Here is a 288,358-nt window from a genome sequence, read left to right as displayed (position 1 = left end):
ACGAGGATGAAAACCAAAATTACAAAAGAAAGGCGAAACCAAAGTAGCCGAACTAGCCCGATTATTAAAGGCAAACTCGGCCAATGGCAAGAAAGCCACCCAATCATCCTGATCAGCAGACACAAAGCATCTCAAATAAGTCTCCAAAGTCTGATTAGTTCGCTCAGTCTGGCCATTTGTCTGAGGATGAAATGCAGAAGAAAAAGACAAATCAATGCCCAGCCTAGCACAAAAGGCCCGCCAAAACCTAGAAACAAACTGGGAACCTCTGTCGTACACAATATTCTCCGGAATACCATGCAAACGGACCACATGCTGAAAAAACAACGGAACCAAATCCGAAGAGGAAGGCAATTTAGGCAAAGGCACCAAATGAACCATCTTAGAGAATCGGTCACAAACAACCCAGATAACAGACATCTTCTGGGAAACAGGAAGATCGGAAATAAAATCCATATAAATATGCATCCAGGGCCTCTCAGGGACCGGCAATGGCAAAAGCAACCCACTAGCATGGGAGCAACAAGGCTTGGCCCGCGCACAAGTCCCACAGGACTGCACAAAAGAACGCACATCACGCGACAAAGAAGGCCACCAAAAGGACCTACCAACCAAGTCTCTGGTACCAAAAATGCCAGGATGACCAGCCAACACAGAACAGTGAACCTCAGAAATCACTCTACTAGTCCATCTGTCAGGAACAAACAGTTTCCCCACAGGACAGCGGTCAGGTTTGTCAGCCTGAAATTCCTGAAGAACCCATCGTAAATCAGGGGAAATGGCAGAAAGGACCACCCCTTCTTTCAGAATACCGACCGGTTCTAAGACCTCAGGAGAATCAGGCAAAAAACTCCTAGAGAGGGCATCAGCCTTAATATTCTTAGAACCCGGAAGGTACGAGACCACGAAATCAAAACGGGAAAAAAACAAGGACCATCGAGCCTTTCTAGGATTCAGCCGTTTGGCAGACTCGAGGTAAATCAGATTCTTATGATCGGTCAAGACCACAATACGGTGCTTAGCTCCCTCAAGCCAGTGTCGCCACTCCTCAAACGCCCACTTCATAGCCAACAACTCCCGATTGTCGACATCATAATTGCGTTCAGCAGGCGAAAACTTACGGGAAAAGAGGGCACACGGTTTCATCAAGGAACCAACAGGATCCCTCTGAGACAAAACGGCCCCTGCCCCAATCTCAGAAGCGTCAACCTCAACCTGAAACGGAAGAGAAACATCCAGTTGGCGCAACACCGGAGCAGAAGTAAATCGACGTTTAAGCTCCTGAAAGGCAGAGACAGCCACAGAGGACCAATTCGCCACATCAGCGCCTTTCTTCGTCAAATCGGTCAAGGGTTTAACCACGCTGGAAAAATTAGCAATGAAACGGTGATAAAAATTTGCAAAACCCAAGAATTTCTGAAGGCTCTTCATGGATGTGGGCTGAATCCAATCATGAATGGCCTGAACCTTAACCGCATCCATCTCTATAGACGAGGGAGAAAAAATAAAGCCCAAAAAAGAAACCTTCTGCACCCCAAATAGACACTTAGACCTTTTCACAAACAAAGCATTGTCACAAAGAATCTGAATTACCATCCTGACCTGTTGCACATGAGACTCCCAATCATCGGAAAAAATCAAAATATCTTCCAAATATACAATCAAGAATTTATCAAGATAAGTCCGGAAGATATCATGCATGAAGGACTGAAAAACAGATGGAGCATTAGAGAGCCCAAATGGCATCACAAGGTATTCAAAATGGCCTTCGGGCGTCTTAAACGCAGTTTTCCATTCATCACCCTGCTTAGAGGGCAGCACGGTGGCGCAGTGGTTAGCTCTGCAGCCTTGCAGCGCTGGGGTCCTGGGTTCTAATCCCACCCAGGACAACATCTGCAAAGAGTTTGTATGTTCTCTCCGTGTTTGCGTGGGTTTCCTCCGGGCACTCCGGTTTCCTCCCACATTCCAAAAGACATACTGATAGGGATTCTAGATTGTGAGCCCCATCGGGGACAGTGATGATAATGTGTGCAACCTGTAAAGCGCTGCGGAATATGTTAGCGCTATATAAAAATAAAGATTATTATTATATTATTATTAATACGAACAAGATTATATGCTCCCCAAAGGTCAATCTTCATAAACCAACTAGCTCCCTTAATCCTAGCAAACAAATCGGTAAGCAAAGGTAAAGGGTATTGAAACTTGACCGTGATTTTATTCAAGAGGCGATAATCAATACAGGGTCTCAAGGAACCATCTTTTTTAGCAACAAAAAAGAACCCTGCTCCCAATGGTGAAGAAGATGGTCGAATATGCCCTTTCTCCAAAGACTCCTTAATATAGCTCCGCATGGCGGTATGTTCCGGCACAGACAGGTTGAAAAGTCGACCCTTAGGAAACTTACAGCCTGGAATCAAGTCACTAGCACAATCGCAGTCCCTGTGCGGTGGAAGGGAACTGGACTTGGGCTCATCGAATACATCCTGAAAATCAGACAAAAACTCTGGAATTTCAGAAGAGGAAGAAGAGGAGATTGACATCAAAGGAACATCATTATGAACCCCCTGACAACCCCAACTAGTCCCAGACATGGACTTCCAATCCAACACAGGATTATGTACCTGTAACCACGGAAAACCCAGCACGATAGCATCATGTAAATTATGCAACACCAGAAATCGACAATCTTCCTGATGGGCTGGCGCCATGCGCATGGTCACCTGTGTCCAAAACTGGGGCTTATTTTTAGCCAAGGGTGTAGCATCAATGCCCCTTAAAGGAATAGGGTTCTGCAAAGGCTGCAAGGGAAAATCACAACGCCTGGCAAACTCAAAGTCCATTAAGTTCAAGGCGGCGCCTGAATCCACAAACGCCATGACAGAAAATGATGACAATGAGCAGATCAAGGACACAGATAACAGAAATTTAGGTTGTACAGTACTGATGGTAAATGAACTGGCGTTCCTCTTTGTCCGCTTAGGGCAGACAGAAATGACATGAGAAGCGTCGCCACAATAATAACACAACCTATTCTGACGTCTGAAACCTTGTCGTTCCGTTCTAGACAGAATCCTATCACACTGCATTGGCTCAGGAATTTGCTCTGAGGATAACGCCACAGCGCGCACAGTTCTGCGCTCCTGCAAGCGCCGGTCAATCTGAATGGCCAGAGACATAGAATCACTCAGACCGGAAGGCGTGGGAAACCCCACCATAACATCTTTAACGGATTCAGAAAGACCCTTTCTGAAAATTGCCGCCAAAACATCATTATTCCATTTAGTCAACACAGACCATTTTCTGAATTTCTGACAATACAATTCTGCCGCCTCTTGACCCTGAGACAGGGCCAACAAGGTCTTCTCAGCTTGATCCACAGAATTAGGTTCATCATATAATAATCCTAAAGCCTAAAAAAAGGAGTCTACGTTAAGCAAAGCCGGATTCCCAGATTCCAGGGAAAGTGCCCAATCCTGCGGGTCGCCACGCAGCAGGGAGATGACGATTTTAACCCGCTGAATGGAATCACCGGAGGAACAGTTTACAGTTGTTTTTAAAACTCAAAAATTTGGACCTGTCACCAAAAAACAAATCAGGAGTAGGAATCTTCGGTTCTAAAACAGGAGTATGAACAATATAATCAGAAATACCCTGTACCCTAGCAGCAAGCTGGTCTACACGAGAAGCTAATTCCTGAACATTCATGCTAGCACAAGGCTCCTCAGCCACCCAGAGATAAAGAGGGAGGAGAAGACAAAGCAGACTGAAGAAAAAAAAAATGTCTCAAGACCTTTCTTCCCTTCTTCTGAGATGCATTTAACTCATTATTGGCCAGTTTTACTGTTATGATCAGGTGACCTTGGAGCAGCATGAAAACTCACTGGAGTAGGTGGTAACTATACTGACCGCAAATCCTGATCTTAACACCGCAACTAAAAGTAGCCGTGGGGTGTGGCTAACAAATCCTAGACACCTCGACACAGCCGGAGGACTAAATACCCCTATAGATGGAAATAGGAATTCTACCTTGCCTCAGAGCAGAACCCCAAAGGATAGGCAGCCCCCCACCAATATTGACTGTGAGTAGTAGAGGAAAAGACACACGCAGGCAGGAAACAGGATTTAGCAAAAGAGGCCACTCTAGCTAAAACAGGAAAGGATAGGACAGGATACTAAGCGGTCAGTATTAAAATCCTTCCAAAAATATCCACAGCAGAAAATACAAAAACTCCACCATCTAACTAAAGATGTGGAGCGTATATCTGCAACTCCAGAGAATCCAACAAGACTGAGAAAACACTGACACAGTCTAAGCTGGACAAGAGAAAACAAATGAATAGCACAGAATATAAGCACACAGCTTGTGTGCCACAGAAAAAGAAACAGACACTTATCTTTGCTGAATTGGCAGCTAAGCAGGAGAAGCCAGACAAAGATCCAACACTTCCCAAGAAACATTGACAACTGGCAAGGACTAATGAGTCCTGCAAACCTAAATACCCCAGTCAGAATTGCATTCAGCAGATACACCTGTCCAAGACTGCAGCCCAGGGACAACTGCATTACCACCTACAACCACCGGAGGGAGCCCAAAAGCAGAATTCACAACAGTGTGTAATGCAATATCTTCATAGGTGGATAGAGGCCCATTTCCAACAACCATCACTCCAGTGTTCTTATGGTACTTTGTGTTTGCTGTGTAAGAAGGCTAATGGATGGTCAGAATACCCTTCAAAACCCCCTTGTGCAAGTATGTTAGCACAGCTGAAAACAGTTTGGCTGATTAGAGAACCTAAAAACCCGAATTTTCTTTGATCTAGTTGAGAATCTGGAACATTACATTTGTTGGTTCCATTAAACTCTCAAAATCGCTAGAAAAAAAAAACTTTCATATGAAACTTGACAGTCTACTCTTGTTCTTAGAAATGAAAGCTATTCTATGCGAGAAATTGCCAAGAAACTGAAGATTTCCTACAACAGTGTGTACTACTCCCTTCAGAGGAGAGCACAAACAGTCTCTAACCAGAGTAGAAAGAGAAGTAACATAGTAACATAATTATTAAGGTTGAAGGAAGACTTTACGTCCATCTAGTTCAACCCATAGCCTAACCTAACATGCCCTAACATGTTGATCCAGAGGAAGGCAAAAAAAAAAATGTGGCAAAGAGTAAGCTCCACTTTGGGGAAAACAATTCCTTCCCGACTCCACATACGGCAATCAGACTAGTTCCCTGGATCAGCGCCCTATCAAGGAATCTAGTGTATATACCCTGTAACATTATACTTTTCCAGAAAGGTATCCAGTCCCCTCTTAAATTTAAGTAATGAATCATTACAACATCATACGGCAGAGAGTTCCATAGTCTCACTGCTCTTACAGTAAAGAATCCGCGTCTGTTATGTCTAAACCTTCTTTCCTCCAGATGTAGAGGATGCCCCCTTGTCCCCGTCTCAGGTCTATGATTAAAAAGATCATCAGAAAGGTCTTTGTACTGTCCCCTCATTTATTTATACATTGTAATAAGATCACCCCTTAGTCTTCGTTTTTCCAAACTAAATAGCCCCAAGTGTAATAACCTATCTTGGTATTGCAGACCCCCAGTCCTCTAATAACCTCGGTCGCTCTTCTCTGCACCCGCTCTAGTTCAGCTATGTCTTTCTTATACACCGGAGACCAGAACTGTGCACAGTATTCTAAGTGTGGTCGAACTAGTGACTTGTATAGAGGTAAAATTATGTTCTCCTCATGAGCATCTATGCCTCTTTTAATGCATCCCATTATTTTATTTGCCTTTGTAGCAGCTGCCTGACACTGGCCACTGAACATGAGTTTGTCATCCACCCATACAGCCAGGTCTTTTTCATTGACGGTTTTGCCCAGAGTTTTAGAATTAAGCACATAGTTATACATTTTATTACTTGTACCCAAGTGCATGACCTTACATTTATCCCCATTAAAGCTCATTTGCCATTTATCAGCCCAAGCTTCTAGTTTACATAAATCATCCTGTAATATAAAATTGTCCTCCTCTGTGTGATTACCCTGCAGAGTTTAGTGTCATCTGCAAATATTGAAATTCTGCTCTGAATGCCCCCTACAAGGTCATTAATAAATATGTTAAAAAGAAGAGGGCCCAATACTGACCCCAGTGGTACTCCACTGCTAACCACGACCCAGTCCGAGTGTGCTCCATTAATAACCACCCTTTGTTTCCTATCCGTGAGCCAGCTCTTAACCCTCTTACACATATTTTCCCCTATCCCCATTATTCTCATTTTATGTATCAACCTTTTGTGTGGCACCGTATCAAAAGCTTTTGAAAAGTCCATATACACTACGTCCACTGGGTTCCCTTGGTCCAGTACGGAACTTACCTCTTCATAGAAGCTGATCAGATTAGTCTGACATGAACGGTCCCTAGTAAACCCGTGCTGATACTGGGTCATGAGGTTATTCCTCTTCAGATACTCCAGTATAGCATCCCTTAGAATGCCCTCCAGGATTTTACCCACAGTAGAGGTTAAGCTTACTGGCCTATAATTTCCGAGTTCAGTTTTTGTCCCCTTTTAGAATATTAGCACCACATTTGCTATACGCCAAGATTGCCTTGTGCAGGCGTGTACTACGGAGGACAAAGAATGAACTTCAATCCAATTTTGCAGCCAGCATGCAGCCGGCGGGTAAGGAAAGGGTGAATCAAACACCCGAAAACCCCGCCCCTATGGCTGAAGATTGTTCCCTCCAAATTCAGGTGACAGTGTCTGTTATGGACAGGTAATTCAGAACCACAATGGACATTGAAGTTCAGAGCACACAAAGTGACCTGACATTTACCAAAAACATAGGACGAGCTCTGAGACGTGGAAACTCTGCTGACCGCAATCCCTAATCCTATCACACCACACTAGAGGTAGCCGTGGATTGCGCCTAACGCTCCCTATGCAACTCGGCACAGCCTGAGAAACTAACTAGCCCTGAAGATAGAAAAATAAGCCTACCTTGCCTCAGAGAAATTCCCCAAAGGAAAAGGCAGCCCCCCACATATAATGACTGTGAGTAAAGATGAAATACAAACACAGAGATGAAATAGATTTAGCAAAGTGAGGCCCGACTTACTGAATAGACCGAGGATAGGAAAGGTAACTTTGCGGTCAACACAAAAACCTACAAACAACCACGCAGAGGGGCAAAAAGACCCTCCGCACCGACTAACGGTACGGAGGTGCTCCCTCTGTGTCTCAGAGCTTCCAGCAAGCAAGAAAAACCAATATAGCAAGCTGGACAGAAAAAATAGCAAACAAAAATAACATAAGCAGAACTTAGCTTATGCAGGATAGACAGGCCACAGGAACGATCCAGGAGGAAGCAAGACCAATACTAGAACATTGACTGGAGGCCAGGATCAAAGCACCAGGTGGAGTCAAATAGAGCAGCACCTAACGACATAACCTCATCACCTGAGGAAGGAAACTCAGAAGCCGCAGTACCACTCTCATCCACCAAAGGAAGCTTATAGACAGAACCAGCCGCAGTACCACTCACGACAACAGGAGGGAGCTTGGCCACAGAATTCACAACAGTACCCCCCCCTTGAGGAGGGGTCACCGAACCCTCACCAGAGCCCCCAGGCCGACCAGGACGAGCCACATGAAAGGCACGAACCAGATCGGCAGCATGGACATCAGAGGCAAAGACCCAGGAATCATCTTCCTGACCATAACCCTTCCACTTAACCAAATACTGGAGTTTCTGTCTCGAAACACGAGAATCCAAAATCTTCTCCACAATATACTCCAATTCCCCTTCAACCAAAACCGGAGCAGGAGGATCAATAGATGGAACCACAGGTGCCACGTATCTCCGCAACAATGACCTATGGAACACGTTATGGATGGAAAAAGAAGCTGGAAGAGTCAAACGAAAAGAAACAGGATTAAGAACCTCAGAAATCCTATATGGACCAATGAAACGAGGCTTAAATTTAGGAGAGGAAACCTTCATAGGAATATAACGAGATGACAACCAAACCAAATCCCCAACACGAAGTCGGGGACCCACACAGCGCCTGCGGTTAGCAAAACGTTGAGCCTTCTCCTGGGACAAAGTCAGATTGTCCACTACATGAGTCCAAATCTGCTGCAACCTATCCACCACAGTATCCACACCAGGACAGTCCGAAGACTCAACCTGCCCTGAAGAGAAACGAGGGTGGAACCCAGAATTGCAGAAAAATGGCGAAACCAAAGTAGCCGAGCTGGCCCGATTATTAAGGGCGAACTCAGCCAAAGGCAAAAAGGACACCCAATCATCCTGATCAGCAGAAACAAAACATCTCAGATATGTTTCCAAGGTCTGATTGGTTCGTTCAGTCTGGCCATTTGTCTGAGGATGGAAAGCCGAGGAAAAAGACAAATCAATGCCTATCCTAGCACAAAAAGCTCGCCAAAACCTCGAAGCAAACTGGGAACCTCTGTCAGAAACGATGTTCTCTGGAATGCCATGTAAACGAACCACATGCTGGAAAAACAACGGCACCAAATCAGAGGAGGAAGGCAATTTAGACAAGGGCACCAAATGGACCATCTTAGAGAAGCGATCACAAACCACCCAAATGACCGACATTCTTTGAGAGACGGGGAGATCCGAAATAAAATCCATAGAGATATGTGTCCAAGGCCTCTTCGGGACCGGCAAGGGCAAAAGCAACCCACTGGCACGAGAACAGCAGGGCTTAGCCCGAGCACAAATCCCACAGGACTGCACAAAAGAACACACATCCCGCGACAGAGACGGCCACCAAAAGGATCTAGCCACCAAATCTCTGGTACCAAAGATTCCAGGATGCCCAGCCAACACCGAACAATGAACCTCAGAGATAACTTTATTCGTCCACCTATCAGGGACAAACAGTTTCTCCGCTGGGCAACGGTCAGGTCTATTAGCCTGAAATTTTTGCAGCACCCGCCGCAAATCAGGGGAGATGGCAGACAAAATTACCCGCTCTTTGAGAATACCCGCCGGCTCAGACAAACCCAGAGAATCGGGCATAAAACTCCTAGACAGGGCATCCGCCTTCACATTTTTAGAGCCCGGAAGGTACGAAACCACAAAGTCAAAACGGGAGAAAAACAGCGACCAACGAGCCTGTCTAGGATTCAACCGTTTGGCAGACTCGAGATAAGTCAAATTTTTGTGATCAGTCAAGACCACCACGCGATGCTTAGCTCCTTCAAGCCAATGACGCCACTCCTCGAATGCCCACTTCATGGCTAGCAACTCTCGATTGCCAACATCATAATTTCGCTCAGCAGGCGAAAATTTCCTGGAAAAGAAGGCGCATGGTTTCATCACCGAGCAATCAGAACTTCTCTGCGACAAAACAGCCCCTGCTCCAATTTCGGAAGCATCAACCTCGACCTGAAACGGAAGCAAAACATCTGGTTGGCACAACACAGGGGCAAAAGAAAAACGACGCTTCAACTCCTGAAAAGCTTCCACAGCAGCAGAAGACCAATTAACCACATCAGCACCCTTCTTGGTTAAATCAGTCAACGGTTTAGCAATGCTAGAAAAATTAGCGATGAAGCGACGATAAAAATTAGCAAAGCCCAGGAACTTCTGCAGACTCTTCAGAGAGTAAAGCAGTTAATACAGGAGAAGATAGTATTCTGCTACAGATGGATCTGGATAAGTTGGAAACTTGGGCTGAAAGGTGGCAGATGAGGTTTAACAATGATAAATGTAAGGTTATACACATGGGAAGAGGGAATCAATATCACCATTACACACTGAACGGGAAACCACTGGGTAAATCTGACAGGGAGAAGGACTTGGGGATCCTAGTTAATGATAAACTTACCTGGAGCAGCCAGTGCCAGGCAGCAGCTGCCAAGGCAAACAGGATCATGGGGTGCATTAAAAGAGGTCTGGATACACATGATGAGAGCATTATACTGCCTCTGTACAAATCCCTAGTTAGACCGCACATGGAGTACTGTGTCCAGTTTTGGGCACCGGTGCTCAAGAAGGATATAATGGAACTAGAGAGAGTACAAAGGAGGGCAACAAAATTAATAAAGGGGATGGGAGAACTACAATACCCAGATAGATTAGCGAAATTAGGATTATTTAGTCTAGAAAAAAGACGACTGAGGGGCGATCTAATAACCATGTATAAGTATATAAGGGGACAATACAAATATCTCGCTGAGGATCTGTTTATACCAAGGAAGGTGACGGGCACAAGGGGGCATTCTTTGCGTCTGGAGGAGAGAAGGTTTTTCCACCAACATAGAAGAGGATTCTTTACTGTTAGGGCAGTGAGAATCTGGAATTGCTTGCCTGAGGAGGTGGTGATGGCGAACTCAGTCGAGGGGTTCAAGAGAGGCCTGGATGTCTTCCTGGAGCAGAACAATATTGTATCATACAATTATTAGGTTCTGTAGAAGGACGTAGATCTGGGTACTTATTATGATGGAATATAGGCTGAACTGGATGGACAAATGTCTTTTTTCGGCCTTACTAACTATGTTACTATGTTACTATGTTACTATGAGATGTAGGCTGAGTCCAATCAAAAATGGCCTGAACTTTAACAGGGTCCATCTCGATAGTAGAAGGAGAAAAAATGAACCCCAAAAATGAAATCTTCTGAACACCAAAGAGACACTTTGACCCCTTCACAAACAAATAATTAGCACGCAGGACCTGGAACACCATTCTGACCTGCTTCACATGAGACTCCCAATCATCCAAGAAGACCAAAATATCATCCAAGTATACAATCAGGAATTTATCCAGGTACTCTCGGAAGATGTCATGCAAAAAGGACTGAAACACTGATGGAGCATTAGAAAGTCCGAATGGCATAACCAGGTACTCAAAATGGCCCTCGGGCGTATTAAATGCAGTTTTCCATTCATCGCCCCGTTTAATACGCACAAGATTATACGCACCACGAAGATCTATCTTGGTGAACCAACTAGCCCCCTTAATCCGAGCAAACAAATCAGACCGCAGCGGCAAGGGGTACTGAAATTTGACCGTAATTTTATTTAGAAGGCGGTAATCAATACAAGGTCTCAGCGAACCATCCTTCTTGGCCACAAAAAAGAACCCCGCTCCCAATGGCGATGATGACGGGCAAATATGACCCTTCTCCAAAGACTCCTTCACGTAACTCCGCATAGCGGCGTGCTCAGGTACAGATAAATTAAACAGTCGACCCTTAGGAAACTTACAACCAGGAATCAAATCGATAGCACAATCACAATCCCTATGCGGAGGTAGGGCATTGGACTTGGGCTCATCGAATACATCCCGGTAATCAGACAAGAACTCTGGGACCTCAGAAGGGATGGATGATGAGATAGACAGAGATGGAACATCACCATGTACCCCCTGACAACCCCAGCTGGACACAGACATTGATTTCCAATCTAATACTGGGTTATGGACTTGTAGCCATGGCAACCCCAACACGACCACATCATGCAGATTATGCAACACCAGAAAGCGAATATCCTCCTGGTGCGCAGGAGCCATGCACATGGTCTGCTGGGTCCAATACTGAGGCTTATTCTTGGCCAAAGGCGTAGCATCAATTCCTCTCAATGGAATAGGACACCGCAAGGGCTCCAAGACAAACCCACAGCGCCTAGCAAACTCCAAGTCCATCAAATTCAGGGCAGCGCCTCCTGAATCCACAAATGCCATGACAGAATAGGAAGACAAAGAGCAGATCAAAGTAACGGACAAAAGAAATTTCGACTGTACCGTACCAATGGTGGCAGACCTAGCGAACCGCTTAGTGCGCTTAGGACAATCGGAGATAGCATGAGTGGAATCACCACAGTAGAAACACAGCCCATTCTGACGTCTGTGTTCTTGCCTTTCAGCTCTGGTTAAAGTCCTATCGCACTGCATAGGCTCAGGTTTATGCTCAGATAATACCGCCAAATGGTGCACAGATTTACGCTCGCGCAAGCGTCGACCGATCTGAATGGCCAAAGACATAGACTCATTCAGACCAGCAGGCATAGGAAATCCCACCATGACATCCTTAAGGGCTTCAGAGAGACCCTTTCTGAAAATAGCTGCCAGCGCACATTCATTCCATTGAGTGAGCACGGACCACTTTCTAAACTTCTGACAATAAATCTCTATCTCATCCTGACCCTGACACAGAGCCAGCAAATTTTTCTCTGCCTGATCCACTGAATTAGGTTCGTCGTACAGCAATCCGAGCGCCAGAAAAAACGCATCAATATTACATAATGCAGGATCTCCTGGCGCAAGGGAAAATGCCCAGTCTTGAGGGTCGCCACGTAATAAAGAAATAATAATTTTAACTTGTTGAACTGGGTCACCAGAGGAGCGGGGTTTCAAAGCCAGAAATAGTTTACAACTATTTTTAAAATTCAAAAACTTAGCTCTATCTCCAAAAAATAACTCAGGAATAGGAATTTTAGGTTCTAACATAGGATTTTGAACCACCAAATCTTAAATGTTCTGTACTCTTATAGTGAGATTATCCATCAAAGAGGACAGACCCTGAATATCCATGTCCACACCTGTGTTCTGAACCACCCTGATGTATAGGGGAAAAGAAAGACAGAACACAGTGCAAAGAAAAAAAAAATGGTCTCAGAACTTCTCTTTTCCCTCTATTGAGAAGCATTAGTACTTTGGGCCTCCAGTACTGTTATGAACAGGTAATTCAGAACCACAATGGACATTGAAGTTCAGAGCACACAAAGTGACCTGACATTTACCAAAAACATAGGACGAGCTCTGAGACGTGGAAACTCTGCTGACCGCAATCCCTAATCCTATCACACTACACTAGAGGTAGCCGTGGATTGCGCCTAACGCTCCCTATGCAACTCGGCACAGCCTGAGAAACTAACTAGCCCTGAAGATAGAAAAATAAGCCTACCTTGCCTCAGAGAAATTCCCCAAAGGAAAAGGCAGCCCCCCACATATAATGACTGTGAGTAAAGATGAAATACAAACACAGAGATGAAATAGATTTAGCAAAGTGAGGCCCGACTTACTGAATAGACCGAGGATAGGAAAGGTAACTTTGCGGTCAACACAAAAACCTACAAACAACCACGCAGAGGGGCAAAAAGACCCTCCGCACCGACTAACGGTACGGAGGTGCTCCCTCTGCGTCTCAGAGCTTCCAGCAAGCAAGAAAAACCAATATAGCAAGCTGGACAGAAAATATAGCAAACAAAAATAACATAAGCAGAACTTAGCTTATGCAGGATAGACAGGCCACAGGAACGATCCAGGAGGAAGCAAGACCAATACTAGAACATTGACTGGAGGCCAGGATCAAAGCACCAGGTGGAGTTAAATAGAGCAGCACCTAACGACTTAACCTCATCACCTGAGGAAGGAAACTCAGAAGCCGCAGTACCACTCTCATCCACCAAAGGAAGCTTATAGACAGAACCAGCCGCAGTACCACTCACGACCACAGGAGGGAGCTTGGCCACAGAATTCACAACAAGTGTCCCTTTAAAGATTAAAAATAATGGTCTATCAATGACTGTACTTAACCCCTTCCCGACCTTTGACGCCACGTAGGCGTCATGAAAGTCGGTGCCAATCGCGTCCCTGCAGATCAGGTTAACTCCCATTTCACCCGATCTGCAGGGACAGGGGGGGTAGTAGTTTAGCCCAGGGGGGGTGGCTTCACCCCCCCGTGGCTACGATCGCTCTGATTGGCTGTTGAAAGTGAAACTGCCAATCAGCGATTTGTAATATTTCACCTATTATAACTGGTGAAATATTACAATCCAGCCATGGCCGATGCTGCAATATCATCGGCCATGGCTGGAAACACTAATGTGCCCCCACCCCACCGATCGCCCCCCCAGCCCTCCGATCTGTCCGGTACACTGCTCCGGCTCCCCTCCGTCCTGTGCTCCGCTCCCCCCGTGCTCTTGTCCGCTCCCCCCGTGCTCCCATCACCCTCCCCGTGCTCCAATCACCCCCCCTGCACTCCGATCCACCCCCCTCCGTGCTCCGTTCCACCCCCCATGCTCCGTTCCACCCCCCCGTGCTCCGTTCCACCCCCCACCGTGCTCCGTTCCACCCCTCCCGCGCTCCGATTCACCTCCCCATGCTCCGATCCTCCCCCCTGTGCTCCCCCCCCCACCCCATCATACTTACCGATCCTGCCGGGGTCCGTCCGTCTTCTCCCCGGGCGCCGCCATCTTCCAAAATGGCGGGCGCATGTGCAGTGCGCCCGCCGAATCTGCCGGCCGGCAGATTCGTTCCAAAGTGCATTTTGATCACTGAGATAGATTATATCTCAGTGATCAAAATAAAAAAAATAATAAATGACCCCCCCCCCCCCTTTGTCACCCCCATAGGTAGGGACAATAAAAAAATAAAGATTTTTTTTTTTCCACTAATGTTAGAATAGGGTTAGGGCTAGGGTTAGGGCTAGGGTTAGGGGTAGGGTTAGGGTTAGGGTTTCGGTATGTGCACACGTATTCTGGTCCTCTGCGGATTTTTACGCTGCGGATTTGATAAATCCGCAGTGCTAAACTGCTGCGGATTTATGGCGGATTTACCGCGTTTTTTCTGCGCATTTCACTGCGGTTTTACAACTGCGATTTTCTATTTGAGCAGTTGTAAAACCGCTGCGGAATCCGCACAAAGAAGTGACATGCTGCGGAATGTAAACCGCTGCGTTTCCGTGCAGTTTTTCCGCAGCATGTGTACAGCGATTTTTGTTTCCCATATGTTTACATTGAACTGTAAACTCATGGGAAACTGCTGCGGATCCACAGTGTTTTCCGCAGCGTGTGCACATACCTTTAGAATTAGGCTATGTGCACACGGTGCGGATTTGGCTGCGGATCCGCAGCAGAGTTCCATCAGGTTTACAGTACCATGTAAACATATGGAAACCAAATCCGCTGTGCCCATGGTGCAGAAAATACAGCGCGGAAACGCTGCGTTGTATTTTCCGCAGCATGTCAATTCTTTGTGCGGATTCCGCAGCGTTTTACACCTGTTCCTCAATAGGAATCCGCAGGTGAAATCCGCACAAAAAACACTGGAAATCCGCGGAAAATCCGCAGGTAAAACGCAGTGCCTTTTACCCGCGGATTTTTCAAAAATGATGCTGAAAAATCTCACACGAATCCGCAACGTGGGCACATAGCCTTAGGGTTAGGGTTGGAATTAGGGTTGTGGTTAGGGTTAGGGGTGTGTTGGGGTTAGGGTTGTGGTTAGGGGTGTGTTGGGGTTAGGGTTGTGATTAGGGTTATGGCTACAGTTGGGATTAGGGTTAGGGGTGTGTTGGGGTTAGTGTTGGAGGTAGAATTGAGGGGTTACCACTGTTTAGGCACATCAGGGGTCTCCAAACGCAACATGGCGCCACCATTGATTCCAGCCAATCTTGTATTCAAAAAGTCAAATGGTGCTCCCTCACTTCCGAGCCCCGACGTGTGCCCAAACAGTGGTTTACCCCCACATATGGGGTACCCGCATACTCAGGACAAACTGCGCAACAATTACTGGGGTCCAATTTCTCCTGTTACCCTTGTGAAAATAAAAAAATGATTGCTAAAACATCATTTTTGAGGAAAGAAAAATGATTTTTTATTTTCACGGCTCTGCGTTGTAAATGTCTGTGAAGCACTTGGGGGTTCAAAGTGCTCACCACATATCTAGATAAGTTCCTTGGGGGGTCTAGTTTCTAAAATGGGGTCACTTGTGGGGCGTTTCTACTGTTTAGGCACACCAGGGGCTCTGCAAACGCAACGTGATGCCCGCAGACCATTCCATCAAAGTCTGCATTTCAAAAGTCACTACTTCCCTTCTGAGCCCCGTTGTGTGCCCAAACAGTGGTTTACCCCCACACATGGGGTATCAGCGTACTCAGGACAAACTGGACAACAACTTTTGGGGTCCAATTTCTCCTGTAACCCTTGGGAAAATAAAAAATTCTGGGCTAAATAATTATTTTTGAGGAAAGAAAACGTATTTTTTATTTTCACGGCTCTGCATTATAAACTTCTATGAAGCACTTGGGGGTTCAAAGTGCTCACCACACATCTAGATAAGTTCCTTTCGGGGTCTAGTTTCCAAAATGAGGTCACTTGTGGGGGGTTTCTACTGTTTAGCCACATCAGGGACTCTGCAAACGCAACGTGACGCCCGCAGAGCATTCCATCAAAGTCTGCATTTCAAAACGTCACTACTTCAATTCCGAGCCCCGGCATGTGCCCAAACAGTAGTTTACCCCCACATATGGGGTATCACCGTACTCAGGAGAAACTGGACAACAAATATTGGGGTCAAATTTCTCCTGTTACCCTTGGGAAAATTAAAAAATTCTGGGCTAAATAATTATTTTTGAGGAAAGAAAACGTATTTATTATTTTCACGGCTCTGCATTATAAACTTCTATGAAGCACTTGGGGGTTCAAAGTGCTCACCACACATCTAGATAAGTTCCTTTCGGGATCTAGTTTCCAAAATGGGGTCACTTGGGGGTTTCTACTGTTTAGCCACATCAGGGGCTCTGCAAACGCAACGTGACGCCCGCAGAGCATTCCATCAAAGTCTGCATTTCAAAATGTCACTACTTCACTTCCGAGCCCCGGCATGTGCCCAAACAGTGGTTTACCCCCACATATGGGGTATCAGCGTACTCAGGAGAAACTGGACAACAACTTTTGGGGTCAAATTTCTCCTGATACCCTTGGGAAAATAAAAAATTGCAGGCTAAAAGATCATTTTTGAGAAAATAATTTTTTATTTTTATTTTCATGGTTCTGCGTTATAAACTTCTGTGAAGCACTTGGGGGTTCAAAGTCCTCACCACACATCTAGATTAGTTCCTTTGGTGGACTAGTTTCCAAAATGGGGTCATTTCTGGGGATCTCCAATGTTTAGGCACACAGGGGCTCTCCAAACGTGACATGGTGTCCGCTAATGATTGGAGCTAATTTTCCATTTAAAAAGCCAAATGGCGTGCCTTCCCTTCCGAGCCCTGCCGTGCGCCCAAACAGTGGTTTACCCCCACATATGGGGTATCAGCGTACTCAGGACAAACTGGACAACAACATTTGGGGTCCAATTTCTCCTATTACCCTTGGCAAAATAGGAAATTCCAGGCTAAAAAATCATTTTTGAGGAAAGAAAAATTATTTTTTATTTTCATGGCTCTGCGTTATAAACTTCTGTGAAGCACCTGGGGGTTTAAAGTGCTCAATATGCATCTAGATAAGTTCCTTGGGGGGTCTAGTTTCCAAAATGGGGTCACTTGTGGGGGAGCTCCAATGTTTAGGCACACAGGGGCTCCCCAAACGCGACATGGTGTCCGCTAACAATTGGAGCTAATTTTCCATTCAAAAAGTCAAATGGCGCCCCTTCCCTTCCGAGCCCTGCTGAGTGCCCAAACAGTGGTTTACCCCCACATATGAGGTATCGGCGTACTCGGGAGAAATTGCCCAACAAATTTTATGATCCATTTTATCCTATTGCCCATGTGAAAATGAAAAAATTGAGGCGAAAAGAATTTTTTTGTGAAAAAAAAGGACTTTTTCATTTTTACAGATCAATTTGTGAAGCACCTGAGGGTTTAAAGTGCTCACTAGGCATCTAAATAAGTTCCTTGGGGGGTCTAGTTTCCAAAATGGGGTCACTTGTGGGGGAGCGCCAATGTTTAGGCACACAGGAGCTCTCCAAACGCGACATGGTGTCCACTAACGATGGAGATAATTTTTCATTCAAAAAGTCAAATGGCGCTCCTTCCCTTCCGAGCCTTACCATGTGCCCAAACAGTGGTTTACCCCCACATATGAGGTATCAGTGTACTCAGGAGAAATTGCCCAACAAATTTTAGGATCCATTTTATCCTGTTGCCCATGTGAAAATGAAAAAATTGAGGCTAAAATAATTTTTTTGTGAAAAAAAAGTACTTTTTCATTTTTACGGATCAATTTTTGAAGTACCTGGGGGTTCAAAGTGCTCACTAGGCATCTAGATTAGTTCCTTGGGGCATCTAGTTTCCAAAATGTGGTCACTTGTGGGGGAGCTCCAATTTTTAGGCACACGGGGGCTCTCCAAACGTGACATGGTGTCCGCTAAAGAGTGGAGCCAATTTTTGATTCAAAAAGTCAAATGGCGCTCCTTCCCTTCCAAGCCCTGCCGTGCGCCCAAACAGTGGTTTACCCCCACATATGAGGTATCAGCGTACTCAGGACAAATTGGACAACAACTTTCGTGTTTCAGTTTCTCCTTTTACCATTGGGAAAATAAAAAAATTGTTGCCAAAAGATAATTTTTGTGACTAAAAAGTTAAATGTTCATTTTTTCCTTCCATGTTGCTTCTGCTGCTGTGAAGCACCTGAAGGGTTAATAAACTTCTTGAATGTGGTTTTGAGTACCTTGAGGGGTGCAGTTTTTAGAATGGTGTCACTTTTGGGTATTTTCAGCCATATAGACCCCTCAAACTGACTTCAAATGTGAGGTGGTCCCTAAAAAAAATGGTTTTGTAAATTTCGTTGTAAAAATGAGAAATCGCTGGTCAAATTTTAACCCTTATAACTTCCTAGCAAAAAAAAATTTTGTTTCCAAAATTGTGCTGATATAAAGTAAACATGTGGGAAATGTTATTTATTAACTATTTTGTGTCACATAACTCTCTGGTTTAACAGAATAAAAATTCAAAATGTGAAAATTGCGAAATTTTCAAAATTTTCGCCAAATTTCCGTTTTTATCACAAATAAACGCAGAATTTATTGACCTAAATTTACCACTAACATGAAGCCCAATATGTCACGAAAAAACAGTCTCAGAACCGCTAGGATCCGTTGAAGCGTTCCCGAGTTATTACCTCATAAAGGGACACTGGTCAGAATTGCAAAAAACGGCAAGGTCTTTAAGGTCAAAATAGGCTGGGTCATGAAGGGGTTAATTCCTGCAGTACTCGGGGGTGGATCCCATCCGGGCCCGGAGATTTGTCAATTTTAGTGATTTTTAGACGCCGCCGCACTTCCTGCTGGGTTAAGCAGGTGACATTTAATTGGGAATTTATATCACTAGTCATATTGTCGCCATGGGATTTTCTTGTGTAAATACTGATGAAAAAAAGTCATTTAGCATATTGGCATTTTCCTCATCCTCATCCACCATTTCACCCAGACTATTTTTAAGGGGGCCAACACTATCATTTTTTAGTTTCTTACTATTTACATAGTTAAAGAATATTTTGGGATTATTTTTACTCTCTCTCTCTGGCAATGAGTGTCTCTGTCTCAATCTTTGCTGCCTTGATTTGCTTTTTACAGAATTTATTTAATTTTCTGTATTTCTTTAAACCTTTTCTTTAAACCATATTGGTTTCCTCCTATTTCTAGTATGTTTATTCCCATACGGTATATACTGTGCACAGGTCCTATCCAGGATGCTAATAAACGTCTCCCATTTTCTTTGTGTATTTTTGTGTCTAAGGATATCGTCCCAGTAAGGCTACGTTCAGACTAGCGTTGCGCGCCGCTGCGTCGGCGACGCAACGCACGACGCACACAAAAACGCCGCAAAACGCACGCAAAAATGCTGTGTTTTGCGACGCGTGCGTCGTTTTTTGCCGAAAATCGGACGCAAGAAAAATGCAACTTGCTGCGTTTTCTTGGTCCGACGCTAGCGGCAAAAAAGACGCAAGTGGTGCAAAACGCAACACACAAAAACGCATGCGTCCCCCATGTTAAACATAGGGGCGCATGACGCGTGCGTCGCCCGACGTTAAGGCGACGCACACTAGCAGAACGCTAGTGTGAACGTAGCCTCAATTGCACCAAGATCCTCTCTCATCCGTTGGAAATTTGCCCTCCTGAAGTTTAGTGTCCTTGTAACTCCTCTACTATACATCCTATTGAAGGAGACATGAAAACTTATTATTTTGTGATCAGTATTACCCAAGTGACCCCCAACCCTTATATTTGCTATGCGGTCTGGCTTGTTGGTTAATATTCGGTCTAGCAGTTCCCCCCTTCTTGTTGGCTCCTGAACCAGTTGTCAGAGGTAATTGTCTCTCATAGTTGTCAGACACTGATCACCTTTGCTGGAACTGCAGGTTTCTGTTCCCCAATCTATTTCAGGGTAGTTGAAGTCCCCCAGAATAATGACTTCTCCTTGAGTCGCAGCTTCATCTATTTGCTTTATGAGGATATTCTCTCTTGCTTCCATTCCACTGGTCAACAGCATTTTTGGTGCCAAAGATATTTCATCGAATTTAGGGTAACTTTGGGGTGCTGATTCTGAATATGTCATCAGTTTTGCCAGATTGGCTCAAGTTTTTGAGATTTTTGGTATCTTATTTATAGCACTTGTTGGTAAATGCGACGCATCATCTCATTAATTTCTTTGGATTAGTACTTGAACTGAGCAGTTCTCAATATAGTTTTGTGTTAATTAGTGTTCTAAAAGTTTGTTCATAGCTTGATTTTTGCACTAACTTTATGTTGTTGTCTGTTTTCCAGTGAAAAGCATGAACTCATCAAGAAGAAGTTGTCTTAACGATCCAGACTCATTCTGTTACATTTGTGGTGAATACACACTGCCAAAACATAGAAGAAACATAACAGACTTCGTAAAAAAAGTGTATTTTGCCTATTTTGGGGTTATGCTTGGGGACCAAGACAAGTTTTGGGCACCACACATAGTGTGCAAAGCATGTATCGAATTATTACGAAAATGGAGCAAAGGACAAAGAAAAAGCTTCAAATTTGGTGTTCCAATGGTGTGGAGAGAGCAAAAAAATCATCATGATGACTGTTATTTCTGTGCAGTGCAAGTGCAAGGATTCAATAAGCATAAGAAACGAAAATGGGAGTATCCTAACATGGAATCTGCAAGAAGGCCTGTCCCTCATTGTGAAGATGTGCCTGTACCTGTGGTTACCATGTTACCTGACCTTCCCCCACCTGATGATGATGAAGTGTGTATTCACCACAAATGTAACAGAATGAGTCTGGATCGTTAAGACAACTTCTTCTTGATGAGTTCATGCTTTTCACTGGAAAACAGACAACAACATAAAGTTAGTGCAAAAATCAAGCTATGAACAAACTTTTAGAACACTAATTAACACAAAACTATATTGAGAACTGCTCAGTTCAAGTACTAATCCAAAGAAATTAATGAGATGATGCGTCGCATTTACCAACAAGTGCTATAAATAAGATACCAAAAATCTCAAAAACTTGAGCCAATCTGGCAAAACTGATAGCATATTCAGAATCAGCACCCCCAAAAATACCCCAAATTCATTAAAATATTTTGGACACCAGAAAAAAATTTTTTTTTTGTTGACCTGTGTTATTTTTGGAGATTTATAACACACCCCTATCAGTAATTTATTATTTTTTCCCCCTCCCCTTATCTCTACCCACAGGGATTCTACATTTTCATTAAATTCACCTATATTATCACGCAGGATGGGTTTTAAGGACGATTTTACATATAGACACAGCCCTCCCCCTCGCTTATCTGTACGGCCATTTCTGAACAGGCTATAGCCCTGCAAGTTAACAGCCCAGTCATGGCTCTCATCCAGCCATGTTTCAGATATCCCCACCATGTCATAATTATGCTCCAACAACATTAATACTAATTCGTCCATTTTCTTGGCAAGGCTTCTGGCATTAGTACACATGCACAGGTGAGGCCCACGTTCTCTTTGACGATTGAATCACCCCCAGCTGTAACATCTCATCGATCTCCTAATGCATAACCTGCTGCACCTCGTCGGAGATCCGATAGGGTGTTCACTGTAGTGGGACATGATTCCCGGGGTCCACCTCGTGGACCGAGTCCTTCCAGGTTGGTTAGAGAACACGGCCCGGAAGGGTTCCAGCGTGGTCCACAACTGCGACCACTGGGGTTTGGTTAACAAGGTGCTTACCTCCACATCCTCAATGGACCCACTGGCCTTGGCTTGGGCCAGCATGTCCAGGAGGGTGTCTTCCTCCCCGTCTTCGGGCAGGCTGCAGACCAGTAGGATGTAAGGTTTACATTCGTGATGAGCCTTCATCATGTTGACGTGAAAGCCATTTTGCTTACCCCAAGCGTGGTCATGCATGACCACCTATGTAGGTGACTGGTTGAGCTGTTGGTGGACGACATACGGGCCTTCCCAGGCTGCCTGAAGCTTACCCTTTGGTACCGGGACCAGCACCCACACGTTTTGACCCACGTGGTAGGTCCGCTTTGGTCGTAGCATGTGGTACGACCACGTGGTACGACCATGCTTCTGATCAGCCTGAGCTTGCGTCATGTTGTCATGCACCAACTGCGTCAAGGTCTGCATCTTGTCACGGAAGCGCTTGACATACTCCACCATGGACACTTCAGAAGGGTTCAGCTCCTTTTCCCAGGATTCCCTTACCAATCCAAGGGGTCCCCGGACTCGCCTGCTGTACAGGAGCTCAAAGGTGGAGAATTACGTTGACGCCTGCGGAACCTGTTGGTAAACGAATAGCAGGTGTGGGAGGTACCGCTCCCAGTCGCGTCCTTGGGTCTCAACCAGCACGTGTAGCATCTGTTTGAGGGTACGATTGAATCGCTCACACAAGCCATTGGTCTGTGGGTGATACGCACCCGATACCAGGTGCTTCACTCTAAACTCTGCAGGGTAATCAATACAGAGGAGGACAATTTTATATTACAGGATGATTTATGTAAACTAGAAGCTTGGGCTGATAAATGGCAAATGAGCCTTAATGGGGATAAATGTAAGGTCATGCACTTGGGTAGAAGTAATAAGATGTATAATTATGTGCTTAATTCTAAAACTCTGGGCAAAACTGTCAATGAAAAAGACCTGGGTGTATGGGTGGATGACAAACTCATATTCAGTGGCCAGTGTCAGGCAGCTGCTACAAAGGCAAATAAAATAATGGGATGCATTAAAAGAGGCATAGATGCTCATGAGGAGAACATAATTTTACCTCTATACAAGTCACTAGTTCGACCACACTTAGAATACTGTGCACAGTTCTGGTCTCCGGTGTATAAGAAAGACATAGCTGAACTAGAGCGGGTGCAGAGAAGAGCGGCCAAGGTTATTAGAGGACTGGGGGGTCTGCAATACCAAGATAGGTTATTACACTGGGGGCTATTTAGTTTGGAAAAACGAAGACTAAGGGGTGATCTTATTACAATGTATAAATATATGAGGGGACAGTACAAAGACCTTTCTGATGATCTTTTTAATCATAGACCTGAGACAGGGACAAGGGGGCATCCTCTGCGTCTGGAGGAAAGAAGGTTTAAGCATAATAACAGACGCGGATTCTTTACTGTAAGAGCAGTGAGACTATGGAACTCTCTGCCGTGTGATGTTGTAATGAGTGATTCATTACTTAAATTTAAGAGGGGACTGGATACATTTCTGGAAAAGTATAATGTTACAGGGTATATACACTAGATTCCTTGATAGGGCGTTGATCCAGGGAACTAGTCTGATTGCCGTATGTGGAGTCGGGAAGGAATTTTTTTCCCCAGTGTGGAGCTTACTCTTTGTCACATGTTTTTTTTTGCCTTCCTCTGGATCAACGTGTTAGGGCAAGTTAGGTTAGGCTATGGGGTGAACTAGATGGACTTATAGTCTTCCTTCAGCCTTAATAACTATCTTACTATGTTATATGTCAGTGGCCAAACTTACAAAATCAGCAAGAGATCAAACACTTATTTCCCCTACTGTACCTGTCTGACTTTGGAGCTGTGTTCTTGAAACAGGGGTGCCAAGAACTTCCTCCCCATCATCCTTATGACTGCGTGGTTGATCTTGTCCCTGGAGTCAAGCTGCCATAGAGCAGTTTATAATATTGGATCGCCCCCAGACACAGGGCCACGCGTTCTCGGTACCGGGCCTCTCTGGTTCGGTTCTGAGGCTGTCACGGTGGCTAGACCCGGTCCGCAACCCTGCTAAGGGGCGTCCAATAAAGGTGGTGCAGTCTGTCAGGGGTTCAGGACGCCACCTGTGGTGTTCGGTCAGGGTGACCGACGCTGCTGTGGGGTCCACTGGGGTGATGGAATAGCAGCTGGATGGTATACCTTCCCACAGGTGAAGTATGTCCCCAGGGCTTCCCAGTAAGGTAGATGGTGATGGTGTGAGGTGCAGGCAATAACGAGGACACAAGGTTGCAGTCTCTTTACCTCTTTACTGAAGACTTCAGGATCCTCAATCCAGAGCACGTTTAACAGGGCTATCAGAGACAGGCCGGCCTGATGGGCACTTCCAGAGTTTCCCTCGCAGATGGAAATCGTTGCCCACCACTAGCGCCTGTGTGTTGTAGTCCTACCCTGCTGAGCATTCGGAATAGTCCTCACAACTGCTAATCTCGTTTGTCGTTCTCTACAGCTCTCTCTCTCTTTAGTTCCAGATGTTGCTAGTTTCTCATCCCCCAGTATGTTTTGGCTAGGACACACCCGTATGACGGGAAGGCCTGGAGGTCTTCCAGGGCCCTAGAGATGCCCCTCTCCCACTGTTGCCCCCTATGTCTTCTTAGGAAATTTAAGTTAGACAGCCAACCTATAATTAACTGTCCTGCGGAGTTTGAAGTAAGGACTAAAGTTACTCCCGCGGTGTTCCGGCCACCGGCTACGCGCCTCAGTAGGATGTTGCCTCGGTCTCACGGCACGACTCCTACTGGTACTCCTTTTTGCTTGATCTCGTTTACACTGTTCCACAATATCTTTCGCTTCTTGTCTCTTTCTTAGGATACCGCCGCAAGGTAGTGCAGGCGCGGTTCCGTAACGTTCTGTTCTGTTCGCTAGGTACCTGCCAGATTTCCCAGTTCTGACAGGTCCTCCCTGGAGCTCTCCTAGGCTTCGTTCTATCTCACTTCCTGTCCAACCCCTAGTTTTACCAATGTGAGGAGTGGCCCAATAAATAAGCCTTTTACTCCCCCTAGTGGCCGGAGAGTGAAGTGTAATGTGTGCTGGTGATACCTGGTCAAAGAACTCCTTTAGTGCAGTCAGACGTACCATCACTCCCCTTAGTGGCAGAGCGATGTTACTGCAACGACCAGATCTCTGGGGCGCTGCAATATCTCTGGTCCAGAGAGGCAGGACATGAAGGACTATATATTGCAGAAAGTTTGGGAAAGGGTCATATCAGACGATCCTCGTCCCCTATTGCTGTGGGATTTTTCTTTGTAAAAAGCAAATTGTCTCTTCAGAGAGGAGGAGAACTAGAACTCTAGTGCCACCTATTGGAAGTAGCAATCCTAACAGTCAATGTCGACCCTTTAAAGGGTTAGAATTGCTACTTCCAATAGGTGGCACTAGAGTTCTAGTCCTCTTCCTCTCTGAAGAGACAATTTGCATATTTCCCAGAGGAGCATTGCGGCTTTAAGTCTCCTCACCTCGACATGCTTATCATGTCACTCTCCAGAAGGAGAAATGATACTTCTTGGATCTTTGTAAAAAGGAAAGACAGGAACTATGCCCCTGCCTAGATTTCCATGAACTCAATCAGATCAGAGTCCCCGACCTTTTCCACTCGCTGTCATCCCGGACCTCTTTAATCAAATCATAGGAGCAAAATGGTCTTGTAAACTGGATCACAGGGGGCATATAATCTCATTTATATTAAAGAGGTGAATGAGTGGAAAACAGCTTTCAATTTAGTGCTCGGAGATTTAGTTTTCATCGCCGCAACTGAATGATTTACCTCTGTTAGCCAGCTTGATTACATGTGGGGATTCCCTAGCAACCAGGCAACCCCCACATGTACTTATGCTGGCTAGCAGCTGTAAATCATGCAGCTGCGTCATCAAAAACTAAATCTCCGAGCACTTATAAACACTCGGAGACCACCTGAGAGTGCTCGGGAAATCTCGAGCAACGAGTATGCTCGCTCATCACTAGTGGTAATTTATAGGGTTGAGCGAAACGGATCTGACAAATTCAAAAGTCGCTGACTTTCGGCAAAGTCGGGTTTCGTGAAACCCGACCCGATCCTAGTGTGGGATCGGGCATGAGGTCGGCGATCTTCGCGCCAAAGTCGCGTTTCGTATGACGCTTTCAGCGCCATTTTTCAGCCAATGAAGGAGGACGCAGAGTGTGGGCAGCGTGATGACATAGGTCTCGGTCCCCACCATCTTGTGCATCAGCTCTGTAGCTTATTAGGCTGCCTTATAAGGCTCCCTGATAGCTGCATTGCTGTTTGTACGCCGCTGTGCAAACCAACTGCTTTTTTAAAAGCACAAATCCTGTTGCTTCTTTCTGCACAGTTCTCTTGTTTATTTGTCCACACTTTTGTGTGCAGCAGTCCTTTTTATTGCTGCCATACTTTTCCTGAGATCATTGTAGGGAGATTGAAATTGTACTACAGCCCTTGTATTTTTTATATATCTGCCAGCCACGTTCTGCCACTTACATTGTGTAGTGTAATACACTGGGCCTGTTTTTTGCTGCAGTCTCCCCACCAAAAAAGTGAGATTTAAATTGCCAAAAAGTTTATATACACCTTCTACCTTGTTTTACAGTACCATATAACGGTTGTTATTTTGGTTAGATTTTCCCACAAAATGAGGAAGTCAGGTGGAAGAGCCCGTGGGCGATGGTTGCCAGCTGGTACTGATGGTGGTGTTGGTGGTGGTGGAGCATCCGGTGGTAGTTGGAAAAGCACAATAGCACCTAAGGCTGGAAGTGTTGAGCTAGCGTCATCGTCTGGCTACACAAGGCCTTGAAGGCTCCCTTTTTCTGGGAGTAAGAAAACAGGTTTTAAAGCCGGAGCAGCAGGAAAAAGTTTTTCCTTTCCTTGCTGACTCAGCCTCTAGCTCTTTCGCTTCCTCTTTAGAAAGTTCAAAATCTAAAAGCAGCGCGTCGTCAGTGGATGCTCCCAGTCAGGAATAAGTCGCTTCCTTGTGTCCTTCACCGAAACCAAAAGTGAAGGATGCGTCAGGCGACACTACAGGTAACTACATGGAGCTCTTTACACATACCGTGCCTGGGTATTAGAACGGGAAATTGTTAACAGCCCATTACAAGATGAATCGGACATGGAGTGCACAGATGCACAGCCACAGCTAGATTATTATGCTGTTCCATTGACTCAGATCACTACATTGCCCTCGCAGTGTACTGAGCCAGAATCTGACCCTGATGAGACTATGGTGCCCAGTCCCGAACGCTATAGCACCTTACACGGTGACACAGAGGAAGGTTCACATGACATTGAAGAGGAGGTGATAGATGACCCAGTTGTTGACCCAGATTGGCAGCCATTGGGGCAAGAGGGCGCCGCTGCCAGTAGCTCTGAAGCAGAGGAGGATGATCCGCAGCAGCCATCTACATCGCAACAGCTTTCATCTGGCAGGCCCATATCAGGCCAAAAACAAATACACTTTTAGGACAGCGTGGTCATCCAGTGAAAGTAGCACAGCGTGCAATGCCTGAAAAGGTATTCTATAGTAGGAAGTTGGCAATTTTTTAACCAAGATCCGAATGATCCGCGTAAAGTTATCTGTAAGAAAGAAGTATAGTACTCGATGATCAAAATTAGTATTAACCAAAAAATATAACAAAATAACTAATCTTTACAATAATTTTATTTCATAACTAAAACATATAATAGGACTTATTAAAAACTCACACAACACCCAACTACTTGCAAAGAGAGTGGGTCAATAAAAGCCTGGCCCGATGAATGGAAGGAGACGGGTGGGGACACGTAAATGAAATATCTGTTCTACATGTCCCTGAAATGCTCCCTGCCTGTCTGCAGAGGTTGGCACCCTCTTGGACGCAATATGGCGCCCCCGCTCCTCGACGGCTCACCCTGTCAGCCCTATGGGTCCCTTAACCTGCGTGGGAATACTAAACTCCTAGTGGTATAGTTAACCCTGAATTGCCCACACTCTAGGGCCCAAAAATATGCACAAACCAAATCGGTGCCAGGTGGTACTTCACCAAAGTGTCACAGCCAAACTAGCCTGGTCTGACCGTACCGTGCCCTACATATATACAGTGGGGCAAAAAAGTATTTAGTCAGTCAGCAATAGTGCAAGTTCCACCACTTAAAAAGATGAGAGGCGTCTGTAATTTACATCATAGGTAGACCTCAACTATGGGAGACAAACTGAGAAAAAAAAATCCAGAAAATCACATTGTCTGTTTTTTTAACATTTTATTTGCATATTATGGTGGAAAATAAGTATTTGGTCAGAAACAAAATTTCATCTCAATACTTTGTAATATATCCTTTGTTGGCAATGACAGAGGTCAAACGTTTTCTGTAAGTCTTCACAAGGTTGCCACACACTGTTGTTGGTATGTTGGCCCATTCCTCCATGCAGATCTCCTCTAGAGCAGTGATGTTTTTGGCTTTTCGCTTGGCAACACGGACTTTCAACTCCCTCCAAAGGTTTTCTATAGGGTGCTTGGCATTGTGCGCCAGTGCGCATACGTTGTGCACTTTACCAGCCCACTACATGGGCTCAAAATACAGGCACTCTGCGGTACTATGCCGAAATAGCAGCCCCACCTACCAATTAGTTCAATATTCATGAACACCAGCGCGCATGCGCCCTGCACTTAACAATAAGCCCTATGGGCTCCCAGTGCAGGCGCACCGCGCACACTCTAATACACTGGTGCCCAAAAAGTGAGCTCAAAAGGGCAGGCGCTGTTATGATCTGGTGGCCTATTACCCTTGGCAAAATAGGAAATTCCAGGCTAAAAAATCATTTTTGAGGAAAGAAAAATTATTTTTTATTTTCATGGCTCTGCGTTATAAACTTCTGTGAAGCACCTGGGGGTTTAAAGTGCTCAATATGCATCTAGATAAGTTCCTTGGGGGGTCTAGTTTCCAAAATGGGGTCACTTGTGGGGGAGCTCCAATGTTTAGGCACACAGGGGCTCTCCAAACGCGACATGGTGTCCGCTAACAATTGGAGCTAATTTTCCATTCAAAAAGTCAAATGGCGCCCCTTCCCTTCCGAGCCCTGCTGAGTGCCCAAACAGTGGTTTACCCCCACATATGAGGTATCGGCGTACTCGGGAGAAATTGCCCAACAAATTTTATGATCCATTTTATCCTATTGCCCATGTGAAAATGAAAAAATTGAGGCGAAAAGAATTTTTTTGTGAAAAAAAAGTACTTTTTCATTTTTACAGATCAATTTGTGAAGCACCTGAGGGTTTAAAGTGCTCACTAGGCATCTAAATAAGTTCCTTGGGGGGTCTAGTTTCCAAAATGTATTCACCACAAATGTAACAGAATGAGTCTGGATCGTTAAGACAACTTCTTCTTGATGAGTTCATGCTTTTCACTGGAAAACAGACAACAACATAAAGTTAGTGCAAAAATCAAGCTATGAACAAACTTTTAGAACACTAATTAACAAAACTATATTGAGAACTGCTCAGTTCAAGTACTAATCCAAAGAAATTAATGAGATGATGCGTCGCATTTACCAACAAGTGCTATAAATAAGATACCAAAAATCTCAAAAACTTGAGCCAATCTGGCAAAACTGATAGCATATTCAGAATCAGCACCCCAAAAATACCCCAAATTCATTAAAATATTTTGGACACCAGAAAAAAATTTTTTTTTGTTGACCTGTGTTATTTTTGGAGATTTATAACAAACCCCTATCAGTAATTTATTATTTTTTCCCCCTCCCCTTATCTCTACCCACAGGGATTCTACATTTTCATTAAATTCACCTATATTATCACGCAGTATGGGTTTTAAGGACGATTTTACATATAGACACAGCCCTCCCCCTCGCTTATCTGTACGGCCATTTCTGAACAGGCTATAGCCCTGCAAGTTAACAGCCCAGTCATGGCTCTCATCCAGCCATGTTTCAGATATCCCCACCATGTCATAATTATGCTCCAACAACATTAATTCTAATTCGTCCATTTTCTTGGCAAGGCTTCTGGCATTAGTACACATGCACAGGTGAGGCCCACGTTCTCTTTGACGATTGAATCACCCCCAGCTGTAACATCTCATCGATCTCCTAATGCATAACCTGCTGCACCTCGTCGGAGATCCGATAGGGTGTTCACTGTAGTGGGACATGATTCCCGGGGTCCACCTCGTGGACCGAGTCCTTCCAGGTTGGTTAGAGAACACGGCCCGGAAGGGTTCCAGCGTGGTCCACAACTGCGACCACTGGGGTTTGGTTAACAAGGTGCTTACCTCCACATCCTCAATGGACCCACTGGCCTTGGCTTGGGCCAGCATGTCCAGGAGGGTGTCTTCCTCCCCGTCTTCGGGCAGGCTGCAGACCAGTAGGACGTAAGGTTTACATTCGTGATGAGCCTTCATCATGTTGACGTGAAAGCCATTTTGCTTACCCCAAGCGTGGTCATGCATGACCACCTATGTAGGTGACTGGTTGAGCTGTTGGTGGACGACATACGGGCCTTCCCAGGCTGCCTGAAGCTTACCCTTTGGTACCGGGACCAGCACCCACACGTTTTGACCCACGTGGTAGGTCCGCTTTGGTCGTAGCATGTGGTACGACCACGTGGTACGACCATGCTTCTGATCAGCCTGAGCTTGCGTCATGTTGTCATGCACCAACTGCGTCAAGGTCTGCATCTTGTCACGGAAGCGCTTGACATACTCCACCATGGACACTTCAGAAGGGTTCAGCTCCTTTTCCCAGGATTCCCTTACCAATCCAAGGGGTCCCCGGACTCGCCTGCTGTACAGGAGCTCAAAGGTGGAGAATTACGTTGACGCCTGCGGAACCTGTTGGTAAACGAATAGCAGGTGTGGGAGGTACCGCTCCCAGTCGCGTCCTTGGGTCTCAACCAGCACGTGTAGCATCTGTTTGAGGGTACGATTGAATCGCTCACACAAGCCATTGGTCTGTGGGTGATACGCACCCGATACCAGGTGCTTCACTCTAAACTCTGCAGGGTAATCAATACAGAGGAGGACAATTTTATATTACAGGATGATTTATGTAAACTAGAAGCTTGGGCTGATAAATGGCAAATGAGCCTTAATGGGGATAAATGTAAGGTCATGCACTTGGGTAGAAGTAATAAGATGTATAATTATGTGCTTAATTCTAAAACTCTGGGCAAAACTGTCAATGAAAAAGACCTGGGTGTATGGGTGGATGACAAACTCATATTCAGTGGCCAGTGTCAGGCAGCTGCTACAAAGGCAAATAAAATAATGGGATGCATTAAAAGAGGCATAGATGCTCATGAGGAGAACATAATTTTACCTCTATACAAGTCACTAGTTCGACCACACTTAGAATACTGTGCACAGTTCTGGTCTCCGGTGTATAAGAAAGACATAGCTGAACTAGAGCGGGTGCAGAGAAGAGCGGCCAAGGTTATTAGAGGACTGGGGGGTCTGCAATACCAAGATAGGTTATTACACTGGGGGCTATTTAGTTTGGAAAAACGAAGACTAAGGGGTGATCTTATTACAATGTATAAATATATGAGGGGACAGTACAAAGACCTTTCTGATGATCTTTTTAATCATAGACCTGAGACAGGGACAAGGGGGCATCCTCTGCGTCTGGAGGAAAGAAGGTTTAAGCATAATAACAGACGCGGATTCTTTACTGTAAGAGCAGTGAGACTATGGAACTCTCTGCCGTGTGATGTTGTAATGAGTGATTCATTACTTAAATTTAAGAGGGGACTGGATACATTTCTGGAAAAGTATAATGTTACAGGGTATATACACTAGATTCCTTGATAGGGCGTTGATCCAGGGAACTAGTCTGATTGCCGTATGTGGAGTCGGGAAGGAATTTTTTTCCCCAGTGTGGAGCTTACTCTTTGTCACATGTTTTTTTTTGCCTTCCTCTGGATCAACGTGTTAGGGCAAGTTAGGTTAGGCTATGGGGTGAACTAGATGGACTTATAGTCTTCCTTCAGCCTTAATAACTATCTTACTATGTTATATGTCAGTGGCCAAACTTACAAAATCAGCAAGAGATCAAACACTTATTTCCCCTACTGTACCTGTCTGACTTTGGAGCTGTGTTCTTGAAACAGGGGTGCCAAGAACTTCCTCCCCATCATCCTTATGACTGCGTGGTTGATCTTGTCCCTGGAGTCAAGCTGCCATAGAGCAGTTTATAATATTGGATCGCCCCCAGACACAGGGCCACGCGTTCTCGGTACCGGGCCTCTCTGGTTCGGTTCTGAGGCTGTCACGGTGGCTAGACCCGGTCCGCAACCCTGCTAAGGGGCGTCCAATAAAGGTAGTGCAGTCTGTCAGGGGTTCAGGACGCCACCTGTGGTGTTCGGTCAGGGTGACCGACGCTGCTGTGGGGTCCACTGGGGTGATGGAATAGCAGCTGGATGGTATACCTTCCCACAGGTGAAGTATGTCCCCAGGGCTTCCCAGTAAGGTAGATGGTGATGGTGTGAGGTGCAGGCAATAACGAGGACACAAGGTTGCAGTCTCTTTACCTCTTTACTGAAGACTTCAGGATCCTCAATCCAGAGCACGTTTAACAGGGCTATCAGAGACAGGCCGGCCTGATGGGCACTTCCAGAGTTTCCCTCGCAGATGGAAATCGTTGCCCACCACTAGCGCCTGTGTGTTGTAGTCCTACCCTGCTGAGCATTCGGAATAGTCCTCACAACTGCTAATCTCGTTTGTCGTTCTCTACAGCTCTCTCTCTCTTTAGTTCCAGATGTTGCTAGTTTCTCATCCCCCAGTATGTTTTGGCTAGGACACACCCGTATGACGGGAAGGCCTGGAGGTCTTCCAGGGCCCTAGAGATGCCCCTCTCCCACTGTTGCCCCCTATGTCTTCTTAGGAAATTTAAGTTAGACAGCCAACCTATAATTAACTGTCCTGCGGAGTTTGAAGTAAGGACTAAAGTTACTCCCGCGGTGTTCCGGCCACCGGCTACGCGCCTCAGTAGGATGTTGCCTCGGTCTCACGGCACGACTCCTACTGGTACTCCTTTTTGCTTGATCTCGTTTACACTGTTCCACAATATCTTTCGCTTCTTGTCTCTTTCTTAGGATACCGCCGCAAGGTAGTGCAGGCGCGGTTCCGTAACGTTCTGTTCTGTTCGCTAGGTACCTGCCAGATTTCCCAGTTCTGACAGGTCCTCCCTGGAGCTCTCCTAGGCTTCGTTCTATCTCACTTCCTGTCCAACCCCTAGTTTTACCAATGTGAGGAGTGGCCCAATAAATAAGCCTTTTACTCCCCCTAGTGGCCGGAGAGTGAAGTGTAATGTGTGCTGGTGATACCTGGTCAAAGAACTCCTTTAGTGCAGTCAGACGTACCATCACTCCCCTTAGTGGCAGAGCGATGTTACTGCAACGACCAGATCTCTGGGGCGCTGCAATATCTCTGGTCCAGAGAGGCAGGACATGAAGGACTATATATTGCAGAAAGTTTGGGAAAGGGTCATATCAGACGATCCTCGTCCCCTATTGCTGTGGGATTTTTCTTTGTAAAAAGCAAATTGTCTCTTCAGAGAGGAGGAGAACTAGAACTCTAGTGCCACCTATTGGAAGTAGCAATCCTAACAGTCAATGTCGACCCTTTAAAGGGTTAGAATTGCTACTTCCAATAGGTGGCACTAGAGTTCTAGTCCTCTTCCTCTCTGAAGAGACAATTTGCATATTTCCCAGAGGAGCATTGCGGCTTTAAGTCTCCTCACCTCGACATGCTTATCATGTCACTCTCCAGAAGGAGAAATGATACTTCTTGGATCTTTGTAAAAAGGAAAGACAGGAACTATGCCCCTGCCTAGATTTCCATGAACTCAATCAGATCAGAGTCCCCGACCTTTTCCACTCGCTGTCATCCCGGACCTCTTTAATCAAATCATAGGAGCAAAATGGTCTTGTAAACTGGATCACAGGGGGCATATAATCTCATTTATATTAAAGAGGTGAATGAGTGGAAAACAGCTTTCAATTTAGTGCTCGGAGATTTAGTTTTCATCGCCGCAACTGAATGATTTACCTCTGTTAGCCAGCTTGATTACATGTGGGGATTCCCTAGCAACCAGGCAACCCCCACATGTACTTATGCTGGCTAGCAGCTGTAAATCATGCAGCTGCGTCATCAAAAACTAAATCTCCGAGCACTTATAAACACTCGGAGACCACCTGAGAGTGCTCGGGAAATCTCGAGCAACGAGTATGCTCGCTCATCACTAGTGGTAATTTATAGGGTTGAGCGAAACGGATCTGACAAATTCAAAAGTCGCTGACTTTCGGCAAAGTCGGGTTTCGTGAAACCCGACCCGATCCTAGTGTGGGATCGGGCATGAGGTCGGCGATCTTCGCGCCAAAGTCGCGTTTCGTATGACGCTTTCAGCGCCATTTTTCAGCCAATGAAGGAGGACGCAGAGTGTGGGCAGCGTGATGACATAGGTCTCGGTCCCCACCATCTTGTGCATCAGCTCTGTAGCTTATTAGGCTGCCTTATAAGGCTCCCTGATAGCTGCATTGCTGTTTGTACGCCGCTGTGCAAACCAACTGCTTTTTTAAAAGCACAAATCCTGTTGCTTCTTTCTGCACAGTTCTCTTGTTTATTTGTCCACACTTTTGTGTGCAGCAGTCCTTTTTATTGCTGCCATACTTTTCCTGAGATCATTGTAGGGAGATTGAAATTGTACTACAGCCCTTGTATTTTTTATATATCTGCCAGCCACGTTCTGCCACTTACATTGTGTAGTGTAATACACTGGGCCTGTTTTTTGCTGCAGTCTCCCCACCAAAAAAGTGAGATTTAAATTGCCAAAAAGTTTATATACACCTTCTACCTTGTTTTACAGTACCATATAACGGTTGTTATTTTGGTTAGATTTTCCCACAAAATGAGGAAGTCAGGTGGAAGAGCCCGTGGGCGATGGTTGCCAGCTGGTACTGATGGTGGTGTTGGTGGTGGTGGAGCATCCGGTGGTAGTTGGAAAAGCACAATAGCACCTAAGGCTGGAAGTGTTGAGCTAGCGTCATCGTCTGGCTACACAAGGCCTTGAAGGCTCCCTTTTCTGGGAGTAGGAAAACAGGTTTTAAAGCCGGAGCAGCAGGAAAAAGTTTTTCCTTTCCTTGCTGACTCAGCCTCTAGCTCTTTCGCTTCCTCTTTAGAAAGTTCAAAATCTAAAAGCAGCGCGTCGTCAGTGGATGCTCCCAGTCAGGAATAAGTCGCTTCCTTGTGTCCTTCACCGAAACCAAAAGTGAAGGATGCGTCAGGCGACACTACAGGTAACTACATGGAGCTCTTTACACATACCGTGCCTGGGTATTAGAACGGGAAATTGTTAACAGCCCATTACAAGATGAATCGGACATGGAGTGCACAGATGCACAGCCACAGCTAGATTATTATGCTGTTCCATTGACTCAGATCACTACATTGCCCTCGCAGTGTACTGAGCCAGAATCTGACCCTGATGAGACTATGGTGCCCAGTCCCGAACGCTATAGCACCTTACACGGTGACACAGAGGAAGGTTCACATGACATTGAAGAGGAGGTGATAGATGACCCAGTTGTTGACCCAGATTGGCAGCCATTGGGGCAAGAGGGCGCCGCTGCCAGTAGCTCTGAAGCAGAGGAGGATGATCCGCAGCAGCCATCTACATCGCAACAGCTTTCATCTGGCAGGCCCATATCAGGCCAAAAACAAATACACTTTTAGGACAGCGTGGTCATCCAGTGAAAGTAGCACAGCGTGCAATGCCTGAAAAGGTATTCTATAGTAGGAAGTTGGCAATTTTTTAACCAAGATCCGAATGATCCGCGTAAAGTTATCTGTAAGAAAGAAGTATAGTACTCGATGATCAAAATTAGTATTAACCAAAAAATATAACAAAATAACTAATCTTTACAATAATTTTATTTCATAACTAAAACATATAATAGGACTTATTAAAAACTCACACAACACCCAACTACTTGCAAAGAGAGTGGGTCAATAAAAGCCTGGCCCGATGAATGGAAGGAGACGGGTGGGGACACGTAAATGAAATATCTGTTCTACATGTCCCTGAAATGCTCCCTGCCTGTCTGCAGAGGTTGGCACCCTCTTGGACGCAATATGGCGCCCCCGCTCCTCGACGGCTCACCCTGTCAGCCCTATGGGTCCCTTAACCTGCGTGGGAATACTAAACTCCTAGTGGTATAGTTAACCCTGAATTGCCCACACTCTAGGGCCCAAAAATATGCACAAACCAAATCGGTGCCAGGTGGTACTTCACCAAAGTGTCACAGCCAAACTAGCCTGGTCTGACCGTACCGTGCCCTACATATATACAGTGGGGCAAAAAAGTATTTAGTCAGTCAGCAATAGTGCAAGTTCCACCACTTAAAAAGATGAGAGGCGTCTGTAATTTACATCATAGGTAGACCTCAACTATGGGAGACAAACTGAGAAAAAAAAATCCAGAAAATCACATTGTCTGTTTTTTTAACATTTTATTTGCATATTATGGTGGAAAATAAGTATTTGGTCAGAAACAAAATTTCATCTCAATACTTTGTAATATATCCTTTGTTGGCAATGACAGAGGTCAAACGTTTTCTGTAAGTCTTCACAAGGTTGCCACACACTGTTGTTGGTATGTTGGCCCATTCCTCCATGCAGATCTCCTCTAGAGCAGTGATGTTTTTGGCTTTTCGCTTGGCAACACGGACTTTCAACTCCCTCCAAAGGTTTTCTATAGGGTGCTTGGCATTGTGCGCCAGTGCGCATACGTTGTGCACTTTACCAGCCCACTACATGGGCTCAAAATACAGGCACTCTGCGGTACTATGCCGAAATAGCAGCCCCACCTACCAATTAGTTCAATATTCATGAACACCAGCGCGCATGCGCCCTGCACTTAACAATAAGCCCTATGGGCTCCCAGTGCAGGCGCACCGCGCACACTCTAATACACTGGTGCCCAAAAAGTGAGCTCAAAAGGGCAGGCGCTGTTATGATCTGGTGGCCTATTACCCTTGGCAAAATAGGAAATTCCAGGCTAAAAAATCATTTTTGAGGAAAGAAAAATTATTTTTTATTTTCATGGCTCTGCGTTATAAACTTCTGTGAAGCACCTGGGGGTTTAAAGTGCTCAATATGCATCTAGATAAGTTCCTTGGGGGGTCTAGTTTCCAAAATGGGGTCACTTGTGGGGGAGCTCCAATGTTTAGGCACACAGGGGCTCTCCAAACGCGACATGGTGTCCGCTAACAATTGGAGCTAATTTTCCATTCAAAAAGTCAAATGGCGCCCCTTCCCTTCCGAGCCCTGCTGAGTGCCCAAACAGTGGTTTACCCCCACATATGAGGTATCGGCGTACTCGGGAGAAATTGCCCAACAAATTTTATGATCCATTTTATCCTATTGCCCATGTGAAAATGAAAAAATTGAGGCGAAAAGAATTTTTTTGTGAAAAAAAAGTACTTTTTCATTTTTACAGATCAATTTGTGAAGCACCTGAGGGTTTAAAGTGCTCACTAGGCATCTAAATAAGTTCCTTGGGGGGTCTAGTTTCCAAAATGTATTCACCACAAATGTAACAGAATGAGTCTGGATCGTTAAGACAACTTCTTCTTGATGAGTTCATGCTTTTCACTGGAAAACAGACAACAACATAAAGTTAGTGCAAAAATCAAGCTATGAACAAACTTTTAGAACACTAATTAACAAAACTATATTGAGAACTGCTCAGTTCAAGTACTAATCCAAAGAAATTAATGAGATGATGCGTCGCATTTACCAACAAGTGCTATAAATAAGATACCAAAAATCTCAAAAACTTGAGCCAATCTGGCAAAACTGATAGCATATTCAGAATCAGCACCCCAAAAATACCCCAAATTCATTAAAATATTTTGGACACCAGAAAAAAATTTTTTTTTGTTGACCTGTGTTATTTTTGGAGATTTATAACAAACCCCTATCAGTAATTTATTATTTTTTCCCCCTCCCCTTATCTCTACCCACAGGGATTCTACATTTTCATTAAATTCACCTATATTATCACGCAGTATGGGTTTTAAGGACGATTTTACATATAGACACAGCCCTCCCCCTCGCTTATCTGTACGGCCATTTCTGAACAGGCTATAGCCCTGCAAGTTAACAGCCCAGTCATGGCTCTCATCCAGCCATGTTTCAGATATCCCCACCATGTCATAATTATGCTCCAACAACATTAATTCTAATTCGTCCATTTTCTTGGCAAGGCTTCTGGCATTAGTACACATGCACAGGTGAGGCCCACGTTCTCTTTGACGATTGAATCACCCCCAGCTGTAACATCTCATCGATCTCCTAATGCATAACCTGCTGCACCTCGTCGGAGATCCGATAGGGTGTTCACTGTAGTGGGACATGATTCCCGGGGTCCACCTCGTGGACCGAGTCCTTCCAGGTTGGTTAGAGAACACGGCCCGGAAGGGTTCCAGCGTGGTCCACAACTGCGACCACTGGGGTTTGGTTAACAAGGTGCTTACCTCCACATCCTCAATGGACCCACTGGCCTTGGCTTGGGCCAGCATGTCCAGGAGGGTGTCTTCCTCCCCGTCTTCGGGCAGGCTGCAGACCAGTAGGACGTAAGGTTTACATTCGTGATGAGCCTTCATCATGTTGACGTGAAAGCCATTTTGCTTACCCCAAGCGTGGTCATGCATGACCACCTATGTAGGTGACTGGTTGAGCTGTTGGTGGACGACATACGGGCCTTCCCAGGCTGCCTGAAGCTTACCCTTTGGTACCGGGACCAGCACCCACACGTTTTGACCCACGTGGTAGGTCCGCTTTGGTCGTAGCATGTGGTACGACCACGTGGTACGACCATGCTTCTGATCAGCCTGAGCTTGCGTCATGTTGTCATGCACCAACTGCGTCAAGGTCTGCATCTTGTCACGGAAGCGCTTGACATACTCCACCATGGACACTTCAGAAGGGTTCAGCTCCTTTTCCCAGGATTCCCTTACCAATCCAAGGGGTCCCCGGACTCGCCTGCTGTACAGGAGCTCAAAGGTGGAGAATTACGTTGACGCCTGCGGAACCTGTTGGTAAACGAATAGCAGGTGTGGGAGGTACCGCTCCCAGTCGCGTCCTTGGGTCTCAACCAGCACGTGTAGCATCTGTTTGAGGGTACGATTGAATCGCTCACACAAGCCATTGGTCTGTGGGTGATACGCACCCGATACCAGGTGCTTCACTCTAAACTCTGCAGGGTAATCAATACAGAGGAGGACAATTTTATATTACAGGATGATTTATGTAAACTAGAAGCTTGGGCTGATAAATGGCAAATGAGCCTTAATGGGGATAAATGTAAGGTCATGCACTTGGGTAGAAGTAATAAGATGTATAATTATGTGCTTAATTCTAAAACTCTGGGCAAAACTGTCAATGAAAAAGACCTGGGTGTATGGGTGGATGACAAACTCATATTCAGTGGCCAGTGTCAGGCAGCTGCTACAAAGGCAAATAAAATAATGGGATGCATTAAAAGAGGCATAGATGCTCATGAGGAGAACATAATTTTACCTCTATACAAGTCACTAGTTCGACCACACTTAGAATACTGTGCACAGTTCTGGTCTCCGGTATATAAGAAAGACATAGCTGAACTAGAGCGGGTGCAGAGAAGAGCGACCAAGGTTATTAGAGGACTGGGGGGTCTGCAATACCAAGATAGGTTATTACACTGGGGGCTATTTAGTTTGGAAAAACGAAGACTAAGGGGTGATCTTATTACAATGTATAAATATATGAGGGGACAGTACAAAGACCTTTCTGATGATCTTTTTAATCATAGACCTGAGACAGGGACAAGGGGGCATCCTCTGCGTCTGGAGGAAAGAAGGTTTAAGCATAATAACAGACGCGGATTCTTTACTGTAAGAGCAGTGAGACTATGGAACTCTCTGCCGTATGATGTTGTAATGAGTGATTCATTACTTAAATTTAAGAGGGGACTGGATACATTTCTGGAAAAGTATAATGTTACAGGGTATATACACTAGATTCCTTGATAGGGCGTTGATCCAGGGAACTAGTCTGATTGCCGTATGTGGAGTCGGGAAGGAATTTTTTTCCCCAGTGTGGAGCTTACTCTTTGCCACATGTTTTTTTTTGCCTTCCTCTGGATCAACGTGTTAGGGCAAGTTAGGTTAGGCTATGGGGTGAACTAGATGGATTATAGTCTTCCTTCAGCCTTAATAACTATCTTACTATGTTATATGTCAGTGGCCAAACTTACAAAATCAGCAAGAGATCAAACACTTATTTCCCCTACTGTACCTGTCTGACTTTGGAGCTGTGTTCTTGAAACAGGGGTGCCAAGAACTTCCTCCCCATCATCCTTATGACTGCGTGGTTGATCTTGTCCCTGGAGTCAAGCTGCCATAGAGCAGTTTATAATATTGGATCGCCCCCAGACACAGGGCCACGCGTTCTCGGTACCGGGCCTCTCTGGTTCGGTTCTGAGGCTGTCACGGTGGCTAGACCCGGTCCGCAACCCTGCTAAGGGGCGTCCAATAAAGGTGGTGCAGTCTGTCAGGGGTTCAGGACGCCACCTGTGGTGTTCGGTCAGGGTGACCGACGCTGCTGTGGGGTCCACTGGGGTGATGGAATAGCAGCTGGATGGTATACCTTCCCACAGGTGAAGTATGTCCCCAGGGCTTCCCAGTAAGGTAGATGGTGATGGTGTGAGGTGCAGGCAATAACGAGGACACAAGGTTGCAGTCTCTTTACCTCTTTACTGAAGACTTCAGGATCCTCAATCCAGAGCACGTTTAACAGGGCTATCAGAGACAGGCCGGCCTGATGGGCACTTCCAGAGTTTCCCTCGCAGATGGAAATCGTTGCCCACCACTAGCGCCTGTGTGTTGTAGTCCTACCCTGCTGAGCATTCGGAATAGTCCTCACAACTGCTAATCTCGTTTGTCGTTCTCTACAGCTCTCTCTCTCTTTAGTTCCAGATGTTGCTAGTTTCTCGTCCCCCAGTATGTTTTGGCTAGGACACACCCGTATGACGGGAAGGCCTGGAGGTCTTCCAGGGCCCTAGAGATGCCCCTCTCCCACTGTTGCCCCCTATGTCTTCTTAGGAAATTTAAGTTAGACAGCCAACCTATAATTAACTGTCCTGCGGAGTTTGAAGTAAGGACTAAAGTTACTCCCGTGGTGTTCCGGCCACCGGCTACGCGCCTCAGTAGGATGTTGCCTCGGTCTCACGGCACGACTCCTACTGGTACTCCTTTTTGCTTGATCTCGTTTACACTGTTCCACAATATCTTTCGCTTCTTGTCTCTTTCTTAGGATACCGCCGCAAGGTAGTGCAGGCGCGGTTCCGTAACGTTCTGTTCTGTTCGCTAGGTACCTGCCAGATTTCCCAGTTCTGACAGGTCCTCCCTGGAGCTCTCCTAGGCTTCGTTCTATCTCACTTCCTGTCCAACCCCTAGTTTTACCAATGTGAGGAGTGGCCCAATAAATAAGCCTTTTACTCCCCCTAGTGGCCGGAGAGTGAAGTGTAATGTGTGCTGGTGATACCTGGTCAAAGAACTCCTTTAGTGCAGTCAGACGTACCATCACTCCCCTTAGTGGCAGAGCGATGTTACTGCAACGACCAGATCTCTGGGGCGCTGCAATATCTCTGGTCCAGAGAGGCAGGACATGAAGGACTATATATATATTGCAGAAAGTTTTGGGAAAGGGTCATATCAGACGATCCTCGTCCCCTATTGCTGTGGGATTTTTCTTTTGTAAAAAGCAAATTGTCTCTTCAGAGAGGAGGAGAACTAGAACTCTAGCAATCCTTACAGTCAATGTCGACCCTTTAAAGGGTTAGAATTGCTACTTCCAATAGGTGGCACTAGAGTTCTAGTCCTCTTCCTCTCTGAAGAGACAATTTGCATATTTCCCAGAGGAGCATTGCGGCTTTAAGTCTCCTCACCTCGACATGCTTATCATGTCACTCTCCAGAAGGAGAAATGATACTTCTTGGATCTTTGTAAAAAGGAAAGACAGGAACTATGCCCCTGCCTAGATTTCCATGAACTCAATCAGATCAGAGTCCCCGACCTTTTCCACTCGCTGTCATCCCGGACCTCTTTAATCAAATCATAGGAGCAAAATGGTCTTGTAAACTGGATCACAGGGGGCATATAATCTCATTTATATTAAAGAGGTGAATGAGTGGAAAACAGCTTTCAATTTAGTGCTCGGAGATTTAGTTTTCATCGCCGCAACTGAATGATTTACCTCTGTTAGCCAGCTTGATTACATGTGGGGATTCCCTAGCAACCAGGCAACCCCCCACATGTACTTATGCTGGCTAGCAGCTGTAAATCATGCAGCTGCGTCATCAAAAACTAAAATCTCCGAGCACTTATAAACACTCGGAGACCACCTGAGAGAAATCTCGAGCAACGAGTATGCTCGCTCATCACTAGTGGTAATTTATAGGGTTGAGCGAAACGGATCTGACAAATTCAAAAGTCGCTGACTTTCGGCAAAGTCGGGTTTCGTGAAACCCGACCCGATCCTAGTGTGGGATCGGGCATGAGGTCGGCGATCTTCGCGCCAAAGTCGCGTTTCGTATGACGCTTTCAGCGCCATTTTTCAGCCAATGAAGGAGGACGCAGAGTGTGGGCAGCGTGATGACATAGGTCTCGGTCCCCACCATCTTGTGCATCAGCTCTGTAGCTTATTAGGCTGCCTTATAAGGCTCCCTGATAGCTGCATTGCTGTTTGTACGCCGCTGTGCAAACCAACTGCTTTTTTAAAAGCACAAATCCTGTTGCTTCTTTCTGCACAGTTCTCTTGTTTATTTGTCCACACTTTTGTGTGCAGCAGTCCTTTTTATTGCTGCCATACTTTTCCTGAGATCATTGTAGGGAGATTGAAATTGTACTACAGCCCTTGTATTTTTTATATATCTGCCAGCCACGTTCTGCCACTTACATTGTGTAGTGTAATACACTGGGCCTGTTTTTTGCTGCAGTCTCCCCACCAAAAAAGTGAGATTTAAATTGCCAAAAAGTTTATATACACCTTCTACCTTGTTTTACAGTACCATATAACGGTTGTTATTTTGGTTAGATTTTCCCACAAAATGAGGAAGTCAGGTGGAAGAGCCCGTGGGCGATGGTTGCCAGCTGGTACTGATGGTGGTGTTGGTGGTGGTGGAGCATCCGGTGGTAGTTGGAAAAGCACAATAGCACCTAAGGCTGGAAGTGTTGAGCCAGCGTCATCGTCTGGCTACACAAGGCCTTGAAGGCTCCCTTTTCTGGGAGTAGGAAAACAGGTTTTAAAGCCGGAGCAGCAGGAAAAAGTTTTTCCTTTCCTTGCTGACTCAGCCTCTAGCTCTTTCGCTTCCTCTTTAGAAAGTTCAAAATCTAAAAGCAGCGCGTCGTCAGTGGATGCTCCCAGTCAGGAATAAGTCGCTTCCTTGTGTCCTTCACCGAAACCAAAAGTGAAGGATGCGTCAGGCGACACTACAGGTAACTACATGGAGCTCTTTACACATACCGTGCCTGGGTATTAGAACGGGAAATTGTTAACAGCCCATTACAAGATGAATCGGACATGGAGTGCACAGATGCACAGCCACAGCTAGATTATTATGCTGTTCCATTGACTCAGATCACTACATTGCCCTCGCAGTGTACTGAGCCAGAATCTGACCCTGATGAGACTATGGTGCCCAGTCCCGAACGCTATAGCACCTTACACGGTGACACAGAGGAAGGTTCACATGACATTGAAGAGGAGGTGATAGATGACCCAGTTGTTGACCCAGATTGGCAGCCATTGGGGCAAGAGGGCGCCGCTGCCAGTAGCTCTGAAGCAGAGGAGGATGATCCGCAGCAGCCATCTACATCGCAACAGCTTTCATCTGGCAGGCCCATATCAGGCCAAAAACAAATACACTTTTAGGACAGCGTGGTCATCCAGTGAAAGTAGCACAGCGTGCAATGCCTGAAAAGGTATTCTATAGTAGGAAGTTGGCAATTTTTTAACCAAGATCCGAATGATCCGCGTAAAGTTATCTGTAAGAAAGAAGTATAGTACTCGATGATCAAAATTAGTATTAACCAAAAAATATAACAAAATAACTAATCTTTACAATAATTTTATTTCATAACTAAAACATATAATAGGACTTATTAAAAACTCACACAACACCCAACTACTTGCAAAGAGAGTGGGTCAATAAAAGCCTGGCCCGATGAATGGAAGGAGACGGGTGGGGACATGTAAATGAAATATCTGTTCTACATGTCCCCTGAAATGCTCCCTGCCTGTCAGCAGGTGCACCTCTGACAGCATGGTCGCTCCTCGCGCTCGACTGCTCGCCTGGCACCCTCTTGGACGCAATATGGCGCCCCCGCTCCTCGACGGCTCACCCTGTCAGCCCTATGGGTCCCTTAACCTGCGTGGGAATACTAAACTCCTAGTGGTATAGTTAACCCTGAATTGCCCACACTCTAGGGCCCAAAAATATGCACAAACCAAATCGGTGCCAGGTGGTACTTCACCAAAGTGTCACAGCCAAACTAGCCTGGTCTGACCGTACCGTGCCCTACATATATACAGTGGGGCAAAAAAGTATTTAGTCAGTCAGCAATAGTGCAAGTTCCACCACTTAAAAAGATGAGAGGCGTCTGTAATTTACATCATAGGTAGACCTCAACTATGGGAGACAAACTGAGAAAAAAAAATCCAGAAAATCACATTGTCTGTTTTTTTAACATTTTATTTGCATATTATGGTGGAAAATAAGTATTTGGTCAGAAACAAAATTTCATCTCAATACTTTGTAATATATCCTTTGTTGGCAATGACAGAGGTCAAACGTTTTCTGTAAGTCTTCACAAGGTTGCCACACACTGTTGTTGGTATGTTGGCCCATTCCTCCATGCAGATCTCCTCTAGAGCAGTGATGTTTTTGGCTTTTCGCTTGGCAACACGGACTTTCAACTCCCTCCAAAGGTTTTCTATAGGGTGCTTGGCATTGTGCGCCAGTGCGCATACGTTGTGCACTTTACCAGCCCACTACATGGGCTCAAAATACAGGCACTCTGCGGTACTATGCCGAAATAGCAGCCCCACCTACCAATTAGTTCAATATTCATGAACACCAGCGCGCATGCGCCCTGCACTTAACAATAAGCCCTATGGGCTCCCAGTGCAGGCGCACCGCGCACACTCTAATACACTGGTGCCCAAAAAGTGAGCTCAAAAGGGCAGGCGCTGTTATGATCTGGTGGCCTATTACCCTTGGCAAAATAGGAAATTCCAGGCTAAAAAATCATTTTTGAGGAAAGAAAAATTATTTTTTATTTTCATGGCTCTGCGTTATAAACTTCTGTGAAGCACCTGGGGGTTTAAAGTGCTCAATATGCCTCTAGATAATTTCCTTGGGGGGTCTAGTTTCCAAAATGGGGTCACTTGTGGGGGAGCTCCAATGTTTAGGCACACAGGGGCTCTCCAAACGCGACATGGTGTCCGCTAACAATTGGAGCTAATTTTCCATTCAAAAAGTCAAATGGCGCCCCTTCCCTTCCGAGCCCTGCTGAGTGCCCAAACAGTGGTTTACCCCCACATATGAGGTATCGGCGTACTCGGGAGAAATTGCCCAACAAATTTTATGATCCATTTTATCCTATTGCCCATGTGAAAATGAAAAAATTGAGGCGAAAAGAATTTTTTTGTGAAAAAAAAGTACTTTTTCATTTTTACAGATCAATTTGTGAAGCACCTGAGGGTTTAAAGTGCTCACTAGGCATCTAAATAAGTTCCTTGGGGGGTCTAGTTTCCAAAATGTATTCACCACAAATGTAACAGAATGAGTCTGGATCGTTAAGAAAACTTCTTCTTGATGAGTTCATGCTTTTCACTGGAAAACAGACAACAACATAAAGTTAGTGCAAAAATCAAGCTATGAACAAACTTTTAGAACACTAATTAACACAAAACTATATTGAGAACTGCTCAGTTCAAGTACTAATCCAAAGAAATTAATGAGATGATGCGTCGCACCAGGGATTCAAGCTTCAGGAGGCTAATTTGCATATTCCAGGTGCCTTCTGGGAGAAGCGAAGTCTCCCTAAGCTAGAAGATCGTTGGGTACAGCCGGGACCAGCTGCTTCGAAAGCATCACCAAACCAGGGATTCAAGCTTCAGGAGGCTAATTTGCATATTCCAGGTGCCTTCTGGGAGAAGCGAAGTCTCCCTAAGCTAGAAGATCGTTGGGTACAGCCGGGACCAGCTGCTTCGAAAGCATCACCAAACCAGGGATTCAAGCTTCAGGAGGCTAATTTGCATATTCCAGGTGCCTTCTGGGAGAAGCGAAGTCTCCCTAAGCTAGAAGATCGTTGGGTACAGCCGGGACCAGCTGCTTCGAAAGCATCACCAAACCAGGGATTCAAGCTTCAGGAGGCTAAGTTGCATATTCCAGGTGCCTTCTGGGAGAAGCGAAGTCTCCCTAAGCTAGAAGATCGTTGGGTACAGCCGGGACCAGCTGCTTCGAAAGCATCACCAAACCAGGGATTCAAGCTTCAGGAGGCTAATTTGCATATTCCAGGTGCCTTCTGGGAGAAGCGAAGTCTCCCTAAGCTAGAAGATCGTTGGGTACAGCCGGGACCAGCTGCTTCGAAAGCATCACCAAACCAGGGATTCAAGCTTCAGGAGGCTAATTTGCATATTCCAGGTGCCTTCTGGGAGAAGCGAAGTCTCCCGAAAGCATCACCAAACCAGGGATTCAAGCTTCAGGAGGCTAATTTGCATATTCCAGGTGCCTTCTGGGAGAAGCGAAGTCTCCCTAAGCTAGAAGATCGTTGGGTACAGCCGGGACCAGCTGCTTCGAAAGCATCACCAAACCAGGGATTCAAGCTTCAGGAGGCTAATTTGCATATTCCAGGTGCCTTCTGGGAGAAGCGAAGTCTCCCTAAGCTAGAAGATCGTTGGGTACAGCCGGGACCAGCTGCTTCGAAAGCATCACCAAACACGAATTTTTGCCTGTAGGACATTATTGCAAGAGAGCTTGGCTGAGTAGATTACACAAGAAGGAAAACACACAGCAAGTCAGCAGGATCTAGGAGCAACATGGCAGATGTGACAACCTACATGGTGAGCTGCAGCATGTGCTACATGTTCACAGATCGACCAGAAGAAGAATCCAATTTCACCTGTCAGAAGTGTAGACTAGTGGCCCTTTTAGAAGAAAAGGTGCGGGGTCTGGAAGAAAGAATAGCAACTTTGAAACTCATCAAAGAGAATGAAGACTTTCTAGACAGAACAGAAGCATCTCTACTGGTCACAGAAGGTGCAAAAAGTGTCAGAGAACCTCCAAAAGCAGATGAGTGGAAGCATGTGACCAAAAGAAGCAAGAAGACCATGGAGAAATCACCAACCACACAACTGAAGAACCGATATCAAATCTTTGTAGAGGATGAAGATGGCACACCTAAGAATGAAGCAATACCAGCAAGCAAAAAAGAAAAGGGCACACAGCAACAAGTGACAGCAAAAAGTACAGCCAAGAAGCAACGAAGAGTGGTGGTGGTGGGAGACTCACTACTGAGAGGCACCGAAGCAGCCATCTGCAGACCGGACATAACTGCAAGAGAAGTATGCTGCCTTCCAGGTGCGATGATCAAGGATGTGACCGATAGGATACCAAAGCTCTTCAGCTCCAAGGACGTCCACCCATTTCTTCTGATACATGTTGGCACCAATGACACGGCAAGGAAGGACCTACCGACAATCTGCAAGGACTTTGAAGAGTTGGGGAAGAAAGTAAAGGAACTGGATGCACAGGTAGTTTTTTCTTCTATCCTTCCAGTAGACGGGCATGGCACCAGGAGATGGAACAGGATCCTTGATGCAAACAACTGGCTAAGACGATGGTGCAGACAACAAGGATTTGGATTCCTGGACCACGGTGTGAATTACTGGTATGATGGACTCCTCGCCAGAGACGGACTACACCTCAACAAACCTGGGAAACACACATTCGCCAGAAGACTCGCTACACTCATCAGGAGGGCGTTAAACTAGAAGAAGAGGGGACGGGAAGAAAAACATTAGACTCGAACAAAGACGACCCAGGAAAACATACTCAGAAGGGAGGTAAGAACATTTCTAAAACAATCCACAGTGAGGAGATTGGAACAAAACAAAATCCTCTAAACTGCATGCTCGCAAACGCCAGAAGCCTGACAAACAAGATGGAAGAACTAGAAGCAGAAATATCTACAGGTAACTTTGACATAGTGGGAATAACCGAGACATGGTTAGATGAAAGCTATGACTGGGCAGTTAACTTACAGGGTTACAGTCTGTTTAGAAAGGATCGTAAAAATCGGAGAGGAGGAGGGGTTTGTCTCTATGTAAAGTCTTGTCTAAAGTCCACTTTAAGGGAGGATATTAGCGAAGGGAATGAGGATGTCGAGTCCATATGGGTTGAAATTCATGGAGGGAAAAATGGTAACAAAATTCTCATTGGGGTCTGTTACAAACCCCCAAATATAACAGAAAGCATGGAAAGTCTACTTCTAAAGCAGATAGATGAAGCTGCAACCCATAATGAGGTCCTGGTTATGGGGGACTTTAACTACCCGGATATTAACTGGGAAACAGAAACCTGTGAAACCCATAAAGGCAACAGGTTTCTGCTAATAACCAAGAAAAATTATCTTTCACAATTGGTGCAGAATCCAACCAGAGGAGCAGCACTTTTAGACCTAATACTATCTAATAGACCTGACAGAATAACAAATCTGCAGGTGGTTGGGCATTTAGGAAATAGCGACCACAATATTGTGCAGTTTCACCTGTCTTTCACTAGGGGGACTTGTCAGGGAGTCACAAAAACATTGAACTTTAGGAAGGCAAAGTTTGAACAGCTTAGAGATGCCCTTAATCTGGTAGACTGGGACAATATCCTCAGAAATGAGAATACAGATAATAAATGGGAAATGTTTAAGAACATCCTAAATAGGCAGTGTAAGCGGTTTATACCTTGTGGGAATAAAAGGACTAGAAATAGGAAAAACCCAATGTGGCTAAACAAAGAAGTAAGACAGGCAATTAACAGTAAAAAGAAAGCATTTGCACTACTAAAGCAGGATGGCACCATTGAAGCTCTAAAAAACTATAGGGAGAAAAATATTTTATCTAAAAAACTAATTAAAGCTGCCAAAAAGGAAACAGAGAAGCACATTGCTAAGGAGAGTAAAACTAATCCCAAACTGTTCTTCAACTATATCAATAGTAAAAGAATAAAAACTGAAAATGTAGGCCCCATAAAAAATAGTGAGGAAAGAATGGTTGTAGATGACGAGGAAAAAGCTAACATATTAAACACCTTCTTCTCCACGGTATTCACGGTGGAAAATGAAATGCTAGGTGAAATCCCAAGAAACAATGAAAACCCTATATTAAGGGTCAACAATCTAACCCAAGAAGAGGTGCGAAACCGGCTAAATAAGATTAAAATAGATAAATCTCCGGGTCCGGATGGCATACACCCACGAGTACTAAGAGAACTAAGTAATGTAATAGATAAACCATTATTTCTTATTTTTAGGGACTCTATAGAGACAGGGTCTGTTCCGCAGGACTGGCGCATAGCAAATGTGGTGCCAATATTCAAAAAGGGCTCTAAAAGTGAACCTGGAAATTATAGGCCAGTAAGTCTAACCTCTATTGTTGGTAAAATATTTGAAGGGTTTCTGAGGGATGTTATTCTGGATTATCTCAATGAGAATAACTGTTTAACTCCATATCAGCATGGGTTTATGAGAAATCGCTCCTGTCAAACCAATCTAATCAGTTTTTATGAAGAGGTAAGCTATAGACTGGACCACGGTGAGTCATTGGACGTGGTATATCTCGATTTTTCCAAAGCGTTTGATACCGTGCCGCACAAGAGGTTGGTACACAAAATGAGAATGCTTGGTCTGGGGGAAAATGTGTGTAAATGGGTTAGTAACTGGCTTAGTGATAGAAAGCAGAGGGTGGTTATAAATGGTATAGTCTCTAACTGGGTCGCTGTGACCAGTGGGGACCGCAGGGGTCAGTATTGGGGCCTGTTCTCTTCAACATATTCATTAATGATCTGGTAGAAGGTTTACACAGTAAAATATCGATATTTGCAGATGATACAAAACTATGTAAAGCAGTTAATACAAGAGAAGATAGTATTCTGCTACAGATGGATCTGGATAAGTTGGAAACTTGGGCTGAAAGGTGGCAGATGAGGTTTAACAATGATAAATGTAAGGTTATACACATGGGAAGAGGGAATCAATATCACCATTACACACTGAACGGGAAACCACTGGGTAAATCTGACAGGGAGAAGGACTTGGGGATCCTAGTTAATGATAAACTTACCTGGAGCAGCCAGTGCCAGGCAGCAGCTGCCAAGGCAAACAGGATCATGGGGTGCATTAAAAGAGGTCTGGATACACATGATGAGAGCATTATACTGCCTCTGTACAAATCCCTAGTTAGACCGCACATGGAGTACTGTGTCCAGTTTTGGGCACCGGTGCTCAGGAAGGATATAATGGAACTAGAGAGAGTACAAAGGAGGGCAACAAAATTAATAAAGGGGATGGGAGAACTACAATACCCAGATAGATTAGCGAAATTAGGATTATTTAGTCTAGAAAAAAGACGACTGAGGGGCGATCTAATAACCATGTATAAGTATATAAGGGGACAATACAAATATCTCGCTGAGGATCTGTTTATACCAAGGAAGGTGACGGGCACAAGGGGGCATTCTTTGCGTCTGGAGGAGAGAAGGTTTTTCCACCAACATAGAAGAGGATTCTTTACTGTTAGGGCAGTGAGAATCTGGAATTGCTTGCCTGAGGAGGTGGTGATGGCGAACTCAGTCGAGGGGTTCAAGAGAGGCCTGGATGTCTTCCTGGAGCAGAACAATATTGTATCATACAATTATTAGGTTCTGTAGAAGGACGTAGATCTGGGTATTTATTATGATGGAATATAGGCTGAACTGGATGGACAAATGTCTTTTTTCGGCCTTACTAACTATGTTACTATGTTACTATGTTACTATATTTACCAACAAGTGCTATAAATAAGATACCAAAAATCTCAAAAACTTGAGCCAATCTGGCAAAACTGATAGCATATTCAGAATCAGCACCCCCAAAATACCCCAAATTCATTAAAATATTTTGGACACCAGAAAAAAAATTTTTTTTTGTTGACCTGTGTTATTTTTGGAGATTTATAACAAACCCCTATCAGTAATTTATTATTTTTTCCCCCTCCCCTTATCTCTACCCACAGGGATTCTACATTTTCATTAAATTCACCTATATTATCACGCAGGATGGGTTTTAAGGACGATTTTACATATAGACACAGCCCTCCCCCTCGCTTATCTGTACGGCCATTTCTGAACAGGCTATAGCCCTGCAAGTTAACAGCCCAGTCATGGCTCTCATCCAGCCATGTTTCAGATATCCCCACCATGTCATAATTATGCTCCAACAACATTAATACTAATTCGTCCATTTTCTTGGCAAGGCTTCTGGCATTAGTACACATGCACAGGTGAGGCCCACGTTCTCTTTGACGATTGAATCACCCCCAGCTGTAACATCTCATCGATCTCCTAATGCATAACCTGCTGCACCTCGTCGGAGATCCGATAGGGTGTTCACTGTAGTGGGACATGATTCCCGGGGTCCACCTCGTGGACCGAGTCCTTCCAGGTTGGTTAGAGAACACGGCCCGGAAGGGTTCCAGCGTGGTCCACAACTGCGACCACTGGGGTTTGGTTAACAAGGTGCTTACCTCCACATCCTCAATGGACCCACTGGCCTTGGCTTGGGCCAGCATGTCCAGGAGGGTGTCTTCCTCCCCGTCTTTGGGCAGGCTGCAGACCAGTAGGACGTAAGGTTTACATTCGTGATGAGCCTTCATCATGTTGACGTGAAAGCCATTTTGCTTACCCCAAGCGTGGTCATGCATGACCACCTATGTAGGTGACTGGTTGAGCTGTTGGTGGACGACATACGGGCCTTCCCAGGCTGCCTGAAGCTTACCCTTTGGTACCGGGACCAGCACCCACACGTTTTGACCCACGTGGTAGGTCCGCTTTGGTCGTAGCATGTGGTACGACCACGTGGTACGACCATGCTTCTGATCAGCCTGAGCTTGCGTCATGTTGTCATGCACCAACTGCGTCAAGGTCTGCATCTTGTCACGGAAGCGCTTGACATACTCCACCATGGACACTTCAGAAGGGTTCAGCTCCTTTTCCCAGGATTCCCTTACCAATCCAAGGGGTCCCCGGACTCGCCTGCTGTACAGGAGCTCAAAGGTGGAGAATTACGTTGACGCCTGCGGAACCTGTTGGTAAACGAATAGCAGGTGTGGGAGGTACCGCTCCCAGTCGCGTCCTTGGGTCTCAACCAGCACGTGTAGCATCTGTTTGAGGGTACGATTGAATCGCTCACACAAGCCATTGGTCTGTGGGTGATACGCACCCGATACCAGGTGCTTCACTCTAAACTCTGCAGGGTAATCAATACAGAGGAGGACAATTTTATATTACAGGATGATTTATGTAAACTAGAAGCTTGGGCTGATAAATGGCAAATGAGCCTTAATGGGGATAAATGTAAGGTCATGCACTTGGGTAGAAGTAATAAGATGTATAATTATGTGCTTAATTCTAAAACTCTGGGCAAAACTGTCAATGAAAAAGACCTGGGTGTATGGGTGGATGACAAACTCATATTCAGTGGCCAGTGTCAGGCAGCTGCTACAAAGGCAAATAAAATAATGGGATGCATTAAAAGAGGCATAGATGCTCATGAGGAGAACATAATTTTACCTCTATACAAGTCACTAGTTCGACCACACTTAGAATACAGTGCACAGTTCTGGTCTCCGGTGTATAAGAAAGACATAGCTGAACTAGAGCGGGTGCAGAGAAGAGCGGCCAAGGTTATTAGAGGACTGGGGGGTCTGCAATACCAAGATAGGTTATTACACTGGGGGCTATTTAGTTTGGAAAAACGAAGACTGAGGGGTGATCTTATTACAATGTATAAATATATGAGGGGACAGTACAAAGACCTTTCTGATGATCTTTTTAATCATAGACCTGAGACAGGGACAAGGGGGCATCCTCTGCGTCTGGAGGAAAGAAGGTTTAAGCATAATAACAGACGCGGATTCTTTACTGTAAGAGCAGTGAGACTATGGAACTCTCTGCCGTATGATGTTGTAATGAGGGATTCATTACTTAAATTTAAGAGGGGACTGGATACATTTCTGGAAAAGTATAATGTTACAGGGTATATACACTAGATTCCTTGATAGGGCGTTGATCCAGGGAACTAGTCTGATTGCCGTATGTGGAGTCGGGAAGGAATTTTTTTCCCCAGTGTGGAGCTTACTCTTTGCCACATGTTTTTTTTGCCTTCCTCTGGATCAACGTGTTAGGGCAAGTTAGGTTAGGCTATGGGGTGAACTAGATGGACTTATAGTCTTCCTTCAGCCTTAATAACTATCTTACTATGTTATATGTCAGTGGCCAAACTTACAAAATCAGCAAGAGATCAAACACTTATTTCCCCTACTGTACCTGTCTGACTTTGGAGCTGTGTTCTTGAAACAGGGGTGCCAAGAACTTCCTCCCCATCATCCTTATGACTGCGTGGTTGATCTTGTCCCTGGAGTCAAGCTGCCATAGAGCAGTTTATAATATTGGATCGCCCCCAGACACAGGGCCACGCGTTCTCGGTACCGGGCCTCTCTGGTTCGGTTCTGAGGCTGTCACGGTGGCTAGACCCGGTCCGCAACCCTGCTAAGGGTCGTCCAATAAAGGTGGTGCAGTCTGTCAGGGGTTCAGGACGCCACCTGTGGTGTTCGGTCAGGGTGACCGACGCTGCTGTGGGGTCCACTGGGGTGATGGAATAGCAGCTGGATGGTATACCTTCCCACAGGTGAAGTATGTCCCCAGGGCTTCCCAGTAAGGTAGATGGTGATGGTGTGAGGTGCAGGCAATAACGAGGACACAAGGTTGCAGTCTCTTTACCTCTTTACTGAAGACTTCAGGATCCTCAATCCAGAGCACGTTTAACAGGGCTATCAGAGACAGGCCGGCCTGATGGGCACTTCCAGAGTTTCCCTCGCAGATGGAAATCGTTGCCCACCACTAGCGCCTGTGTGTTGTAGTCCTACCCTGCTGAGCATTCGGAATAGTCCTCACAACTGCTAATCTCGTTTGTCGTTCTCTACAGCTCTCTCTCTCTTTAGTTCCAGATGTTGCTAGTTTCTCGTCCCCCAGTATGTTTTGGCTAGGACACACCCGTATGACGGGAAGGCCTGGAGGTCTTCCAGGGCCCTAGAGACGCCCCTCTCCCACTGTTGCCCCCTATGTCTTCTTAGGAAATTTAAGTTAGACAGCCAACCTATAATTAACTGTCCTGCGGAGTTTGAAGTAAGGACTAAAGTTACTCCCGCGGTGTTCCGGCCACCGGCTACGCGCCTCAGTAGGATGTTGCCTCGGTCTCACGGCACGACTCCTACTGGTACTCCTTTTTGCTTGATCTCGTTTACACTGTTCCACAATATCTTTCGCTTCTTGTCTCTTTCTTAGGATACCGCCGCAAGGTAGTGCAGGCGCGGTTCCGTAACGTTCTGTTCTGTTCGCTAGGTACCTGCCAGATTTCCCAGTTCTGACAGGTCCTCCCTGGAGCTCTCCTAGGCTTCGTTCTATCTCACTTCCTGTCCAACCCCTAGTTTTACCAATGTGAGGAGTGGCCCAATAAATAAGCCTTTTACTCCCCCTAGTGGCCGGAGAGTGAAGTGTAATGTGTGCTGGTGATACCTGGTCAAAGAACTCCTTTAGTGCAGTCAGACGTACCATCACTCCCCTTAGTGGCAGAGCGATGTTACTGCAACGACCAGATCTCTGGGGCGCTGCAATATCTCTGGTCCAGAGAGGCAGGACATGAAGGACTATATATTGCAGAAAGTTTGGGAAAGGGTCATATCAGACGATCCTCGTCCCCTATTGCTGTGGGATTTTTCTTAGTAAATAGCAAATTGTCTCTTCAGAGAGGAGGAGAACTAGAACTCTAGTGCCACCTATTGGAAGTAGCAATCCTAACAGTCAATGTCGACCCTTTAAAGGGTTAGAATTGCTACTTCCAATAGGTGGCACTAGAGTTCTAGTCCTCTTCCTCTCTGAAGAGACAATTTGCATATTTCCCAGAGGAGCATTGCGGCTTTAAGTCTCCTCACCTCGACATGCTTATCATGTCACTCTCCAGAAGGAGAAATGATACTTCTTGGATCTTTGTAAAAAGGAAAGACAGGAACTATGCCCCTGCCTAGATTTCCATGAACTCAATCAGATCAGAGTCCCCGACCTTTTCCACTCGCTGTCATCCCGGACCTCTTTAATCAAATCATAGGAGCAAAATGGTCTTGTAAACTGGATCACAGGGGGCATATAATCTCATTTATATTAAAGAGGTGAATGAGTGGAAAACAGCTTTCAATTTAGTGCTCGGAGATTTAGTTTTCATCGCCGCAACTGAATGATTTACCTCTGTTAGCCAGCTTGATTACATGTGGGGATTCCCTAGCAACCAGGCAACCCCCACATGTACTTATGCTGGCTAGCAGCTGTAAATCATGCAGCTGCGTCATCAAAAACTAAATCTCCGAGCACTTATAAACACTCGGAGACCACCTGAGAGTGCTCGGGAAATCTCGAGCAACGAGTATGCTCGCTCATCACTAGTGGTAATTTATAGGGTTGAGCGAAACGGATCTGACAAATTCAAAAGTCGCTGACTTTCGGCAAAGTCGGGTTTCGTGAAACCCGACCCGATCCTAGTGTGGGATCGGGCATGAGGTCGGCGATCTTCGCGCCAAAGTCGCGTTTCGTATGACGCTTTCAGCGCCATTTTTCAGCCAATGAAGGAGGACGCAGAGTGTGGGCAGCGTGATGACATAGGTCTCGGTCCCCACCATCTTGTGCATCAGCTCTGTAGCTTATTAGGCTGCCTTATAAGGCTCCCTGATAGCTGCATTGCTGTTTGTACGCCGCTGTGCAAACCAACTGCTTTTTTAAAAGCACAAATCCTGTTGCTTCTTTCTGCACAGTTCTCTTGTTTATTTGTCCACACTTTTGTGTGCAGCAGTCCTTTTTATTGCTGCCATACTTTTCCTGAGATCATTGTAGGGAGATTGAAATTGTACTACAGCCCTTGTATTTTTTATATATCTGCCAGCCACGTTCTGCCACTTACATTGTGTAGTGTAATACACTGGGCCTGTTTTTTGCTGCAGTCTCCCCACCAAAAAAGTGAGATTTAAATTGCCAAAAAGTTTATATACACCTTCTACCTTGTTTTACAGTACCATATAACGGTTGTTATTTTGGTTAGATTTTCCCACAAAATGAGGAAGTCAGGTGGAGGAGCCCGTGGGCGATGGTTGCCAGCTGGTACTGATGGTGGTGTTGGTGGTGGTGGAGCATCCGGTGGTAGTTGGAAAAGCACAATAGCACCTAAGGCTGGAAGTGTTGAGCTAGCGTCATCGTCTGGCTACACAAGGCCTTGAAGGCTCCCTTTTCTGGGAGTAGGAAAACAGGTTTTAAAGCCGGAGCAGCAGGAAAAAGTTTTTCCTTTCCTTGCTGACTCAGCCTCTAGCTCTTTCGCTTCCTCTTTAGAAAGTTCAAAATCTAAAAGCAGCGCGTCGTCAGTGGATGCTCCCAGTCAGGAATAAGTCGCTTCCTTGTGTCCTTCACCGAAACCAAAAGTGAAGGATGCGTCAGGCGACACTACAGGTAACTACATGGAGCTCTTTACACATACCGTGCCTGGGTATTAGAACGGGAAATTGTTAACAGCCCATTACAAGATGAATCGGACATGGAGTGCACAGATGCACAGCCACAGCTAGATTATTATGCTGTTCCATTGACTCAGATCACTACATTGCCCTCGCAGTGTACTGAGCCAGAATCTGACCCTGATGAGACTATGGTGCCCAGTCCCGAACGCTATAGCACCTTACACGGTGACACAGAGGAAGGTTCACATGACATTGAAGAGGAGGTGATAGATGACCCAGTTGTTGACCCAGATTGGCAGCCATTGGGGCAAGAGGGCGCCGCTGCCAGTAGCTCTGAAGCAGAGGAGGATGATCCGCAGCAGCCATCTACATCGCAACAGCTTTCATCTGGCAGGCCCATATCAGGCCAAAAACAAATACACTTTTAGGACAGCGTGGTCATCCAGTGAAAGTAGCACAGCGTGCAATGCCTGAAAAGGTATTCTATAGTAGGAAGTTGGCAATTTTTTAACCAAGATCCGAATGATCCGCGTAAAGTTATCTGTAAGAAAGAAGTATAGTACTCGATGATCAAAATTAGTATTAACCAAAAAATATAACAAAATAACTAATCTTTACAATAATTTTATTTCATAACTAAAACATATAATAGGACTTATTAAAAACTCACACAACACCCAACTACTTGCAAAGAGAGTGGGTCAATAAAAGCCTGGCCCGATGAATGGAAGGAGACGGGTGGGGACATGTAAATGAAATATCTGTTCTACATGTCCCTGAAATGCTCCCTGCCTGTCTGCAGAGGTTGGCACCCTCTTGGACGCAATATGGCGCCCCCGCTCCTCGACGGCTCACCCTGTCAGCCCTATGGGTCCCTTAACCTGCGTGGGAATACTAAACTCCTAGTGGTATAGTTAACCCTGAATTGCCCACACTCTAGGGCCCAAAAATATGCACAAACCAAATCGGTGCCAGGTGGTACTTCACCAAAGTGTCACAGCCAAACTAGCCTGGTCTGACCGTACCGTGCCCTACATATATACAGTGGGGCAAAAAAGTATTTAGTCAGTCAGCAATAGTGCAAGTTCCACCACTTAAAAAGATGAGAGGCGTCTGTAATTTACATCATAGGTAGACCTCAACTATGGGAGACAAACTGAGAAAAAAAAATCCAGAAAATCACATTGTCTGTTTTTTTAACATTTTATTTGCATATTATGGTGGAAAATAAGTATTTGGTCAGAAACAAAATTTCATCTCAATACTTTGTAATATATCCTTTGTTGGCAATGACAGAGGTCAAACGTTTTCTGTAAGTCTTCACAAGGTTGCCACACACTGTTGTTGGTATGTTGGCCCATTCCTCCATGCAGATCTCCTCTAGAGCAGTGATGTTTTTGGCTTTTCGCTTGGCAACACGGACTTTCAACTCCCTCCAAAGGTTTTCTATAGGGTGCTTGGCATTGTGCGCCAGTGCGCATACGTTGTGCACTTTACCAGCCCACTACATGGGCTCAAAATACAGGCACTCTGCGGTACTATGCCGAAATAGCAGCCCCACCTACCAATTAGTTCAATATTCATGAACACCATCGCGCATGCGCCCTGCACTTAACAATAAGCCCTATGGGCTCCCAGTGCAGGCGCACCGCGCACACTCTAATACACTGGTGCCCAAAAAGTGAGCTCAAAAGGGCAGGCGCTGTTATGATCTGGTGGCCTATTACCCTTGGCAAAATAGGAAATTCCAGGCTAAAAAATCATTTTTGAGGAAAGAAAAATTATTTTTTATTTTCATGGCTCTGCGTTATAAACTTCTGTGAAGCACCTGGGGGTTTAAAGTGCTCAATATGCCTCTAGATAATTTCCTTGGGGGGTCTAGTTTCCAAAATGGGGTCACTTGTGGGGGAGCTCCAATGTTTAGGCACACAGGGGCTCTCCAAACGCGACATGGTGTCCGCTAACAATTGGAGCTAATTTTCCATTCAAAAAGTCAAATGGCGCCCCTTCCCTTCCGAGCCCTGCTGAGTGCCCAAACAGTGGTTTACCCCCACATATGAGGTATCGGCGTACTCGGGAGAAATTGCCCAACAAATTTTATGATCCATTTTATCCTATTGCCCATGTGAAAATGAAAAAATTGAGGCGAAAAGAATTTTTTTGTGAAAAAAAAGTACTTTTTCATTTTTACAGATCAATTTGTGAAGCACCTGAGGGTTTAAAGTGCTCACTAGGCATCTAAATAAGTTCCTTGGGGGGTCTAGTTTCCAAAATGTATTCACCACAAATGTAACAGAATGAGTCTGGATCGTTAAGAAAACTTCTTCTTGATGAGTTCATGCTTTTCACTGGAAAACAGACAACAACATAAAGTTAGTGCAAAAATCAAGCTATGAACAAACTTTTAGAACACTAATTAACACAAAACTATATTGAGAACTGCTCAGTTCAAGTACTAATCCAAAGAAATTAATGAGATGATGCGTCGCATTTACCAACAAGTGCTATAAATAAGATACCAAAAATCTCAAAAACTTGAGCCAATCTGGCAAAACTGATAGCATATTCAGAATCAGCACCCCCAAAATACCCCAAATTCATTAAAATATTTTGGACACCAGAAAAAAATTTTTTTTTTGTTGACCTGTGTTATTTTTGGAGATTTATAACAAACCCCTATCAGTAATTTATTATTTTTTCCCCCTCCCCTTATCTCTACCCACAGGGATTCTACATTTTCATTAAATTCACCTATATTATCACGCAGGATGGGTTTTAAGGACGATTTTACATATAGACACAGCCCTCCCCCTCGCTTATCTGTACGGCCATTTCTGAACAGGCTATAGCCCTGCAAGTTAACAGCCCAGTCATGGCTCTCATCCAGCCATGTTTCAGATATCCCCACCATGTCATAATTATGCTCCAACAACATTAATACTAATTCGTCCATTTTCTTGGCAAGGCTTCTGGCATTAGTACACATGCACAGGTGAGGCCCACGTTCTCTTTGACGATTGAATCACCCCCAGCTGTAACATCTCATCGATCTCCTAATGCATAACCTGCTGCACCTCGTCGGAGATCCGATAGGGTGTTCACTGTAGTGGGACATGATTCCCGGGGTCCACCTCGTGGACCGAGTCCTTCCAGGTTGGTTAGAGAACACGGCCCGGAAGGGTTCCAGCGTGGTCCACAACTGCGACCACTGGGGTTTGGTTAACAAGGTGCTTACCTCCACATCCTCAATGGACCCACTGGCCTTGGCTTGGGCCAGCATGTCCAGGAGGGTGTCTTCCTCCCCGTCTTCGGGCAGGCTGCAGACCAGTAGGACGTAAGGTTTACATTCGTGATGAGCCTTCATCATGTTGACGTGAAAGCCATTTTGCTTACCCCAAGCGTGGTCATGCATGACCACCTATGTAGGTGACTGGTTGAGCTGTTGGTGGACGACATATGGGCCTTCCCAGGCTGCCTGAAGCTTACCCTTTGGTACCGGGACCAGCACCCACACGTTTTGACCCACGTGGTAGGTCCGCTTTGGTCGTAGCATGTGGTACGACCACGTGGTACGACCATGCTTCTGATCAGCCTGAGCTTGCGTCATGTTGTCATGCACCAACTGCGTCAAGGTCTGCATCTTGTCACGGAAGCGCTTGACATACTCCACCATGGACACTTCAGAAGGGTTCAGCTCCTTTTCCCAGGATTCCCTTACCAATCCAAGGGGTCCCCGGACTCGCCTGCTGTACAGGAGCTCAAAGGTGGAGAATTACGTTGACGCCTGCGGAACCTGTTGGTAAACGAATAGCAGGTGTGGGAGGTACCGCTCCCAGTCGCGTCCTTGGGTCTCAACCAGCACGTGTAGCATCTGTTTGAGGGTACGATTGAATCGCTCACACAAGCCATTGGTCTGTGGGTGATACGCACCCGATACCAGGTGCTTCACTCTAAACTCTGCAGGGTAATCAATACAGAGGAGGACAATTTTATATTACAGGATGATTTATGTAAACTAGAAGCTTGGGCTGATAAATGGCAAATGAGCCTTAATGGGGATAAATGTAAGGTCATGCACTTGGGTAGAAGTAATAAGATGTATAATTATGTGCTTAATTCTAAAACTCTGGGCAAAACTGTCAATGAAAAAGACCTGGGTGTATGGGTGGATGACAAACTCATATTCAGTGGCCAGTGTCAGGCAGCTGCTACAAAGGCAAATAAAATAATGGGATGCATTAAAAGAGGCATAGATGCTCATGAGGAGAACATAATTTTACCTCTATACAAGTCACTAGTTCGACCACACTTAGAATACAGTGCACAGTTCTGGTCTCCGGTGTATAAGAAAGACATAGCTGAACTAGAGCGGGTGCAGAGAAGAGCGGCCAAGGTTATTAGAGGACTGGGGGGTCTGCAATACCAAGATAGGTTATTACACTGGGGGCTATTTAGTTTGGAAAAACGAAGACTGAGGGGTGATCTTATTACAATGTATAAATATATGAGGGGACAGTACAAAGACCTTTCTGATGATCTTTTTAATCATAGACCTGAGACAGGGACAAGGGGGCATCCTCTGCGTCTGGAGGAAAGAAGGTTTAAGCATAATAACAGACGCGGATTCTTTACTGTAAGAGCAGTGAGACTATGGAACTCTCTGCCGTATGATGTTGTAATGAGGGATTCATTACTTAAATTTAAGAGGGGACTGGATACATTTCTGGAAAAGTATAATGTTACAGGGTATATACACTAGATTCCTTGATAGGGCGTTGATCCAGGGAACTAGTCTGATTGCCGTATGTGGAGTCGGGAAGGAATTTTTTTCCCCAGTGTGGAGCTTACTCTTTGCCACATGTTTTTTTTGCCTTCCTCTGGATCAACGTGTTAGGGCAAGTTAGGTTAGGCTATGGGGTGAACTAGATGGACTTATAGTCTTCCTTCAGCCTTAATAACTATCTTACTATGTTATATGTCAGTGGCCAAACTTACAAAATCAGCAAGAGATCAAACACTTATTTCCCCTACTGTACCTGTCTGACTTTGGAGCTGTGTTCTTGAAACAGGGGTGCCAAGAACTTCCTCCCCATCATCCTTATGACTGCGTGGTTGATCTTGTCCCTGGAGTCAAGCTGCCATAGAGCAGTTTATAATATTGGATCGCCCCCAGACACAGGGCCACGCGTTCTCGGTACCGGGCCTCTCTGGTTCGGTTCTGAGGCTGTCACGGTGGCTAGACCCGGTCCGCAACCCTGCTAAGGGTCGTCCAATAAAGGTGGTGCAGTCTGTCAGGGGTTCAGGACGCCACCTGTGGTGTTCGGTCAGGGTGACCGACGCTGCTGTGGGGTCCACTGGGGTGATGGAATAGCAGCTGGATGGTATACCTTCCCACAGGTGAAGTATGTCCCCAGGGCTTCCCAGTAAGGTAGATGGTGATGGTGTGAGGTGCAGGCAATAACGAGGACACAAGGTTGCAGTCTCTTTACCTCTTTACTGAAGACTTCAGGATCCTCAATCCAGAGCACGTTTAACAGGGCTATCAGAGACAGGCCGGCCTGATGGGCACTTCCAGAGTTTCCCTCGCAGATGGAAATCGTTGCCCACCACTAGCGCCTGTGTGTTGTAGTCCTACCCTGCTGAGCATTCGGAATAGTCCTCACAACTGCTAATCTCGTTTGTCGTTCTCTACAGCTCTCTCTCTCTTTAGTTCCAGATGTTGCTAGTTTCTCGTCCCCCAGTATGTTTTGGCTAGGACACACCCGTATGACGGGAAGGCCTGGAGGTCTTCCAGGGCCCTAGAGACGCCCCTCTCCCACTGTTGCCCCCTATGTCTTCTTAGGAAATTTAAGTTAGACAGCCAACCTATAATTAACTGTCCTGCGGAGTTTGAAGTAAGGACTAAAGTTACTCCCGCGGTGTTCCGGCCACCGGCTACGCGCCTCAGTAGGATGTTGCCTCGGTCTCACGGCACGACTCCTACTGGTACTCCTTTTTGCTTGATCTCGTTTACACTGTTCCACAATATCTTTCGCTTCTTGTCTCTTTCTTAGGATACCGCCGCAAGGTAGTGCAGGCGCGGTTCCGTAACGTTCTGTTCTGTTCGCTAGGTACCTGCCAGATTTCCCAGTTCTGACAGGTCCTCCCTGGAGCTCTCCTAGGCTTCGTTCTATCTCACTTCCTGTCCAACCCCTAGTTTTACCAATGTGAGGAGTGGCCCAATAAATAAGCCTTTTACTCCCCCTAGTGGCCGGAGAGTGAAGTGTAATGTGTGCTGGTGATACCTGGTCAAAGAACTCCTTTAGTGCAGTCAGACGTACCATCACTCCCCTTAGTGGCAGAGCGATGTTACTGCAACGACCAGATCTCTGGGGCGCTGCAATATCTCTGGTCCAGAGAGGCAGGACATGAAGGACTATATATTGCAGAAAGTTTGGGAAAGGGTCATATCAGACGATCCTCGTCCCCTATTGCTGTGGGATTTTTCTTTGTAAAAAGCAAATTGTCTCTTCAGAGAGGAGGAGAACTAGAACTCTAGTGCCACCTATTGGAAGTAGCAATCCTAACAGTCAATGTCGACCCTTTAAAGGGTTAGAATTGCTACTTCCAATAGGTGGCACTAGAGTTCTAGTCCTCTTCCTCTCTGAAGAGACAATTTGCATATTTCCCAGAGGAGCATTGCGGCTTTAAGTCTCCTCACCTCGACATGCTTATCATGTCACTCTCCAGAAGGAGAAATGATACTTCTTGGATCTTTGTAAAAAGGAAAGACAGGAACTATGCCCCTGCCTAGATTTCCATGAACTCAATCAGATCAGAGTCCCCGACCTTTTCCACTCGCTGTCATCCCGGACCTCTTTAATCAAATCATAGGAGCAAAATGGTCTTGTAAACTGGATCACAGGGGGCATATAATCTCATTTATATTAAAGAGGTGAATGAGTGGAAAACAGCTTTCAATTTAGTGCTCGGAGATTTAGTTTTCATCGCCGCAACTGAATGATTTACCTCTGTTAGCCAGCTTGATTACATGTGGGGATTCCCTAGCAACCAGGCAACCCCCACATGTACTTATGCTGGCTAGCAGCTGTAAATCTAACAAAGCAAAAGTGGAAAAAATAAAACGTAACTTTTATTTTGACTAAAGTCACACACAAAAAAAACTTAAACCAAACACCCAAGTGGATAAAAATACTGGGGCTGAGTCTCAGGCAGTAGTGTAGTTACCACAGAGATTGATTATCCCCAGAAAGGACAGAATGATATCCTCCACAGTATATTGGAGATATCATAAAAACTAGAAATTGACATAAGAGCTGGAGTAAAATAACGTCAACCAGCACAAAACGTCAAACTAGTTGCATGAACAAGCAATAAAAGCCATCAATAACCGCATGTACACAGTGCCATTGATGGCTGTAAGTAATATAAAAAGGAACAATCTCACCGGTTCCAAGATGAGGGCCCAGGAGCACCGGATAATTTTCTGGTCAGAAGAAAGTCCGGAAAGATACCGGAGACGACAGTCCCTGTGTCAGTCCCTATGGGGCTATCGATAGACTATCCCCACAGCTCCTGCCCTTACAAGGGCAGACCACAGCTACCCCTGTCCAAACATGCCCTGCACTCTCCCTGTATGGTCCGTCCCGACGCGTTTCATCTGAGCAGAATCTTCAGGGGACTTTCTTGTGCATGGAGATAGAGTGCTAAAAAGGAGGGACACTAAGTCCTGCCACCCCCAATGCTGTCCTGCAGAGAGTGAGCACGGCAATGGGCTAATGCTTATATAGCAAAAAGGGGAGGAGCATACCATGTGTTAGTATGACCACTTCCCATGGGGAATCATATGGCAGCTAAAGGTAACCATGACGACTGGGTAAACCAAATAAGGGAACCCACTATACGTTGTCATATATTGTGCCAGAGGCGTACATTACAAGCCACAATGTCAAGCGGCAATAGTACCTCGCAATGCACCCCTATATTGATTACATGAGGGCCCCTGCTATGCTGCAGGCCTGATACCGCACTATGACTTCAGAAGGAAGAAGCCATCATACATAACGTGACACCGCCAGTATTTACTGTGGCAAGGAACGCCCCGGATGTTCTAGTTACCGGGCAGCCCTCATGACGCTGTGCGCAAAAATCTGTGGTTCAGGCCATTACACCTAGCGTATCCGAGCGCCGGAAGTAAGCGTTGCCAGGCAACGGAGACGCCAGCCACCGACGCTATCGGCCGGAACGCAGCAGGCGCTCCGGATGTTAAGGTTACCCGGCAACCCACAAGGCGCAGGAAATGACCGCCAACTGAGATCATTCCTCCTTGCGTGTTAAGCGCCGGAAGTAGGCGTTGCCGGGCAACGAAGACAACAGCCGCAGCCGAAATACAACGGCATGGCTGGGCGGCACATAGAGACACAGGCGCCACACTGACAACCCACCCCCCGAGTACCAGAGCGCCGGAAAGAGCAAACTAGCTCATATAACCGACGTGCGCACCGGAGGGAAAGGTTACTAAGTAACAAAAGGGCGCACTATAGTGCCTGTGAATAAAATTGCTAGGCAAGAGATGGACGCTAAGCGCAGAAATACAGTGAAGCACCTAATAACAATAAATCAGTATAAAGAGCTGGCAGCTTTAGGTAGGGTCTCATGGTAATGAGGGAACCCATAAGGCTTCGCAAGAATATGCCGCGATACTAATGATATACCCCTACATAAGATCAATGGGCAAAATCCACATAAAACCAATTGCCCGGTATGCCTAAGGGAATGCAACGCTACGTACTGTATGCCCAAGCATGAATTGATAACAAATTAGACACCGCATGTCCGGGCGAAAAAAAACCCCCGAGACAGCGGAAGCATCATGTATAAAGCTAGACACACGTACCTAGGCACCTGTAGCCACAAAGAAAGCGGCCACCAGGCTGTATAAATAACCCACAATCAAAGCCCCAAAACAATGGAATAGAAATCCAGAGAAAAGGCGCCTCATGAGCTGGAGTGGGTCTGATATACTACAGTCCTGGATATAATTCGAATGATTAACCAAATAGCAAAAAAAAAAAAAATTTTTTTGAAAGAATGCCATATAAGAACCCGTACCGAGATCGAATTACGGTATGTTAATAAATAAAACAATTGTTGATCATGAAAATCCCATAACAGAATTGGGTGAAAAAAAGGACTTAGGCATACTAAGATAACACTGACTGTATCACACCTGAGGAAGGACATAAATTCAAAAGCATAAAGGGAGAAATCAGATAAAACAGCTATAATTAATTTGATCGTTCAGGCCTTGTGGACTCACTTTATTCAAATAAAAGATCCATTTGGCCTCACGTTGCAACAACAGCTGGTCCCAGTTACCTCCCCGTACCGGTTTCAAGACTTTTTCAATTGCTGTAAATTTCAAATGACTCTTCTGGCCATTATGAGCGGCATTCACGTGCCTAGAGACAGAGGTGTCTCGCCCATGTTCCACATCACCAATGTGTTCCAAAACTCTTCTTTTAAACTCCCTAATGGTCTTTCCCACGTATTCAATACCACAAGAACAAGAGATCTTATAGATTACCCCCTTAGTGCTACAGTTCATGAACTGGTGTATTTTGTAGCTCTTTCCTGTGACATTACTCACAAAATGGGTACCTGTGCCGATGTACTGGCAGGCTACACAATGACCACATTTATAACAGCCCGTTACCCTGCTTTTTAGCCAACTCTCATTGCTAGGGCTAACAAAATGGCTATGAACCAGTCTATCGTTAAGCGAGCGGGCCTTTCTGTAGGTAATAGCAGGTGTATCACTAAGATAATTGGAGATATCAGAGTCCATTTGTAAAATGGACCAATGTTTTTTGATGATCTCCCTTACCTGTATGGCCCTAGCAATGAGAGTTGGCTAAAAAGCAGGGTAACGGGCTGTTATAAATGTGGTCATTGTGTAGCCTGCCAGTACATCGGCACAGGTACCCATTTTGTGAGTAATGTCACAGGAAAGAGCTACAAAATACACCAGTTCATGAACTGTAGCACTAAGGGGGTAATCTATAAGATCTCTTGTTCTTGTGGTATTGAATACGTGGGAAAGACCATTAGGGAGTTTAAAAGAAGAGTTTTGGAACACATTGGTGATGTGGAACATGGGCGAGACACCTCTGTCTCTAGGCACGTGAATGCCGCTCATAATGGCCAGAAGAGTCATTTGAAATTTACAGCAATTGAAAAAGTCTTGAAACCGGTACGGGGAGGTAACTGGGACCAGCTGTTGTTGCAACGTGAGGCCAAATGGATCTTTTATTTGAATACAGTGAGTCCACAAGGCCTGAACGATCAAATTAATTATAGCTGTTTTATCTGATTTCTCCCTTTATGCTTTTGAATTTATGTCCTTCCTCAGGTGTGATACAGTCAGTGTTATCTTAGTATGCCTAAGTCCTTTTTTTCACCCAATTCTGTTATGGGATTTTCATGATCAACAATTGTTTTATTTATTAACATACCGTAATTCGATCTCGGTACGGGTTCTTATATGGCATTCTTTCAAAAAAATTTTTTTTTTTTTTGCTATTTGGTTAATCATTCGAATTATATCCAGGACTGTAGTATATCAGACCCACTCCAGCTCATGAGGCGCCTTTTCTCTGGATTTCTATTCCATTGTTTTGGGGCTTTGATTGTGGGTTATTTATACAGCTTGGTGGCCGCTTTCTTTGTGGCTACAGGTGCCTAGGTACGTGTGTCTAGCTTTATACATGATGCTTCCGCTGTCTCGGGGGTTTTTTTTCGCCCGGACATGCGGTGTCTAATTTGTTATCAATTCATGCTTGGGCATACAGTACGTAGCGTTGCATTCCCTTAGGCATACCGGGCAATTGGTTTTATGTGGATTTTGCCCATTGATCTTATGTAGGGGTATATCATTAGTATCGCGGCATATTCTTGCGAAGCCTTATGGGTTCCCTCATTACCATGAGACCCTACCTAAAGCTGCCAGCTCTTTATACTGATTTATTGTTATTAGGTGCTTCACTGTATTTCTGCGCTTAGCGTCCATCTCTTGCCTAGCAATTTTATTCACAGGCACTATAGTGCGCCCTTTTGTTACTTAGTAACCTTTCCCTCCGGTGCGCACGTCGGTTATATGAGCTAGTTTGCTCTTTCCGGCGCTCTGGTACTCGGGGGGTGGGTTGTCAGTGTGGCGCCTGTGTCTCTATGTGCCGCCCAGCCATGCCGTTGTATTTCGGCTGCGGCTGTTGTCTTCGTTGCCCGGCAACGCCTACTTCCGGCGCTTAACACGCAAGGAGGAATGATCTCAGTTGGCGGTCATTTCCTGCGCCTTGTGGGTTGCCGGGTAACCTTAACATCCGGAGCGCCTGCTGCGTTCCGGCCGATAGCGTCGGTGGCTGGCGTCTCCGTTGCCTGGCAACGCTTACTTCCGGCGCTCGGATACGCTAGGTGTAATGGCCTGAACCACAGATTTTTGCGCACAGCGTCATGAGGGCTGCCCGGTAACTAGAACATCCGGGGCGTTCCTTGCCACAGTAAATACTGGCGGTGTCACGTTATGTATGATGGCTTCTTCCTTCTGAAGTCATAGTGCGGTATCAGGCCTGCAGCATAGCAGGGGCCCTCATGTAATCAATATAGGGGTGCATTGCGAGGTACTATTGCCGCTTGACATTGTGGCTTGTAATGTACGCCTCTGGCACAATATATGACAACGTATAGTGGGTTCCCTTATTTGGTTTACCCAGTCGTCATGGTTACCTTTAGCTGCCATATGATTCCCCATGGGAAGTGGTCATACTAACACATGGTATGCTCCTCCCCTTTTTGCTATATAAGCATTAGCCCATTGCCGTGCTCACTCTCTGCAGGACAGCATTGAGGGTGGCAGGACTTAGTGTCCCTCCTTTTTAGCACTCTATCTCCATGCACAAGAAAGTCCCCTGAAGATTCTGCTCAGATGAAACGCGTCGGGACGGACCATACAGGGAGAGTGCAGGGCATGTTTGGACAGGGGTAGCTGTGGTCTGCCCTTGTAAGGGCAGGAGCTGTGGGGATAGTCTATCGATAGCCCCATAGGGACTGACACAGGGACTGTCGTCTCCGGTATCTTTCCGGACTTTCTTCTGACCAGAAAATTATCCGGTGCTCCTGGGCCCTCATCTTGGAACCGGTGAGATTGTTCCTTTTTATATTACTTACAGCCATCAATGGCACTGTGTACATGCGGTTATTGATGGCTTTTATTGCTTGTTCATGCAACTAGTTTGACGTTTTGTGCTGGTTGACGTTATTTTACTCCAGCTCTTATGTCAATTTCTAGTTTTTATGATATCTCCAATATACTGTGGAGGATATCATTCTGTCCTTTCTGGGGATAATCAATCTCTGTGGTAACTACACTACTGCCTGAGACTCAGCCCCAGTATTTTTATCCACTTGGGTGTTTGGTTTAAGTTTTTTTTGTGTGTGACTTTAGTCAAAATAAAAGTTACGTTTTATTTTTTCCACTTTTGCTTTGTTAGATTTATGATTTATAGTGGTATTGTCTATGTGACTTGCAGTCAACATATAGACTTTGCTTTGTCTCTAGCAGCTGTAAATCATGCAGCTGCGTCATCAAAAACTAAATCTCCGAGCACTTATAAACACTCGGAGACCACCTGAGAGTGCTCGGGAAATCTCGAGCAACGAGTATGCTCGCTCATCACTAGTGGTAATTTATAGGGTTGAGCGAAACGGATCTGACAAATTCAAAAGTCGCTGACTTTCGGCAAAGTCGGGTTTCGTGAAACCCGACCCGATCCTAGTGTGGGATCGGGCATGAGGTCGGCGATCTTCGCGCCAAAGTCGCGTTTCGTATGACGCTTTCAGCGCCATTTTTCAGCCAATGAAGGAGGACGCAGAGTGTGGGCAGCGTGATGACATAGGTCTCGGTCCCCACCATCTTGTGCATCAGCTCTGTAGCTTATTAGGCTGCCTTATAAGGCTCCCTGATAGCTGCATTGCTGTTTGTACGCCGCTGTGCAAACCAACTGCTTTTTTAAAAGCACAAATCCTGTTGCTTCTTTCTGCACAGTTCTCTTGTTTATTTGTCCACATTTTTGTGTGCAGCAGTCCTTTTTATTGCTGCCATACTTTTCCTGAGATCATTGTAGGGAGATTGAAATTGTACTACAGCCCTTGTATTTTTTATATATATGCCAGCCACGTTCTGCCACTTACATTGTGTAGTGTAATACACTGGGCCTGTTTTTTGCTGCAGTCTCCCCACCAAAAAAGTGAGATTTAAATTGCCAAAAAGTTTATATACACCTTCTACCTTGTTTTACAGTACCATATAACGGTTGTTATTTTGGTTAGATTTTCCCACAAAATGAGGAAGTCAGGTGGAAGAGCCCGTGGGCGATGGTTGCCAGCTGGTACTGATGGTGGTGTTGGTGGTGGTGGAGCATCCGGTGGTAGTTGGAAAAGCACAATAGCACCTAAGGCTGGAGGTGTTGAGCCAGCGTCATCGTCTGGCTACACAAGGCCTTGAAGGCTCCCTTTTCTGGGAGTAGGAAAACAGGTTTTAAAGCCGGAGCAGCAGGAAAAAGTTTTTCCTTTCCTTGCTGACTCAGCCTCTAGCTCTTTCGCTTCCTCTTTAGAAAGTTCAAAATCTAAAAGCAGCGCGTCGTCAGTGGATGCTCCCAGTCAGGAATAAGTCGCTTCCTTGTGTCCTTCACCGAAACCAAAAGTGAAGGATGCGTCAGGCGACACTACAGGTAACTACATGGAGCTCTTTACACATACCGTGCCTGGGTATTAGAACGGGAAATTGTTAACAGCCCATTACAAGATGAATCGGACATGGAGTGCACAGATGCACAGCCACAGCTAGATTATTATGCTGTTCCATTGACTCAGATCACTACATTGCCCTCGCAGTGTACTGAGCCAGAATCTGACCCTGATGAGACTATGGTGCCCAGTCCCGAACGCTATAGCACCTTACACGGTGACACAGAGGAAGGTTCACATGACATTGAAGAGGAGGTGATAGATGACCCAGTTGTTGACCCAGATTGGCAGCCATTGGGGCAAGAGGGCGCCGCTGCCAGTAGCTCTGAAGCAGAGGAGGATGATCCGCAGCAGCCATCTACATCGCAACAGCTTTCATCTGGCAGGCCCATATCAGGCCAAAAACAAATACACTTTTAGGACAGTGTGGTCATCCAGTGAAAGTAGCACAGCGTGCAATGCCTGAAAAGGTATTCTATAGTAGGAAGTTGGCAATTTTTTAACCAAGATCCGAATGATCCGCGTAAAGTTATCTGTAAGAAAGAAGTATAGTACTCGATGATCAAAATTAGTATTAACCAAAAAATATAACAAAATAACTAATCTTTACAATAATTTTATTTCATAACTAAAACATATAATAGGACTTATTAAAAACTCACACAACACCCAACTACTTGCAAAGAGAGTGGGTCAATAAAAGCCTGGCCCGATGAATGGAAGGAGACGGGTGGGGACACGTAAATGAAATATCTGTTCTACATGTCCCTGAAATGCTCCCTGCCTGTCTGCAGAGGTTGGCACCCTCTTGGACGCAATATGGCGCCCCCGCTCCTCGACGGCTCACCCTGTCAGCCCTATGGGTCCCTTAACCTGCATGGGAATACTAAACTCCTAGTGGTATAGTTAACCCTGAATTGCCCACACTCTAGGGCCCAAAAATATGCACAAACCAAATCGGTGCCAGGTGGTACTTCACCAAAGTGTCACAGCCAAACTAGCCTGGTCTGACCGTACCGTGCCCTACATATATACAGTGGGGCAAAAAAGTATTTAGTCAGTCAGCAATAGTGCAAGTTCCACCACTTAAAAAGATGAGAGGCATTTGTAATTTACATCATAGGTAGACCTCAACTATGGGAGACAAACTGAGAAAAAAAAATCCAGAAAATCACATTGTCTGTTTTTTTAACATTTTATTTGCATATTATGGTGGAAAATAAGTATTTGGTCAGAAACAAACAATCAAGATTTCTGGCTCTCACAGACCTGTAACTTCTTCTTTAAGAGTCTCCTCTTTCCTCCACTCATTACTTGTAGTAATGGCACCTGTTTAAACTTGTTATCAGTATAAAAAGACAGCTGTGCGCACCCTCAAACAGTCTGACTCCAAACTCCACTATGGTGAAGACCAAAGAGCTGTCAAAGGACACCAGAAACAAAATTGTAGCCCTGCACCAGGCTGGGAAGACTGAATCTGCAATAGCCAACCAGCTTGGAGTGAAGAAATCAACAGTGGGAGCAATAATTAGAAAATGGAAGACATACAAGACCACTGATAATCTCCCTCGATCTGGGGCTCCACGCAAAATCCCACCCCGTGGGGTCAGAATGATCACAAGAACGGTGAGCAAAAATCCCAGAACCACGCGGGGGGACCTAGTGAATGAACTGCAGAGAGCTGGGACCAATGTAACAAGGCCTACCATAAGTAACACACTACGCCACCATGGACTCAGATCCTGCAGTGCCAGACGTGTCCCACTGCTTAAGCCAGTACATGTCCGGGCCCGTCTGAAGTTTGCTAGAGAGCATTTGGATGATCCAGAGGAGTTTTGGGAGAATGTCCTATGGTCTGATGAAACCAAACTGGAACTGTTTGGTAGAAACACAACTTGTCGTGTTTGGAGGAAAAAGAATACTGAGTTGCATCCATCAAACACCATACCTACTGTAAAGCATGGTGGTGGAAACATCATGCTTTGGGGCTGTTTCTCTGCAAAGGGGCCAGGACGACTGATCCGGGTACATGAAAGAATGAATGGGGCCATGTATCGTGAGATTTTGAGTGCAAACCTCCTTCCATCAGCAAGGGCATTGAAGATGAAACGTGGTTGGGTCTTTCAACATGACGATGATCCAAAGCACACCGCCAGGGCAACGAAGGAGTGGCTTCGTAAGAAGCATTTCAAGGTCCTGGAGTGGCCTAGCCAGTCTCCAGATCTCAACCCTATAGAAAACCTTTGGAGGGAGTTGAAAGTCCGTGTTGCCAAGCGAAAAGCCAAAAACATCACTGCTCTAGAGGAGATCTGCATGGAGGAATGGGCCAACATACCAACAACAGTGTGTGGCAATCTTGTGAAGACTTACAGAAAACGTTTGACCTCTGTCATTGCCAACAAAGGATATATTACAAAGTATTGAGATGAAATTTTGTTTCTGACCAAATACTTATTTTCCACCATAATATGCAAATAAAATGTTAAAAAAAACAGACAATGTGATTTTCTGGATTTTTTTTTCTCAGTTTGTCTCCCATAGTTGAGGTCTACCTATGATGTAAATTACAGACGCCTCTCATCCTTTTAAGTGGTGGAACTTGCACTATTGCTGACTGACTAAATACTTTTTTGCCCCACTGTATATGGCCGTCCTGCTCTAATGGCTAGTACACCCTCCAGAGTCCCTAACCGGACATCCCTGCCTGTCAGCGGAGGTTGGCACCCTCTTGAACGCAAAATGGTGCCCCCGCTCCTCGGCGGCTATCCCTGTTGGCCCTACTGGATCCCTACAAAAAACAGGGATACTATGATAGGATGGGTGCCTTAGGGGCTATGCTAGTGAGCCATGCCCGCGGACCACTATATACCGGTCAGACCATAAATTATCCAAAGCCCAGATTAATGAGATACACTTCAACAAAATAGTCAAACCTGGGGCATTTACTACGGCTTACTAAACCTTATTGCAATTAATCCGATAGAGAGGGGTATAACAACACAAATCCCCAAGTATGCATGTATAGATACAGAACTACTTATTAGGCTGGGTTCACACTGCGTTGTGTGAACCCGTTTAACGGACTACGTTACACCGCGGCATAACGCGGTGTAACGTAGTCCGTTAACGCCGCCATTACAAGCAATGGCGAGCGCATCGCTAGCGCACGCCCACAATGGGCGTGCGCTAGCGATGTGCCGTCATTGAGTGACGGACCCGAGACGCCGCCTGCAGCGTTTCTGGGTCCGTCACTGCTAGCGCGCCGCTAGCGCAGATGGAGCTAGCAGAAGCTCCATCTGCGCTAGTGCTGTGCAAGCGCCGGCACTTGCGTTAATGCAGTCCGTTTAACGGATATGTTGAACGGACTGCACTAATGTAGTGTGAACCTAGCCTTACAGCACGTTTTGCCCAGTGTCTATACATAAGATAAGTCCTATAGTATTAATTGCAGCATACTCCCTAGTATATACAGATATCACTTAATGCAAGCCTATACCCTGGCTGTGAGGCCACAAATGGTGAAAAACCAATAGACAGTTAAAAGCACTGATACACTTATCTGTGTTCAGGTCTCGCCTCAACGCGTTTCCCCCCCATGATATGGTTCCTCAGGAGGCATATGGGAAAAAAGATTCTGTGTGCTTGGATCACATCAGAGATATGTGCTGTGCCCGGTTGCAGGTGTAGGGATTACACTGACCGAGATACCCTTAAATAGCCCCTACCCCAGGCGTAGAGATCACGAGGCTAATTCATACCTATATGTTATTACTGTTAAATTGTCCTTATCATGGGACTCGTTTCCGGACTCCAGACTTCAGGCCTGAGCGCCATAGCCGCCATTATTACTGTGTGCTTACTGGCATCCTCACACTACGCACGCGCTGTTACCTGACCTTAGAGGTCTATTTTACTAATGCCCACAACAGCGCATGTGCTCCCGACCTCCATTTTGTCGTGGATAGTATTACACAGAGGTCAGCTCATGCCAATGCACAGGCGCTGTTACTTTGACAGCAAGCCCCGTGCGCTCATCGCGCACATTCACCGCGCCTGCCGACCAAGCTGATGCTTGGCATTGTGCGCCAGTGCGCATACGTTGTGCACTTTACCAGCCCACTACATGGGCTCAAAATACAGGCACTCTGCGGTACTATGCCGAAATAGCAGCCCCACCTACCAATTAGTTCAATATTCATGAACACCAGCGCGCATGCGCCCTGCACTTAACAATAAGCCCTATGGGCTCCCAGTGCAGGCGCACCGTGCACACTCTAATACACTGGTGCCCAAAAAGTGAGCTCAAAAGGGCAGGCGCTGTTATGATCTGGTGGCCTAGGAGCAGCATGAGACATACTCTGGAGAAGGTGGTACCTGTACTGACCGCAAACCCTGAACTTAGCAGCGCAACTAGAAGTAGCCGTGGGGGGTACCTAACACTCCCTAGACCCCTCGACACAGCCTAAGAACTAACTTCCCCTAAAGACAGAAACAGGAAAACTATCTTGCCTCAGAGAAAATCCCCAAAGGATAGGCAGCCCCCCACAAATATTGACTGTGAGAGGAGAGGGAAATAACATACGCAGACATGAAATCAGGATTTAGCATAGGAGGCCATACTAGCTAAAAAGAAAGAATAGGACAGAGTACTATGCGGTCAGTATTAAAACACTAGAAAATATCCACCACAGAAAATACAAATCACCACATCTGACTAAAGACATGAAGGGTATATCTGCATCTCCAGAGACACAGCTTGGCTGCAAAAAATCCTTCACAGACAAAGCTGGACAAGACCAAACATGAAAATGCACAGAGCTATAAGGCCCACAGCATGTGGACAGCAAAAACAAAGCCAGGACTTATCTTTGTTGAAAAGCTCAGCAAACAGGAGAGGCCAGTAAGAGATGTGAATCCTCCAAAAACAATGGACAACTGGCACTGACTAAAGGATCAAGCAGGACTAAATAGCTGAGTCCAAATTGCAAAAAGTGAACACACCTGATAAATGCTGCGATCCGAAGACAGCAGCACTACCACTCATAACCACCGAAGGGAGCCCAAGAGCAGAATTCACAACAGTACCCCCCCCTTGAGGAGGGGTCACCGAACCCTCACCAGAGCCCCCAGGCCGATCAGGACGAGCCAAATGAAAGGCACGAACCAAATCGTCAGCATGAACATCGGAGGCAACAACCCAAGAATTATCCTCCTGGCCATAACCCTTCCATTTGACCAGATACTGAAGCTTCCGCCTTGAAAAACAAGAATCCAAAATCTTCTCAACCACATACTCCAACTCCCCATCAATCAACACAGGGGCCGGAGGATCAACAGAGGGAACAACGGGCACCACATACTTCCGCAACAAAGATATATGGAAAACATTATGGATGGAAAAAGAGGCTGGAAGGGCCAAACGAAAAGACACTGGATTGATAATCTCAGAAATCCTATAAGGACCAATAAACCGAGGCTTGAACTTAGGGGAAGAAACCTTCATAGGAACATGACGGGAAGACAACCAGACCAAATCCCCAACCCGAAGCCGGGAACCAACACACCGACGACGGTTAGCAAAACGCTGAGTCTCCTCCTGAGACAACACCAAATTGTCCACCACATGAGCCCAAATCTGCTGCAGCCTGTCAACCACAGAATCCACACCAGGACAATCAGAAGGCTCAACCTGCCCTGAAGAAAAACGAGGATGAAAACCAAAATTACAAAAAAAAGGCGAAACTAAGGTAGCAGAACTAGCCTGATTATTAAGGGCAAACTCGGCCAATGGCAAGAAAGCCACCCAATCATCCTGATCAGCAGACACAAAGCATCTCAAATAAGTTTCCAAAGTCTGATTAGTTCGCTCGGTTTGGCCATTTGTCTGAGGATGAAATGCGGAAGAAAAAGACAAATCAATGCCCAGCCTAGCACAAAAGGCACGCCAAAACCTAGAAACAAACTGGGAACCTCTATCGGACACAATATTCTCCGGAATACCATGCAAACAAACCACATGCTGCAAAAACAACGGAACCAAATCTGAAGAGGAAGGCAATTTAGGCAAAGGTACCAAATGAACCATCTTAGAAAACCGGTCACAAACCACCCAGATAACAGACATCCTCTGGGAAACCGGAAGCTCTGAAATAAAATCCATAGAAATATGCATCCAAGGTCTCTCAGGGACCGGCAAAGGCAGAAGCAACCCACTAGCGCGGGAACAGCAAGGCTTAGCCCGCGCACAAATCCCACAGGACTGCACAAAAGAACGCACATCCCACGACAAAGAAGGCCACCAAAAGGACCTACCAACCAAATCTGGTACCAAAAATCCCAGGATGGCCAGCCAACACAGAACAATGAACCTCAGAAATCACATTACTAGTCCATCTATCAGGAACAAACAGTTTCCCCTCTGGACAGCGGTCAGGTTTATTAGCCTGAAATTCCTGAAGAACCCGTCGTAAATCAGGGGAGATGGCAGAAAGAATCACCCCTTCCTTCAGAATGCCGACCGGCTCAGAAACCCCAGGGGAATCAGGAAAAAAACTCCTAGAGAGGGCATCCGCCTTAACGTTCTTAGTACCAGGAATGTACGAGACCACAAAATCAAAACGGGAGTAAAACAGGGACTATCGAGCCTGTCTAGGATTCAGCCGTTTGGCAGACTCGAGGTAAATCAGATTCTTATGATCGGTCAGGACCACAATACGGTGCTTGGCCCCCTCAAGCCAATGTTGCCACTCCTCAAACGCCCACTTCATAGCCAACAACTCCCGATTGCCAACATCATAATTGCGTTCTGCAGGCGAAAACTCCCGAGAAAAGAAGGCACACGGTTTCATCAAGGAACCATCAGAATCCCTCTGAGACAAAACGGCCCCTGCCCCAATCTCAGACGCGTTAACCTCAGCCTGAAATGGAAGAGAAACATCCGGCTGATGCAACACAGGGGCAGAAGTAAATCGGTGTTTAAGCTCCTGAAAGGCAGAAACAGCCGCGGAGGACCAATTCGTCACATCAGCACCTTTCTTCGTCAAATCGGTCAGAGGTTTAACCATACTGGAGAAGTTGGCAATGAAACGACGATAAAAATTAGCAAAGCCCAAGAATTTCTGAAGGCTCTTCACAGATGTGGGCTGAATCCAATCATGAATGGCCTGAACCTTAACCGGATCCATTTCTATAGATGAGGGAGAAAAAATGAAGCCCAAAAAAGAAACCTTCTGCACTCCAAAGAGGCACTTAGACCCCTTCACAAATAAAGCATTCTCACGGAGGATCTGAAATACCATCCTGACCTGTTTCACATGAGACTCCCAATCATCGGAAAAAATCAAAATATTATCCAAATATACAACCATGAATTTATCAAGATAACGCCGAAAGATATCATGCATGAAGGATTGGAACACAGATGGAGCATTAGAGAGTCCGAATGGCATCACAAGGTATTCAAAATGGCCTTCGGGCGTATTAAATGCAGTTTTCCATTTGTCACCCTGCTTAATACGAATAAGATTATATGCCCCTCGAAGGTCAATCTTAGTAAACCAGCTAGCCCCCTTAATCCTAGCAAACAAATCAGTAAGCAAAGGCAAAGGGTATTGAAATTTGACCGTGATCTTATTCAAGAGGCGATAATCAATACAGGGTCTCAAGGAGCCATCCTTCTTGGCAACAAAAAAATAACCTGCTCCCAATGGTGAAGAAGATGGCCGAACATGCCCCTTCTCCAAAGACTCCTTAATATAACTCCGCATGGCGGCATGTTCAGGCACAGACAAGTTGAAAAGTCGGCCCTTAGGGAACTCACAACCTGGAATGAAGTCAATAGCACAATCACAGTCCCTATGCGGTGGAAGGGAACTGGATTTGGGCTCATCGAATACATCCTGGAAATCTGACAAAAACTCAGGAATTTCAGAAGAGGGGGAAGAGGAAATTGACATCAAAGGAACGTGACCATGAACCCCCTGACAACCCCAACTAGTCACAGACATAGATCTCCAATCTAACACCGGATTATGTAGCTGTAACCATGGAAAACCCAGCACAATATCATCATGCAAATTATGCAACACCAGAAAACGACACTCTTCCTGATGGGCTGGCGCCATGCGCATGGTCAGCTGTGTCCAAAACTGAGGTTTATTTATAGCCAGCGGTGTAGCATCAATGCCCCTTAAAGGAATAGGGTTCTGCAAAGGCTGCAAGGGGAAACCACAATGTCTGGCAAATTCTAAGTCCATTAAGTTCAGAGCGGCGCCTGAATCCACAAATGCCATGACAGAAAATGATGATAATGAGCAGATCAAGGTCACAGATAACAGAAATTTAGGTTGTACAGTACTGATGGCAACAGAACTAGCGATTCTCTTTGTACGCTTAGGGCAATCAGAAATAACATGAGCAGAATCGCCGCAGTAAAAACACAACCTATTCTGACGCCTGAATCTTTGACGTTCAGCTCTAGACAAAATCCTATCACACTACATAGGCTCAGGGCTCCGCTCAGAGGGCAACGCCACAGTGTGCACAACTCTGCGCTCGCGCAAGCGCCGATCAATCTGACATAGAATCACTCAGACCAGCAGGCGTGGGGAACCCCACCATAACATCTTTAACGGATTCAGAAAGACCCTTTCTGAAAATTGCCGCCAAGGCATCCTCATTCCATTTAGTCAGTACAGACCATTTTCTAAATTTCTGGCAATACGATTCTGCCGCTTCTTGACCCTGACACAGGGCCAACAAGATCTTCTCAGCTTGATCCACAGAATTAGGCTCATCATACAATAACCCCAATGCTTGAAAGAAAGAATCGACATTAAGCAAAGCAGGATTGCCAGTTTCCAGGGAAAATGCCCAATCCTGTGGGTCACCACGCAGCAGGGATATGATGATTTTAACCTGCTGAATAGGATCACCAGAGGACCGGGGTCTCAATGCAAAAACAGTTTACAGTTATTTTTGAAACTCAAAAATTTGGATCTGTCACCAAAGAATAAATCAGGAGTGGGAATCTTAGGTTCTAAGGCAGGAGTCTGAACAATATAATCTGAAATACCCTGTACCCTAGCAGCAAGCTGATCCACACGAGAAACTAACTCCTGAACATTCATGTTATTACTAGGTTCCGTAGCCACCCAGAGATTAAGAGGGAGGAAAAGACAAAACAGGCTAAGGAAAAAAAATGGCTCAAAACCTTTCCTCCCTTCTTCTGAGATGCAATTAACTCATTGTGGGCCAGTTGTACTGTTATGATCTGGTGGCCTTGGAGCAGCATGAGACGTTCTCTGGAGAAGGTGGTACCTGTACTGACTGCAAACCCTGAACTTAGCAGCGCAACTAGAAGTAGCCGTGGGGGGTACCTAACACTCCCTAGACCCCTCGACACAGCCTAAGAACTAACTTCCCCTAAAGACAGAAACAGGGAAAACTATCTTGCCTCAGAGAAAATCCCCAAAGGATAGGCAGCCCCCCACAAATATTGACTGTGAGAGGAGAGGGAAATAACATACGCAGACATGAAATCAGGATTTAGCATAGGAGGCCATAGTAGCTAAAAAGAAAGAATAGGACAGAGTACTATGCGGTCAGTATTAAAACACTAGAAAATATCCACCACAGAAAATACAAATCACCACATCTGACTAAAGACATGGAGGGTATATCTGCATCTCCAGAGACACAGCTTGGCTGCAAAAAATCCTTCACAGACAAAGCTGGACAAGACAAAACATGAAAATGCACTGAACTATAAGGCCCACAGCATGTGGACAGCAAAAACAAAGCCAGGACTTATCTTTGTTGAAAAGTTCAGCAAACAGGAGAGGCCAGTAAGAGATGTGAATCCTCCAAAAACAATGGACAACTGGCACTGACTAAAGGATCAAGCAGGACTAAATAGCTGAGTCCAAATTGCAAAAAGTGAACACACCTGATAAATGCTGCGATCCGAAGACAGCAGCACTACCACTCATAACCACCGGAGGGAGCCCAAGAGCAGAATTCACAACAAGGCGCTTTACAATGTATCTCACGCCCCCTGTCATATGGACTCTTCATGTAGATGCACTATTACGTTCATTAAGGATGATGCCCTGAAGGCAAATACGCAGGCGCCATGCTGCGCATACGCTCTGGTCCCTAGTAAGATGGTACACATATCCGATATGTCTATAGTCACTTACGGTATCAGTCAGCAAATCCCCAAACCCACAATTGCCTAATCATAATTACACGATGACTACTTGAAGAAGTTACCCATAAATAATTTGGGTCAAATTCCTATATCATTGTATTACATGGTGCAAACCATCTATTAGGTCTGCACAGCCGTCCTATTCATATCAGGGAAGTGGGGGAACAAAAAACGGACCCGGCGAAGACAATTCACACAAAGCAACTGTAGGTTAACCGCTCATTAAGTCCTCTCAGGACCACTGACTCCATCCTAAATATCCACTGGGTTTCCTTCTGCAGGATGATCTTATCCCAGTCCCCTCTCCTTCCATTTTGTTTTACCTCCTCCAGGACACAGAAAGAGAGTACCTTACTATCACCCGGTGCGTCTCCCAGAGTGACGTGCTACAGGAGTATCTCTGTCATTTTGATATCTCCCAGATGTTCACCAATCCTCCTTCTCAATTCTCTTTTGGTTTTCCCTATGTAATTTTTTGGACATGTATACGTGGCCATATATACCACCCCAGTGTTCTTACAGTTAGCAAAATCCCTGCAAAAAAAGTGTCTTCCATTGGATGCACTGGCAAAGCTCTTACATGGTACAGGGTTTTTGCGGGAGATAAGTGATGTTGATTTGCAAGAAAGTGCTCCTCAACCCAGCACAAGCAGTGAATTGACACCTGGAACATTGGCCCACATGGTTGAGTATGCCTTGCGTATCCTAAAAAGGGACCCCCGCATTATCAAAATGATGACCGATGACGATTACTGGTTGGCCTGCCTCCTGGATCCACGATACAAAGGCAAATTACAAAATATCATGCCACATGAGAACCTGGAGCAAATTTTGGCAACCAAACAACCAACTCTTGTAGACCGCTTGATTCAGGCATTCCCAGCACACAGCGGCGGTGATGGTTCTCACACGAGCTGTAGGGGGCAACATGGCAGAGGTGTTAGAGATGCACAAATCAGAAGTGGTGTTGGACAGAGGGGTTTTATGACCAGGTTGTGGAGTGATTTCGCAATGACCGCTGACACGACAGGTACTGCTGCATCGATTCAAAGTGACAGGAGACAGCATTTGTCCAGTATGGTTACGAACTATTTTTTCTCCCTTATCGATGTTCTCCCTCACAGATCATTCCCCTTTGATTACTGGGCATCAAAAATAGACACCTGGCCCGAATTGGCAGAATATGCATTACAGGAGCTTGCTTGCCCAGCTGCTAGTGTGCTATCAGAAAGAGTCTTCAGTGCTGCTGGTTAGTTAGCTGGTTACTGACCGAAAAAAGGACACGTCTGGCTGCCCGAAATGTTGATCATCTAACCTTCATTAAAATGAACCACTCATGGATTTCAAATTATTTTGCCCCACCTTCCCCTGCTGACACGTAGATTGCCTGAAAAATGTCTTGCTTTTGGCCTCCTCTTACTGACTTCTCCACTTCCTCCATTTGCAGCTGCTGAATGTCTACCATAGGCCATTTTTATACCTCCCTAAATGGGCTGACTCCCCCCACAGGGCTGTGGTCACCACTTGGCGCAAGCACCCGTGCGAGTGCTGTTTGCCTGGACAGGTGGGTGTGCCCACTTTTGGGCGACGGCACTGGCACAGGGTCCCTCATAGTACAATGAAGTGTCTCTGACAGTAGTGGTGGACACCCAACGTCAGACACACCGTCGTAATATGAGGGGCCCTGTGCCAGTACCGCCGCCCACGATAGTGTTCCCCCCCAGCTCAAACAGTGCTCTACCACTTGCAATACTTACCTCTCCCTGCTCCACCACTGTGTAGTCTGTGCTGTTAAATCCTTCAATGGCACTGCCAATACAAATTTGTTGAAATGATAGTTAAAATATACAGGGGCCCTGGCCTCCATTTAGACCAGTTAATACTTTGCGCCAACTACCACTGTCTGCTACTCAGCAGAGGAGCCCACCTGTTGTGAATTCTGCTTTTGGGTTCCCTCCAGTGGTTGTAGGTGGTAATGCAGTTGTCCCTGAGTTGCAGTCCTGGTCAGGTGTTTCTGCTGATTGCAGTTCTGACTGGGGTATTTAGGTGTGCAGGATTCATTAGTCCTTGCCAGTTGTCCATGGTTCTGGGAGGTTTCGGATCTTTGTCTGGTTCCTCCTGCCTTGCTGCCAATTCAGCAAAGATAAGTGTCTGGTTTTTGTTTCTGTGGCACACCTGCTGTGTGCTTAATAATTCTGTGCAATTCATTTGTTTTCTCTTGTCCAGCTTAGACTGTGTCAGTGTTTTCTCAGTCTTGTTGGATTCTCTGGAGTTGCAGATATACGCTCCACATTTTTAGTTAGATGGTGGAATTTTTTTATTTTCTGCTGTGGATATTTTTGGAAGGATTTTAATACTGACCGCTTAGTATTCTGTCCTATCCTTTCCTATTTTAGCTAGAGTGGCCTCTTTTGCTAAATCCTGTTTCCTGCCTGCGTGTGTCTTTTCCTCTACTACTCACAGTCAATATTTGTGGGGGGCTGCCTATCCTTTGGGGTTCTGCTCTGAGGCAAGGTAGAATTCCTATTTCCATCTATAGGTGTATTTATTCATCCGGCTGTGTCGAGGTGTCTAGGATTTGTTAGGCACACCCCACGGCTACTTCTAGTTGCGGTGTTAAGTTCAGGATTTGCGGTCAGTACAGTTTACACCAACTCCAGAGAAAGTTCCATGCGGCTCCAAGGTCACCGGATCATAACACCCACCCCAGTTCCTAGCTATGCCGCCTGGTTAGTCCTGTTACCAATTTGGAACAGCATTTAGCCTACTTTTTTATTTTAGGCCTACTAAGTCTGTGTGATCCTCTCATAACAGTTGTCCTCCTCCGCTGAAAAAAGCTATGCCGCCTGTGTACTCCTCTTACCAATTTTGAACTGCATGTAGCCTACTTTTTCATTTTAGGCCTACTAAGTATGTGTGAGCCTCTCATAACAGTTGTCCTCCTCCGCTGAACAAAGCCAAGCCACCTGTTTACTCCTGCTACCAATTTTGAACTGCTTTGAGCCAACTTTTTTATTTTAGGCCTACTAAGTCTGTCTGCGCCACTCATTACAGCTGTCCTCCATTGAACAAAGCTATGCCGCCTGTGTACTCCTGTTACCAATTTTGAATTGCATATAGCCTACTTACTTTTTTAGGCCTACTAACTGTGTCTGCCTCCCATTACAGTTGTCCTCCACTGAACAAAGCTGAGCCTCAATTTTCACCGTTTCAGATATTAAACTGCATTTGGCCTACTTGTTTGGTTAGGCCTACTAACGGTGTCTGCCGCTCCTTGCTTTTCTTCTCCACTGAACAAAGCTGAGCCGCCTGTTTACTCCTGTTACCAATTTTGAACTGCATTTGGCCCACTTTATTACTTGGGCCTACTGTGTCTGCCACTCATTACAGTTGTCCTCCACTGAACAAAGCAATGTCGCCTGTTTAGTCCTCTTCCGACTTTTGAACTGCATTTAGCCTACTTTATTATTTGGGCCTATATCTGTGTTTCCTCCTCATCCTGCCCATTGCCCAGCCACGGCTAGATGAGTCTGCTGGCACATTGACCCAGACCACTAAATTACCCTTGCACTCTACACAGCCAGAATCTGACCCTGCTGAAAGTCAGGTTCCCCTTCCCGCATACTATACCACCTTACACGGGGACAAAGAGGAAGGTGCAGATGAAAGTGCAGGTTCCTTCATCAGGTGGGGGGGGGGCATACTCGTTGGCATAGGCACAGGGCCCCTCATAGTGCGCAAAAGTGTCTCTGGCAGTGGGAGGCGCCGCCCGCCGGCAAACACACCGCCATACTATGAAGGGCCCTGTGCCAGTGCCAACTAGTTGCCCCCCCCCCCTGCTTGCTCAGGATCGCAGCACTTGCAAAGTTGAAATACTTACCTCTCCCTGCTCCACCGCCGTGACATAGTCCGCGTTTCCCGAGCCCACGAAAATCTTGAGGCAGCCCTACCCCCCCACAACTTTAGCCAAATGAGCCCCTGTTTTCAATGCCTAACTATTATTATAAAGTAAATTAATTATTAATTAATTATAGACAAGCTTCAGTAATAAGAATTGATGTTTTTGGCATTAAAATGGGCACTGTAGGTGTTTTCCTGTCCTCCACTCACTGCTGACTTTGATTCCCCATTGACTTGCATTGGGTTTCGTGTTTCGGTCGCCCCCCGACTTTTCGCAATAATCGGCCGATTTCACCCGACCCGACTTTTGAGAAAGTCGGGTTTCGCAAAACCCAACTCGATCCTAAAAAAGTAAAAGTTGCTCAACTCTAGTAATCTATCTTGATGACATATTAATTTATTCACCTGGCCTTGAGTTACATCAGGTATATGTCAGGTAGGCCTTACAGATACTCAAAGACACTAAATTATTTGTCAAATCAGAGAAATGTTCTTGGTTGAGGAGATCCTTTTTCTAGGGATTGAGATCCTCCAGAGGATTTAAAGGTGCTACAAAGATTTTTGGGTTTCACCAACTATCGAAAGTTCATCAAAAACTTTTCGGTAGTGGCCAAACCTCTGACAAGGGAGGCATTTGATACCTTGAAGAGTTGTTTTACATCTGTGCCCATCCTTGATGCAACTGAAGTGGGGGCGGGGACTCTATTGTCGCAGAGTGCATTTCCTGGTAAATGGCGTCCATGTGCATACTTTTCTAAAAAACTGTCATCTGTGGAGAGAATTTATGACAATGATAACAGAACTCTTGGCAATCATATTTTGGAGGGGGCAGTTCATCTGGTTATTGCAATCAAGGATCATAAGAATCTCGGATATCTAGAGTCTGTGAAATGTCCAGTGCCTCGACAGGCAAGATGGGCATTGTTCTTCACCAGATTTAACTTTTTTATTACATATAGGTCAGGTAACAAGAACATTATGGTGGATGCCTTATCTCGTTGTTTTCCTAGTGGTGGAGATAATTGTGAACCAGTTCCTATACAAAAAAGGGTGGTTATTGCATCTTTATGCTCCAATCTTGAAAAAGAGGTTGTTGAGGCCCAGGGGGATGCCCCTGCTGCCTGTCCATTAGGTAAACTGTGCCTGTGAATCTCCATCTAAGAGTCCTTAGTGAACAACATGATTCGGTCTTGGACGGACATCCCAGCAATAAAGCCACCACACTTCTTCTAACTCTGTATTTTTGGTGGTCAGGGGTACATCAGGATGTCCGGTAGTATGTAACCATCTGCAGTGTCTGTGGGCATTCAAAAACCTCTCATACTCATTCATTTGGGTCTCTTCAATCATTGGAGATTCTAAGTAGACCTTGGACTCATTTATCACTGATCTACCAGTATCGGCAGGTAATACGGTAATTGTGGTGGTGGACAGATTCAGTAAAATGTCAAATTTTATTGCACTGCCAGCTTTACCTAACGCCAAGACCTTCGAGAAAATTTTCATCAGAGATTGTAAAATTACACGGGATCCTTACCGATATTGTGTCTGACTGGGGGGTGGTTTATTTCCAAATTTTGGAGGGCGTTTTGCACTTTTTGGAGATCCATCTGTCGTTCTCTTTAGAATTTCACCTGCAGTCTAATGGGCAATCTGAATCGGTTAACCAGAATCTTGAGACTTATCTTAGGTGTTTTTTGTCTGAGAATCAGGAGGATTGGGTTACCTACTTACCTCTAGCTGAATTTGAGGTAAATAATTGTCATGAGTCTACTGGTAAGTCCCCGTTTTTCAGTGCATATGAGTTTCATTCTCAGTCCAGCTCATTTAATAGGAATTGTTCTTCTGGAATACCAGAAGATCAGTTTTCATCAACAATTAGGTTTGTGTGGCAGGGGGTTCTTGATAATTTGAGGGAAGACGGGGTCCAAATATGAGTGTGGCTGATCAAAGACGTTTGGTGGGTGCGGACCTGTGTGTTGCTAACTTGGTGTGGTTGTCCTCAAGGAACATTAACTTGAAGGTTTCCTCTTGGAAACTTGGTCTCAGGTTCATTTGTCCTGATAAGATTGTGGCCAATGTCAATCCCGTAGTATTCCACCTTACTTTGCCACCCACTTTTAGGCTCCATAATGTGTTTAATTGATTTCTACTCAAAAAATACATTGCGTTCTTTGTACCATCACCGCTACCGCCATCTCCATTGTGGAAATTTGGAATTTCAGATAGCGAAGATCGTTGATTCTCACTTAGTTCATCGGTCGCTTCAGTATCTGGTACACTGGAAAGGATACAGTCCTAAAGAGAGGATGTGGGTACTAGCATCTGACATCCATGCGGCCAGGCTGATCCTTTCTTTTCACGTGGTTCTGAGGTTTCAGAGATCTCCTGTAGAAGAGGGGGTACTGTCATGGGTTTTCTGTTAGAGAGGAGCCAGAAGACCGCAGCGTCCTATTTCTCCTACTCCTGCACTGATTAGAAGCACTTCACCTTCATATTAAACAGTACAGACTTCTTTTAGCAGTACAGGGGTTAATCTTCTCAGTTGAGAGCTACTGGAAGCTTTCCTGCATTAAGGCTCTCAGTTGTTCACTGTTAGCCACTTCCATATAATCTGGGTCCTGGCTAGCACTCATTGTCAGAGTTAGCTTAGCTTATGCTTCTTGGCTGGAGGTTGTTGGTGGCTGTTATTGGAGGTGTTTGGTGGGTTTATCTGTGACCGTTGCTAAGTTTTGGGTGTGTGATAATTCTTTCTTCTTCCACTTTGGTTTTTCTCCATCCTCCACTCCCCGATGAATTCCTCTGTTATATGTGAGTATATTTGTATGTTAGGTATTTTCCTTTATCCCTGATCGTATTACCTTGTTAGTCTGGTTGGTGTACTATGGTACACTACTACACCCCTCTTCCCTGGGTAAGGGAAGGGTACAGAATGAGGGCAGATTCAGAAGCTAAGGCAAGGTACATGGCTCGGTGTCTTCACCATCAGAAGTAATCCGGGGAACAGGGCGAGCTAGGGAATTCCTAGCGTTAGGGACAGGAAAGGAGCTCCTGGAAACCCCACAACAGAGTTGAGACAATATTTTTTTTATTTTCACAGTACAACATTATCAAATTCTGTGAAGCATCTGTGGGTTCAAGGTGCTCACCGCAAGTCTAGATAAATTCCTTGAGGGGGTCTAGTTTTCAAACTGTGGTCACTTGTGGGGGGGTTTCACTGTTTAGGCACATCAGGGGCTCTCCAAACGGGACATGGTGCCTGCGCTCTATTCCAATCATTTGTGTGTTCAAAAAGTCAAACTGTGCTGTGCTCCTTCCCTTTTGTGAGTCCAAAAAGTAGTTTTCTCCAGTAGTTGAGGCATCGGCGTACTCAGGAGAAATTGCACAAAATTTTTTTTCATTTTTTTCAATACACACTGTTTTAATTCCTGTGAAGCACCTGAAGGGTTAACAAACTTCTTGAATGTGGTTTTGCGCACCTTGAGGAGTGCAGTTTTTAGAATGGTGTCACTTTTGATTATTTTCTGTCATAGAGGCCCCTCAAAGTCGCTTCAAATGTGAGGTGGTCCCTAAATAATGGTTTTGTAAATTATATGGAAAAATGAAAAAATCGCTGGTCAACTCAACCCTTATAACTGCCTGATAAAAATTAAAAAAAAAAAAATTGTGCTGATGTAAAATCGACATGTGGGAAACTTTATTATTATTCTATTATATGTTATTCAAATAATTTCACAAATAAACGCAAGTCATATTGTTCTGTCCTCACTAGCTGAGGCAGGCTCATACGTAGCTATACAGTCAGCTAAACCGCTATACCGGGGTCCAATAAGGAGACTGTGGTTGAGTCTGTGCTTTATTAAACGTAGTGGTATATTGGTGCGGTGAAACTGTGAACAATGATATACATAGAATCAGTGCATGGCATAGAACAGATACATAATACACATGATATACATTATGCATAACATTTAGAAAGCTAGTGACTAAACTGGGAGTACAACTGGTTAAACTAAGCTAATATAGAGCAGAAATATCTATAGGAAGCATAAAGACATACCGGCAATGCAATCGCAAGGGGGATGAAGTGAAGCGTCTTTCCTTGAAGGCAAACCGAAGAAAGTGAAAGGAAAAATGGAGGGAAATGGAGGCTGAGCTACCATAATGCATTGCAAAGGAGGAGGAGAATCAGACATGGATAATACAAAAACAAGATTGAACTGCCAACATAACTCTGACCGCTAGAGGGAGCCAAAGCACTAAAAACAAATAAAGATATGAACATCCATACTGAGAAACCTGCAATTACGCAAACAGATAATCAGGGTAACAATATTAGATGGCGGAGACAGAACACTCCCCGTCTGGCATCAACGGATGTCACTACTCCTTTCTTCCGAAGGCAACAATAGGACCAGTTCAGATACCGGTCTGGAAAATGTCTTAGGTTCATTCCCTTTGGTCATCCTTAGCTCAACTTTGCGGACGTTGCCGTCCTTGCTCGGGAACGTTGCGGTAACTAGACCAAGTGGCCACTGGTTCCGGTGAATCTGACAGTCTTTCACAAGAACAAGGTCACCTATGTTCAGATTAGGTTTAGTAGATTGCCACTTCGTCCGTGGCTGTAGGGTAGACAAATATTGTTTGCGCCACCTGTCCCAGAAAGTATTTGCAAGACTTTGTACCTGTCTCCATTGGCGCTTGTAGAGGTCCTTCGCGTCGAATCATCCTGGAGGGGCACTGGACAGTCCTGTTTTCTGGGTAAGTAAAGTAGCTGGAGTCAATAACAAAGGCTCCTCAGGGTCGTTAGGAACTGGAACCAGGGGTCTTGCGTTAATTATAGCTGCAGCTTCAGCCATGAAGGTGATGAGACTTTCGTGGGTGAGTCTCGCTGCTCCTTCTTGAAGAAGAGTGGAGTCAAGAATTCTCCATACTAGACCAATCATTCGTTCCCAAGATCCTCCCATATGTGAAGAGTGAGGTGGGTTGAATGACCATGTGCAGCCTTGGTCACTGAGGAACCTCTCGAGAGTCTTATAGTTTAGATTTGAGGGTATTCCTAATTCCCTTGCTGCACCAACGAAGTTAGTACCTCTGTCTGAACGTATGTGCTTGATAGGACCACGGATGGCCATAAAACGTCTTAAGGCATTGATGAAGCTTGACGTGTCAAGGGACTCGATGACCTCTATGTGGACGGCTCTGATTGACATGCAAGTGAACATGACTGCCCAACGTTTACTATTGGCTTGGCCGCCTCTCGTACGACGTGTAACAACTGACCAAGGCCCAAACACATTGAGACCAACGCTAGTAAAGGGAGGGTCTGGGCTGAGTCTATCTGCTGGTAGGTCAGCCATCTTTTGGGTTTGAGTTGAACCACGAAGCTTACGGCAGGTAACACATTTGTAGATGACACTACTGATGAGTCTTTTTGCACCGATGATCCACAAGCCAGCAGATCTGATGGCTCCTTCTGTAAATAGTCTTCCTTGATGCTTGACCAGATTGTGGTAATGTTGTACGATTAGGTAGGCAACATGACATTTTCCGGGAAGTATAAGAGGGAATTTCTCCACAAACTCCATCTCAGCTTCTTTGAGTTGGCCTCCTACCCTCAGCAGGCCGCTGTTGTCGATGAATGGGTCGAGTTTTCTCAATACGCTGCTCGCTGGTATTGGAGCTTTGTTAGTAAGACATTGGATTTCTGCAAAGTAGGTTTCTCTTTGAACAGTGAGGATGATGTGATTTCTAGAGAACTCTAAGTCGGAGGTAACGTAGGTATTTTTACAAAGATGCCAACCTTTACATTTTTCTGTGCCACAAGTTCTGGTAGCCATGAATGAGCGAGCTATATGTGTCAGGCAGGTAATGGCTCGAGTAAGTGACTTCCAACTTGAGAATCTGTCGAACCTGCAAGATCCAAGCTGGATAACAGAGGTCATTGTATGTAGTGTAGACACCTGAGGGCGGATTTCAGCATCTGAGTCCTCTCCTACAAGTTCGAAGGTGTCTGGAAAACATTCCTCAATGTACAATAGTTTTGGTCCAGAGAGCCACGTTGTGCTTCCTAGTCGACTTGCGTCAACTGCTCTAGTTGCATGATCTGCGGGATTCTGGTCTGTGGGTATGTAATGCCACTGCTGTGGGTGAACTGATCTCCTGATTCGTAGCACTCTGTTATTGACATAAACGTAGAATCGCCTGGTTTCGTTGTGGATATATCCCAGGACTACTTTGCTGTCTGAGTAGAACTTGGCCTGTGTCAGGTCGATATCCATTTCGGATGCGATGAACTCCGCTAACTCAACGGCTAAGACTGCGGCACAAAGCTCTAACCTGGGTATAGTGTGCTCTGGTTGTGGTGCGAGTTTGGCCTTTCCCATGACGAAACCAATGTGGCACTGACATTTGGAGTCTACAGTTTTGAGGTAGGCAACAGCGGCAATTGCTTTGACAGAAGCATCTGCAAATACGTACAGTCTTTGGCTCTGTATCTCAGTAGATGGCACAGGGGTGTATGGTCTTGGCACATGCAGGTTGGAGAGTGCCGCTAACGAGTTCTTCCACTCTTCCCACTGGATCCTCTTATCAGGTGGCAGAGGTGCATCCCAATCAGATGTTTCCCTAGTTAAGTCTCTTAGTAGGGCCTTGCCTTGCATAGTAACAGGAGCTGCGAAACCCAAGGGGTCGTACAGACTGTTGATGGTAGACAGGACGCCTCTACGTGTGAAAGGCCTTTCTTCCTGGCTGACCTGAAAGGTGAGAGTGTCTGATTGTAGATTCCAGAGAAGCCCGAGGCTGCGTTGCATTGGTGCTGGGTCTGACCCCAGGTCCAGGTCTCTGAGACCATTACATAGGTCCTGAGAAGGGAACACTTCCATGAGTTTTTGGCTGTTTGAGGCTATTTTATGAAGCCTAAGGTTCGAGCAGGCAAGCACATGGAGTACTGTGTCCAGTTTTGGGCACCGGTGCTCAGGAAGGATATAATGGAACTAGAGAGAGTACAAAGGAGGGCAACAAAATTAATAAAGGGGATGGGAGAACTACAATACCCAGATAGATTAGCGAAATTAGGATTATTTAGTCTAGAAAAAAGACGACTGAGGGGCGAACTAATAACCATGTATAAGTATATAAGGGGACAATACAAATATCTCGCTGAGGATCTGTTTATACCAAGGAAGGTGACGGGCACAAGGGGGCATTCTTTGCGTCTGGAGGAGAGAAGGTTTTTCCACCAACATAGAAGAGGATTCTTTACTGTTAGGGCAGTGAGAATCTGGAATTGCTTGCCTGAGGAGGTGGTGATGGCGAACTCAGTCGAGGGGTTCAAGAGAGGCCTGGATGTCTTCCTGGAGCAGAACAATATTGTATCATACAATTAGGTTCTGTAGAAGGACGTAGATCTGGGGATTTATTATGATGGAATATAGGCTGAACTGGATGGACAAATGTCTTTTTTCGGCCTTACTAACTATGTTACTATGTTATGTTACTATGTCCTGAGCTCTCCTGAGAAGACTGATGGCAGTCTCATTTGAAGGCATGGCTTTTAGACAGTCGTCGACATAAAAGTCCTTTTCTATGAATTGTCTGACATCTGCTCCGTATTCTGGTTCTCCTTCCTGAGCTGACCTTTTGAGTCCGTAAATGGCGACTGCAGGTGAAGGACTGTTGCCAAAGATGTGCACTCTCATGCGATACTCTGTGACTTCTTTAGTAGGATCATTGTCTCTGTACCAGAAGAATCTTAGGAAGTTCCTGTCTCTCTCTCTCACAAGGAAACAATGGAACATTTGCTGGATGTCAGCGATGAAGGCAATGGAATCCTTACGGAAGCGCATAAGTACACCCAGTAGTTTGTTATTGAGGTCTGGTCCTGTCAGCAGAACGTCATTCAGGGAGACATCATTAAATTTAGCACTGGAATCAAACACGACTCTGATCTGGCCTTGTTTCTTAGGGTGGTATACTCCGAACATGGGTAGGAACCAGCATTCTTCAGAGTCTTTGAGAGTGGGAGCTAGTTCTGCGTGACGGTTTTTGAAAATCTTTGACATGAAGGAGAAAAAGTGATCTTTCATCTCTGGTTTCTTTTGCAGATTACGAATGAGAGAGGAAAAACGTTGTAATGCCTGATTTCTGTTGTTCGGTAGACGTGGTCTGTGGGTTTTGAAGGGAAGAGGTGCGACCCAGCTGTTGGTCTCATCTTTAACGAGTCCCTTGTCCATTACCTCTAAGAACAACTTGTCCTCTACCGACATTGCCACTTGGTTGTCCTGCTTAGTTCTTTGGAAGACTGTGCACCCTAACTGATCCTCATAGCTTCCCGACACTATACTGCTGTCGTGAGTAAAGTCTATTAAATGATCATGTAGTTGGATGCTGTGTGGCAGTTCCCTGACATGGAACTCATTGTTACAAGGTTGAAACAGAGATGGACGTCCTTTCTCCAATGTATTTGTCAGCATGCTTGTCACAGAAGATGGGGCGTGCATGCGTCCCAAGCATACGTTGCCAATTATGACCCATCCTAAGTCTAACCTTTGGGCATAGGGAGCATTGTGGAGTCCATTGATATGACGTCTCACTTTATGAACCTGTAGGATATCTCTCCCCAACAGCAGAATTATCTGGGCCTGATGGTCGAGTTCCGGTATAAGGTGTGCTATTCGTTTTAAGTGAGCGTGATGGATTGCTACATCTGGTGTAGGGATTTCAGATCTATTGTCTGGGATCTGGTTACATTCGATGATCGTAGGTAGCGGTAGGCAGAATTGTCCGTCTAAAGACTCGATCTGGTAGTCAGTAGCTTTCCTGCCTGCTGTTGTCACAGTACCTGCACACGTCTTTAAGGAGTAGGGAGTGCTTGGCCCTTTGATGTTGAATAGGTCAAAGAACGTTGATCTAGCCAAGGATCGATTACTTTGATCATCCAAGATAGCATACAGTCTTACAGCTTGGTCTCTATGGCCCTTCGGGTATACTTTGACGAGGCATATTTTTGAACAGGACCTACTGTCTATTGTCCCTTTGCAGACCTCGGTGCATTGTGAAGTGATCTCTGGCGTAGCTGTATCAGTGTTCCTTTCCTCCCCGCCATGCTCACTGTCAGCTGGCGTGTTTTGTGTACTCCATGGAGCTGGGCCAGGGTGTAGAGCGGTGTTATGGTCTGTGGTGCCACATTCTGTGCATTTTACACTGACCTTGCAATCCTTGGCGAGATGAGCTGTGGACGAGCAGCACTTGTAGCAGATACCGTTTTCTTTCAGGAAGCTTCTGCGATCTGGCATAGATTTTCCTCTGAAGGCTTTGCATTTCAGGAGAGGATGAGGCTTCTGATGAAGTGGGCACTGCTTGTCAGGGTCCTGCACCTTTGTCTCTGATTGGGAGCAGCCAGCAGACCTGTAATTAGAACCTGAAGAAGAAACATAAGTCTTGTGTACTGCCACAGATGTTCTGCGTGGATTTGCAGGTGGTGACGGTGTGGCATATGGTATTGCAAAGTCAAAGCTGGGATCGTTTCTAATTCTCGCTTGTTGGTGTATGAAGTCTACAAAAACGGAGAAGGGAGGGAATGGAACGCTGTGTTTGTATTTGTACGTGGAACCATGTGTGAGCCACCTCCCCTGTAGATTGTAGGGCAACTTCTGGACTATAGGGTTAACACCTCTGGCTGTGTCGAGAAATGCAAGTCCCTGTAGGTCGTCCTCATATTTGGCAACTTGGACTTCCTTCAGCAGGTCGCTTAGCTCTCTAAGTTTCCGGAGACCTTTGTTAGATATTTTAGGAAAGTCATCGATTCTTTTGAACAAGGCTCTTTCTATTACTTCTGCTGAGCCGTAACACTCATCCAGCCTTTTACAGATCTCTTTGAGGCCAGTCTCAGGGCGGTTTATATTAATGTCTCTGATCCTTACTGCGGGTTTGACTGACTCTTCTCCCAGGTATTTGACTAACAGGTCTATCTCTTCCCTGTGTTGTAGCCCCAAGTCTCTAATGACATTTTGGAAGGAAGCTTTCCAAGCTCTGTAACCTTCAGCTCGGTCAGTGAATTTCATGAGTCCCTTGGCAACCAGTTCACGTCGTGTGAAGAACTTGGCAAATTCTGTCGTGAAACGGTTGTCAGCAGAGTATACTGGTGATGGGTCGCCCTGATAGTGATGTGAGGTGCGTTCGTACCTGTTAGTGTCCTCATGGTGGCGCTAGCTGGTGTCGTATTGCTTCGGCCTGATGTACGGTGCGTCAGCAGGGTGATCCACGTTGGTTACCTGATGAGGGGCAAGGTAGTCATTAGCAGAGTCGTTTTGCCTCACATTTTCGAGTTTGTTTCTGTCCTGAGCCTCGTGACGACTCTCGCTCACTTCGATGGAGGTGTCGTATTCTGGTTTTGGTACTGGTTCAGTGTTATAGTTTGGATCAGGAAGGTCATTAACATACTGAGATGTGCGTTGTGGTGAGTCTTGCAGTGGAAACTCCAGACTCGACGTACTGCTTTGGCTATGCAGCTTGGGATTTTGCGCGGCTTCTAGCGATTCTGATTCGGCGAGGGCTGCGGCAGCTTCCCTTTTTGCTGCTAGGCTTTCTAAGGTGGCATCTACACGTGCCTTCTCTAACTGCGACCTTCTCTCTTGATCGGCTCTCTCATCATCTATGCGTGCTTTTTCTAACTGCAACCTTCTCTCTTGATTAGCTCTCTCATCATCTATGCGTGCTTTTTCTAATTTAAGTTGCATCTCTTGGTCAGCAAAGCGCGCTCGTATTTTGGCAGCTTCAGCATTTGCGCGGGCAATGGCGACAGCGCTGCTGATGGATGTTGTCTTTGAGGAGTCGGAAGTAACAGATCTTGTCCTATGCGATTTGTGAGACATGGTGTCTTGGGAAAGTGCTTGGCTGTGCAGAGATTGCTGTAGCTGTATTTAGTCTCTGAGTAGCCGGTGACTTGAATCCCACTAGTTGGATGGCTGCCGTTTCACTGTTCTGTCCTCACTAGCTGAGGCAGGCTCATACGTAGCTATACAGTCAGCTAAACCGCTATACCGGGGTCCAATAAGGAGACTGTGGTTGAGTCTGTGCTTTATTAAACGTAGTGGTATATTGGTGCGGTGAAACTGTGAACAATGATATACATAGAATCAGTGCATGGCATAGAACAGATACATAATACACATGATATACATTATGCATAACATTTAGAAAGCTAGTGACTAAACTGGGAGTACAACTGGTTAAACTAAGCTAATATAGAGCAGAAATATCTATAGGAAGCATAAAGACATACCGGCAATGCAATCGCAAGGGGGATGAAGTGAAGCGTCTTTCCTTGAAGGCAAACTGAAGAAAGTGAAAGGAAAAATGGAGGGAAATGGAGGCTGAGCTACCATAATGCATTGCAAAGGAGGAGGAGAATCAGACATGGATAATACAAAAACAAGATTGAACTGCCAACATAACTCTGACCGCTAGAGGGAGCCAAAGCACTAAAAACAAATAAAGATATGAACATCCATACTGAGAAACCTGCAATTACGCAAACAGATAATCAGGGTAACAATATTAGATGGCGGAGACAGAACACATATCAAACAAATGTTACCATGATCATCAAGTACAATGTGTCACCAAAAAACAGCCCCAGAATCCCAGGGATCCGATGACGCTCCAGCGTTATTACCATATAATCTCAGGGTATTTTCACTTAGCGTTCTGTATTCTACAATTTATTGCCCTGGAACATGTTTTTTTTTTTTTGTAGTGTTATATCCTCTGTCGGTTTATATAGGAAGTTGGTTCTTTATCTTTATGTATTTTGCATTGTTTCTTTTACACATGTATATTTGTACAGCAAACTTATATGTTGTATTTATCTTTGCAGTGAGGTTTTGAGAAAGACCGTGCCTGGTCGAAACGTTACCTTGTTGTCCGCAATCACTTGCTTTTTCTTTAAAAATTATTTGGTGGTGCCTGTGCACTTGAATAAAAACAAAAAAAAACTTTCTACATTGAAATCAAGACTTGAGTGGGGCTGTTTTTCTTGTATATTACCACATAAAGTGACAGCGGTCAGAATTGAAAAATTTGATCTGGTCATGAAGGTGAAAACCGGCTCAGGGGTGAATATTGGTGCGGTGTGTAATGGACGACTATGTAGTAGTTGACTCTAGTGATGAGAATACATAGTAACATAGTAACATAGTAACATAGTTAGTAAGGCCGAAAAAAGACATTTGTCCATCCAGTTCAGCCTATATTCCATCATAATAAATACCCAGATCTACGTCCTTCTACAGAACCTAATAATTGTATGATACAATATTGTTCTGCTCCAGGAAGACATCCAGGCCTCTCTTGAACCCCTCGACTGAGTTCGCCATCACCACCTCCTCAGGCAAGCAATTCCAGATTCTCACTGCCCTAACAGTAAAGAATCCTCTTCTATGTTGGTGGAAAAACCTTCTCTCCTCCAGACGCAAAGAATGCCCCCTTGTGCCCGTCACCTTCCTTGGTATAAACAGATCCTCAGCAAGATATTTGTATTGTCCCCTTATATACTTATACATGGTTATTAGATCGCCCCTCAGTCGTCTTTTTTCTAGACTAAATAATCCTAATTTCGCTAATCTATCTGGGTATTGTAGTTCTCCCATCCCCTTTATTAATTTTGTTGCCCTCCTTTGTACTCTCTCTAGTTCCATTATATCCTTCCTGAGCACCGGTGCCCAAAACTGGACACAGTACTCCATGTGCGGTCTAACTAGGGATTTGTACAGAGGCAGTATAATGCTCTCATCATGTGTATCCAGACCTCTTTTAATGCACCCCATGATCCTGTTTGCCTTGGCAGCTGCTGCCTGGCACTGGCTGCTCCAGGTAAGTTTATCATTAACTAGGATCCCCAAGTCCTTCTCCCTGTCAGATTTACCCAGTGGTTTCCCATTCAGTGTGTAATGGTGATATTGATTCCCTCTTCCCATGTGTATAACCTTACATTTATCATTGTTAAACCTCATCTGCCACCTTTCAGCCCAAGTTTCCAACTTATCCAGATCCATCTGTAGCAGAATACTATCTTCTCTTGTATTAACTGCTTTACATAGTTTTGTATCATCTGCAAATATCGATATTTTACTGTGTAAACCTTCTACCAGATCATTAATGAATATGTTGAAGAGAACAGGTCCCAAAACCGACCCCTGCGGTACCCCACTGGTCACAGCGACCCAGTTAGAGACTATACCATTTATAACCACCCTCTGCTTTCTATCACTAAGCCAGTTACTAACCCATTTACACACATTTTCCCCCAGACCAAGCATTCTCATTTTGTGTACCAACCTCTTGTGCGGCACGGTATCAAACGCTTTGGAAAAATCGAGATATACCACGTCCAATGACTCACCGTGGTCCAGCCTATAGCTTACCTCTTCATAAAAACTGATTAGATTGGTTTGACAGGAGCGATTTCTCATAAACCCATGCTGATATGGAGTTAAACAGTTATTCTCATTGAGATAATCCAGAATAACATCCCTCAGAAACCCTTCAAATATTTTACCAACAATAGAGGTTAGACTTACTGGCCTATAATTTCCAGGTTCACTTTTAGAGCCCTTTTTGAATATTGGCACCACATTTGCTATGCGCCAGTCCTGCGGAACAGACCCTGTCGCTATAGAGTCACTAAATACGATTGCGTAATCCGAATGTGCCATATTCCTGCTGAATCTATGTTTGATGGTTGTTTCCGAATCTACTTGCTCATCTGTACTCCCACTGACTCCAGTGGCGTTCAGCTAATATTGCAAATATGGCGATCGCAATCTGAACCGAATATCGAAATATTTGCTGATATCTAGTGGACACCCGGTCATTCACCGGCTACCTCCGACTCTCAGAGAAGACCACAGATTGAGCGGCATTTACATCAGGATGGTTGGGAAGATAAAAGTTGGCCGCAGTTATCACTTTAGGACACAGATCTTCCCATGGATCCAGTCTCTGCATCTTAATGATGTCTGCTCAGTTAATAAAAGGAAGGGCACATATTCATGGATGGTGACACGAACGCCTAGTGTTTAGATTCCACGTAGGAGACAACCATCGATACAAAGTATTTGCCTCAATCTTCGTCTCTTGTGTATCCTGCACGATATCTTGCACCTTTTTTTGGTGCATGCCGCGTATACGGAGCGTGCCGTGATAATGGAGTGTGCTGCGTCCATGGAGCGTGCCGCATATACGAAGCGTGCCGCGCATATGGAGAGCATCATGTAAATGGACCTCTGCACATATGGAGGGTTCCGCGTATACAGAACGTGCCGCATATTAGGAGTGTACCACACCCATGGAGTGCGCATTGTAAACGGAGAGTGCCGCATATACGGAGGATGCCGCATCCATGGAGCGTTTCGCGTATATAGAGAGCATCATGTAAATGGAGAACTCTGCGCATATGTAGCATTCTGCGTATACAGAGCATGCTGCGTCTAAGGAGTGTGCCACATATACGGAGGGCCTTGCGTAAATGGAAACCTCTACGCATACGGAAAGTCCCGTGTATACGGAGCGTGCTGCGTCCATGGAGCGTGCAGTGTATACGGAGCGTGCCACAACCACGGAGCGTGCAGTGTATACAGAGCGTGCCGCATCCACAGAGCGTGCAGTGTATAGAGAGTGCCGCATCCACGGAGCGTGCAGTGTAGACGGAGCGTGCTGCATCCACGGAGCGTGCAGTGTAGACGGAGCGTGCCGCATCCACAGAGCGTGCAGTGTATACGCAGTGTGCCGCATCCACGGAGCGTGCAGTGTATATGGAGCGTGCCACAACCACGAAGCGTGCAGTGTGTACAGAGCGTGCCGCATCCACGGAGCGTGCAGTGTGTACAGAGTGCCGCATCCACGGAGCGTGCAGTGTAGACGGAGCGTGCCGCATCCACGGAGCGTGCAGTGTATACAGAGAGTGACGCATCCACGGAGCGTGCAGTGTAGACGGAGCGTGCCGCATCCACAGAGCGTGCAGTGTATACGCAGTGTGCCGCATCCACAGAGCGTGCAGTGTATACGCAGTGTGCCGCATCCACGGAGCGTGCAGTGTATATGGCGCGTGCCGCAACCACGGAGCGTGCAGTGTAGACGGAGTGTGCCGCATCCACGGAGCGTACAGTGCATACAGAGAGTGACGCATCCACGGAGCGTGCAGTGTATACAGCGAGTGCCGCATCCATGGAGCGTGCAGTGTACACAGAGCATGCAGTGTATATGGAGCGTGCCGCATCCATGAAGTGTGTATACGGAGCGTGCCGCATCCATGGAGCGTGCAGTGTATATGGAGAGTGCCACGTATAAGGAGCATGCTGTGTCCATGGAGTGTTCCATGTATTATGCCTTCCCCTAGTGTATCCTCATCCATCCCCTGCAGTCTGTGAGCCCTCGTGGGCAGGGTCCTCTCTCCAAGTGTAGCCTCACCCATCCCCTGCAGTCTGTGAGCCCTCGCGGGCAGGGTCCTCTCTCCTCCTGTATTCTCACCCATCCCCTGCAGACTGTGAGCCCTCGCGGGCAGGGTCCTCTCTCCTAGTGTAGCCTCACCCATCCCCTGTAGACTGTGAGCCCTTGCGGGCAGGGTCCTCTCTCACAGTGTAGCCTCACCCATCCCCTGTAGACTGTGAGCCCTTGCGGGCAGGGTCCTCTCTCACAGTGTAGCCTCACCCATCCCCTGCAGTTTGTGAGCCCTCGTGGGCAGGGTCCTCCCTCCTAGTGTATCCTCACCCATCCCCTGCAGTCTGTGAGCCCTCGTGGGCAGGGTCCTCTCTCAGTGTAGCCTCACCCATCCCCTGCAGTCTGTGAGCCCTCGTGGGCAGGGTCCTCTCTCACAGTGTAGCCTCACCCATCCCCTGTAGACTGTGAGCCCTCGTGGACAGGATCCTCTCTCCTAGTGTAGCCTCACCCATCCCCTGCAGTCTGAGCCCTCGCGGGCAGGGTCCTCCCTCCTAGTGTATCCTCACCCATCCCCTGCAGTCTGTGAGCCCTCGCGGACAGGGTCCTCTCTCCTAGTGTAGCCTCACCCATCCCCTGCAGTCTGAGCCCTCGCGGGCAGGGTCCTCCCTCCTAGTGTATCCTCACCCATCCCCTGCAGTCTGTGAGCCCTCGCGGGCAGGGTCCTCCCTCCTAGTGTATCCTCACCCATCCCCTGCAGTCTGTGAGCCCTCGCGGGCAGGGTCCTCCCTCCTAGTGTATCCTCACCCATCCCCTGCAGTCTGTGAGCCCTCGTGGGCAGGGTCACCATCTTTACCTCTATGCCTTGTATTGCTCATGTTTATGAACATCTCGTCCTTCTCATTCAGGCAACAAATTAAGCAGAATGTCTCCAGCTGCCCGTCCTGCGCTGGAAACATATTATACGCAGTTTCAGCTCAGACTCGGAGACTTCTGGGGGAAAGAAAACACTTCTAACTTTACTGATCCGAGTGTCTCCACATGCACTACATACCCCAGCAGCACATCGAGGAGACGTCGGGGAAACACTTTATATTCCCTTTATTTCAGGCAGACAAGTACAAGATACATAATTGCAGTAGGGAGGTAAACCAGAAGAGTCCGGGGGTCTGCATAGGGGCGCATGGCTCACTGAGGCGGCTCCACGCGATGACTGCACAGAAGAGGATGGTCACTAGGAAACCTGCAGGCGTCAGCAATGGAGCGTGAACTGCGGACCCTCGGGCACTGGTCATTAGTGGGTGGATAACGGTCTCAGTAATGGAGTCTGACACTTGCTAGAGAAAAAGTCCAGAAAGGCAACACAGACCGTTGGGGTGTAACCCTCAGGGAGCGGCGTCCAGGGACTAACAGGGCGATGGCCCCTCCACTTGTGCAAGGAAAGATGGCAGAGATGAGTGAGCAGATTTGTAGGATCCCGGCGGCCATGTCTAATCTAACCGCTGAGCGGGAACATCGCAGCCGGCCGCCAGCCTCGGCGCCTCTTCTGACTTGTCGGCCTGATGACAGGTCATTGTTTTGGCATGATGCAAGGTCAGGGGCCGTCTGATCCACCCGTGTACTGTGAGCGGAAGCATGGTCTGTGTATAACGGACGTGTGAACCGGACCCTAGGTTCACAAAGACTAAAACACACAAGGACTGTCCCTTACTATTTGGAGGGTGGACCCAAAATGATTCCTGTGTCGCCCAATAACAAAGACAGATTCTACTCTCCAGACCCATCTCTGGGCTTTGGCTATAGCGGTGACCATTGGCAGAGCTGCTGAGCTCAGTGATTGGCTGCAGCGGTGATGGGACCTGAAAAAGTGACATCACTGCTGTAGAAGAGGGTCGCTGGCTCTGGAGAAGGGACGTGGAATTCTGTCTGTAATTTTACAATGCAGGAAGTTTGGGGTCCAGTTTCTGAAAAGTGTAGACACCATTAAAAGTGAATCTATTTGGCAGACGGACGCATTTCCCTTTAAACAACTTAACAAAACAAGTACAAATTTGAGCCCACATTCGACTTGAAGAAAAATGCTGACGTTTCTACACCAGAAAACTTGAAAAAAAAAAAAAGTTTATAAAATTCCACTTTTGATGGTTTTTCTATCTGATGCCCCAACAGAAACCGAAGAGCCGAGTCCCAGAAGCACGGGCGTCACGGCCATTCAAGTCCATGGGAGGAAATGTAAACCCAGAAGAGGCGAATGCGCAGCTCGGCTCAGATTTCCTTCACCACAGGATCGCGATTCCAATAAGAAATAGAATGAATTTATCACTATTGCAAGTAATAGCCCTGAAAATGTCACATCAGAAAATGGTGCCATCCTCCGGACCCTCAATGGTGCCATCCTCCGGACCCTCAATGGTGCCAACCTCCGGACCCTCAATGGTGCCATCCTCCGGACCCTCAATGGTGCCATCCTCCGGACCCTCAATGGTGCCATCCTCCGGACCCTCAATGGTGCCATCCTCCGGACCCTCAATGGTGCCATCCTCCGGACCCTCAATGGTGCCATCCTCCGGACCCTCAATGGTGCCATCCTCCGGACCCTCAATGGTGCCATCCTCCGGACCCTCAATGGTGCCATCCTCCGGACCCTCAATGGTGCCATCCTCCGGACCCTCAATGGTGCCATCCTCCGGACCCTCAATGGTGCCATCCTCCGGACCCTCAATGGTGCCATCCTCCGGACCCTCAATGGTGCCATCCTCCGGACCCTCAATGGTGCCATCCTCCGGACCCTCAATGGTGCCATCCTCCGGACCCTCAATGGTGCCATCCTCCGGACCCTCAATGGTACAGGTTTTCCCAAGTATAAAAATGAATGAGAAATATAACAAGTCTCTAAAAACAAGGACGTTCCCCAGGGCCGAGGCAGCGGATCTCTGGAGGAAATTCCAGTCCTGGTTTCCATGTAAAATGGTCTGAAGATCGGACATCAGCGAAGCCAAACAAAGCACCGAACACGTCCTGAAATGAAGAACAGAATCCGAAAATGGAATCATTAACATCGTGCTTCCAAAATAACGGTCAGAATCCTTCTTACTCTCCGCTCACACTGGCATCATGAGTGACGCCCATCGCACCCACCACACGCCCTACCTTTAATCCCGGCGATCCGCTTACACCATCTCGTACTGGTTGTTAGTGATGTACCGGGACAGGCAGCAGGCCAGGAACATCCCCACAAGCTGCAGGACAAGAAGCCATCATCAGTTACTCCAAGAACATAGAGAAACCATCGCACGTAGCGAGCGGCTGATACCAGCACTGCAATAGTGGAAGAAGTCCAGAAAAGTTCATATAAATGGACCTTAAAACATCAAAAAAACTGCAGGACAAACGGGGAAAAATCCAGGACAGAGGAAGGGAACAACAAGGCCATGCTAAAAAATATTCAAAGTGTCACAATAAGCAAAGGCATCTGTAAGAGAATAGGAAGGAGAGGGCCCCTGTGCGTAAGGAAGGAGAGGGCCCCTGTGCGTAAGGGAGGAGAGGGCCCCTGTGCGTAAGGGAGGGCTCCCGTGCGTAACGGAGGAGAGGGCTCCCGTGCGTAAGGGAGGAGAGGGCCCCTGTGCGTAAGGGAGGAGAGGGCCCCTGTGCGTAAGGAAGGAGAGGGCCCCTGTGCGTAAGGAAGGAGAGGGCTCCCGTGCGTAAGGGAGGAGAGGGCTCCCGTGCGTAAGGAAGGAGAGGGCCCCTGTGCGTAAGGAAGGAGAGGGCCCCTGTGCGTAAGGAAGGAGAGGGCCCCCGTACGTAAGGAAGGAGAGGGCTCCCGTGCGTAAGGAAGGAGAGGGCCCCTGTGCGTAAGGGAGGAGAGGGCCCCTGTGCGTAAGGGAGGAGAGGGCCCCTGTGCGTAAGGGAGGAGAGGGCCCCTGTGCGTAAGGGAGGAGAGGGCCCCTGTGCGTAAGGGAGGAGAGGGCCCCTGTGCGTAAGGGAGGAGAGGGCCCCTGTGCGTAAGAAAGGAGAGGGCCCCTGTGCGTAAGGAAGGAGAGGGCCCCCGTGCGTAAGGAAGGAGAGGGCCCCCGTGCGTAAGGGAGGAGAGGGCCCCCGTGCGTAAGGGAGGAGAGGGCCCCCGTGCGTAAGGAAGGAGAGGGCCCCCGTGCATAAGGAAGGAGAGGGCCCCTGTGCATAAGGAAGGAGAGGGCCCCTGTGCGTAAGGGAGGAGAGGGCCCCTGTTGTGAATTCTGTGATTAAGCTCCCTCCTGTGGTCACGAGTGGTACTGCGGCTTCTGAGTTTCCTTCCTCAGGTGATGAGGTTAAGTCGTTAGGTGCTGCTCTATTTAACTCCACCTAGTTCTTTGATCCTGGCCTCCAGTCAATGTTCTAGTATTGGTCTTGCTTCCTCCTGGATCGTTCCTGTGGCCTGTCTGCTCAGCATAAGCTAAGTTCTGCTTGTGTTTCTTTTGTTGCTATATTTTCTGTCCAGCTTGCTTTTTTGGTTTTCCTTGCTTGCTGGAAGCTCTGAGACGCAGAGGGAGCACCTCCGTACCGTTAGTCGGTGCGGAGGGTCTTTTTGCCCCTCTGCGTGGTTGTTTGTAGGTTTTTGTGTTGACCGCAAAGCTATCTTCCTATCCTCGGTCTATTCAGTAAGTCGGGCCTCACTTTGCTTAATCTATTTCATCTCTGTGTTTGTATTTTCATCTTAACTCACAGTCATTATATGTGGGGGGCTGCCTTTTCCTTTGGGGAATTTCTCTGAGGCAAGGTAGGCTTATTTTTCTGTCTTCAGGGTTAGCTAGTTTCTCAGGCTGTGCCGAGTTGCATAGGGAGCGTTAGGCGCAATCCACGGCTACCTCTAGTGTGGTTTGATAGGTTTAGGGATTGCGGTCAGCAGAGTTTCCACGTCTCAGAGCTCGTCCTATGTTTTGTGGTTTTTGTCAGGTCACTTGTGTGCTCTGAACTTCAAGGTCCATTGTGGTTCTGAATTACCTATTCATAACAGTACTGGAGGCCCAAAGTACTATGCTTCTCAATAGAGGGAAAAAAAGTTCTGAGGCCATTTTTTTTTCTTTGCACTGTGTTTTGCCTTTTTTTTCCCCTAGACATTTGGGTGTTTCAGGACACAGGTGTGGTGATGGACATTAAAAGTCTGTCTTCATGTGTGGATCTTCTCACTGCAAGAGTACAAAATATTCATGGCTTTGTGGCTCAGAATTCTATGTTAGAACCAAAAAAGCAAGCTGGACAGAAAATATAGCAACAAAAGAAACACAAGCAGAACTTAGCTTATGCTGAGCAGACAGGCCACAGGAACGATCCAGGAGGAAGCAAGACCAATACTAGAACATTGACTGGAGGCCAGGATCAAAGCACTAGGTGGAGTTAAATAGAGCAGCACCTAACGACTTAACCTCATCACCTGAGGAAGGAAACTCAGAAGCCGCAGTACCACTCGTGACCACAGGAGGGAGCTTGATCACAGAATTCACAACAGGCCCCTGTGCGTAAGGGGTAAGGAAGGAGAAGGCCCCTGTGTGAGTAACGATTAGTCAGATGTCAGTCGTTTGCGTGGCAGCTCATTCACTGGACATCAGTCACGTGGCAGCCGACACGTGGTCCTGGGAATCCTCAGTGCCCGTTCACACTCACCTGGAAACATGCGATTCCACATGAAATCCCGGCCACAATTCCCATCCGAGACTCCATCACTGAGGTCACCTTGGAGATGCAGCCCTAAGGGGAGAAGAGCGTTGTAGAAAGGTGGGCTGAGAAGTGAGGGGGTCTCCTCTGCTTTATTAGAAGAGTGTCCATGTTTTCAGAGAAGAGTCAGACAACCCTGGATCCTACAGCCGACCAGCAAGCGCTCATCACAGCCCAGCCTCCATCACAGCCCAGCCTCCATCACAGCCCAGCCTCCATCACAGCCCAGCCTCCATCACAGCCCAGCCTTCATCACAGCCCAGCCTTCATCACAGCCCAGCCTTCATCACAGCCCAGCCTCCATCACAGCCCAGCCTCCATCACAGCCCAGCCTTCATCCCAGCCCAGCCTTCATCACATCACAGCCCAGCCTTCATCCCAGCCCAGCCTTCATCCCAGCCCAGCCTTCATCCCAGCCCAGCCCAGCCTTCATCCCAGCCCAGCCTCCATCACAGCCCAGCCTTCATCACAGCCCAGCCTTCATCACAGCCCAGCCTTCATCACAGCCCAGCCTTCATCACAGCCCAGCCTTCACCACAGCCCAGCCTTCACCACAGCCCAGCCTTCACCACAGCCCAGCCTTCACCACAGCCCAGCCTTCACCACAGCCCAGCCTTCACCACAGCCCAGCCTTCACCACAGCCCAGCCTTCACCACAGCCCAGCCTTCACCACAGCCCAGCCTTCACCACAGCCCAGCCTTCACCACAGCCCAGCCTTCACCACAGCCCAGCCTTCACCACAGCCCAGCCTTCATCACAGCCCAGCCTTCACATTACCCCCGTTGGGAAGTTTTTGATTCGTAGGGGCCCTACCAATCATGAGAGCGGTGGCTTTGATCCCCCTTTTTCCAGAATGCAGACCAGATCGGTCACAGCTGATCACTGCTGCTTTACGGGACTGGCCGATATGGCCGCATACTTGTCCTTCTCTATCAGTATCATAGGCACTAACTGTAGCCGCATCGGGGTCCCCAATGACGGAGAAAGGGGAAATATGTTGCAAGTTGGAAAACCAAGTGCCCTGACCTTGCACATGACTGCGACCATACCGCAGACGTCAGGAGGCAGCGCTGGGTGTGAGGGGCAGAAGGGGAAGAACATCTCCACCCTACGAGGTCGTCATCTTGGTGACTCTAGAGCTACCAACAAGTTCCCTGAACACAGAGCTTTGATTCTAATCCCCCACAAGACTCGACCTCAATCACACAGGCCACGTTATGCAGCCACGTATCACTTACATCTGTGAAGATGACATCCTTGGCCTTCACCATGTCCTTCAGGGCTTCCTGCGTACAGTTCTCTGGATTGGCACAGCAGCTCCGGGGGATCCCGCTGGTCTTGTAGTAGGGGCTCTGCCCCCAATCCGTGTACGAGTTCACCCCACAGCAATGCAGCTGCACAACACAGAAATCGGGAGAAACGGATCATTCCGGCCTCTCTGGACCCCACGCCCGATTTATCTGGACATGCAACTGCCACAGACCCCATCAGCCATATGAATAAAACCAGCCGGTTAGGGGGCGCCATCTGCACCAAGTGAGCAGTCAGTTCTTGGATTGGAAGCAGGAAATATGGGAAAGCGGAAGTGACAATGCAAAAGTGGGCTCTCCAGATGACTGGTCATCCCCAAAACTGCAGCTCTTGTCTAGTGTCTACCAAAAGGAATTATGACCACTGAGCCAGCGCCAGGGTCATGGATACCTAGAGCTCACTGACATGGATCTGGTCACGCGGAGGCCGGGGTCTCTGGTGTTGACACGCGGAGGCCGGGGTCTCTGGTGTTGACACGCGGAGGCCGGGGTCTCTGGTGTTGACACGCGGAGGCCGGGGTCTCTGGTGTTGACACGCGGAGGCCGGGGTCTCTGGTGTTGACACGCGGAGGCCGGGGTCTCTGGTGTTGACACGCGGAGGCCGGGGTCTCTGGTGTTGACACGCGGAGGCCGGGGTCTCTGGTGTTGACACGCGGAGGCCGGGGTCTCTGGTGTTGACACGCGGAGGCCGGGGTCGCACACGTGGAGGCCGGGGTGGCACACGCAGAGGCCGAGGTCTCTGGTGTTGACACGCGTAGGCCGTGGTCACACACATGGAGGCCGGGGTGGCACACGCGGAGGCCGGGGTCTCTGGTGTTGACACACGTAGGCCGTGGTCGCACACGTGGAGGCCGGGGTGGCACACGCGGAGGCCGGGGTCTCTGGTGTTGACACGTGTAGGCCGTGGTCACACACGTGGAGGCCGGGGTCTCTGGTGTTGACACGCGTAGGCCGTGGTCACAGTGGAGGCCGGGATGGCACACGCGGAGGCCGGGGTGGCACACGCGGAGGCCGTGGTCACACACGTGGAGGCCGGGGTCTCTGGTGTTGACACGCGTAGGCCGTGGTCACACACGTGGAGGCCGGGGTGGCACACGCGGAGGCCGGGGTGGCACACGCGGAGGCCGGGGTCGCAGGTTCCATTGTCTGTGGCCCCATCATGCACACATCTATCAATGATTACGACAAGTAGTGCGACCGTCAGTGCAGAACTCCTGTCCGGAGAATCCGTCATTGCGAAGCCTCGGCCATTGGGAAGACGACATTTCCTCAGGTTCCTGTATATGGTGGAGGAGAATTAGTGACTGTCCACTCACCGTCTTCTGGATGGTGTCCATCGCCTGGCTCCGGGGGTCCCCAGTAGTATTATACTGCTTTAGGGCCTGCATGTATCCGTGCTCGAAGCTGTCCTTAATCTGATAGGAGAGAGTCAGACACTAATGTAAGACGGTCACCACTGCGGACGGAAGCTCCCCTACACCGCTGCTCCCCGCTAGGGTCACACTGGAGGGAAAACACAATGGCGATGGAGGGGATGGGACATAGTGGAGGTCACATGGGGTGGAACACAATTGGCGGGGGATGGGAACACAATGGCGGGGGGGACATACTGGGGGTCACACACTGGGGGCGGGGGGACACAATGGCTGCACTCTATCGTGCTAAAGTACGTTGATGTGAAATATATGAAATATGAATAGCTATATGGCTTCTGAATATTAGGAAAAAATGAATGAGACGCTTTGCACAAAATTTGGCCAAATTATGTCTGCCCAGCAACCAATGTCAAGGTGGTCTCATAAGATTGATGGGTCCCTATCAATGTGAATACCTCTCTTAGGCTGATGTCTGAATTCCTGGGTGAATGTGGACCCCCTCTCAGTAAAGCATTTATGGGTCAGTAGGAACCTGCAGTAATTAATATCACCGCATGTTGAAGGGCAGAGTGATTTTTTTTGTATATTGTATATGGAGGTAGCTGCTCCTGGTATGCACCTATTTACACTAGTTTGCATGTGCCAGTCAGTTTTTTGTTGGGACACAAAATGGCGGCAGGAGGACACACTGGGGAAGACACAATGGCGTCGGGGGACACTGGGGGAGACAATGGCGGCAGGGGGACGCACTGGGGGAGAAAATGGCGGCAGGAAACGCAATGACGGCAGGGGGACACACTGGGAGAGACAATGGCGGCAGGGGGACGCACTGGGGGAGACAATGGCGGCAGGGGGACGCACTGGGGGAGACAATGGCGGCAGGGGAACGCACTGGGGGAGACAATGGCGGCAGGGGGACGCACTGGGGGAGACAATGGCGGCAGGGGGACGCACTGGGGGAGACAATGGCGGCAGGGGGACGCACTGGGGGAGACAATGGTGGCAGGGGGACGCACTGGGGGAGACCATGGCAATGGGGGACACACTGGGGGGACACAATGGCGGCGGGAGACAATGGCAGAAGGGAGACACACTGGAGGCAGTGTCACATCTATGGGAGTTATGGAGGCAGTCGGGGGTCTCCGTCCTCTGCAGGAGGCAGTGTCACATCTATGGGAGTTATGGAGGCAGGCGGGGTTCTCCCGTCCTCTACAGGAGGGGTCCCCAACTCCAGTCCTCAAGGCCCAACCAACATGTCATGTTTTCAGGATTACCTTAAGGTACCGTCACACTTAGCGACGCTGCAGCGATACCGACAACGATCCGGATCGCTGCAGCGTCGCTGTTTGGTCGCTGGAGAGCTGTCACACAGACAGCTCTCCAGCGACCAACGATCCCGAGGTCCCCGGTAACCAGGGTAAACATCGGGTAACTAAGCGCAGGGCCGCGCTTAGTAACCCGATGTTTACCCTGGTTACCAGCGTAAAAAAACAAACAGTACATACTTACATTCAGCTTTCTGTCCCTTGCCGTCTGGTTCCTGCAGTGACTGCTGGCCATAAAGTGAAAGTGAAAGCACAGCACAGCGGTGAGTCACACAGCGGTGACTCACCGCTGTGGCTGTGCTCTGCTTTCACTTTACGGCCAGCAGTCACTGCAGGAACCAGACGGCAAGGGACAGACAGCTGAATGTAAGTATGTACTGTTTGTTTTTTTACGCTGGTAACCAGGGTAAACATCGGGTTACTAAGCGCGGCCCTGCGCTTAGTTACCCGATGTTTACCCTGGTTACCAGTGAAGACATCGCTGAATCGGTGTCACACACGCCGATTCAGCGATGTCTGCGGGGAGTCCAGCGACGAAATAAAGTTCTGGACTTTCTTCCCCGACCAGCGATCTCCCAGCAGGGGCCTGATCGCTGCTGCCTGTCACACTGGACGATATCGCTAGCGAGGACGCTGCAACGTCACGGATCGCTAGCGATATCGTCTAGTGTGACAGTACCTTTAGTCTTGCCCAGGTAATAATTGCATCACCTGTGCAATGCAAAGGAAATCCTGAAAACATGACCTGTTGGTGGGCCTTGAGGACTGGAGTTGGGGACCCCTGCTCTACAGGAGGCAGTGTCACATCTATGGGAGTTATGGGGGCAGTCGGGGGTCTCCCGTCCTCTGCAGGAGGCAGTGTCACATCTATGGGAGTTATGGAGGCAGTCGGGGGACTCCCGTCCTCTACAGGAGGCAGTGTCACATCTATGGGAGTTATGCAGGCAGTCGGGGGGTCTCCCGTCCTCTACAGGAGGCAGTGTCACATCTATGGGAGTTATGGAGGCAGTCGGGGGTCTCCCGTCCTCTACAGGAGGCAGTGTCACATCTATGGGAGTTATGGAGGCAGTCGGGGGACTCCCGTCCTCTACAGGAGGCAGTGTCACATCTATGGGAGTTATGGAGGCAGTCGGGGGGTCTCCCGTCCTCTACAGGAGGCAGTGTCACATCTATGGAAGTTATGGAGGCAGGCGGGGGTCTCCGGTCCTCTACAGGAGGCAGTGTCACATCTATGGGAGTTATGGAGCCAGGCGGGGGTCTCCCGTCCTCTACAGGAGGCAGTGTCACATCTATGGGAGTTATGGGGGCAGTCGGGGGTCTCCGTCCTCTATAGGAGGCAGTGTCACATCTATGGGAGTTATGGAGGCAGGCGGGGGGTCTCCCGTCCTCTACAGGAGGCAGTGTCACATCTATGGGAGTTATGGAGGCAGTCGGGGGGTCTCCCGTCCTCTACAGGAGGCAGTGTCACATCTATGGGAGTTATGGAGGCAGTCGGGGGTCTCCCGTCCTCTACAGGAGGCAGTGTCACATCTATGGGAGTTATGGGGGCAGTCGGGGGTCTCCGTCCTCTATAGGAGGCAGTGTCACATCTATGGGAGTTATGGAGGCAGGCGGGGGGTCTCCCGTCCTCTGCAGGAGGCAGTGTCACATCTATGGGAGTTATGGAGGCAGTCGGGGGGTCTCCCGTCCTCTACAGGAGGCAGTGTCACATCTATGGGAGTTATGGGGGCAGTCGGGGGGTCTCCCGTCCTCTACAGGAGGCAGTGTCACATCTATGGGAGTTATGGAGGCAGGCGGGGGTCTCCCGTCCTCTACAGGAGGCAGTGTCACATCTATGGGACTTATGGGGGCAGTCGGGGGTCTCCCGTCCTCTACAGGAGGCAGTGTCACATCTATGGGAGTTATGGAGGCAGTCGGGGGGTCTCCCGTCCTCTACAGGAGGCAGTGTCACATCTATGGGAGTTATGGAGGCAGTCGGGGGACTCCCGTCCTCTACAGGAGGCAGTGTCACATCTATGGGAGTTATGGGGGCAGTCGGGGGGTCTCCCGTCCTCTACAGGAGGCAGTGTCACATCTATGGGAGTTATGGAGGCAGTCGGGGGTCTCCCGTCCTCTACAGGAGGCAGTGTCACATCTATGGGAGTTATGCAGGCAGTCGGGGGTCTCCCGTCCTCTACAGGAGGCAGTGTCACATCTATGGGAGTTATGGAGGCAGTCGGGGGACTCCCGTCCTCTACAGGAGGCAGTGTCACATCTATGGGAGTTATGGGGGCAGTCGGGGGGTCTCCCGTCATCTACAGGAGGCAGTGTCACATCTATGGGAGTTATGGAGGCAGTCGGGGGTCTCCCGTCCTCTACAGGAGGCAGTGTCACATCTATGGGAGTTATGGAGGCAGGCGGGGGTCTCCCGTCCTCTACAGGAGGCAGTGTCACATCTATGGGAGTTATGGAGGCAGTCGGGGGACTCCCGTCCTCTACAGGAGGCAGTGTCACATCTATGGGAGTTATGGAGGCAGTCGGGGGTCTCCCGTCCTCTACAGGAGGCAGTGTCACATCTATGGGAGTTATGGGGGCAGTCGGGGGGTCTCCCGTCATCTACAGGAGGCAGTGTCACATCTATGGGAGTTATGGAGGCAGTCGGGTGACTCCCGTCCTCTACAGGAGGCAGTGTCACATCTATGGGAGTTATGGAGGCAGTCGGGGGTCTCCGTCCTCTACAGGAGGCAGTGTCACATCTATGGGAGTTATGGAGGCAGGCGGGGGTCTCCCGTCCTCTACAGGAGGCAGTGTCACATCTATGGGAGTTATGGAGGCAGTCGGGGGGTCTCCCATCCTCTACAGGAGGAGGTCACATCTATGGGAGTTATGGAGGCAGGCGGGGGTCTCCCGTCCTCTACAGGAGGCAGTGTCACATCTATGGGAGTTATGGAGGCAGTCGGGGGACTCCCGTCCTCTACAGGAGGCAGTGTCACATCTATGGGAGTTATGGAGGCAGTCGGGGGGTCTCCCGTCCTCTACAGGAGGCAGTGTCACATCTATGGGAGTTATGGAGGCAGTCGGGGGTCTCCGTCCTCTACAGGAGGCTGTGTCACATCTATGGGAGTTATGGAGGCAGGCGGGGGTCTCCAGTCTTCTACAGGAGGCAGTGTCACATCTATGGGAGTTATGGAGGCAGTCGGGGGTCTCCGTCCTCTACAGGAGGCTGTGTCACATCTATGGGAGTTATGGAGGCAGGCGGGGGGTCTCCCGTCCTCTACAGGAGGCAGTGTCACATCTATGGGAGTTATGGAGGCAGGCGGGGGTCTCCCGTCCTCTACAGGAGGCAGTGTCACATCTATGGGAGTTATGGAGGCAGGCGGGGGTCTCCCGTCCTCTACAGGAGGAGGTCACATCTATGGGAGTTATGGAGGCAGGCGGGGGTCTCCCGTCCTCTACAGGAGGCAGTGTCACATCTATGGGAGTTATGGAGGCAGGCGGGGGTCTCCCGTCCTCTACAGGAGGCAGTGTCACATCTATGGGAGTTATGGAGGCAGGCGGGGGTCTCCCGTCCTCTACAGGAGGCAGTGTCACATCTGTGGGAGTTATGGAGGCAGGCGGGGGTCTCCCGTCCTCTACAGGAGGTAGTGTCACATCTATGGGAGTTATGGAGGCAGGCGGGGGTCTCCCGTCCTCTACAGGAGGCAGTGTCACATCTATGGGAGTTATGGAGGCAGGCGGGGGTCTCCCGTCCTCTACAGGAGGCAGTGTCACATCTATGGGAGTTATGGAGGCAGGCGGGGGTCTCCCGTCCTCTACAGGAGGCAGTGTCACATCTATGGGAGTTATGGAGGCAGTCGGGGGTCTCCCGTCCTCTACAGGAGGCAGTGTCACATCTATGGGAGTTATGGAGGCAGGCGGGGGTCTCCTGTCCTCTACATGAGGCAGTGTCACATCTATGGGAGTTATGGAGGCAGGCGTGGGGTCTCCCGTCCTCTACAGGAGGCAGTGTCACATCTATGGGAGTTATGGAGGCAGTCGGGGGGTCTCCCGTCCTCTACAGGAGGCAATGTCACATCTATGGGAGTTATGGAGGCAGTCGGGGGTCTCCCGTCCTCTACAGGAGGCAGTGTCACATCTATGGGAGTTATGGGGGCAGTCAGGGGGTCTCCCGTCCTCTACAGGAGGCAGTGTCACATCTATGGGAGTTATGGAGGCAGTCGAGTGACTCCCGTCCTCTACAGGAGGCAGTGTCACATCTATGGGAGTTATGGAGGCAGTCGGGGGTCTCCCGTCCTCTACAGGAGGCAGTGTCACATCTATGGGAGTTATGGAGGCAGGCGGGGGTCTCCGTCCTATACAGGAGGCAGTGTCACATCTATGGGAGTTATGGAGGCAGTCGGGGGTCTCCGTCCTCTACAGGAGGCAATGTCACATCTATGGGAGTTATGGAGGCAGGCGGGGGTCTCCCGTCCTCTACAGGAGGCAGTGTCACATCTATGGGAGTTATGGAGGCAGTCGGGGGTCTCCCGTCCTCTACAGGAGGAGGTCACATTTATGGGAGTTATGGAGGCAGGCGGAGGACTCCGGTCCTCTACAGCAGGGGTCCCCAACTCCAGTCCTCAAGGCCCAACCAACATGTCATGTTTTCAGGATTTCCTTAGTCTTGCCCAGGTAATAATTGCATCACCTGTGCAATGCAAAGGAAATCCTGAAAACATGACCTGTTGGTGGGCCTTGAGGACTGGAGTTGGGGACCCCTGCTCTACAGGAGGCAGTGTCACATCTATGGGAGTTATGGAGGCAGTCGGGGGTCTCCGTCCTCTATAGGAGGCAGTGTCACATCTATGGGAGTTATGGAGGCAGTCGGGGGTCTCCGTCCTCTGCAGGAGGCAGTGTCACATCTATGGGAGTTATGGAGGCAGGCGGGGGTCTCCCGTCCTCTACAAGAGGCAGTGTCACATCTATGGGAGTTATGGAGGCAGTCGGGGGGGTCTCCCGTCCTCTACAGGAGGCAGTGTCACATCTATGGGAGTTATGGAGGCAGTCGGGGGGTCTCCCGTCCTCTACAGGAGGCAGTGTCACATCTATGGGAGTTATGGAGGCAGTCGGGGGACTCCCGTCCTCTACAGGAGGCAGTGTCACATCTATGGGAGTTATGGAGGCAGTCGGGGGTCTCCCGTCCTCTACAGGAGGCAGTGTCACATCTATGGGAGTCATGGAGGCAGTCGGGGGGTCTCCTGTCCTCTACAGGAGGCAGTGTCACATCTATGGGAGTTATGGAGGCAGGCGGGGGTCTCCCGTCCTCTACAGGAGGCAGTGTCACATCTATGGGAGTTATGGAGGCAGTCGGGGGGTCTCCCGTCCTCTACAGGAGGCAGTGTCACATCTATGGGAGTTATGGAGGCAGGCGGGGGTCTCCCGTCCTCTATAGGAGGCAGTGTCACATCTATGGGAGTTAAGGAGGCAGGCGGCGGGGGGGGGGGGGGGGGGTCTCCCGTCCTCTACAGGAGGCAGTGTCACATCTATGGGAGTTATGGAGGCAGTCGGGGGGTCTCCCGTCCTCTACAGGAGGCAGTGTCACATCTATGGGAGTTATGGAGGCAGTCGGGGGGTCTCCGTCCTCTGCAGGAGGCAGTGTCACATCTATGGGAGTTATGGAGGCAGGCGGGGGTCTCCCGTCCTCTACAGGAGGCAGTGTCACATCTATGGGAGTTATGGAGGCAGTCGGGGGGTCTCCCGTCCTCTACAGGAGGCAGTGTCACATCTATGGGAGTTATGGAGGCAGTCGGGGGTCTCCCGTCCTCTACAGGAGGCAGTGTCACATCTATGGGAGTTATGGAGGCAGTCGGGGGGTCTCCCGTCCTCTACAGGAGGCAGTGTCACATCTATGGGAGTTATGGAGGCAGTCGGGGGATCTCCCGTCCTCTACAGGAGGCAGTGTCACATCTATGGGAGTTATGGAGGCAGTCGGGGGGTCTCCCGTCCTCTACAGGAGGCAGTGTCACATCTATGGGAGTTATGGAGGCAGTCGGGGGGTCTCCCGTCCTCTACAGGAGGCAGTGTCACATCTATGGGAGTTATGGAGGCAGTCGGGGGGTCTCCGTCCTCTGCAGGAGGCAGTGTCACATCTATGGGAGTTATGGAGGCAGGCGGGGGTCTCCCGTCCTCTACAGGAGGCAGTATCACATCTATGGGAGTTATGGAGGCAGTCGGGGGGTCTCCCGTCCTCTACAGGAGGCAGTGTCACATCTATGGGAGTTATGGAGGCAGTCGGGGGTCTCCCATCCTCTACAGGAGGCAGTGTCACATCTATGGGAGTTATGGAGGCAGTCGGGGGGTCTCCCGTCCTCTACAGGAGGCAGTGTCATATCTATGGGACTTATGGAGGCAGTCGGGGGATCTCCCGTCCTCTACAGGAGGCAGTGTCACATCTATGGGAGTTATGGAGGCAGGCGGGGGTCTCCCGTCCTCTACAGGAGGCAGTGTCACATCTATGGGAGTTATGGAGGCAGTCGGGGGTCTCCCGTCCTCTACAGGAGGCAGTGTCACATCTATGGGAGTTATGGAGGCAGGCGGGGGTCTCCGTCCTATACAGGAGGCAGTGTCACATCTATGGGAGTTATGGAGGCAGTCGGGGGTCTCCGTCCTCTACAGGAGGCAATGTCACATCTATGGGAGTTATGGAGGCAGGCGGGGGTCTCCCGTCCTCTACAGGAGGCAGTGTCACATCTATGGGAGTTATGGAGGCAGTCGGGGGTCTCCCGTCCTCTACAGGAGGAGGTCACATTTATGGGAGTTATGGAGGCAGGCGGAGGACTCCGGTCCTCTACAGCAGGGGTCCCCAACTCCAGTCCTCAAGGCCCAACCAACATGTCATGTTTTCAGGATTTCCTTAGTCTTGCCCAGGTAATAATTGCATCACCTGTGCAATGCAAAGGAAATCCTGAAAACATGACCTGTTGGTGGGCCTTGAGGACTGGAGTTGGGGACCCCTGCTCTACAGGAGGCAGTGTCACATCTATGGGAGTTATGGAGGCAGTCGGGGGTCTCCGTCCTCTATAGGAGGCAGTGTCACATCTATGGGAGTTATGGAGGCAGTCGGGGGTCTCCGTCCTCTGCAGGAGGCAGTGTCACATCTATGGGAGTTATGGAGGCAGGCGGGGGTCTCCCGTCCTCTACAAGAGGCAGTGTCACATCTATGGGAGTTATGGAGGCAGTCGGGGGGGTCTCCCGTCCTCTACAGGAGGCAGTGTCACATCTATGGGAGTTATGGAGGCAGTCGGGGGGTCTCCCGTCCTCTACAGGAGGCAGTGTCACATCTATGGGAGTTATGGAGGCAGTCGGGGGACTCCCGTCCTCTACAGGAGGCAGTGTCACATCTATGGGAGTTATGAAGGCAGTCGGGGGTCTCCCGTCCTCTACAGGAGGCAGTGTCACATCTATGGGAGTTATGGAGGCAGTCGGGGGGTCTCCTGTCCTCTACAGGAGGCAGTGTCACATCTATGGGAGTTATGGAGGCAGGCGGGGGTCTCCCGTCCTCTACAGGAGGCAGTGTCACATCTATGGGAGTTATGGAGGCAGTCGGGGGGTCTCCCGTCCTCTACAGGAGGCAGTGTCACATCTATGGGAGTTATGGAGGCAGGCGGGGGTCTCCCGTCCTCTATAGGAGGCAGTGTCACATCTATGGGAGTTATGGAGGCAGGCGGCGGGGGGGGGGGGGGGTCTCCCGTCCTCTACAGGAGGCAGTGTCACATCTATGGGAGTTATGGAGGCAGTCGGGGGGTCTCCCGTCCTCTACAGGAGGCAGTGTCACATCTATGGGAGTTATGGAGGCAGTCGGGGGGTCTCCGTCCTCTGCAGGAGGCAGTGTCACATCTATGGGAGTTATGGAGGCAGGCGGGGGTCTCCCGTCCTCTACAGGAGGCAGTGTCACATCTATGGGAGTTATGGAGGCAGTCGGGGGGTCTCCCGTCCTCTACAGGAGGCAGTGTCACATCTATGGGAGTTATGGAGGCAGTCGGGGGTCTCCCGTCCTCTACAGGAGGCAGTGTCACATCTATGGGAGTTATGGAGGCAGTCGGGGGGTCTCCCGTCCTCTACAGGAGGCAGTGTCACATCTATGGGAGTTATGGAGGCAGTCGGGGGATCTCCCGTCCTCTACAGGAGGCAGTGTCACATCTATGGGAGTTATGGAGGCAGTCGGGGGGTCTCCCGTCCTCTACAGGAGGCAGTGTCACATCTATGGGAGTTATGGAGGCAGTCGGGGGGTCTCCCGTCCTCTACAGGAGGCAGTGTCACATCTATGGGAGTTATGGAGGCAGTCGGGGGGTCTCCGTCCTCTGCAGGAGGCAGTGTCACATCTATGGGAGTTATGGAGGCAGGCGGGGGTCTCCCGTCCTCTACAGGAGGCAGTATCACATCTATGGGAGTTATGGAGGCAGTCGGGGGGTCTCCCGTCCTCTACAGGAGGCAGTGTCACATCTATGGGAGTTATGGAGGCAGTCGGGGGTCTCCCATCCTCTACAGGAGGCAGTGTCACATCTATGGGAGTTATGGAGGCAGTCGGGGGGTCTCCCGTCCTCTACAGGAGGCAGTGTCATATCTATGGGACTTATGGAGGCAGTCGGGGGATCTCCCGTCCTCTACAGGAGGCAGTGTCACATCTATGGGAGTTATGGAGGCAGGCGGGGGTCTCCCGTCCTCTACAGGAGGCAGTGTCACATCTATGGGAGTTATGGAGGCAGTCGGGCGGTCTCCCGTCCTCTACAGGAGGCAGTGTCACATCTATGGGAGTTATGGAGGCAGGCGGGGGTCTCCCGTCCTCTACAGGAGGCAGTGTCACATCTATGGGAGTTATGGAGGCAGTCGGGGGGTCTCCCGTCCTCTACAGGAGGCAGTGTCACATCTATGGGAGTTATGGAGGCAGTCGGGGGTCTCCCGTCCTCTACAGGAGGCAGTGTCACATCTATGGGAGTTATGGAGGCAGTCGGGGGGTCTCCCGTCCTCTACAGGAGGCAGTGTCACATCTATGGGAGTTATGGAGGCAGTCGGGGGATCTCCCGTCCTCTACAGGAGGCAGTGTCACATCTATGGGAGTTATGGAGGCAGTCGGGGGGTCTCCCGTCCTCTACAGGAGGCAGTGTCACATCTATGGGAGTTATGGAGGCAGTCGGGGGGTCTCCCGTCCTCTACAGGAGGCAGTGTCACATCTATGGGAGTTATGGAGGCAGTCGGGGGGTCTCCGTCCTCTGCAGGAGGCAGTGTCACATCTATGGGAGTTATGGAGGCAGGCGGGGGTCTCCCGTCCTCTACAGGAGGCAGTATCACATCTATGGGAGTTATGGAGGCAGTCGGGGGGTCTCCCGTCCTCTACAGGAGGCAGTGTCACATCTATGGGAGTTATGGAGGCAGTCGGGGGTCTCCCATCCTCTACAGGAGGCAGTGTCACATCTATGGGAGTTATGGAGGCAGTCGGGGGGTCTCCCGTCCTCTACAGGAGGCAGTGTCATATCTATGGGACTTATGGAGGCAGTCGGGGGATCTCCCGTCCTCTACAGGAGGCAGTGTCACATCTATGGGAGTTATGGAGGCAGGCGGGGGTCTCCCGTCCTCTACAGGAGGCAGTGTCACATCTATGGGAGTTATGGAGGCAGTCGGGCGGTCTCCCGTCCTCTACAGGAGGCAGTGTCACATCTATGGGAGTTATGGAGGCAGGCGGGGGTCTCCCGTCCTCTACAGGAGGCAGTGTCACATCTATGGGAGTTATGGAGGCAGGCGGGGGTCTCCCGTCCTCTATAGGAGGCAGTGTCACATCTATGGGAGTTATGGAGGCAGGCGGGGGGGGGGGGGGGTCTCCCGTCCTCTACAGGAGGCAGTGTCACATCTATGGGAGTTATGGAGGCAGGCGGGGGGGGGGGGTCTCCCGTCCTCTACAGGAGGCAGTGTCACATCTATGGAAGTTATGGAGGCAGTCGGGGGGTCTCCCGTCCTCTACAGGAGGCAGTGTCACATCTATGGGAGTTATGGAGGCAGTCGGGGGATCTCCCGTCCTCTACAGGAGGCAGTGTCACATCTATGGGAGTTATGGAGGCAGTCGGGGGGTCTCCCGTCCTCTACAGGAGGCAGTGTCACATCTATGGGAGCTATGGAGGCAGTCGGGGGGTCTCCCGTCCTCTACAGGAGGCAGTGTCACATCTATGGAAGTTATGGAGGCAGTCGGGGGACTCCCGTCCTCTACAGGAGGCAGTGTCACATCTATGGGAGTTATGGAGGCAGTCGGGGGGTCTCCCGTCCTCTACAGGAGGCAGTGTCACATCTATGGGAGTTATGGAGGCAGTCGGGGGGTCTCCGTCCTCTGCAGGAGGCAGTGTCACATCTATGGGAGTTATGGAGGCAGGCGGGGGTCTCCCGTCCTCTACAGGAGGCAGTGTCACATCTATGGGAGTTATGGAGGCAGTCGGGGGGTCTCCCGTCCTCTACAGGAGGCAGTGTCACATCTATGGGAGTTATGGAGGCAGTCGGGGGGTCTCCCGTCCTCTACAGGAGGCAGTGTCATATCTATGGGACTTATGGAGGCAGTCGGGGGATCTCCCGTCCTCTACAGGAGGCAGTGTCACATCTATGGGAGTTATGGAGGCAGTCGGGGGGTCTCCCGTCCTCTACAGGAGGCAGTGTCACATCTATGGGAGTTATGGAGGCAGTCGGGGGGTCTCCCGTCCTCTACAGGAGGCAGTGTCACATCTATGGAAGTTATGGAGGCAGTCGGGGGACTCCCGTCCTCTACAGGAGGCAGTGTCACATCTATGGGAGTTATGGAGGCAGTCGGGGGGTCTCCCGTCCTCTACAGGAGGTAGTGTCACATCTATGGGAGTTATGGAGGCAGTCGGGGGGTCTCCCGTCCTCTACAGGAGGCAGTGTCACATCTATGGAAGTTATGGAGGCAGTCGGGGTGTCTCCCGTCCTCTACAGGAGGCAGTGTCACATCTATGGGACTTATGGAGGCAGTCGGGGGATCTCCCGTCCTCTACAGGAGGCAGTGTCACATCTATGGGAGTTATGGAGGCAGTCGGGGGGTCTCCCGTCCTCTACAGGAGGCAGTGTCACATCTATGGGAGTTATGGAGGCAGGCGGGGGTCTCCCGTCCTCTACAGGAGGCAGTGTCACATCTATGGGAGTTATGGAGGCAGTCGGGGGGTCTCCCGTCCTCTACAGGAGGCAGTGTCACATCTATGGGAGTTATGGAGGCAGTCGGGGGTCTCCCGTCCTCTACAGGAGGCAGTGTCACATCTATGGGAGTTATGGAGGCAGTCGGGGGGTCTCCCGTCCTCTACAGGAGGCAGTGTCATATCTATGGGACTTATGGAGGCAGTCGGGGGATCTCCCGTCCTCTACAGGAGGCAGTGTCACATCTATGGGAGTTATGGAGGCAGGCGGGGGTCTCCCGTCCTCTACAGGAGGCAGTGTCACATCTATGGAAGTTATGGAGGCAGTCGGGGGACTCCCGTCCTCTACAGGAGGCAGTGTCACATCTATGGGAGTTATGGAGGCAGTCGGGGTGTCTCCCGTCCTCTACAGGAGGCAGTGTCACATCTATGGGAGTTATGGAGGCAGTCGGGGGGTCTCCCGTCCTCTACAGGAGGCAGTGTCACATCTATGGGAGTTATGGAGGCAGTCGGGGGTCTCCCGTCCTCTACAGGAGGCAGTGTCACATCTATGGGAGTTATGGAGGCAGTCGGGGGGTCTCCCGTCCTCTACAGGAGGCAGTGTCATATCTATGGGACTTATGGAGGCAGTCGGGGGATCTCCCGTCCTCTACAGGAGGCAGTGTCACATCTATGGGAGTTATGGAGGCAGTCGGGGGGTCTCCCGTCCTCTACAGGAGGCAGTGTCACATCTATGGGAGTTATGGAGGCAGTCGGGGGGTCTCCCGTCCTCTACAGGAGGCAGTGTCACATCTATGGAAGTTATGGAGGCAGTCGGGGGACTCCCGTCCTCTACAGGAGGCAGTGTCACATCTATGGGAGTTATGGAGGCAGTCGGGGGGTCTCCCGTCCTCTACAGGAGGTAGTGTCACATCTATGGGAGTTATGGAGGCAGTCGGGGGGTCTCCCGTCCTCTACAGGAGGCAGTGTCACATCTATGGGAGTTATGGAGGCAGGCGGGGGGTCTCCCGTCCTCTACAGGAGGCAGTGTCACATCTATGGAAGTTATGGAGGCAGTCGGGGGACTCCCGTCCTCTACAGGAGGCAGTGTCACATCTATGGGAGTTATGGAGGCAGTCGGGGGGTCTCCCGTCCTCTACAGGAGGCAGTGTCACATCTATGGGACTTATGGAGGCAGTCGGGGGATCTCCCGTCCTCTACAGGAGGTAGTGTCACATCTATGGGAGTTATGGAGGCAGTCGGGGGGTCTCCCGTCCTCTACAGGAGGTAGTGTCACATCTATGGGAGTTATGGAGGCAGTCGGGGGGTCTCCCGTCCTCTACAGGAGGCAGTGTCACATCTATGGGAGTTATGGAGGCAGTCGGGGGGTCTCCCGTCCTCTACAGGAGGTATTGTCACATCTATGGGAGTTATGGAGGCAGTCGGGGGGTCTCCCGTCCTCTACAGGAGGCAGTGTCACATCTATGGGAGTTATGGAGGCAGTCGGGGGGTCTCCCGTCCTCTACAGGAGGTAGAGGTAAGACCTGCATCTATCAGCCATACCACAAATGTCCGGTGAACGCCCCATAACTAAGTCTAATAGAGGCAGAACAAGGAATCCATAACGTGATCAGTATTAGTGCGAGGAGCCGCACTGGACCGGGCCATGGTGAAAACACACGAAGACGGGATGTGACATTAGGAAGAATATCTATGAGGGTCCCAGAAAAGATCCCTGCACTAAACGGAGCCAGAAATCAAGTGTCAGTGCTGGAAAATCAGCTTCTACACAGAAAAGAACGGCCTTCCTGAGGGTCCGCTCTGTGCCAGGACCACCCCCTCATTGTGCCCACTCTGTGTGCAATCTCACCTCATGTCTGAAGACTAGTCCCACAATGGCCGCCACCAATTCAATAAGGAAGATGAGAGACAGGAACATGGCGTACTGGAAACAGAAAGAGCCGCTATCAGTGTGTGTCTGCCGCAAATCAGTCATCGCACCTACATGGAGACCCACGCCCACTGCCATTCGCCCACGCCCATAGCTATCCGCCCCGCGCCCACTGCCATCCGCCTCGCGCCCACTGCCATTCGCCCCGCGCCCACTGCCATTCGCCCCGCGCCCACTGCTATCCGCCCCGCGCCCACTGCCATCCGCCTCGCGCCCACTGCCATCCGCCTCGCGGCCACAGCTATCCACCCCGCGCCCCACTGCCATTCGCCCACGCCCACTGCCATTCGCCCACGCCCATAGCTATCCGCCTCGCGCCCACTGCCATCCGCCTCGCGCCCACTGCCATTCGCCCCGCGCCCACTGCCATTCGCCCCGCGCCCACTGCCATTCGCCCCGCGCCCACTGCTATCCGCACCGCGCCCACTGCCATCCGCCTCGCGGCCACAGCTATCCACCCCGCGCCCCACTGCCATTCGCCCCGCGCCCACTGCCATTCGCCCCGCGCCCATAGCTATCCACCCCGCGCCCCACTGCTATCCGCCCCGCGCCCACTGCCATTCGCGGCCACAGCTATCCACCCCGCGCCCCACTGCTATCCGCCCCGCGCCCACTGCCATTCGCCCTGCACCCACTGCCATTCGCCCCGCGCCCACTGCCATTCGCGGCATAGCTATACGCCCGTGCCCATAGCTATCCCGCCACACGCCCATAGCTATCTGCCCCGTGCCCACTGCCATTTGCGCCCACTGCCATTCACGCCCATAGGTATCCCGCCTAGCGCCCACTGTCATTCGCGCCCATAGCTACCCCACCCCGCGCCCATAGCTACCCCGTCCCGTGCCCATAGCTATCCTGCCACGCGCCCATAGCTAACCCGCCCCGCGCCCATAGCTACCGCGCCCATAGCTACCCCGACCCGTGCCCATAGCTATCCAGCCACGCGCCCATAGCTAATCACCCCGCGCCCAAAGCTACCCCGCACCCGTGCTCATAGCTATCCTGCCACGCGCCCACAGCTACTCCGCCCCGCGCCCACAGCTACTCCGCCCCGCGCCCACAGCTAACCACCCCACACCCATAGCTGCCCCGCGCCCATTCATGCCCATTGCTGTCCACGCCGCGCACACACATGTCCTTACCAGTTTCAGCATCCAGGTACTGGCGCGGCAGGTGGCAAAGCAACCAAAGGTCCCCAGCAGGACGATCACAGCCCCGGTGCCAATCAGGACGTACGGCACATTGATGGCTTTTTCATTCAGCAGTGAGAAGTAGACATCTAAGCTGACTTTTCCCCAAACGCCCACAGTCAGTAGGATCACACCGGTAATCTGCAGATAGAGAGCGACCGTCAGGACGACCACAACCAACAGATCTCACACCGTCACCACTGATCGGAGACTGCTGCAATGGGATTGTCGGTCAACGATGTTCACTTTCCCAACTTCCCAGCACATTCCTGACAGGCAGAGAGCTGGAAGCCATTCCTGGGAGCTACTGACTGCAGCAACGAAATGGAGACCAGGGCTCCTCTGAGGTCAGCACTGTGTTATAGACGACCACGGACACCAATGTCTCCGAGTGCACTAGCCATAAAATACCAGCTCCTATGGGTGTGCACAGTGATCGGGCATCTCACCATCAACTTCAGCAGGAAGACAGATTCTCAATAGCTGACCATCCAATGGCTTTGGAGCCGCTGGTCAGTGATGAATATTGGGGTTAATATTGATCCCATATTTATGGGATATACATTATTGGCGTTGCAATGAAGGGACAAACATAACACATTCACTCACTACTGTAACCCCTCTAACTGAACACTCCGATGGAAGATGCTATTCGTGCCGTGTTTTATCTCTATAGAAAGGTAAAATCGTGATAGAAAACAATGACAGTATCTCCCACCTGGGACCTCCAAGGGCAAAGATATCCTGAAAGTTCAGGATCTCAATCACACAACAAGCCCTCAAGGGGAGGTCTGTGCGCATAACCTGGACCTAATAAAAACCAGTTTGGACTTCTGTCATTGTTTATTCTGGAAGAATAAGATAGTTCTCTGTGAGAATGGCCATTTTCCTAACCGAAGTGGTTCCCTCCATAAAGATAAGAGCCATCCCTGCAACATCAGCTCTAGGAATTCATTTTCGTTATTCCTTTTTATTTTATGAAATTGTATATACCGCATTGTTTTGTTCCCATTTTATAAAATCTTTGTATATTTTTATAAACACTACCTATCCTCGTAGATTAAATGTATAAAATGTAATAGATCTGTGGTGGCAGCAAGTACCGTATATACTCGAGTATAAGCCTAGGGTGGGATATGCAGCAGCTACCGGTAAATTTCAAAAATAAAAGTAAAATTAATTGAGACATCAGTAGTTAAGTGTTTGTGAATATCCATATTGAATCAGGAGCCCCATATAATGCTCCATACAGTTTATGATGGGCCCCATAAGATGCTCCATATTAAAATATGCCCCATAAAATGCTCCACAAATGTGGATTATGGCCCCATAAGATGCTCCATACAGATATTTGACCCATTTGCTGTTGCTGCGATTAAAAAAAAAAAAAAAAAAAAAATCACATACTCCCCTCTCGTCGCTCAGGCCCCCGGCACTTGCTATATTCACCTGCTCCACACTCCACCACCGACCGCCGCTGTGTCTTCCCGTCTTCCGCACTGATGTTCAGGCAGAGGGTGCACTAATCGCGTCATCGCGCCCTCTGTCTTGAGCGTCACTGCAGAGGACGCGGAAGACGCAGCGGCGCCGATGGTGGAACGGGGAGCAGGTGAATATAGAGCACTGCGTTATACTCACCTGCTCCTGGCGCGGTCCCTGCATGTCTGTTCCCTGTCAGCTTCTTCCTGCAGTGAGCGGTCACCGTTACCGCTCATTACAGTAATGAATATGCGGCTCCGCCCCTATGGGAGTGGAGCCGGGTCATATTCATTACTGTAATGAGCGGTACCATGTGACCACTCACTACAGGAAGAAGCTGCCGGCGCCCGGGAACAAGGGACGTGCAGGGACCACGCCAGGAGCAGGTGAGTATTATTACACAGCTGCCGCTCCCCCTCCCCCTCCGACCCCCTGGGAATGACTCGAGTATAAGCAGAGAGGGGGACTTTCAGCCTAAAAATTGGGCTGAAAATCTCGGCTTATACTCGCGTATATACGGTAGTTTCTTTTGCTATTGGGCAGCACAGTGGCTCACTGGTTAGCAGTGTCACTATGCAGTGCCGAGGTCCAGGGTTCAAACCTAACCAAGGACATCTGCAAAGAGTTAGTTTGTATGTTCTCCCCGTCTTTGCGTGGGTTTACTCCAGGGTCTCTGATTTCCTTCCAAGCTCCAAAAACTGATAGGGAATTTAAATTGTGAGCCCCAATGGGGACAGAGATGATGTGTGAAAAGCTGTAGAATTAATGACACTATATAAGGGAGTAAAACAAAAAAAATTAATTACGTACTTGACAGTGACCATACTGGGATATATATGGATAGACATAGGGGAAAACATGGCACAGCACTATAATTGTGGGTGCACAGGCCCTCAGCAGTTCACCCAATATGTGCCCAACTTCATTCTAGGAAAAAAGGAAAGCAGCCCTCCATTTCCTCCGAGTGAATAGGTGGATTTCTCCAGACCCGTATGGCATGGCGCCGTCATAGCGCACACGGAGCCTTTCTCAAGCACTGAATCAATGACATCGGTGCAAAGATGCTGAATCTCATAGAACTCTTGAAAGTGCTTTACCCTGCGACATATATCCAGACAGAATAACTTGGTATGGAGGATTATCGGAGTGGACAGGTTTACACCTGGCAGAAGGAAAGCATGAAACCCACCTGGAGAAAGAGCGGTCACACGACAGGTAGAAGGATGGACACAAATAATGAGATATTGGTTATCAACGACGCTATTCATTACAGACATGGACATTACTATTATAGCACCGCTTATTCCAATACAAAAAGGAGAGGAGGCAGGCGCCACCACGGGCAACAGAAAAGGCAAGAGAAAATCTCACCCCAGCCACCATGAAAAAGCGGGAGCAGAACTATCAATACAAGGGGCTCACCGATTCAGAAACAGCCGTACGGAGCAAGGGTCTGCCCCTTACTAAATCTACCCACGTGGATCATCAAGAGATCTAACAACGTACTCAATGATTCAGAAACAGCCGTACGGAGCAAGGGTCTGCCCCTTACTCCATCTACCCATGGGGATCATCAATAGAGCTAACAAGGTGATCACCGATTCAGAAACAGCCGTACGGAGCAAGGGTCTGCCCCTTACTCCATCTACCCATGGGGATCATCAATAGAGCTAACAAGGTGATCACCAATTCAGAAACAGCCGTACGGAGCAAGGGTCTGCCCCTTACTCCATCTACCCATGGGGATCATCAATAGATCTAACAAGGTGATCACCGATTCAGAAACAGCCGTACGGAGCAAGGGTCTGCCCCTTACTAAATCTACCCACGGGGATAATCAATAGATCTAACAAGGTGATCACCGATTCAGAAACAGCCGTACGGAGCAAGGGTCTGCCCCTTACTCCATCTACCCATGGGGATCATCAATAGATCTAACAAGGTGATCACCGATTCAGAAACAGCCGTACGGAGCAAGGGTCTGCCCCTTACTCCATCTACCCATGGGGATCATCAATAGATCTAACAAGGTGATCACCGATTCAGAAACAGCCGTACGGAGCAAGGGTCTGCCCCTTACTCCATCTACCCATGGGGATCATCAATAGATCTAACAAGGTGATCACCGATTCAGAAACAGCCGTACGGAGCAAGGGTCTGCCCCTTACTCCATCTACCCATGGGGATCATCAATAGATCTAACAAGGTGATCACCGATTCAGAAACAGCCGTACGGAGCAAGGGTCTGCCCCTTACTCCATCTACCCATGGGGATCATCAATAGAGCTAACAAGGTGATCACCGATTCAGAAACAGCCATACAGAGCAGGGGTCTGCCCCTTACTCCATCTTCCCATGGGGATCATCAATAGATCTAACAAGGTGATCACTGATTCAGAAACAGCCGTACGGAGCAAGGGTCTGCCCCTTACTAAATCTACCCACGGGGATCATCAATAGATCTAACAAGGTGCTCACCGATTCAGAAACAGCCGTACGGAGCAAGGGTCTGCCCCTTACTAAATCTACCCACGGGGATCATCAATAGATCTAACAAGGTGCTCACTGATTCAGAAACAGCCGTACAGAGCAGGGGTCTGCCCCTTACTCCATCTACCCATGGGGATCATCAATAGATCTAACAAGGTGCTCACTGATTCAGAAACAGCCGTACGGAGCAAGGGTCTGCCCCTTACTAAATCTACCCACGGGGATCATCAAGAGATCTAACAAGGTGATCACCGATTCAGAAACAGCCGTACGGAGCAAGGGTCTGCCCCTTACTAAATCTACCGACGGGGATCATCAACAGATCTAACAAGGTGCTCACCGATTCAGAAACAGCTGTACGGAGCAAGGGTCTGCCCCTTACTAAATCTACCCACGGGGATCATCAATAGATCTAACAAGGTGCTCACCGATTCAGAAACAGCCGTACGGAGCAAGGGTCTGCCCCTTACTAAATCTACCCACGGGGATCATCAATAGATCTAACAAGGTGCTCACCGATTCAGAAACAGCCGTACGGAGCAAGGGTCTGCCCCTTACTAAATCTACCCACGGGGATCATCAAGAGATCTAACAAGGTGCTCACCGATTCAGAAACAGCCGTACGGAGCAAGGGTCTGCCCCTTACTAAATCTACCCACGGGGATCATCAAGAGATCTAACAAGGGGCTCACCGATTCAGAAACAGCCGTACGGAGCAAGGGTCTGCCCCTTACTAAATCTACCCACGGGGATCATCAATAGATCTAACAAGGTGCTCACCGATTCAGAAACAGCCGTACGGAGCAAGGGTCTGCCCCTAACTCCATCTACCCATGGGGATCATCAATAGATCTAACAAGGTGATCACCGATTCAGAAACAGCCGTACGGAGCAAGGGTCTGCCCCTTACTAAATCTACCCACGGGGATCATCAAGAGATCTAACAAAGTACTCAATGATTCAGAAACAGCAGCACTGAGCAAGGGTCTGCCCCTTACTCCATCTACCCATGGGGATCATCAATAGATCTAACAAGGTGATCACTGATTCAGAAACAGCTGCACTGAGCAAGGGTCTGCCCCTTACTCGATCTACCCATGGGGATCAACAACAGATCTAACAAGGTGATCACCGATTCAGAAACAGCCGCACTGACCAAGGGTCTGCCCCTTACTCCATCTATCCATGGGGATCATCAATAGATCTAACAAGGTGCTCACCGATTCAGAAACAGCCATAACGAGCAAGGGTCTGCCCCTTACTCCATCTAGCCATGTGGATTGTGGTGAAATATGTGTATATATATCTATATGTGTGTAGTGACATATGTCTAGGGTTATATGTGTGACTAGTGATAATATAACATCTGTCCTGAAGGCAAGTCGCACCTAGGTGTTAATAGGTACTTCCTTGAGACTAGTAGAAATTATTTCTCCATATCTCACTAGGAGGTCTGGCTATGGCCAAGAAGAAAGGAACACTTGACACCTCCTAGTGCTTGTAGGGGAGATGCTAATTGTGGCCTGAGGGGATCTATTCCTTGGAACCACCTCACAAGTGTCTCCAGAGGAAAATAATATATATTCATTAGTAGAGCGGCCGTGCCCAATAAAACAGACCGCTATTATGATATTAACCTGGGGGGCCGGTCTAGAATCCTGACCTCAGACCAAAGTTATAAATTTAGGCTGCAGACAGAGAATTGTGTTCACATGATGGGGGCAGCCTGAGAAGCTGGTGTGATCCAATCTACATCGTGCTACCCTCAGGGAGCAGAAAGCAACTCCCAGTTAAGGTACCTTCACACTGAGCGACTTTAGAACGATAACGATAGCGATCCGTGACGTTGCAGCGTCCTGGATAGCGATATCGTTGTGTTTGACACGCAGCAGTGATCAAGATCCTGCTGTGAGATCGCTGGTCGGAGCTAGAAGGCCTGAAATTTATTTTGTCGCTGGATCACCCGCTGACATCGCTGAAGCGGGGTGTGTGACGCCGATTCAGCGATGTCTTCACTGGCAACCAGGGTAAACATCGGGTTACTAAGCGCAGGGCCGCTCTTAGTAACCCGATGTTTACCCTGGTTACCATTGTAAAAGTTAAAAAAAACAAACAGTACATAATTACATTCCGGTGTCTGTCCCCCGGCCTCAACTTCCCTGCACTGTGTCAGCGCCGGCCGGCCGTAAAGCAGAGTACAGCAGTAACTTTTACAATGGTAACCAGGGTAAACATCGGGTTACTAAGCGCAGCCCTGCGCTTAGTATCCCGATGTTTACCCTAGTTACCCGGGGACTTCGGCATCGTTGGTCGCTGGAGAGCTGTCTGTGTGACAGCTCTCCAGCGACCACACAACGACGAAACAGCAACACTGCAGCGATTGGCATCGTTGTCTATATCGCTGCAGCGTCGCTTAATGTGACGGTACCTTTAGATAATTTCTGTAAGTTCTCCTGTTTATTTTGATACTGTTTACATAAGTTGTACATCTTTTTATTATCATATTTTTATACCTTTTTCTTATTGTAAGCATTGAACCTTTTGTTATTTAAGTATAAAACTTTAACAAGTTGAACCTTGAATGTTCTAAAAGTATCCATCGCCTAAGGTGTGTGAGCCTTATGAGTGAAAGGCATATTTTTATTAGTATTATTTTTCCGGGACTCATCGCCCGTGTATTCGATGAGTGGTGGCAGCGTGTATGAGCAGGTGTGTGGCCTGGGTCGGTGTGTGATTTATGCTTCCATTACAGCATAGGACAGAGGTTGAATGCTGGACTGAGAGTGGGGAGATAGATTAACCCTTGCAGGCACAACCCCAAGTCACGTGTGAGAGCAGGCACGTGACGAATAAGTGACACCACAGAGAAGGGATCCGTGACATGGATCATCAATAAATCTAACAAGGTGCTCACTGATTCAGAAACCGCTGCACTGAGCAAGGGTCTGCCCCTTACTCCATCTACCCATGTGGATCATCAATAGATCCAACAAGGTGCTCACTGATTCAGAAACAGCCGCGTGGAGCAAGGGTCTGTGCTGTGTGGTGACATGTTAGATCACTGTGTGTCCACTCATCACAGGGGTCTACAATCCTGGAGTCAGTGCGTGGCCGGTATATAGGGCTACAGATCCTCACTGTGCTGTGTGGTGACATGTTAGATCGCGGTGTGTCCCCTCATCACAGGGGTCTACAATCCTGGAGTCAGTGCGTGGCCGGTATATAGGGCTACAGATCCTCACTGTGCTGTGTGGTGACATGTTAGATCGCGGTGTGTCCCCTCATCACAGGGGTCTACAATCCTGGAGTCAGTGCGTGGCCGGTATATAGGGCTACAGATATCACTGTGCTGTGTGGTGACATGTTAGATCACGGTGTGCCCCCTCATCACAGGGGTCTACAATCCTGGAGTCAGTGTGTGGCCGGTATATAGGGCTACAGATATCACTGTGCTGTGTGGTGACATGTTAGATCGCGGTGTGTCCCCTCATCACAGGGGTCTACAATCCTGGAGTCAGTGCGTGGCCGGTATATAGGGCTACAGATCCTCACTGTGCTGTGTGGTGACATGTTAGATCGCGGTGTGTCCACTCATCACAGGGGTCTACAATCCTGGAGTCAGTACGTGGCCGGTATATAGGGCTACAGATATCACCGTGCTGTGTGGTGACATGTTAGATCGCGGTGTGTCCCCTCATCACAGGGATCTACAATCCTGGAGTCAGTGCGTGGCCGGTATATAGGGCTACAGATATCACTGTGCTGTGTGGTGACATGTTAGATTGCGGTGTGTCCACTCATCACAGGGGTCTACAATCCTGGAGTCAGTGCGTGGCCGGTATATAGGGCTACAGATCCTCACTGTGCTGTGTGGTGACATGTTAGATCGCGGTGTGTCCACTCATCACAGGGGTCTACAATCCTGGAGTCAGTGCGTGGCCGGTATATAGGGCTACAGATATCACTGTGCTGTGTGGTGACATGTTAGATCGCGGTGTGTCCCCTCATCACAGGGGTCTACAATCCTGGAGTCAGTGTGTGGCCGGTATATAGGGCTACAGATATCACTGTGCTGTGTGGTGACATGTTAGATCGCGGTGTGTCCACTCATCACAGGGGTCTACAATCCTGGAGTCAGTGCGTGGCCGGTATATAGGGCTACAGATATCACTGTGCTGTGTGGTGACATGTTAGATCGCGGTGTGTCCACTCATCACAGGGCTCTACAATCCTGGAGTCAGTGCGTGGCCGGTATATAGGGCTACAGATATCACTGTGCTGTGTGGTGACATGTTAGATTGTGGTGTGTCCCCTCATCACAGGGGTCTACAATCCTGGAGTCAGTGCGTGGCCGGTATATAGGGCTACAGATATCACTGTGCTGTGTGGTGACATGTTAGATTGCGGTGTGTCCACTCATCACAGGGGTCTACAATCCTGGAGTCAGTGCGTGGCCGGTATATAGGGCTACAGATCCTCACTGTGCTGTGTGGTGACATGTTAGATCGCGGTGTGTCCCCTCATCACAGGGGTCTACAATCCTGGAGTCAGTGCGTGGCCGGTATATAGGGCTACAGATATCACTGTGCTGTGTGGAGACATGTTAGATCGCGGTGTGTCCACTCATCACAGGGGTCTACAATCCTGGAGTCAGTGTGTGGCTGGTATATAGGGTTACAGATATCACTGTGCTGTGTGGTGACATGTTAGATCGCGGTGTGTCCACTCATCACAGGGGTCTACAATCCTGGAGTCAGTGCGTGGCCGGTATATAGGGCTACAGATATCACTGTGCTGTGTGGTGACATGTTAGATCACGGTGTGTCCGCTCATCACAGGTGTCTACAATCATGGAGTCAGTGCGTGGCCGGTATATAGGGCTACAGATCCTCACTGTGCTGTGTGGTGACATGTTAGATCGCGGTGTGTCCACTCATCACAGGGGTCTACAATCCTGGAGTCAGTGCGTGGCCGGTATATAGGGCTACAGATATCACTGTGCTGTGTGGTGACATGTTAGATCGCGGTGTGTCCGCTCATCACAGGTGTCTACAATCATGGAGTCAGTGCGTGGCCGGTATATAGGGCTACAGATATCACTGTGCTGTGTGGTGACATGTTAGATCGCGGTGTGTCCACTCATCACAGGGGTCTACAATCCTGGAGTCAGTGCGTGGCCGGTATATAGGGCTACAGATATCACTGTGCTGTGTGGTGACATGTTAGATCGCGGTGTGTCCACTCATCACAGGGGTCTACAATCCTGGAGTCAGTGCGTGGCCGGTATATAGGGCTACAGATATCACTGTGCTGTGTGGTGACATGTTAGATCGCGGTGTGTCCACTCATCACAGGGGTCTACAATCCTGGAGTCAGTGCGTGGCCGGTATATAGGGCTACAGATATCACTGTGATGTGTGGTGACATGTTAGATCGTGGTGTGTCCACTCATCACAGGGGTCTACAATCCTGGAGTCAGTGCGTGGCCGGTATATAGGGCTACAGATATCACTGTGCTGTGTGGTGACATGTTAGATCGCGGTGTGTCCACTCATCACAGGGGTCTACAATCCTGGAGTCAGTGCGTGGCCGGTATATAGGGCTACAGATATCACTGTGCTGTGTGGTGACATGTTAGATCGCGGTGTGTCCTCTCATCACAGGGGTCTACAATCCTGGAGTCAGTGCGTGGCCGGTATATAGGGCTACAGATATCACTGTGCTGTGTGGTGACATGTTAGATCGCGGTGTGTCCACTCATCACAGGGGTCTACAATCCTGGAGTCAGTGCGTGGCCGGTATATAGGGCTACAGATATCACTGTGCTGTGTGGTGACATGTTAGATCGCGGTGTGTCCTCTCATCACAGGGGTCTACAATCCTGGAGTCAGTGCGTGGCCGGTATATAGGGCTACAGATATCACTGTGCTGTGTGGTGACATGTTAGATCGCGGTGTGTCCTCTCATCACAGGGGTCTACAATCCTGGAGTCAGTGCGTGGCCGGTATATAGGGCTACAGATATCACTGTGCTGTGTGGTGACATGTTAGATCGCGGTGTGTCCCCTCATCACAGGGGTCTACAATCCTGGAGTCAGTGCGTGGCCGGTATATAGGGCTACAGATATCACTGTGCTGTGTGGTGACATGTTAGATCGCGGTGTGTCCTCTCATCACAGGGGTCTACAATCCTGGAGTCAGTGTGTGGCCGGTATATAGGGCTACAGATATCACTGTGCTGTGTGGTGACATGTTAGATCGCGGTGTGTCCTCTCATCACAGGGGTCTACAATCCTGGAGTCAGTGTGTGGCCGGTATATAGGGCTACAGATATCACTGTGCTGTGTGGTGACATGTTAGATCGCGGTGTGTCCTCTCATCACAGGGGTCTACAATCCTGGAGTCAGTGCGTGGCCGGTATATAGGGCTACATATATCACTGTGATGTGTGGTGACATGGTTGTATCACACCCAACATGGACCAGAGGAAGCGAAGGAAAGAGTTGTCTCAGGAGATTAGAAAGAACATTATAGACAAACATGTTACAGGTAAAGGTTATAAGACATCTCCAAGCAGCCGGATGTTCCTGTGACTACAGCTGCACATATTATCCAGAAATGTAAGATCCATGGACTGTAGCCGACCTCCCTGGACGTGGCCGCAGGAGGAACATTGGTGACAAATCAAAGAGACGGATAATACGAATGGTAACAAAAGAGCCAGAAAAACTTCTAAACAGATTAAGGCTATGTGCACACGTTCAGGAATTCATGCAGAAAATTCCTGAGAATTCCGGACATTTTCTGCATGAAATCCGCAAGAAAACCGCATGCGTTTTTGCCACGATTTTGCCGCGTTTTTGCCGCGGTTTTTTCCGGACACTTCCCAATGCATTTTGGAGTGGGAAATCCGCAAAAAAACGCATCATGTGCACAAAACATGGGGAATTCATTCTAAATGATGGGATGCTTATTGTATGCGGTTTTTTTGCGGTTTTATAGCGTTTTTATCGGGAAAAACCGCGAAGAAAACGCGAAAAAAACACAACGTGTGAACACAGCCTAAAGGTGAACTTCTCGTTCAAGGAACATCAGTGCCAGATCGCACCATCCGTCATTGTATGAGCCAAAGTGCATTCATGGGAGACGACCAAGGAGGACACCATTGTTGAAAAAAATCATAAGAAAGCCAGACTGGAATTTGCCAAACTACATGTTGACAAGCCCCAAAGCTTCTGGGAGAATGTCCTATGGACAGATGAGACAAAAATTGAACTTTTTGACAAGGCACATCAGCTCTATGTTCACAGACGGAAAAATGAAGAATATCAAGAAAAGAACACTGTCCCTACTGTGAAAGATGGAGGAGGCTCTGTCATGTTCTGGGGCTGCTTTGCTGAATGAGACAGATGGGGCAGGACCTTGGGACAGGATGGAGACAGATGGGGCAGGTTCATGGGACAGGATGGAGACAGATGGGGCAGGATCATGGGGCAGGATGGAGACAGATGGGGCAGGATCATGGGGCAGGACCTTGGGACAGGATGGAGACAGATGGGGCAGGTTCATGGGACAGGATGGAGACAGATGGGACAGGGTCATGGGGCAGGATGGAGACAGATGGGGCAGGATCATGGGGCAGGATCATGGGGCAGGACCTTGGGACAGGATGGAGACAGATGGGGCAGGTTCATGGGGCAGGATGGAGACAGATGGGGCAGGGTCATGGGACAGGATGGAAACAGATGGGGCAGGATCATGGGGCAGGATGGAGACAGATGGACAGGAGTTTGGGACAGGATGGAGACAGATGGGCAGGAGTTTGGGACAGGATGGAGACAGATGGGGCAGGATGGAGACAGATTGGGCAGGATCATGGGGCAGGATGGAGACAGATGGGGCAGGATCATGGGGCAGGAAGGAGACAGATGCGGCAGGATCATGGGGCAGGATAGAGACAGATGGGGCAGAATCATGGGGCAGGATGGAGACAGATGGGGAAGGATCATGGGACAGGATGGAGACAGATGGGGCAGGATCATGGGGCAGGATGGAGACAGATGGGGCAGGATCATGGGGCAGGACCTTGGGACAGGATGGAGACAGATGGGGCAGGTTCATGGGACAGGATGGAGACAGATGGGACAGGGTCATGGGGCAGGATGGAGACAGATGGGGCAGGATCATGGGGCAGGATCATGGGGCAGGACCTTGGGACAGGATGGAGACAGATGGGGCAGGTTCATGGGGCAGGATGGAGACAGATGGGGCAGGGTCATGGGACAGGATGGAAACAGATGGGGCAGGATCATGGGGCAGGATGGAGACAGATGGACAGGAGTTTGGGACAGGATGGAGACAGATGGGCAGGAGTTTGGGACAGGATGGAGACAGATGGGGCAGGATGGAGACAGATTGGGCAGGATCATGGGGCAGGATGGAGACAGATGGGGCAGGATCATGGGTCAGGATGGAGACAGATGGGGCAGGATCATGGGGCAGGAAGGAGACAGATGCGGCAGGATCATGGGGCAGGATAGAGACAGATGTGGCAGAATCATGGGGCAGGATGGAGACAGATGGGGAAGGATCATGGGGCAGGATGGAGACAGATGGGGCAGGTTCATGGGGCAGGATGGAGACAGATGGAGCAGGATCATGGAACAGGACCTTGGGACAGGATGGAGACAGATGGGGCAGGATGGAGACAGATGGGGCAGGATAATCCCCTCCACTCACCGCTCACATAGGGTTAATGGCAGCGGTAATGGACCGCGTTATGCCGCGGGTAACTCACTCCGTTACCGCCGCTATTAACCCTGTGTGACTAATGTTAAAATAAAAAAAATTAAAAAAACCTGCTATGCTCACCTCCCGTAGTCGGACGATGCACTCGCGCCTGCCAAAAAAAAAAGGGGAAGAAGCCAGCACTGCTTATGGTCAGAACGCAATAACTGAAGTGCAATTGCACATAAATTCTAACTGTATTTCAAATATGAGACATTTAGCAAACAATTGATCAATTCTTTGAGCTACCCCGCCACTTCACGGCAATCTCATAATGGGGCAGTCCTAATCTTCGTATTTTATTTACGTTGTGCCATTATGGCTTCCTGAATGTATAAAAAAAAAAAAAAAAAAAAAAAAGGACCACATTAAATGCGAACTGTACCTGGAGCATTTTCAGAATCACTCCCTTGGTGTCAGGAAAGGCAAGCGCAGGTAAAGGCCGATCAGGTCCAGAGCGGACATTTCAGATCTGGCTTCCACACTGCCAAACCCGCACCAAAGATGAAGATAAAAAAAATTAAAAAAACCTGCTATGCTCACCTCCCGTAGTCGGACGATGCACTCGCGCCTGCCGCCAGCTTCCGTTCCCATGATGCATTGCGAAATTACCCAGAAGACTTAGCGGTCTCGCGAGACCGCTAAGGGATCTGGGTAATTTCGCAATGCATTCTGGGAACGAAAGATGGCGGCAACCCCACCCCCAACCGGCTGCTTCCTCTGTACAACGCCAACCCTGACCGACTGCTTCCTCTGTACAACCCCACCCCCAACCCTGAGCGGCTGCTTCCTCTGTACAACCCCACCCCCAACCCTGAGCGGCTGCTTCCTCTGTACAACCCCACCCCCAACCCTGACCAGGTGCTTCCTCTGTACAACCCCACCCCCAACCCTGACCGGGGCTTCCTCTGTACAACCCCACCCCCAACCCTGAGCGGCTGCTTCCTCTGTACAACCCCACCCCCAACCCTGACCAGGTGCTTCCTCTGTACAACCCCACCCCTGAGCGGCTGCTTCCTCTGTACAACTCCACCCCCAACCCTGAGCAGCTGCTTCCTCTGTACAACCCCACCCCCAACCCTGACCGGCTGCTTCCTCTGTACAACCCCACCCCCAACCCTGACCGACTGCTTCCTTTGCACTACCCCACCCCCAACCCTGAGCGGCTGCTTCCACTGTACAACCTCACCCCCAACCCTGAGCAGCTGCTTCCTCTGTACAACCCCACCCCCAACCCTGACCGACTGCTTCCTTTGCACTACCCCACCCCCAACCCTGAGCGGCTGCTTCCTCTGTACAACTCCACCCCCAACCCTGAGCAGCTGCTTCCTCTGTACAACCCCACCCCCAACCCTGACCGGCTGCTTCCTCTGTACAACCCCACCCCCAACCCTGACCGACTGCTTCCTTTGCACTACCCCACCCCCAACCCTGAGCAGCTGCTTCCTCTGTACAACCCCACCCCCAACCCTGACCGACTGCTTCCTTTGCACTACCCCACCCCCAACCCTGAGCGGCTGCTTCCTCTGTACAACTCCACCCCCAACCCTGAGCAGCTGCTTCCTCTGTACAACCCCACCCCCAACCCTGAGCGGCTGCTTCCTCTGTACAACCCCACCCCCAACCCTGAGCGGCTGCTTCCTCTGTACAACCCTACCCCCAACCCTGAGCGGCTGCTTCCTCTGTACAACCACACCCCCAACCCTGACCAGGTGCTTCCTCTGTACAACCTCACCGGCTGCTTCCTCTGTACAACCCCACCCCCAACCCTGAGCGGCTGCTTCCTCTGTACAACCCCACCCCCAACCCTGAGTGGCTGCTTCCTCTGTACAACCCCACCCCCAACCCTGAGCGGCTGCTTCCTCTGTACAACCCCACCCCCAACCCTGACCAGGTGCTTTCTCTGTACAACCCCACCCCCAACCCTGACTGGCTGCTCTCTGTATAACCCCGCCCACACCCCTTACTGGCTGCTCTCTGTATAACCCCGCCCACACCCCTTACTGGCTGCTCTCTCTGTATAACCCCGCCCACACCCCTTACTGGCTGCTCTCTCTGTATAACCCCGCCCACACCCCTTACTGGCTGCTCTCTCTGTATAACCCCGCCCACACCCCTTACTGGCTGCTCTCTCTGTATAACCCCGCCCACACCCCTTACTGGCTGCTCTCTCTGTATAACCCCGCCCACACCCCTTACTGGCTGCTCTCTCTGTATAACCCCGCCCACACCCCTTACTGGCTGCTCTCTCTGTATAACCCCGCCCACACCACTGACTGCTTTCACTGTATAAAGGCGCCGACCACTCCTCTACTGGTTGCTTTCTATTTACAACCCTGCCCACACTATTGAGTGACGGCTTTCTGTGTACACTGTACATGGGCAGAAAGTTGCCAATCAGCGTTGGCGGTGGGATTGGATTACCTGGCATCAGTTTTCATCTAATAATAATCTCTTGCCGATAAAAGTGATTTTATAAAAACTACAACAAGCATCCCAGTAATTGACACATGGCTGGAATCAGGGTTTCTGCCTCTACATTAAGCTGCTTTGAGATTAAGGGGCAAAAACCTGCTAACAGATTCCCTTTAATATTTGTTGAAAAACATTTACAAAGTAGATATCTGAAGACATTTGCTAAAACCAGAGCTTGTTCACACAGGGCCTGCGGAGGCAGTAACGTGAGGCTTAGTGACCTCAACTGATAATAGGGCAAGAGATCCCAGCAGGAATTCGGCTCCAATATGAAGAGTCGACTTCGGAGCTCCTACAAGGAATAACTTCTACACACACAGAACTGACAAACAACTTGTAAAGACGAGAAGAAACTGAGAGAAACTTCCCAGGTTACTCACCCGACTGCTCCCACCCAATGAATGATGAAGCACAAAGAAAAAAAGACGTTAATTGTTATTAAAAGAAAGTTGTACAAACAGACATAAATCATTATATCCTGCAGCGCTCATTGTGGAGACGGGAATTCAGAGAAAAAAATCAACACAACGCCATCAGATATCATCAGCCACCATACCATCATCAACAGCCACCACCATCAACCACCACACCGCCCTCATCAGTCACCACGCCATCAACAGCCACCAAACACCACGCCATCAACAGCCACCACTATGAACCACCACACCGCCCTCATCAGTCACCACCATCAACCACCACACTGCCCTCATCAGTCACCACCATCAACCACCACACTGCCCTCAGTCACCACGCCGTCAACCACCACCAACCACCACACCGCCCTCAGTCACCACGCCATTAACAGCCACCACCATCAACCACCACACCTCCCTCAGTCACCACCAACCAGTCACCACCATCAACCACCACACCGCCCTTATTAGTCACCACCAACCACCACGCCATCAACAGCCACCACCAACCACCACACCGCCCTCAGTCACCACCGTCAACCACCACGCCATCAACCACCACACCGCCTCAGTCACCATGCCATCAACAGCCACCACCATCAACCACCACACTGCCCACATCAGTCACCACCAACCACCATGCCATCAACAGCCACCATTAAACACCACATCACCCTCATCAATCACCACCAACCACCACGCCATCAATAGCCACCAGCATCAACCACCACACCGCCTCAGTCACCACGCCATCAACAGCCACCACCATCAACCACCACACTGCCCTCAGTCATCATCAACAGCCACCACCACCAAGCCGCCCTCATCAGTCACCACGCCATCATCAGCCAAATCATATCCTGCAGCGCTCATTGTGGAGATGGGAATTCAAAGAAATCATCACAACGCCAGCAGATATCATCATCAGCAAGTAAAGTTGCCAGATCATGCTTAGTGCATAATCAGCAACTTTATCAGTCAGTGCAGCGCTGAAAAGGTTTATATATATTTATATATATATATATATATATATATATATATATATATATATATATATATATATATATATATATATATATATATATACACACACACACACACACACCGTATATACTCGAGTATAAGCCGACCCGAGTATAAGCCGACCCCCCTACTTTTGCCACAAAAAACTGGGAAAACTTTTTGACTCGAGTATAAGCCTAGGGTGGGAAATGCAGCAGCTACCGGTGAATTTCAAAAATAAAAATAGATGCTCCATACCGTTCATTATGGCCCCATAAGATGCTTCATATAAAGCTGTGCCACATATAATGCTCCATACTGTTCATTATTGCCCCATAGATGTGCCATAGAAAGCTCTGCACCATTCATTATTGCCCCATAGATGTGCCATATAAAGCTGTGCCATTGCTGCAATTAAAAAAAAATTCCATACTCACCTTTCTTGCTTGCAGCTCCTCAGCGTCCGGTCCCGGCGTCTCTCCGCACTGACTGATCAGGCAGAGGGCGGCGCGCACACTATACATCATCGCGCCCTCTGACCTGAACAGTCAGTGCGGAGAGACGCCGGGAAGATGGAGCGGCGCCCGGCGTGTGGAACGTGGACAGGTGAATATGTAATACTTACCTGCTCCCGGCGTCCGGCTCCATCTCCCGGACAGCTGGTCTCTGGGTGCCGCAGCCTCTTCCTTTATCAGCGGTCACCGTTACCGCTCATTAGAGAAATTAATATGCGGCTCCACCCCTATGGGAGTGGAGTCCATATTCATAAGTTTAATGAGCGGTCCCACGTGACCGCTGAACAGGGGAAGAGCTGCGGCACCCGGAGACCGTGGGACTGCAGGGACAGCGCCAGGAGCCCCGGAAGCAGGTAACAATGCCTCAGCGCCCTCTCTGTTATGAACAGGTGATTCAGAACCACAATGGACCTAGTGGTTAAGAGCACACAAAGTGACCTGATAGTTACTAACATAGGACGAGCTCTGAGACGTGGGAACTCTGCTGACCGCAATCCCTAATCCTATCATACCACACTAGAGGCAGCCGTGGATTGCGCCTAACGCTCCCTATGCAACTCGGCACAGCCTGAGAAACTAGCTAGCCCTGAAGATAGAAAAATAAGCCTACCTTGCCTCAGAGAAATTCCCCAAAGGAAAAGGCAGCCCCCCACATATAATGACTGTGAGTTAAGATGAAAATACAAACACAGAGATGAAATAGATTTTAGCAAAGTGAGGCCCGACTTACTGAATAGACCGAGGATAGGAAAGATAGCTTTGCGGTCAGCACAAAAACCTACAAACAACCACGCAGAGGGGCAAAAAGACCCTCCGCACCGACTAACGGTACGGAGGTGCTCCCTCTGCGTCTCAGAGCTTCCAGCAAGCAAGAAAAACCAATATAGCAAGCTGGACAGAAAATATAGCAAACAAAAGTAACACAAGCAAAACTTAGCTTATGCAGGGCAGACAGGCCACAAGAACGATCCAGGAGAAAGCAAGACCAATACTGGAACATTGACTGGAGGCCAGGAACAAAGAACTAGGTGGAGTTAAATAGAGCAGCACCTAACGACTTAACCCCGTCACCTGAGGAAGGAAACTCAGAAGCCGCAGCCCCACTCACATCCACCAGAGGAAGCTCATAGACAGAACCAGCCGAAGTACCACTCATGACCACAGGAGGGAGCTTGACCACATAATTCACAACACCTCTCCCCCTCACCCACCAACCCCACAGCCGACCGTGACTCGAGTATAAGCCGAGAGGGGCACTTTCAGCCCAAAAATCTCGGCTTATACTCGAGTATATACGGTATATACATACATTATATATATATATATACACATACATATATATATACATACACACATACATACACTAGCTATTGAACCCTTTCTACGCCCGGGTGGCGAGCATTTATATTGGTATATGGTCTCCATCCTGTCATGTGCTGCTCCCATCCTGCGCCCCCGTTCCGTAATTTGCTGCTCCCATCCATATGCCCCGTACACTGCTCCATAAAGGTTGATGGCCCCCATAAGATGCTCCATAGTATATGCCCCGTACACTGCTCCATAAAGGTTGATGGCCCCCATAAGATGCTCCCATAGTATATGCCCCGTACACTGCTCCATAAAGGTTGATGGCCCCCATAAGATGCTCCATAGTATATGACCCGTACACTGCTCCATAAAGGTTGATGGCCCCCATAAGATGCTCCATAGTATATGCCCCGTACACTGCTCCATAAAGGTTGATGGCCCCCATAAGATGCTCCATAGTATATGCCCCGTACACTGCTCCATAAAGGTTGATGGCCCCCATAAGATGCTCCATAGTATATGCCCCGTACACTGCTCCATAAAGGTTGATGGCCCCCATAACATGCTCCATAGTATATGCCCCGTACACTGCTCCATAAAGGTTGATGGCCCCCATAAGATGCTCCATGGTATATGCCCCCGTACACTGCTCCATAAAGGTTGATGGCCCCCATAAGATGCTCCATAGAATATGCCCCGTACACTGCTCCATAAAGGTTGATGGCCCCCATAAGATGCTCCATGGTATATGCCCCCGTACACTGCTCCATAAAGGTTGATGGCCCCCATAAGATGCTCCATGGTATATGCCCCGTACACTGCTCCATAAAGGTTGATGGCCCCCATAAGATGCTCCATAGTATATGCCCCGTACACTGCTCCATAAAGGTTTATGGCCCCCATAAGATGCTCCATGGTATATGGCCCGTTGTTGTGAATTCTGTGGCTGAATTCACTCCTGTGGTCACAAGTGGTACTGCAGCTTCTGAGCTTCCTCCCTCAGGTGTTCTGGTGAGCTCGTTAACTGCTTCATTACTTAACTCCGCCTGATGCTGCTATCCTTGCTCCTTGTCAATGTTTCAGTGTTGGATCTGAGCTTCTCCTGATTGTTCCTGTGACCTGCTGCTCTGTATAGCTAAGTGCCTTTTGCTTTTTTGTTGCTTTTTTTCTGTCCAGCTTGTCTTTTGTTTTGCTGGAAGCTCTGAGACGCAAAGGGTGTACCGCCGTGCCGTTAGTTCGGCACGGTGGGTTTTTTTGCCCCCTTTACGTGGTTTTGCTTTAGGGTTTTTTGTAGACTGCAAAGTTCGCTTTACTGTCCTCGCTCTGTCCTAGAATATCGGGCCCCACTTTGCTGAATCTATTTCATCCCTACGTTTTGTCTTTTCATCTTACTCACAGTCATTATATGTGGGGGGCTGCCTTTTCCTTTGGGGAATTTCTCTGGGGCAAGTCAGGCCTATTTTTCTATCTTCAGGCTAGCTAGTTTCTTAGGCTGTGCCGAGTTGCCTAGGTAGTTGTTAGGCGCAATCCACAGCCGCTTTTAGTTGTGTTTAGGATAGGATCAGGTGTGCAGTCTACAGAGTTTCCACGTCTCAGAGCTCGTTCTTGTATTTTTGGGTATTTGTCAGATCACTGTGTGCGCTCTGATCGCTAAGCACACTGTGTTTCTGGATTGCCTTCATAACACCTGTCATTAGCTAACATAACAGTTGTTGTGAATTCTGTGGCTGAGTTCACTTCTGTGGTCACAAGTGGTATTGCAGTCTCTGGGCTTCCTCCCTCAGGTGTTTTGGTGAGCTCGTTGGCTGCCTTGCTATTTAGCTCCACCTGAGTCTGTCTTCCTTGCTCCTTGTCAATGTTCCAGTGTTGGATCTGAGCTACTGCATCTTTCCTTGGGCCTGCTGCTCTGCTAGATAAGTGCTTCTAGTTTGTTTTCTGTTTTTTCTGTCCAGCTTGCTATTAACTTTTGCTGGAAGCTCTGAGAAGCAAAGGGGTGCACCGCCGTGCTGTTAGTTCGGCACGGTGGGTCTTTTTGCCCCTTTGCGTGGTTTTCGTTTTAGGGTTTTTGGTAGACTGCATAGTTCTCTTTGCTATCCTCGCTCTGTCTAGAATATCGGGCCTCACTTTGCTGAATCTATTTCATTCCTACGTTTGTCTTTTCATCTTGCTAACAGTCATTATATGTGGGGGCTGCCTATTCCTTTGGGGTATTTCTCTGAGGTAAGTCAGGCTTGTATTTCTATCTTCAGGCTAGTCAGCTCCTCAGGCGGTGCCGAGTTGCATAGGTAGTGATAGGCGCAATCCACTGCTGCTTATAGTTGTGTGAGGATAGATCAGGTACTGCAGTCTACAGAGATTCCACGTCTCAGAGCTCGTCCTATTGTTTTTGGTTATTGCCAGATCTCTGTATGTGCGCTGATTACTGCACGCTGTGTTGCCTGATTGCCGGCCATAACAAACAGTACAAGGAGCCAACTAATGATTCTCAATAGAGGGAAAGAAAAAGTTCTGACATCATTTTTTTTTTTTTTTCTCTGCTCTGTGTTCACTTTTTTTTTTTTCCCCTAGACATTTGGGCGATTCTGGACACAGGTGTGGACATGGATATTCAGGGTCTGTGCTCTTCAAGGGATTATCTCGTTTTAAATGTACAAAAAATTCAAGATACTATTGATCAGAAATCTATGTTAGAACCAAGAATTCCTATTCCTGATTTGTTTTTTGGAGATAGAACTAAGTTTCTAAGTTTCAAAAAGAATTGTAAGCTATTTCTGGCCTTGAAACCTCATTCTTCTGGTAATCCTATTCAACAGGTTTTGATTATTATTTCTTTTTTTGCGCGGCGACCCTCAAGACTGGGCATTTTCTCTTGCGCCAGGAGACCCTGCATTGAGTAGTGTCGATGCGTTTTTCCTGGCGCTCGGATTGCTGTACGATGAGCCTAATTCAGTGGATCAGGCTGAGAAAAATTTGCTGGCTTTGTGCCAGGGTCAGGATGATATAGAAGTATATTGTCAGAAATTTAGGAAATGGTCAGTACTCACTCAGTGGAATGAATCTGCGCTGGCAGCTTTGTTCAGAAAGGGTCTCTCTGAGGCTCTTAAGGATGTCATGGTGGGATTTCCTATGCCTGCTGGTTTGAATGAGTCTTTGTCTTTGGCCATTCAGATCGGTCGACGCTTGCGCGAGCGTAAATCTGTGCACCATTTGGCGGTACTGCCTGAGGTTAAACCTGAGCCTATGCAGTGCGATAGGACTATGACTAGAGTTGAACGGCAGGAATACAGACGTCTGAATGGTCTGTGTTTCTACTGTGGTGATTCCACTCATGCTATTTCTGATTGTCCTAAGCGCACTAAGCGGTCCGCTAGGTCTGCCGTCATTGGTACTGTACAGTCCAAATTCCTTCTGTCCATTACCTTGATATGCTCTTTGTCGTCATTTTCTGTCATGGCGTTTGTGGATTCGGGCGCTGCCCTGAATCTGATGGATTTGGATTATGCTAAACGTTGTGGGTTTTTCTTGGAGCCTTTGCGGTGTCCTATTCCATTGAGAGGAATTGATGCTACACCTTTGGCCAAGAATAAACCTCAATACTGGGCCCAGCTGACCATGTGCATGGCTCCTGCACATCAGGAAGTTATTCGCTTTCTGGTGTTGCATAATCTGCATGATGTGGTCGTGTTGGGGTTGCCATGGCTACAAACCCATAATCCAGTATTGGATTGGAATTCCATGTCGGTATCCAGCTGGGGTTGTCAGGGGGTACATGGTGATGTTCCATTTTTGTCGATTTCGTCATCCACCCCTTCTGAGGTCCCAGAGTTCTTGTCTGATTATCAGGATGTATTTGAAGAGCCCAAGTCCGATGCTCTACCTCCGCATAGGGATTGTGATTGTGCTATCAATTTGATTCCTGGTAGTAAATTCCCTAAAGGTCGATTATTTAATTTATCCGTGCCCGAACACACCGCTATGCGCAGTTATGTGAAGGAATCCCTGGAGAAGGGACATATTCGCCCATCGTCATCACCACTGGGAGCAGGGTTCTTCTTTGTAGCCAAGAAGGATGGTTCGCTGAGACCGTGTATTGATTACCGCCTTCTTAATAAGATCACTGTTAAATTTCAGTATCCCTTGCCATTGTTATCTGACTTGTTTGCTCGGATTAAGGGGGCTAGTTGGTTCACTAAGATAGATCTTCGTGGTGCGTATAATCTGGTGAGAATCAGGCAAGGAGATGAATGGAAAACTGCATTCAATACGCCCGAGGGTCATTTTGAGTATCTAGTGATGCCGTTCGGACTTGCCAATGCTCCATCTGTGTTTCAGTCTTTAATGCATGACATCTTCCGTGAGTATCTGGATAAATTCCTGATTGTTTACTTGGATGACATTTTGATCTTCTCAGATGATTGGGAGTCTCATGTGAAGCAGGTCAGAATGGTTTTTCAGGTCCTGCGTGCTAACTCTTTGTTTGTGAAGGGATCAAAGTGTCTCTTCGGTGTGCAGAAAGTTTCATTTTTGGGGTTCATCTTTACCCCTTCTACTATCGAGATGGATCCAGTTAAGGTCCAAGCCATCCAGGATTGGATTCAGCCGACATCTCTGAAAAGTCTGCAAAAGTTCCTGGGCTTTGCTAATTTTTATCGTCGCTTCATCTGTAATTTTTCTAGCATTGCCAAACCATTGACCGATTTGACCAAGAAGGGTGCTGATTTGGTTAATTGGTCTTCTGCTGCTGTGGAAGCTTTTCAGGAGTTGAAGCGTCGTTTTTGTTCTGCCCCTGTGTTGTGTCAACCAGATGTTTCTCTTCCGTTCCAGGTCGAGGTTGATGCTTCTGAGATTGGAGCAGGGGCGGTTTTGTCACAGAGAGGTTCTGATTGCTCAGTGATGAAACCATGTGCTTTCTTTTCCAGGAAGTTTTCGCCCGCTGAGCGTAATTATGATGTGGGCAATCGAGAGTTGCTGGCCATGAAGTGGGCATTCGAGGAGTGGCGTCATTGGCTTGAAGGAGCTAAGCATCGCGTGGTGGTATTGACTGATCATAAGAACTTGACTTATCTCGAGTCTGCCAAGCGCTTGAATCCTAGACAGGCCCGTTGGTCGTTATTTTTTGCCCGCTTCGACTTTGTGATTTCGTACCTTCCGGGCTCTAAAAATGTGAAGGCGGATGCTCTGTCTAGGAGTTTTGTGGCCGACTCTCCGGGGTTATCTGAGCCAGCGGGTATCCTCAAGGAAGGAGTCATTGTGTCTGCCATCTCCCCTGATTTGCGGCGGGTGCTGCAAAAATTTCAGGCGAATAAACCTGATCGTTGTCCAGCAGAGAAACTGTTCGTCCCTGATAGGTGGACTAATAAACTTATCTCTGAACTTCATTGTTCGGTGTTGGCTGGTCATCCTGGAATCTTTGGTACCAGAGAGTTAGTGGCTAGATCCTTCTGGTGGCCATCTCTGTCACGGGATGTACGTACTTTTGTGCAGTCCTGTGGGATTTGTGCTAGGGCTAAGCCCTGCTGTTCTCGTGCCAGTGGGTTGCTTTTGCCCTTGCCGGTCCCAAAGAGGCCCTGGACACATATTTCGATGGATTTCATTTCTGACCTTCCCGTTTCTCAAAAGATGTCAGTCATTTGGGTGGTCTGTGATCGCTTTTCTAAAATGGTCCATCTGGTGCCCTTGGCTAAATTGCCTTCCTCCTCTGATTTGGTACCTTTGTTCTTTCAGCATGTGGTTCGGTTGCATGGCATTCCTGAGAATATTGTTTCTGACAGAGGTTCCCAGTTTGTTTCAAGGTTTTGGCGAGCCTTTTGTGGTAGGATGGGCATTGACCTATCCTTTTCCTCGGCTTTCCATCCTCAGACTAATGGCCAGACCGAACGAACCAATCAGACCTTGGAAACATATCTGAGATGTTTTGTTTCTGCAGACCAGGATGATTGGGTGTCCTTTTTGCCGTTGGCTGAGTTCGTCCTTAATAATCGGGCCAGCTCGGCTACCTTGGTTTCTCCATTTTTTTGCAATTCTGGGTTCCATCCTCGTTTCTCTTCAGGACAGGTTGAGTCTTCGGACTGTCCTGGTGTGGATTCTGTGGTGGATAGGTTGCAGCAGATCTGGACTCAGGTAGTGGACAATTTGATCTTGTCCCAGGAGAAAGCTCAACTTTTCGCTAATCGCAGATGCCGTGTGGGTCCCCGACTTCGTGTTGGGGATCTGGTTTGGTTATCTTCTCGTCATATTCCTATGAAGGTTTCCTCTCCTAAATTTAAACCTCGTTTTATTGGTCCGTATAGGATTTCTGAGGTTCTCAATCCTGTGTCTTTTCGTTTGACCCTCCCAGACTCCTTTTCCATACATAATGTATTCCATAGGTCGTTGTTGCGGAGATACGTGGCACCTATGGTTCCATCTGTTGAGCCTCCTGCCCCGGTTTTGGTGGAGGGGGAATTGGAGTATATTGTGGAGAAGATTTTGGATTCTCGTGTTTCTAGACGTTAACTCCAGTATCTGGTTAAATGGAAGGGTTATGCTCAGGAAGATAATTCCTGGGTTTTTGCCTCTGATGTTCATGCTTCCGATCTTGTTCGTGCCTTTCATGCGGCTCATCCTGGTCGGCCTGGGGGCTCTGGTGAGGGTTCGGTGACCCCTCCTCAAGGGGGGGGGTACTGTTGTGAATTCTGTGGCTGAATTCACTCCTGTGGTCACAAGTGGTACTGCAGCTTCTGAGCTTCCTCCCTCAGGTGTTCTGGTGAGCTCGTTAACTGCTTCATTACTTAACTCCGCCTGATGCTGCTATCCTTGCTCCTTGTCAATGTTTCAGTGTTGGATCTGAGCTTCTCCTGATTGTTCCTGTGACCTGCTGCTCTGTATAGCTAAGTGCTTTTTGCTTTTTGTTGCTTTTTTTCTGTCCAGCTTGTCTTTTGTTTTGCTGGAAGCTCTGAGACGCAAAGGGTGTACCGCCGTGCCGTTAGTTCGGCACGGTGGGTTTTTTTTTTGCCCCCTTTGCGTGGTTTTGCTTTAGGGTTTTTTGTAGACTGCAAAGTTCGCTTTACTATCCTCGCTCTGTCCTAGAATATCGGGCCCCACTTTGCTGAATCTATTTCATCCCTACGTTTTGTCTTTTCATCTTACTCACAGTCATTATATGTGGGGGGCTGCCTTTTCCTTTGGGGAATTTCTCTGGGGCAAGTCAGGCCTATTTTTCTATCTTCAGGCTAGCTAGTTTCTTAGGCTGTGCAGAGTTGCCTAGGTAGTTGTTAGGCGCAATCCACAGCCGCTTTTAGTTGTGTTTAGGATAGGATCAGGTGTGCAGTCTACAGAGTTTCCACGTCTCAGAGCTCGTTCTTGTATTTTTGGGTATTTGTCAGATCACTGTGTGCGCTCTGATCGCTAAGCACACTGTGTTTCTGGATTGCCTTCATAACACCTGTCATTAGCAAACATAACAGCCCGTATGCTGCTGCGATATATATAAAAAAAATAATACCATACTCACCTATCGTCGCTGGGCGCCGAGTGCTGGGGGCCTGAGCAGGCGGGGACATCGGCGCGCTGTGGGGGTCAGGTGCCGGAGTCGCCGCTAGCTCAGGCCCCCGACACTTGCTATATTCACCTGGCCGTGATCCAGCGCTGCGCGCCGCTCTGTGTTCTGGCTCCTCTGGCTGTGACTGTTCAGTCAGAGGGCGGCGCGCATTAAGCGCATCATCGCGCCCTCTGAACTGTGAACGTCACAGGCAGAGGACCCGGAACATGGAGCCGCACGCAGCGCTGGAACGGGACAGGTGAATATAATACTCACCCTCCTGGCGGTCCCTGACTCTCCGTTGGAGATCGCGGTGTGCGTTCAGTGCTTACGCATACCGCGATCTCCTGGGAGCGTCACTCTGTGGGGTCCAGACTGCGCCGGCGCTTGCACAGTCTATAAAGGCTTCGGACAGAGTGACGCTCCCAGCGTTATATTATAGATTATACAGGTCCTTCTCAAAAAATTAGCATATAGTGTTAAATTTCATTATTTACCATAATGTAATGATTACAATTAAACTTTCATATATTATAGATTCATTATCCACCAACTGAAATTTGTCAGGTCTTTTATTGTTTTAATACTGATGATTTTGGCATACAACTCCTGATAACCCAAAAAACCTGTCTCAATAAATTAGCATATCAAGAAAAGGTTCTCTAAACGACCTATTACCCTAATCTTCTGAATCAACTAATTAACTCTAAACACATCCAAAAGATACCTGAGGCTTTTATAAACTCCCTGCCTGGTTCATTACTCAAAACCCCCATCATGGGTAAGACTAGCGACCTGACAGATGTCAAGAAGGCCATCATTGACACCCTCAAGCAAGAGGGTAAGACCCAGAAAGAAATTTCTCAACAAATAGGCTGTTCCCAGAGTGCTGTATCAAGGCACCTCAATGGTAAGTCTGTTGGAAGGAAACAATGTGGCAGAAAACGCTGTACAACGAGAAGAAGAGACTGGACCCTGAGGAAGATTGTAGAGAAGGACCGATTCCAGACTTTGGGGAACCTGAGGAAGCAGTGGACTGAGTCTGGTGTGGAAACATCCAGAGCCACCGTGCACAGGCGTGTGCAGGAAATGGGCTACAGGTGCCGCATTCCCCAGGTAAAGCCACTTTTGAGCTACAGAGAAGCAGCACTGGACTGTTGCTAAGTGGTCCCAAGTACTTTTTTCTGATGAAAGCAAATTTTGTATGTCATTCGGAAATCAAGGTGCCAGAGTCTGGAGGAAGACTGGGGAGAAGGAAATGCCAAAATGCCTGAAGTCCAGTGTCAAGTACCCACAGTCAGTGATGGTGTGGGGTGCCATGTCAGCTGCTGGTGTTGGTCCACTGTGTTTCATCAAGGGCAGGGTCAATGCAGCTAGCTATCAGGAGATTTTGGAGCACTTCATGCTTCCATCGGCTGAAATGCTTTATGGAGATGAAGATTTCATTTTTCAGCACGACCTGGCACCTGCTCACAGTGCCAAAACCACTGGTAAATGGTTTACTGACCACGGTATTACTGTGCTCAATTGGCCTGCCAACTCTCCTGACCTGAACCCCATAGAGAATCTGTGGGATATTGTGAAGAGAAAGTTGAGAGACTCAAGACCCAACACTCTGGATGAGCTTAAGGCCGCTATTGAAGCATCCTGGGCCTCCATAACATCTCAGCAGTGTCACAGGCTGATTGCTTCCATGCCACGCTGCATTGAAGCAGTCATTTCTGCCAAAGGATTCCCGACCAAGTATTGAGTGCATAACTGAACATTATTATTTGTTGGTTTTTTTGTTTGTTATTAAAAAACACTTTTATTTGATTGGATGGGTGAAATATGCTAATTTATTGAGACAGGTTTTTTGGGTTATCAGGAGTTGTATGCCAAAATCATCAGTATTAAAACAATTAAAGACCTGACAAATTTCAGTTGGTGGATAATGAATCTATAATATATGAAAGTTTAATTGTAATCATTACATTATGGTAAATAATGAAATTTAACACAATATGCTAATTTTTTGAGAAGGACCTGTATATATATATATCTCTGTCCCATTAGTTAACCCCTTTTGTGAACACCATAAAAAAATAATAATCAAGGGAAAAAAACAAACTATGCTTTATCATCATACCGCCAAACAAAAAGTGGAATTTAATGCGATAAAAGACGATTATACATAAACATGGTACAGGTGAAAACGTCATCTTATCCTGCAAAAAAACAAGCTGCCATACAGCTCCATCAGCGAGAAAATTAAAAAGTTATAGATCTAAGAATAAGAATAAAGCAATGCCAAAAAATTATTTTCTCCATAAAGTAGTTTTTATTGTGTAAAAGCGCCAAAACCTAGAAAATATATATAAATGAGGTATCGCTGTAACCGTACTGACCCGAATAATAAAGCAGCCTTATAAATTTTACCACACACAGAATGACAAACACCCCCCCCACCCAAAAAAATCCCGAATTGCTGGTTTGTGTTCATTCTGCCTCACAAAAATTGAAATAGAAAGCGATCAGAGATGTCACGTGCCCGAAAATGGGACCAATAAAAATGTCAACTCGCCCCGCAAAGAACAAGACCTCACATGACTCTGTGGACCAAAATGTGGAAAAATTATAGCTCTCAAAACAAGGGGATGCAAAAACAAGTTTTTGCAAGAAAAAGCATCTTTTTGTGCGTGACAACAACCAAGCATAAAAATCAGATATAAATCTGGTATCACTGTAATCGCACTGACCCGAAGAATAAAGTCACCTAATCACTTATACCGCACAAGGAACAGCGTAAAAAAATAAAACCAATTCTTCACCTGCTGTTGATTTGTTCATTCTGCCTCCCAAAGATCGCTCTGCGCTGAGTGCTTGCACTTGGATTTCTGTGTAAATCTCTAAAATACGTCATTCAGACAGAACCTCTGGAGGAAGATTCCCTATAACGAGGCTGATAGGCACTGTGGACGCAGTCTGGCCTGTGATCCAGCGGGGTCTGTTTTTTTAGGATTGCATTCTAAGTGCAGTCGACCAGTTTTGTACACTTGTAAAAAGAAGGACAACGCTGAACAGAGGCCAGCCGGAGTCCAGAGTAACTCTGCTGCCACAATATAGTGAATGGATCCCTCGGGGTTTCATCTGAATCACGTCATTCAGAGATTTAGATGGAAACTCCAAAGTAAGTGCTCAGCGTAGAGCGCAGGATAAATGTGATCCCAAATGCTATGTAAAATATTCCCAATAAAAGCTTCAACTCAATCCACAAAAAAAGCAAGTCCCCACTCAGGTCCGTCATCTGTTAACGGAAATTAAGGGGTTTCCACATTACTGGTAGTACAAAGGCTCTGGAAAATCAAAAAGGCTCCTAAACTTTCAAAAAAAAATTCAGCAAATTTTGCGCTCCCAAATCAAAAATGCCCCCTTCCCTTCTGAGCCCTAGTGTGCCTAAAAAAATCAAGCGTTCACATGTTTGGCATTTCTGAAGGGTTGAGAGCCAGTCACTACAATGTATCACTTACAACAAAGGCAGTTTGCAATTTTCACTGTTTCTGGAAAACACCCATTGAGTCAAAATGGTCACTACATCTGTATATAAAATTCCCAGAGGGGTATAATTTCCAAAAAGGGGTCACTTGAGGGGGGGGGGGGAATTCTGCTCTTCTAGCAATTAGGGGCCCTATATATTGAGTCCACAAACTATTCTACGAAAATCCGGGCTCCAGAAGGCAAATAGCGCTCTGTCCCAACCGAGTCTCGCATCAATCCCCGGCCGCCGGCACTCGGTAGTGGAGTGTGTATTTCTAATTCCCGAGAGCCGGCGGCAGTGCCGGGGATTGATGCGGCTAAGCAGTACTGTACAGCCACATATGGGGGTATTGCCAATATGGTGCCAATTTTACCCACTTCTGGTATGAAAATGTAAAATCTGGTGATAAAACAAAATTTTGGTGGTTAAAAATGCAGTAAAGTTTCTCAACCCAAAAGGTATAAAATTCTGTGACACACCCTAGATGAATTTGCTGAGAGGTGTAGTTTGTTAAATAGGGTCACTTATGGGGGTTTCTGCTGTCCTGGCAACTCAGGGGCTCTGCCAGTGGGTCATGGCACCCGCACCCAGTAAAATCTGAACTCCAATACGGCGCCTCGTCTCTTCTGAGCTTTGCACTGTGCTACAAAGGTAGTATTCCCCCACATATGGGGTATCGGTGCACTCAGGAGAAATTGCACTAAACACTGTATGGAGCAATCTCTCCTGTTTCATTCATGAAAATGCAAAATTTGGGGCCAAAACATTTTTTGTGGGTAAAATGTGATTTTTATTTTCACGGCTCAGCGTCATTCTGTGAAGCACCTGGTGGTTCAAGGTGCTCAGCACACATCTAAATACCGGTGACACCAGAAGTTTCCATCTACTATATAAAAAGACACAAATGCAGGTTCTTCTCAATATCTGACACAAAATCAGAATAAACCTTTCTTGTTTTAGGACAATTAGGATTATCAGTTATTAATATTTGCCAAATGCAAAAAGAATATGAGAGAGAGAATATGTTTTAAGGCATTTACATTACTTCATTACTTACTGCAAAGTCAGAAGTTTCATCCATTTCATTAGTATTTGGTGCCATTGCCCTTACACTGAATGACTTGGGTTAGACGTTTGGGATCTCCTTCCACAAGCTTCTCACAATAGTTGGTTGGAATTTGGGCCCATTAATCCTGACAACACTGGTGTAAGTGATCCAGGTCTGTAAATCGCCTTTTTCGCACCGGCCTTTTCAGCTTTGCCCATAAATTTTCAATAGGGTTGAGATCAGGGCTTTGTGATGGCCGCTCCAAACAATGATTTTGTTATCTTTAAGCTACTTTGTTACCATTTTGGCAGTATGCTTCGGGTTGTTGTCCATTTGGAAGACCCATTTCTGCCCAAGCTTTAACATCCAGGCTGATGTCTTGAGATGTGGCTTGAGTATTGACAATATTTTCTCATGATGCAATCTATTTTGTGAAGTGCACCAGACCCTTTTGCAGCATAACAATCCCACAACATGACGCTGCCTCCCCCCATGTTTCACAGTGGGGATGGTGTTCTTAGACTTCCAAGATTCTCCCTTTTTCCTCCAAACGTAAGGATGGTCATTATGCCCAAAAAGTTCAATTTTAATCAGACCACAGGACATGTCTCCAAAAATTAAGGTCTGTGTTCCTGGCTTTTTTATGTTTCTTTTGGAGTAATGGTTTCTTCCTGGCAGACTGGCCTTTTAGTCCATTTTGATACAGTACTCGTTTCACTGAGAATATTGACACAATCTTACCAGCTTCCGCCATCATCTTCACATGGTCTTTTGCTTTTATCTTTGGGTTGACATGCACATCTGTGACAAAAACACGTTCATCTGTGGGACACAACATCCGTCTCCTTCCTGAGCGGTATGATGGCTGGACATTCCCATCTTGTTTGTACTTGGGTATAATTGTTTGAACAAATGAATGAGGCGCCTTCAGATATCTTGAAATTGAACCCCAGGAATTGAACCAGAGTTGTGCAAGTCCACAATTCTCTTCCTAATATATCGGGTGATTTCTTGAGACTTTCCTATGATGCTACACAAAGAAGTGTTTCAGGTGTGTATTAAAATAAATTTGATTTACGTTTTCGCCCTCATATGGGGTATCAGCGTACTCAGGAGAAATTGCACAACAAATTCTATGGTGCAATTTCTCCTGCTACCCTTATGAATCCAAAGTAATTTTAGTGTGAAAAATAAGTTAAAATGTTATTTTTTTTCTGCATTCCAAAAATTCCTGTGAAGCACCTGAAGGGTTAAATAAACTTCTTGTATGCGGTTTTGAGCACCTTGAGGGGTGCAGTTTTAGAATGATGTCACTCTGGGATATTTTCACTTATATAGACCCCTCAAAGTCACTTCAAATGTGAGGTGGTCTGTTGTGAATTCTGTGGCTGAGTTCACTTCTGTGGTCACAAGTGGTATTGCAGTCTCTGGGCTTCCTCCCTCAGGTGTTTTGGTGAGCTCGTTGGCTGCCTTGCTATTTAGCTCCACCTGAGTCTGTCTTCCTTGCTCCTTGTCAATGTTCCAGTGTTGGATCTGAGCTACTGCATCTTTCCTTGGGCCTGCTGCTCTGCTAGATAAGTGCTTCTAGTTTGTTTTCTGTTTTTTCTGTCCAGCTTGCTATTAACTTTTGCTGGAAGCTCTGAGAAGCAAAGGGGTGCACCGCCGTGCTGTTAGTTCGGCACGGTGGGTCTTTTTGCCCCTTTGCGTGGTTTTCGTTTTAGGGTTTTTGGTAGACTGCATAGTTCTCTTTGCTATCCTCGCTCTGTCTAGAATATCGGGCCTCACTTTGCTGAATCTATTTCATTCCTACGTTTGTCTTTTCATCTTGCTAACAGTCATTATATGTGGGGGCTGCCTATTCCTTTGGGGTATTTCTCTGAGGTAAGTCAGGCTTGTATTTCTATCTTCAGGCAGTCAGCTCCTCAGGCAGTGCCGAGTTGCATAGGTAGTGATAGGCGCAATCCACTGCTGCTTATAGTTGTGTGAGGATAGATCAGGTACTGCAGTCTACAGAGATTCCACGTCTCAGAGCTCGTCCTATTGTTTTGGGTTATTGCCAGATCTCTGTATGTGCGCTGATTACTGCACGCTGTGTTGCCTGATTGCCAGCCATAACAGTGGTCCCTAAAAAAATGGTTTTGTACGTTTTGTTGGAAAAATGAGAAATTGATGGTTTTAACCCTTATAATGTCGTAACAAAAATAAAACATTTTTCAAAAATTGTGCTGATGAAAAGTAGACACGTGGGAAATGTTATGTATTACCCATTTTGTACGATATGACTCTCTGATTTAAGGGCATAAGAGTTTAAAAATTGCAACTTGTTTCTAATTTTCGCCAAACTTCCATTTGTTTTTTCTTTTACATATAAATGCAAGTCATATCAAGTAAATTTTACCACGATCATGGAGCACATAATGTCACGAAAAAGCAATCTCAGAATCACAGGGATCCATTGAAGCTCCAGAGTTATAACCTCATAAAGTGACAGTGGTCAGAATTGTATAAATTGACCCGGTCATTAACGAGCAAATCACCCTCGGGGGTAAAGGGATTAATATATTTATTTAAAAAATATAACATCTCCATACACAGCTGATAACACAGGATTCACCATTCAGAATATATGTCACAGCTCACCTCCTCCTCCTGTACAATGACTGATTACACCTCTATATACAGGGGATAACACAGGATCCATCATTCCCAATAGGTGATGTCACAGCTCACCTCCTCCTGCTGTACAATGACTGATTACACCTCTATATACAGGGGATAACACAGGATCCACCATTCACAATAGATGATGTCACAGCTCACCTCCTCCCCCTGCACAATGACTGATTACACCTCTATATACAGTAGATAACACAGGATCCACCATTCATAATAATGTCACAGCTCACCTCCTACTCCTGTACAATGACTGATTACACCTCTATATACAGTAGATAACACAGGATCCACCATTCCCAATAGATGATGTCACAGCTCACCTCCTCCTGTACAATGACTGATAACATCTCTATGATCACAAAGGATCCACCATTCACCATAGGTGATGTCACAGCTCACCTCCTCCTCCTGTACAATGACTGATAACACCTCTATGTACAGTAGATAACACAGGATCCACCATTCACCATAGGTGAGGACACAGCTCACCCCCTCCTCCTGTACAATGACTGATAAAATCTCTATGATCACAAAGGATCCACCATTCACCATAGGTGATGTCACAGCTCACCTCCTCCTGCTGTACAATGACTGATAACACCTCTATATACAGTAGATAACACAGGATCCACCATTCTCAATAGATGTCACAGCTCACCTCCTGTACAATAACTGATAACACCTCTATATACAGCAAGCAGATAACACAGGATCCACCATTCACAATAGGTGCCGTCACAGCTCACTTCCTCCTCCTATACAATGACTGATAACACCTCTATATACAGTAGATCACACAGGATCCACCATTCACAATAGATGATGTCAGAGCTCACCTCCTCCTCCTGTACAATGACTGATAACACCTCTATATACAGTAGATCACACAGGATCCATCATTCACAATAGGTGATGTCACAGCTCACCTCCTCCTGTACACTGACTGATAACACCTTTATATACAGTACTAGATGGTGGCCTGATTCTAACGCATCGGGTATTCTAGAATGTGCATGTCCACGTAGTATATTGCCCAGCCCACGTAGTATATTGCCCAGTCACGTGGTATATTGCCCAGCCACGTAGTATATTGCCCAGCCACGTAGTATATTTGCCCAGCCACGTAGTATATTGCGCAGCGACGGAGTATATAGCACAGAGCCACGTAGTATATTGCCCAGTCACGTAGTATATTGCCCAGCCACGTAGTATATTGCCCAGTCACGTAGTATATTGCCCAGCCACGTAGTATATTGCCCAGCCACGTAGTATATTGCCCAGTCACGTAGTATATTGCCCAGCCACGTAGTATATTGCCCAGTCACGTAGTATATTGCCCAGTCACGTAGTATATTTCCCAGCCACGTAGTATATTGCCCAGCCACGTAGTATATTGCCCAGCCACGTAGTATATTGCCCAGGCACGTAGTATATTGCCCAGCCACGTAGTATATTGCGCAGCCACGTAGTATATTGCGCAGCGACGGAGTATACAGCACAGAGCCATGTAGTATATTGCCCAGCCACGTAGTATATTGCCCAGCCACGTAGTATATTGCCCAGTCACGTAGTATATTGCCCAGTCACGTAGTATATTGCCCAGTCACGTAGTATATTGCCCAGTCACGTAATATATTGCCCAGCCACGTAGTATATTGCGCAGCCACGTAGTATATTGCGCAGCGACGGAGTATACAGCACAGAGCCACGTAGTATATTGCCCAGCCACGTAGTATATTGCCCAGCCACGTAGTATATTGCCCAGCCACGTAGTATATTTCCCAGCCACGTAGTATATTGCCCAGTCACGTAGTATATTGCCCAGCCACGTAGTATATTGCCCAGCCACGTAGTATATTGCCCAGTCACGTAGTATATTGCCCAGCCACGTAGTATATTGCCCAGCCACGTAATATATTGCCCAGCCACGTAGTATATTGCGCAGCCACGTAGTATATTGCGCAGCGACGGAGTATACAGCACAGAGCCACGTAGTATATTGCCCAGCCACGTAGTATATTGCCCAGTCACGTAGTATATTGCCCAGTCACGTAGTATATTGCCCAGCCACGTAGTATATTGCGCAGCCATGTAGTATATTGCGCAGCGACGGAGTATACAGCACAGAGCCACGTAGTATAGAGACTTAAAAAATAAATACACATATACTCACTTATAGCCCATTGAAGTCCTGCTATACTCACCCTCCACCACCTTTCCCGCTCCTCGCCACGCTCCCAGGATCGCTCCATTGCAAGCGGCAGCTTCCGGTCCCAGGGCTGGTGTGCGACAAGGACCTGCCGTGAGTCATCATAGGTCCTGCTCACACCAGCCCTGGTACCGGAAGCTGCCGCTTGCAATGGAGCGGTCCCGGGAGCGTCGCGAGGAGCGAGAAAGGCGGCGGAGGGTGAGTATAGCAGGTTTTTTTTTTTTATTATTATTTTTAACATGACATTTTTACTATTTATGCTGCACAGGCAGCATCAATAGTAAATACTTGGGGACACACAGGGTTAATAGCAGCGGTAACAGAGTGCGTTACACCGTGGGCCGTTACCGCTGCCATTAACCCTGTGTGAGCGGTGACTGGAGGGGATTACGGAGCGGGCGCCGGGCAGTGAGTGCAGGGGAGTAGGGGAGGGACTAATCGGACTGTGCCCGTCGCTGATTGGTCGCGGCAGCCATGACAGGCAGCTGCCGAAACCGAATGAATAACCGTGACAGAAGGACAGACAGATGGAAGTGACCCTTAGACAATTATATAGTAGATATAACACAGGATCCACCATTTACAATAGAGGATGTCACAGCTCTCCTCCTCCTCCTCCTGTACAATGACTGATAACCCATCTATATACATCAGATAACACAGGATCCACCATTCACAATAGATGATGTCACAGCTCATCTCCTCCTCCTGTACAATGACTGATAACACCTCTATATACAGTAGATAACACAGGATCCACCATTCACAATAGGTGATGTCATAGCTCACCTCCTCCTGTACAATGACTGATATCACCTCTATATATACAGTAGATACCACAGGATCCACCATTCACAATAGGTGATGTCACAGATCACCTCTTCCTCCTCTTGTACAATGACTGATAACATCTATATACAGTAGATAACACAGGATCCACCATTCACAATAGATGATGTCACAGCTCACCTCCTCCTCCTGTACAATGACTGATAACACCTCTATATACAGTAGATAACACGATCCATCTTTCACAATAGGTGATGTCACAGCTCACCTCCTCCTCCACCTATACAATGACTGATAATACCTCTATATACAGTAGATCACACAGGATCCACCATTCACAATAGGTGATGTCACAGCTCACCTCCTCCTGTACACTGACTGATAACATCTATATACAGTAGATAACACAGGATCCACTATTCACCATAGGTGATGTCACAGCTCACCTCCTCCTCCTGTACAATGCCTGATAATACCTCTACATACAGTAGACAACACAGGATCCTGTACAATACCTCTATATACAGTAGATCACACAAAATCCACCATTCACCATAGGTGATGTCACAGCTCACCTCCTCCTCCTGTACAATGACTGATAATACCTCTACATACAGTAGATAACACAGGATCCACCATTCCCAATAGGTGATGTCACAGCTCACCTCCTCCTCCTGTACAATAAAAACAAGTTTCGGTCTAACCTAACGAGCAGCCAAGACGAAGAGATCCAGAGTACATTTAAAATAAAGCTTTATTGCGGAACAAAATAATTACCAGTGCCATAGTGCACTAGCACCTTAACAAGAAATGGGAGGCCAAGTAGTGTATATTAGTAATAGCATATAGTTACACAGTGGCATTTTGATCGCTACGACGGTACGATCCGTGACGTTCCAGCGATATCCTTACGATCTCGCAGTGTCTGACACGCTCCTGCGATCAGGGACCCCGCTGAGAATCGTACGTCGTAGCAGATCGTTTGAAACTTTATTTCGTCGCTGGATCTCCCGCTGACATCGCTGGATCGGCGTGTGTGACGCCGATTCAGTGATGTCTTCACTGGTAACCAGGGTAAATATCGGGTTACTAAGCACAGGGCCGCGCTTAGTAACCTGATGTTTACCCTGGTTACCAGCGTAAACGTAAAAAAAACCAACACTACATACTTACCTTCAGCTGTCTGTCCCCGGCGCTGTGCTTCTCTGCACTCCTCCAGCATCCTGTGTCAGCGCCGGCCAGCCGGAAAGCACAGCGGTGACGTCACCGCTCTGCTTTACGGCTGACCGGCGCTGACAGTGCAGAGGAAAGCAGAGCGCCGGGGACAGACACGGAAGGTAAGTATGTAGTGTTTGTTTTTTTTACTTTTACGATGGTAACCAGGGTAAACATCGGGTTACTAAGCGCGGCCCTGCGCTTAGTAACCCGATGTTTACCCTTTTTACCAGGGGACTTCGGGATCGTTGGTCGCTGGAGAGCGGTCTGTGTGACAGCTCTCCAGCGACCAAACAGCGACGCTGCAGCGATCGGCATCGTTGTCGTATCGCTGCAGCGTCGTTTCAGTGTGACGGTACCTTTAGGTTAGACCGAAAGTTGTTTTGATGTATCAGGAAGTGCCAGCTTTATGATATGGACCTCTATACACAGTAGATTACATAGGAAGCACCATTCATTGTGTTGGCCACTACATTGTATAAAGCCCCATCGATTTAAACCTTGTAAAGGTACCTTCACACTAAACAACTTCACAACGATATCGCTAGCGATCTGTGACGTTGCAGCGTCCTGGCTAGCGATATCGTTGTGTTTGACAGGCAGCAGCGATCAGGATCCTGCTGTGATGTTGTTGCTCGGAGCAGAAAGTCCAGAACTTTGTTTCGTCGCTGGATCACCCTCTGTCATCGCTGAATCGGCGTGTGTTACGCCGATTCAGCGATGTCTTCGCTGGTAACCAGGGTAAACATCGGGTAACTAAGCGCAGGGCCGCACTTAGTAACCCGATGTTTACCCTGGTTACCATCGTAAAAGTAAAAAAAACAAACACTACATACTTACCTACCGTGTCTGTCCCCAGCGCTCTGCTTCTCTGCACTCCTGCATCCTGTGTCAGCGCCGGCCAGCCGGAAAGCACAGCGGTGACGTCACCGCTCTGCTTTCCGGCCGCTGTGCTCACAGTCAGTGCAGGAAGCAGAGCGCCGGGGACAGACAGCTGAATGTGAGTATGTAGTGTTTGTTTTTTTAACGTTTACGCTGGTAACCAGGGTAAAAATCGGGTTACTAAGCGCGGCCCTGCGCTTAGTAACCCGATGTTTACCCTGGTTACCCGGGGACCTCGGGATCGTTGGTCGCTGGAGAGCTGTCTGTGTGACAGCTCTCCAGCGACCAAACAGCGACGCTGCAGCGATCGGCATCGTTGTCGGTATCGCTGCAGCGTCGCTCAGTGTGAAGGTACCTTTAGTCTTTTTGTAAATACATACTGCTGCCGTATGTGCCTGTGAGCGTTGCGATCGCTGACCACTCAACTCTGCATCATGTGGCAGTGGCTGCAGCCATCGCTGACTTGACGTCAAGTTACAGAATCCCTTGCATCACCTAGGTGTGACCCAGTTGTAGGCATTCCCCCGATTGACTGGGCTGTGGGCAGAGTCTCATAGCACATCACAGCCCAGTATCCAGCGTAAGGCCGGGATCACACATGCGAGAAACACGTCCGTGTCTCGCATGTGAAATCCAAGCTGTGGCGCCGGCACTGTGGAGCGGAGCGTGCGGCAGCATAGCAATACATGGAGCCGCACGCTCCGCTCTGGAGTGCCGGCGCCACAGCTTGGATTTCACATGCGAGACACGGACGTGTTTCTTGCATGTGTGATCCCGGCCTAAGGGCAAAGAAAGCAGATGACAGAACGAAAGGTGTGAGGGCGGTGCTAGAAGCTGTGGGCGGTGCTGGCATCACTCACTGCTTCCATCTCCTCCCCTGATGATGTGGTGTGAGGGCGGTGCTAGAACCTGTGGGCGGTGCTGGCATCACTCACTGCTTCCATCTCCTCCCCTGATGATGTGGTGTGAGGGAGGTGCTAGAACCTGTGGGCGGTGCTGGCATCACTCACTGCTTCCATCTCCTCCCCTGATGATGTGGTGTGAGGGAGGTGCTAGAACCTGTGGGCGGTGCTGGCATCACTCACTGCTTCCATCTCCTCCCCTGATGATGTGGTGTGAGGGCGGTGCTAGAAGCTGTGGGCGGTGCTGGCATCACTCACTGCTTCCATCTCCTCCCCTGATGATGTGGTGTGAGGGAGGTGCTAGAACCTGTGGGCGGTGCTGGCATCACTCACTGCTTCCATCTCCTCCCCTGATGATGTGGTGTGAGGGCGGTGCTAGAACCTGTGGGCGGTGCTGGCATCACTCACTGCTTCCATCTCCGCCCCCTGATGATGTGGTGTGAGGGCGGTGCTAGAAGCTGTGGGCGGTGCTGGCATCACTCACTGCTTCCATCTCCTCCCCTGATGATGTGGTGTGAGGGAGGTGCTAGAACCTGTGGGCGGTGCTGGCATCACTCACTGCTTCCATCTCCTCCCCTGATGATGTGGTGTGAGGGCGGTGCTAGAACCTGTGGGCGGTGCTGGCATCACTCACTGCTTCCATCTCCGCCCCCTGATGATGTGGTGTGAGGGCGGTGCTAGAAGCTGTGGGCGGTGCTGGCATCACTCACTGCTTCCATCTCCTCCCCTGATGATGTGGTGTGAGGGAGGTGCTAGAACCTGTGGGCGGTGCTGGCATCACTCACTGCTTCCATCTCCTCCCCTGATGATGTGGTGTGAGGGCGGTGCTAGAACCTGTGGGCGGTGCTGGCATCACTCACTGCTTCCATCTCCGCCCCCTGATGATGTGGTGGAGGGCGGTGCTAGAAGCTGTGGGCGGTGCTGGCATCACTCACTGCTTCCATCTCCTCCCCTGATGATGTGGTGTGAGGGCGGTGCTAGAAGCTGTGGGCGGTGCTGGCATCACTCACTGTTTCCATCTCCGCCCCCTGATGATGTGGTGTGAGGGCGGTGCTAGAAGCTGTGGGCGGTACTGGCATCACTCACTGCTTCCATCTCCGCCCCCTGATGATGTGGTGTGAGGGCGGTGCTAGAAGCTGTGGGCGGTACTGGCATCACTCACTGCTTCCATCTCCGCCCCCTGATGATGTGGTGTGGGGGCGGTGCTAGAAGCTGTGGGCGGTGCTGGCATCACTCACTGCTTCCATCTCCTCCCCTGATGATGTGGTGTGAGGGCGGTGCTAGAAGCTGTGGGCGGTGCTGGCATCACTCACTGCTTCCATCTCCTCCCCTGATGATGTGGTGTGAGGGCGGTGCTAGAAGCTGTGGGCGGTGCTGGCATCACTCACTGCTTCCATCTCCTCCCCTGATGATGTGGTGTGAGGGCGGTGCTAGAACCTGTGGGCGGTGCTGGCATCACTCACTGCTTCCATCTCCTCCCCTGATGATGTGGTGTGAGGGCGGTGCTAGAAGCTGTGGGCGGTGCTGGCATCACTCACTGCTTCCATCTCCGCCCCCTGATGATGTGGTGTGAGGGCGGTGCTAGAAGCTGTGGGCGGTGCTGGCATCACTCACTGTTTCCATCTCCTCCCCCTGATGATGTGGTGTGAGGGCGGTGCTAGAAGCTGTGGGCGGTGCTGGCATCACTCACTGTTTCCATCTCCTCCCCTGATGATGTGGTGTGAGGGCGGTGCTAGAAGCTGTGGGCGGTACTGGCATCACTCACTGCTTCCATCTCCGCCCCCTGATGATGTGGTGTGAGGGCGGTGCTAGAAGCTGTGGGCGGTGCAGGCGTCACTCACTGCTTCCATCTCCGCCCCCCGATGATGCAGATGTGAGGGAGGTGCTAGAAGCTGTGGGCGGTGCTGGCATCACACACATACACATATATATATATATATATATATATATATATATATATATATATATATATATATATATATATATATATATATATATACACACATACATACATACATACACAGTACAGACCAAAAGTTTGTACACACCTTCTCATTTAGAGATATTTTCATGACTATGAAAATTGCACATTCACACTGAAGGCATCAAACTATGAATTAACACGTGTGGAATTATATACGGTACTTAACAAAAAAGTGTGAAACAACTGAAATTATGTCTTATATTCTAGGTTCTTCAAAGTAGCCACCTTTTGCTTTGATGACTGCTTTGCACACTCTTGGCATTCTCTTGATTAGCTTCAAGAGGTAGTCACCTGGAATGGTCTTCCAACAATCTTGAAGGAGTTCCCAGAGATGCTTCGCACTTGTTGACCCTTTGGCCTTCACTCTGCGGTCCAGCTCACCCCACACCATCTCCATTGGGTTCAGGTCTGGTGACTGTGGAGGCCAGGTCATCTGGCGTAGCCCCCCATCACTCTCCTTCTTGGTCACATAGCCCTTACACAGCCTGGAGGTGTTTGGGGTCATTGTCCTGTTGAAAAATAAATGATGGTCCAACTAAACGCAAACCGGATGGAATATCATGCCGCTGCAAGATGCTGTGGTAGCCATGCTGGTTCAGTATGCCTTCAATTTTGAATAAATCCCCAACAGTGTCACCAGCAAAGCCCCCCCACACCATCACACCTCCTCCTCCATGCTTCACGGTGGGAACCAGGCATGTAGAGTTCATCCGTTCACCTTTTCTGCATCGCACAAAGACACGGTGGTTGGAACCAAAGATCTCAAATTTGGACTCATCAGACCAAAGCCCAGATTTCCACTGGTCTAATGTCCATTCCTTGTGTTCTTTAGCCCAAACAAGTCTCTTCTGCTTGTTTCCTGTCCTTAGCAGTGGTTTCCTAGCAGCTATTTTACCATGAAGGCCTGCTGCACAAAGTCTCCTCTTAACAGTTGTTGTAGAGATGTGTCTGCTGCTAGAACTCTGTGTGGCACTGACCTGGTATCTAATCTGAGCTGCTGTTAACCTGCGATTTCTGAGGCTGGTGACTCGGATAAACTTATCCTCAGAAGCAGAGGTGACTCTTGGTCTTCCTTTCCTGGGGCAGTCCTCATCTGAGCCAGTTTCTTTGTAGCGTTTGATGGTTTTTGCCACTGCACTTGGGGACACTTTCAAAGTTTTCCCAATTTTTCGGACTGACTGACCTTCATTTCTTAAAGTAATGATGGCCACTCGATTTTCTTTACTTAGAATTTTTATTATGGCAAGAAAAAAAAGCAGCTAACAATCTATTCAGTAGGACTATCAGCTGTGTATCCACCAGACTTCTGCACAACACAACTGATGGTCCCAACCCCATTTATAAGGCAAGAAATCCCACTTATTAAACCTGACAGGGCACACCTGTGGAGTGAAAACCATTCCCGGTGACTACCTCTTGAAGCTCGTCAAGAGAATGCCAAGAGTGTGCAAAGCAGTCAAAGCAAAAGGTGGCTACTCTGAAGAACCTAGAATATAAGACATATTTTCAGTTGTTTCACTTTTTTGTTAACTACCGTATTTTCCGCTTTATAAGACGCACTTTATTTCCCCCAAATTTGGGGGGAAAATGTGGGTGCGTCTAACAAAGCGGATATACCGCTTACCATTACAGGCTGGGAGGAGGGGGTGTCCGCCGCCGCTACCGCCTGCCGCCGCTGTCGTCCGCCGCCACTGCCGGGGTTGTCCGCTGCTGCCCCGGGTGATGCTGAAGGCTCCGGTGCTGCGGGGGGCTCTGGCGACATTTTGTGAAAGACCAGAGCCCCCCGGCAGTTCTTCCATGCGTTCCAGTATGACTAATTCCGGGAAAATGGCCGCCGGAATCTCGGGAGATGAGATTTCAGCGCTGAGATCTCATCTCTCGAGATTCCGGCGGCCATTTTCCCGGAATTAGTCATACTGGAACGCATGGAAGAACTGCCGGGGGGCTCTGGTCTTTCACAAAATGTCGCCAGAGCCCCCCGCAGCACCGGAGACAGCCCTACAGCACAGGAGCCCCCTGCAGACCCCTCATCCCAGCCTGCAGCAAAGGAGCCCCCTGCAGACCCCTCATCCCAGGCTGCAGCACAGGAGCCCCCCTGCAGCACAGGAGCCCCCTGCAGACCCCCTCATCCCAGCCTGCAGCAATGCTCCACTCCTGCCTCCGGCAACGAGCCTGGGACCCTGATCCACCACAACCACAACCCCTGGTAAGTAATAAGACGCATGGATTATAAGACGCCCCACCAATTTATTAAAAAATAGTTTTTTCCTATTTTTCTCCTCAAAATTTGGGGTGCGTCTTATAATCCGGAGCGTCTTACAAAGCGAAAAATACGGTATATAATTCCACATGTGTTAATTCATAGTTTTGATGCCTTCAGTGTGAATGTGCAATTTTCATAGTCATGAAAATACTGAAAAATCTTTACATGAGAAGGTGTGTCCAAAACTACTATTGTTGTTTCTTAATGATTATGAACTTGATTTTGTTGCATTATTTCAGGTCTGAAAGCATTGGGTTATTTTTTTTTTAATTTTGACCACTTCTGAGAAAAAAAATACAAAATTTATTGATTGGAAATTCTGAGACATGTTGTCAGAAGTTTATATTTTTGAGGAAATTGTTATTTTATTCTATAAAGAGAAAAATCAGAAACGGAACATTCCGCAGTGGTCTCTCCATTTTTGCCAGAGCTGTACATATAGATGCAGCTATTTGGGTATCACCCCACTAGGGGGCGACATTGCACCATGATATAAATAATATTTATTTCATTAAACGTTTTTGTCATTTTCGGTTCTAGTTTTCCTTCTGTACAGACAGTGGATTTCTCCTTGTGGCCACAGTATTAACCCCTTAATGACAGCCAATACGTCTTTTAACTGACCTGACGTATAAGAGAATAGTATCCCCATACAGGGGACAATCCAACATCTGTCAGTTGTGAACTATAGCTGACAACTTTCTGCATCAGCCACGATCAGTGTTTGCACCGTCCAACTCTGTTTAACCCGTTAGATGGTGCTGTCAGTAGTGACTACATCATTATAAATGGTTAACAGAGTGTGGGGGCTTCCTCTTTATCCCAATTGGTGCCCTCCGATCATGATTGTGTGGTCCTAATGTTTGCCGTGGCAATTCATGACCAAATCGCGGCCTTAAGGTACCTTCACACATACCGATTTCATTAAGGATATCGTTGCAACATCACGCTTTTGGTGACGTAGCAACGATCCCGCTAATGATCTCGTTATGTGTGACAGCGACCAATGATCAGGCCCCTGCTGGGAGATCGTTGGTCGTGGGGAATGATCAGGACCTTTTTTTGGTCGCTGATCACCCGCTGTCATCGCTGGATCGGCGTGTGTGACGCCGATCCAGCGATGTGTTCACCTGTAACCAGGGTAAACATCGGGTTACTAAGTGCAGGGCCGCGCTTAGTAACCCGATATTTACCCTGGTTACCATTGTAAAAGTAAAAAAAACAAAACAAAACACTACATACTGTGAAGAGCAGAACAAAAAAGATTACCTCAATGAACAAAAATAAAAAAAAAAGAATTTGTGATAAATATTGACCTGTCCATTCAAGGACATTTTAGCTATAGTATGAAATCCTGTTTTTCCTGTCTGTGGAATTGCCTTTGTACTGTTTGTTGTGAAACTGCCGCCCACGAAACTGTTTTCTTTTCTTTTCTTTCTTTCCTGTTTTGTCTCTTTGTTTAAACATGCAAAACTTGTATAACCACTAAACCTGCTGAAACAACTATATAAAGAAGGGATAGCACTTTGAAGGCAGGCGTGCTTCAGAGACTTCCCAGTGATACACTATACAAGACGTGTCTTGTGTATTATTTCTGGTGATTCTCCACTTCCAAAGGCTGCTCCGACTGAGTGTGATCCCGACATTTCCTGGCGCCTGAACAGGGACCCGAGGTCTGTGTATTCCTTCAAGAACACCGGCAGAATACGAACGAAAAGAGAATCTGGGATAATGGACGGCAGATGAACAAAAACCTGGCCAGGTAAGAGACACTGTTAGATCTCTTATATCTGCCCTGCACTGTCCGTAAGATTTTCTGTGTCGTGTTCTTTAGCGGGTAGTTCTAGTAGAGGAGGATACCTATAGCTCGGGTTCTTGAACTATTTAGGAATTGATCACCTCACGGAGTACGGCATTGAATGAGAGTGAATGTGAATAGAAGGTGTGTGGAAGTTGGGAATAGCCCTATAAGCCGCCCAGGGGGTTGAAACAGAAGAAGTGACTGTCCCACTGGGCAACGTGGTTGCGTCCTTTCGGGGAGACCTCCGCGCCTATGTTCAATCTCTGATCCTGTCTTTGACAAAAACCTGGTGACGGATAAGTGTATGATAGTATGAGCCCAGGACAGATAAATTAGCCTGGGACAAGAATACGTTGTGTGTGATAGTATAAGCCCAGGACAGATAAATTAGCCTGGGACAAGATACGTTGTATGTTCTTTTTCTTTTTCTGTCTGGTTGCATTTGTGTTGTTTGCTATAGGTGTAGGAATCAGGATTTTCTTACATCAACACAGTTTAAACATCCTAGCTCCTTAGGAAGAAGGTAACGAGGTATTCTCATACCCAAACGCCACCTAGGGCAAGAAAGCTCAGGATAAGAAAATGGGGAATAAGCAAACAAAGTCGGAACCAGAAGAATTAGATATCTATACTATCATAAAGGAGAGAAGTGGTGAAGATGCCACTAAGGGGCTGAAAAAGATTTTTAGTAAGTTTGGAGTTACTAGGGCAGAAGCTTTTAGTAGAAAACTATGGGAAGGAATTCAGGAAAGGAAAAAAGGCATAATCAGAGACAAGAAATGGATAGATCAGATCCAAGCATTGATTGATGTCTCTAGGGTAGCAGAAAATGAGGGATGGACATATAATCAACAGAGTAAAAAGTGGTGTATTAGACCCACAGGCTGTGGAGAAAAACAAAATGTGGAATCTAAAAATACCCCACCCCCATACCTTAACCCACATGCCCCATCTTTTCTCCAAACACCACCTCAAAGTTTAGCCGGACCAGGAGGATGGGTATGTCCGCACTGTGGACAACAAAATCTAGACTGGAGAAATGATTGCCTAGCCTGTGGTACACCTAGACATGGCGCTGTACTTGCCCCTGTTAGGGTAGTACCAAGACCCTTTAGGGAACCTGGTGCTGACGGAGTAATGGGAACTAGATATCACCAAACTCGACAATATTTCCCTTGGTCCCCCGCTGAAGGCATGTCTCTCTTGCATAACGCACCAGATCCCACCCAGTGTCCAGTTAGATTTGCACAATATATACAGCAAATTATGCAGACTCACGCTGGAGTTTGGGCAGATGGAGAAGAATTATGTAGAATGAAAATGACTCCTGGACTCTTCCAGGAGCTATTAGCAAATCTACAGGTACATAGGCCCCAAGCAGGAGATGGTGCCTTACAAACGATAGAATCAGGTACACAATTTGTAGATCACTTAATGGTTTTCATGAGGGAGAGACAGAGGCAGAGAGGAACAACGGGAGTGGTGGCTCAGAAATCTGGACAATCAGTAGACGAATATTATCTAAGTGTAGAAAATAATTTCAGAGATGAAGGCATGGATCTAACCGCTCCAGGAATGATGAGGTTAGTTACAAAAACCTTTATAGATGGATTGTCTCCAAAAGTGAAGGAAAAGCTTAAGGCCGCAACCCCTGATTGGAGAACCTTGGAAGACCCACACCTGGCTAGACAGAAAGCTGTAGGGATAGAAATGGACTTAAGAGAAAATTCTAAGCCAGTAAGAATTGCACAGGCTAATACTGGCTCTGCTAATCAAAAGTTTACTTGTCATTACTGTAAGAAGCCAGGACATTTCCAAAGGGAATGTAGGAAGAGAAAAGCAGATATAGATTCAGGAACCTTTGTACCCAAAAATAGGATAAATAACCCAGTGCCTGATCAAACAGACAGCTCAGAATGACAAAGTTATGCAGGTCTCTCTTCCTTCTAGAAGACCAATAATACAAGTTGAAGTTGAGGGTAAAATAGATACGGGAGCAACATCCTCCATTTTAAATCAGGACTTTTTACCATATCCTGACAATATATCCTCAAAGGTTACATATGCAGAAGGGTATGATGGTAAAATTCAGGCGTTGCCCTTTACAAAACCTTTAAATGTGAGCTTTGGCCCTAAAACTTTTGTATCCAAATTTTTATTTGCTAAAGGTGCACCTACCTGCTTGTTGGGTACTGATGTCTTAAGTAAAATGCATGCAAACATCCATTTTAGAGAAGATGGCACAGTTATGCTGACCATCCCTGAAGATGCAGAAACTCTGGAACCATATGTTAGAATACAGGCAATGGAGGATTTTCCCGAAATTTACACTCAACAAGCAAAAATTGACTTGTCTCGGGTTCCTGACAGCCTATGGGCAAAAGGAGACACTGATGTAGGATTTTTATCAGTAGCTCCTATACTGTTAGAAACTGCCCCGGGAACCATATTACCTCAGCTTAGGCAATACCCCATCAGCGCCCAGCAAGAACAGGCGATTTCTCAACAAATTCAGGATTATGTGTTACAAGGTGTTTTGGTAGAAATCAGGTCACCCGCCAATACACCCTTATATCCTGTTAAAAAGAAAGTGTCCTCCAACGAAACTATGGTGAAATATCGCATGGTGCACGACTTACGGGAAATCAATAAGGTTTTGGCACCGGTCACCCCTGTGGTACCGAATCCTCATACCTTACTGTCTCAAGTTCCCAGCACTGCTGCATATTTTACGGTAATTGACTTATCAAACGCATTTTTTTCTGTGCCACTACATAAGAACTGTTGGCATTTGTTTGCCTTTACATTCAAGGGTAAACAATTAGCATGGACAAGATTGCCACAAGGTATGGGACACTCACCAACTTTGTACTCTGAAGCAATGCAGACCGTGCTAAAAAATGTCATCCCAGAACCAGGAGTAGTCATTCTACAGTATGTAGATGACTTACTTATTTGTTGCCCTGATGAGCAGACGGCAGTTACCTCAACTGTTAATTTCTTAATTTTCCTAGCGCAAGAAGGCTGTAAAGTAAATAGACAGAAACTCCAGGCTTGTCAACAAACAGTCGTGTTTTTAGGTCACTGCATATCACAGGGCATCAGACACCTCACACCTCAACGTACGGAAGCCATACGTAACATGCTTGAACCCAGGAATCACAAACAGCTGCGTGCTTTCCTAGGTATTGTTTCACACTGTAGACAGTGGATCATACATGCAAGTCAACTCATGCAGCCTTTATATGACTGTATTGCCAACACACCATATTCACTCAGTGAAGAGGCTAAACAGTCATTTTCCTCTTTGAAAACAGCACTGGTATCAGCTCCGGCTTTGGGACTCCCAGACTACACTAAACCTTTTCAATTGATGGCAGCTGAGATATCCTCACATGCTACAGGGGGTGCTCACACAAAAACATGGAAACAAACAGAGACCTGTGGCATACATATCAGCTCATCTGGACCCTGTAGCTAGAGCCGCACCTTCTTGTGTAAGAGTAGTAGCCGCAATGTTATTAGATAAAGCTTCTGAGATTGTTCTTGATCACCCACTTCTAGTTCAGACCACTCATGATGTACATGGCATTCTTAACCAGGTCCAACCTAAACATATTTCAATGGCCAGACACCTCCGTCTCCAATGTTCCCTACTACTGCCGCCCAACATTTCCTTTGCCAGGATTCAGACTCTTAATCTCGCGTCTTTGCTCCCTTTAGAGTCTGAGGGGGGTACCATACCTGAGGAAACTGCACTCTCCAACTCCTTTGACCCATCAAAGTCAATGCATGATTGTGTACAATTAATGGAACAAGAGACTCAGGGCTTATGTAATGTACGTGACAAGCCACTCTGTAATGCTACATTTGAACTTTTCATAGATGGCAGTAGATATGCAGATATGAATGGACAATTTCATACAGGTTATGCGGTAGTAACTCAGCATGAAGTGCTGAAAGCAGAACCTCTCCCTGCTAATCAGTCTGCACAAGAAGCAGAACTTACAGCATTAGTTGAAGCTCTAAAAATAGCCAAAGATCAGACAGCAAACATATACACTGATTCTAGATATGCACATGGCATTATTTTCGATTTTGGCGTAATATGGAGAGCCAGAGGTTATATGACTGCTTCAGGCCAACCTGTTAAACATGCCTCCCTCATTAGACAGATTCTGGAGGCAGCACAAGAAACTAAAGAAATAGCGGTGATAAAGGTTGCTGCACATGTGAGACTCGACACCGAGGAAGCCAGGGGTAACGATAAAGCCGATAAGGCAGCAAAACAGGCAGCACGTAAACCCTTACATCATGCCCACACACTAGATAGCTCTGAAGATGATGAGGAAAGATTGAAGGAAGCTCAGAAACAGGTAGACGACGAAGAACGAGGGCAGTGGCAGAAAAAAGGGGCAGAAGATCAGCAAGGATTATGGAAAAAAGGAACTTTGTTGTGTTTACCCAGAGCCTGGTACCCCGCAGTGGCAAGTGACCTCCACCTACCCACGCATGTGTCGGCAAATGGTATGACGCTCAAGGTAAAAGAAAGGTGGTTGGCTCCAGGCTTTGGTAATTTTGCTCGGAACATGTGTGCTGCATGCGCTATATGCCTGGCACACAATCCAGGTCAGGCCATTAAAACCCCAACCAAGCATCATGTAAGACCACTGTATCCCTTTCAAAGACTCCAGATCGACTACATCCAACTTCCTAGGTACAATGGATACGAATATGTGCTTGTGTGTGTGGACATGCTCTCAGGGTGGCCAGAGGCTTATCCAGTTCGTAAAGCCTCAGCAAAAACTACTGCCATTAAAATAGCACATGAACTGATACCCCGTTACGGCATGCCTGAGGTGATCGAGTCAGATAGAGGTACCCATTTTACTGGGGAAATATTCCAGAATGTTATGAAAATGTTGGGAGTAGAAAACCAGTTTCACACTCCATATCATCCACAGAGTTCAGGTAAAGTGGAAAGATTAAATGGGACAATAAAATTAAAAATCCAGAAGGCCATGGCAGAAACAGGAAAGCCTTGGACCGAGGGTCTACCACTTGCCCTGTATTCCATCCGAAACACCCCAAGGGGGAAGGCTAAGCTGTCACCACATGAGATTCTTTTTGGTAGAGCAGCAAATTTGGGTTGTTATTTTCCACAACAACTGATGTTGAATACTGAGACTTTAACTGCTTATGTACAAGAATTACAAAAACGTTTAACTAAAGTGCATTCGCAAGTTTTTGCTTCCCTTCCAGATCCAGAAAATCTCGAAGGAGGCCACAAGTTGGAACCTGGTGATCAAGTCTACGTGAAAAGACACACCAGAAAGACTCTGGAACCGAGATTTGACGGACCTTTCCAAGTCCTGTTAACAACTCCAACAGCAGTCAAGCTTGAAGGAAAGGCATCATGGATACATGCAAGCCATTGCAAAAAAGCAGTATTAGGCTATATTCACACTTTGCGGATTTTGCTGCGGATCCGCAGCGGATTTGACCGCTGCGGATCCGCAGCAGTTTCCCATGAGTTTACATTTCAATGTAAACCTATGGGAAACAAAAAACGCTGTACACATGCTGCAGAAAAATCCGCGCGGAAACGCTGCGGATTACATTCCGCAGCATGTCACTTCTTTTCTGCGGATTTTCAGCTGCTCCAATAGAAAACTGCAGTTGAAAATCCGCAGAAGAAAACGCAGTAAAAACCGCGATAAATCCGCAGTGAAAACGCGCTGCGGTTTTCACTGCGGATTTTGGAATTCTGCTGCGGAAAAATCCGCAGTGGAATCTGCAAAGTGTGAACATAGCCTAAGACTCATGATATTGATGTTAATAATGTTAACCTCAACGGAGGCATGGGAAAGACTGAATTCTCTAGCCCCTTTGAACAATAGATTCGTACAACATCATAGAAAATTAGTGCATGACTTGTTAAATAATACGCAATCCCTGGCAGATTGTTGGATCTGTACCCATTCGCCGGTATCAGCCACAAGTATACCTTTTCTAGCAGTTCCCGTGTCAGCAGAAGAAATATTCGCTTGGCCTAATTGTTCAGACAACCTGGCCAACAACCAATCTGGCAATACTAGACTATGGAATACTACAATCACCATACCAATTGTGGGATGGGTAGAATTTCCTTGGTGGCAGGGCAATCTTACAGGAAAATAGACAACTTACAATATTTAGCATTCAAGGGAGGAAAATGGGTACCTAGGAATAAGACTGGATTAACTGATTTAGGACAGGTCCCCACTGAAAATCTACAGCTCAGTTTCAGTACAACCACCCCTTCCTCTGATGCTTTCAAACCTACAGTATTGGAAAGATACATACATAATTGGGCTGAAAGGTGGCAGATGAGGTTTAACAATGATAAATGTAAGGTTATACACATGGGAAGAAGGAATCAATATCACCATTACACACTGAATGGGAAACCACTGGGTAAATCTGACAGGGAGAAGGACTTGGGGATCCTAGTTAATGATAAACTTACCTGGAGCAGCCAGTGCCAGGCAGCAGCTGCCAAAGCAAACAGGATCATGGGGTGCATTAAAAAAGGTCTGGATACACATGATGAGAGCATTATACTGCCTCTGTACAAATCCCTAGTTAGACCGCACATGGAGTACTGTGTCCAGTTTTGGGCACCGGTGCTCAGGAAGGATATAATGGAACTAGAGAGAGTACAAAGGAGGGCAACAAAATTAATAAAGGGGATGGGAGAACTACAATACCCAGATAGATTAGCGAAATTAGGATTATTTAGTCTAGAAAAAAGACGACTGAGGGGCGATCTAATAACCATGTATAAGTATATAAGGGGACAATACAAATATCTCGCTGAGGATCTGTTTATACCAAGGAAGGTGACGGGCACAAGGGGGCATTCTTTGCGGCTGGAGGAGAGAAGGTTTTTCCACCAACATAGAAGAGGATTCTTTACTGTTAGGGCAGTGAGAATCTGGAATTGCTTGCCTGAGGAGGTGGTGATGGCGAACTCAGTCGAGGGGTTCAAGAGAGGCCTGGATGTCTTCCTGGAGCAGAACAATATTGTATCATACAATTATTAGGTTCTGTAGAAGGACGTAGATCTGGGGATTTATTATGATGGAATATAGGCTGAACTGGATGGACAAATGTCTTTTTTCGGCCTTACTAACTATGTTACTATGTTACTATAATAGAAAATGGGAACATTCTGAGTTGTTCCCCCAAGGTGATGCAGACAGTTGTACAAGTAAGCCGGGGAACCTGGTTTGTAATGAATCCAATGAGTATGTCAACGGAATGCATGTATGTGGTAATCCCGCAGCCGGGTACTGTAGCCCCTTGGGACAAAAACCCTCGGTGTATGCTTCAGAATGTATCTAGTTTTGTGGATTTGGCTCACAGATTGGTATTGCAGCACTCAGCTTTGTGGGATCTGCCTGAGGGTACATTTTGGATATGCGGAGAAGGAGCATATAAATGGCTTCCCGTAGGTATAAAGGGTACTTGTACATTAGGACGCCTAACCCCGGCTACTTTCATAATTTCAAATAAACAAGTGAATATGCAAGCCGTGCCCAAGCACACACTGTATAAAAGAGCTGCAGATAACTCACCACGTCCCTCGGGGAGGCCGCATATAGTACAAATGGGAATTCCCAACAAAATTGCTAGTACCATTTTTATTTATCCTATGTTAACACAGATGTGGGATAAATTAGTTAGAGCCACGGATTATCTAGATGATCAGATTTGGGATATATTGGACATATTAAATACTAGTATAGCTGTACAGAATCAGCTTATAATAGTCACTAACCAACATACCCTGGTATTGGATTACCTAACTGCCTCACAAGGGGGTATGTGTCAAATCATCGGACCCACCTGCTGTCATTATATAGACCCGAATAGTACTATGAGTATGAGATTTAAATTAAAAGACGTACAACGACTCAGGGATCAGTATGACAAAGACAATGACCAAAATAAGGATAGCTGGTGGTCAGATACCTTTTCTTTTCTTAACCCGGCCAATTGGTTCAGAGGGATCGGTGGGTGGGTTACCGGGATTATGCAAAGCCTAATACATACAGTTATGGTTATTGTAATTATATATGTATTGTTCAAGGTTGTACTCAAGGGTATCTCGGTATGCACAAATAAATTTTGTGTAATGGATGCGAGAATATAAAGTTTTTTTTTGTAATATCACAAAAAGAATGACTAAAATGATCGACAAGGTTTTGAATGGAATATGTCAAAGGGGGGATTGTGAAGAGCAGAACAAAAAAGATTACCTCAATGAACAAAAATAAAAAAAAAAGAATTTGTGATAAATATTGACCTGTCCATTCAAGGACATTTTAGCTATAGTATGAAATCCTGTTTTTCCTGTCTGTGGAATTGCCTTTGTACTGTTTGTTGTGAAACTGCCGCCCACGAAACTGTTTTCTTTTCTTTTCTTTCTTTCCTGTTTTGTCTCTTTGTTTAAACATGCAAAACTTGTATAACCACTAAACCTGCTGAAACAACTATATAAAGAAGGGATAGCAGCTTGAAGGCAGGCGTGCTTCAGAGACTTCCCAGTGATACACTATACAAGACGTGTCTTGTGTATTATTTCTGGTGATTCTCCACTTCCAAAGGCTGCTCCGACTGAGTGTGATCCCGACAATACTCACATTCCGATGTCTGTCACATCCCCCGGCGTCAGCTTCCCTGCACTGTGTCAGCGCTGGCCGGCCGTAAAGCAGAGCAGTGACTTCACCGCTGTGCACTGCTTTACAGCCAGCGCTGACAGTCAGTGCGGGAAGCTGACGCCGGGGGATGTGACAGACATCGGAATGTGAGTATGTAGTGTTTTGTTTTGTTTTTTTTTACTTTTACAATGGTAACCAGGGTAAATATCGGGTTACTAAGCGCGGCCCTGCACTTAGTAACCCGATGTTTACCCTGGTTACTCGCGGACTTTGGCATCGTTGAAGACAGGTGATGGCGAACTCAGTCGAGGGGTTCAAGAGAGGCCTGGATGTCTTCCTGGCGCAGAACAATATTGTATCATACAATTATTAGGTTCTGTAGAAGGACGTAGATCTGGGTATTTATTATGATGGAATATAGGCTGAACTGGATGGACAAATGTCTTTTTTCGGCCTTACTGACTATGTTACTATGTTCCCCGGATCGTTGGTCGCTGGAGAGAGCTGTCTGTGTGACAGCTCCCCAGCGACCACACAACGACTTACCAACAGTTCGTATCGCTGGTCGTGATCGTTGCTAAGTCGTTGTTATGACCTGGTGGTTAGGACAATAATGGACCTAGTGGTTAAGAGCACACGGAATGACCTGATAGTTACAAATAATATAGGACGAGCTCTGAGACGTGGAAACTCTGCTGACCGCAATCCCTAATCCTATCACACACACTAGAAATAGCCGTGGATTGCTCCTAAAGCTCCCTATGCAACTTGTCACAGCCTAAGGAACTAGCTAGCCCTGAAGATAGAAAAATAAAGCCTACCTTGCCTCAGAGAAATTCCCCAAAGGAAAAGGCATCCCCCCACATATAATGACTGTGAGTAAAGATGAAAATACAAACACAGAGATGAAATAGATTTAGCAAAGTGAGGCCCGACTTACTGAACAGACTGAGGATAGGAAAGGTAACTTTGCGGTCAGCACAAAAAACTACAAAAAGACCACGCAGAGGGCGCAAAAGACCCTCCGCACCGATTCACAGTGCGGAGGCGCTCCCTCTGCGTCCCAGAGCTTCCAGCAAGCAAGACAAAAATCAAAATAGCAAGCTGGACAGAAAAATAGCAAACTAAAGAAAAACAAGCAGGAACTTAGCTTCTGCTGGGAAGACAGGTCACAAGAACGATCCAGGAGTGAACTAGACCAATACTGGAACATTGACAGGTGGCATGGAGCAATGATCTAAGTGGAGTTAAATAGAGCAGCCAGCTAACGAATTAACCTCGTCACCTGTGGAAGGAAACTCAGAAGCCGCAGCCCCACTCACAACCAACAGAGGAAGCCCATGGACAGAACCAGCCGAAGTACCATTCATGACCACAGGAGGGAGCTTGACAACAGAATTCACAACAGTCGTTTAGTGTAACGGGACCTTTAGAGTCTGCCGGCTGTAGTAATCTGTTCAGATGTTAGAGATATTTAGGTGGTAAAAATACACATTTTCATTTCTGTCATACCACTTTGCATTAATTCCTGTAGAGCAGAGGTCCCCAACTCCAGTCCTCAAGGCCCACCAACAGGTCATGTTTTCAGGATTTCCTTTGCATTGCACAGGTGATGCAATTATTACCTGGGCAAGACTAAGGTAATCCTGAAAACATGACATGTTGGTGGGCCTTGAGGACTGGAGTTGGGGACCTCTGCTGTAGAGCACCTGAAGGGTTAATAAACTACCTAACAGCAGTTTTCGATATGTCAGGGGGTGCTGCTTTTAAAATGGTATCACGTTTGGGGGTTTCCCAATATAGGAGACCCCTAAAGTCACTTCAAACATGGATAAGTCCCTAAAAAAATAAAATTTAGTAAATTTCCTTGAAAAAATGAAAAATTGCCGCTACATTTTTAAACCTCCTAAAATACTAACAAAATAAAATAACATTTTACAAATTATGCTGATATAAAGCCGACATGTGGGAAATGTTATTTATTAATGGTTTGCTGTATTATGACCATCTGGATTAAAGGGATAATCATTCAAACTTTGAAAATTGCTAATTTTTAACATTTTTCTCACATTTCTGATATTTTTTTTATAAATAAACAAAACATATTGACCTAAATTTACCATTATCATAAAGTATAATGTGTCACGAAAAAACCATCTCAAAATCACTGGGATTTGTTGAAGCGTTGCAGAGTTATTACCACATAAAGTGACACCGGTCAGATTTAAAAAATTTGGCTCCGTCACTAAGGGGTTAATGTCTCCATATCCAGATTGTACAGGGCACAATGACCGGTCAGAGAGTTTCCATTACAGCAACAGTCTGTTTATTCAATTCTATTCAGATTATTGAACTGTTGGAGTCTTTCATTGGCCAGTGTCGTATTTTCTGTAAAATCCGTTATTTATGGGACTATTTAGGAAACATTGTACAGCGAATTACAAAAGTGGTTGAGGTGCAAAAATATTCAAAAAGGACATTGTGTGCCAGCCGCCATCTAAGCTGTCAGCCATGTGGTTCTGCACGCCAGGTCTAGGTAAAGGCGTTGGACTTCTTGGAATCAGATCCACATAGTTTGGGGAGTGTCTCAAAAGAACGAGGAGTCCTGGGGGTGATGACCCGGCCCCGGAGCCCTGATCTCACATCATCCCGTCTGCCTGGGATCACATGGAGACAGAAGGATCCACACAACCCTCATACACAGGAGATCTGGGGGCGATGATCCGGCCCCGGAGCCCCGATCTCACATCATCCCGTCTGCCTGGGATCACATGGAGACAGAAGGATCCACACAACCCTCATACACAGGAGATCTGGGGGCGATGATCCGGCCCCGGAGCCCCGATCTCACATCATCCCGTCTGCCTGGGATCACATGGAGACAGAAGGATCCACACAACCCTCATACACAGGAGATCTGGGGGTGAGGATCCGGCCCCGGAGCCCCGATCTCACATCATCCCGTCTGCCTGGGATCACATGGAGACAGAAGGATCCACACAACCCTCATACACAGGAGATCTGGGGGCGATGATCCGGCCTCGGAGCCCCGATCTCACATCATCCCGTCTGCCTGGGATCACATGGAGACAGAAGGATCCACACAACCCTCATACACAGGAGATCTGGGGGTGATGACCCGGCCCCGGAGCCCTGATCTCACATCATCCCGTCTGCCTGGGATCACATGGAGACAGAAGGATCCACACAACCCTCATACACAGGAGATCTGGGGGCGATGATCCGGCCCCGGAGCCCCGATCTCACATCATCCCGTCTGCCTGGGATCACATGGAGACAGAAGGATCCACACAACCCTCATACACAGGAGATCTGGGGGCGATGATCCGGCCCCGGAGCCCCGATCTCACATCATCCCGTCTGCCTGGGATCACATGGAGACAGAAGGATCCACACAACCCTCATACACAGGAGATCTGGGGGCGATGATCCGGCCCCGGAGCCCCGATCTCACATCATCCCGTCTGCCTGGGATCACATGGAGACAGAAGGATCCACACAACCCTCATACACAGGAGATCTGGGGGTGAGGATCCGGCCCCGGAGCCCCGATCTCACATCATCCCGTCTGCCTGGGATCACATGGAGACAGAAGGATCCACACAACCCTCATACACAGGAGATCTGGGGGTGAGGATCCGGCCCCGGAGCCCCGATCTCACATCATCCCGTCTGCCTGGGATCACATGGAGACAGAAGGATCCACACAACCCTCATACACAGGAGATCTGGGGGTGAGGATCCGGCCCCGGAGCCCCGATCTCACATCATCCCGTCTGCCTGGGATCACACAGACAGAAGGATTCACACAACCCTCATACACAGATCTGGGGGTGAGGATCCGGCCCCGGAGCCCTGATCTCACATCATCCCGTCTGCCTGGGATCACACAGACAGAAGGATCCACACAACCCTCATACACAGGAGATCTGAGGGTGAGGATCCGGCCCCGGAGCCCTGATCTCACATCATCCAGCCTGCCTCGGATCACACAGACAGAAGGATTCACACAACCCTCATACACAGGAGATCTGGGGGTGAGGATCCGGCCCCGGAGCCCTGATCTCACATCATCCCGTCTGCCTCTGATCACACAGACAGAAGGATCCACACAACCCTCATACACAGGAGATCTGAGGGTGAGGATCCAGCCCCGGAGCCCTGATCTCACATCATCCCGTCTGCCTGGGATCACATGGAGACAGAAGGATCCACACAACCCTCATACACAGGAGATCTGGGGGTGATGATCCGGCCCCGGAGCCCTGATCTCACATCATCCCGTCTGCCTCTGATCACACAGACAGAAGGAGCCGCACAACCCTCATACACAGGAGATCTGAGGGTGAGGATCCGGCCCCGGAGCCCTGATCTCACATCATCCCGTCTGCCTGGGATCACATGGAGACAGAAGGATCCACACAACCCTCATACACAGGAGATCTGGGGGTGATGATCCGGCCCCGGAGCCCTGATCTCACATCATCCCGTCTGCCTCTGATCACACAGACAGAAGGAGCCGCACAACCCTCATACACAGGAGATCTGGGGGTGATGATCCGGCCCCGGAGCCCTGATCTCAGATCATCCCGTCTGCCTGATCACACAGACAGAAGGAGCCGCACAACCCTCATACACAGGAGATCTGAGGGTGAGGATCCAGCCCCGGAGCCCTGATCTCAGATCATCCCGTCTGCCTGATCACACAGACAGAAGGAGCCGCACAACCCTCATACACAGGAGATCTGAGGGTGAGGATCCAGCCCCGGAGCCCTGATCTCAGATCATCCCGTCTGCCTGATCACACAGACAGAAGGAGCCGCACAACCCTCATACACAGGAGATCTGAGGGTGAGGATCCAGCCCCGGAGCCCTGATCTCAGATCATCCCGTCTGCCTCTGATCACACAGACAGAAGGAGCCGCACAACCCTCATACACAGGAGATCTGAGGGTGAGGATCCAGCCCCGGAGCCCTGATCTCAGATCATCCCGTCTGCCTGATCACACAGACAGAAGGAGCCGCACAACCCTCATACACAGGAGATCTGAGGGTGAGGATCCAGCCCCGGTGCCGTGATCTTGCATCATGTCTGCCTGGGATCACATAGAGACAGAAGGATGCTAAAGTGGGGTACGTTACAAGAGCACTGGTGCTCCAGAAAAAAACCAGACTGTGATTTTTACATAATTAGCATTTTATTGCATGAAATATTTGATCACCGAGTCACCGACCAATCAGCAAGAATTCTGGCTCTCATAGACATGTTAAAGAAAAACTAAGAAGCCCTCTTACTCTGCACTAATTGTACCTGTTTTAACTCCTTACCTGTATAAAAGACAACTGTCCACACATTCAATCGCACTCCAACCTCTCCACCATGGCCAAGACCAAAGAGCTGTCTACGGACAAATTGTAGACCTGCACAAGGCTTGGAATTGGCTACAGGACAATAGGCAAGCAGAAAACTAATGGCAGAATTATTAGAATATGGAAGAAACAAGATGACTGTCAATCTTCCTCGGTCTGGGGCTCCATGGACGATCTCACCTCGTGGGGTAAGGAAGATTCTGAGAAAGGTCAGGAATTGGTCCAGAACTACACACCTGAGCTGAGACCACCGTATCAAACATTACTGTGTACAGTTTTGGCACCGATGCTCAGGAAGGATATAATGGAACTAGAGAGAGTACAAAGGAGGGCAACAAAATTAATAAAGGGGATGGGAGAACTACAATACCCAGAGAGATCTGCAAAATTAGGATTTAGTCTAGAAAAAAAGACGACTGAGGGGCGATCTAATAACCAAGTATATAAGGGGACAATACAAAGACCGTATATACTCTAGTATAAGCCGAGGTTTTCAGACCATTTTTTTTTAGGCTGGACGTGCCCCTCTCGGCTTATATTCGAGTCATTGTCCCAGGGGGTCGGCGGGGGAGCGGCGGCTGTCACATCACACTTACCTGCTCCCGGCGCGTCTCTGCACGTCTTGCTTCTCCAGCAGTCACATGGTACCGCTCATTAAAGTAATGAATATGGACGCGACTCCACTCCCATAGGGATGGAGCGCATATTCATTACTGTAATGAGCGGTACCAGTGACCGCTGAACACAGGACCAAGCTGCCGGAGTCAGAGACCATCGCATTGGACAAGCTGCCAGGGCCGGAAGCAGGCGAGTATAACGGGGGAGGGTGAGCCATGCGATATTCACCTGTCCCCGTTACACCGCAATGCGCCGCTCCGTCTTCCGCGTCCTCTGGCTGTGACGTTCGGGTCAGAGGGCGCGATGACGTGTTGTGTGCGCCCACTGCCTGAACAGTCACTGCAGAGAGCGGGAAGACAGCGGCGAGCGGCGGTGGAACGGGGACAGGTGAATATCACAAGTGTCGGGGCCCCCGCCTGCTCAGTACAAGAGGCGAGTATGCAATTTTTTTTTTTAATCGCAGCAGCAGCATATGGGGCAAATGTTTCTATGGAGCATCTTATGGGGCCATAATCAGCATTTGTGCAGCATTATATGGGGCATATTTTATTATGGAGAATCTTATGGGGCCCATCATGAAATTTATGGAGCATTATATGGGGCGTATTTTGTATGGAGCATTATATGGGGCGTATTTTATTATGGAGCATCTTATGGGGCCCATCATGAACTTTATGGAGCATCTTATGGGCCCATCATGGACTGTATGGAGCATTATATGGGGCTCCTGATTCAATATGGATATTCAAAAACACTTAACCTACTGATGTCTCAATTAATGTTACTTTTATTGGTATCTATTTTTACTTTTGACATTTACCGGTAGCTGCTGCATTTCCCACCCTAGGCTTATACTCGAGTCATTAAGTTTTCCCAGTATTTTGTGGCAAAATTAGGGGGGTTGGCTTATACTTGAGTATATACATATCTCTCCGAGGATGTTCATACCAAGGAAGGTGACCGGCACAAGGGGGCATTCTCTGCGTCTGGAGGAGAGAAGGTTTTTCCACCAACATAGAAGAGGATTCTTTACTGTTAGGGCAGTGAGAATCTGGAATTGCTTGCCTGAGGAGGTGGTGATGGCGAACTCAGTTGAGGGGTTCGAGAGAGGCCTGGATGTCTTCCTGCAGCGCAACAATATTGTATCATACAATTATTAGGTTCTTTAGGCTATGTGCACACGATGCGGATTTTGCTGCGGATCCGCAGCAGTTTCCCATGAGTTTACAGTACAATGTAAACCTATGGGAAATGAAATCCGCAATGCACATGCTGCGGAAAAAAACGCGCGGAAACGCAGCGGATTATTTTCCGCAGCATGTCAATTCTGTGTGTGGAATCCGCAGCGGTTTTACACCTGCTCCAATAGAAAACTGCAGATGTAAAACCGCAGCGGAATCCGCAGTAGAATCCGCAATAAAACTGCAGCGGTTTTCCAATGAGGATTTATCAAATCCGCAGAGGATCTTTCTACGTGTGCTCATAGCCTTAGAAGGACGTAGATCTGGGGATTTATTCTGATGGAATATCGGCTGAAGTGGATGGACCGATGGCTTTTTTCAGCCTTACTAACTATGTTACTAAGTTATCCAAAATAGAGAAAAAAAGCAGCAACATTCCGTTTACCGCGTCAAAAATGTAAGTCCTTTATTTAAGAAAGCTTTTCATGGACAATGTTTTTGAGGGCAGGACAAATGCAGGTGTGCAGGCAACAGGACTATGGCCGTTTCGCGTTATTATTTTATTATTATTATTTATTTATATAGCACCATTAATTCCATGGTGCTGTACATGAGAAGGGTTACATACAGGGTTATCGATATCGATTACAGTAAGCAGGTTTACATTGACGGACTGGTACAGAGGGGAGAGGACCCCGTCCTTGCGGACTTACATTCTATGGGATAGTGGGGAAGAGACAGAAGGTAGGGGCGAGGTGGTGGCTCTGGCGATGGTGAGGCGGCAGAATGGTTATTGCAGGCTGTAGGCTTTCTTGAAGATATGGGTTTTCAGGTTCCGTCTGAAGGAGCAGAGGGTGGCGTATAGTCGGACGTGTTGAGGCATGGAATTCCAGACGATGGGGGATGTTCGGGAGATATCTTGGAGGCGGTTGTGTGAGGAACGAATAAGTGTGGAGGAGAGTAGGAGGTCTTGGGAGGATCTGAGATTACGTGAGGGAAGATATTGGGAGATTAGTTCAGAGATATAGGGAGGGGACAGGTTGTGGATGGCTTTGTAGATCAGTGTTAGTAGTTTGAACTGGATTCCTTGGGGAATGGGAGCCAGTGGAGAGATTTGCAGAGGGGAGAAGCGAGGAGAGAGGTGGATTAGCCGGGCAGCAGAGTTGAGGACAGACTGGAGTGGTGCAAGAGAGTTAGCAGGGAGGCCATAGAAGAGGGTGTTGCAGTAGTCGAGGTGGGAGATGATGAGGGCATGCACAAGAGTTTTGGTAGATTGTGGGCTGAGGAAGGAACGGATTCTGGCAATATTTTTGAGTTGGAGGCGACAGGAGGTGGCAAGAGTTTGGACGTGCGGTTTGAAGGACAGGGCAGAGTCGAGAGTTACCCCGAGGCAGTGGATTTCAGTTGCGGGAGAGAGTGTGATGCCGTTTACCATAATAGATAGGCCAGGTAGGGGGGATACGTGAGATGGGGGAAAGATGATGAGTTCGGTTTTGTCTACATTGAGTTTTAGGAAGCGAGAGGTGAAGGAGGATATGGCTGACAGACACTTCGGGATTCTGGACAGCAGAGAGGTGACATCTGGGCCAGAAGCCATGGGACTTTATGAGTTGTCCTAGGCCAAGAGTATAGATGGAAAAAAGTAGAGGCCCTAGGACAGAGCCTTGAGGGACTCCAACAGAGAGAGGGCGGGATGAGGAGGTGGTGTGGGAATGGGAAACGCTAAATGTGCAGTCGGAAAGGTATGAAGCAATCCAGGACAGGGCAAGGTCTTTGATGCCAAGGGAAGAAAGAATCTGTAGCAGTAGGCAGTGATCGACTGTGTCGAAAGCAGAGGACAGGTCAAGAAGGAGGAGGATGGAGAACTGTCTGTTAGCTTTGGCTGTGAGTAAGTCATTAGTAATATTTGTCAGGGCAGTTTCGGTGGAGTGGTGGGGGTGGAAGCCAGATTGGAGGTTGTCAAGGAGAGAGTTAGATGAGAGGTGGGAGGAAATTTGAGCATGGACATGCTGCTCATGGAGTTTTGAAGCAAACGGGAGCAGTGATATGGGGCGGTAGCTTGGCATAGCAGTTGGGTCAAGGTTAGTTTTTTTGAGGATGGGTGTGATGGTGGCATGTTTGAAGGCCGAGGGGAAGGTACCAGAAGAGAGCGATAGGTTGAAGAGATGGGTTAGGGCTGGAATGAGCATGTTAGTGACGTTGGGGAGCAGGTGGGAGGGGATGGGGTCAAGTGCACAGGTGGTGAGGTGCGATTTGGAGAAGAGGCGAGTAAGCTCTCCTTCAGTGAGGTTGGAGAGGGAGGTTACTAGGGAAGGGCAGAGGTCTGGTATATGGAGTGGTTGGGGTGATGGAGCTGTAAAGGTTAGTCTTGTTTGGTCGATCTTGTTTTTGAAGTAGGTGGCAAAGTCCTCGGAGATAAGGGGAGTTGGAGGAGGCAGTGCTGGGCGGAGGAGGGAGGTAAATGTGCTGAATAGTTGTTTTGGGTTGTAGGATAGTGAAGATACAAGGTTGGTGAAATAGGTCTGTTTAGCGGAGGTGAGGGCAGACTTAAAGTCAAATGTAGCTTGTTTGAAAGCAGTGAAGTCGTCTGGCAGGCATGTTTTCTTCCAACGCCGCTCCACCACCCTGGATGCTTGTCGAAGTTTTTTTGTGAGATTGTTATGCCAAGGTTGCCTATTGGTTCGTCTATGGCTGATGTGAGGGTGGAGTTATAGAAAGCGGTGGCACTGTCCGTGTCATGGAGTGAAGATATGGAAGACAGGGGTAGGAGAGAGTCTGAGTCTGTGAATGTCTAGGTGTGCGAGGTTTCTGCGAGGATGTGGTAATAGCTGGACATGGGGGGCAGGTGAGGAGGACAAGGATGAGAAGGTGAGTAGATGGTGGTCAGATAGGGGGAAGGGAGAGGTTGTGAGATTAGATAAGGAGCAGAAGCGGGTGAAGATGAGGTCTAGTGTATGTCCGTCTGTGTGGGTGGCTGTGGAGGACCACTGAGTGAGTCCAAAGGATGAAGTAAGGGCCAGGAGCTTGGAGGCTGCTGGCTGGCGGGTGTCAGTAGGGATATTAAAGTCACCCATGATGATGGTGGGGATGTCAACAGAGAGAAAGTGAAGGAGCCAGGTGGAGAATTGGTCGATGAAGGCAGTGGTTGAGCCTGGTGGTCGGTATATGACAGCCATTTGGAGATTAGAGGGAGAGTAGATACGGACAGCGTGAACCTCGAAAGAAGGGAGGATAAGGGAGGGTGGGGGTTGGATAGAGTTGAAGGAACAGTTTTTAGAAAGAAGGATACCAACTCCTCCGCCATGTCTGTTGCCAGAGCGAGGAGTGTGGGTAAATTGCAGGCCACCGTAGCTTAGCGCTGCAGGCGAGGCAGTGTCAGGGGGTGTCAGCCAGGTCTCAGTGAGGGCCAGGAAGGAAAGGTTGCGGGAAGTAAAGAGATCGTGGATCACATGGAGTTTGTTGCATATAGAGCGGGCATTCCAAAGTGCCCCAGAGAGGGGAAGCAGGGGGGTGGGGGTCAGTGTAACAGATTTTAAGTGTGAGGGGTTGCGTTTAACACGCCTCCACGGGTCCAGGAAACCGTTTTTATGACACGGTAAACGGAGTGTTGATGCTTTTTTTCTCTATTTTGGATTGGTACACGTGTGTTTTTCCAAGCAAGCACCTGCATCGCCGTGATTTCACCCAGCAAAGTGTCGCTGACTCAGAGCCACCTACTCCACCGGTAAGTAGACTGTTTCTTCGAGCCATTCTGTTTTTTCCCCTTTTTGGTTTATATGTAGAGATGAGTGGTGTTCGTGTCGAACTGTTCGCCAATTTCAAATTTGAGCTGTTTTGGGCCGTATTCGAGTCGTTTGTCGAACCCGAACAATTTGCTTAAAATTCGGCTGTTCGAGTTTCTGTTCGATAAATGTTCGGTCACCAAAAGCCTAACTTGATTTGCACATTAAAACGGTTTATCATTAATAGACTGTTTCAGTGTATAGTGGGCGGGGGATAGATCTGTGCTGAAATAACGCCGATCTCCATTTTTTTTTCTTTCCTGCATTTACAGTGGGTGGTGCAGCCTCTCAGCCTATCAGCAGTGCACACACACAGCAATGTGCATGTGATGCAAACAAGCAAGGGCATGTATCATTGGCTGTGTATGTCACATGTCCTTGCCCTATAAGAACCAGCCATTTGCCCCGTCGCCACCGTTTCCTCACTGATGCAGCCAGCGTAGGACTGGAGCACCTTGGGCCCACCAGAGAAAATCATTCTTGGGGCCCACTACATAGAAATAGATACGAGACCACCAATTGTGAGGTAAAAGGCGCTAATATCAGGGTATAATATAAGGTAGTTCACGTCTTAATTATGTAGCAAGGGTTGGGGTAGCCCCCTCACAAAATATAATGTAGCCCCCTCATAAAATATAATGCAGTCCCCTCATAGAATATAATGCAGCACCCCACAAAATATAATGCAATCCCCTCAGGTATAACGCAGTCCCCACCATAGAATATAACGTAGCACCCTCATAGGGTATAATGCAGCCCCCTCATATAGTATAATGCAGCCCACCACAGAATATAATGTAGTCCCCTGAGAGAATGCAGCCCCCCATAGAGTATACTGTAGCCCCCTCATATAGTATGATGTAGCCCCCATAATATAATGTAGCCCCCTGATAAAGTATAATGCAGCCCCTCTCCATCCACATCACCACCTCCATCATTGCCTTCTCCCCCTCCACCCCATCATTCTCCCCCACCACCTCCATCACTGCCCATTCCATCACCTGCATCATTGCCTCCTCCCCCACCATTGTCCATTTCATCACCTCCAACATCACCTCCATCATTGCCTCTCCCCACCACCAGCATTGCCCATCACCTCCATCATTGCCTTCCCCCACCACCATCATTACCTTTTTCATCACCTCCATCATTGCCTCCCACCACCACCATTGCCCATCACCTCCATCATTGCCTTCCCCCACCACCATCATTGCCTCCCCACCATCATTGCCTATCACCTCCCCCACCATCATTGCCTCCTCACCATCATTGCCTATTACCTCCATTGCCTATCACCTCCATCATTGCCTCCCCCACCACCATCATTGCCCTTTACCTCCATCATTGCCTCCCCCACCACCATCATTGCCTATCTCCTCCATCATTGCCTCCCCCACCACCATCATTGCCTATCACCTCCATCATTGCCTCCCCACCACCATCATTGCCCATCACCTCCATCATTGCCTCCCCACCATCATTGCCTATCACCTCCATCCTTGTCTCTCCCATCACTTCCATCATTGTCTCCCCCCACCAATATCATTGTCCTTCACCACCACCACACACACCTCACCGCAGCAGCTCATCACACACATGCACACACGCAGGCACACAGCACAGCTCAGCTCCCCACAGCAGCAGCTCATCCCAGCAGACTCTTCCTCGCTGAAAGCTTTCTGTTTGAGACAGCGCGCTGGGTGATGACGTCATCCAGCTGGGCTGTCTCAGACAGGAAGCAGGACGCCGGGAGGTGAGCTGCTCTGTGTGAGTCTGTGTGCCTGCATGTGTGTGTGTGTGTGTGTGCCTGCGTGTGTGTGTGTGCCTGCGTGTGTGTGTGTGTGTGTGTGTGTGTGTGTGTGTGTGTGTGTGTGTGTGTGTGTGTGTGTGGTGGGGCTTTACATGCGGGCAGTGTTAGCTGTAGCCAGCGGCTAACGCTCCCTGCTATTAAAGAGAAATGATATTCACGCCTCTCCACGCCCATAGGGGCATGGGGAAGCGTGAATATTCATTTTAATTTAGCAGCGTGGACAGGATACTGTCTCCAGTTGCTGCTACTGGCACAGGGCAGGCCCCCTTGACTCAGGAGCCCCGTAGCCACTGGCTGGGGGCCCCTGAAGCAGTGGGGGCCCTAGGCAGCTGCTGGCCAGTATGCTAGCAGGTATCAATGCCTGGTCCGAGCCTGGCTGCAGCTTAGTGTTAGACGGCACCGCTGCTGCTGTGGGCGCTATACAGTCTAAGAGTGTGAATTGCGAGTGAATTGTCAGAGAGATAGGTTTAGGTAGTCGGGACTAGTTGTAATATCAGCCCTTTTCAGGGTAAGTTACAGCAATTCATAGCACTGTTTGCAGGCAGGTCTGTGCCAGTGCTGTGCAAGTGTTTGTCACAACATTTAGTGTAATCTAGCTCAGCCAATCCTTTTGGGCTAGTAGCATTGTCTGATAGTCATCTGAGTAGCCCGCCTGTGAAGCTAGCTACACCGCTTGTGTATCTCTATTTTCACTGCGTCTAATCCAGTTAATAGTTTTGGGTCTAGGAGCAGTGTCTGCACGTCATCTGAGTAGCCTGCCTGTGAATCCACCTACACCGCCTGTGTATATAAATTTTTACTGCATCTAACCCAGTAAATAGTTTTGGGCTTAGTAGCAGTGTCTGCACGTCATGTGAGTAGCCCGTCTGTGAAGCTAGCTACACTGCCTGTGTATATAAATTTTTACTGCATCTAACCCAGTAAATAGTTTTGGGCTTAGTAGCAGTGTCTGCACGTCACGTGAGTAGCCCGTCTGTGAAGCTAGCTACACTGCCTGTGTATATAAATTTTTACTGCATCTAACCCAGTAAATAGTTTTGGGCTTAGTAGCAGTGTCTGCACGTCATCTGAGTAGCCCGTCTGTGAAGCTACACCGCCTGTGTATCTAAATTTTTACTGCATCTAACCCAGTAAATCGTTTTGGGTCTAGTAGCAGTGTCTGCACATCAGCGGAGTAGCCCACCTGTGAAGCTAGCTACACCGCCTGTGTATCTAAATTTTGACTGCATCGAACCCAGTAAATCGTTTTTGGCCTAGTACCACAGTTTGGCCACTCAGCTCTGCTCGGGTTCCATCCATCATTTTTTTTTGCCAACAACTACAGAGTTGCCAATTAGTTAACCACCAAAATGAGTGGCAAAAGGCCTGCTGCTGGTGGAAAGGGGAATAGGCGTGTTGGAAAGGGATAAAAAGGTTGTGTGCATGGGGTAGGTGGTAAAGCAACACTAACATCTGCAGAAGAAAGACCATCTTCCAGCCAAAGTAAGATGTCTACTACTTTTCGTGGACAATCTGATATGATCCCTTTCTTACAACCATCGCTTCAAATTCCAGATGAAGCACAAAAACAGCAGGTGCTTGAACGAATATCAAGTGCTCGTTCAAGTGGGCTCTCCTCCACCTCATCTTCAACATCACAAATACTCCAGTCCTCAGAGGTGTCACCCCAATTGCTTCCTCACAGCTCCCAAGTCTCAAGCCGCCCGTCTGAGCATGGGGTAACACACATGGTTGAGTCTGTAGAGCTGTTTACGCATACTATAGCCTGGGAATCAGAGGTCTGCTCCAGAGCTTCTGTGAATCCAGATGAGGAAATGATCTGCACTGATACCCAGAATCTTTGCGAGTCGGATCCAGGCCCAGATGAAGAAGGTTCTGCGCATAATGTAGACCCTCGTTCCCCAACTGTAACTCTTGTTGGTGGAGACAATGAGGAAGATGATGAGACTGAGATACCTGCTTGGTACGAAAACTTGATTTTTCGGTCAGGGCAGGAAGAGGTTGGCTCTGAGGACAACGGATGTGAAAACACAGAGGGTGATGATGATGACGAGGTTAGAGACCCCACTTACTGACAACCCACAGTCCGTCAGTCCATGAGGTCAGCAGAGAAGGTGGAGGAGGATGCTAGTGACGAGTCTGACGACGAGGTTAGGTTGCGCCTTCCTGGACAGAGACGGAGTACTGAAAGCACATCAACTGCATCCTCAACCTCAACTGTGCCTCTGAGCAGAAGTCGTGGTGGCTCTTCAGGTCGCATGGGCTCTAAGCCTTGCATAGCCTGGGCATTTTTTGAGATCGCAAAGGATGACCCAACTCATGTTGTCTGTAAGATTTGTCACCAAAATCTCAGAGGCCACAAAAATGAATAGTTTGAGTACTTCATGCATGAACCGTCACATGGATATGAGGCATAAGTTGCAGTGGGAAGCTCACTGCTACAATGCGGCCTAGTGGGCCGGGCCAACCACCGTCAGCCCCATCAAGTGCATCCGCGGTCTCTTCATCCTCTGTGACTGTGGGGACAGCAGTGGCACATGGTTTTGGACGCAGACCTTCCACCTCTTTACCCGCAACAGCCAGTGTGATTGGCAGGTCGTCAGTAAATTTGCAAGTGGAAACACCTGCTGGTGTTGAGCGCTCTCCGACATGGTAACTAGGGTATATTAGAAATAAACTAAACCACAGAAAAACCCTAAGGCTGTGTGCACACAATGCAGATTTGGTGCAGAATTTTCTGCATAAAATCTGCACTAAATCTGCATCTCCTGGCAGAATCCGCAGGTGCGTTTTTTATGCGTTTGATGCGTTTTTTGTGCACAAATCTGCACAAAAAACGCATAAAAAACGCATCAAAAACGCACCAAAAACGCACAAAATGGATTTCTATATGGAGGGGTGCAGAAACGCTGCAGAACTGCACAAAAGAAGTGACATGCACTTCTTTGAAATCTGCAGCGTTTCTGCGCAGATTTTTCTGCACCATGTGCACAGCTTTTTTTTCACATTGATTTACATTGTACTGTAAATCACAGTGCAGTTCTGCAGCGTTTCTGCTGCAGAAAAATCTGCTGCAGTTCTGCACTAAATCTGCATCGTGTGCACATACCCTAAAAGCATTTTTTATTCATAAATATTTAAAAAGTCCAAATGATCAACACTAGACAAATGCATAAATTACCATCACCAAACTGAATTTGGGTATTGGTAGAAGGGTACTAATCTGGAAAGTGCCAGATTAAAGATAATGGTACACAGACCTAATGTGGCCCTAATAAAGTCCTACACACGCTGTACCTTCCTGACAGTGGAGGTTGGCACCCTAAGTTCGACACGGCGCCCCCACCCCGCGACGGCTGTCCCTTCTATACCTGAAGGCCCTGTCAGCTGCCCCACCCAAGACCCACCACCTTGCACACAAATGGCTAATTTATTGGGAGTTGCCAAACAGTGTCCATGTCAACATGCACTTTAGGCCACTATGGCTTTGCCTCTATTGATGGTCCTCCGATGAGCCCCTATATCAGGAAGGGGTGAAACGCGTAGGGACGTGGACTAGGAAACAATTTATGTGACTCAGATAAGTAACTTGTTTTCGTTTCGATAGCTTGCTGGCCACAAACATTTATGGCAATAGATTTGATACCACATGTGGTACCAGGAGAACTTGGTGAATGCATATATCTATTGGACTGAACCAGAGCTTGCTATGAAACTATTTCTATTCCTTTGGCTCACAATTTATTAAAGAGTAGATCTGGATGTTAATTTGACATTAGAGGACAATATATACATAGTCATCTTGGATTTGCTCTTTTTCTTTAGTCATGCTAATGACAGTTACAGCATGAGCCTTTAATGTGAGGGCAATTTGTGGTCCTTGAATGGACACTGTTTGGCAACTCCCAATAAACTAGTGAATACTAGAGGGTTTATTTCTATTTCTATCTTAGGAGAGGCTATTTTATACATTTTTATAGCCATGGGAATTAGCCATTTGTGAGCAAGGTGGTGGGTCTTGGGTTGGGCAGCTGACAGGGCCTTCAGGGATAGAAGGGACAGCCGTCGGGGAGTGGGGGCGCCGTGTCGAACTTAGGGTGCCAACCTCCACTGTCAGGAAGGTACAGCGTGTGTAGGACTTTATTAGGATTATTTAGTCTAGAAAAAAGACGACTGAGGGGCGATCTAATAACCATGTATAAGTATATAAGGGGACAATACAAATATCTCGCTGAGGATCTGTTTATACCAAGGAAGGTGACGGGCACAAGGGGGCATTCTTTGCGTCTGGAGGAGAGAAGGTTTTTCCACCAACATAGAAGAGGATTCTTTACTGTTAGGGCAGTGAGAATCTGGAATTGCTTGCCTGAGGAGGTGGTGATGGCGAACTCAGTCGAGGGGTTCAAGAGAGACCTGGATGTCTTCCTGGAGCAGAACAATATTGTATCATACAATTATTAGGTTCTGTAGAAGGACGTAGATCTGGGGATTTATTATGATGGAATATAGGCTGAACTGGATGGACAAATGTCTTTTTTCAGCCTTACTAACTATGTTACTATGTTACTATTAGGGCCAAGTTAGGTTTGTGTACCATTATCTTTAATCTGGCACTTTCCAGATTAGTACCCTTGTACCAATACCCAATTTCAGTTTGGTGATGGTAATTTATGCATTTGTCTACTGTTGATCATTTGGACTTTTTAAATATTTATGAATAAAAAATGCTTTTAGGGTTTTGTTTTTCTGTGGTTTAGTTTAACATAACATCTCCACCTGCACCTTCCTCACAGATCAGCAGTTTTCCGGGGACGCCCTACTCAACCCCGTCTAAGCACGGCAGCCAGCCCTCGGTCCCTCAGATGTGGACAAGTAAAAGACCATTTCCTCCTACAGAACACAAAGCTAAGTGGTTGAATTTCTCCATCTGCAAGCTGTTGGCCACAGAAATGCTGCCTTTCCGCCTGGTGGACACAGAGGATTTTCAAGACCTTATGTTCGTCGCAGTGCCCCAGTACCAGATGCCCAGTCACCACTACTTCTCAAAGAAAGGTGCGCCTGCGCTACACCAGCATGTCGCACACAACATTACTGCTTCCTTAAGAAACTCTGTGTGTGACAGGGTGCATTTCACCACAGACACTTGGACGAGTAGACATGGACAGGGGCGTTACATGTTGGTGACTGGGCACTGGGTAACTATGGTGACATCAGGAGAAGGGGCTGCTGTCCAAGTCTTGCCGTCCCCACAATTTGCGCGTCCATCCTCTGTATCTATAAGTTCCTCCACCGCTTCTGCCTCTTTAACCTCCTCTCGGTCCTCCACCTGCACCCAAAGCCTGTCTGGTAATGCCACCCGCGTTGTAACTGCGCAGAAGGAATCCTGCACACCTCCTCACTATGCTGTCACCAGGGCTCAACGCCATCAGGCGGAGTTTACATTGAAATGTCTGGGAAATGTGAGCCACACAGCAGAGGAGTTGTGGTCAGCTCTGGAGACCGAGTTCCATCAATGGTTGTCTCCACTCAACCTGCAGCCAGGGAAGGTCGTGCACAACAATGCTGCAAACCTGGGTGCCGCCCTTCATAGTAACATAGTTAGTAAAGCCGAAAAAAGACATTTGTCCATCCAGTTCAGCCTATATTCCATTATAATAAATACCCAGATCTACGTCCTTCTACAGAACCTAATAATTGTATGATACAATATTGTTCTGCTCCAGGAAGACATCCAGGCCTCTCTTGAACCCCTCGACTGAGTTCGCCATCACCACCTCCTCAGGCAAGCAATTCCAGATTCTCACTGCCCTAACAGTAAAGAATCCTCTTCTATGTTGGTGGAAAAACCTTCTCTCCTCCAGACGCAAAGAATGCCCCCTTGTGCCCGTCACCTTCCTTGGTATAAACAGATCCTCAGCGAGATATTTGTATTGTCCCCTTATATACTTATACATGGTTATTAGATCGCCCCTCAGTCTTTTTTCTAGACTAAATAATCCTAATTTCGCTAATCTATCTGGGTATTGTAGTTCTCCCATCCCCTTTATTAATTTTGTTGCCCTCCTTTGTACTCTCTCTAGTTCCATTATATCCTTCCTGAGCACCGGTGCCCAAAACTGGACACAGTACTCCATGTGCGGTCTAACTAGGGATTTGTACAGAGGCAGTATAATGCTCTCATCATGTGTATCCAGACCTCTTTTAATGCACCCCATGATCCTGTTTGCCTTGGCGGCTGCTGCCTGGCACTGGCTGCTCCAGGTAAGTTTATCATTAACTAGGATCCCCAAGTCCTTCTCCCTGTCAGATTTACCCAGTGGTTTCCCATTCAGTGTGTAATGGTGATATTGATTCCCTCTTCCCATGTGTATAACCTTACATTTATCATTGTTAAACCTCATCTGCCACCTTTCAGCCCAAGTTTCCAACTTATCCAGATCCATCTGTAGCAGAATACTATCTTCTCTTGTATTAACTGCTTTACATAGTTTTGTATCATCTGCAAATATCGATATTTTACTGTGTAAACCTTCTTCGCCGGGGCAAAGTCACACACGTATCTTGTATGGCTCACGTTTTGAACCTGGTTGTCTAGCAATTTTTATCCCACTATCCCGGACTAGATGGGCTTCTGCAGAGGGCACGGTCGCTGTGTGCTCACTTCTGCCGTTCGCATCCCGCAGCTCGACGACTTGCATCTCTACAGAAGTCGTTGGGCCTGCCAGTTCACCAGCTGAAATGCGATGTGCCCACACGGTGGAATTCAACTCTGCACATGTTGAAGCGACTGTGGCAGCACCGACGAGCCCTAGTGCAATACGTTATGACGTATAGCCTGGGCCAACAAGATCCAGAGTTGGGGCAAATCACGCTGCAGGAGTGGTCTCAGATCAGGGACCTCTGCAACCTTCTGCAGTTTTGAAATAGCGACGAAGATGTTTAGTGCTGACGATGCCATTATCAGCATGACTATTCTGGTCATTTACATGCTGGAGCACACCTTAAACAGTATTCGGAGTCAGGTGGTGGAACAAGAGGAGGAGGAGGAACAGAAGGAGTCATATGCGGAAGGGATAATATCTAAAAAGGTCCAGACGGTCGGCAGCACCAAGGCGGCTGGCATTGGAGGGTGGGGAAGATTACCGAGGGCGCATGGTAGCAGCCAAACTGTTGAGGAAGGTGCAGGAGCCGAGGAAGAAGTGGAGGACGAACTGGCGCTGGGCATGGAAGACTCATCAGATGAGGGAGACCTTGATCAAATTTCTGTTGTGCGAGGTTGGGGGGAGAGGACAGAGGAAGGAAGCATGATTCTCACCTCGCCACCAAGACAACAAGGACTTGGTCCTCCTGGATGCGCAAGACACATGAGTGCCTTCTTGCTGCACTACCTGCAACAAGCCCCTCAGATTGTCAGAATCCGAAGTAATGCCGACTACTGGGTTGTCACACTCTTAGATCCCCGGTACAAAAGTAAATTTGGCCAAATAATTCCTGCCATAGAAAGGGATTCACGCATGCAGGAGTATCAGCAGAGACTGTTACAGAATCTAACGTCTGCTTTTCCACAAAAAAAACAGTGGTGCACGTAGTGAATCTCTGAGTTCTAACTTGCCAACCGTGGGACTGTCGAGTCATCACTCAAACCGTAACAGTAACATCGTATCTGGTGGTAACAGCAATTTTTTCCAATCGTTTCAATAATTTTTTAGACCATCCTTTGCAAGGCCACAGGAAACAAGAAGTCTGACGCACAGCCAACGCCTAGAGAGGATGGTACAAGAGTATCTCCAAGTTAACATCGATGCCATGACTGTGGAACTGCACCATTGCTCATTTTGGGCTTCCAATCTGGAAAAATGGCCTGAGCTCGCCACTCACGCCTTGGAGATCTTGTCGTGCCCCGCAGCCAACGTTCTCTCTGAACGTGTGTTCAGCGCTGCTGGTGGTGTGCTGACAGATAAGCGCACGCAGCTGTCCAGTGACAATGTAGACAGACTAACGTTCATCAAGATGAACAAATCCTGGATCCGCAAGGACTTTTCTACCCCTGTGTCATCCCGGGGAGACTAAAAGCTTGATGATTTTTGAAAATCACCTCACCAACCATCTTAAAAAACTCTGGCGAAATTGATGCCACTTAAGTGGTGTCTGTGGCCCAATTTTTGGAAAAAAATGACTCTTTTTGGAGTCCCCTTGCTGTGTTTTACATGACGTTGGCATTGTCAATTCCAGGTGGGTGGGGCTGTTCCCCCCCCCCCTTTTAACCTTTAGAAACAACATACACTATGGCTTAGGGTAACACAGATGGTTGAGTCTGCAGAGCGGTTTACTCATACTATGGCCTGGGATTCAGAGGTCTGCTCCAAAGCTTCAGTGTCTGCTAGTCAGCAGAGTAGCCCACCCATGAAGCAAGCTACACCGCCTGTTTAATTAATAATTTTTAACTGCATCTAGCCCAGGAAATCCTTTTGGGCCTAGTAGCAGTTTCTGCTACTCAGCAGAGTACCCCACCCATGAAGCAAGCTACACCGCCATCTTTCTTTCTCAATCTAACCCCTCAGCTCTGGGGTGTCCACTCTCCCTCCAGCTCTCTCCTCACAGGTGGACTACTGCGTGTATTCACACTGTGGCGAATCTTTTGGGCCCAGGCATAAGTCGTCAAGGTAATGGATAATATGTGCCCCCTTAGAAATGTCCATGATGACCCATTCGAGGAAGCAACTAAACGCCTCAAATAGTGAGCAGGATATGGAGCACCCCATGGGCAAACAACGATCTGTGTAGTATGCTCCTTCACAGAAGCAGCCCAATGGGAGGACACTATTCGGAGGCACAGGTAGTCAATGTCAATGTCTGTTTTGGCCATTAGGGTGCCCCTTACCAACTTCTTGGCCCGCCTGATTGCCTCGTCAAAGGAGCTACAGTACATAGTACTGTACTTGGTTCCGCGTCGATGTTGTCGTTTACTGTTCTGCCCCATGGATATGACAAATGGTGGATTAGTCTGAATGTATTGGGTTCGTTTTTTGGCACAACTCCCAACGGGGGTACCACTACATCTTCTAAGGAAAGTGTTCTGAATGGACCCGCCGCCATTCTACCTAAAGATATTTCTTTTTTTTTCTTTTTTTTGTCGCGACGTCTGGGTGTTGGTAGAGTGAGTTTAGATTTTTACTCCAGCCTTTCTTGATTTTACAAGGGCATGACATGTCTATATCTGTGTCTCCTCCTCCTCTTTTCTTTTCGCATGACCATATGTAGTTGTGACTTTTCCATGTGCTTGTTGTGTCTTCTGAGCAGTTTGTCAGCTTTTGGACACCTTTTAAGGTGTTTTTTATGTGTTTGTCTGCCATTGGTTTCAATGGGGTTCGTTGAACGTTCGACGAACATTCATCGAACACTCCCCAATTCGAAGAAACGAACTTGAACACTAGGGGGGTGGCTCAACACTATTTATATGTTACTATGCTACTGTTAGTAACACACTACGCACTCATGGATTAAAATCTTGGAGGACATGCAAGGTGCCCTGCTCACGTCAGAACATGTCCAAGTGTGTCAGAAGTAAGCTATAAGACTGCAGGCGACTACTGTCAGCAGTCATTCGAGGTCCAGTGTTCCTGTAACTCAAGGCTGGCGCATCGAGGGTCTAAACCCGTGTAACATCCTAATAGTTTCCAGGGTTCATAGGAAAACATCATGCACAAATGGGAGAAATGAGGTTATTTTGCCCATCATGCAAGTAAAACTTAGGAGAGGCAGCTATGCCACAAGCCCACGTCCATGAACATTACTAGGGATACACGTAGGCAAACTGCCTCTTCAGAGAAAGAGAGGACTTGAGCTCTATAGCGCCACCTGTTGGAAGTAGTGATCCTACAAGTCACAATCAGCCCTTTAACGAGTCGTGCAATATGACTTAGGATAAAAGCCAAATCAGTATCTCAATTCGCAGACACGGTGTTTCGGGCTGTTGGCCCTCGTCAGTGCGAAGCGTGAACTGATTTGGCTAAGTGAGAGGCTGTGGACTGGGGTCTAAGGGGCAACGTTTATCCTTATGGACAGTGACATACCATCTCTGGCTTGTCAAGGTAAGACGCTTATTCGCCGTGCAATGCTCCTCTGGGAAATATAATATGCAAATTGCCTCTTCAGAGAAAGAGAGGACTTGAGCTCTATAGCGCCACCTGTTGGGAGTAGCGATCCTACAAGTCACAATCAACACTTAACGAGTCGTGCAATATGACTTGGGTTATGTGCACACGTTGAAGATTTTACTGTGGAATTTTCTGTGCAGATTCTCATTTCCTGGCAGAAAACGCAGGTCAGAATCTGTGCCTTTTTTGGTATGTGCACACGTTGCAGATTTTTCACCCTTGCAGAATTCTATTATGGAATGGGTGCAGAAACACAGCAGATCTGCAAAAAGAATGGACATGGTCCTTTTTTGAATCTGCTGCGTTTTCTGTGCAGATTTTTCTGCACCATTAGCACAGCATTTTTTTTGCCATTGATTCACATTGTACTGTAAATCACTTGCAGATCTGCGTTTCTGCGTGGAAAAAAAAGCTGCAGATCTGCAGGAAATCCTCAACGTCTGGATACACATGATGAGAGCATTATACTGCCTCTGTACAAATCCCTAGTTAGACCGCACATGGAGTACTGTGTCCAGTTTTGGGCACCGGTGCTCAGGAAGGATATAATGGAACTAGAGAGAGTACAAAGGAGGGCAACAAAATTAATAAAGGGGATGGGAGAACTACAATACCCAGATAGATTAGCGAAATTAGGATTATTTAGTCTAGAAAAAAGACGACTGAGGGGCGATCTAATAACCATGTATAAGTATATAAGGGGACAATACAAATATCTCGCTGAGGATCTGTTTATACCAAGGAAGGTGACGGGCACAAGGGGGCATTCTTTGCGTCTGGAGGAGAGAAGGTTTTTCCACCAACATAGAAGAGGATTCTTTACTGTTAGGGCAGTGAGAATCTGGAATTGCTTGCCTGAGGAGGTGGTGATGGCGAACTCAGTCGAGGGGTTCAAGAGAGGCCTGGATGTCTTCCTGGAGCAGAACAATATTGTATCATACAATTATTAGGTTCTGTAGAAGGACGTAGATCTGGGGATTTATTATGATGGAATATAGGCTGAACTGGATGGACAAATGTCTTTTTTCGGCCTTACTAACTATGTAACGTGTGCACATAGCCTTAGGATAAAGGCCAAATCAGTGTCTCAATTCGCAGGGATACAGGACAAGCCAGAAACTCGTCTGCAGACGTGTAATCTGGGGCAGATCTCTGACGGATGAGGGCAGCGCCCGTGAGGCCACTTGGAGCAAGACCTGAAAGTATGGCGTGCACATGGCTCAAACGCGTCATGGATTTTCCGAGATTCCACAGCAATTACATTACTAGCAGAATCCTAAATCTCGTCCACATGCTGGTAAGAAAATCAGCAGCTTGCAGAACTTCAGCAGTGTCCTGAGGGGACATACCCCAAACAGACCACTATATTCCACAGTCTGCAGGGGATACGTGGCCCACCTGTATGGATCCCTTCCCCCGAGACGGGCGCGAGGATTAGCGCAGCCTCAGGGGACATTTGCACAAGATACAAGTTGTTCAAACACGGACACACAACAAATCACATTACTTTCACAGAATCTCCTAAAGGTCCAGATTTCGTGAGACATTCCGTAATTCATGGGAACAATCTTCCAATCATTGAGCAGCTTCTTGTGAATGTAGATTTATAGGATGGAGGAGTAAGTGGAATATCTGATAATCCGGCGGGTCCGGCTGATGCTGGATCACAGGAATTCTCCATGTCTGGAGGTGACTCACGATGGTGGGACACTTGTGAGCAGATGTGAGATCGCCCGGCATCTCACACTATGTTGTTTCTTCTAACATTTACCTCATTATTAAAGTTCAGTCTTCACCTTCCTTACAAAGTATAGAAACAGGTTCCCTAGAAATATGAAGATCCAAAACAATCCGTGTGGATCCGGTCATCACGCTGCTAGTGACGGCCCAGAAACGCCGTGTACCGGCTGATCTAGGAGCGACCTGCTCCCGAGTAATACACATACGATAGAAGCCCGTTGTGTCCGACGCTTTGTAGTGACCATGACAGGAGGACAGAATGAGGGTTTGGCTACGGACCCTGGTGGGACCACCATAGTGACTGCTGATCGAGCCCAGAGGTCCATTGAGCCTGCGCCCTGGTTAGTTTTGGATCTTCACAACTATGAATTAAGTTATTTTTTGGCCAAATCGTTTTCCATTGTCTAATTGTCATACGCAGTGACATCAGCTATAGACTATTATGGTAGAGTGTTGCGGGTGTATCCCGAGTATCCCCGCTCTGCTTTCTTCACCTCGGTGCGCTGCCCCGTGTGCACCACGCCCGGTTTTGCAGGTTGCCTGGCGGGGATCAGTGATGTCACCACCCTAACTGTCACAGGATCACCACAATTGCGAATCCAGAAGATCGCAGCGTCTGATGGCTCCTGCTCCGCCGCTGAGACGAAGCAATTCTCCAGTGCATTAAAACGTGTTTGTTTCCTTCAGCAGTACAGGGGTTAATCGGCCATGTTGGGAATTCCTGCATTCAGCTGTGCTCCTCTTCCCTATAAAATCTGGGCTTGATTACCAGGTGCTTGTACGAGTTACCATTAGCATAGATCTGGAGGGGGAGAAGCTGGTGTGGAAAAGGAGAGCTGGAGGAGTTTATTAGCGACCGTTTGCTGAATTGTACGTTTGGAAATCACTTATCCTTTCCCGCTTTACTTGCTTCCCCCTCCCTACACACCCTGGTGGATTCTTGTGTTATGTGTGAGTGTATATTTTGCATGTGTGGAGTCTTCAGTTTACCTTTGCCTCCTGTCTGTCAGATTGGTGTACTGTGGTACACAGTTGCGCCTCTCTTCCCCGAGTGGGGGAAGGGGGCAGACATAAAACTGTTGAAAGAGATAAGGTAAGGGCGGAGGCATCTTCGCCATCTGAAGTATCCCAGGGTACAGGGCGAGCTAGGGCGCTCCCTAGTGTTAGGGCCAGAAAAGGTGCCCCCTGGTCCCAGGTCACTTGCCAAATTAATTGTGACATTAACTCTATATAAGGCTCATGAGGACACACCTGTGTGTCTTTCATTACATGAGCTTATTCATTCTGTGCCACTGGTCAGCAGCATGCTCTGTGGCCTGTAGAGTAGTCATTATACAAGTGTGCAAGAGCCGTCACTTCTCGAAGACATCATCACCCTCGGCATGTTGTGGACATACCCTGTGATCTGTGCAGTAGTCGCTAGACAGGAGAGGACTTCAGTAGGACAGTGTGGTGAGCATGCTCTGTGATCTGTGCAGTAGTCGCTATACAGGAGAGGACTTCAGTAGGACAGTGTGGTGAGCATGCTCTGTGATCTGTGCAGTAGTCACTATACAGGAGAGGACTTCAGTAGGACAGTGTGGTGAGCATGCTCTGTGATCTTTGCAGTAGTCGCTATACAGGAGAGGACTTCAGTAGGACAGTGTGGTGAGCATGCTCTGTGATCTTTGCAGTAGTCGCTATACAGGAGAGGACTTCAGTAGGACAGTGTGGTGAGCATGCTCTGAGATCTGTGCAGTAGTCGCTATACAGGAGGAGAGGACTTCAGAGCATGCTCACCACACTGTCCTACTGAAGTCCTCTCCTCCTGTATAGTGACTACTGCACAGATCAGAGCATGCTCACTACACTGTCCTACTGATCTGTGCAGTAGTCGCTATACAGGAGAGGACTTCAGTAGGGCAGTGTGGTGAGCATGATCTGTGCAGTGGTCACTATACAGGAGGAGAGGACTTCAGTAGGACAGTGTGGTGAGCATGATCTGTGATCTGTGTAGTAGTCACTATACAGGAGAGGACTTCAGTAGGACAGTGTGGTGAGCATGATCTGTGATCTGTGTAGTAGTCACTATACAGGAGAGGACTTCAGTAGGACAGCGTGGTGAGCATGCTTTGTGATCTATGCAGTAGTCACTATACAGGAGAGGACTTCAGTAGGACAGTGTGGTGAGCATGCTCTGTGATCTGTGCAGTAGTCGCTATACAGGAGAGGACTTCAGTAGGACAGCGTGGTGAGCATGCTCTGTGATCTGTGCAGTAGTCCCTATACAGGAGAGGACTTCAGTAGGACAGTGTGGTGAGCATGCTCTGTGATCTGTGCAGTAGTCGCTATACAGGAGAGGACTTCAGTAGGACAGCGTGGTGAGCATGCTCTGTGATGTGTGCAGTAGTCCCTATACAGGAGAGGACTTCAGTAGGACAGTGGTGAGCGTGCTCTGTGATCTATGCAGTAGTCCCTATACAGGAGAGGACTTCAGTAGGACAGTGGTGAGCGTGCTCTGTGATCTATGCAGTAGTCCCTATACAGGAGAGGACTTCAGTAGGACAGCGTGGTGTGCGTGCTCTGTGATGTGTGCAGTAGTCACTATACAGGAGAGGACTTCAGTAGGACAGCGTGGTGTGCGTGCTCTGTGCAGTAGTCCCTATACAGGAGAGGACTTCAGTAGGACAGTGTGGTGAGCATGCTCTGAGATCTGTGCAGTAGTCACTATACAGGAGAGGACTTCAGTAGGACAGTGTGGTGAGCATGCTCTGTGATCTTTGCAGTAGTCGCTATACAGGAGAAGACTTCAGTAGGACAGAGTGGTGAGCATGCTCTGTGATCTGTGCAGTAGTCGCTATACAGGAGAGGACTTCAGTAGGACAGCGTGGTGAGCATGCTCTGTGATCTGTGCAGTAGTCGCTAGACAGGAGAGGACTTCAGTAGGACAGTGTGGTGAGCATGCTCTGTGATCTGTGCAGTAGTCGCTATACAGGAGAGGACTTCAGTAGGACAGCGTGGTGAGCATGCTCTGTGATGTGTGCAGTAGTCCCTATACAGGAGAGGACTTCAGTAGGACAGTGGTGAGCGTGCTCTGTGATCTATGCAGTAGTCCCTATACAGGAGAGGACTTCAGTAGGACAGTGGTGAGTGTGCTCTGTGATCTATGCAGTAGTCCCTATACAGGAGAGGACTTCAGTAGGACAGTGGTGAGCGTGCTCTGTGATCTATGCAGTAGTCCCTATACAGGAGAGGACTTCAGTAGGACAGCGTGGTGTGCGTGCTCTGTGATGTGTGCAGTAGTCACTATACAGGAGAGGACTTCAGTAGGACAGCGTGGTGTGCGTGCTCTGTGATCTGTGCAGTAGTCACTATACAGGAGAGGACTTCAGTAGGACAGCGTGGTGAGCATGCTCTGTGATCTTTGCAGTAGTCGCTATACAGGAGAGGACTTCAGTAGGACAGCGTGGTGTGCGTGCTCTGTGCAGTGGTCATTGTGCAGGACAGCTGTGACGTCACCTACTGACTTCATTAGGACACTGTTGTGGGATGCGCTGTGATCTGTGCACTGGCCATGCTCACCGTGACACTTGCTAGTCTCTGTATCCCAGCTCTTTACCGATCCTAGATCACTCTGATGTCTGATTGGCTGTACTGGTGACGTTCTAAGATCATTACTGGATCCAGAACATCGGGAGGGGAGAACCACAGGATTGTTATCATGGAGCGCCAGCAAACTGCTAAATGGAGGGGATTTTCATTTCACACGTCAAACCAGTTTCTGCAAATTGTACACAACTCAGACTGTGCGGAAAAGTGCAAAAAGTAATGCTCAATCCACAACAGAAAGGCTCAAACGTCCACGCGCTGGCTCAATTCTGTGCGGAAAGTGACCCCAGTGAGCGGCGGTTAGGTAAAGTCCAGACGGCGAGGGCAATAGACGGCGAGGGCAATAGACGGCGAATGTCCTGTGTGCAAGGCGACATCTGCATCCGTGTCCTCTGTGACCTCAGTGTTGGGGTACGCGCCCACGATCAGTAATTGCTGCCGATTTGACATTGCGTGTTTATGCCGTGTCAAACCCGAAGCGGCAAGCTGTTACCGCATAATACTAATGCATAATGTCCGCAAACACGGACATGAAGAGCGCCTTTCCCAGACCGCAGCTTGTTCATTTCTCTTGTGGAGATGTGAGTCTCCAACAGAAATTTAAACCACAGAGTATTAGATGCTGTGAATCCGCACGGCTCAGTGAGCAAAGAGCATTCACCAGAGTTCAATAGACGGAAGCGAATATACGCTGCGTCCAAAGCGCTGCCACTGTCAGATCGTCTGCACCCGGCCGTAAAGCTGCGTGTCCTGCAGGCAGTAAGAAGTGCGGTCCGATCCACACAAGTCATGGCACCCATACCACAGCAGCAGGCACCCATACCACAGCACCCATACCACAGCAGCAGGCACCCATACCACAGCAGCAGGCACCCATACCACAGCACCCATACCACAGCAGCAGGCACCCATACCACAGCAGCAGGCACCCATACCACAGCACCCATACCACAGCAGCAGGCACCCATACCACTGCAGCAGGCACCCATACCACTGCAGCAGGCACCCATACCATAGCAGCAGGCACCCATACCATAGCAGCAGGCACCCATACCACAGCACCCATACCACAGCAGCAGGCACCCATACCACAGCAGCAGGCACCAATACCATGGCACCCATACCACAGCAGCAGGCACCCATACCACTGCAGCCGGCACCCATACCACGGCAGCAGGCACCCATACCACGGCAGCAGGCACCCATACCACGGCACCCATACCACGGCACCCATACCACAGCAGCAGGCACCCATACCACAGCAGCAGGCACCCATACCACGGCACCCATACCACAGCAGCAGGCACCCATACCACTGCAGCAGGCACCCATACCACTGCAGCAGGCACCCATACCACGGCAGCAGGCACCCATACCACGGCAGCAGGCACCCATACCACGGCAGCAGGCACCCATACCACGGCAGCAGGCACCCATACCACGGCAGCAGGCACCCATACCACGGCAGCAGGCACCCATACCACAGCAGCAGGCACCCATACCACGGCAGCAGGCACCCATAGCACGGCAGCAGGCACCCATACCACGGCAGCAGGCACCCATACCACGGCAGCAGGCACCCATACCACAGCAGCAGGCATCCATACCACGGCAGCAGGCACCCATACCACGGCAGCAGGCACCCATACCACGGCAGCAGGCACCCATACCACGGCAGCAGGCACCCATACCATGGCACCCATACCACAGCAGCAGACACCCATACCACAGCAGCCAGCACCCATACCACGGCACCCATACCACAGCAGCAGGCACCCATACCACGGCAGCAGGCACCCATACCACTGCAGCAGGCACCCATACAACTGCAGCAGGCACCCATACCACTGCAGCAGGCACCCATACCACTGCAGCAGGCACCCATACCACTGCAGCAGGCACCCATACCACGGCAGCAGGCACCCATACCACTGCAGCAGCCAGCACCCATACCACTGCAGCAGGCACCCATACCACGGCAGCAGGCACCCATACCATGGCACCCATACCACAGCAGCAGGCACCCATACCATGGCACCCATACCACAGCAGCCAGCACCCATACCACTGCAGCAGGCAACCATACCACAGCAGCCAGCACCCATACCACAGCAGCCGGCACCCATACCACTGCAGCAGGCACCCATACCACTGCAGCAGGCACCCATACCACTGCAGCAGGCACCCATACCACGGCAGCAGGCACCCATACCACGGCAGCAGGCACCCATACCATGGCAGCAGGCACCCATACCATGACACCCATACCACAGCAGCAGGCACCCATACCACAGCAGCCAGCACCCATACCACGGCAGCAGGCAGCCATACCACGGCAGCAGGCAGCCATACCACGGCACCCATACCATGGCACCCATACCACAGCAGCAGGCATCCATACCACAGCAGCAGGCACCCATACCACGGCACCCATACCACAGCAGCCGGCACCCATACCACAGCAGCCGGCACCCATACCACGGCAGCAGGCAGCCATACCACAGCAGCAGGCACCAATACCATGGCACCCATACCACAGCAGCAGGCACCAATACCATGGCACCCATACCACAACAGCAGGCACCCATACCACAGCAGCAGGCACCCATACCACGGCAGCAGGCACCCATACCACGGCAGCAGGCACCCATACCACGGCAGCAGGCACCCATACCACGGCAGCAGGCACCCATACCACGGCAGCAGGCACCCATACCACGGCAGCAGGCACCCATACCACGGCAGCAGGCACCCATACCACAGCAGCAGGCACCCATACCATGGCACCCATACCACAGCAGCAGGCACCCATACCATGGCACCCATACCACAGCAGCTGGCAGCCATACCATGGCACCCACACCACAGCAGCCTGCACCCATACCATGGCACCCATACCAAGGCACCCATACCACAGCAGCAGGCACCCATACCACGGCACCCATACCACATCAGCCGGCACCCATACCACGGCACCCATACCACAGCAGCCGGCACCCATACCACAGCAGCCGGCACCCATACCACGGCACCCATACCACATCAGCCGGCACCCATACCACGGCACCCATACCACAGCAGCCGGCACCCATACCACGGCACCCATACCACAGCAGCCGGCACCCATACCACAGCAGCCATAACAGCATCAGGCAACTACGGCAGCCGGCAACCACGACAGCCGGCAACCTTACCTTGACAGCCATACCACGGCAGTCAGCAATCAGCCGGCACCCATACCACGGCAACCATACCACAGCAGCCGGCAACCATACTATGGCAGCCATAACACAGCAGCAGGCAACCATTTTTCACTCTGTTTCATTGCAGCCATTTGGTAAATTCAAAAAAGTTCATTTTTTCTCATTAATGTTCACTCTGCACCCATCTTTACTGAAAAAAAAAAACAGAAATGTAGAAATTTTAGCAAATATATTAAAAAGAAAAACTGAAATATCACAGTCAGGCTATGTGCACACGTAGGCTGGTCTTCTGCGGGTTCTCCCGCGGGTTTTCCCGCAGCGGATTTGATAAATCTGCAGGGCAAACCCGCCCTAGTTATCCCTGCAGATTTATCGCGGTTCGTCTTGCGGTTTCCTCTGCGGGTTTTACTCCTGCACTGGTTTTACTATTGATGCTGCATATGCAGCATCAATAGTAATGTTAAAAATAAAATAAAAGATAAAGAAAATGGTTATACTCACCCTCTGACGTCCCGATCTCCTCGGCGCTGCACGCGGCGGTCCGGTTCCAAAGATGCTATGCGAGAAGGACCTTTGTGACGTCACAGTCATGTGACCGCGACATCACCGCAGGTCCTGCACGCATAGCAACCTGAGACCGGACGGCCGCGTGCAGCGCTGAGAGGTGAGTATAGCATTATTTTTTATTTTTATTTATTTTTTTTTTACACAAATATGGTTCCCAGGGCCTGGTGGAGTCTCCTCTCCTCCACCCCAGGTACCACCCGCACATTATCCGCATTACTTCTCACATGGTGGGCACAGCCCCATGCGGGAAGTAAGCGGATCAATGCATTTCTATGTGTGCAGCATCGTTGCGATTCTGCACAAAGAAGTGACATGCTGCGGATTGAAAACCGCTGCGTTTCTGCGCGGTTTTTCCCGCAGCATGTGCACAGCAGTTTGCGGTTTCCCATTGGTTTACATGTTTACTGTAAACGCAATGGAAACTGCTGCGGACCCGCAGCATCAAAATCGCAGCAGTTCCGCGGTAAAAACCGCAATGTGTGCACATAGCCTCATAAGTATTCAGACCCTTTGCTCAGACACTCATATGTAAGTCCCATGCTGTCCATTTCCTTGTGATCCTCCGTGAGATGGTTCTGCTCCTTCATTGGAGTCCAGCTATGTGTAATTACACTGATAGGACTTGATTTGGGAATGAGAATCATGAGGCCAAAGGAACTGGCCAAGGAGCTCAGAGACCGAAGGTTCCTAAGAGCACAGTGGCCTCCTTAAATGGGAGACGTTTGGGACCACCAAGAAGTCTTCCTAGACCTGGCCGTCCAGCCAAACTGAGCAATCGTGGGAGAAGAACCTTGGTGAGAAGGTAAAGTAGAACCCCAAGATCACTGTGGCTGAGCTCCAGAGATGCAGTAGGGAGATGGCAGAAAGTTCCACAAAGTCAACTATCACTGCAGCCTCCACCAGTCGGGCCTTTATGGCAGAGTGGCCCAACAGAAGCCTCTCCTCAGTGCAACTATAGGGCAAAAAGTGGAGACACAAAGCACAAAATAGGGTCTTTTCCGATAGATAACCAAGAGAGCTTTCTTAGAATTGCTCACCTGATTTTGTTGAATGAAGAGCATGTAGCGATTTCGGCTGCTGCAGATCCACAAGCCGATCAACGGCCGTATGACAATATAAACTGTGCAGGAGGTGTGGGTTAAATCCGCGCTGCCTTAATAATGAAGTTCCAAGGATAATAAATTGGTGGTTTATTCAACGCGTTTCAAGGTCAGTGCGACTAAGAGGTCGCACTGACCTTGAAATGCGTTGAATAAGCCACCGTCTAAATTTATTATCCTTGGAACTTCATTATTCAGGCAGAGCAGATTTAACCCACACTTCCTGCACAGTTTATATTATCTCCTCAGTGCAAGACATATGAAAGCCGCATAGAGTTTGCTAAAAACAAAAAACACATGAAGGACTCCCAGACTATGAGAAATAAGATCCTCTGGTCTGATGAGATGAAGATAGACCTTTATGGTGATAATTCTAAGCGGTATGTGTGGAGAAAACCAGGCACTGCTCATCACCTGCCCTATACAATCCCCACAGTGAAACATGGCGGAGGCAGCATCATGCTATGGGGGTGTTTTTCAGCTACAGGGACAGGACAACTGGTTGTCAATGAAGGAAATATGAATGTGGCAAAGTACAAAGATATCCTGGATGAAAACCTCTTCCAGAGTGCTCTGGACCTCAGACTTGGCCGAAGGTTCACCTTCCAACAAGACAATGACCCTAAGCACACAGCTAAAATAACAAAGGAGCGGCTTCAGAACAGCTCTGTGACCATTCCTGACCGGCCCAGCCAGAGCCCTGACCTAAACCCAATGGAGCATCTCTGGAGAGACCTGAAAATGGCGTCCACCAAAGTTCACCATCCAACCTGACGGAACTGGAGAGGATCTGCAAGGAAGAATGGCCGAGGATCCCCAAATCCAGGGGGGAAAAACTTGTGGCATCATTCCCAAGAAGACTCCTGGCCGTACGAGCTCAAAGGGGGCTTCTCCTCAATACTGAGCAAAGGGTCTGAAGACTTATGACCATGGGATATTGCAGTTTTTCTTTTTTATTAAATTTCCAAAAATTTCTACATTTCTGTTATTTTCAGTGAAGATGTGGTGCAGAGTGAACATTAATGAGAGAACATGACCTTTATGAAATTAACAAATGGCTGCAATGAAACAAAGAGTGAAACATTTAAAGGGGTCTGAATACTTTCCGTACCGGCTGATGAGACACAGGGAGACATTTGCCACATCATCTACTGGTGACAACAGCAGCCACACTTACTGAGCGTAGCATCAAGCAAAGTTTACACCAACCAAGCTCTGGCGACACGTGCAGATAACACCACAACCACTACATCTAGCTGGATAGTCCATGACGTGCCACATGAGGCTGCTGCAGCCAAAACCTCAGGCGAGAAAGACATGTGCGGGCATTTAGGATAAAATGGTAAAATAGAGAAACATCGTAGAGCAGAGCGCGAATGGGGGGGGAAGAAGAGCAGAGAGTGAGGCGGGGTGGGGGCTCATATGAGAAGCAGAGCAGTTGCCGGCAGCGTTCCCTCTTTCCCCTCTATACACAGTTGCCGACAGCGTTCCCTCTTCCCCCTCTATACACAGTAGCCGGCAGCGTTCCCTCTTTCCTCTGTATACACAGTTGCCGGCAGCGTTCCCTCTTCCCCCTCTATACACAGTTGCCGGCAGCGTTCCCTCTTCCCCCTCCATACACAGTAGCCGGCAGCGTTCCCTCTTCCCCCTCTATACACAGTAGCCGGCAGCGTTCCCTCTTTCCTCTGTATACACAGTTGCCGGCAGCGTTCCCTCTTCCCCCTCTATACACAGTTGCCGGCAGCTTTCCCTCTTCCCCCTCTATACACAGTTGCCGGCAGCTTTCCCTCTTTCCCCTCCATACACAGTTGCCGGCAGCGTTCCCGCTTTCCTCTCTATACACAGTTGCCGGCAGCTTTCCCTATTCCCCCTCTATACACAGTTGCCGGCAGCTTTCCCTCTTTCCCCCGCCATACACAGTTGCCAACAGCGTTCCCTCTTCCCCCTCTATACACAGTAGCCGGCAGCGTTCCCTCTTCCCCCACCATACACAGTTGCCGGCAGCGTTCCCTCTTTCCCATCTATACACAGTTGCCGGCAGCGTTCCCTCTTTACCCTCTATACACAGTAGCCGGCAGCGTTCCCTCTTTCCTCTGTATACACAGTAGCCGGCAGCGTTCCCTCTTTCCTCTGTATACACAGTTGCCGGCAGCGTTCCCTCTTTCCTCTGTATACACAGTTGCCGGCAGCTTTCCCTCTTTCCCCCGCCATACACAGTTGCCGACAGCGTTCCCTCTTCCCCCTCTATACACAGTAGCCGGCAGCGTTCCCTCTTCCCCCACCATACACAGTTGCCGGCAGCGTTCCCTCTTTCCCCTCTATACACAGTTGCCGGCAGCGTTCCCTCTTTCCACCTCTATACACAGTAGCCGGCAGCGTTCCCTCTTTCCTCTGTATACACAGTTGCCGGCAGCATTCCCTCTTCCCCCTCCATACACAGTAGCCGGCAGCGTTCCCTCTTCCCCCTCCATACACAGTAGCCGGCAGCGTTTCCTCTTTCCCCTCTATACACAGTTGCCGGCAGCGTTCCCTCTTCCCCCTCCATACACAGTTGCCGGCAGCGTTCCCTCTTCCCCCTCTATACACAGTAGCCGGCAGCGTTCCCTCTTTCCCCTCTATACACAGTTGCCGGCAGCGTTCCCTCTTTCCCCTCTATACACAGTAGCCGGCAGCGTTCCCTCTTTCCTCTGTATACACAGTAGCCGGCAGCGTTCCCTCTTTCCTCTGTATACACATTTGCCGGCAGCGTTCCCTCTTTCCTCTGTATACACAGTTGCCGGCAGCGTTCCCTCTTCCCCCTCCATACACAGTAGCCGGCAGCGTTCCCTCTTCCCCCTCCATACACAGTTGCCGGCAGCGTTCCCTCTTTCTCCTCTATACACAGTTGCCGGCAGCGTTCCCTCTTCCCCCGCCATACACAGTTGCCGGCAGCGTTCCCTCTTCCCCCTCCATACACAGTTGCCGGCAGCGTTCCCTCTTCCCCCTCCATACACAGTTGCCGGCAGCGTTCCCTCTTTCCTCTGTATACACAGTTGCCGGCAGCGTTCCCTCTTCCCCCTCCATACACAGTAGCCGGCAGCGTTCCCTCTTCCCCCTCCATACACAGTAGCCGGCAGCGTTTCCTCTTTCCCCTCTATACACAGTTGCCGGCAGCGTTCCCTCTTCCCCCTCCATACACAGTTGCCGGCAGCGTTCCCTCTTCCCCCTCTATACACAGTAGCCGGCAGCGTTCCCTCTTCCCCCTCCATACACAGTTGCCGGCAGCGTTCCCTCTTCCCCCGCCATACACAGTTGCCGGCAGCGTTCCCTCTTCCCCCGCCATACACAGTAGCCGGCAGCGTTCCCTCTTTCCCCTCTATACACAGTTGCCGGCAGCGTTCCCTCTTCCCCCGCCATACACAGTTGCCGGCAGCGTTCCCTCTTCCCCCTCCATACACAGTTGCCGGCAGCGTTCCCTCTTTCTCCTCTATACACAGTAGCCGGCAGCGTTCCCTCTTTCTCCTCTATACACAGTTGCCGGCAGCGTTCCCTCTTCCCCCTCTATACACAGTAGCCGGCAGCGTTCCCTCTTCCCCCGCCATACACAGTAGCCGGCAGCGTTCCCTCTTTCTCCTCTATACACAGTTGCCGGCAGCGTTCCCTCTTCCCCCGCCATACAGTGTCACCATTCCCGCCGTCTCCTTACCCAGAAGATGAAGGAGTAGACGAGCAGGACGCTCTTCAGACAGGTGATAACGGGCTTTGTCTGGAGCCTGCGGGACGGGGACGCCATGACTTCTCCCTACTTCTGCCAAGTTCCAACTACAACCTGGACGCCGGAAACAGCCGAGGAGCTACCGCCGGAATTTCCCGAAGGCGCTCGGCCACTCGTTTCCAAACAAAGAGCCAGTGCCAAGAAGATCCGAGTGCTCTGGGCATTGCGCAAGCGCAGTAACGTTATCGCGCAGGGACCGTGGGAGCAGAGTTCAAGAATGAAGAGTTCCAGGAAGCTGAGTGTCCAGCGACTCCTGCATGTCTGCCTCTAGCGCCTAATTATACGTGGGGGAGGGGTGGTTGTGCACACGGTGGTCCCAGGGATTCCGGCCACAGATGTGGGATCTCTAGGGAGTGAGATAAGCGGCTGCCAGACGTGTGTGCCACCGCGGACCTCTAGAGGGCGCAACAATGTGCTGATCCCTGCGGAGAACCCCCCCAAAACCCCTCCGGACCCCCAGCCCCCACCTCCTGACCCCGCCCCCTGACTTCCTCCCCCCCCCCGACACCCCAAAGCCCCTACGGACCCCCAGCCCCCACCTCCTGACACCCCCCCCCCCCCCGGTCTCCCCAATCCTCCAGACTCCCTGACTTCCTGCCCCCCCCCCCCCCGACACCCCCAAACCCCTCCGGACCCCCTGCCCCCACCTCCTGACCCCGCCCCCCGACTCCCTAATCCTCCAGACTCCCTGACTTCCTCCCCCCCCCCCCGACACCCCAAAGCCCCTACGGACCCCCAGCCCCCACCTCCTGAGCCCCCCCCCCCCGGTCTCCCTAATCCTCCAGACTCCCTGACTTCCTCCCCCCCGACACCCCAAAACCCCTCCGGACCCCCAGCCCCCACCTCCTGACCCCGCCCCCCGGACTCCCTAATCCTCCAGACTCCCTGAATTTCCTCCCCCCCCCGACACCCCAAAGCCCCTACGGACCCCCAGCCCCCACCTCCTGAGCCCCCCCCCCCCCCCGGTCTCCCTAATCCTCCAGACTCCCTGACTTCCTCCCCCCCCCCCCCCCCGACACCCCAAAACCCCTCCGGACCCCCAGCCCCCACCTCCTGACCCCGCCCCCCGACTCCCTAATCCTCCAGACTCCCTGAATTTCCTCCCCCCCCCCCCCAACACCCCAAAGCCCCTACGGACCCCCAGCCCCCACCTCCTGAGCCCCCCCCGGTCTCCCTAATCCTCCAGACTCGTGAATAGCATTGATCTATTCGCTATGGAAGTCTTTTTTGGTTATGCACCAGTTCAGACTAGATTGCTGTTCGGTCAGTTTTCCTATATTTACTATGTACTTTTTTTCTGACGAACGCCGCGCCCTTCACCATTTTAATTACATCCAAACACAGTTGGTTCCGACCTTCCTATAAATGCAGGCTTTAGGCTAGGTTCACATTGCGTTAGTGTGTGTCCGCTAACGGACTCCGTTACATGGCGCAATTGTCGCAATTAACGCTATGTAACGGATCCGTTAGCGCACCCATTGACTGCAATGTGCTAACGGATCTCTAACGCATCGCTAACGTATGCCATTTTTGGCATGCGTCAGCGATGTGCCGTTAGTTTCGGACAGACCTCGAACACAATCCCTTCTTGGACATTGCGTTAGCGCAATCCGTTAGCGTATCCGCTAAACGGATTGCACTAACGCGATGTGAACCTAGCCTTACCATGTTATTAGCCAGAGGTAAGTGTTCACACTAGGCAGCTTAATTTATTGATGCATCCAGACAAACAAAACTGCTAAACGTTTTCGGTCTACACCGGACCTTCGTCAGAGCGTTTCTTTGACATTGACTGGATGTGGAAGCTAAACTGAATGGATGAGCGTCAGAACAAAGTGAACGTACTGCAGCAGATGCTGGAGGATCGGAACACACATTAGATATGGAGCGCCATGGAAAGGATCAGAGCCTAATGGGGATAGCAGCGCTGGAAGACCGGATCCTGGAAGAGCGAAAACTGCAGAGAGCGACGCTCCAATCTCTACATCTATCGAGTGCCGTGTTTTCTAATAGTATAGTTCACACTAGGCAGTCAGGTCAGGGACCCATCCGATCCATGAGATTACCTTGACGTTCGGTGGATGGGCTCACAATTTTTGGCCAAATCTTGTGCTAAGCATCTCGTGTTTTTTCATAGATTTCACAAGCCATTATGCTATTCACATTTCATGTATTGCACATTTCCTTGCTTTAGTGCAATTGAGTGCAGCCATTCATCTATTCACTATGTAAGTATTTTTTGGTTATGCACCAGTTCAGACTAGATTGCTGTTCAGTCAGTTTTCCTATATTCCCTCCCCCTCCTGACACCCCAACCACTCCATCCGGATTCCCCAACCCACTGGATTCCCCGACTTCCCCATGGTGACTTCCCAACCCCCCCTCCTGACTTCCCAACCCCCCTCCGGACTTCCCAACCCCCCCTGACTCCTCTACCTCCTCCCCCCTGGACTCCCCAAGCCTCCAGACTCCCCGACTAACTCCTGACACCCCAACCCCCTTTCGGACTTCCCAACCCCCACCTCCTGACACCCCAACTCCCCCTCCTGACACCCCAACCCCCCCTGTTGTGAATTCTGTTTCCAGGCTCCCTCCTGTGGTCATGAATGGTACTTCGGCTGGTTCTGTCCATGGACTTTCTCTGATGCCTGTGGGTGTTTCTGAGTTTCCTTCTACAGGTGACGAGGCTAATTCGTTAGTGGGCTGTTCTATTTAACTCCACTTGGATCCTTGTCCGATGCCAGCTGTCAATGTTGTAGCATTGGTCTAGTTCGCTCCTGGATCTTCCTGGTTACCTGTTTCCTCCAGCAGAAGCTAAGTTTTGCTTTGCTTTTTTCTTGTTTGCTATTTTTTCTGTCCAGCATGCTTATGTGAATTTTGCCTTGCTTGCTGGAAGCTCTGGGACGCAGAGGGGCGCCTCCGCTCCGTTAGTCGATGCGGAAGGTATTTTTCCCTGCACTCTCTGTGTGGCTTTTGTAGGGTTTTTTGCTGACTGCAAAGTGACCTTTCCTATCTTCTGTCTGTTTAGTAAGTCGGGCCTCTCTTTGCTTAATCTATTTCATCTCTGTGTTTGTGATTTCATCTTACTCACAGTCAATATATGTGGGGGGCTGCCTTTTCCTTTGGGGAATTTTCTCTGAGGCAAGATAGGCTTATTTTTCCTATCTCTAGGGCTAGCTAGTTCTGAGGCTGTGACGAGGCGCCTAGGTCTTGATAGGAGCGCTCCACGGCTATTTCTAGTGTGCGTGATAGGATTAGGGATTGCGGTCAGCAGAGGTTCCACTTCCCAGACCTTGTCCTGTATTAATGTGCTATCAGGTCTTTTCTGGTGCTCTAACTACCAGGTCCACTATTTGTCCTAACCACCAGATCATAACAGTACAGCTGGCCAAAAGTTTTGATGTATCTCAATAGAGGGATAAGAGAAGTTCTGAGACCATTTTTTTTTCATTGCAGTGTGTTTTGTCTCTCTTTTCCCTTTTACCTCTGGGTGGTTCAGGATACAGGTGTAGATATGGACATTCAAGGTCTGTCCTCTCGGATGGATAATCTCACTACAAGGGTACAAAACATCCAAGATTTTGTGGTTCAGAATCCGATGTCAGAGCCTAAGATTCCAAGTCCTGATTTATTTTTTGGTGATAGATCTAAGTTTTTGAATTTCAAAAATAATTGTAAATTGTTTCTAGCTTTGAAACCTCGCTCCTCAGGTGATCCTGCTCAACAAGTAAGGATCATTATTTCTTTGTTACGTGGTGACCCTCAAGACTGGGCATTTTCCCTTGCGCCAGGAGATCCGGCATTGCGTGATGTTGATGCGTTTTTTTTGGCGCTTGGATTGCTTTATGACGAACCTAATTCAGTGGATCAGGCAGAGAAAATCTTGCTGGCACTGTGTCAGGGTCAGGATGAAGCAGAGATATATTGTCAGAAGTTTAGAAAGTGGTCTGTGCTCACTTAGTGGAATGAATGTGCCCTGGCAGCAATCTTCAGAAAGGGTCTCTCTGAAGCCCTTAAAGATGTCATGGTGGGATTTCCTATGCCTGCTGGTCTGAATGAGTCTATGTCTTTGGCTATTCAGATCGATCGGCGCTTGCGTGAGCGTAAAACTGTGCACCATTTGGCGGTACTATCTGAGCATGGGCCTGAGCCTATGCAGTGTGATAGGACTTTGACCAGAGTTGAACGGCAAGAACACAGACGTCTGAATGGGCTGTGTTTTTACTGTGGTGATTCCACTCATGCTATCTCCGATTGTCCTAAGCGCACTAAGCGGTTCGCTAGGTCTGCCACCATTGGTACGGTACAGTCTAAATTTCTATTGTCCGTTACTCTGATTTGCTCTTTGTCATCCTATTCTGTTATGGCATTTGTGGATTCAGGCGCTGCTCTGAATTTGATGGACTTGGAGTATGCTAGGCGCTGTGGTTTTTTCTTGGAGCCCTTGCAGTGTCCTATTCCATTGAGAGGAATGGATACTACGCCTTTGGCCAAGAATAAGCCTCAGTACTGGACCCAATTGACCATGTGCATGGCTCCTGCACATCAGGAGGATATCGTTTTTTTGGTGTTACATAATCTGCATGATGTGGTCGTTTTAGGGTTGCCATGGCTACAGGTTCATAATCCAGTATTGGACTGGAAATCTATGTCTGTGTCCAGCTGGGGTTGCCAGGGGGTACATGGTGATGTTCCATTTTTGTCAATTTCGTCTTCTACTCCTTCTGAGGTTCCGGAGTTTTTGTCGGATTATCAGGATGTATTTGATGAGCCCAAAGCCAGTGCCCTACCTCCTCCATAGGGATTGCGATTGTGCAATTAATTTGATTCCTGGTAGTAAGTTTCCTAAGGGCCGATTACATAGTAACATAGTAACATAGTTAGTAAGGCCGAAAAAAGACATTTGTCCATCCAGTTCAGCCTATATTCCATCATAATAAATACCCAGATCTACGTCCTTCTACAGAACCTAATAATTGTATGATACAATATTGTTCTGCTCCAGGAAGACATCCAGGCCTCTCTTGAACCCCTCGACTGAGTTCGCCATCACCACCTCCTCAGGCAAGCAATTCCAGATTCTCACTGCCCTAACAGTAAAGAATCCTCTTCTATGTTGGTGGAAAAACCTTCTCTCCTCCAGACGCAAAGAATGCCCCCTTGTGCCCGTCACCTTCCTTGGTATAAACAGATCCTCAGCGAGATATTTGTATTGTCCCCTTATATACTTATACATGGTTATTAGATCGCCCCTCAGTCGTCTTTTTTCTAGACTAAATAATCCTAATTTCGCTAATCTATCTGGGTATTGTAGTTCTCCCATCCCCTTTATTAATTTTGTTGCCCTCCTTTGTACTCTCTCTAGTTCCATTATATCCTTCCTGAGCACCGGTGCCCAAAACTGGACACAGTACTCCATGTGCGGTCTAACTAGGGATTTGTACAGAGGCAGTATAATGCTCTCATCATGTGTATCCAGACCTCTTTTAATGCACCCCATGATCCTGTTTGCCTTGGCGGCTGCTGCCTGGCACTGGCTGCTCCAGGTAAGTTTATCATTAACTAGGATCCCCAAGTCCTTCTCCCTGTCAGATTTACCCAGTGGTTTCCCGTTCAGTGTGTAATGGTGATATTGATTCCCTCTTCCCATGTGTATAACCTTACATTTATCATTGTTAAACCTCATCTGCCACCTTTCAGCCCAAGTTTCCAACTTATCCAGATCCATCTGTAGCAGAATACTATCTTCTCTTGTATTAACTGCTTTACATAGTTTTGTATCATCTGCAAATATCGATATTTTACTGTGTAAACCTTCTACCAGATCATTAATGAATATGTTGAAGAGAACAGGTCCCAATACTGACCCCTGCGGTACCCCACTGGTCACAGCGACCCAGTTAGAGACTATACCATTTATAACCACCCTCTGCTTTCTATCACTAAGCCAGTTACTAACCCATTTACACACATTTTCCCCCAGACCAAGCATTCTCATTTTGTGTACCAACCTCTTGTGCGGCACGGTATCAAACGCTTTGGAAAAATCGAGATATACCACGTCCAATGACTCACCGTGGTCCAGTCTATAGCTTACCTCTTCATAAAAACTGATTAGATTGGTTTGACAGGAGCGATTTCTCATAAACCCATGCTGATATGGAGTTAAACAGTTATTCTCATTGAGATAATCCAGAATAACATCCCTCAGAAACCCTTCAAATATTTTACCAACAATAGAGGTTAGACTTACTGGCCTATAATTTCCAGGTTCACTTTTAGAGCCCTTTTTGAATATTGGCACCACATTTGCTATGCGCCAGTCCTGCGGAACAGACCCTGTCGCAATAGAGTCACTAAAAATAAGAAATAATGGTTTATCTATTACATTACTTAGTTCTCTTAGTACTCGTGGGTGTATGCCATCCGGACCCGGAGATTTATGTATTTTAATCTTATTTAGCCGGTTTCGCACCTCTTCTTGGGTTAGATTGGTGACCCTTAATATAGGGTTTTCATTGTTTCTTGGGATTTCACCTAGCATTTCATTTTCCACCGTGAATACCGTGGAGAAGAAGGTGTTTAATATGTTAGCTTTTTCCTCGTCATCTACAACCATTCTTTCCTCACTATTTTTTAAGGGGCCTACATTTTCAGTTTTTATTCTTTTACTATTGATATAGTTGAAGAACAGTTTGGGATTAGTTTTACTCTCCTTAGCAATGTGCTTCTCTGTTTCCTTTTTGGCAGCTTTAATTAGTTTTTTAGATAAAGTATTTTTCTCCCTATAGTTTTTTAGAGCTTCAATGGTGCCATCCTGCTTTAGTAGTGCAAATGCTTTCTTTTTACTGTTAATTGCCTGTCTTACTTCTTTGTTTAGCCACATTGGGTTTTTCCTATTTCTAGTCCTTTTATTCCCACAAGGTATAAACCGCTTACACTGCCTATTTAGGATGTTCTTAAACATTTCCCATTGTTCAATTTATCTGTGCCAGAACACGCCGCTATGCCGAGTTATATAAAGGAATCCTTGGAGAAAGGTCATATTCGCCCGTCATCATCACCGTTGGGAGCAGGGTTCTTTTTTGTGGCCAAGAAGGATGGTTCTTTGAGACCTTGTATTGATTACCGCCTTCTTAATAAAATTACTGTCAAATTTCAGTATCCTTTGCCGTTGCGGTCTGACTTGTTTGCTCGTATTAAAGGGGCTAGTTGGTTTACCAAGATAGACCTTTGAGGGGCGTATAATCTTGTGCGTATTAAACGGGGCGATGAATGGAAAACAGCATTTAATACGCCCGAGGGCCATTTTGAGTACCTGGTGATGCCATTCGGGCTTTCCAATGCTCCATCAGTATTTCAGTCCTTTATGCATGACATCTTCCGAGAGTACCTGGATAAATTCCTGATTGTGTATTTGGATGATATTTTGGTCTTTTCGGATGATTGGGAGTCTCATGTGAAGCAGGTCAGAATGGTGTTCCAGGTCCTTCGTGCCGGCAGCGTTCCCTCTTCCCCCTCCATACACAGTTGCCGGCAGCGTTCCCTCTTCCCCCGCCATACACAGTTGCCGGCAGCGTTCCCTCTTCCCCCTCCATACACAGTAGCCGGCAGCGTTCCCTCTTTCTCCTCTATACACAGTTGCCGGCAGCGTTCCCTCTTCCCCCGCCATACACAGTAGCCGGCAGCGTTCCCTCTTTCTCCTCTATACACAGTTGCCGGCAGCGTTCCCTCTTCCCCCGCCATACAGTGTCACCATTCCCGCCGTCTCCTTACCCAGAAGATGAAGGAGTAGACGAGCAGGACGCTCTTCAGACAGGTGATAACGGGCTTTGTCTGGAGCCTGCGGGACGGGGACGCCATGACTTCTCCCTACTTCTGCCAAGTTCCAACTACAACCTGGACGCCGGAAACAGCCGAGGAGCTACCGCCGGAATTTCCCGAAGGCGCTCGGCCACTCGTTTCCAAACAAAGAGCCAGTGCCAAGAAGATCCGAGTGCTCTGGGCATTGCGCAAGCGCAGTAACGTTATCGCGCAGGGACCGTGGGAGCAGAGTTCAAGAATGAAGAGTTCCAGGAAGCTGAGTGTCCAGCGACTCCTGCATGTCTGCCTCTAGCGCCTAATTATACGTGGGGGAGGGGTGGTTGTGCACACGGTGGTCCCAGGGATTCCGGCCACAGATGTGGGATCTCTAGGGAGTGAGATAAGCGGCTGCCAGACGTGTGTGCCACCGCGGACCTCTAGAGGGCGCAACAATGTGCTGATCCCTGCGGAGAACCCCCCCAAAACCCCTCCGGACCCCCAGCCCCCACCTCCTGACCCCGCCCCCTGACTTCCTCCCCCCCCCCCCCGACACCCCAAAGCCCCTACGGACCCCCAGCCCCCACCTCCTGACACCCCCCCCCCCCCCGGTCTCCCCAATCCTCCAGACTCCCTGACTTCCTGCCCCCCCCCCCCCCGACACCCCCAAACCCCTCCGGACCCCCTGCCCCCACCTCCTGACCCCGCCCCCCGACTCCCTAATCCTCCAGACTCCCTGACTTCCTCCCCCCCCCCCCGACACCCCCAAAGCCCCTACGGACCCCCAGCCCCCACCTCCTGAGCCCCCCCCCCCCCCCCCCCGGTCTCCCTAATCCTCCAGACTCCCTGACTTCCTCCCCCCCGACACCCCAAAACCCCTCCGGACCCCCAGCCCCCACCTCCTGACCCCGCCCCCCGGACTCCCTAATCCTCCAGACTCCCTGAATTTCCTCCCCCCCCCCCCGACACCCCAAAGCCCCTACGGACCCCCAGCCCCCACCTCCTGAGCCCCCCCCCCCCCGGTCTCCCTAATCCTCCAGACTCCCTGACTTCCTCCCCCCCCCCCCCCCCGACACCCCAAAACCCCTCCGGACCCCCAGCCCCCACCTCCTGACCCCGCCCCCCGACTCCCTAATCCTCCAGACTCCCTGAATTTCCTCCCCCCCCCCCCCAACACCCCAAAGCCCCTACGGACCCCCAGCCCCCACCTCCTGAGCCCCCCCCGGTCTCCCTAATCCTCCAGACTCGTGAATAGCATTGATCTATTCGCTATGGAAGTCTTTTTTGGTTATGCACCAGTTCAGACTAGATTGCTGTTCGGTCAGTTTTCCTATATTTACTATGTACTTTTTTTCTGACGAACGCCGCGCCCTTCACCATGCTTCACCATTTTAATTACATCCAAACACAGTTGGTTCCGACCTTCCTATAAATGCAGGCTTTAGGCTAGGTTCACATTGCGTTAGTGTGTGTCCGCTAACGGACTCCGTTACATGGCGCAATTGTCGCAATTAACGCTATGTAACGGATCCGTTAGCGCACCCATTGACTGCAATGTGCTAACGGATCTCTAACGCATCGCTAACGTATGCCATTTTTGGCATGCGTCAGCGATGTGCCGTTAGTTTCGGACAGACCTCGAACACAATCCCTTCTTGGACATTGCGTTAGCGCAATCCGTTAGCGTATCCGCTAAACGGATTGCACTAACGCGATGTGAACCTAGCCTTACCATGTTATTAGCCAGAGGTAAGTGTTCACACTAGGCAGCTTAATTTATTGATGCATCCAGACAAACAAAACTGCTAAACGTTTTCGGTCTACACCGGACCTTCGTCAGAGCGTTTCTTTGACATTGACTGGATGTGGAAGCTAAACTGAATGGATGAGCGTCAGAACAAAGTGAACGTACTGCAGCAGATGCTGGAGGATCGGAACACACATTAGATATGGAGCGCCATGGAAAGGATCAGAGCCTAATGGGGATAGCAGCGCTGGAAGACCGGATCCTGGAAGAGCGAAAACTGCAGAGAGCGACGCTCCAATCTCTACATCTATCGAGTGCCGTGTTTTCTAATAGTATAGTTCACACTAGGCAGTCAGGTCAGGGACCCATCCGATCCATGAGATTACCTTGACGTTCGGTGGATGGGCTCACAATTTTTGGCCAAATCTTGTGCTAAGCATCTCGTGTTTTTTCATAGATTTCACAAGCCATTATGCTATTCACATTTCATGTATTGCACATTTCCTTGCTTTAGTGCAATTGAGTGCAGCCATTCATCTATTCACTATGTAAGTATTTTTTGGTTATGCACCAGTTCAGACTAGATTGCTGTTCAGTCAGTTTTCCTATATTCCCTCCCCCTCCTGACACCCCAACCACTCCATCCGGATTCCCCAACCCACTGGATTCCCCGACTTCCCCATGGTGACTTCCCAACCCCCCCTCCTGACTTCCCAACCCCCCTCCGGACTTCCCAACCCCCCCTGACTCCTCTACCTCCTCCCCCCTGGACTCCCCAAGCCTCCAGACTCCCCGACTAACTCCTGACACCCCAACCCCCTTTCGGACTTCCCAACCCCCACCTCCTGACACCCCAACTCCCCCTCCTGACACCCCAACCCCCCCTGTTGTGAATTCTGTTTCCAGGCTCCCTCCTGTGGTCATGAATGGTACTTCGGCTGGTTCTGTCCATGGACTTTCTCTGATGCCTGTGGGTGTTTCTGAGTTTCCTTCTACAGGTGACGAGGCTAATTCGTTAGTGGGCTGTTCTATTTAACTCCACTTGGATCCTTGTCCGATGCCAGCTGTCAATGTTGTAGCATTGGTCTAGTTCGCTCCTGGATCTTCCTGGTTACCTGTTTCCTCCAGCAGAAGCTAAGTTTTGCTTTGCTTTTTTCTTGTTTGCTATTTTTTCTGTCCAGCATGCTTATGTGAATTTTGCCTTGCTTGCTGGAAGCTCTGGGACGCAGAGGGGCGCCTCCGCTCCGTTAGTCGATGCGGAAGGTATTTTTCCCTGCACTCTCTGTGTGGCTTTTGTAGGGTTTTTTGCTGACTGCAAAGTGACCTTTCCTATCTTCTGTCTGTTTAGTAAGTCGGGCCTCTCTTTGCTTAATCTATTTCATCTCTGTGTTTGTGATTTCATCTTACTCACAGTCAATATATGTGGGGGGCTGCCTTTTCCTTTGGGGAATTTTCTCTGAGGCAAGATAGGCTTATTTTTCCTATCTCTAGGGCTAGCTAGTTCTGAGGCTGTGACGAGGCGCCTAGGTCTTGATAGGAGCGCTCCACGGCTATTTCTAGTGTGCGTGATAGGATTAGGGATTGCGGTCAGCAGAGGTTCCACTTCCCAGACCTTGTCCTGTATTAATGTGCTATCAGGTCTTTTCTGGTGCTCTAACTACCAGGTCCACTATTTGTCCTAACCACCAGATCATAACAGTACAGCTGGCCAAAAGTTTTGATGTATCTCAATAGAGGGATAAGAGAAGTTCTGAGACCATTTTTTTTTCATTGCAGTGTGTTTTGTCTCTCTTTTCCCTTTTACCTCTGGGTGGTTCAGGATACAGGTGTAGATATGGACATTCAAGGTCTGTCCTCTCGGATGGATAATCTCACTACAAGGGTACAAAACATCCAAGATTTTGTGGTTCAGAATCCGATGTCAGAGCCTAAGATTCCAAGTCCTGATTTATTTTTTGGTGATAGATCTAAGTTTTTGAATTTCAAAAATAATTGTAAATTGTTTCTAGCTTTGAAACCTCGCTCCTCAGGTGATCCTGCTCAACAAGTAAGGATCATTATTTCTTTGTTACGTGGTGACCCTCAAGACTGGGCATTTTCCCTTGCGCCAGGAGATCCGGCATTGCGTGATGTTGATGCGTTTTTTTTGGCGCTTGGATTGCTTTATGACGAACCTAATTCAGTGGATCAGGCAGAGAAAATCTTGCTGGCACTGTGTCAGGGTCAGGATGAAGCAGAGATATATTGTCAGAAGTTTAGAAAGTGGTCTGTGCTCACTTAGTGGAATGAATGTGCCCTGGCAGCAATCTTCAGAAAGGGTCTCTCTGAAGCCCTTAAAGATGTCATGGTGGGATTTCCTATGCCTGCTGGTCTGAATGAGTCTATGTCTTTGGCTATTCAGATCGATCGGCGCTTGCGTGAGCGTAAAACTGTGCACCATTTGGCGGTACTATCTGAGCATGGGCCTGAGCCTATGCAGTGTGATAGGACTTTGACCAGAGTTGAACGGCAAGAACACAGACGTCTGAATGGGCTGTGTTTTTACTGTGGTGATTCCACTCATGCTATCTCCGATTGTCCTAAGCGCACTAAGCGGTTCGCTAGGTCTGCCACCATTGGTACGGTACAGTCTAAATTTCTATTGTCCGTTACTCTGATTTGCTCTTTGTCATCCTATTCTGTTATGGCATTTGTGGATTCAGGCGCTGCTCTGAATTTGATGGACTTGGAGTATGCTAGGCGCTGTGGTTTTTTCTTGGAGCCCTTGCAGTGTCCTATTCCATTGAGAGGAATGGATACTACGCCTTTGGCCAAGAATAAGCCTCAGTACTGGACCCAATTGACCATGTGCATGGCTCCTGCACATCAGGAGGATATCGTTTTTTTGGTGTTACATAATCTGCATGATGTGGTCGTTTTAGGGTTGCCATGGCTACAGGTTCATAATCCAGTATTGGACTGGAAATCTATGTCTGTGTCCAGCTGGGGTTGCCAGGGGGTACATGGTGATGTTCCATTTTTGTCAATTTCGTCTTCTACTCCTTCTGAGGTTCCGGAGTTTTTGTCGGATTATCAGGATGTATTTGATGAGCCCAAAGCCAGTGCCCTACCTCCTCCATAGGGATTGCGATTGTGCAATTAATTTGATTCCTGGTAGTAAGTTTCCTAAGGGCCGATTACATAGTAACATAGTAACATAGTTAGTAAGGCCGAAAAAAGACATTTGTCCATCCAGTTCAGCCTATATTCCATCATAATAAATACCCAGATCTACGTCCTTCTACAGAACCTAATAATTGTATGATACAATATTGTTCTGCTCCAGGAAGACATCCAGGCCTCTCTTGAACCCCTCGACTGAGTTCGCCATCACCACCTCCTCAGGCAAGCAATTCCAGATTCTCACTGCCCTAACAGTAAAGAATCCTCTTCTATGTTGGTGGAAAAACCTTCTCTCCTCCAGACGCAAAGAATGCCCCCTTGTGCCCGTCACCTTCCTTGGTATAAACAGATCCTCAGCGAGATATTTGTATTGTCCCCTTATATACTTATACATGGTTATTAGATCGCCCCTCAGTCGTCTTTTTTCTAGACTAAATAATCCTAATTTCGCTAATCTATCTGGGTATTGTAGTTCTCCCATCCCCTTTATTAATTTTGTTGCCCTCCTTTGTACTCTCTCTAGTTCCATTATATCCTTCCTGAGCACCGGTGCCCAAAACTGGACACAGTACTCCATGTGCGGTCTAACTAGGGATTTGTACAGAGGCAGTATAATGCTCTCATCATGTGTATCCAGACCTCTTTTAATGCACCCCATGATCCTGTTTGCCTTGGCGGCTGCTGCCTGGCACTGGCTGCTCCAGGTAAGTTTATCATTAACTAGGATCCCCAAGTCCTTCTCCCTGTCAGATTTACCCAGTGGTTTCCCGTTCAGTGTGTAATGGTGATATTGATTCCCTCTTCCCATGTGTATAACCTTACATTTATCATTGTTAAACCTCATCTGCCACCTTTCAGCCCAAGTTTCCAACTTATCCAGATCCATCTGTAGCAGAATACTATCTTCTCTTGTATTAACTGCTTTACATAGTTTTGTATCATCTGCAAATATCGATATTTTACTGTGTAAACCTTCTACCAGATCATTAATGAATATGTTGAAGAGAACAGGTCCCAATACTGACCCCTGCGGTACCCCACTGGTCACAGCGACCCAGTTAGAGACTATACCATTTATAACCACCCTCTGCTTTCTATCACTAAGCCAGTTACTAACCCATTTACACACATTTTCCCCCAGACCAAGCATTCTCATTTTGTGTACCAACCTCTTGTGCGGCACGGTATCAAACGCTTTGGAAAAATCGAGATATACCACGTCCAATGACTCACCGTGGTCCAGTCTATAGCTTACCTCTTCATAAAAACTGATTAGATTGGTTTGACAGGAGCGATTTCTCATAAACCCATGCTGATATGGAGTTAAACAGTTATTCTCATTGAGATAATCCAGAATAACATCCCTCAGAAACCCTTCAAATATTTTACCAACAATAGAGGTTAGACTTACTGGCCTATAATTTCCAGGTTCACTTTTAGAGCCCTTTTTGAATATTGGCACCACATTTGCTATGCGCCAGTCCTGCGGAACAGACCCTGTCGCAATAGAGTCACTAAAAATAAGAAATAATGGTTTATCTATTACATTACTTAGTTCTCTTAGTACTCGTGGGTGTATGCCATCCGGACCCGGAGATTTATGTATTTTAATCTTATTTAGCCGGTTTCGCACCTCTTCTTGGGTTAGATTGGTGACCCTTAATATAGGGTTTTCATTGTTTCTTGGGATTTCACCTAGCATTTCATTTTCCACCGTGAATACCGTGGAGAAGAAGGTGTTTAATATGTTAGCTTTTTCCTCGTCATCTACAACCATTCTTTCCTCACTATTTTTTAAGGGGCCTACATTTTCAGTTTTTATTCTTTTACTATTGATATAGTTGAAGAACAGTTTGGGATTAGTTTTACTCTCCTTAGCAATGTGCTTCTCTGTTTCCTTTTTGGCAGCTTTAATTAGTTTTTTAGATAAAGTATTTTTCTCCCTATAGTTTTTTAGAGCTTCAATGGTGCCATCCTGCTTTAGTAGTGCAAATGCTTTCTTTTTACTGTTAATTGCCTGTCTTACTTCTTTGTTTAGCCACATTGGGTTTTTCCTATTTCTAGTCCTTTTATTCCCACAAGGTATAAACCGCTTACACTGCCTATTTAGGATGTTCTTAAACATTTCCCATTGTTCAATTTATCTGTGCCAGAACACGCCGCTATGCCGAGTTATATAAAGGAATCCTTGGAGAAAGGTCATATTCGCCCGTCATCATCACCGTTGGGAGCAGGGTTCTTTTTTGTGGCCAAGAAGGATGGTTCTTTGAGACCTTGTATTGATTACCGCCTTCTTAATAAAATTACTGTCAAATTTCAGTATCCTTTGCCGTTGCGGTCTGACTTGTTTGCTCGTATTAAAGGGGCTAGTTGGTTTACCAAGATAGACCTTCGAGGGGCGTATAATCTTGTGCGTATTAAACGGGGCGATGAATGGAAAACAGCATTTAATACGCCCGAGGGCCATTTTGAGTACCTGGTGATGCCATTCGGGCTTTCCAATGCTCCATCAGTATTTCAGTCCTTTATGCATGACATCTTCCGAGAGTACCTGGATAAATTCCTGATTGTGTATTTGGATGATATTTTGGTCTTTTCGGATGATTGGGAGTCTCATGTGAAGCAGGTCAGAATGGTGTTCCAGGTCCTTCGTGCTAATTCCTTGTTTGTGAAGGGGTCAAAGTGTCTCTTTGGAGTTCAGAAGGTTTCATTTTTGGGGTTCATTTTTTCCCCTTCTACTGTCGAGATGGACCCTGTTAACCCCTTTCTGACATGAGACGTACTATCCCGTCGAGGTGGGGTGGGCCCCCATGACCACGGACGGGATAGTACGTCCAGCGCGATCGGCGGCGCTCACGGGGGGAGCGCCGCCGATCGCGGCCGGGTGTCAGCTGCCTATCGCAGCTGACATCCGGCACTATTTCAAGAGAGGGGTTCAAGAGAGGCCTGGATGTCTTCCTGGAGCAGAACAATATTGTATCATACAATTATTAGGTTCCGTAGAAGGACGTAGATCTGGGGATTTATTATGATGGAATATAGGCTGAACTGGATGGACAAATGTCTTTTTTCGGCCTTACTAACTATGTTACTATGTTACTATGTGCCAGGAGCGGTCACGGACCGCCCCCGGCACATTAACCCCTGGCACACCGCGATCAAAGATGATCGCGATGTGCCGGCGGTGCAGGGAAGCATCACGCAGGGAGGGGGCTCCCTGCGGGCTTCCCTGAGCCCCCCGCAGCAACGCGATGTGATCGCGTTGCTGCGAGGGTCTTACCTCCCTCCCTCCCTGCTCCAGGCCCGGATCCAAGATGGCCGCGGATCCGGGTCCTGCAGGGAGGGAGGTGGCTTCACAGAGCCTGCTCAGAGCAGGCACTGTGAAGCAGCCTGCACTGCTCTCAGATCGGTGATCTGTCAGAGTGCTGTGCAAACTGGCAGATCACCGATCTGTATTGTCCCCCCCTGGGACAAAGTAAAAAAAAATTTTTTCAAATGTGTAAAAAAATATAAAAAAAAATATTCCAAAATAATGAAAAAAAAAAAAATATTCACATAAATACATTTCTTTATCTAAATTAAAAAAAAACAATAAAAGTACACATATTTAGTATCGCCGCGTCCGTAACGGCCCGACCTGTAAAACTGGCCCACTAGTTAACCCCTTCAGTAAACACCGTAAGAAAAAACAAAAAAAAACGAGGCAAAACACAACGCTTTATTATCATACCGCCGAACAAAAAGTGGAATAACACGCGATCAAAAAGACAGATATAAATAACCATGGTACCGCTGAAAGCGTCATCTTGTCCCGCAAAAAACGAGCCGCCATACAGCAACATCAGCAAAAAAATAAAAAAGTTATAGTCCTCAGAATAAAGCGATGCAAAAATAATTATTTTTTCTATAAAAGTTTTTATCGTATAAAAGCGCCAAAACATAAAAAAATGATATAAATGAGGTGTCGCTGTAATCGTACTGACCCGACAAATAAAACTGCTTTATCCATTTTACCAAACGCGGAACGGTATAAACGCCTCCCCCAAAAGAAATTCACGAATAGCTGGTTTTTGGTCATTCTGCCTCACAAAAATCGGAATAAAAAGCGATCAAAAAATGTCACGTGCCCGAAAATGTTACCAATAAAAACGTCAACTCGTCCCGCAAAAAACAAGACCTCACATGACTCTGTGGACCAAAATATGGAAAAATTATAGCTCTCAAAATGTGGTAACGCAAAAAATATTTTTTGCAATAAAAAGCGTCTTTCAGTGTGTGACGGCTGCCAATCATAAAAATCCGCTAAAAAACCCACTATAAAAGTAAATCAAACCCCCTTCATCACCCCCTTAGTTAGGGAAAAATTAAAAAAATGTATTTATTTCCATTTTCCCATTAGGATTAGGGTTAGGGCTAGGGTTAGGGCTACAGTTTGGGTTGGGGCTAAAGTTAGGGTTCGGTTTGGGGCTAAAGTTACAGTTAGGGTTTAGATTACATTTACACAGTGGCGTAACTACCGCGGTCGCAGCGGTCGCCAGTGCGACCGGGCCCGGCAGGTCAGGGGCCCGGGCCCGGCAGGCAGGCTCGGACTGGCAGTGCCTCCCCCCGCTCCAGGGCCTCCCCCCCCTTCCCCGCCGCCGCCGCTGCCTTGAATACTCACCCTGCTCCAGCGATGGTCTCGGCGTCTGCACTGCAGCTCGTTCCTGCTTGAGCGGTCACGTGACACCGCTCATTAAGATCATGAATATGCGCTTATTCATGATCTTAATGAACGGTGTCACATGACCGCTCAAGCAGGAAGAAGGTGCTGCGCCGGCGCCGCCGTCTGGAGTCGGGACAGAGCGCGAGGGATGTCGGCACGGCCGTGCAGTGGGAAGACAGGTGAGTATGAGGGACGGGGGAACGGGGGGGGGGGGGATGAAGGAGGACATAAGCCGGCGCGCCGAGCAGGAGCGGAGAGCTAAGCCTGCATACAGGGGGGAATATGAGCCATGCAGGGGGGAATATGAGCCATGCAGGGGGGGATATGAGCCATGCAGGGGGGGATATGAGCCATGCAGGGGGGAATATGAGCCATGCAGGGGGGAATATGAGCCATGCAGGGGGGAATATGAGCCATGCAGGGGGGAATATGAGCCATGCAGGGGGGAATATGAGCCATGCAGGGGGGAATATGAGCCATGCATACAGGAGGGGTAATATGAGCTATGTATATGGGATAGGAGGGAGATGAGCCATGCATACAGGAGGGGGGTCATTATACAGTATTGAGCATCATGTGTGGCCGTTATACAGTATGCAGCATCATGTGTGGCCATTATACAGTATGGAGCATCATGTGTGGTGGCCGTTATACAGTATTGAGCATCATGTGTGGCCATTATTCTATGGGGGTTACATTGAGTTGTATGGCAGGGCTGCAGGGGGGGGGCCCCATTTGGAAGTTCGCACCGGGGCCCCTAACTTTGTAGTTACGCCACTGCATTTACAGTTGGGAATAGGTTTGGGATTAGGGTTAGGGGTGTGTCAGGGTTAGAGGTGTGGTTAGGGTTACCGTTGGAATTAGGGTTAGGGATGTGTTTAGATTAGGGTTTCAGTTATAATTGTGGGGTTTCCACTGTTTAGGCACATCAGGGGCTCTCCAAACGCGACATGGCGTCCGATCTCAATTCCAGCCAATTCTGCGTTGAAAAAGTAAAACAGTGCTTCTTCCCTTCCGAGCTCTCCCGTGTGCCCAAACAGGGGTTTACCCCAACATATGGTGTATCAGCGTACTCAGGACAAATGGGACAACAACGTTTGGGGTCCAATTTCTCCTGTTACCCTTGGGAAAATACAAAACTGGGGGCTAAAAAATATTTTTTGTGGGAAAAAAAAAGATTTTTTTTTTTCACGGCTCTGCGTTATAAACTGTAGTGAAACACTTGGGGGTTCAAAGCTATCACAACAAATCTAGATGAGTTCCTTAGGGGGTCTAGTTTCCAAAATGGTGTCACTTGTGGGAGGTTTCTACTGTTTAGGTACATTAGGGGCTCTGCAAATGCAATGTGACACCTGCAGACCATTCCATCTAAGTCCTCATTCCAAATGGAGCTCCTTCCCTTCCGAGCCCTCCCATGCACCCAAACAGTGGTTCCCCCCCACATATGGGGTATCAGCGCACTCAGGACAAATTGGACAACAAATTGTGTGGTCGAATTTCTCCTGGTAACCTCGGGAAAATACAAAACTGAGGGCTAAAAAATAATTTTTGTGGGAAAACATTTTTGTTTTATTTTTACGGCTCTCCATTATAAACTTCTGTGAAGCCCTTGGTGGGTCAAAGCGCTCAGCACACATCTAGATAAGTTCCTTAGGGGGTCTACTTTCCAAAATGGTGTCACTTGTGGGGGGTTTCTACTGTTTAGGTACATTAGGGGCTCTGCAAACGCAATGTGACACCTGCAGACCATTCCATGTAAGTCTGCATTCAAATGGCACTCCTTCCCTTCTGAGCCCTCCCATGCGCCCAAACAGTGGTTCCCCCCACATATGGTGTATCATCGCACTCAGGACAAATTGGGCAACAAATTTTGGGGTTACCCTCGGGAAAATACAAAACTGGGGGCTAAAAAAATAATTTTTGTGGGAAAAAAATTTTGTTTTATTTTTACGGCTCTGCATTATAAACTTCTGTGAAGCACTTGGTGGGTCAAAGTGCTCACCACACCTCTAGATAAGTTCCTTAGGGGGTCTACTTTCCAAAATGGTGTCACTTGTGGGGGGTTTTAATGTTTAGGCACATCAGTGGCTCTTCAAACGCAACATGGCGTTCTATCTCAATTCCTGTCAATTTTGCATTGAAAAGTCAAACGGCACTCCTTCCCTTCCGACCTCTCCCATCCACCCAAACAGTGGTTTACCCCCACATATGGGCTATCAGCGTACTCAGGACAAATTGTACAACAACTTTTGGGGTCCAATTTCTTCTCTTACCCTTGGGAAAATAAAAAATTGGGGGTGAAAAGATAATTTTTGTGAAAAAATATGATTTTTTATTTTTACGGTTCTACATTATAAACTTATGTGAAGCACTTGGTGGGTCAAAGTGCTCACCACACCTCTAGATAAGTTCCTTAGGGGGGTCTACTTTCCAAAATGGTGTCACTTGTGGGGGGTTTCAATGTTTAGGCACATCAGGGGCTCTCCAAACGAAACATGGCGTCCCATCTCAATTCCAGTCAATTTTGCATTGAAAAGTCAAATGGCGCTCCTTCGCTTCCGGGCTCTGCCATGCACCCAAACAGTGGTTTACCCCCACATGTGGGGTATTGGCATACTCAGGACAAATTGTACAACAATGTTTGGGGTCCATTTTCTCCTGTTACCCTTGGTAAAATAAAACAAATTGGAGCTGAATTAAATTTTTTGTGAAAAAAAGTTAAATGTTCATTTTTATTTAAACATTCAAAAAATTCCTGTGAAGCACAAGAAGGGTTAATAAACTTCTTGAATATGGTTTTGAGCACCTTGAGGGGTGTAGTTTTTAGAATGGTGTCACACTTGGGTATTTTCTATCATATAGACCCCTCAAAATGACTTCAAATGAGATGTGGTCCCTAAAAAAAAATGGTGTTGTCGAAATGAGAAATTGCTGGTCAACTTTTAACCCTTATAACTCCCTAACAAAAAAAAATTTTGGTTCCAAAATTGTGCTGATGTAAAGTAGACATGTGGGAAATGTTACTTATTAAGTATTTTGTGTGACATATCTCTGTGATTTAATTGCATAAAAATTCAAAGTTGGAAAATTGCGAAATTTTCATAATTTTCGCCAAATTTCCGTTTTTTTCACAAATAAACGCAGGTACTATCAAAGAATTTTTACCATTGTCATGAAGTACAATATGTCACGAGAAAACAGTGTTAGAATCACTGGGATCCGTTGAAGCGTTCCAGAGTTATAACCTCATAAAGGGACAGTGGTCAGAAGTGTAAAAATTGGCCCGGTCATTAACGTGCAAACCACCCTTGGGGGTAAAGGGGTTAAAGTCCAGGCCATTCATGATTGGACTCAGCCGACATCTGTGAAGAGCCTGCAAAAGTTCCTGGGCTTTGCTAATTTTTATCGTCGCTTCATCGCTAATTTTTCTAGTGTTGCTAAACCATTGACTGATTTGACCAAGAAGGGTGCTGATGTGGTCAATCGGTCTTCTGCGGCCGTGGATGCTTTTCAGGAATTAAAGCGTCGTTTTTCTTCTGCCCCTGTGTTGTGCCAGCCAGATGTTTCGCTCCCGTTTCAGATTGAGGTTGATGCCTCTGAGATTGGAGCAGGGGCTGTTTTGTCGCAAAGCAGTTCTGATGGCTCGGGAATGAAACCATGTGCTTTCTTTTCTAGAAAGTTTTCGCCTGCTGAGCGCAATTATGATGTTGGTAATCGAGAATTGTTGGCCATGAAGTGGGCATTCGAGGAGTGGCGTCATTGCCTGGAAGGAGCCAAGCATCGCGTGGTGGTCTTGACAGATCACAAAAATTTGACTTATCTTGAGTCTGCCAAACGGTTGAATCCGAGACAGGCTCGATGGGTGTTATTTTTCTCCCGTTTTGATTTTGTGGTTTCGTACCTTCCGGGCTCTAAGAATGTGAAGGCTGATGCCCTGTCAAGGAGTTTTGTGCCTGACTCTCCGGGTGTTTCTAAGCTGGCAGGTATTCTCAAAGAGGGGATAATTTTGTCTGCCATCTCCCCTGATTTGCGGCGGGTGCTGCAAAAATTTCAGGCTGATAGACCTGACCGTTGCCCAGCAGAGAAACTGTTTGTCCCTGATAAATGGACTAGCAGAGTTATCTCTGAGCTTCATTGTTCGGTGTCTTAGACAGGCTCGTTGGTCGCTATTTTTCTCCCGTTTTGATTTTGTGGTTTCGTATCTTCCAGGCTCTAAGAATGTGAAGGCTGATGCCCTGTCAAGGAGTTTTGTGCCCGACTCTCCGGGTGTTCCTGAGCCGGCGGGTATTCTCAAAGAGGGGGTAATTTTGTCTGCCATCTCCCCTGATTTGCGGCGGATGCTGCAAAAATTTCAGGCTGATAGACCTGACCGTTGCCCAGCAGAGAAACTGTTTGTCCCTGATAAATGGACTAGTAGAGTTATCTCTGAGGTTCATTGTTCGGTGTTGGCTGGGCATCCTGGAATCTTTGGTACCAGAGATTTGGTGGCTAGATCCTTTTGGTGGCCTTCTGTGTCACGGGATGTGCGTTCTTTTGTGCAGTCCTGTGGGACTTGTGCTCGGGCTAAGCCCTGCTGTTCTCGTGCTAGTGGGTTGCTTTTGCCCTTGCCGGTCCCGAAGAGGCCCTGGACGCATATTTCTATGGATTTTATTTCGGATCTCCCCGTCTCTCAAAAGATGTCGGTCATTTGGGTGGTTTGTGATCGCTTTTCTAAGATGGTCCATTTGGTACCCTTGTCTAAATTGCCTTCCTCCTCTGATTTGGTGCCATTGTTTTTCCAGCATGTGGTTCGTTTACATGGCATTCCGGAGAACATCGTTTCGGACAGAGGTTCTCAGTTTGTTTCGAGGTTTTGGCGATCCTTTTGTGCTAGGATGGGCATTGATCTGTCTTTTTCCTCGGCTTTCCATCCTCAGACAAGTGGCCAAACCGAACGAACTAATCAGACGTTGGAAACATATCTGAGATGCTTTGTTTCTGCTGATCAGGATGATTGGGTGTCCTTTTTGCCGTTGGCTGAGTTTGCCCTTAATAATCGGGCCAGCTCGGCTACTTTGGTTTCGCCGTTTTTCTGCAATTCTGGTTTCCATCCTCGTTTCTCTTCAGGGCAGGTTAAGTCTTCAGACTATCCTGGTGTAGATACTGTGGTGAATAGGTTGCAGCAGATTTGGACTCATGTGGTGGACAATTTGACATTGTCCCAGGAGAAGGCTCAACGTTTCGCTAACCGCCGGAGCTGTGTGGGTCCCCGACTTCGTGTTGGGGATTTAGTTTGGTTGTCATCTCGTTATGTTCCTATGAAGGTTTCCTCTCCTAAGTTTAAGCCTCGTTTCAATGGTCCATATAAAATTTCTGAGGTTATCAATCCTGTGTCATTTCTTCTGGCCCTTCCAGATTCTTTTGCCATCCATAATGTGTTCCATAGGTCGTTGTTGCGGAGATATGTGGCGCCTGTGGTCCATCCGTTGACCCTCCTGCTCCGGTGTTGGTTGAGGGGGAGTTGGAGTATGTGGTGGAGAAGATTTTGGATTCTCGTATTTCGAGACGGAAACTCCAGTACTTGGTCAAGTGGAAGGGTTATTGTCATGATTCCAATGGCAGGGAATCACAAAAGGACAAGCAATAACGAGCTCTAGGGTGATGGAACCTGAGCTGACCGCGACCCTAAACCTGAACACACAAATAACAATAGCCGGGGAACGTGCCTACGTTGATCCTAGACGTCTCACACCAGCGAAGATCTAACTTCCCCTATTAGAAGAAACACAGACCTCTCTTGCCTCCAGAGAAATACCCCACAGAAATAGCAGCCCCCCACATATAATGACGGTGAAATGAGAGGAAGGCACATACACAGTATGAAAACAGATTCAGCAAAATGAGGCCCGCTAAAACTAGAAAGCAGAGGATACAAAAGTAAACTGCGCGGTCAGCAAAAAACCCTTCAAAAAACCATCCTGCAATTACTTGAACTCATGTTCCAACTCATGGAACATGAGGAGCAATTACAGCCCACTAGAGCAACCAGCAGCAAAGAAACAATTATATGCAAGCTGGACAAGACAAAAATAAAGCAAAACGTGGAACAAGAAAATCAAAAACTTAGCTTGTCCTGAAGATTACTGAAGCCAGAAGCTGAGGTAACAAAACACTCTGATAACCTTGATAGCCGGCGGAGAAATGACAAGAAAGCCCGGTTAAATAGGAAACTCCCAAATCCTAATAGAACAGGTGGACACCAGAGACAGCAGAACACAAATCACCCAGTACCATCAGTAACCACCAGAGGGAGCCCAAAAACAGAACTCACAACAGTACCCCCCCTGTTGTGAATTCTGTGGCTGAATTCACTCCTGTGGTCACAAGTGGTACTGCAGCTTCTGGGCTTCCTCCCTCAGGTGTTCTGGTGAGCTCGTTGGCTGCCTTGTTATTTAACTCCACCTGATTCTGTCTTCCTTGCTCCTTGTCAATGTTCCAGTGTTGGATCTGAGCTTCTGGATCTTTCCTGTGGCCTGCTGCTCTGCTTAGATAAGTGTTTCTTTGCTTTGGTTGCTGTTTTTTTTCTGTCCAGCTTGTCTATTCGTTTTTGCTGGAAGCTCTGAGACGCAAAGGGTGTACCGCCGTGCCGTTAGTTCGGCACGGTGGGTCTTTTTGCCCCCTTTGCGTGGTTTTTTGCTTTAGGGTTTTTTGTAGACTGCAAAGTTCTCTTTGCTATCCTCGCTCTATCTAGAATATCGGGCCTCACTTTGCTGAATCTATTTCATCCCTACGTTTTGTCTTTTCATCTTGCGAACAGTCATTATATGTGGGGGGGCTGCCTTTTCCTTTGGGGTATTTCTCTGAGGCAAGTCAGGCTTGTATTTCTATCTTCAGGCTAGTCAGTTCCTCAGGCTGTGCCGAGTTGCATAGGTAGTGTCAGGCGCAATCCACAGCTGCCTTTAGTTGTGTTTAGGATAGGTTCAGGTATTGCGGTCTACAGAGAGTCCACGTCTCAGAGCTCGTTCTATTGTTTTTGGGTTATTGTCAGATCACTGTATGTGCTCTGATTACTGCACACTGTGTTACTGGATTGCCTTCATAACACCCCCCCTTGAGGAGGGGTCACCGAACCCTCACGAGAACCACCAGGGCGACCAGGATGAGCCCTATGAAAAGCGCGGACCAAATCATCAGCATGAACATCAGAGGCAACCACCCAAGAATTATCCTCCTGACCATAACCCTTCCACTTGACCAAATATTGGAGTTTCCGTCTGGAAACTCGAGAATCCAAGATCTTCTCTACAACATACTCCAATTCTCCCTCCACCAGCACCGGAGCAGGAGGCTCAAGCGAAGGAACAACAGGTACCTCATACCTCCGCAACAACGACCGATGGAACACATTATGAATAGCAAACGATGCCGGGAGATCCAAACGAAACGACACAGGGTTAAGAATTTCCAAGATCCTATAAGGACCGATGAACCGAGGCTTGAACTTAGGAGAAGAGACCTTCATAGGAACAAAACGAGAAGACAACCACACCAACTCCCCAACACGAAGTCGAGGACCCACGCGGCGATGGCGATTAGCAAACTGCTGAGCCTTCTCCTGGGACAACTTCAAATTGTCCACCACATGACTCCAAATCCGATGCAACCCATCCACCACCATGTCCACTCCAGGATAATCAGAAGGCTCCACCTGACCAGAGGAAAAACGAGGATGAAACCCCGAATTACAAAAGAAAGGAGAAACCAAGGTAGCAGAACTAGCCCGATTATTAAGGGCAAACTCGGCCAGCAGCAAAAAGGTAACCCAGTCATCCTGATCAGCAGAAACAAAACACCTCAAATAAGTTTCCAAGGTCTGATTAGTTCGCTCCGTCTGGCCATTCGTCTGAGGATGGAATGCAGACGAAAAGGACAAATCAATGCCCATCTTAGCACAGAACGTCCGCCAAAATCTAGACACAAACTGGGATCCCCTGTCAGAAACGATGTTCTCCGGAATCCCATGCAAACGAACCACGTTCTGGAAAAACAGAGGGACCAACTCAGAGGAGGAAGGCAACTTAGGCAAGGGTACAAGATGAACCATTTTAGAAAAGCGGTCACACACAACCCAGATGACAGACATTTTTTGAGAGACAGGGAGATCCGAAATAAAGTCCATGGAAATGTGCGTCCAAGGCCTCTTCGGGATAGGCAAAGGTGACAACAATCCACTGGCTCGAGAACAGCAAGGCTTAGCCTGAGCACAAACCTCACAAGACTGCACAAAAGAACGCACATCCCTCGACAAGGAAGGCCACCAAAAAGACCTGGCCACCAAGTCTCTAGTACCAAAAATTCCAGGATGACCTGCCAACGCAGAAGAATGGACCTCGGAGATGACTCTACTGGTCCAACTATCCGGAACAAACAGTCTCTCAGGCGGACAACGATCAGGTTTACCCGCCTGAAACTCCTGCAAAGCACGTCGCAAGTCTGGGAAGACGGCCGACAAAATCACCCCATCCCTAAGGATACCAGTGGGCTCAGAATTTCCAGGGGAGTCAGGCACAAAACTCCTAGAAAGAGCATCCGCCTTCACATTCTTTGAACCTGGCAGGTATGAAACCACAAAATTGAAACGAGAGAAAAACAGTGACCACTGAGCCTGTCTAGGATTCAGACGCCTGGCAGACTCAAGGTAAATCAGATTTTTGTGATCAGTCAAGACCACCACACGATGTCTAGCACCCTCCAGCCAATGATGCCACTCCTCAAATGCCCACTTCATGGCCAAAAGTTCCCGATTACCCACATCATAATTCCGCTCAGCGGGCGAAAATTTTCTAGAAAAGAACGCACATGGCTTCATCACCGAGCAATCGGAGCTTCTCTGTGACAAAACCGCCCCCGCTCCAATCTCGGAAGCATCAACCTCAACTTGGAAAGGAAGCGAAACATCAGGCTGACGCAACACAGGAGCAGAAGAAAACCGGCGTTTAAGTTCCTGAAAGGCCTCCACAGCCGCAGGAGACCAATCAGCAACATCAGCACCCTTCTTAGTCAAATCCGTCAAAGGCTTAACAACACTAGAAAAATTAGTTATAAAACGACGATAGAAATTAGCAAAGCCCAAGAACTTCTGCAGACTCTTAAGAGATGCAGGCTGCGTCCAGTCACAAATAGCCCGAACCTTGACGGGATCCATCTCAATAGTAGAAGGGGAAAAAATATACCCCAAGAAAGAAATCTTCTGGACTCCAAAGAGACACTTTGAGCCCTTTACAAACATGGAATTAGCCCGCAGGACCTGAAACACCTTCCTGACCTGCTGAACATGAGACTCCCAGTCATCAGAAAAAACCAAAATATCATCCAAATACACAATCATAAATTTATCCAGATATTCACGGAAAATATCGTGCATAAAGGACTGGAAGACTGAAGGAACATTAGAAAGTCCGAAAGGCATTACCAAATACTCAAAATGGCCCTCAGGCGTATTAAATGCGGTTTTCCACTCATCACCTTGCTTTATTCGTATAAGATTATACTCACACCGAAGATCATTCTTAGTGAACCATTTAGCCCCCTTAATGCGAGCAAACAAATCAGTCAACAAAGGCAAAGGATACTGATATTTTACGGTAATCTTATTCAAAAGACGATAATCTATACAAGGCCTCAAGGACCCATCTTTTTTGGCCACGAAAAAAAAACCTGCTCCCAAAGGGGACGAAGATGGACGGATATGTCCCTTTTCCAAGGACTCCTTAACATAATCCTGCATAGCAGTATGCTCTGGCACTGACAGATTGAACAAACGACCTTTAGGAAATTTACTACCAGGAATTAAATCTATAGCACAATCGCAATCCCAGTGAGGAGGAAGCGAACTGAGCTTAGGCTCCTCAAAAACATCCCGATAATCAGACAAAAATACAGGAACCTCAGAAGGAGTAGATGAAGCGATAGAAATCGGAGATGCATCATCCTGAACCCCCTGACATCCCCAGCTTAACACAGACATTGTTTTCCAGTCAAGGACTGGATTATGAGTTTGTAACCATGGCAGACCAAGTACTAGAACATCATGTAAATTATACAATACCAGGAAGCGAATCACCTCCTGATGAACGGGAGTCATACGCATGGTCACTTGTGTCCAGTACTGAGGTTTATTCATAGCTAAAGGTGTAGAGTCAATTCCCTTCAAAGGAATAGGGACTTCCAGAGGCTCAAGACTAAACCCACATCGCTTGGCAAATGACCAATCCATAAGACTCAGGGCAGCGCCTGAATCTACATAGGCATCGACGGAAATGGATGATAATGAGCAAATCAGAGTCACAGACAGAATGAACTTAGACTGTAACGTACTAATGGCAACAGACTTATCAACCTTTTTTGTGCGTTTAGAGCATGCTGATATAACATGAGCTGAATCACCACAATAAAAGCACAACCCATTTTTCCGCCTATAGTTTTGCCGTTCACTTCTAGACTGAACTCTATCACATTGCATTGTCTCAAGTGCCTGTTCAGAAGACACCGCCAAATGGTACACAGGTTTGCGCTCCCGTAAACGCCGATCAATCTGAATAGCCATAGTCATAGACTCATTCAGACCCGTAGGCGCAGGGAACCCCACCATAACATCTTTAATGGCCTCAGAAAGGCCATCTCTCAACTTTGCAGCCAGGGCGCACTCATTCCACTGAGTAAACACTGACCATTTCCGAAATTTTTGACAATATATTTCTGCTTCATCTTGCCCCCTGAGAGAGCGCTAATAAAGCTTTTTCAGCCTGAATCTCCTGGTTAGGTTCCTCATAGAGCAAACCCAATGCCAGAAAAAACGCATCCACATTAAGCAACGCAGGATCCCCTGGTGCCAATGCAAATGCCCAATTTTGAGGGTCACCCCGCAGGAAAGATATAATGATCTTAACCTGCTGAGCAGGGTCTCCAGAAGAGCGAGATTTCAAAGAAAGGAACAGCTTGCAATTGTTCCTAAAATTCAGAAAACTAGATCTATCTCCAGCAAAGAACTCTGGAATAGGAATTCTAGGTTCAGACATAGGAGCATGTACAACAAAATCTTGTATATTTTGAACCTTAGCAGCAAGATTATTCAAGCTGGAAGCTAAACTCTGGACGTCCATGATAAACAGCTAAGGTCAGAGCCATTCAAGGATTAAGAGGAGGAAAAGAAAAAAAATCAGCCAGGCTGCAATTAAGGCTAGGCAGCAACCTCAGAGGAGAGAAAAAAAAAAAAAAACTTCCTCAGACTACTTTTCCTCCTACTTCAGCCCAAACATTTTGGCCGGCTATACTGTCATGATTCCAATGGCAGGGAATCACAAAAGGACAAGCAATAACGAGCTCTAGGGTGATGGAACCTGAGCTGACCGCGACCCTAAACCTGAACACACAAATAACAATAGCCGGGGAACGTGCCTACGTTGATCCTAGACGTCTCGCACCAGCCGAAGATCTAACTTCCCCTATTAGAAGAAACACAGACTTCTCTTGCCTCCAGAGAAATACCCCACAGAAATAGCAGCCCCCCACATATAATGACGGTGAAATGAGAGGAAGGCACATACACAGTATGAAAACAGATTCAGCAAAATGAGGCCCGCTAAAACTAGAAAGCAGAGGATACAAAAGTAAACTGCGCGGTCAGCAAAAAACCCTTCAAAAACCCATCCTGCAATTACTTGAACTCATGTTCCAACTCATGGAACATGAGGAGGAATTACAGCCCACTAGAGCAACCAGCAGCAAAGAAACAATTATATGCAAGCTGGACAAGACAAAAATAAAGCAAAACGTGGAACAAGAAAATCAAAAACTTAGCTTGTCCTGAAGATTACTGAAGCCAGAAGCTGAGGTAACAAAACACTCTGATAACCTTGATAGCCGGCGGGGAAATGACAAGAAAGCCCGGTTAAATAGGAAACTCCCAAATCCTAATAGAACAGGTGGACACCAGAGACAGCAGAACACAAATCACCCAGTACCATCAGTAACCACCAGAGGGAGCCCAAAAACAGAACTCACAACAGATTATGCTCAGGAGGATAATTCCTGGGTTTTTGCCTCTGATTTTCATGCGGCCGATCTGGTTCGTGCCTTTCATTTGGCTCATCCTGGTCGGCCTGGGGGCTCTCGTGAGGGTTCGGTGACCCCTCTTCAAGGGGGGGGTACTGTTGTGAATTCTGTTTTCAGGCTCCCTCCTGTGGTCATGAATGGTACTTCGGCTGGTTCTGTCCATGGACTTTCTCTGATGCCTGTGGGTGTTTCTGAGTTTCCTTCTACAGGTGACGAGGCTAATTCGTTAGTGGGCTGCTCTATTTAACTCCACTTGGATCCTTGTCCGATGCCAGCTGTCAATGTTGTAGCATTGGTCTAGTTAGCTTCTGCTGGAGGAAACAGGTAACCAGGAAGATCCAGGAGCGAAGTTTTGCTTTGCTTTTTTCTTGTTTGCTATTTTTTCTGTCCAGCATGCTTATGTGAATTTTGCCTTGCTTGCTGGAAGCTCTGGGACGCAGAGGGGCGCCTCCGCTCCGTTAGTCGATGCGGAAGGTATTTTTCCCTGCACTCTCTGTGTGGCTTTTGTAGGGTTTTTTGCTGACTGCAAAGTGACCTTTCCTATCTTCTGTCTGTTTAGTAAGTCGGGCCTCTCTTTGCTTAATCTATTTCATCTCTGTGTTTGTGATTTCATCTTACTCACAGTCAATATATGTGGGGGGCTGCCTTTTCCTTTGGGGAATTTTCTCTGAGGCAAGATAGGCTTATTTTTCCTATCTCTAGGGCTAGCTAGTTCTGAGGCTGTGACGAGGCGCCTAGGTCTTGATAGGAGCGCTCCACGGCTATTTCTAGTGTGCGTGATAGGATTAGGGATTGCGGTCAGCAGAGGTTCCACTTCCCAGAGCTTGTCCTGTATTAATGTGCTATCAGGTCTTTTCTGGTGCTCTAACTACCAGGTCCACTATTTGTCCTAACCACCAGATCATAACACCCACCTCCAGACTCCTCAACCCCCCTCTGGACTCCCTGACTTCCCCCTTCTGACACCTCAACCCCCCCTCCTGACTCCCCAACCTCCTCTGTTATGACCTGGTGGTCAGGACAATAATGGACATGGTGGTTAAGAGCACACGGAATGACCTGATAGTTACTGATAATATAGGACGAGCTCTGGGACGTGGGAACTCTGCTGACCGCAATCCCTAATCCTATCACACACACTAGAAATAGCCGTGGATTGCTCCTAACGCTCCCTATGCAACTCGACACAGCCTAAGGAACTAGCTAGCCCTAAAGATAGAAAAATAAAGCCTACCTTGCCTCAGAGAAATTCCCCAAAGGAAAAGGCAGCCCCCCACATATAATGACTGAGTAAAGATGAAAATTACAAACACAGAGATGAAATAGATTTAGCAAAGTGAGGCCCGACTTACTGAACAGACAGAGGATAGGAAAGGTAGCTTGGCGGTCAGCACAAAAAACTACAAAAAGACCACGCAGAGGGCGCAAAAAGACCTCCGCACCGATTCACGGTGCGGAGGCGCTCCCTCTGCGTCCCAGAGCTTCCAGCAAGCAAGACAACAATCAAAATGGCAAGCTGGACAGAAAAATAGCAAACCAGAGAAAAACAAGCAGGAACTTAGCTTCTGCTGGGAAGACAGGTCACAAGAACGATCCAGGAGTGAACTAGACCAATACTGGAACATTGACAGGTGGCATGGAGCAATGATCTAGGTGGAGTTAAATAGAGCAGCCAGCTAACGAATTAACCTCGTCACCTGTGGAAGGAACCTCAGAAGCCGCAGCCCCACTCACCAAGAAGAGGGGACGGGAAGAAAAACATTAGACTTGAACAAAGAAGACCCAGGAAAACATACTCAGAAGGGAGGTAAGAACATTTCTTAAACAATCCACAGCGAGGAGATTGGAACAAAACAAAATCCTCTAAACTGCATGCTCGCAAACGCCAGAAGCCTGACAAACAAGATGGAAGAACTAGAAGCAGAAATATCTACAGGTAACTTTGACATAGTGGGAATAACCGAGACATGGTTAGATGAAAGCTATGACTGGGCAGTTAACTTACAGGGTTACAGTCTGTTTAGAAAGGATCGTAAAAATCGGAGAGGAGGAGGGGTTTGTCTCTATGTAAAGTCTTGTCTAAAGTCCACTTTAAGGGAGGATATTAGCGAAGGAAATGAGGATGTCGAGTCCATATGGGTCGAAATTCATGGAGGGAAAAATGGTAACAAAATTCTCATTGGGGTCTGTTACAAACCCCCAAATATAACAGAAACCATGGAAAGTCTACTTCTAAAGCAGATAGATGAAGCTGCAACCCATAATGAGGTCCTGGTTATGGGGGACTTTAACTACCCGGATATTAACTGGGAAACAGAAACCTGTGAATCCCATAAAGGCAACAGGTTTCTGCTAATAACCAAGAAAAATTATCTTTCACAATTGGTGCAGAATCCAACCAGAGGAGCAGCACCTTTAGACCTAATACTATCTAATAGACCTGACAGAATAACAAATCTGCAGGTGGTTGGGCATCTAGGAAATAGCGACCACAATATTGTGCAGTTTCACCTGTCTTTCACTAGGGGGACTTGTCAGGGAGTCACAAAAACACTGAACTTTAGGAAGGCAAAGTTTGACCAGCTTAGAGATGCCCTTAATCTGGTAGACTGGGACAATATCCTCAGAAATAAGAATACAGATAATAAATGGGAAATGTTTAAGAACATCCTAAATAGGCACTGTAATCGGTTTATACCTTGTGGGAATAAAAGGACTAGAAATAGGAAAAACCCAATGTGGCTAAACAAAGAGGTAAGACAGGCAATTAACAGTAAAAAGAAAGCATTTGCACTACTAAAGCAGGATGGCACCATTGAAGCTCTAAAAAACTATAGGGAGAAAAATACTTTATCTAAAAAACTAATTAAAGGGACTCTGTCACCTGAATTTGGCGGGACTGGTTTTGGGTCATATGGGCGGAGTTTTCGGGTGTTTGATTCACCCTTTCCTTACCCACTGGCTGCATGCTGGCTGCAATATTGGATTGAAGTTCATTCTCTGTCCTCCGTAGTACAAGCCTGCACAAAGCAATCTTGCCTTGTGCAGGTGTGTACTATGGAGGACAGAGAATGAACTTCAATCCAATGTTGCAGCCAGCATGCAGCCAGCGGGTAAGGAAAGGGTGAATCAAACACCCGAAAACTCCGCCCATATGACCCAAAACCAGTCCCGCCAAATTCAGGTGACAGGTTCCCTTTAAAGCTGCCAAAAAGGAAACAGAAGCACATTGCTTAGGAGAGTAAAACTAATCCCAAACTGTTCTTCAACTATATCAATAGTAAAAGAATAAAAACTGAAAATGTAGGCCCTTTAAAAAATAGTGATGAAAGAATGGTTGTAGATGACGAGGAAAAAGCTAACATATTAAACACCTTCTTCTCCACGGTATTCACGGTGGAAAATGAAATGCTAGATGAAATCCCAAGAAACAATGAAAACCCTATATGGGTCACCAATCTAACCCAAGAAGAGGTGCGAAACCGGCTAAATAAGATCAAAATAGATAAATCTCCGGGTCCGGATGGCATACACCCACGAGTACTAAGAGAACTAAGTAATGTAATAGATAAACCATTATTTCTTATTTTTAGGGACTCTATAGCGACAGGGTCTGTTCCGCAGGACTGGCGCATAGCAAATGTGCCAATATTCAAAAAGGGCTCTAAAAGTGAACCTGGAAATTATAGGCCAGTAAGTCTAACCTCTATTGTTGGTAAAATATTTGAAGGGTTTCTGAGGGATGTTATTCTGGATTATCTCAATGAGAATAACTGTTTAACTCCATATCAGCATGGGTTTATGAGAAATCGCTCCTGTCAAACCAATCTAATCAGTTTTTATGAAGAGGTAAGCTATAGGCTGGACCACGGTGAGTCATTGGATGTGGTATATCTCGATTTTTCCAAAGCGTTTGATACCGTGCCGCACAAGAGGTTGGTACACAAAATGAGAATGCTTGGTCTGGGGGAAAATGTGTGTAAATGGGTTAGTAACTGGCTTAGTGATAGAAAGCAGAGGGTGGTTATAAATGGTATAGTCTCTAACTGGGTCGCTGTGACCAGTGGGGTACCGCAGGGGTTAGTATTGGGACCTGTTCTCTTCAACATATTCATTAATGATCTGGTAGAAGGTTTACACAGTAAAATATCGATATTTGCAGATGATACAAAACTATGTAAAGCAGTTAATACAAGAGAAGATAGTATTCTGCTACAGATGGATCTGGATAAGTTGGAAACTTGGGCTGAAAGGTGGCAGATGAGGTTTAACAATGATAAATGTAAGGTTATACACATGGGAAGAAGGAATCAATATCACCATTACACACTGAATGGGAAACCACTGGGTAAATCTGACAGGGAGAAGGACTTGGGGATCCTAGTTAATGATAAACTTACCTGGAGCAGCCAGTGCCAGGCAGCAGCTGCCAAGGCAAACAGGATCATGGGGTGCATTAAAAGAGGTCTGGATACACATGATGAGAGCATTATACTGCCTCTGTACAAATCCCTAGTTAGACCGCACATGGAGTACTGTGTCCAGTTTTGGGCACCGGTGCTCAGGAAGGATATAATGGAACTAGAGAGAGTACAAAGGAGGGCAACAAAATTAATAAAGGGGATGGGAGAACTACAATACCCAGATAGATTAGCGAAATTAGGATTATTTAGTCTAGAAAAAAGACGACTGAGGGGCGATCTAATAACCATGTATAAGTATATAAGGGGACAATACAAATATCTCGCTGAGGATCTGTTTATACCAAGGAAGGTGACGGGCACAAGGGGGCATTCTTTGCGTCTGGAGGAGAGAAGGTTTTTCCAACAACATAGAAGAGGATTCTTTACTGTTAGGGCAGTGAGAATCTGGAATTGCTTGCCTGAGGAGGTGGTGATGGCGAACTCAGTCGAGGGGTTCAAGAGAGGCCTGGATGTCTTCCTGGAGCAGAACAATATTGTATCATACAATTATTAGGTTCTGTAGAAGGATGTAGATCTGGGGATTTATTATGATGGAATATAGGCTGAACTGGATGGACAAATGTCTTTTTTCAGCCTTACTAACTATGTTACTATGTTACCACCACCAGAGGAAGCCCATGGACAGAACCAGCTGAAGTACCATTCATGACCACAGGAGGGAGCTTGACAACAGAATTCACAACAGTACCCCCCCTTGAGAAGGGGTCACCGAACCCTCACGAGAGCCCCCAGGCCGACCAGGACGAGCCAAATGAAAGGTACGAACCAGATCGGCAGCATGAACATCGGAGGCAAAGACCCAGGAATTATCTTCCTGACCATAACCCTTCCATTTGACCAGGTACTGGAGTTTCCGTCTCGAAATAGGAGAATCCAAAATCTTCTCCACCACATACTCCAACTCCCCCTCAACAAACACCGGAGCAGGAGGATCAACGGATGGAACCACAGGCGCCACGTATCTCCGCAACAATGACCTATGGAACACATTATGGATGGCAAAAGAAGCAGGAGGGGCCAAACGAAATGACACAGGATTGATAACCTCAGAAATCTTATACGGACCAATGAAACGAGGCTTAAACTTAGGAGAGGAAACCTTCATAGGAACATAACGAGACGACAACCAAACCAAATCCCCAACACGAAGTCGGGGACCCACACAGCGCCGGCGGTTAGCGAAACGTTGAGCCTTCTCCTGGGACAATGTCAAATTGTCCACCACATGAGTCCAAATCTGCTGCAACCTATCCACCACAGTATCTACACCAGGACAGTCCGAAGACTCAACCTGCCCTGAAGAGAAACGAGGATGGAAACCAAAATTGCAGAAAAACGGCGAAACCAAAGTAGCCGAGCTGGCCCGATTATTAAGGGCGAACTCAGCCAAAGGCAAAAAGGACACCCAATCATCCTGATCAGCAGAAACAAAGCATCTCAGATATGTTTCCAAAGTCTGATTAGTTCTTTTGGTTTGGCCATTTGTCTGAGGATGGAAAGCCGAGGAAAAAGACAAATTAATGCCCATCCTAGCACAAAAGGCTCGCCAAAACCTCGAAACAAACTGGGAACCTCTGTCCGAAACTATGTTCTCCGGAATGCCATGTAAGCGAACCACATGCTGGAAAAACAATGGCACCAAATCAGAGGAGGAAGGCAATTTAGACAAGGGTACAAAAGGGACCATCTTAGAGAAGCGATCACAAACCACCCAAATGACCGACATCTTCTGAGAGACAGGGAGATCCGAAATAAAATCCATAGAGATATGCGTCCAGGGCCTCTTTGGGACCGGCAAGGGCAAAAGCAACCCACTGGCACGAGAACAGCAAGGCTTAGCCCGAGCACAAGTCCCACAGGACTGCACAAAAGAATGCATATCCCGCGACAAAGACGGCCACCAAAAGGATCTAGCCACCAAATCTCTGGTACCAAAGATTCCCGGATGACCAGCCAACACCGAACAATGAACCTCAGAGATAACTCTACTAGTCCATTTATCAGGGACAAACAGTTTCTCTGCTGGGCAACGGTCAGGTCTATCAGCCTGAAATTTTTGCAGCACCCGCCGCAAATCAGGGGAGATGGCAGACAAAATTACCCCCTCTTTGAGAATACCCGCCGGCTCAGAAAACCCGGAGAGTCGGGCACAAAACTCCTTGACAGGACATCAGCCTTCACATTCTTAGAGCCCGGAAGATACGAAACCACAAAATCAAAACGGGAGAAAAATAGCGACCAACGAGCCTGTCTAGGATTCAACCATTTGGCAGACTCGAGATAAGTCAAATTCTTGTGATCTGTCAAGACCACCACGCGATGCTTGGCTCCTTCTAGCCAATGACGCCACTCCTCGAATGCCCACTTCATGGCCAACAACTCTCGATTGCCAACATCATAATTGCGCTCAGCAAGCGAAAACTTTCTAGAAAAGAAGGCACATGGCTTCATCACCGAGCCATCAGAACTGCTTTGCGACAAAACAGCCCCTGCTCCAATCTCAGAAGCATCAACCTCGTCCTGAAACGGAAGCGAAACATCTGGCTGGCACAACACAGGGGCAGAAGAAAAACAACGCTTCAACTCCTGAAAAGCTTCCACCGCCGCAGAAGACCAATTGACCACATCAGCACCCTTCTTGGTCAATTCAATCAACGGTTTAGCAACACTAGAAAAATTACTGAGGAAGCGACGATAAAAATTAGCTAAGCCCAGGAACTTTTGCAGACGCTTCACAGATGTCGGCTGAGTCCAATCATAAATGGCCTGGACTTTAACAGGGTCCATCTCGATAGTAGAAGGGGAAAAAATGAAACCCAAAAATGAAACCTTCTGAACTCCAAAAAGACACTTTGACCCCTTCACAAACAAAGAATTCGCACGAAGGACCTGGAACACCATTCTGACCTGCTTCACGTGAGACTCCCAATCATCCGAGAAGACCAAAATATCATCCAAATATACAATCAGGAATTTATCCAGGTACTCTCGGAAGATGTCATGCATAAAGGACTGAAATACTGATGGAGCATTGGAAAGCCCGAATGGCATAACCAGGTACTCAAAATGGCCCTCGGGCGTATTAAATGCTGTTTTCCATTCATCGCCCTGTTTAATACGCACAAGATTATACGCACCACGAAGATCTATCTTGGTGAACCAACTAGCCCCCTTAATCCGAGCAAATAAATCAGACAGCAGCGGCAAAGGGTACTGAAATTTGACTGTGATCTTATTAAGAAGGCGGTAATCAATACAAGGTCTCAAAGAACCATCCTTCTTGGCCACAAAAAAGAACCCTGCTCCCAATGGTGACGACGACGGGCGAATATGACCCTTCTCCAAGGATTCCTTTACATAACTCCGCATAGCGGCGTGCTCTGGCACAGATAAATTGAACAGTCGGCCCTTAGGAAACTTACTACCAGGAATCAAATTGATAGCACAATCGCAGTCCCTATGAGGAGGTAGGGCACTGGATTTGGGTTCATCAAATACATCTCGGTAATCCGACAAAAACTCTGGGACTTCAGAAGGAGTGGATGACGAAATAGACAAAAATGGAACATCACCATGTACTCCCTGACAACCCCAGCTGGACACAGGCATAGATTTCCAATCCAATACTGGATTATGGACCTGTAGCCATGGCAACCCCAAAACGACCACATCATGCAGATTATGCAACACCAAAAAGCGAATATCCTCCTGATGTGCAGGAGCCATGCACATGGTCAATTGGGTCCAGTACTGAGGCTTATTCTTGGCCAAAGGCGTAGCATCAATTCCTCTCAATGGAATACGATACTGCAAGGGCTCCAAGAAAAAACCACAGCGCCTAGCAAACTCCAAGTCCATCAAATTCAGTGCAGCGCCTGAATCCACAAATGCCATAACAGAATAGGATGACAAAGAGCAGATCAGAGTAACGGACAAAAGAAATTTCGACTGTACCGTACCAATGGTGGCAGACCTAGCGAAACGCTTAGTGCGCTTAGGACAATCGGAGATAGCATGAGTGGAATCACCACAGTAAAAACACAGCCCATTCCGACGTCTGTGTTCTTGCCGTTCAGCTCTGGTCAAAGTCCTATCACATTGCATAGGCTCTGGTCTATGCTCAGATTATACCGCCAAATGGTGCACAGCTTTACGCTCACGTAAGCGTCGATCGATCTGAATGGCCAAAGACATAGACTCATTCAGACCAGCAGGCATGGGAAATCCCACCATGACATCCTTAATGGCTTCAGAGAGACCCTTTCTAAAAATTGCTGCCAGGGCACATTCATTCCACTGAGTGAGTACAGACCACTTCCTAAACTTCTGACAATATATCTCTACCTCATCCTGACCCTGACACATAGCCAGCAAGATTTTCTCTGCTTGATCCACTGAATTAGGTTCATCATAAAGCAATCCGAGCGCCAGAAAAAAACGCATCAACATCACGCAATGCCGGATCTCCTGGCGCAAGGGAAAATGCCCAGTCTTGAGGGTCACCACGCAACAAAGAAATAATGATTTTTACTTGTTGAACAGGGTCACCTGAGGAGTGAGGTTTCAAAGCAAGAAATCATTTACAATTATTTTTGAAATTCAGAAACTTAGATCTATCCCCAAAAAACAAATCAGGAATTGGAATCCTAGGCTCTAACATAGGATTCTGAACCACAAAATCTTGAATGTTTTGTACCCTTGCAGTGAGATTATCCATCCAAGAGGACAGAACTTGAATGTCCATATCTACACCTGTATCCTGAACCACCCAGAGGTAAAGGGGAAAAGAGAGACAAAACACCCTGCAAAGAAAAAAAATGGTCTCAGAGCTTCTCTTATCCCTCTATTGAGATGCATTAGTACTTTGGGCCACCGGTACTGTTATGACCTGGTGGTCAGGACAATAATGGACCTAGTGGTTAAGAGCACACGGAATGACCTGATAGTTACTGATAATATAGGACGAGCTCTGAGACGTGGGAACTCTGCTGACCGCAATCCCTAATCCTATCACACACACTAGAAATAGCCGTGGATTGCTCCTAACGCTCCCTATGCAATTCGACACAGCCTAAGGAACTAGCTAGCCCTAAAGATAGAAAAATAAAGCCTACCTTGCCTGGGAGAAATTCCCCAAAGGAAAAGGCAGCCCCCCACATATAATGACTGTGAGTAAAGATGAAAATACAAACACAGAGATGAAATAGATTTAGCAAAGTGAGGCTCGACTTACTGAACAGACTGAGGATAGGAAAGGTAGCCTTGCGGTCAGCACAAAAACCTACAAAAAGACCACGCAGAGGGCGCAAAAAGACCCTCCGCACCGACTCACGGTGCGGAGGCGCTCCCTCTGCGTCCCAGAGCTTCCAGCAAGCAAGACAACAATCAAAATAGCAAGCTGGACAGAAAAAATAGCAAACCAGAGAAAAACAAGCAGGCACTTAGATTCTGCTGGGAAGACAGGTCACAAGAACGATCCAGGAGTGAACTAGACCAATACTGGAACATTGACAGGTGGCATGGAGCAATGATCTAGGTGGAGTTAAATAGAGCAGCCAGCTAACGAATTAACCTCGTCACCTGTGGAAGGAACCTCAGAAGCCGCAGCCCCACTCACCACCACCAGAGGAAGCCCATGGACAGAACCAGCCGAAGTACCATTCATGACCACAGGAGGGAGCTTGACAACAGAATTCACAACACTCCTCCCCCCTCCTGACACCCCAAAAGCTCTCCTGACTCCCCAATCCCCATCTACTGACTCCCCAACTTCCTCCCCCCTCCTAACACCCCAACCCCCTCTCCGGACTGCCCCCTCCCCTCTGGACTCCCCAACTTCCCCCCTCCGGACTCCCCGGCCCCTCTTCTAGACTCTCCGACCCCCACCTCCAGAGTCCCCAATCTCCCCTCCTGACACCTCCGGACTCTCCAAACGCCCCCTCCTGACACCCCATACTCCCCGACTTCCTCCCCCTGCTGACACCCCAACCCCCCTCAATACTCCCCAACCCCCCTCCGGACTCCCAACCCCCTCCTCTGGACACCCCAACTGCCCCTTCTGACTCCCCTACCTCTTCTATCCTGGACTCCCCCCCAGACGGCCCGAGCCCGACCCTCCAGACACCATGACCCACCCTCCAGACTTCCCTGCCCCCTCTTCCCAACCTCCCCCCCTCTGGATTCCCTTCTCCGACCTCCCTTTTCCAGACTCCCCAACATACTCCCCTCCTGACCTCACTTTCCAGACTCCCCAAATTCCCCCCAGAATCCCTGACCTCCTCATCCTGGACAGCACTGTTATGACCTGGTAGCTAAAACGCAACATGGAATGAGCTCTGAGAAGGTGGTATCTCTACTGACCGCAGTCCCTAATCCTAACAACACAACTAGAAATAGCCGTGGGATGTTCCTGACACTCCCTAGACACCTCGTCACAGCCTCAGATATAACTACCCCTAAAGAAGGAAATAGAAAGCTATCTTGCCTCAGAGAAACCCCCAAAAGGAGAGACAGCCCCCCACAAATATTGACTGTGAAAGGAGAGGGAAATGACGAACACAGAAATGTAATCAGAATTCAGCAAAGGAGGCCAATACTAAACTAGATAGACAGAGAGAAAAGGATACTGTGCGGTCAGTATAAAAAAAACTACAAAATCCACGCAGAGTTTACAAAAATGAACTCCACACCGACTCACGGTGTGGAGGGGCAAATCTGCTTTCCCAGAGCTTCCAGCTAGCCTGAATAACACATAGTGACAAGCTGGACAAAAAGAGACATATTTGCAAAGCAATAGAGTCCAAACAAATGGACAAACAAAAACTAGCAAAAAATTATCTTTTGCAGACAAGGACTGGCCATATGAGAAATCCAAGGGAAGAATCAAATCCAACCAAAAACATTGACAGCAGGCAAGGACTAAAGCCCAGAGCAGGTTTAAATAACAAACCCAGGCAAGGCGATTAGTGAAGGCAGCTGCTACAGCTACCTAACGGAGCAGCAGTTCCACTCGAAACCACCAGAGGGAGCCCAAGGGCAGAACTCGCAAACATACCATTAGCAACCACAGAAAGGAGCTCCAGAACGGAACTCACAACAGTACCCCCCATTGAGGAGGGGTCACCGAACCCTCACCAGAGCTCCCAGGCCGATCAGGACAAGCCAAATGGAAAGCATGAACCAAATCGGGAGCATGAACATCGGAGGCAACAACCCAAGAATTATCCTCCTGGCCATAACCCTTCCACTTGACCAGATACTGAAGCTTCCGCCTCGAAAAACGAGAATCCAAAATCTTCTCTACCACATATTCCAATTCCCCCTCAACCAACACCGGAGCAGGAGGATCAACGGAGGGAACCATAGGTACCACATATCTCCGCAACAAGGATCTATGGAACACATTATGAATGGAAAAGGAAGCTGGAAGGGCCAAACGAAAAGACACTGGATTGATAATTTCAGAAATCTTATAAGGCCCAATAAAGCGAGGCTTGAACTTAGGGGAAGAAACCTTCATAGGAACATGACGAGAAGACAACCAGACCAAATCCCCAACACGAAGCCAGGGACCAACACACCGACGACGGTTAGCAAAACGCTGAGCCTTCTCCTGAGACAACGTCAAATTGTCCACCACATGAGTCCAAATTTGCTGCAACCTGTCCACCACGGAATCCACACCAGGACAGTCAGAAGGCTCAAGCTGCCCTGAAGAAAAACGAGGATGAAAACCAAAGTTACAAAAAAAAGGCAAAACCAAGGTAGCCGAACTAGCCCGATTATTAAGGGCAAACTCGACCAACGGCAAAAAGGTCACCAAATCATCCTGATCAGCAGACACGAAGCATCTCAAATAGGTTTCCAAGGTCTGATTGGTTCGCTCCGTTTGGCCATTTGTCTGAGGATGGAATGCAGAGGAAAAAGACAAATCAATGCCCATTCTAGCACAAAAGGACCGCCAAAACCTAGAAACGAACTGGGAACCTCTGTCAGACACAGTATTCTCCGGAATACCATGCAAACGAACCACATGCTGAAAAAATAATGGAACCAAATCAGAAGAGGAAGGCAACTTAGGCAACGGCACCAAATGGACCATCTTAGAAAACCGGTCACAAACCACCCAGATGACAGACATCTTCTGAGAAACAGGAAGATCAGAAATAAAATCCATGGAAATATGCGTCCAGGGCCTCTTAGGAATAGGCAAAGGCAAAAGCAACCCGCTGGCACGGGAACAGCAAGGCTTAGCCCGAGCACAGGTCCCACAGGACTGCACAAACAAACGCACATCCCGCGACAAGGAAGGCCACCAAAAGGACCTAGCCACCAAATCTCTGATACCGAAAATCCCAGGGTGACCAGCCAACACCGAACAATGAACCTCAGAAATTACCCTACTAGTCCATCTATCAGGAACAAACAATTTCCCCACAGGACAGCGGTCAGGTTTATCAGCCTGAAACTCCTGAAGTACCCGCCGTAAATCAGGGGAGATGGCAGAAAGAATCACCCCCTCCTTGAGGATCCCAGCCGGCTCAAGAACTCCCGGAGAATCAGGCAAAAAACTTCTAGAAAGGGCATCAGCCTTCACATTCTTAGATCCAGGAATATACGAGACCACAAAATCAAAACGTGAAAAAAACAAAGACCACCGAGCCTGTCTAGGATTCAACCGCTTAGCAGACTCGAGGTAAATCAGATTCTTGTGATCAGTCAAGACCACCACACGATGCTTGGCTCCCTCAAGCCAATGTCGCCACTCCTCAAATGCCCACTTCATAGCCAACAACTCCCGATTGCCGACATCATAATTACGCTCAGAAGACAAAAATTTTCTGGAGAAGAAGGCACAAGGTTTCATCAAAGAGCCATCAGAATTTCTCTGAGACAAAACGGCCCCTGCCTCAATCTCAGAAGCATCGACCTCAACCTGAAAAGGGAGAGAAACATCTGGATGACGCAACACAGGGGCAGAAGTAAAACGACGTTTAAGCTCCTGAAAGACCTCAACAGCCGCAGAGGACCAGTTCACCACATCAGCGCCCTTCCTCGTCAAATCGGTCAGAGCTTTCACCACATTAGAAAAATTAGCAATAAAGCGACGATAAAAATTGGCAAAGCCCAAAAATTTCTGAAGGCTCTTTACAGATGTAGGTTGAGTCCAATCATGAATGGCCTGGACTTTAACAGGGTCCATTTCAATAGCCGAGGGAGAAAAAATGAAACCCAAAAAAGAAACCCTCTGAACTCCAAAGAGGTACTTAGACCCCTTCACAAACAACGCGTTAGTACGAAGGACCTGAAACACCATCCTAACCTGCTTCACATGAGACTCCCAATCATCGGAGAAAACCAAAATATCATCCAAATACACAATCATAAATTTATCCAGATAATTCCGGAAGATATCATGCATAAAGGACTGAAATACCGATGGAGCATTAGAGAGCCCGAATGGCATTACAAGATATTCAAAATGGCCTTCAGGCGTATTAAATGCTGTTTTCCATTCATCACCTTGTTTAATACGCACAAGATTATACGCCCCTCGGAGGTCGATTTTAGTAAACCAACTAGCACCCTTAATCCGAGCAAACAAATCAGAAAGCAAAGGTAACGGATACTGGAATTTGACAGTGATCTTATTGAGAAGGCGATAATCTATACAGGGTCTCAAGGAGCCATCCTTCTTGCCAACAAAAAAAAATCCCGCTCTCAACGGTGACGAAGACGGGTGAATATGCCCTTTCTCCAAGGACTCCTTTACATAACTCAGCATAGCGGCATGCTCTGGCACAGGCAGATTGAAAAGTCGGCCCTTAGGGAACTTACAGCCAGGAATCAAATTAATGGCACAATCGCAGTCCCTATGAGGAGGCAGGGAACTGGACTTGGGCTCATCAAATACATCCTGGAAATCCGACAAAAACTCAGGAACTTCAGAAGAAGGGGATGAGGAAATGGGCATCAAAGGAATATCACTATGTATCCCCTGACAATCCCAACCAGTCACAGACATAGATCTCCAATCCAGCACTGGATTATGTTCCTGCAACCATGGAAAACCCAGCACAACAACATCATGCAAATTATGCAACACCAAAAAACGAATATTTTCCTGATGGGCTGGAGCCATGCACATGGTTAACTGTGTCCAGTACTGAGGTTTATTCTTGGCCAATGGCGTAGCATCAATCCCCCTTAAGGGAATAGGACTCTGCAAAGGTTCCAAGGAAAAACCACAGCGCTTGGCAAATTCTAAGTCCATTAAGTTCAGGGCAGCGCCAGAATCCACAAATGCCATAACAGAAAAGGACGACAATGAGCAAATCAGGGTAACAGACAAGAGAAATTTAGGCTGCACAGTACTAATGGTAACAGACCTAGGGACCCTCCTAGTACGCTTAGGGCAATCAGAAATAGCATGAGCTGAATCACCACAGTAAAAACACAGGCCATTCTGACATCTGAATTTCTGCCTTTCTGCTCTAGTCAAAATCCTATCACATTGCATAGGCTCAGGACTTCGCTCAGAGGACACTGCCATATGGTGCACCGCCTTGCGCTCATGCAAGCGCCGATCAATCTGAATGGCTAGAGACATAGATTCGCTCAAACCGGTAGGCGTAGGAAAGCCCACCATAACATCTTTAAGGGTTTCAGAAAGACCTTTTGTGAAAATAGCAGCCAGCGCCTCTTCATTCCATTTAGTGAGCACAGACCATTTTCTAAATTTCTGGCAATATAACTCTGCTGCTTCCTGACCCTGACACAGGGCCAACAGTGTTTTCTCAGCATGCTCTACAGAGTTAGGTTCGTCATACAACAATCCGAGCGCCTGAAAGAATGCATCTACATTCAATAATGCCGGATTCCCTGTTTCAAGAGCAAATGCCCAGTCTTGAGGATCACCACGCAGTAAGGATATGATAATTTTCACTTGCTGAATGGGATCACCAGACTAACGGGGTTTCAAAGCAAAAAAAAATTTGCAGCTATTTTTAAGGTTCAAAAACTTGGATCTGTCCCCAAAAAACAAATCAGGAGTAGGAATTCTTGTCTCTAGAGCCGGAGTCTGAACAATATAATCTTGGATACTCTGGACTCTTGCAGCAAGTTGATCCGCACGAGAAAACAAACCCTGAACCTCCATACCAGAGCATATATCCAGCACCACCCAGATATCAAGAGGAAAAAGAAGACAGAACAGAGCACAGAAAAAAAATGGTTCAGAACTCTTCTTTTTTCCTTCTTTTGAGATGCATTCAATTCATTCTTGGCCTGCTGTACTGTTATGACCTGGTTAAGAGGCCACACTGAAATGACCTGGTGGCTAAAACGCAACATGGAACGAGCTCTGAGAAGGTGGTATCTCTACTGACCGCAGTCCCTAATCCTAACAACACAACTTGAAATAGCCGTGGAATGTTCCTGACACTCCCTAGACACCTCGTCACAGCCTCAGATATAACTACCCCTAAAGAAGGAAATAGAAAGCTATCTTGCCTCAGAGAAACCCCCAAAAGGAAAGACAGACCCCCACAAATATTGACTGTGAAAGGAGAGGGAAATGACGAACACAGAAATGAAATTAGATTTCAGCAAAGGGAGGCCAAAACTAAACTAGATAGACAGAGAGCAAAGGATACTGTGCGGTCAGTATTAAAAACTACAAAATACACGCAGAGTTTACAAAAATGAACTCCACACCGACTCACGGTGTGGAGGGGCAAATCTGCTTTCCCAGAGCTTCCAGCTAGCCTGAATAACACATAGTGACAAGCTGGACAAAAGAGACAAAAAATGCAAAGCAATAGAGTCCAAACAAATGGACAAACAAAACTAGCAAAACTTATCTTTTGCAGACAAGGACTGGCCATATGAGAAATCCAAGGGAAGAATCAAATCCAACCAAGAACATTGACAGCAGGCATGGACTAAGGCCCAGAGCAGGTTTAAATAACAAACCCAGGCAAGGCGATTAGTGAAGGCAGCTGCCACAGCTACGTAACGGAGCAGCAGCTCCACTCGAAACCACCAGAGGGAGCCCAAGGGCAGAACTCGCAAACATACCATCAGCAAACACAAGAGGGAGCTCCAGAACGGAACTCACAACACAGCCCGTACCTAACCTCCCCCCTTCCCGGACTTCTCCCTCCTAGACTTCCCCTTTCCAGACTCCCCTCTACTGGTCTCCCCAACCCCCCCTCCAGACTCTCCGACCCCCACCTCCAGAGTGCCCAACCTCCCCTCCTGACACCTCCGGACTCCCCAGCCCCCCTCCTTAGTCCCCAAATGCCCCCTCAGACACCCCATACTTCCAGACTCCCTCCCCCTCCTGACACCCCAACCCTCACTCCGGACTTCCCAACCACTCCCTCCGGACTCCCCAACCCTCTGGATTCCCTGACTTCCTCCCCCCTCCTGACACCCCTTCCCCCACCTCCTGACTCCCCAACCCCCTCCAACCTTCCCAACCCTCTGGACTCCCTGACTTCCTCCCCCCTCCGGAGTCCCCAAGCCCCACCTCCAGACTCCCCAACATCCCCTCTTGACATCTCTGGACTCCCCAGCCCCCCCACCGTTCTCCCCAAACCCCCCCTTCTGACACCCCATACTCCCGACTCCCATTCTGACTCGCCAACCCCCACTCCGAACTCCCCAACTGTTATGACCTGGTGGTCAGGACAATAATGGACCTGGTGGTTAAGAGCACACGGAATGACCTGATAGTTACTGATAATATAGGACGAGCTCTGAGACAGGGGAACTCTGCTGACCGCAATCCCTAATCCTATCACACACACTAGAAATAGCCGTGGATTGCTCCTAACGCTCCCTATGCAACTCGGCACAGCCTAAGGAACTAGCTAGCCCTGAAGATAGAAAGATAAAGCCTACCTTGCCTCAGAGAAATTCCCCAAAGGAAAAGGCAGCCCCCCACATATAATGACTGTGAGTAAAGATGAAAATACAAACACAGAGATGAAATAGATTTAGCAAAGTGAGGCTCGACTTACTGAACAGACTGAGGATAGGAAAGGTAGCCTTGCGGTCAGCACAAAAACCTACAAAAAGACCACGCAGAGGGCGCAAAAAGACCCTCCGCACCGACTCACGGTGCGGAGGCGCTCCCTCTGCGTCCCAGAGCTTCCAACAAGCAAGACAACAATCAAAATAGCAAGCTGGACAGAAAAAATAGCAAACCAGAGAAATACAAGCAGGCACTTAGCTTCTGCTGGGAAGACAGGTCACAAGAACGATCCAGGAGTGAACTAGACCAATACTGGAACATTGACAGGTGGCATGGAGCAAAGATCTAAGTGGAGTTAAATAGAGCAGCAAGCTAACGAATCAACCTTGTCACCTGTGGAAGGAAACTCAGAAGCCGCAGCCCCACTCACAACCAACAGAGGTAGCCCATGGACAGAACCAGCCGAAGTACCATTCATGACCACAGGAGGGAGCCCGACAACAGAATTCACAACAGTACCCCCCCTTGAGGAGGGGTCACCGAACCCTCACCAGAGCCCCCAGGCCGACCAGGATGAGCCAAATGAAAGGCACGAACCAGATCAGCAGCATGAACATCAGAGGCAAAAACCCAAGAATTATCTTCCTGACCATAACCCTTCCACTTGACCAGGTACTGGAGTTTCCGTCTCGAAATACGAGAATCCAAAATCTTCTCCACCACATACTCCAACTCCCCCTCAACCAACACCGGGGCAGGAGGATCAACGGATGGAACCACAGGCGCCACGTATCTCCGCAATAAGGGATTCAAGCTTGAGGAGGCTAATTTGCATATTCCAGGTGCCTTCTGGGAAAGCGAAGAGTCTCCCTAAGCTAGAAGATCGTTGGGTACAGCCGGGACCAGCTGCTTGGAAAGAATCACCAAACCAGGGATTCAAGCTTGAGGAGGCTAATTTGCATATTCCAGGTGCCTTCTGGGAAAGCGAAGAGTCTCCCTAAGCTAGAAGATCGTTGGGTACAGCCGGGACCAGCTGCTTGGAAAGAATCACCAAACCAGGGATTCAAGCTTGAGGAGGCTAATTTGCATATTCCAGGTGCCTTCTGGGAAAGCGAAGAGTCTCCCTAAGCTAGAAGATCGTTGGGTACAGCCGGGACCAGCTGCTTGGAAAGAATCACCAAACCAGGGAATCAAGCTTGAGGAGGCTAATTTGCATATTCCAGGTGCCTTCTGGGAAAGCGAAGAGTCTCCCTAAGCTAGAAGATCGTTGGGTACAGCCGGGACCAGCTGCTTAGAAAGAATCACCAAACCAGGGATTCAAGCTTGAGGAGGCTAATTTGCATATTCCAGGTGCCTTCTGGGAAAGCGAAGAGTCTCCCTAAGCTAGAAGATCGTTGGGTACAGCCGGGACCAGCTGCTTAGAAAGAATCACCAAACCAGGGATTCAAGCTTGAGGAGGCTAATTTGCATATTCCAGGTGCCTTCTGGGAAAGCGAAGAGTCTCCCTAAGCTAGAAGATCGTTGGGTACAGCCGGGACCAGCTGCTTAGAAAGAATCACCAAACCAGGGATTCAAGCTTGAGGAGGCTAATTTGCATATTCCAGGTGCCTTCTGGGAAAGCGAAGAGTCTCCCTAAGCTAGAAGATCGTTGGGTACAGCCGGGACCAGCTGCTTAGAAAGAATCACCAAACCAGGGAGTCAAGCTTGAGGAGGCTAATTTGCATATTCCAGGTGCCTTCTGGGAAAGCGAAGAGTCTCCCTAAGCTAGAAGATCGTTGGGTACAGCCGGAACCAGCTGCTTGGAAAGAATCACCAAACCAGGGAATCAAGCTTGAGGAGGCTAATTTGCATATTCCAGGTGCCTTCTGGGAAAGCGAAGAGTCTCCCTAAGCTAGAAGATCGTTGGGTACAGCCGGGACCAGCTGCTTGGAAAGAATCACCAAACCAGGGAATCAAGCTTGAGGAGGCTAATTTGCATATTCCAGGTGCCTTCTGGGAAAGCGAAGAGTCTCCCTAAGCTAGAAGATCGTTGGGTACAGCCGGGACCAGCTGCTTAGAAAGAATCACCAAACCAGGGATTCAAGCTTGAGGAGGCTAATTTGCATATTCCAGGTGCCTTCTGGGAAAGCGAAGAGTCTCCCTAAGCTAGAAGATCGTTGGGTACAGCCGGGACCAGCTGCTTAGAAAGAATCACCAAACCAGGGATTCAAGCTTGAGGAGGCTAATTTGCATATTCCAGGTGCCTTCTGGGAAAGCGAAGAGTCTCCCTAAGCTAGAAGATCGTTGGGTACAGCCGGGACCAGCTGCTTAGAAAGAATCACCAAACCAGGGATTCAAGCTTGAGGGGGCTAATTTGCATATTCCAGGTGCCTTCTGGGAAAGCGAAGAGTCTCCCTAAGCTAGAAGATCGTTGGGTACAGCCGGGACCAGCTGCTTAGAAAGAATCACCAAACCAGGGATTCAAGCTTGAGGAGGCTAATTTGCATATTCCAGGTGCCTTCTGGGAAAGCGAAGAGTCTCCCTAAGCTAGAAGATCGTTGGGTACAGCCGGGACCAGCTGCTTAGAAAGAATCACCAAACCAGGGATTCAAGCTTGAGGAGGCTAATTTGCAGGCTAATTTGCATATTCCAGGTGCCTTCTGGGAAAGCGAAGAGTCTCCCTAAGCTAGAAGATCGTTGGGTACAGCCGGGACCAGCTGCTTAGAAAGAATCACCAAACCAGGGATTCAAGCTTGAGGAGGCTAATTTGCATATTCCAGGTGCCTTCTGGGAAAGCGAAGAGTCTCCCTAAGCTAGAAGATCGTTGGGTACAGCCGGGACCAGCTGCTTAGAAAGAATCACCAAACCAGGGATTCAAGCTTGAGGAGGCTAATTTGCATATTCCAGGTGCCTTCTGGGAAAGCGAAGAGTCTCCCTAAGCTAGAAGATCGTTGGGTACAGCCGGGACCAGCTGCTTAGAAAGAATCACCAAACCAGGGATTCAAGCTTGAGGAGGCTAATTTGCATATTCCAGGTGCCTTCTGGGAAAGCGAAGAGTCTCCCTAAGCTAGAAGATCGTTGGGTACAGCCGGGACCAGCTGCTTGGAAAGAATCACCAAACCAAATTTTTGCCTGTAGGACATTATTGCAAGAGAGCTTGGCTGAGTAGATTACACAAGAAGGAAAACACACAGCAACTCAGCAGGATCTAGGAGCAACATGGCAGACAACCTACATGGTGAGCTGCAGCATGTGCTACATGTTCACAGATCGACCAGAAGAAGTATTAAATTTCACCTGTCAGAAGTGTAGACTAGTGGCCCTTTTAGAAGAAAAGGTGCGGGGTCTGGAAGAAAGAATAGCAACTTTGAAACTCATCAAAGAGAATGAAGACTTTCTAGACATAACAGAAGCATCTCTACTGGTCACAGAAGGTGAAAAAAGTGTCAGAGAACCTCCAAAAGCAGATGAGTGGAAGCATGTGACCAAAAGAAGCAAGAAGACCATGGAGAAATCACCAACCACACAACTGAAGAACCGATATCAAATCTTTGTAGAGGATGAAGATGGCACACCTAAGGATGAAGCAATACCAGCAAGCAAAAAAGAAAAGGGCACACAGCAACAAGTGACAGCAAAAAGTACAGCCAAGAAGCAACGAAGAGTGGTGGTGGTGGGAGACTCACTACTGAGAGGCACAGAAGCAGCCATCTGCAGACCGGACATAACTGCAAGAGAAGTATGCTGCCTTCCAGGTGCGATGATCAAGGATGTGACCGATAGGATACCAAAGCTCTTCAGCTCCAAGGACGTCCACCCATTTCTTCTGATACATGTTGGCACCAATGACACGGCAAGGAAGGACCTACCGACAATCTGCAAAGACTTTGAAGAGTTGGGGAAGAAAGTAAAGGAACTGGATGCACAGGTAGTTTTTTCTTCTATCCTTCCAGTAGACGGGCATGGCACCAGGAGATGGAACAGGATCCTTGATGCAAACAACTGGCTAAGACGATGGTGCAGACAACAAGGATTCGGATTCCTGGACCACGGTGTGAATTACTTGTACGATGGACTCCTCGCCAGAGACGGACTACACCTCAACAAACCTGGGAAACACACATTCGCCAGAAGACTCGCTACACTCATCAGGAGGGCGTTAAACTAGAAGAAGAGGGGACGGGAAGAAAAACATTAGACTTGAACAAAGAAGATCCAGGAAAACAAACTCAGAAGGGAGGTAAGAACATTTCTAAAACAATCCACAGCGAGGAGATTGGAACAAAACAAAATCCTCTAAACTGCATGCTTGCAAACGCCAGAAGCCTGACAAACAAGATGGAAGAACTAGAAGCAGAAATATCTACAGGTAACTTTGACATAGTGGGAATAACCGAGACATGGTTAGATGAAAGCTATGACTGGGCAGTTAACTTACAGGGTTACAGTCGGTTTAGAAAGGATCGTAAAAATCGGAGAGGAGGAGGGGTTTGTCTCTATGTAAAGTCTTGTCTAAAGTCCACTTTAAGGGAGGATATTAGCGAAGGAAATGAGGATGTCGAGTCCATATGGGTCGAAATTCATGGAGGGAAAAATGGTAACAAAATTCTCATTGGGGTCTGTTACAAACCCCCAAATATAACAGAAACCATGGAAAGTCTACTTCTAAAGCAGATAGATGAAGCTGCAACCCATAATGAGGTCCTGGTTATGGGGGACTTTAACTACCCGGATATTAACTGGGAAACAGAAACCTGTGAAACCCATAAAGGTAACAGGTTTCTGCTAATAACCAAGAAAAATTATCTTTCACAATTGGTGCAGAATCCAACCAGAGGAGCAGCACTTTTAGACCTAATACTATCTAATAGACCTGACAGAATAACAAATCTGCAGGTGGTCGGGCATCTAGGAAATAGCGACCACAATATTGTACAGTTTCACCTGTCTTTCACTAGGGGGACTTGTCAGGGAGTCACAAAAACACTGAACTTTAGGAAGGCAAAGTTTGACCAGCTTAGAGATGCCCTTAATCTGGTAGACTGGGACAATATCCTCAGAAATGAGAATACAGATAATAAATGGGAAATGTTTAAGAACATCCTAAATAGGCAGTGTAAGCGGTTTATACCTTGTGGGAATAAAAGGACTAGAAATAGGAAAAACCCAATGTGGCTAAACAAAGAAGTAAGACAGGCAATTAACAGTAAAAAGAAAGCATTTGCACTACTAAAGCAGGATGGCACCATTGAAGCTCTAAAAAACTATAGGGAGAAAAATACTTTATCTAAAAAACTAATTAAAGCTGCCAAAAAGGAAACAGAGAAGCACATTGCTAAGGAGAGTAAAACTAATCCCAAACTGTTCTTCAACTATATCAATAGTAAAAGAATAAAAACTGAAAATGTAGGCCCCTTAAAAAATAGTGAGGAAAGAATGGTTGTAGATGACGAGGAAAAAGCTAACATATTAAACACCTTCTTCTCCACGGTATTCACGGTGGAAAATGAAATGCTAGGTGAAATCCCAAGAAACAATGAAAACCCTATATTAAGGGTCACCAATCTAACCCAAGAAGAGGTGCGAAACCGGCTAAATAAGATTAAAATAGATAAATCTCCGGGTCCGGATGGCATACACCCACGAGTACTAAGAGAACTAAGTAATGTAATAGATAAACCATTATTTCTTATTTTTAGGGACTCTATAGCGACAGGGTCTGTTCCGCAGGATTGGCGCATAGCAAATGTGGTGCCAATATTCAAAAAGGGCTCTAAAAGTGAACCTGGAAATTATAGGCCAGTAAGTCTAACCTCTATTGTTGGTAAAATATTTGAAGGGTTTCTGAGGGATGTTATTCTGGATTATCTCAATGAGAATAACTGTTTAACTCCATATCAGCATGGGTTTATGAGAAATCGCTCCTGTCAAACCAATCTAATCAGTTTTTATGAAGAGGTAAGCTATAGGCTGGACCACGGTGAGTCATTGGACGTGGTATATCTCGATTTTTCCAAAGCGTTTGATACCGTGCCGCACAAGAGGTTGGTACACAAAATGAGAATGCTTGGTCTGGGGGAAAATGTGTGTAAATGGGTTAGTAACTGGCTTAGTGATAGAAAGCAGAGGGTGGTTATAAATGGTATAGTCTCTAACTGGGTCGCTGTGACCAGTGGGGTACCGCAGGGGTCGGTATTGGGACCTGTTCTCTTCAACATATTCATTAATGATCTGGTAGAAGGTTTACACAGTAAAATATCGATATTTGCAGATGATACAAATCTATGTAAAGCAGTTAATACAAGAGAAGATAGTATTCTGCTACAGATGGATCTGGATAAGTTGGAAACTTGGGCTGAAAGGTGGCAGATGAGGTTTAACAATGATAAATGTAAGGTTATACACATGGGAAGAAGGAATCAATGTCACCATTACACACTGAATGGGAAACCACTGGGTAAATCTGACAGGGAGAAGGACTTGGGGATCCTAGTTAATGATAAACTTACCTGGAGCAGCCAGTGCCAGGCAGCAGCTGCCAAGGCAAACAGGATCATGGGGTGCATTAAAAGAGGTCTGGATACACATGATGAGAGCATTATACTGCCTCTGTACAAATCCCTAGTTAGACCGCACATGGAGTACTGTGTCCCGTTTTGGGCACCGGTGCTCAGGAAGGATATAATGGAACTAGAGAGAGTACAAAGGAGGGCAACAAAATTAATAAAGGGGATGGGAGAACTACAATACCCAGATAGATTAGCGAAATTAGGATTATTTAGTCTAGAAAAAAGACGACTGAGGGGCGATCTAATAACCATGTATAAGTATATAAGGGGACAATACAAATATCTCGCTGAGGATCTGTTTATACCAAGGAAGGTGACGGGCACAAGGGGGCATTCTTTGCGTCTGGAGGAGAGAAGGTTTTTCCACCAGCATAGAAGAGGATTCTTTACTGTTAGGGCAGTGAGAATCTGGAATTGCTTGCCTGAGGAGGTGGTGATGGCGAACTCAGTCGGGGGGTTCAAGAGAGGCCTGGATGTCTTCCTGGAGCAGAACAATATTGTATCATACAATTAGGTTCTGTAGAAGGACGTAGATCTGGGTATTTATTATGATGGAATATAGGCTGAACTGGATGGACAAATGTCTTTTTTCGGCCTTACTATGTTACTATGACCTATGGAACACATTATGGATGGCAAAAGAAGCAGGAAGGGCCAAACGAAATGACACAAGATTGATAACCTCAGAAATCTTATACGGACCAATGAAACAAGGCTTAAACTTAGGAGAGGAAACCTTCATAGGAACATAACGAGACGACAACCAAACCAAATCCCCAACACGAAGTCGGGGACCCACACAACGCCGGCGGTTAGCGAAACATTGAGCCTTCTCCTCGGACAATGTCAAATTGTCCACCACATGAGTCCAAATCTGCTGCAACCTATCCACCACAGTATCTACACCAGGACAGTCCGAAGATTCAACCTGCCCTGAAGAGAAACGCGGATGGAAACCAGAATTGCAGAAAAACGGCGAGACCAAAGTAGCCGAGCTGGCCCGATTATTAAGGGCGAACTCAGCCAACGGCAAAAAGGACACCCAATCATCCTGATCAGCAGAAACAAAGCATCTCAGATATGTTTCCAAAGTCTGATTAGTTCTTTTGGTTTGGCCATTTGTCTGAGGATGGAAAGCTGAGGAAAAAGACAAATCAATGCCCATCCTAGCACAAAAAGATCGCCAAAACCTCGAAACAAACTGGGAACCTCTGTCAGAAACGATGTTCTCCGGGATACCATGCAAACGAACCACATGCTGGAAAAACAATGGCACCAAATCAGAGGAGGAAGGCAATTTAGACAAAGGTACCAAATGGACCATCTTAGAAAAGCGATCACATACCACCCAAATGGCCGAAATCTTCTGAGAGACGGGGAGATCCGAAATAAAATCCATAGAAATATGCGTCCAGGGCCTCTTCGGGACCGGCAAGGGCAAAAGCAACCCACTGGCACGAGAACAGCAGGGCTTAGCCCGAGCACAAGTCCCACAGGACTGCACAAAAGTACGCACATCCCGTGACAAAGACGGCCACCAAAAGGATCTAGCCACCAAATTTCTGGTACCAAAGATTCCAGGATGCCCAGTCAACACTGAACAATGAATCTCAGAGATAACTCTTACTAGTCCATCTATCAGGGACAAACAGTTTCTCCGCTGGGCAACGGTCACGTCTATCAGCCTGAAATTTTTGCAGCACCCGCCGCAAATCAGGGGAGATGGCAGACAAAATTACCCCCTCTTTGAGAATACCCGCCGGCTCAGGAACACCCGGAGAGTCGGGCACAAAACTCCTTGACAGGGCATCCGCCTTCACATTCGTAGAGCCCGGAAGGTACGAAACCTGTTGTGAGTTCTGTTTTTGGGCTCCCTCTGGTGGTTACTGATGGTACTGGGTGACTTGTCTTTCCTGGGTCTCTGGGTTCCACCTGTTCCATCAGGATATGGGAGTTTCCTATTTAACCTGGCTTTGCTGGCATTTCCTCGCCGGTTATCAATGTATCCAGTGTGTCTTGTTACCTCTGCTCCCTGCTCCTAGAACCTTCTGGTCAAGCTAAGTTTGGATTTTTCCTGTTTTGGTGTTTTGCTTTATTTGGTTTTTAGTCCAGCCTGCAGATATGTGATTCTTTGCTGCTGGTTGCTCTAGTGGGCTGAAATTGCTCCTCATGTACCATGAGTTGGCACATGAGTTCAAGTAATTTCAGGATGGTTTTTTGAAGGGTTTTTCGCTGACCGCGCAGTACACTTTTGTATCCTCTTCTATCTAGCTTTAGCGGGCCTCATTTTGCTGAAACTGTTTTCGTACTGCGTATGTGCTTTCCTCTAATTTCACCGTCATTATATGTGGGGGGCTGCTATTTCTGTGGGGTATTTCTCTGGAGGCAAGAGAGGTCTGTGTTTCTTCTAATAGGGGAAGTTAGATCTTCGGCTGGAGCGAGACGTCTAGGATCATCGTAGGCACGTTCCCCGGCTACTTTTATTTGTGTGTTAGGTTCAGGGTCGCGGTCAGCTCAGGTTCCATCGCCCTAGAGCTTGTTTGTATCTGTGCTTGTCCTTTAGTGATCCCCTGCCATTGGGATCATGACAGTATAACCGGACCACAAAGTGTTAATTGTATTGGCTAAAGTAGGAGGATAAGTAGTCTGAGGAAGTTTTTTTTTTTTTTTTTTCTCTCCCTCAGAGTTTGCTGCCTAGCCTTATTGCAGCCTGGCTACTTCCTCCTCCTCTTAATCTTTGAATGGATCTGATCCCAGCTGTTTATCATGGACGTCCAGAGTTTGGCTTCCAGCCTGAATAATCTTGCCGCTAAGGTTCAAAATATACAGGATTTTGTTGTACATGCTCCTATGTCTGAACCTAGAATTCTTGTCCCAGAGTTTTTTTCTGGAGATAGATCTCGTTTTCTGAATTTTAGGAACAATTGCAAGTTGTTTCTTTCTTTGAAATCTCGCTCCTCTGGAGACCCTGCTCAGCAAGTCAAGATTATTATATCTTTCCTGCGGGGTGACCCTCAGGATTGGGCATTTGCATTGGCACCAGGGGACCCTGCGTTGCTTAATGCGGATGCGTTTTTTCTGGCATTGGGTTTGCTCTATGAGGAACCTAACCAAGAGATTCAGGCTGAAAAAGCTTTGTTGGCCCTCTCTCAGGGGCAAGATGAAGCAGAAATTTATTGTCAAAAATTTCGGAAGTGGTCGGTGCTTACTCAGTGGAATGAGTGCGCCCTGGCTGCAAAGTTCAGAGATGGCCTTTCTGAGGCCATTAAAGATGTTATGGTGGGGTTCCCTGCGCCTACTGGTCTGAGTGAGTCTATGACTATGGCTATTCAGATTGATCGGCGTTTACGGGAGCGCAAACCTGTGCATCATTTGGCGGTGTCGTCTGAACCGTCACCTGAGATAATGCAATGTGATAGAATTCAGTCCAGAAGTGAACGGCAAAATTATAGGCAGAAAAAAAAGGTTGTGCTTTTATTGTGGTGATTCAGCTCATGTTATATCAGCATGCTCTAAACGCACAAAAAAGGTTGATAAGTCTGTTGCCATTAGTACTTTACAGTCTAAGTTCATTCTGTCTGTGACTCTGATTTGTTCATTATCATCCATTTCCGTCGATGCCTATGTGGATTCAGGCGCTGCCCTGAGTCTTATGGATTGGTCATTTGCCAATCGCTGTGCGTTTAGTTTGGAGCCTCTGGAAGTCCCTATTCCTTTGAAGGGAATTGACTCTACACCTTTGGCTATGAATAAACCTCAGTACTGGACACAAGTGACCATGCGTATGACTCCTGTTCATCAGGAGGTGATTCGCTTCCTGGTACTGTATAATTTGCATGATGTCCTAGTGCTTGGTCTGCCATGGTTACAAACTCATAATCCAGTCCTTGACTGGAAATCAATGTCTGTGTTAAGCTGGGGTTGTCAGGGGGTTCATGATGATGCACCTCCGATTTCTATCGCTTCTACTCCTTCTGAGATTCCTGTGTTTTTGTCTGACTATCGGGATGTTTTTGAGGAGCCTAAGCTCAGTTCGCTTCCTCCTCACAGGGATTGCGATTGTGCTATAAATTTAATTCCAGGCAGTAAATTTCCTAAAGGTCGTTTGTTCAATCTGTCAGTGCCAGAGCATACTGCTATGCGGGATTATGTTAAGGAGTCCTTGGAAAAGGGACATATCCGTCCATCTTTGTCCCCTTTGGGAGCAGGTTTTTTTTTCGTGGCCAAAAAAGATGGTTCCTTGAGGCCTTGTATAGATTATCGTCTTTTGAATAAGATTACCGTAAAATATCAGTATCCTTTGCCATTGTTGACTGATTTGTTTGCTCGCATTAAGGGGGCTAAATGGTTCACTAAGATTGATCTTCGGGGTGCGTATAATCTTATACGAATAAAGCAAGGTGATGAGTGGAAAACCGCATTTAATATGCCTGAGGGCCATTTTGAGTATTTGGTAATGCCTTTTGGACTTTCTAATGCTCCTTCAGTCTTCCAGTCCTTTATGCACGATATTTTCCGTGAATATCTGGATAAATTTATGATTGTGTATTTGGATGATATTTTGGTTTTTTCTGATGACTGGGAGTCTCATGTTCAGCAGGTCAGGAAGGTGTTTCAGGTCCTGCGGGCCAATTCCTTGTTTGTAAAAGGCTCAAAGTGTCTCTTTGGAGTCCAGAAGATTTCTTTCTTGGGGTATATTTTTTCCCCTTCTACTATTGAGATGGATCCCGTCAAGGTTCAGGCTATTTGTGACTGGACGCAGCCTACATCTCTTAAGAGTCTACAGAAGTTCTTGGGCTTTGCTAATTTCTATCGTCGTTTTATAACTAATTTTTCTAGTGTTGTTAAGCCTTTGAGGGATTTGACTAAGAAGGGTGCTGATGTTGCTAATTGGTCTCCTGCGGCTGTGGAGGCCTTTCAGGAACTTAAGCGCCGGTTTTCTTCTGCTCCTGTGTTGCGTCAGCCAGATGTTTCGCTCCCTTTGCAGGTTGAGGTTGATGCTTCCGAGATTGGAGCGGGGGCGGTTTTGTCGCAGAGAAGCTCCGATGGCTCAGTGATGAAGCCATGTGCGTTTTTTTCTAGAAAGTTTTCGCCGGCTGAGCGGAATTATGATGTTGGTAATCGGGAACTTTTGGCCATGAAGTGGGCATTTGAGGAGTGGCGTCATTGGCTAGAGGGTGCTAGACATCGTGTGGTGGTCTTGACTGATCACAAAAATTTGATTTACCTTGAGTCTGCCAGGCGTCTGAATCCTAGACAGGCTCGTTGGTCACTGTTTTTCTCTCGTTTCAATTTTGTGGTTTCATACCTGCCAGGTTCAAAGAATGTGAAGGCGGATGCTCTTTCTAGGAGTTTTGTGCCAGACTCCCTTGGAAATTCTGAGCCCTCCGGTATCCTTAGGGATGGGGTGATTTTGTCTGCTGTCTCCCCAGACTTGCGACGTGCTTTGCAGGAGTTTCAGGCGGGTAAACCTGATCGTTGTCCGCCTGAGAGACTGTTTGTTCCGGATAATTGGACCAGTAGAGTCATCTCCGAGGTCCATTCTTCTGCGTTGGCAGGTCATCCTGGAATATTTGGTACTAGAGACTTGGTGGCCAGGTCTTTTTGGTGGCCTTCCTTGTCGAGGGATGTGCGTTCTTTTGTGCAGTCTTGTGAGGTTTGGGCTCGGGCTAAGCCTTGCTGTTCTCGGGCCAGTGGATTGTTGTCACCTTTGCCTATCCCGAAGAGGCCTTGGACGCACATTTCCATGGACTTTATTTCGGATCTCCCTGTCTCTCAAAAAATGTCCGTCATCTGGGTTGTGTGTGATCGCTTTTCTAAAATGGTTCATCTGGTACCCTTGCCTAAGTTGCCTTCCTCCTCTGAGTTGGTCCCTCTGTTTTTTCAGAATGTGGTTCGTTTGCATGGGATTCCTGAGAACATCGTTTCTGACAGGGGATCCCAGTTTGTGTCTAGATTTTGGCGGACGGTCTGTGCTAAGATGGGCATTGATTTGTCCTTTTCGTCTGCATTCCATCCTCAGACGAATGGCCAGACTGAACGAACTAATCAGACCTTGGAAACTTATTTAAGGTGTTTTGTTTCTGCTGATCAGGATGACTGGGTTACCTTTTTGCCGCTGGCCGAGTTTGCCCTTAATAATCGGGCTAGTTCTGCTACCTTGGTTTCTCCTTTCTTTTGTAATTCGGGGTTTCATCCTCGTTTTTCCTCTGGTCAGGTGGAACCTTCTGATTGTCCTGGAGTGGACATGGTGGTGGATAGGTTGCATCGGATTTGGAGTCATGTGGTGGACAATTTGAAGTTGTCCCAGGAGAAGGCTCAGCAGTTTGCTAATCGCCGTCGCCGCGTGGGTCCTCGACTTCTTGTTGGGGACTTGGTGTGGTTGTCTTCTCGTTTTGTTCCTATGAAGTTCTCTTCTCCTAAGTTCAAGCCTCGGTTCATCGGTCCCTATAGGATCTTGGAAATTCTTAACCCTGTGTCGTTTCATTTGGATCTCCCAGCATCGTTTGCTATTCATAATGTGTTCCATCGGTCGTTGTTGCGGAAGTATGAGGTACCTGTTGTTCCTTCGCTTGAGCCTCCTGCTCCAGTGCTGGTGGAGGGAGAATTGGAGTATGTTGTGGAGAAGATCTTGGATTCTCGTGTTTCCAGACGGAAACTCCAGTATTTGGTCAAGTGGAAGGGTTATGGTCAGGAGGATAATTCTTGGGTGGTTGCCTCGGATGTTCATGCTGATGATTTGGTTCGCGCTTTTCATAGGGCTCATCCTGGTCGCCCTGGTGGTTCTCGTGAGGGTTCGGTGACCCCTCCTCAAGGGGGGGGGTACTGTTGTGAGTTCTGTTTTTGGGCTCCCTCTGGTGGTTACTGATGGTACTGGGTGACTTGTCTTTCCTGGGTCTCTGGGTTCCACCTGTTCCATCAGGATATGGGAGTTTCCTATTTAACCTGGCTTTGCTGGCATTTCCTCGCCGGTTATCAATGTATCCAGTGTGTCTTGTTACCTCTGCTCCCTGCTCCTAGAACCTTCTGGTCAAGCTAAGTTTGGATTTTTCCTGTTTTGGTGTTTTGCTTTATTTGGTTTTTAGTCCAGCCTGCAGATATGTGATTCTTTGCTGCTGGTTGCTCTAGTGGGCTGAAATTGCTCCTCATGTACCATGAGTTGGCACATGAGTTCAAGTAATTTCAGGATGGTTTTTTGAAGGGTTTTTCGCTGACCGCGCAGTACACTTTTGTATCCTCTTCTATCTAGCTTTAGCGGGCCTCATTTTGCTGAAACTGTTTTCATACTGCGTATGTGCTTTCCTCTCATTTCACCGTCATTATATGTGGGGGGCTGCTATTTCTGTGGGGTATTTCTCTGGAGGCAAGAGAGGTCTGCGTTTCTTCTAATAGGGGAAGTTAGATCTTCGGCTGGATCGAGACGTCTAGGATCATCGTAGGCACGTTCCCCGGCTACTTTTATTTGTGTGTTAGGTTCAGGGTCGCGGTCAGCTCAGGTTCCATCGCCCTAGAGCTTGTTTGTATCTGTGCTTGTCCTTTAGTGATCCCCTGCCATTGGGATCATGACAGAAACCACAAAATCAAAACGGGAGAAAAATAACGACCATCGAGCCTGTCTCGGATTCAACTGTTTGGCAGACTCAAAATAAGTCAAATTCTTGTGATCTGTCAAGACCACCACGCGATGCTTGGCTCCTTCAAGCCAATGACGCCACTCCTCGAATGCCCACTTCATGGCCAACAACTCTCGATTACCAACATCATAATTGTGCTCAGCAGGCGAAAACTTTCTAGAAAAGAAAGCACATGGCTTCATCACCGAGCCATCAGAACTTCTTTGCGACAAAACAGCCCCAGCTCCAATCTCAGAAGCATCAACCTCAACCTGAAACGGGAGCGAAACATCTGGCTGGCACAACACAGGGGCAGATGAAAAACGACGCTTCAACTCCTGAAAAGCCTCTACTGCTGCAGAAGACCAATTGACCACATCAGCACCCTTCTTGGTCAAATCAGTCAACGGTTTAGCAACACTAGAAAAATTAGCGATGAAGCGCCGATAAAAATTAGCAAAGCCCAGGAACTTTTGCAGGCTCTTCACAGATGTCGGCTGAGTCCAATCGTAAATGGCCTGGACTTTAACAGGGTCCATCTCGATAGTAGAAGGGGAAAAAATGAACCCCAAAAATGAAACCTTCTGAACTCCAAAGAGACACTTTGACCCCTTCACAAACAAGGAATTCGCACGAAGGACCTGGAACACCATTCTGACCTGCTTCACATGAGACTCCCAATCATCCAAAAAGACCAAAATATCATCCAAATACACAATCAGGAATTTATCCAGGTACTCTCGGAAGATGTCATGCATAAAGGACTGAAATACTGATGGAGCATTGGAAAGCCCGAATGGCATAACCAGGTACTCAAAATGGCCCTCGGGCGTATTAAATGCTGTTTTCTATTCATCGCCTTGTGTAATACGCACAAGATTATACGCCCCTCGAAGATCTATAACTCCGCATAGCGGCGTGTTCTGGCACAGATAAATTGAACAATCGGCCCTTAGGAAACTTACTACCAGGAATAAAATTAATTGCACAATCGCAATCCCTATGAGGAGGTAGGGCACTGGCGTTGGGGTCATCAAATACATCCCGATAATCCGACAAAAACTCTGGAACTTCAGAAGGAGTGGAAGACGAAATAGACAAAAATGGAACATCACCATGTACCCCCTGGCAACCCCAGCTGGACACAGACAGATTTCCAGTCCAATACAGGATTATGAACCTGTAGCCATGGCAACCCCAAAACTACCACATCATGCAGATTATGCAACACCAGAAAGCGAATATCCTCCTGATGTGCAGGAGCCATGCACATGGTCAATTGGGTCCAGTACTGAAGCTTATTCTTGGCCAAAGGCGTAGCATCAATTCCTCTCAATGGAATAGGATACTGCAAGGGCTCCAAGAAAAAACCACAGCGCCTAGCAAACTCCAAGTCCATCAAATTCAGGGCAGCGCCTGAATCCACAAATGCCATAACAGAATAGGATGACAAAGAGCAAATCAGAGTAACGGACAATAGAAATTTAGACTGTACCGTATCAATGGTGTCAGACCTAGCGAACCGCTTAGTGCGCTTAGGACAATCGGAGATAGCATGAGTGGAATCACCACAGTAAAAACATAGCCCATTCCGACATCTGTGTTCTTGCCGTTCAGCTCTGGTCAAAGTCCTATCACATTGCGTAGGCTCAGGCCCATGCTCAGATAGTACCGCCAAATGGTGCACAGCTTTACGCTCACGCAAGCGTCGATCGATCTGAATGGCCAAAGACATAGACTCACTCAGACCAGCAGGCATGGGAAATCCCACCATGACCATTACTCCAAAGCAACATGCCCGCTGCCTTGGGGTCATCCTTGATTCTGACCTTTCATTCACCCCCTACATCCGATCACTGGCTCGCTCTTCTTACCTGCATCTCAAAAACATTTCTAGAATTCGCCCTTTTCTTACTTTCGACTCTGCAAAAACTCTGACTTTCACTTATTCATTCTCGTCTGGACTATTGTAACTCTCTACTAATCGGCCTCCCTCTTGCAAAACTCTCCCCGCTCCAATCTGTCCTGAATGCTGCAGCCAGGATCATATTCCTCACCAACCGTTACACCGATGCCTCTACCCTGTGCCAGTCATTACACTGGTTACCCATCCACTCCAGAATCCAGTACAAAACTACTACCCTCATCCACAAAGCACTCCATGGCTCAGCACCACCCTACATCTCCTCCCTGGTATCAGTCTACCACCCTACCCGTGCCCTCCGCTCCGCTAATGACCTCAGGTTAGCATCCTCAATAATCAGAACCTCCCACTCCCGTCTCCAAGACTTTACACGTGCTGCGCCGATTCTTTGGAATGCACTACCTAGGTTAATACGATTAATCCCCAATCCCCACAGTTTTAAGCGTGCCCTAAAAACTCATTTGTTCAGACTGGCCTACCGCCTCAATGCATTAACCTAACAATCCCTGTGTGGCCTATTTATAATAAAAAAAAAAAAAAAAAAAAAAGGTTCCTCGCATCATGTTCTCATACACTTTATGCAGTATTAGCCCTCTGTGTCTTTACTGCTACATACTTAGGCAGTTAGCTGGTTCATGCAGCTTTACATGAACACCTGAGCCTTACACTATGGCCGGTCCGAATAACTAAAGCAATTGTTACCATCCACCTCTCGTGTCTCCCCTTTTCCCCATAGTTTGTAAGCTTGCGAGCAGCAGGGCCCTCATTCCTCCTGGTATCTGTTTTGAACTGTATTTCTGTTATGCTGTAATGTCTATTGTCTGTACAAGTCCCCTCTATAATTTGTAAAGCGCTGCGGAATATGTTGGCGCTATATAAATAAAAATTATTATTATTATTATTAAGGGCTTCAGAGAGACCCTTTCTGAAGATTGCTGCCAGGGCACATTCATTCCACTGAGTGAGCACAGACCACTTTCTAAACTTCTGACAATATATCTCCGCTTCATCCTGACCCTGACACAGAGCCAGCAAGATTTTCTCTGCCTGATCCACTGAATTAGGTTCGTCATAAAGCAATCCAAGCGCCAGAAAAAACGCATCAACATCACGCAATGCCGGATCTCCTGGCGCAAGGGAAAATGCCCAGTCTTGAGGGTCACCACGTAACAAAGAAATAATGATTTTTACTTGTTGAACAGGGTCACCTGAGGAGCGAGGTTTCAAGGCAAGAAACAATTTACAATTATTTTTGAAATTCAAGAACTTAGATCTATCACCAAAAAACAAATCAGGAATTGGAATCCTAGGCTCTGACATCGGATTCTGAACCACACAATCTTGAATGTTTTGTACCCTTGTAGTGAGATTATCCATCAAAGAGGACAGACCTTGAATGTCCATGTCTACACCTGTGTTCTGAACCACCCAGATGTAAAGGGGAAAAGAGAGACAAAACACACTGCAAAGAAAAAAAAATGGTCTCAGAGCTTCTCTTATCCCTCTATTGAGATGCATTAGTACTTTGGGCCACCTGTACTGTTATGACCTGGTGGTCAGGACAATAATGGACCTGGTGGTTAAGAGCACACGGAATGACCTGATAGTTACTGATAATATAGGACGAGCTCTGGGACGTGGGAACTCTGCTGACCGCAATCCCTAATCCTATCACACACACTAGAAATAGCCGTGGATTGCTCCTAACGCTCCCTATGCAACTCGGCACAGCCTAAGGAACTAGCTAGCCCTGAAGATAGAAAAATAAAGCCTACCTTGCCTCAGAAATTCCCCAAAGGAAAAGGCAGCCCCCCACATATAATGACTGTGAGTAAAGATGAAAATACAAACACAGAGATGAAATAGATTTAGCAAAGTGAGGCCCGACTTACTGAACAGACTGAGGATAGGAAAGGTAGCTTTGCGGTCAGCACAAAAACCTACAAAAAGACCACGCAGAAGTCGCAAAAAGACCCTCCGCACCGACTCACGGTGCGGAGGCGCTCCCTCTGCGTCCCAGAGCTTCCAGCAAGCAAGACAACAATCAAAATAGTTGAATGCGGAAGCGCTGGGGGGCAGGGTGAGCCGGCGCGCAGCGGCCCACTACTGGCACCGGCCCTTCTGGCATTTGCCAGAACTGCCCGATGGCCAGTCCGGCCCCGATCACATATCACACTGGTAACACCAGAAACTATCATTTATCACACTGGTAACCATCACACTGGTAAGACTGGTAACCATCACAGTGGTAACGCTGCTAGCTATCACGCAATACATTGCTAACAATCACACATAACACTGGTAACCATCACACATTGCACATCCCACTGATAATAATCACACATCCCACTGGTAACCATCACACAGGTAATTGCACATCACACTGGCAACCATCACACATCACATTGGTAACTATGACACTAGTAACCTTTACACATCACACTGGTAACAATCACACATCACACTGGTAGCACCATTAACCATCATACATCACACTGTTTACCATGATACATCACACTGATAACCATTTTAACATCACATAGTTTCTGGTGTTACCAGAGTGACATCATTTATCACACTGGTAAGACGTAACCATCACAGTGGTAACGCTGCAAACCATCATGCAATACATTACTAACAATCACATAATAATAATTTTATTTATATTGCGCCAACATATTCCGCAGCACTTTACAGTATAGAGGGGACTTGTACAGACAATAGACATTACAGCATAACAATAATGACAGATCAGAACAGATACAGGAGCAGTGAGGGTCCTGCTGCTCGCAAGCTACAACCTATGGGGAAAAGGGGAGACACGAGAGGTGGATGGTAACAATTCGTTGTTTGGACCAGCCATAGAGTAAAGGTACCGTCACACTCAGCAACTTTACGAGAACGACAACGATCCGAGACGTTGCAGCGTCCTGGATAGCGATCCCGTTGTGTTTGACACGCAGCAGCGATCTGGATCCTGCTGTGCCATCGCTGGTCGGAGCTAGAAGTCCAGAACTTTATTTGGTCGTCAGGTCGGCGTGATTTGTCATGTTTGACAGCAAAAGCAATGATGCCTGTAATGTTTTACATGGAGCTAACAACCAGCGAGAACGATAAGTGAGTCGCCGTTACGTCACTGGATCGCTCCTGCATCGTTCTGGTGTTACTGTGTTTGACGTCTCTACAGCGACCTAAACAGCGACGCTGCAGCGATCGGCTCGTTGTCTATATTGCTGCAGTGTTGCCGAGTGTGATGGTACCTTAAGGATCGAGTGTTCATGTAAAGCTGCATGAACCGGTTATCAGCCTAAGTATGTAGCAGTACAGACACAGAGGGCTAATAACTGCATAAAGTGTATGAGAACATGATGGAGGAACCTGATTATGGTTTAAGTTTTTTTTGTTTTTTTTTGAATGAGCCACACAGGGATAGTTAGGTTAATGCGTTGAGGCGGTAGGCCAATCTGAACAAATGAGTTTTTAGGCCACCCTTAAAACCGTGGGGATTAATTGTATTAACCTGGGTAGTGCAATCCAAAGAATCGGTGCAGCACGTGTAAAGTCTTGGAGACGGGAGTGGGAGGTTCTGATTATTGAGGATGCTAACCTGAGGTCATTAGCGGAGCGGAGGGCACGGGTAGGGTGGTAGACTGAGACCAGGGAGGAGATGTAGGGTGGTGCTGAGCCGTGGAAGGCACGAGTAGGGTGGTAGACTGAGACCAGGGAGGAGATGTAGGGTGGTGCTGAGCCGTGGAGGGCACAGATAGGGTGGTGCTGAGCCATGGAGGGCACGGGTAGGGTGGTAGGCTGAGACCAGGGAGGAGATGTAGGGTGGTGCTGAGCCGTGTAGGGCACGAGTAGGGTGGTAGACTGAGACCAGGGAGATGTAGGATGGTGCTGAGACGTGGAGGGCACGAGTAGGGTGGTAGACTGAGACCAGAGAGGAGATGTAGGGTGGTGCTGAGCCATGGAGTGCTTTGTGGATGAGGGTAGTAGTTTTGTACTGGATTCTGGAGTGGATTGGTAACCATTGTAATGACTGGCACAAGGTAGAGGCATCGGTGTAATGGTTGGTGAGGAATATGATCCTGGCTGCAGCATTCAGGACAGATTGGAGCGGGGAGAGTTTGGTAAGAGGGAGGCCGACATAACACTGGTAACCATCACACATCGCAATGATAACTATCACACTAGTAAACATCACACATGCATTGGTAACCATCACAGCACACGGCTAACCATCACGCTGGTAATCATCACACATTACACTGGTAATCATCACACTTACACTGGTAATCATCACACATTACACTAGTAACCATCACACTGGTAACCATCATACATCACATTGGTAACCATCACACTGGTAACCATGACCCATTAGTTTGTAGTTATCACACATTCCACTAGTAACCATCACACTGCTATCTATCATACATCACACTGGTAGCCATCATACATTACACTGGTAACCATTACACATCACATTGGTAACTATGACACTAGCAACCTTTACACATCACACTTGTTACCATCACACATCATATTAGTAGTACCATTAACCATCATATATTGTTGAGGGAGGATCTAAATTGATCCTTCACGGTTGACTCAGTGATTTCCAAATTAATCTACAGGGCGTTGCCGGCAACTGAAAATGACCAGAGGGAGACTCATGTCTCTGTATGGGGAGGATCAAGCAGATCTCTGGGCCCCCGTTTATTGTGTTGCAGTTTTATCATATTAGCAAATTGTACTTCCACCAATCAGCATAAGAACACGCTCACAGTTCTTAACCTATAAGAATGCAGGAAAAACTTAACCCGCAAAGATACAGGAAAAAACGGAAACTACATATATGGTCGTGTCTTTTTGGCATAAAAAATGTATTAACAGATGCCTCAAAGTCTTATCTAGCGATACACCCACGAGTCCCCTCCCTGGCTCGAGTTAGAACACTCAAGGTCTTTATACCAATTATAAACCATAGCCTAGTTGAATAACAAAATGTTATCTTCGTGAGAAACAGGACAGAGTTACTTCATGGCAGCTGTAACCTTCTACCTAAGTAAATAACAGAATTTATCTTTAACCAACAAGAAAATGGAGTCAAAGCACAAAATGGAGAATCTTTCATAATTAGTTCCTTCACAATATCACACTGTTTACCATGATACATCACACTGGTAACACCAGAAAATATCATTTATCACACTGGTGACCATCAGACTGGTAAGACTGGTAACCATCACAGTGGTAACGCTGCTAACTATCACACAATACATTAGTAACAATCACATGCTGCCTGATGCCCCTCTGACATTTCCCAGTTAATGCATTTGTAGTGCTTTAAAGTAATGTAAAAATTGAAAAACGCTTCAAAAACGCTGCGTGTGAACATAGCCCAAGTGGGGGAGGAACATTTTGGTCTGGGGTAAATTATTTTGCCTTATATACAAGTCATTACCCTGGAAAGGAAGTTCCTGAACATATTTCCAAGCAAAATCCATTTTGGTTTTGTTTTTGTCTGTTTTTTGGTGCACCTGTAAAAATGGCGTGAAACTCTGATAACATTTACAGCTGTGACCTTGGACTCAGGAATGCTTCCAGGGGCGATCCCCATGGGGTCCCTGTGTCATGTGAGCAGTGTTTCCATCATTTTCAGATGTTTTTAGACCTTAAAAGGACCCCCAGGGTGATCGCTGTTAAAATACTCGGGTCTCCCATAGACTTTCATTGGGCTCATTGCTCGGGTCGAGTACCGGAGTATTCCAATATGCTCGACCCGAGCAACGATCATTTTAGTGCTCGCTCATCACTAGTAACCACACTGGTAACAATCACACATCACGCTGGTAACACCAGTAACCATCATTTATCACACTGGTAACAATCACACATCACGCTGATAACTCCGTCTACACGTGTAATAATCTCTAGGGGTGGAATTATCTTCCGGGCAGCTCCTCCCCCGACACTGGAAGACGTCATTTACATAAAATAAATGAAAGGTCATTTCTCCATGAGCTGGCGTCTAATATGGGACATCCAGGGATCGCAGTCCTCGGCCGCCTATAACCTGTATGGCCATAGTATTCACTACACAGGTCACATGTGAGGACAGATTCCCTCTAATGTTACGCACAGAGACTCCTGTAAATCCGCACATTTCTGTGCTCAGTAGGTTCAGCCACAATGACAATGTCTCAGCACAGAGATTATTTGCAGCTAACATCTCACTGCAGCGTGGACCAGTGTCACTTCGTGGTGGTGGAGCTGGTGGGAGAAAGGCCACACGAGGTGGGACGAGTCAGTGCTCATCAACTGTCATCTAATCTCATTGAGCAATTCAGGTAACAAATCTGTTAACCTCACAATCTGCGAACTGCGTATAACCTAATGTAAGATGTCTCCAGCCGTGTGAACGTATGGGAGAAGCTGAGCCCCATCCACAGCTCATGTGCCAAATACCTCCTTGTACTCCAAGCTGGTAGTGAACAGATTACAATCTATCGTCTATCCACAAACGCCAGGACAAGGTCCTGGATAAAATATGGTATTCATCGATCTTCACCAATATGGAGAGAAAAACATGACAGAGACTCACATGTCAACCCTTACAGTCCTTACTCATAGGCGAGAAACGCCTCAGTCCCAGTCACCTGGTATTTCCATACTGATTGTGTCTGCTTTTAACGTGTTAGCAAAGTGGATACCTTCTTTTATCTAGGACATCGTCCTGGTGTTTGTAGATTCATGATGGATTACTGATGAAGAGAGGTGGCCGTGCACCAACTATGATCACCTGATGGACATTCTTAATTCTTTAGGTGACAAATTATGTAACATGGAATTGGGAGGATGGGTCCACGGAGACCCCACCTATGAGTTTACCGGGGCCATGCATTTATTATATTACTGCATCCTCTCGGGGTACTCGTATCTGTGCAGTCTGAACAGGAGATGGTCCTCCCCTTGAGGGTCTCGGAGAGGACATGGCGCACATAACAGTGGAATGAAAGTGCTCCCCGAAATGTGGAAATGTTAGCGAGCCTGTATTCACTGCTGGCCATGTTTCACAGAAAGGCACAGTACGTCTCCAGAGCATACTTCAGCATGGTGCTCATCGGCAACTACGTGGTGGACCGGCAGGGCTGCCACTAGGAATTTCGGGGCCCCATACTGGCAAAATTTTCAGGGCCCCTTTGAGACTCCACCTCAGCTCGCCTCCACCCCTCGATCTGTCCATAGCCCCACTGCTGTCTTTGAAATACTCCACTTCTCACCAATCACACATTAACAGTTCCCATCACCAGATCACACATATAGCCAGCAGCTTTTGTTTTGGCCAAGATTTTTTAAGCCACCAAAACGACAAGGTAGACTCTTTTGGCCGAGCCGAACTCTACCCTAACCTATTAAACATTTGTTAAAATATGCAATACAATTTAGGTATATTTTTATTTATATTTCAATTTTTAAAATGACCAATAATATCACATACAAGGGACAAATACCACCGCACCATGAACAGACACCATATTACTACCACAGAGACCTATAATACCACATACAAGGAACAAAGACGCCACATCATGTCCAGGCCACATATTTATACCACCACAGTGACCGAATATTATCGCATACAATGGACAAATACCACCGTACCATGTCCACACCACATATTACCATCACAGTGACTAAATAATACCACATACAAGGAACAAATATCGCTACAGCATGAATAGACCACATATCACCACCACAGTGACCAAATAGCACATACAAGGAATAAATACCACCACACCATGACCGGACAACATATTACCACCACATTGTGACCGAATACTACAATACTGATCATTAATTTAAAAAAACCCACAATACTAATCTACTATATAATTGTCTAAGGGTCACTTCAGTCTGTCTTTCTGTCACAGATATTCATTGGTCGCGGCCTCTGTCTGTCATGGAAATCCAAGTCGCTGATTGGTCGCGGCAAAACAGCCACGACCAATCAGCGACGGGCACAGTACGAAAGAAAATGGCCGCTCCTTACTCCCTGCAGTCAGTGCCTGGCGCATGTATACTCCCCTCCAGTCAACGCTCACACAGGGTTAATGGCAGCGTTGACCACGGTGTAACGCACTTGGTTAACGCCGCTATTAACCCTGTGTGACCAACTTTTTACTATTCATGCTGCCTATGCAGCATGAATAGTAAAAATATCTAATGTTAAAAATAATTAAAAAAAAATAAAAAATAGTTACATACTCACCCTCCGGAGCCCCCGGATCAAAGCGGGCGGTTACCGATGCTCCTCGCGACGGTGACCGCTCCATGCAGTGCAGTCTCGCGAGATGATGATGTGCGGTCTCGCGAGACCACTACGTCATCATCTCGCGAGACCGCAATGCAATCTTCAGACCGGAGCGTGCGAGGAGCGTCTGTAACCGGCCACTTCGATCCGGAAGGTGATTAACTATTTTTTATTTTAATTTTTTTAAAAATTTTTAACAGGGATATGGTGCATACTACGTGACTGGCCAATATACTACATGACTGGGCAGTATACTACGTGGCTCTGTACTGTATACTACGTGACTGGGCAATATACTACATGGCTGGGCAATATACTACATGGCTGGGCAATATACTACATGGCTGGGCAATATACTACATGGCTGGGCAATATACTACGTGTCTGCTGTATACTACGTGGCTCTGTACTGTATACTACGTGACTGGGCAATATACTATGTGGCTGGGCAATATACTACATGGCTGGGCAATATACTACGTGTCTGCTGTATACTACGTGGCTCTGTGCTGTATACTACGTCACTGGGCAATATACTACGTGGCTGGGCAATATACTATGTGGCTGGGCAATATACTACCTGGCTGGGCAATATACTACATGGCTGGGCAATAAACTACATGGCTGGGCAATATACTACCTGGCTGGGCAATATACTACGTGGCTGGGCAATATACTACGTGGCTGGGCAATATACTACGTGACTGGGCAATATACTACGTGGCTGGGCAATATACTATATGGTTGGGCAATATACTACGTGGCTGGGCAATATACTATATGGTTGGGCAATATACTACGTGGCTGGGCAATATACTACGTGGCTGGGCAATATACTATATGGTTGGGCAATATACTGCGTGGCTGGGCAATATACTACGTGGCTGGGCAATATTCTACGTGGCTGGGCAATATACTATGTAATGGGCAATATACTACATCACTGGGCAATATACTACGTGGCTCTGTGCTGTTTACTACGTCACTGGGCAATATACTACGCCACTGTGCAATATACTACGTGGCTGGGCAATATACTACGTGACTGGGCAATATACTACATGACTGGGCAATATACTACGTGGTTGGGCAATATACTACGTGGCTGGGCAATATACTACGTGGCTGGGCAATATTGTTATGATCTGGTGGCCTAGGAGCAGCATGAGACGTACTCTGGAGAAGGTGGCACCTGTACTGACCGCAAACCCTGAACTTAGCATTGCAACTAGAAGTAGCCGTGGGGGGTACCTAACACTCCCTAGACCCCTCGACACAGCCTAAGAACTAACTTCCCCTAAAGACAGAAACGGGAAATCTATCTTGCCTCAGAGAAAATCCCCAAAGGATAGGCAGCCCCCCACAAATATTGACTGTGAGAGGAGAGGGAAATAACATACGCAGACTTGAAATCAGGATTTAGCATAGGAGGCCATTCTAGCTAAAAAGAAAGAATAGGACAAAGTACTATGCGATCAGTATCAAAACACTAGAAAATATCCACCACAGAAAATACAAATCTCCACATCTGACTAAAGACATGGAGGGTATATCTGCATCTCCAGACACAGCTTGGCTGCAAAAAAATCCTTCACAGACAAAGCTGGACAAGACAAAACATGAAAATGCACAGAACTAGAAGGTCCACAGCAGGTGGACAGCAAAAACAAAGCCAGAGCTTATCTTTGTTGAAATGAACAGCAAAACAGGAGAGACCAGGTATGGATGTGAATCCTCCAAAAACAATGGACAACTGGCACGGACTAAAGGATGAAGCAACACTAAATAGCCCAGCCCAAATAGCAATTAAGTGGACACACCTGATAAATGCTGCGATCCAAAGACAGCAGCACTACCACTCATAACCACCGGAGGGAGCCCAAGAGCAGAATTCACAACACAATATACTACGTAGCTGGGCAATATACTACGTGGCTGGGCAATATACTACGTGGCTGGGCAATATACTACAT

General features: G+C 47.7%; 1 protein-coding gene across 1 annotated transcript; it reads right to left on the bottom strand.

The window, feature by feature from the left end:
• Positions 1–101,267: 101,267 nt before the first annotated feature.
• TSPAN6 (tetraspanin 6) lies at positions 101,268–215,410 on the bottom strand. The gene is made up of 8 exons (XM_069746075.1): positions 214,945–215,410; positions 124,097–124,285; positions 122,874–122,948; positions 108,499–108,597; positions 107,111–107,266; positions 105,821–105,904; positions 103,334–103,422; positions 101,268–103,201 (listed from the first exon to the last, which is right to left on the bottom strand). Exons 1-7 carry the CDS (start codon positions 215,029–215,031, stop codon positions 103,354–103,356), a joined length of 759 nt encoding a protein of 252 aa, XP_069602176.1. The 5' UTR covers positions 215,032–215,410; the 3' UTR covers positions 101,268–103,201; positions 103,334–103,353.
• Positions 215,411–288,358: the final 72,948 nt, after the last annotated feature.

Source organism: Ranitomeya imitator, chromosome 2 (assembly GCF_032444005.1).
Source record: "Ranitomeya imitator isolate aRanImi1 chromosome 2, aRanImi1.pri, whole genome shotgun sequence".
NCBI classification, from domain to species: Eukaryota; Metazoa; Chordata; class Amphibia; order Anura; family Dendrobatidae; genus Ranitomeya; species Ranitomeya imitator.
This window is presented reverse-complemented; position numbering and strand designations above follow the sequence as displayed.

Bases quoted from the DNA above. Each gene is read 5' to 3' on its own strand.
- TSPAN6 (XM_069746075.1), bottom strand. From the start codon at position 215,031: ATGGCGTCCCCGTCCCGCAGGCTCCAGACAAAGCCCGTTATCACCTGT. The intron at 107,267-108,498 runs GTGAGTGGACAG...TGTGTTGTGCAG, and splicing joins TGGACACCATCCAGAAGACG to CTGCATTGCTGTGGGGTGAA. The intron at 103,423-105,820 runs GTGAGTGTGAAC...CTTGTCCTGCAG, and splicing joins GTGGAATCGCATGTTTCCAG to CTTGTGGGGATGTTCCTGGC.